General features: G+C 43.9%; 5 protein-coding genes across 5 annotated transcripts; 4 read left to right on the plus strand and 1 right to left on the minus strand.

Annotated features, from left to right (window-relative positions):
* Positions 1 to 19211: 19211 nt before the first annotated feature.
* Positions 19212 to 87852, plus strand: ITCH (itchy E3 ubiquitin protein ligase). Its single transcript, XM_056844458.1, has 24 exons — positions 19212 to 19236; positions 42154 to 42244; positions 47586 to 47727; positions 49807 to 49931; positions 52590 to 52727; positions 57421 to 57463; positions 62647 to 62816; positions 63897 to 64131; positions 64756 to 64851; positions 65246 to 65420; positions 66446 to 66506; positions 69450 to 69534; positions 72992 to 73120; positions 74587 to 74659; positions 76159 to 76230; positions 76597 to 76685; positions 78078 to 78237; positions 79564 to 79697; positions 81390 to 81530; positions 82971 to 83091; positions 83433 to 83537; positions 84828 to 84924; positions 86195 to 86267; positions 87533 to 87852. Exons 2-24 carry the CDS (start codon positions 42175 to 42177, stop codon positions 87630 to 87632), a joined length of 2634 nt encoding a protein of 877 aa, XP_056700436.1. The 5' UTR covers positions 19212 to 19236; positions 42154 to 42174; the 3' UTR covers positions 87633 to 87852.
* Positions 87853 to 96748: 8896 nt separating this feature from the next.
* On the plus strand, positions 96749 to 102654 carry DYNLRB1 (dynein light chain roadblock-type 1). The gene is made up of 4 exons (XM_056844866.1): positions 96749 to 96776; positions 97952 to 98086; positions 100300 to 100467; positions 102470 to 102654. The coding sequence occupies exons 1-4, from the start codon at positions 96749 to 96751 to the stop codon at positions 102511 to 102513; spliced, it is 375 nt and encodes a 124-aa protein (XP_056700844.1). The 3' UTR covers positions 102514 to 102654.
* Positions 102655 to 108662: 6008 nt separating this feature from the next.
* MAP1LC3A (microtubule associated protein 1 light chain 3 alpha) lies at positions 108663 to 148648 on the plus strand. Its single transcript, XM_056844867.1, has 5 exons — positions 108663 to 108768; positions 108930 to 109022; positions 128419 to 128474; positions 147077 to 147183; positions 148202 to 148648. The coding sequence occupies exons 1-5, from the start codon at positions 108663 to 108665 to the stop codon at positions 148362 to 148364; spliced, it is 525 nt and encodes a 174-aa protein (XP_056700845.1). The 3' UTR covers positions 148365 to 148648.
* Positions 148649 to 158428: 9780 nt separating this feature from the next.
* PIGU (phosphatidylinositol glycan anchor biosynthesis class U) lies at positions 158429 to 196335 on the minus strand. The gene is made up of 12 exons (XM_056844268.1): positions 196206 to 196335; positions 193021 to 193085; positions 191349 to 191408; positions 188420 to 188482; positions 187229 to 187338; positions 185092 to 185192; positions 183600 to 183697; positions 178915 to 179069; positions 176981 to 177124; positions 170475 to 170599; positions 166678 to 166820; positions 158429 to 158578 (listed from the first exon to the last, which is right to left on the minus strand). The coding sequence occupies exons 1-12, from the start codon at positions 196333 to 196335 to the stop codon at positions 158465 to 158467; spliced, it is 1308 nt and encodes a 435-aa protein (XP_056700246.1). The 3' UTR covers positions 158429 to 158464.
* Positions 196336 to 233255: 36920 nt separating this feature from the next.
* Positions 233256 to 234332, plus strand: LOC130473959 (trace amine-associated receptor 1-like). Its single transcript, XM_056845615.1, has one exon. The coding sequence runs from the start codon at positions 233256 to 233258 to the stop codon at positions 234330 to 234332; it is 1077 nt and encodes a 358-aa protein (XP_056701593.1).
* The last annotated feature ends 54026 nt before the right edge of the window (positions 234333 to 288358 follow it).

A 288358-nucleotide genomic window follows, 5' to 3' on the forward strand; every position in this document is an offset into this window, starting at 1 on the left:
TAAAGGAGTCACTGATAGGATGGAGAAACTTTTGAAAAAACATAACCTACAAACAGTGTTTAAACCCACCAAGAAAATACAACAAATGCTACGATCAGCAAAAGACAAAAGAGACCCCCTCACCTCTGCAGGAGTATATCGTATACCTTGCAGCTGTGGAGAAGTTTACATCGGGACCACAAAACGCAGCATACAAACAAGGATAAAAGAACATGAAAGATACTGCAGACTTGGCCAACCTGAGAAATCAGCAGTGGCTGAACATGGACTGACACAAACAGGACACAGGGTCTTATTCCAAGACACTGAAAGACTGGACAATTCTACCAACTATTTTGTCAGATTGCACAGAGAAGCCATTGAAATTCACAAACATCAGCACAACTTTAACAGAAAAGAGGAGAGTTTAAGAATGAATAAGGCTTGGCTTCCTGCCCTGAAAAACCTCCAGACAAAGACAACATTCAACAATAGCCATACAGATTAGTTTTGGATTACACACATTAACAGATCACTTCAGGATACAATGGTTCCATATTAACATACCATACCCTCATTAGCACATTATCTTGATACTTACAGGACAATACTTTTGCAGGACAATACTCAGCTCAAACCCAACCCCTTTCTGACTATATATTACTCTTTCTACACCCTTGACACTGAGAGACACTGTCCTTCAGTGTTACTACTCTGAAGATGCCTGCCACAGTTGCTGGCGAAACGTCAGGAAAGAAAATTCCAAGACCACGGTTACACAGCCCGGATAACCTACAAGAACCAATGAACTCTGACCGTGAAAGCCTTCGACAATATTTTGACAGCATTAAGTGACTTTGCACAATCTATTCCTTCCAACAGAACCAGTATCTGCTTTTTTGAATGGCAAATAACCTTTTTCCTTACTAAGAAAATCTACAGAAGGATAATAAAATAAATTGTTCAGAAACTGATTTGAAAAATTAAACGCCATTAAGAGAGCCTTTGATTTTCTTGTGGCTAGCAGATTACTTACGTACAAGCTTAAGAATGTTTGAGATGTCTGAGTATGGATCTCCTGTGTCAAAAGACTGGGGCCTAAGCCCTCTCTTATTTTTTAAAAATGTTTGGTGCTGCTTTTCCATATCTTAAGATGACCCCCCCCCCAAGAAAAAAAATTAGCAATATAACTGAGCAATCACATCTGAAATAGCAACATTCAGAACAACAGACATTGTACAAACAATACAGCAACTGCTCAGCAGACCTCAACAGCCAAATGCTCTCTGGAATAGATAAAAAGCCAAACCTCCTTTTCAGATGGAGAAGAGAGTGGAGCAGCTCTGCACCTCCTCTGATGCTGCTGTTTACTGCCCACACACATTGTCTATTAACAAAGGCATTTAGAGCAGAGCCTGACTAGCTAAATGACACATCTGCAGCTGCTGTGAGGGCTCATCCAGGGAGAGGCAGTCTTCCAATCAGATCAATTCAACTGTAATCTTGCATTACCGAGGCCTTGGAGTCTTTTATGCATGGCTGTTTCCCTCGCTGTCACCCCTCCAATGACTTTGGGTCTTTGTGTTAATTATGCAAGCCATTTCCGACCTTCAGAGATCGCCTTGCTCTCCCCTTGCATTTCCCCACATTTTGCACACATTTTGAAATTTGAGATAAAACAGGTCCCTGAAAACACAAGCACGATGCAGGATAATGCAGGGGGAAAGCGAGGCGACCCCTGATGGTCGGAAACAGCTTGCATAATCAACACAAAGACCCAAAATCATTGGAGGGGTGACAGCGAGGGAAACAGCCATGCATAAAAGACCCAATCAGATCAATTCATTTTTAATCATGTGTTACCAAGCCCTTGTGTCTCCCAGGAGTCTGCCCCAGTCCTGTTGTCAGACAGATTCTGTAAATTTAGTTCCATGCTTGGAACTTAACTCCCAGTTGTGTGTGTAGGGGTGTGTGTTAAGCCTCCCCCCATGCCTTTTCCCCACATGAAATGGCTCTAGGGGGCTGCTATTTGCCCCACTGAGGAAACTTATGTGCAGACCCTCAATATACATAAGTTTTCCCAGCAGAACTGAGCGTCTTGCTGGGGCTGTTTCAGGTCAGGAAAATGGCATGGGGGGGATGCTTCAGTCCCCTCTCCCCAAACCCCAAGGTCCCAATTCAAATTGGTCCCTGAACCTGAAAATTAAGTTCTAAGCATAGAACTCTCAGAGCATGCCTGTCAACAGGACTGGGACAAACATATGGGGGATACAAAGATTTGTGATGGGCAATTAATGTATGAGGCATGCCATGAGCCAAAAGTAAGATGAGTATGGAGGTCAATTGTCCCAGCAGAGGATTTGTCCTACAGAATTCTGAGGACATGAAGGTTGCCATGGAATAGCATGAGGTTACTCAGTGTTATAAAAACCAAGGTCTTATACAATACTGATCCCTTAAAACTTTGCCCCTGAAATTAGGGGGGGGGGATCAACTATTGCCACCCTGAAGGTCAATAGTGCCCAAGAAGAACTGGTTGTCTGACTGTTCTGGAGGCTTATATCAGTGCAAACCTTTGGAATCTCAAGAGGTTGCTGGGTGTTTCCTGCCTCCCACAGGTTTCCTTTCATATACACTTCCCAGAAGTCTATGGGAAGACAATAAACAACTTCCCAGCCTGCTCCTGGTTGTTAACAAAGGTTGAATGGTGCATTGGGTATGGTATGGTAACCACTGGTCTAAGCCAAGTATCTCCTAGGCTGGTTAGTGGTGATGGTTCCTTACTATTAGAAATAGACAGTGTGATCCACAGACATATATAAAATGCATACACTCTGGATAAAGGTTGCAGGTGGCCACGCTGGTCCAAATCATAATCCAATAACAAAAGCCCTGTGATAACTTTTATTACGACAAACCAAAATAACAACCAGCAGAAGGCCAAAGGTACAACCCAACACCATTCGGTCAGTTTAAATGTGCCTGACATTCTACACAGCATACAAAAAAACAGTTTTTAAGATCAGGGTCTACAACACGTTTGCTTTCCACCCTTCTTTTTCTTCCCTTTTTAAAGCGTCCAGCCTAATGGAGAGTTCTGAAGAACATGAAAGCTTGCAGTTCTGAATCATTTGGGCTGGTCCAATTGTAACCAATTGGTTACAGGTTTCAGATTTTACTTTCTAGACAGCAAGTTGGATTCAGTGTAGCATTCAGCAAATGCAAGGACTTCCACCTACAGAGTACAACAATTTTCTCAGACAACCTGACTTGGAACAGTTCTGATGAATTCCCACTTATTTCTTTCCTGATTCCCCAAACTGGGCATTTCGCACTGCCACAAGAGTGGGGAACCGAGAAAGTCATGGTTGACAGGCAGACATCCTTGCGTCCATGGAAACACTGTGCTAGATCCAACCTTTTCCCGCTTCTGAGGAATCTGAAAATTTCCTTGCCCACCTTCCAATTACGCTTTAAAGAGCTGATAGTATTACTGCACTTTTAACTGCCAGATAATTTTTTTTACCTGTCTTTTCAATTCACCATACTTGTTCTTCAGGAAGTGGTGATAACTTCTATCTTGCACAGAAGACTTTGTTGATATTGTATCTCAGGAAGTCTATTATTTTTACCCTGTTGACTCTTTCAACAATTGAGTAGGAGTAGCTAAAGTGGAATTTGAAATATGATTACTAATTAGCATCTGCCCACTCTTTTGGGCGACAACATATTCTCAGTGTCAGGAATGAGCTATGCATGTATGGTCTACGTACAGAGGAAGGAACAAAAGCAAGTCTCATTGCAAATACAGACTATTACTCTATTACTGAACAATTATACCATATTTTAATACAGAAAGCAATTGTAGCCATGACCTCATTTGCCCTTCTGCTACTTTATGAGTTAGATCATGAATGGTAAATGGAAATTATGAAACAAATCCCCTGCTTTAAGAATGGTAATCTGAGGGTTAAAATACTCTATACAGTGCCTGACCTGACTTGTAAGCAAACACCCCCCAGGATTGCCAACCTCCAGGTGGTGACTGGAGATCTCACGTTATTACAACTGATCTACAGGTGACAGAGATCAGTTCCCCTGGAGAAAATGGCCGCTTTGGCAACTGGACTCTATGGCAATGAAGTCCCTCCCCTCTTCAAACCCCACCCTCTCAGGCTCTACCCCCAAGATCTCCAGGTATTTCCCAACCTGGAGCTGGCAACCCTACACTGGAGGGAAGCCTGAAGCCCCTCCTCCCCCTTGGAGCACTCCTGAGCCAAAGGAAGCAACAGAACACTTTGAAGGTGAGTTCCTTCAATTGTCATGACTCCCCCTCACCAGTTCAGTGACTCTGACTTGGATTCCTCCTCAGGGGAGGAGCCTGAGGAGCCAGTGACTGTGGAGGGCCAGAGGGACCAGAAAGGTCTTGATGCTGCAGAGGCCTCCTCTGGCAATGAACCACCAGCACCAGAGGACATCTAGAACAATGCCCTGGTGGTGGTACTTCCTTGCAGGGTCCTGCCCAGAGCACAGTGCAGCCTTAGGAACTCCTGCCTGCAGTTAGGGTTGCCAACCTCCAGGTACTTGCTGGAGATCTCCTGCTATTACAACTGATCTCCAGCCGATAGAGATCAGTTCACCTGGAGAAAATGGCAGCTTTGGCCATTGGACTCTATGGCATTGAAGTCCCTCCCCTCCCCAAACCCCACCCTCCTCAGGCTCCGCCCCAAAAACCTACCACCAGTGGTGAAGAGGAACCTGGCAACCCTACCTGCAATGCAGCTGGACTCAATTACCTCTCAGCCTATTTAGACTGAGGCCTGGGAGGACTGCCTTGCTTGATCAACCGGTTCACAATGCCGCAGCCCTTGGGTGCTCTGCTCCATCTAGCCCCAGACCCTGCCAAGTGGTAATCTGCAGGGTAAATCCTGATTCTGTAAGAGACCAGCAGATTAAAAAGCCTGAGGCCAAAACACCAATTGTACAAATGGCTACAAGTTGGGTCAGGTGCCCATGATCAGACTCACATCATATGCATTGTGTATTTTGGCTTTGAGACTCAAGGCCAGTGCTTATTCTGCTGGCTCATGCTAAGTTCTTGGTTCTTTAGGAAGTGCTTCAGATATTAAACTTGCAAGATGGAGCTCTTGCTGTGCAAACCTAAAGACCGAACGATTGCACAAGGACACTTGGCATTTTCAAACACAGGTGGAAGCTCAAGTACAGTCACAGCTATAGAGATTATGCCTCCTCCAGATCAAGGTTGGGGTGTAATTATGTGGTTGCCCACTTCCACCCTTTCCATATCTTATAGGTAACTAAATGAATGCAGTCTTCATGATGATTGCTACAGCGCCATTCACATGGACCAATCTCATGCAGGTGCAACACTAAAGGCTAAACATGTCACATTGCACGCTAATTGCATTCCTGCTGAAGATGCTAGTCGTGATTTCCCGTTTCATTATTTAGGGGGGAAAACCCTCTGTCTTAGAGTTACCAACCTCAAGGTGAAGCCTGCAGTTTTCCTGGAATTACAACTGATCTCTAGACTATGTAGGGTTGCCAACCTCCAGGTAGTTGGTAGAAAAAACGGCAAGCTCAAAAATGTGGATACAAATATTATTGAACTAATAACAATGACAATACATTACTACAGTGTAATTTACCTACTTACCTTACAGCATTGGTGCATTTTTCTTGTCAGTCAACCTCCAGGTAATAGCTGGAGATCTTCTGCTATTACAGCTGATCTCCAGCCGATAGAGATCAGTTCACCCACAGAAAATGGCCATTTTGGCAATTGGACTCTGTGGCATTGAAGTCCCTCCCTTCTCCTAACCCCGCCCTCCTCAGGCTCCGCCTCAAATATCTCCAGGTATTTCCGGAGCTGGCAACCCTAAGACTACGGAGATCAGTTCAGGATAAATGGTAGCTTTGGAAGGTGGACTGTATGGCATCACATCCCCCCTGAGCTCTCTGCCCTCCCCAGACTCTGCCATCTTGAGGAACCCACCTCAAATCTCCAAGACTGTCCCAAGTGAGAGGTGGCAACTCTACCTGTGTAACTGATTAGTACTTTACAACACAGTGGACTCAGCCCAAAAAAATAAATAAAGGCAGCACATTTGAGATGCAAGATCTGATTTGTGGTATGGTAACTGATAGACTGTGGTACAGCGTAGGTACTCTGCACAGTGGTCCCCATGTGGCTGTGTTGATTTTAATTACTTTAGCACAACTTCTTAGGATAGGGGTCTGGGTCAGGGGTTGCACACCACAACTTTGCGGGAAGTTGCTTTCATAACAAGTTTTTTTCATGGAATGATGCCCAAGTACAGACCCGTAATTGGAGTCTGTCTTTCATGAGTGCCTTCTGCGCACAAGCTCCTTTGTTAATGATGTTTTGCATATAGTGCTGCAAATTATTGAGATGAGTCATAACATTTTTTAAAATCTGCACTCTATACTGGAGCCAAATAAATAGAGAATCCACATACGGAATGCAAAACCACTAATACAATAAATCTTCGAAGCTAGGAAGCATGGTGTAGTGGTTAAAAGTGGTGGACTCTAATCTGGAGAACCGGGTTTGATTCCCCACTCCTCCACATGAGTGGTGGACTTTAATCTGGTGAACCAGGTTGGTTTCCCCACTCCTCCACATGAAGCCCGAATTCTCTCTGCCCCATCTGCCTCACAAGGTGTCTGTTGTGGGGAGGGGAAAGGAAAGCGATTGTAAACCACTTTGAGACTCCTTTTGGTAGAGAAAACCTGGGTAAAAAAAACCCAACTCTTCCTCCTCCTCTTCCTTCAAAACAAACTTCCATTCCTTTTTTGCATCTATTTTTTTCTGGGCTTAAAAAAAATATGTTTCTCACCACGCCCTTGCTGCATCACCCTGCCCATCCTGAGCGTTCTTACTTCATACACGTGACACACCTTGCCAAAAAGATTCAATCATAAGACTAGAGACTAAAACTAGAGAACCTGAAGGCCATTTAGTCCAAATGCTCATACAAATGAAAGCATTTTTGAGCCTCAGGACACTTGATAGAATAAACTTCCCCGGACCTCTTTAAACATTATCTAAGCTGCATCAGGATCCCCCCCCAATGAATATTGCTGAGATGATTAAATGACCTACTCATGGTATGGTGGTTGCAATGAAGCTGTAGTCAGAGTGTCATGGTGTCGTTAGGGTGTTGGACTTGGATCTGGGAGACTCAAGTTCAGATCCCCACTCTTCCATGGAAGCTTGCTGGGTGACCTTGGGGCAGTCCTTAAGGCTCCAACCTATGTTTGCACATCTGTTTATATTTACTTTAATCAGTATCCCCTCATCCCTCCATTCCTCCAAGGAGCTCAAGGAGGGATATAGTGTTCTCCCCTTCTCCATTTTGTCTTCACAACAACCCTGTGAAGTAGGTTAGGCTCAGACAGAGTGACTGGTAGGGTTGCCGACTGGCCTGGAGAAAAATGTCCTGCCCCTCGAATAGTACAATTATCTAAATGAGGGGTCCCCAACCTTGATCTTGTGGGCACGTCTGAGATTTTGAGGATGGAGAGTGGGCACCTCCACAAAACTGGCTGCCATGACAAAACGCTGGGATGTTGCAAGCCTACAGTGTGGGCAGCTATTTCTTAATAAGTACTGCAGACTTAAAGGCCTCCTGGGTTCTTCTGAAGCACCCAATAAGGCAAAAGAAAGCCAGGACTGGCTCTTTGCTTTGGCAAAGGTATGTTTGCCAAAGAAGCAAATGGGTAGGGTTGCCAACCTCCAACTACTAGCTGGAGATCTCCTGCTATTACAATGGATCTCCAGCTGATAGAGATCAATTCACCTGGAGAAAATGGCCGCTTTGGCAACTGAACTCTATGGCATTGAAGTCCCTCCCCAAACCCCGCCCTCCTCAGGCTCCGCCCCAAAACCCTCCTGCCGGCAGCAAAGAGGGACCTGGCAATCCTACAAATGGGGCACCAGGAAACTGATTGGTGTGCACTATGGTGCCCATAGATGCCACAGCAAGGTTCACTGATGTAAAGCCTGATTTGAGTCCAGTCTCCTCAGGGTTATCCATGGAATCTACTATCACTGTCAGGATTCAGTCCTGGACTATAAAAACAAATAACAAAAAGTGAATTGATTTGAAACCCATATATAATCATCTAACATTACATTGTGGAAACATAGATCAAGCATATACTTCAAGCCTAGCACCATTTACACAGTACCCATGAACTAATCTAATTCTAATCATGCAAAAAAAAAAAAAAGTAATTTACACATGGCTGCATTCCTAGTCTACTGTGTAACTGCAGCCATTTCCTAGATACTTGAAATCTAGAAACTTCATACCTCTGTGACAGATTTGCCTACAGACGCAGAATAAGGAGCGCCAACACCTCAGTCGGGAGATAAAATGGGCCAATTTAAGTCAATTATTTATTTACATTGATCAAAGGGGATCTGCAACGCCCACTTGTCAAAACCCCATTCCATATCCATTTGCAGTCCGGCCAATTGGTGAGATGCAGAAGAGTCAGGCCTCCTCTTGTTTGCACATCCCTGAATTTATGGGTGAGACAACCCCAGCTGATGGTCAAAAAGAGGAGGAGGTAGGACTCATCCCCCTCCCCCAAATATGTCACAAAGAAAGCACCATCCTGGTACTTGGCTCATCCCTCTGCTCCTGTGGCAAATTGCGCTCCTTCTCCAGCTTCTCTGAGTTGCGGGTTCAGGAGGGAGCTGCCTTCTGCTGAAAATTTAGGATGCCACTCTAAGCAATGATCCTATAGGCCAGGGGAACCTAACCTTTTTGAGCTTGCGGGCACTTCTTGAATTCTGACACAGGGTGGTTGGCGCAACCACAAAATGGCTGCCGCAGGAGGCAGGGTCAACCACCAAAATGTCAGGGAGGGAGGTTATACATAACCCTAAATAGTAACTCTTCAACATTTCAGTTAGATGCTGTAACAGGATACTTTTTAAAGTAAATGTATTTGTGAGGGGAGAGGGCTACAAGAGCCACACATGGACTCTGTGTTGCCACCAGACCGGCTGAGTTTTAAAACAGCTGAGAGTGGGGGCTGCAATGGGTGGGGCAGCTTCCTCCTCCCCAGGCTGGACCCAGACAAAAAGGCAGGTCCAGCTGAGAGAGGAGAGGAGAGGAAGGAAAGGGAGCTGCCAAGTAGGGATGCCAGCCTCCAGGTGGGACCTGGGGGTCCCCCACAATTACAGCTCATCTACAGAGATCAGTTCCCTTGGACAAAATGGATCTTTTGGAGGGTGGACACTATGGCATTGTACTGCACTGAGGTCCCCATCCTGTCCAGCCTCCACTCCCAAATTTCCAGTTTTCCAACCTGGAGCTGGAAATCCTACTGTCATGCTACAGGCAGACAGCGAGGGCCAGAGGCTCATTGCATTGTCTGGGAAGCAGTCCAAAGTCATACACAGTTCAGATAGAGTCCAAGATACCAGTATAGACAGGGGCAGTCCAAGGCGGGAGTCAGGGTCAATCCAAGAAGTCAGGATATCAGGGATCCAAGTATAGCAGGGAGCCACGGCCAATACACAGGAAGATTGGTGATGAGTTGCTTGCACAACAGCCAAGTCTGCTTAATGACTTAAGTGGGGGGGGGGGGAACCAGCCTGTTATCCCATCTCAGCCTTCCCTGCCTTGTGAAGCTCATTAATCTTATTACTTGTCAGCAGGGAGTGCTCCTCGCTGGGCTTGCAGTCTAGCACTCCTTCTCTCATGTAGCTGTGCCCTGAGTCTCCTGCGCCTCTGTTCCAGCGGCTTTGAGGGGCTCTCTGGGGGCCCTACCTGTGGCTGGGCATCTGACACAAGTGAGCCTCCTGTGCTGGGTGGCTGTAGACATGGGGAGGACCCGTCTGCCTGAGGCTCCTCTGCCTGTGGCTGCTCAGCTTGCTGCTGCTCCTCTCTCATAGCCTTCTACTTCAAGGTCTTTGTCGTCTGAGGAAGCCCCAGCAGGCTGACCCATGACACCTTCCCCCATCCCCTGCTTGTGGCCAGGGGGAACATGGCAACCCTACTGCCAAGGGAGCTTGCTCAGGGGAGAAGTAGAGACAGCCGTCAAGAAAATGGTAAGCCCTGGGACTGAAGACCAGAGGTCTAGGCAGCAGAGAGCAGTGACAGGCAGAGCTGCTCACTGGGTGAGGGAGGGCCAGCAGAAAGGCTCCAAACCTAGGGAATCAGCTGCAGACCCAGATTAAAGGTACAACACTCTGTAGCTGTATGTGTAAACAAGAGTAAATAAAGGGCTCATAGCTGATGATGGTGAGGAAAAAGGGGAATACCATGTAATGGGTGCCCCTACCCCCTGAGGGGGGTGTTGAGCACAATCATGACATATTGTGATAAATATTTTCTTGCATACATAGCTTACCTCCAGTGAAGATCTTTGTGCTGGGGGGGGAGGCAGCTGCTGCTGAAGCAACTTGTAAAAAAATCTGCACAGCCAATCAAATTTCCAATGGCATTTGAGAAGCCCTGCTGTGCAAAAACCTCATCTGGCCCCACCCACTTTCTAAAAACACTTGGTGGGCACCAGGAAAGGGGTCTGCAGGTGCCACGGTGCCCACTTTGGGGACCCCTGCTACAGGAAGACTTGAAAGAAAATATGTGAACAAATGTGTATATATATGATTGGGCTGTTAGATGAATATATGCTTCAAAAATAACCCGATCAGACGGACTTCCGCTAGGGCAGCTGAGCAAAGCACTCGTCTCCCCGGGGGCTTCCGGAGGGGGAACCAAGAAACGTCTTAAATAGGGATGTCAACGCACCCCTCCCGATTCCTAAATAGTGGAATGGGTATCAGGAAATCTCCCTCAGCTGATGAAGAGCGGTTTGACTCCTGAACTCTCTGAGTTTTATGACCTTGGAGATTCAGTAGCAGTCCCGCCAGCTTGAGGGGTAATAAATCGCCGCAGACGTCTCTTTGGAATTTAGGCTTCGCTCTCCCCTATCTATTACCATCTAGCAACTATACAGAAGCAAGAATACCTACTCTCCTAAAATCTGAGTAAGTTTAAAAACTCCTTTGTTTTACCTGGATTTGGAAGTCCCAGGAGACTGCTAAATACATCAGTCGAATCCATATCTCCCCACTCAATGTTTAAATGACTTTTTAAAAACAAGAAAAGATCTGATAACCCGGCAGGGATCTTATCAATTTGATCAGTGGGAAGACATAACAACTAAGATTTTTGAAAGAAGCTTCAGTTGCTAATCAGGAACTACTACGTATAAAGGGGAGGGAGGAGTGGAAACCCCCCCCCCCCGAAGAGTAGTCTTTCTAACTAAACAAGCCTTCCTGCCACATCCTTCCCGGAAACAATCTATCATCGCGAGAGACTCAGAGAACTTGGAATCGGAAGTGTGGTATCAGTGTGTAACTGCCAAATATTTTCCAAGTTCCTGACCACAAAGAAGACAGAAGGTCTATGACTCTGATTTCTGCAGCACCTCCTTGTTATTTACTACACTGGAATTTGCCTGGATCTTATTAACTGAGTTTCAATAGAAATTTTCAGAACTAATAACCATGGAACATCTGATTACAAAGATGGAACAACTCTCTGCTTTGATGAGCACTTTATTTCAATTTATTAATCAAAAACTGGACATTATCTCAGATGAACTTAAAGACATAAAACCCCAAATTATCACAATGAGATCAGAGGAGATACTAGAGGGCCCTCTAGCTGACAAGAGAGATGAAGAACAGAAGAACCCTGCAAAAGAAACGAGGGATTACAATAAACAATCTGCAATAGCTCATTTGACAACAATGGATTTGAATGTGATTTTGACTTCTGTCCCCTTAATCTGCTTGATGAACTTTTCAACACCTGCTTGGAGGACTTAATGAGTAGAAAAACTGGGGCTGTCAGGATCTTTTTCCTTGAATTTGGGATGGAAGATATTGCAACATGGATTTACTATGGAAATTATCTATCTGCAGAAGAGACTTTACCACCAATCTCTAAGGATGCTCTTTGACGATTACTGCTACTGTGGGAAAGAAAGAAATGCTGGAAATTCTGGATAAAGGGACTAATTTAAAAGAGTCTAGTGTCTCTTCTGGTTAAGATCGAAAAGGAGCTGGTTAAAAGGATTGGTTATAATGGAAGTAGAACTATATATGATATCAGTTTACTAGAAAAACAATATGTATTAAATGAGTGTTAGGGAGAAATGGAGGAGTTACAAAATAATTAATTTTTAATGGAAATAATCAAATGCTTTTTATTATACTAATCCATTTATTATTAGTGAGATTTACTATTTCTTTTATTCTTATTTCCTTTTTCCTTTTTCCTTTCCTTTATATGATATTATTAACTATTAATCTTTTTTTCTTGAAAAATATAAATGTCAAAGAGATCAATAAATATTCACAATACTATTAGGATTAGAATTTTGTGCAAAAGAGATTATTAATTCATCACAAGATGAAGGGAGGTATAGGGGAAGTCAACAATTCTTTATAATATATAATTTTTTTAACAATGTTACCTATTTGTTTTTATTTTTTACTGTTTATGTCATTGTTAAACTATGTGATTATTAATTTTGGAAAAATAATAAAAAATCTATTTAAAAAAAATAACCCGATCAGACAATCTTGTTTAAAAACTATGTTTTTTTCCTACGTGTCCTCTGGAAAAGCAGGAGAAAAAAAGCTGTGGACTAGAACAGGAGTGCCACAAGGAAGGTTATTTAAAAAACCTGTCCTTCAATGAAATGACAGACATAGATTCATAGTCAGAGGTCAAGTTCAAAGTCTGGTCTAACAAGTTTGCATGCATCTTACTGAATGCTTGAACAACAACTGCAAGACCAGATCAGGCAAGGCATAACTGGCTGTTGCTTTGTGGTATGGCATTTGTTAGTCTTGCCTCTGCTGCCAGTTCCTCAAGGTTCCAGAACTGTTTTTTGGCTTATATTACAAATGTTTTTTTGAGCCTGGAAGGCACTGTTATCTTGCAGAATCAAACTTTACTGTAAGGGTTATACAATGTGAGCTTTATTTCTCCGAAGAGAATTGATCTTTTCCTTTGGATTAACACTGTGTCAGTTGTTTTGTTTGTCTGGAACATTTTTATGCCACCTCTCCAGGAACCTGCCTGATGCAGCTCAGAAACAAAAAATAATAAAAACATGAAATGATAATAATTAAAATCCAGCATTGAAAAAGCCCCAGCCCAGCATGAAAACATGTCACAGACAGCTTAAAACAACAGTTCCCAAGCTAAAATAGTGTTTAAAAATAAACCCCTTAATTAAAAGTCTGGGTGAACAGAAATGTTTTGGGCTGGTAGCTGAAAGAAAGCAGCAAAGGTGCCAGGGAAGCCACAAAGGGAAGGGCATTCCGCAAACGAGGTGCCATTACTGAAAAAGCCCTGTCTCTGGTTGGCACAGAAAGAAAGCAGTTGTTAAACTGGTGGGCTGGATAATGTGGGAGGTCTGGTGGTCTCCAGGAGGTGTACCCTGGCCCCAAGCTGAAGTAGATCAATTGCTGTGATAAGTGGCTAAGTTTCTAGATCTTGTATTTCACTAAAAATGCGTTATCTTGCTCAACCAGCCACTTATAGCAATGCCACAACTTTGAATTGTGTTAGAATACATTTTTATTGTTAATGCGTCAATAATAAACTAGAAAAAAGCAACAAAGGTGCTAGGGAAGCCTCAAAGGGAAGGGCATTCCACAAGCAAGGTGCCACTACTGAAAAGGCCGTGTCTCTGGTTGGCACAGAAAGCAAACAGTTCTTAAACTGGTGGGCTGGATAATGTGGGAGGAGGTGTACCCTGGCCCCAAGCCATTTAGGGCTTTAAAGGTAAGAACCAGGACTCTGGATTGTGCCTGGAAACAAATGGGTAGCCTGGGCAAATCTTTCAACAGTGGGGCTGTATGATCCCTGTATCCTGCCCCTGACAAACAGACTGACTGCTACATTTTGGACGAGCTGATGTTTCCAGACAGTTTTCAAAGGCAGCCCCGTGTAAAGTACATTACACTAATATAATCTGGATGTAATCAGAGCATGTACACTGTGGCCAGATCACACTTTTTAAGGAATGTCCATAGTTGGCGTATCAGCCAGAGCTGATAAAAGGCACTACCTGCCACAGAGAAGACCTGAGCCTCCAGCTGTAGGCCAGGATCCAGCACTACCCCCAAGCTATGAACCTGTTCCTTCAGGGGGAGTGCAATCCCCTCCAGGACTGGCTGACTCCTCAGTCCTCCAGCAGCTTTGCCGTTGGTCAGCTGCACCTCAGTCTTCTCTGGACTGATCTTCATTTTACTGGCTCTCGTCTATCCCATTACCATCTCCATGCACATGTTCAGGACTTCTACAGACCCACCTGATTGAGTTGTTAAGGAGAAGTAGAGCTGAATACAATTCACATATTGGTGGTATTTTACTCCAGATCCCCTGATGTTCTCTGCCAGTAGATGCTAAACAGCATGGGGGACAAGATGGAACCCTGCTAGACCCCTGTAGCATAAATGCCATGGGGCCAACAGCAGTCCCCCCAGCACCAACTTCTGGAATCAGCCTGTCAAGTAAGAGTGGAAGCACTGAAGCGCAGTACTCCTCCCTCCCAACTCAGCCAGCCCCTTCAGAAGGAGATCATGGTCAATGGTACTGAACACCACAAAGGGGTCCAGGAGAATCAACAGGGAATACACTCCCCTATCAGTCTCCTGGCAGAGACCATCCATTAGGGTCATTCCACAAAAAAACTATGCTGGATGGTATTGCACGGATGCAATGGTGGCAGTGAAGTGAGCTTGCTTTGCCATCACCACCCCAGAGCAGGCGCAATAATGTGGTCTCACCTGTGCTCGGTCAACTATCTGCCCAACTGCTTCATTGTGGTTAGCTCAGCCAATGCTTTCTGCTTCACCCAGCTGAACTACAGGTAGTACTATATCATACTACATTCAGGGTATGTCTTCGAACATGTGCAGTTTTTTTTCCCCTTGTCCTTCATTCAGCCTTGTATATCTAGTGTTGGTGATTTTTTAAAAACTCTAGATAGGGTTGCCACAGGGTTTTAATACTTGCAGTCCCCGTAGATAATCAGTATGTCCAGTGTCTCCCAACATGCAGGTAAATTTAAGGGAAAGCTTTACATTTGAGTTGTGCCAGGACAATGTGGCAATTGGGAATATGGAGTGCAATTACTGCTTTTGTTTTTCCCCTTTTGAGAAGGACATGAGGACCCAGTGATACCTGTTGAGCTGTTTGTTCCTAGAAATTAGTAATCAAAATACACTACAATCTCCACCATGGTTTCAAAATTCCATTTAGATATCATACTTAATCAATTGTCTGACCTAACTCTCTGCATAAATTTGTCTAAACATTTTTTTATAAGTAGAAAGAATGAGAAGGGTAGCCTTGGGAAAGTCTTGAGAAATAAAAGCATAACAAGAGCCCTGCTGGATCAGACCAGTATCCCATCTAGTCCAGCATCCTATTTCACGCTGTTGCTAACCAGTTGCCCTGGTGGGCCAACAAACAAGACAGGGAGGCTAAGGTCTTCTACTGATGTTGCCTCCTAGCATTGGTATTCAGAGGTTTGCTGTCTCTTACTATGGAGTTTCCCTTTAGTTTCCACAGCTAGTAGTCATTGATGGATCTCTCATTCATGAATTTTTCTAACCCCCTTTGAAAGCCATCTATGCTTGTTGCCATCACTATGTCCACTGGCAGTGAATTCTGTCGTTTAATTATTAAGCTGGTAAAGAACTATTTTCCTTTTTGTCAACCCTGAGTCTATTGCTTATCAACTACACTGGGTGCCCTCCCCAAAGCGAAGAGGAGTCTTGTGGCACCATGAACACTAACAGGTTTGCCGTGGAATCCTAAGCAGAGTTACACCCTTCTAAGCCCATTGACTTCAATGGGTAGGAGGGTATAACTCTGCTTAGGATGGCACTGCTATTGTGGCAGCAGCTTTTGTGGCCCAAGCCTGCTTCATCAAAATGCAGGGTGTGTACTCACCTGGAAAACAATGGGGTCAAAACCACAATGAACAGCAATTGTCTGTGACATTTCTATGCAAAGTTCAGTGGTGTTTAAGATAACAATGATGATTCACAACAGCAATAATAGCAGATAACAAAATCTTCCTGGATATGGTGTGATAGGAATCCATTCTGTTTACTGTGACCTTAATTAGATTGTTTCAGGTTTCCTAATGAATTCTAATCCAGCATATTCATGCTGGAATCCCCTTTTGAAATCCTTTTGTTGAAACATGGTGTTTTACAGGTCAGTAGTATGGTTCACTAATAGAATGAAAAAGACTCCCACTAATTTCTAAATCTTGCATTTTTGATATCAGATTTGGGTCTTTTATATACAGACTTGACAGGTTTGTCCTAGGTAAACAGCAGAAGTAGAGCTGCTAACCTTTCTGGTTTTGTTGGGAGTCAGCTGGAATCAGCATTGAACACTGGAAGCAATTTTAAGTAAATCCACTTTATCTTTAAATGTTTTGTCAAGGCATAAAATGTCTTTTAAAATCTCCCCTCATTTTTTTAATGTCTAGTCTGACAAAGAACTGTGGAGAACTCAGAAGCTTGCACATAGTTTTGTGTTGTTTTGGTTGGTCCTAAAAAGATATCATATATCTTTTGTTGTTGTTGAGTTTTCTTTGGTCCAATATAATTTCTTTTTAAATAATCATTCATTTAAAGTGTACTCTCAAGTACCAAGAAGAATAAACAAAAATAGCACTGCTATGATAGTCATGCATTTATTTTTTATAATACGCCAGGATGCTATATACTGGTGCTACTTCCTTGTTTAGAAGCTTATAACCTTCATTAAATGAACAACAGAGGGGAAAATCTATCAATTTATGCCATTTTAATCCCACTATTCCTCAAAAGAGATCAGAACAGTTCTTTTGTTTTATTCTCAAAACAACCAGGTGGGATAGGTGAGCCTGAGTAATGGGTTGAGGATTACCTAGTGGGATTCATGTCAGGCTAGGGTTACTAACCTGCAAGTAGAACCTAGAGATCTTCTAGAATTAAAAAAAACGATTTCCAATAGGGTTGCCAGCTCTGGGTTGAGAAATTCCTTGAGATTTGGGAGCCTGGGGAATGTGGGGTTTGGGGAAGGAAGGGACCTCAGTAGGGTATGATGACATAGAGTCCATCCACCAAAGCAGCCATTTCCTCCAGGGGAACTATCTTTGGAGATCAACTGGAATTCTGGGAGATCTCCAGGCCTCACCTGGAGGTTGGCAATCCTGTCTGCAAACTACAGCAATCAGTTCCCTTGCATGCAATGACAGCTTTGGAGGGTGGACTCTGTGGGGTATCACAGTCCTGCTGAGCTCTTTCCCCTCCCCAGGCACTGGCTCCAAACTTCCAGGAATTTCCCAAACTGGAGTGGCAACCCTATGTCAGAATAAGGATTTGAACCCAAATCTTTCTAGTTGTAGCCTGACATTCTCTAACCCCTGCAACAAACTATCATGTTACAGTCAGTTTAGAAAATAAATAGCAGAGATGGGATGGAGAAGATGGCAAAAGATGAAATCAGTTTAGATGGTTTGGGAAAGGCTTTGCTGAGCATCCTACAAAGGCCTTTAAAGGAACAGCAATCAATTAATAATGCTTCCTTCCATTAGTTATCACAACCTTTTTTGTTTTTAATTTTCACAGTCCTCTAACTGCTCCACGTAAAAGCATACATTCAACAGGAGAGCCATATATATATATATATATATATATATATATATATATATATATATATATATATATATATATATATTAAAAAAAAAAGGACCAGATTCTTACAATTATATGAAGGCCAGGTTTTCCACTGAGAATAAATTGACTTTTTGTTCTTCTGCATCTACTTTGAATACTGCTAATTTGTGATGTAAATTAAAGCTCCTATATTCTCTTAAATAAAGGTTTATTCTAAAAACCGTCACCTACTGATTTACTGCCAGTTGTGCCAGCTATTAAACGAGCCCTGGGGGGTGGGGAGATCCGAGGCAACCATATCCTCCAGACAATGCTGTGTTTATGCAGATGCACAGATAAAATGATCTTTGTACATCTAACGTATTTCCAGGAGGCGTAGCCTCATTTTGCAAGAAAAATAAAATAAAATAATAACGAGTCTTATGGACCCTTAAAGACTAACACGTTTTTGTTTTATTACACAAAAGCTTATGCTTTTAGAATAAAAAACCAGTTAGCCATTAATATGCCACAAGACTTCTGCTTATATTTTCTAAAACAGCAGCCTGTCCGCATTATTCGAACGACAAACTGTGTTGGTTCTTGTAGGTTACCTGGGCCGTGTAACCCTGGTCTTGGTATTTTCTTTCCTGACGTTTCGCCCGCAGCTGTGGCCGGCATCTTCAGAGGAGTAACACTGAAGGACAGTGTCTCTCAGTGTCAAGTGTGTAGGAAGAGTTATATATAGTCAGAAAGGGGGTGGGTTTGAGCTGAATCATTGTCCTGCAAAAAGTATCAAAGGTAATGTGCTAATCATTGTCCTGTAAGTATCAAGATAATGTGCTAATGAGGGTGTGGTATGTTAATATGGAACCATTGCATCCTGAAGTGATCTGTTAATGTGTGAAATCCAAGGCTAATCTGCATGGCTATTGTGGACTGTAATCTTTGTTAGTCTGGAGGTTTTCAGGGCAGGAAGCCAAGCCTTATTCATTCTTAAACTCCCTTCTTTTCTGTTAAAGTTGTGCTGATGTTTATGAATTTCAACAGCTTCTCTGTGCAATCTGACCAAATAGTTGGTAGAATTGTCCAGTCTTGCAGTGTCTTGGAATAAGACCCCGTGTCCTGACAAATTGGGTACTTGCACAATCCAGCCAAGCACTTTACCCAGCCGTTCTCTCTGTCGTCGCGGGACGAAAAACATCTCGCCCGACGGCAAACCCCAACACCCTCCGCGCTCCCTCCGGACAAGATAATAGCAACAACGTCAGACCCAATCAGAGAACGGGGACGTTCCGGAGCGAACAGGGAGGAGCCAATCAGAGGGCGGCCGAGTTTTTCCAGCGGCGTGCTGGGAGTCGTAGTCCCACCCGTCTTCTCCGCCCGCCGCCGCCCCCCCCGCCGTTCTTCAGCGCATGCGTCTTCTCTATCCGACTTTGTCGTTGCTCCAGGTTGGACGCGGACGGGCTGCCATCTTAGGCGAGGAGTCGTCGCCTTTCGGGTTGGTAAGAAGTCCGCTGAGCTGCCTTCTGTGGCCTGGCGAGGAGGAGGGGGGGCCTTGGGAAAGGACGGCTCTTTTCGTCCCCCTGTGAGGCGTTGCCTTGGAAACTTGGGCGGAGGGGCTGAGTGAGGCCTGGCCGCGGGGGGGGGGGTGGACGGAGAAGGGGAGATCGCAGCAGGTGCCGTAACCGTCGCGGGGGGGGGGAGGGGAGACACTAAGGAAGAGTATGTGATAGAAGGAAAACGGGGGAAGGTATCCTGGGCAGGGGAAGGGCCTCTTGCTGGCTTCCCGGAGCCTGCCAGCCTCCTTCCAACTTGCCTTGGGGCTCCTGGACTTCTCGCTGTCGGGTTGAGCCGGTGGGGTGTTTCCCCGCTCCCCCCCCCCCACTCCCTTCCTTTGCGCTTCCCCTTGCATCTCACCCCAGTTGGTTTGCTGGGTTGTTGCTCCTTCATCGCCTTGAGGTTCCTCTTCGGTGCTGTCCAGAGACAGAGATGCTGAAAGATCACGCAAGGTGGCTTCGGACGATAGGACTCCCTCCCAAGTGGCCCGCAGCCAGGATGTGAATGGATGGGTCCAACCTGGATGGCCCAGGCTAGCCTGATCTCGTCAGATCTCAGAAGCTCAGCAGGGTCAGCCCTGGTTAGTATTTGGATGGGAGACCCCCAAGGAAGTCCAGGGTTGCTGTGCAGGGGAAGGCACTGGCAAACCACCTCTGTTAGTCTCTTGCCTTGAAAGCCCCATAAAGGGGTCGCCATAAGTCGGCTGCGACTTGACGGCGCTTTACACACACACCAGCCAGGTATCCGAATCCTCATCAGTCGTTCTGTGGAGTTCGATGGTCCTTTAAGCGTAGGGTGGAAAGGGTGTGGTCTTGAGGTTTTTACGAATTCGACTTATTTAAAAAGCAGAAAAGGACAAGAGTCCAGTAGCACCTTAAAGACTAACAAAAATATTTTCTGGTAGGGTATGAGCTTTCTTGAGCCACAAAGTGAGCTGTGGCTCGCAAAAGCTCATACCCTACCAGAAAATATTTTTGTTAGTCTTTAAGGTGCTACTGGACTCTTGCCCTTTTCTACTACTGCAGACAGACTAACACGGCTACCCACTGTGAATTATTTAAATAGCGTTTAGGTTCGCTTCGCCTGGAGGCTGTAGTTTACCCGAGGTCTTAATAGATCCGACATTGTCAAAGTTTCAAGATATTATATCATCTAGCTGAGTATCATTCCTGGGTGGTATTGTTTTTATTTCTGTTGGTTTGGGTGATTTAGTACTTGACAGTTGTTTTTGTTTGTTATGGGGAAGCGACTCTTTTTTTTTTCCCGTTTGGAAAGGGGCCAGTTAGGTACAGTGACTAGATGTGGGAAGATCTAGCTGAAAGCGTCACTTGGCTATGGAACTATGTATTTGCAGATGTGAAGTGGACTCTGTCCAACTGTCACTCCTTAGCCCATGTCTTTGTATTTACAGACACTTCATTTTTATGGTCTTCCCTGCTGAATATCTCAGAGTACATGTGGCTGGTGTGAGAGTGTGAAGTTGCTGTTGCTGGGTGAATTTCTCTCTCCAGATTGTCATGAAGCTGAGATGCTGTTTTGAAGTTTAAAGAGGTATTTTGGAGCTATGCTTCCTTTTGAGCTTTTCTTTTTCTTTCTTCTTTTTTGAAAGTTCCAACTGAAGAGAATTGCTTTTTAGTTCTGGAGCAGACCTTGTTCCAAAACACTGAATTACGTAGCCTCCTTCTTTTGAGACTTAGGAAAGGGCAAAGGGAAAGCTTAAATACTTGTAAAATGATTTGAATGTATAACAGATCAAGCCTGGGGGTGGGGAGTTGGGGCAGGCCCAGGGACAGCTCATCTGTGCTGCCTCCTGAGTGGCTTGCTGCCTCGATGAAGCAAGCCAAAAAAGTAATTTTAAGAAAACCAAGTGAATCTCTTCTATTGAGTTTAATGGGCTACACCTCCCTTTTTGCAGGCACAAGTTCGTGCCGGCAAAAGGGGGGGGGCATTCCCAGGGCGAAAGGCCTCAGGGAGCTGACTTGAGTCGGGAATGTCCCCTTTGGCACCAGTGTCAGCAGGGAAACGCTGCCATGGCAGCTGTGCTGGCGCACATGCATGGTGCTGCTGCACTGCTCCCCAACACTAGCATAAGTGGCCCTGAGCCGGTGTTAGTGCCACTTTAGCTGGTGCAAGTGGTACTAATGCCAGCACAGGGGTCACAGTAATTCCCCTCCCCCCTCCCCAGGATTGCTCTGCCCGCCTTGAAAATTACAGCAATTGTAACTCAGAAAAACAGCCCTCTCTGAGGGAAAGATATCACTGGATATGTATTATGCTCTGGTATTATATATTTTATGACCCATGGCTGCAGTTAGTCATTGATTTCAGTAGTGCCTACTTTAGGTAACTGCTTACTCCTGAATTAAGGGTGCCTAAAGGCCTATTAAAACAGTGATCTTAGGTCAGCTAACTGTGTCGTATTGGGCTGTAAGGTTGTAGGCCCATGTACTCCTACTTGGAGGAATGCTCCCGACACAGGGGATTTAATTTCCAAGGATAAGTGTGTTCAAATAGACTGTTTGAAATAATTATCTTACAATTCTGTTCTTTTCCTATCCCTTTTTATTTGATTAGCATGTAATTGTGCTTCAAGAATTTTTTACAGAGCCAGGGTGGTAAATTTGTTATATGATCTGGAAGAGCCATGTTCAGATCTCCACTTTGCCATATAGTTAGATGGGTGTACTTGTGCCAGTCACACACTCTCTCAGGGTTGTTGTGAACATTGCTGCTTTGGTCTTGTAGGACCCCAGAAATGGCCAAAACTGTTGGAAAGACAGAGTGTTGCAAGGAGACATGTGAAATATCCTGAACTGATAAAATGTAGTTACATTCATAACTCTCTGGAAGATAATCTTCTCTGCTGGTGCATTCCAGAAGTAAGGCTATGAAGAAGTGAGAAGACAGCTTTGAAAGTTTTTGTTCGTTTGTTTGCCTTGGAGAAGAATATGTACCTGACAACATAGGTTAAAAAACAAAACTGAAGTGTTGGTGTCTGTTTGCACAAGCTGCAAGAAAGCAACCTGAAACAAGTTTTGTTCTGTTCTATAACACAATGATCCCCTGGACAAAAATATAACTTCCTAATGATGTTGATAAGTAGGAATCTGAATTGTATTTCAAGGTGGCTTGTTACTTAGTATTTCTGTCTGAAAATGTGTACAAATGGGAGGAGAGGCAGTGGAAAATAAAGACCAATATTTCTGAAACATTCTTGGAGATTAGGCAGCATGCACCTTACATGCAGAGAACATTATACAAATTAATTTGTTAAATAATAACATGCTATCCTAAACAGAAACACACCTATCTAAGTCCACTGATGTAAATTTTTCTTAGGATTGCAGTGAAAGCCCTTCTTTTTGTTACTTGTTTCTAGATATATAAAGATTTTTTAAATTAAATGTTGTCTCATTTGTATAGAGATAAGTGATTTCTCAAGAGACTATTTTTCCCCCTTTAAATATTTAGGTGGTAGGCTTATGCTTCAATTCTAAGCATTTTCCTATTTCTGTTAGATAACTACTTCTTCTAAAAGCAGTATTTCTTACAGACATGTGCTAGCAAATAGTAAACAACTACTAAAACTCTTAACCAGAATCATTCTCAATGCATGAAGGTTGTACCCAAGTAAAATTTAAAAATTAAAGCCCAAAGCAAGTCAAGAAAAACAGGCTCATAAAACAGAAAACCACTTTAAGGGGGACATAATAGACCTGAGTATACTGTGCTGTTGGTGATGACCATCTAGTAGTGTAGTTGTCAAATTTTGTCTTGTCCATATGCTCTGTCACATAGAAAATATTTTTAAAATAGTTCTTATTCTGTGTACCTGGCCTGTTTTCTGTTCACAAATAAATAAGCACAGGTCATACAGGATTCTCTAAATTTGCTAATGAATATAGGATTTTTTCAAGGTTCCAGTATGTGCTTGGTATAATTCTCTGGCTGGAATAGATATGACCTCTGAGGCCTCTTTATACTCCAATTTAGGGAACCAAGGCATGGCCTGCATCTTATGATTTCCGTCTAGCAAAAAATGCACAATAGGCCCTCCTCATTCTATGAAAGTTACTGGCACTTGAAAAGATCCTACAATAGGGCACAATTGTTAGCATGCCATGAGAAGAGTCTTGCCAAAGGTCCACCTAATCTAGCATCATCTTTCCAGCCTTGACCAAACAGATAATTCTAGGAAGCCCGCAAGGAGGAAGTGAAGGCAATAGCTTCCCCTGCCATTTGCTTCCAGTTACTTGTATTTTGAGGCACATAGCTAAATGGAACCTCCAAATTTCTAGGCAATCACGGCTAATAAATAGCTAGTTAGGCCTGTCATCTATGAATAAAGTCCCCATGTCCAGCGGCCATCACTCTATTTTGTGGTAATGAATTTGATAAATTATGGATTGTGTGGAAAATATTTTTTTTTTGCCTGTTCTGAATCATCAGTCCACCTGTTTTGAAAGAGTGGGGGATCTTTTTTTAAATCTCAGAAGTTATACAGTTCACAACTGGTAATTCCTCAAGATTTATTGCAAAGTGAAATAATTCTTATAGTGATGTCATAGCGCTTAGTGTTGTTTCTATTACAAGGACTACATAATCTCCCTCAAATATGTTGCGGTTTGCATTAAAGTCCTCTAAGCACAGAAATTCCAAGTTTAACTTAGTACAATAGTTCACTGTATGCATGGAGGGGGAATATTATAAAATTAGTTATCAAGAACATACCAAAGCAATTCCCAGCATCTCTGTTCAACAATTCTTGGATCAGAGGGGAGAAAGAGACCTCAGCCTGAAAGCTGACTAGTAGCAGATTGATGTGTGTGCGTGCCATCAAATCGCTTCTAACTCATGGCAACCCTGTGAACCAGTGTCTTCCAAAATGTCCTATTGTTTACAGCCTTGTTCAGGTCTTGCAAACTGAGGGCCATGGCGTCCTTTAAAAAGTCAATCCATCTCATGCTGGGTCTTCCTCTTTTCCTGCTGCCTTCAACTTTTCCTAGCATTATAGACTACTGCATACTATATTGCTGTACCCCACATGAGCTGCAACAGTTTATTATGGAAAAAGTAATTTAAGTGGCTATTAGTCGAACTTTAGGGATAGTTGGCTGGATAGCCCGAGAATGTACAGGTTTATAAAACACTGTGTGCAGAGCACAGTACACAATCAAGGCATCCAGGCATAACTCATTATGCAGTTTGTAAAAGTTGCATGTTGTCTGACAAGTCGAGACTATACGTACCTGTTTACTACTTTCATTACTGTAATAATCACTTATTTGCAAGAGCTCAGGTCACTAAAATGTTAGCTATGCACTGTTGCATAAGCATGGTGTTGAGCACGTTGTACAAAGCTTTGACATGAATTTGAGAGCTGTCTGTGTTGTCTGACTCAGAACCTCTATCAAGAATTCCTCCACGCTTGAAGAGTGTTTTTTATTAATCTCTTAGAATTATTAAGTAGAACTCTGTAAAATATATTTGTGAATGAGTGAGAATTGGAGGGGTTTTCTTCATTTGCAGTTGCCTCTTCATTTACTTTCAAAGAGCCTTCCTGAAATGTTCTTAAATGAAGTGTGCTGAAAAGCATCACACACCCCAATAGGAGTAATGCTCACAATCTTTGCCCATTCTGACTTTGAGGGCATGATTGTCCTCCCCCCCACACATTTGTTTTTCTGTAACTATATCTCTTCTACACACATGAAGGCTCAAGTTTAGTAGATATACTGATATTTCGGAGAAGATTATTTCCAGCTGTTTTAAAGGGGAGCGGGAGAATCCTCCCTTGGCTTTAAAGGCAGTTCTTCATCTTTTATTTTCAAAAGGTTTTTCCTCCAGTTTTTTCAAGTTGTATCATGTTTTAGTTCATAAATCATTTCCAAAGACTTCAGTCAGGTTTTAAAAGCTTGTGTGTGAAGCTTTTCAAAAGAACACAATTGTTTGAGAGTAGAGGCAGCAACTTTTAGGTTTTGGTAGATTTGGTATGTCTAATTTCACATTGCAGAACAGGAAAGCAATTGGTGTGATAAAGTGATTTAATTTTGCAACTTCTTGTTATGAGAAAACTTCCATAATATGCTAATGTATTAGTAGATATAATACTATACTGTAATATGCTGAGACTAACAGCCCATTCCTGAGCCTTTGAAAAGCCTTTAAAAAGCCTTTTGGAGGCTTTTTAATTTTTAAATGGGGCATTTTGCCCCATTGAGAACAGCGAGGCTGCCCCAGCAAAAAAGCAGGTACGGCAATGCTGTTCTCCCTGTCGGCATGCTTGGCTGAAAGGGGTCAGGAAGCTGCCTACTGGCAGCTCCACACACACTCCCCGGCACGCCCCAGGAATGCTCCCTGGCATGCTAGCGTGGGGCTTTGCGCCGGTGGGGTGCTGGTGGAGGGCCTAGCCAGTGTCCCTGGGTGGCACCTCCTCGCCAGGCCACTGGGGCAGTGCCAGGAGACCGGCGTGCTGGTTCCCCCGCTGGCATCTAAGCCCACCTGGACAGTGTAAATGGGATGGATACTGGTGGCCATCCTACTTACGCTGGCGCAGCCCCTTTTTGCCTCCAAAGGACTTTTGTCCTTTGAGATCAGGAATGGGCTGTTAGGAGACAGTGTAGATACATATTGACTACAATTCATTTTTTGGTTAAGTATGAACAATCGGTCTTGTTGAATAGCTGTTTGTTCTACACTCATCTGTTTATATTCTAAGGTGCTGGATGCTGAGAAAAGTTTGGAGTACAAGCAACTATTTTTTATTCAGAGTTTGTAGATATAACTTGACAACTGTTAATTTCTTGTGCATGTTATACAGTAGTAATTCAGGGTATGATGTAATACGTATGCAGTTCTAGAACTATGTTTTGGAGGTATGGACTTGACTGATGGGCACTTTCTAGATTACAGCTATTTTGAAATTAATTTTTTTGTTTAATGGTGAAAACAAGAGTCCTTTCTAGTCTGCAAAACGTAGGAAAGATTTTAGGATTTTACAGTTGTATAAATGTTTATTAGTTGAAGTCTGTGGAGAGATTTTAAATTCACTTTTTAAAACTAGCTCTAGTAAAATATGTATATCAGTTGGCTTCTATGTTCCATTCCATTCTGTGAAAGGAAAAGCCTTGTATCAGCATAAGAAACTCCGTTCACTAGTGAAACAGGATATAGCATCCAAAATGCTAGTGTCCTGTCCTGCAGCATCATGTCTGGTTTGCATGTACATAGGTATTGCACTTTTAAGCTTTTAAAGAACAAGCAAAGTGCCTAAACTAACACAATTGTTACCCCTTAATACCCTTTAATCCTTTGAAGTATTTACAAATGGGGGGTTAGAAGAATGAGTTGTTTTTACTCCTACAGTGAATGCTTATGCATAAAGTGGCCATTCTAAAAGGAATTAGTGGTCTGGATTAAAAAAATAAGAGTAAAAAAATTTCAGCTTTTATATGTGATAAAAACAGTGAGTATATGCTTAGAGAACTGAAGAACAGAAATTTTCTTAGGGGAAATTTTCTTCGAGAAGAGGCCTTATAGATATTTTTAAAATACAGAAAACATAATTTATTTAAAGTAGTTCTTTGCTGCCTTTGCACCTAAATAAGGCTCTGCGAGAATTGTTTGGCAAGTGTAGTAGGCAATAATAGGTGCCCCCACCCCCGTAAGTGCTAGCAAAGCTGTACTAGATACAGTTACGTTTGAGATGACAGTGATGATCAGCAACATGTTTCTTGTTAGCCATGAAAAGTGAGCTGCCCATTAGGTGGAGTAAGGTTTTACAATTTATATGTGGCTGAAATCTTACCTTGTGAGATAAACATTTGAGTTTCACTTGCGTTTGTCTATAAGATAATGCAGAATAAAGAAGGTTTTTATTGAGTCAATCTATATTGGATCAAGAGTCAGCAAATTCTTTGGACTTTCTCATAGGGAAGAGCATGTGTTCTAGGATGCTGCCATGACCCAATATATCAAGAATATTAAGCCAGCTTTCTGTGGCTGTATCTTAGTGGTTCTGCTTCTGATAACCACAGCAGGTTGCCTAGAGATCAGGATGTTTCAAGCAAATTAATGGAAATTAGAACAGCTCTGGAGAATTAGCTTCCAAGTTAAGGATTTTCATTCTTCAACTGCAGTATCATGAATTGCAAACTGATCTCCCAATTTAAATATTGTAATTGCATGCTTGTATTTGTATGTTTAAAATGGATCCTTGAGGGCAAGGAGCACTATGTATGAAAAACTTCGTGCTGAAAAGGCTTATATGGCGTATAATGTTCTAGAGTATATTTGTTGAGGCTCACCTAAAGTAGTTCTTTGAAAAGGTACAGTTGAAATAAGGTGTCTCTTTTGAAACGTGAGTTTGCCTTTACGTTTAGGTAAAACCTTGTGAAGCTTTGTTTAATATCTTCTAAAATTGTGGATGTTTTTTAGTTAGTGAAGTATTTAGCCCTGCTCCTGAAACTGCCTGGAGATGTCAGTTACGATAATAAGTTTTGTCACTAGGAACTTGTCCAGAGCAATCAAATCATTGCCAAGTTTATGTTCTCATGCTCATAATGGACCCACAGAATGTATAAAGGACTCAATTACATGTCATCCTATGTAGAGCACCTGTTTGTGCTTACATCAGATATGGAAAACATTTTCCTAAACTAATATGGGACAGGTGCTTGAATGCCCCTGTTACTCCTATTGCAATATCAGTGCTGCTTTAGATAAAATGACAGTTCTCTAGAGCTGTTATTATTGCTGTTTAGACACATGCTCGATCTAGAAGACCTTCAAGCCTATTTCATCCTTGGGATTATGTTACTCAGTAAACTTAGAAAGACCTTGAAGGCCAGGTATTTCCAAAAATGTCTTGTATTCTGGCTCTCCATTGTGTCCAATAGGCTATAGGACAGTATTCTTCAAATTTCTAATTACAGCACACATGTAAAACTAAAACTAGACATGTGGTTTACTTTTAAACTCCAAGAGCTTTTCTTTTAGAATATACAAGAAAAGTAATGTTGCTCTCAGTATTTCTGCATGCCCAGAGCAGTGACTCATGCAGTGCTGCAAATGCAACCTATACTGAGGGCAAACTCCAGTGTAAGCTCTTAGACGACTCATAAAACTGTTTCATAATGGTCACATGGAAAGTCAATGGGAAGGAAGGTGTCAAATGGCAGTTAGTCCCAGGAAGGCCAGTGGAGAGAGCCTCTCTTTTTTACCTATCTCTTAAAGGAGGCAAGGCCAGAACATTGAATCATGCAGAGATTCAGTGGTTCACCACCTTAGGGGTTGGATATTACAGAAACATTTAATTAATCAGTTGTGGCGCTTTAGCGTGTGTGTAAAGTGCTGTCAAGTTGCAGCTGACTTACGGCAACCTCAGCATGGGGCTTTTAAGGCGTGTGAGAAGCAGAGGTGGAATGTTATTGCTATCCTCTGTAGAATCTTCCTTGGTGGTCTCCCTTTCAAGTACCGGCCCTGCTTAGCTTTTTTGACATCTGTTGAGATCTGGCTATATCATGCCTCCTTTCTTCCGTGGTTGCAGAAATAGGACCCTGAAATATAGTTTGGGAGTTTATGTAAGGTATGCTCTTGGTTTCTGATGCTTGGATAAGAATTATCGCATTACAGGGTTGAGGGATATTTAAGAACCTCAAAGGACTCCATCTTCCCTTCTACTAGAATAGATCATAGAATCATAGAGTTGGAAGGGACCACCAGGGTCATCTAGTCCAACCCCCTGCACAATGCAGGAAATTCACAACTACCTCCCCCACACACCCCCAGTGACCCCTACTCCATGCCTAGAAAATGGCCAAGATGCCCTCCCTCTCATGAACTGCCTTAGAATCAGCATTGTTGACAGATGGCCATCTAGCCTTTGCTTAAAAACCTCCAGGGAAGGAGCACTTACCACCTCTTGAGGAAGCCTGTTCCACTGAGGAACCGCTCTAACTGTTAGAAAATTCTTCATAATGTCTAGACAGAAACTCTTTTGATTTATTTTCAACCCGTTGGTTTTGGTCCGACAGAAAACAGCTCGGCACCATCCTCCATATGACAGCCCTTCAAGTACTTGAACATGGTTATCATATCCCCTCTCAGTCTTCTCCTCTTCAGACTAAACATACCCAGCTCCTTCAACCTTTCCTCATAGGACTTGGTCTCCAGACCCCTCACCATCTTTGTTGCCCTCCTCTGGACACGTTCCAGCTTGTCTACATCCTTTTTAAATTGTGGTGCCCAAAACTGAACACAATACTCTTAGGTGAGGTCTAACCAGAGCAGAGTAAAGCGATACCATCACTTCACGTGATCTGAACACTATTCTTCTGTTGATGCAGCCCAAGATCGCATTTGCCTTTTTAGCTACCGCATCACACTGCTGACTCATGTTCAGTGTTTGGTCTACTAAGACCCCAAGATCCTATTTGCACACACTACTGCTAAGTCAAGTCTCCCCCATCCTATAATTATGCATTTGATTTTTCCTACCTAAATGCAGAACTTTACATTTATCTCTGTTGAAATGCATTTTATTAGTTTTAGCTCAATTCTTCAGCCTGTCAAGATCATCCTGCAACTTGGCTCTGTCTTCCACCGTATTTGCTACCCCTCCCAATTTAGTATCATCTGCAGATTTAATAAGCATCCCCTCTATTCCTTCATGCAAATCATTTAGAAAGATATTGAACAACACAGGGCCCAGGGTGCAATCTGTCCACCAATTACAGATCCACCTAACAGTAACAGGATCTAAATCACATTTTCCCAATTTGTCAACAAGAATATTATGGGGAACCTTATCAAAGGCTTGCTGAAATCTAGATAAACTATGTCGTATTAAGGAAATAGATTTATGGTAAGTTCAGTGAGTTGGAATTCTGAGCACTTTATCAAGGCTGAGGAAATGTTCATAGTCCCCTCCTCTACCAGCTGATCATAGTTCAATTTCCAGCAATATTTTAAAATTCATTTATAACTTTTATGCCTCAGGGCAATAGGATATTTTAGATCAGGGGTCCTCAAACTTTTTAAACGGGGCCAGTTCACTGTCCCTCAAACACTGCTGGGGGCCGGCTGGCCCCCCGCCCAAACGGGAAGGCAGCCAGGTGCCCAGGCAAAGAAAAGTTAACTTGCGGCAGGAGGACGTGCCGCCCCTCCCCCAGGGGCCTCTCCATGGCCGACACTCCCCCCTTCGCTGGGCTGAGAGACCCCCCCCTACCGCTGCCGCACGCCCTCCTTTCCCGCCTCCTGGAGCGGGAGGCGGGCTGGGCTGGCCTCCTGCTTGGCAAAGAGCGCCTGAGGGGAAGGGGGAAGGGCACGGGAGGAGGCCGGCGGGAGACTGGGGTCTCTCAGCTCTCCCCTCCCCTCCGCGTGGGGCCCCCGGCACCCACTCGCCTTGCTCGGCTTGCAGGCAGACGGGGATGTTCTTCTTCCACCCCGGCATGGCTCCTTCAGGGCTGCTGCGGCAGGAGGAGCAGCAGCGGCGAGGGTTCACATTGCAGTCTGAGGCGGCGCCTCCCGTCCCCCGAGCCGCGCACGCGCCTGGGGAAAGGAAGGCGGCGGCGGCTCTTCAGGGCAGCCGTGGTGGGGAAGGCGCTGCTGCCACCGACGCTTTATATGGCGAACGGCTGCCTTAGTTTGGGGAAGGGACGGGCGCGGCGGCGGCTCCGGAGGGAGGAGGGGGCTGGGTTCAGGACCCTGACGGGCCGGATCCGGCCCGCGGGCCTTAGTTTGCGGACCCCTGTTTTAGATTATTTAGATCCTGTGCCTTAATGTGGCTGGACATAGAGTTAGGACCACCTTTAAGAGTATTAGTGAATAATTTGTTTTGGTCATCCTTTGTATTGGACTGATTTAAGCAGAAATGATGGGGGGAGGCAGTGTATTAATTGACACTGTTGTCTTGCAGATAGCTAAAAATAAACCTTTAAAAATCTTTTTAATATAAATTTGTATTAATTTTTATAACATAAAACAAAACAAACAAATACAATAATAATATAAAAAATTAAAAAAGAAAATACAAAAGAGTATCTATATATACTTATTGGTACATTCGTGGTTACAAAATTATAAGATCCAAAAAGATACCCCTTCGACCCTCCACCCACCTTAAAAAAGTGACCCATCACCCGACTTCCAAAGAAGTGTCTTAACAGTTTTAAAAATATCTATTAACAGTAAAATATAAAAATATTAAAACTAGTTTCTATAACTCACTAATTAAAGTAGTAAAATCCATTTTTGCCAGTTTATCCCAATATGTGATGGCCTTTGCCCAAGTTTTTTTTAATTCTTCCATATCTTTTCCATGTAGGAATTCAGTTAGTTTGGCCATCCTCATATACATCCATAATTTCTCTCTCCAGTCATGAATTGAAGGTGTATTCACTTGCTTCCAAACTTTAGCTATTACAATTCTTGCAGCAGCAAAACTATATTGACAAATAACCCTGTCATTGTTACTCATATTTTTTTGTGGAATTCCCAATAAACAAAATGCAGGTTTTGTTTTTACTCTACCATTAATCAAATTATTAGTTTCCCTAATAACTTTTTTCCAAAAACTTTCAATTTTTTTACATATCCACCATACATTACATATCCACCATACATACATGCATACATGCCTCTTTCCTTTCCACATTTCCAACATAAATCCATATCTCCTTTTTTTCATTTTGGATATCATCACAGGTGTTATATGCCATCTATAAAACATTTTATATAAGTTTTCTCTAATTTCATTAGTTATTGTAAATTTAAATTCTCTCTTCCATAAATTTCCCCATATTTCCAGATCGATATTAAATCTTAACTCCTTCATCCATTTCATCACTACTGGTTTAATTCTTTCTTGTTCTAAATTAGTTTCAATTAATAATTTATATATTCTTCCTATCAGTCCCTTATTTCTCTTTATTAATATTTTTTCCAGTTTGGATTTATTTTTATTAAATCCAAGCTGATTATCTTTATTAAATATATCTTTTAGTTTATAATACAAAAACCAGTCCTTAATGTTAAGTTCTTCTCTACTTCTTAAAGCCCATTCTCCCTCCTTACATTCAATAATTTCCCTATATATATCCCTTTCTAAATTTAGATGTATCCCTCTCTTCATATAAGCTTCTACTGGATTGATACATCCCGGGGTCTTATTTTCCAAAATCCTTCTATATTTTTTCCAAATTTGAAATAATCCAACTCTAATAATGGTCATCCTTTGTATTGGACTGATTTAAGCAGAAATGATGGGGGGAGGCAGTGTATTAATTGACACTCTTGTCTTGTAGATAGCTAAAAAAAACTTTTAAAATCTCTACAAAGCGTATAAAGTTATCAATGTCTGGGTAATGCAGATTTGTGAACTCAGAATCCGTCTAGTAATAAGCAATGCAAATTTTTCAAATGTTGATCTTTTTCAATATTTATGTTTAAAAAGAGCTAAATGCAGTTCAAGCTACCAAAGAGTGGTGGGTTTTGGATTGCTGTCCAGTATGCCATCATCAAAACAGCTTCTTGGCCTTTGGTTATATAATAAAATGGCTTGTAACAGAAAAGACTGTGCCCTAGTTGAGTACCATTAAAATTTCAGGCATTGCATGAAGATTCACCTAGGGGCATTAGACTGCAGAATTGTCTTTTGGTGAAGAATTCAGTTGGCAGTTGGCTACAAATTGTATGTTTCTGACAGGATTGGGTCATAAATAAAGTGTACTGGAAGTAATTATCATGCTTTCTTTTATTCTGAGTTGTAAATAAGTTATAGTACAAACAATACTGGGGAACAATAAAAGCTTGTTCTCCCCAGGCTTGGGTGCAAAGTGAACTTCTAGAGCAAGATTACATAATCTTCATTGTGATCATGGGGGGAAATGTGGTTGTACCTATATGCGTGGACTTTCCAGTTATGTTGAATGTACTTAATAAAGGTTACCTACACTTTTGAAGGTGTCTGTTTAGAAAAACAGCACTGTTACAGCCCAGTTATAGTGGCTTGCATACATGTAGTGTATTATTTGTTACTGTTGTACCCCACTCTTCTTGCTAGTAGCTCAGATCAGTTTACATGTGTTCTAAGATGATACAGTACTCAGGGCTTTACTTGCTTGGCTTCCACAGTGGAATTATACATCCGTTCAGATCATGGCAGTAAGTTATAGCTAGCTACTCATAAGCTTTATTGATTTGTTTCACATTTTTCTGTTAACGTAGATGTGCACCATGCTTGCTCAATGAAACATGTGCAAATTGTTGGATAAGTTCTTGTCCTTAGTGTTCTATTATTAGAGTTAATTTCCTTTTCTCTTCCTTACAAAATGAGATAACTATTTCTGTTGCATTAAATTCCCTTGCATGACTAAAATCTTTCTATCCTCTGAGCGCATGGGATGTTTTCTAGATCGAAATTTGGGTTGGTTTTTCCTGCCAGTAACAGATTCAATCATGTTGATAGAGTGGAGTGGATCTTACCCGTTTCTACCAAGCTGCTGAGCAAAATTAATTAATTACAATCTTTATATCCTACTGTTCCTTTCAACTCAAGTTTAAAGCCTTCTTCCAACTTAAGTGGCTCTTCCATTGGAGGAAGTTTCCTTAGGCTGAAGGAAGTTTCCTTAGAGATTGGTTAGAGCCATCCACTGTTATAAACAGCACCCTGCTTTCCCTCTAGTTAGGGAGCAGAAAGCATCATAAACCTCCCTGAGGAACGTCCCTCCATGTCTCCCTACATCTTTCCATGTGTTCTCTTTAGGCTCTTGTGAGTGACAGTGTCTTAGCAATTTACAGCCCATTCCTGAGGATTGGGCTGAAAGTGTAGTGGAGACGGTGTGACCCCGCTGCCAGTGTAAGTGCCTTCTTGGCACTTATGCTGGAGGCGGGGGCAGTTTTGTCGGTGCCTGGGCACCGCGGAGCTGCACGGTGCTCCTCCAATGCCGTAGCCTCTCCAGGACCTAAATCCCAGAAGAGAAATGCAGAACCGGCATGGATGGGGGGTTTCCAGAAGCGGAGCTTCCTAAGCCCCTCCGGGCCTGGAACTCCCCCTCCATCAACAGCGTTGCTTCGCCAGGTTTTTCTTGGCACAGCAACGCTGTTTTCAATGGGGCTTCCCCCCTCCCCATTTTTTTATTTTTGTGTTTTAAAGACCTTTTTTTAGGCTTGCAGCAGCCAGAAAACCTCTTTGGAGGTGGCACCTCAACCTCACCGCCCCCGACCATCAGGAATGGGCTTTCACAGTGTTAGCAGATTCAGCAGTTCAGACGATGGCTACAGTGTATTAATTTTAACGGGTTGAAGTTCAGGCTCCTTCCTGCAAGCTTCTGTGATATCACAGAAACCCAGTCAATAATGATACGAGCTTGCAGACCAGTTGGTTACTGTCAGCTGCTGGACATCTTAATCTTTAACCTTTTTTGTGCTTTTAATTTTCCTGTACAACTATGCAGCGGCTGTACTGAATCCGCAAGTAGCAAAATTAGATATAATTTCTCCCCAGAGCATGTGGTTTTGTTCATCAAAGCCCTATGCACATTTCATTGTGTTCCAGACAAAGCTACCAAAGACTGATGATAAAACTGACTTGAATAGAATGAGATAGTGTCCAAACAGCAAAACAATATTTTTTTCATAAAGGTTTTAAGATTAAAGGGTTAAGGCTTGGCAATATTAAAACTGCAGTTTAAATTGACTTGAGCAATCAGCTCTTCAGGATTCTGTTTTATGTACTGTTGTGTGTATACCTTTTGCATCTTGGCACATCTAGGTTTTCAGCATAAGAGCTTACTCAGTTTGAATATTGATCCAAAAAAGCAGTGAGTGTGGGAGGGAGAACTATGAATGCAGCTAGACTTACTTTGATACTGGCACTGCAGCAGCTCCCAGTGCTGAAGAGGCTAACTGATGTTTGGTGTTTTAAAATAGGTTGCTGCTTTTGACAGTGAAAATAGTTTAAGTGCAATATCAAAACTCCACGTATTGTTTCTTTGTACTGAATTCCAGGATCCCATTGCTTATGTGTACACACAGGGTGTGTGGACATTCCTCCTTGCTGGATCAGATGCTACTCTGGACACCTTGATGACCTTCAGGAGTGGATTGGGGGGGCAGAGGAGCTCATAGCACATGTACAAAAACTTGTGCATGCCCTTTAGATACTGCCCTTGGTGTTAATACAACAAATGGATGTTCCTTAGTATGTCCTACTTGAAAACTCTGTGATACATTATGTATGATACTTTATGTATGAAGCAGAATGAAGCACTTTGTTCCTCAGCCTCTGATATTGAATATAAAATAAAACCTAGGGTACTGTGTTTTGAAAGGTGATCTCTCTTTTTGCCTCTAAAGTAGATTGCTCAGTGAATATTCTGGTTTGTGCATCTAGTAATTCAGATTGACCAGTTTTCTTTGGCTGTAGGAGCCAGACATTTTCCAGCCTTTGTACTTTCGTCTTTTAATGGTGTATTTTCTAATTATTGTTGCCTCAAAACCTAATCCTGGCCTCTTCAGTTTCCCGTACTTTTATTAGAGCTGTAACGGTCATAGTATATAAATAAATATGGGGTAACCCTGAACGTTATCACCACAAGAAAAGGCTTACCGCTAACCATAGCCTAACGTCTCCTCAATGTCTCATGATTCCTTTGTTGGTTTAAAAATCCTAATTTAATTGAATATTAGAACCAGTATAGAACCAGTATAGAAAGCACCTGGTTAAGGTATGAAATCATCCACCATCGCTGAATGCTGTTATATTCAGTTTGCATGTAAGCAAACAATGACAAGGACTTCATGAACCTTTATTTTTATGTCTTATAACAAAACATTCTGATGCAAAATGATAAATAAGCCTTGGATTGGATCCAGTCAGCTATTTTGCTCAATCCCTCTCCTTACTGCTCTATTCATGGCTTTTGCCCATGTCAATAGATACAGTACTCTTTGTAATGATCTCAGAATGAAGAGCCTGCAACACTATTTTGCTTATTTATTAGAGCTTTAAAAATTCTTCCTGGAAATACTGTTGCCAGTTTAAATATCCCTTGTCACTTCTATTGTTTTTCCCCCCTGAGCTTGGAAACTACCTTAACTTTAAATTTAATATTTCTGGGCTCAGGATCGTTTTAAAAATTAAACCTATCCATTGTATTTATAATACTTGTTCAAAAATATATAGATTCAATTATACTAGTTGCTCAGTAGTTCTGAATAATATACTTGAGTGTCACAACTCTCTTCTAACCAAATAACGTAATTTTACAGGACAAGTTTCTCCAATGTTTTTTGAGGTGTCTCCTCTTGTGGTGGTTTTACTCTGCAGTGGCTTTTAATGACTAACATGGTATAAACCAGTGGTTCCCAAAGTGGGCAGTACCATCCCCTGGGGGGGATTACCTAGGGGGGCACTAAGAGGCAAGGGGGCAGCAGGGGGGCGCTAGAGGTGGGCCCCTTCAACTGTGTTGCTGGATAGGGTAGGGGGCACTGGGTTGAGTTTGTGGAACCAAGGGGGCGGTGGCCCGAAAAGTTTGGGAACCACTGGTATAAACCATGGGGAACTAAGTCATAAGTAGCTGAATGTCTGAGGTCCTTGCTCTTGAGAAAGCAATTGTTGAAAAAATCAGTTAAAAATATGATATCGTTGGCCTTTTTCCGGCAACCTAATTGCCACAGTTATGTCATTTGGAAAAATCTAGAATCTAAAAAAGCTTGTATCTAATTGAGATGAGTGTCTGAAATTGCCATTAATTTGATACCAGACAGTCAGTTTGATTCTTGCAGATTCATGCCTCATTACTAAAAATTCATATAGAGACCACCATTCAGGTGACTTACATTTTTAAAAATAGAATGATTAGCTTCTCTTGAATCAATGTTGACCACTTGAAAGTAATTCCCACTTGACTAACCCTTCGTAGATTGGAAAATTTCTGGTGACAGGATTTCCATCAGTGGAGTGAACCTTCATCATATCCCTCCTCCCATTGCTGCCTCAAAGTACTGCTCCTGGGGGACAGGGCACTGTCTTTGCTTAGCAGTAGTTATTTAATGCAGCTGAATTAAGCCTCTAACATAGCTAAATAAAATCAGAATATTTTTCAGCCATCAAGAAAAATAATAACTTTTATATAGCACTTCAGAGTGTTTTAAATGCTTCACAGACCGTTACTATCCTGTACTCTTCACAGCAACCCTGTTGTTTGGGGGATGGAGGAGGGTTTACAGCTGGGGGGAAACATGGTTTTCCTGAAGCCATCTAACAAGTTCTTTGCAGAAACAATATTTGTATGAGGAGTTCCTAATTTGTTAGCAGAGAGATAAGCCATGAGTCAACAGCTGCCAAAGAATGTTAGTTTCTTGTAATCTCCATGTTGCCATGAAGCTTACTGGATGACTTGAGGCCATTCATGTTCTCTCATCAACAGGGTTGTTGTGAAGATAAAATGGAGGAGAGGAGAGCTGTGTATACCGGCCTGAGCTCCTTGGAGGAAGGAGCTCCCATGGACAAGGTTAGTTTCTGGCGTGGGGTGGAGGTAGAGTGGGCTGTTTTTCTGCTAGAATGGGAAGGTCTCTTTATTTATTATAGTATTTTCATTTATAGTCCACCTTTCTCACTTGGTCCTCTGCTACTGTGATGAGGGGCCATGGCTCAGTGGTAGAGCATCTGCTTGGCATACAGAAGGTCTCAGGTTTAATTCCTGGCATTTCCAGTTGAAAGGATCAAGTAGTAGATGATGTGAAAGACCTCAGCTGGTCTGAGTAGACAATACTGACTTTGATGGACCAAGGTCTGATTCAGTGTAAGGCAACTTCATGTGTTCAACATGTTCAATCCTTGCCCTTCTGTTCAAACCATTGGGATATATATAATGTCACTTCAGTAATGGTAAGAGCCCCGAGGCACAGAGCTGTAAGCTGCAGTACTGCAGTCCAAGCTCTTCTCACGACCTGAGTTCAATCCCAATGGAAGTTGGTTTCAGGTAGCCGGCTCAAGGTTGACTCAGCCTTCCATCCTTCCGAGGTCAGTAAAATGAGTACCCAGCTTGCTGGGGGTAAAGGGAAGATGACTGGGGAAGGCACTGGCAAACCACCCCGTAAACAAAGTCTGCCTTGGAAATGTCGAATGTGACGTCACCCCATGGGTCAGGAATGACCCAGTGCTTGCCCAGGGGACTACCTTCACCTTTTTTTTTACTTCAGTAATAAAGCTAGCATGGTGTAGTGCAGGGGTCTGCAAACTGCGGCTCCCGAGCCACATACGGCTCTTTGGCCCATTGAGTGCAGCTCTCCGAACTTGGTTCTGAGCCCCTGCTCTCGCGCCGGCAGCCAGGCTGCGGAGCCGGCGCGCCTGAGAGAGAGAGAGAGCAGGCGAGCGGGTGCGCTGTCTCTCTTCCCCCCGCCGTGGAGAATGGCCAGGTCCCCCTTTCCCTTGCCCTCAATGGTTGGGAGGCTAAAGCCTCCCCTCCCCTCTAGCCGCGCGATTGCTGGGCGGGCGGCTCGGCGGTTCCTGCCCCCCCCGCCTATCAGCTGTTGGGCAGGGCGGGCTTCCTTTGGTAGACCTGGCTTCTGGCTGAGTCCCATTGGGAGGCCATGTCTACCTACTGGCTTTCTTGGCGGTAGACCTGGACTCCGAGGAGGGGAAAAAGTCCCCCTTCAGAGGCCAGGTCTACCAATTGGCTTCTGTGGGCCTCCGGAGGCCAGGTGTACTGCCAAGAAAGCCAATGGGTAGACCTGGCTTCCCAATGGGACTCAGCCGGAGGCCAGGTCTACCAATAGGCTTTTATGGCGGTAGACCAGGCCTCCAGACGAGGACTCCAGACTGGGAGGGGGAAATGGCAGGGACTTACAGTTTATTTTTTATCAATAAATAAGATCACTATTAAGTATGATATCAAGTTTTATTCAGTGTACCTATAGTTTAATTAAGTTAAAACTTTAATTAAAGTTTATTAAGTTAATAAACAGTGTAACTACCTATATAGTTTAAGTTTAAGAAATTTGGCTCTCAAAAGAAATCTTAATCGTTGTACTGTTGATATTTGGCTCTTTTGACTAATGAGTTTGCCGACCCCTGGTGTAGTGATTAAGCTGTTGGACTAGGACCTGGTTCAAATCAACACTCATGCCATGGAAGCTTGTTGGTGACCTTGTGCCAGTCACACACACTCAGCCCTGACCCTGGCTAGTATTTGGATGGGAGACCGCCAAGGAATACTAGGGTCATGATGTGGAAGCAGGCGATGGCAAACCACCTCCAAATGTCTCTTGCCTTGAAAACCCTACATGGTCACCTTAAATCAGCTGTGACTTGACAGCAGAAAAAAAAACTTCAGTCAGATAGATAGTGATACTGGTTTCTTATGCAGACAATTCACAGACTTACCTGTTACTCAATCCCCTTCCTTCATGTACCACATATACTCGCGTATAAGCCGAGTTTTTCAGCCCAAAAAAAGGGCTGAAAAAGCCGGCCTCGGCTTATACGCGGGGCAGTACGGTAGAGGAGGGGAGGAGGGAGGGGGGAACTTACCACCGCCGCTGCCATTGCCGCCGGGCCTGTGCGGCTTCCCCCAGCCAGGAGTGCCCAAGGGGGGCCTCCTGCCGGGCGTGCGTGGATCCCCCCCGGCCAGGACTGGCCTGGGAGGGCCTCCTGCGGCCGCTGGAGGACTGCGCTGCCATCGCCGCCAGGTGCGCCCGGCTCCTCCCGGCTGGCACCGGCCTGGGAGGGCCTCCTGCAGCTGCGCGGCTCCCCCCGGCCAGGACCAGCCTGGGAGGGCCTCCTGCGGCCGCTGGAGGCCCGCGCCACCGGGCGTGCCCGGCTCCTCCCAGCCAGGAGCACCCTGGGGGGGCCTCCTGGGCCAGGGGGGGGCGCTGCCGCCGCCGCCTTCGCCGGGCCTGGAGTGGCCTAGCAGCGGCCTGCGGGGCCTCCTGGGCCGCGGTGGGGGGGGCCGCCGCTGCCTGCCTGCGCACCTGGATCTAAGGTAAGCCTGCTGGGGGGGGAGGGGTTATAAGCCAACCCTCGGCTTATACGCGGGTGCCTAATTTTTCCCATTTTTGGGGAGAAATTAGGCACCTTGGCTTATACGCTGGTCGGCTTATACACGGGTATATACGGTATTAGTATGTAGTATAGATTGGTTTTCTGATTCTTTACTGACAGATTTTTTATTGTTTTAATACCTAATAATGGTAGAAATTATAAGTATTATAATCTACAAATACGGGGGAAGAAACTTCAGTCTACTGGCTACAAAAAATTTAAAGGCATGGAACATCTGTTGAAACAATAGTTACTCTATGCGTATGAGCTCAGAGTCTTTTCTATGTAGATGCTGATGAAGAAATGTAGTGAATTTCAGACAACTGAGCTTCCTCTACTCCCCTTCCACATGATTTCTAATTTACATAATTCAGGCAATTTGCATTGCTGCTTCCAGTGGGGAAGAAATGTATGTGTATGAGATGGAACTGCATAATGTTGATATACCAGATTCTAAGAGGTTCTTGGTCATAATGGATATGTCCCAAAGTTAAAGATTTCTGGGAGGAATAAAACCGCTTCTGGCATCACCCAGGCAAATGCTTGAATTATTAATTCTTGTCTGCCTGAAAGTACTAGCTGCTTATTGATCCCACTGTGATAATTTTAAAACCTCAAAGTCGATTACAAGTCTGAAAACTTTGCTCAATTTTTCAAGTGGAAAAATTGAGAAATTTTGAGGAGCATTGCAAATCACTGCTCTGAATTTTTTCCCCCTGTTGGAATGAGTGAATTTTTTAAAAGGCAAGGTTTTACTCAAAATGTGTAGTGTTGAAGTTGTTATATAAAACAAAACAGTCTACAGTACTAGTAACGGTAATTCCTATGGTTACTGTAGATATATATAGCATATTTGAAGAATGTTGATTGCTTAAATGTGAATATTTTAACAACAATTAATATGCTATAATGTATTTAATGATGATACATTATTAAAGAATTCAGTGTTTTTGGTAGAACAATATTTGAGTCCGGTAGCATTTTATTCCAGTAGTGTTTTCAGTGTTGTTTATAACGATATCCAAATATGCTGGTAGTCCTTCTATTGTGCCTGAATGACAGAATTTACTACAGATTTTTTAAATCTTCAGTTTTTATTTTTTCTTATCTATCACATGGCAGAAATTAAGATACATAGGGTAAAGTAATATAGGAAGCAGCAGTTTGCAATTCTTCTATTGGGTATATTTGCAATTTTTCTTACAGAAAATTAAGACATTTATACTTTTACATTCCATAAATATGTCAATTTATATTATATGCTAAATGATGTGTTGTTAAATCAGTAAAATGAGTTTAGGCTTGGTAGGAAAGCAAGGGTTGCGCATATTTCAGTTTCTCCCAAGACGTCCATATTTTTGAAAAAGAAAGGGCTGTTCCCCCCTCCCAGTGTTTTCAAAATATTTACTATGGGAATAAAGCCACCTTTTCCTGCCACTTGTTGGCTGGTCCTTTGCTGGTGTGGACCCTCCTGGGATTGAAAGGAAGGGTGCCATATTTAGTTCCTCCGCCAGGATTCCTTGTGAAACCATTCAAGCCCAGCATAATGACAGGAATCTGGCTGTTCTACCTCTGAATTTTTGTGTTCAGGTATCTCTTACTGAGACAAGTTAGTCCTGATCCTTAGAAGGCCTGACATGTAAATAGTTGAGAATGATGTGTGACATCTGAGCTCTTTGAAGAAATGTCATGTATAGATAATTGATTAATATACTGGTTGGATGTCATGTTGGGTGATGTACTGCTGTATTAAGGCAAGAACTGTTCTTAATTTTACTCTCTGCGGCAAGAGTGACATTCATGTTTCTTCATTCAGGTTCATGAACCTCTCCGTGTTATGTCTGGTAATGGGTCAAGATCAGAGTCTGTCAGTGGACTAACTATGAAATCACAACTTCAGGTTACTGGTAAGTGTCCAGAATAAAATAATGTAAGGCTCACAGGACAACTTCTGTAATTGTAGTTAGCCTTCTGGGTGAATTGTAGTTAGCATTCACCAAGATTGCTGCTAAATCATAATTTGTAAACACATTAAATAAGTTTCAAATCAATGTTTTGAGAAAATTTCTAGTGAGTTGCTGCTTGGCTGACTTGGAAGTCATGACAAAATGTGGTTAGGACAACCCAGGAAATGGAGGGAGGAAATCCACGGATGAAGACCATGTGAGCCTTGGTCTGTGTTGGAAGAATGATACAGCTTTGGATGGGATTGGGTGATAGCTCCCAAGCAAAGTGAAAATGTATTATTGGGAAAAGTTTTGTATGTTCCATGCAAGAGCATGAATAAATACTTGAAAGGAGATGTTTGACAAAGATGTTTGCTGAAATTCACAAGATCATTTTTGTAATATCTGCCACAGAAGAAGAAATGAGCTGACAAAGATTCACATTATCTAGTTCAAGAGGTCTGCGCTCCTTGTGCAAATGACCAGATGAACATTTAATACTCCTTCTATCTGGGATGGTAGTCCTCTTCCACCGAGTGCGCAGCTTCGGAAGGGATGCACATGGAGCGGTGAGGGAGGTAGGAGACACCCGCCTAGCCAGCCAGATCAGCCAAATCAACCCTGGCGATCAATGGGGTGATAGATGTCGCAGCCAGATCGCCCTCACATCCAACATTTAATACAACATCTACATTGGTAATATCAGTGTTCTGTGCTCAGCTGCTTGTAAAAGAGCTTGCTGTTCTAGATGGAGTTATTGATTTGTAACCATACTTAGACGCTCTGCAGCCTTTATATTGTAAGCAGGTTTTTGTAGTCCTTTTCAAAAATTCATCCAAGCTGGGTTATAATCAGCACATACCAGCTAACAACTGGCAGTTGTAGTGTTGAAGAGAGATAACTTTAGGCATGCCCAAGCATGTGTATGCATGTACCCAGCTATATTTGTGGGAGAGAAGAATGGTTTTGCTACCGTATATACTCGGGTATAAGCCGACCCGAGTATAAGCCGACCCCCCAAATTTGAGGCCAGAAAAGGGAATTTCTTATTGACCCGCGTATAAGCCGAGGGTCAATAAGAAATTCCCTTTACCGGCAATGCTGCGCTCTAAAATGGCGGCCGCCATTTTAGAGCGCAGGGCCCCTGCCCCAGGTCGCCCTCCCGCCGGCCTCCGGGCCCTCCCAATCCACCCCAACCCACTCCGACCCCAGTGCCATCCAAGGGGGGGAGGGGGAAGAGCCCCTGAACCCCCTACTTACCTGAAGAGGCGGCGAATCGGCGGCGGCGGCGGCGCGGCCTTCCTGGGCTGGCAGGAGGCCCCTCCCGGCCGGAGGAAGGCGCCCAGGCACGTGGCCGCGGCGGCGCGGCCGCCGGGGGCCTCCTGCCTGCGCAGGCAGGCCCCTCCCGGCCAGAGAAAGGCGGCCAGGCGCGCGGGCGCGGCCGGCGGGGGCCTCCTGCCTGCGCAGGCAGGCCCCTCCCGGCCAGAGAAAGGCGGTCAGGCGCGCGGCCGCGGCGGCGCGACCGACGGGGGCCTCCTGCCTGCGCAGGCAGGCCCCTCCCGGCCAGAGAAAGGCGGCCAGGCGCGCGGCCGCGGCGGCGCGGCCGGCGGGGGCCTCCGCAAGGCCCCTCCCGGCCAGAGGAAGGCAGCTAGGCGCGCGGCCAGCAGCGGCGCGGCCGGCGGGGGCCTCCTGCCTGCGCAGGAAGGCCCCTCCCGGCCAGAGGAAGGCGGCTGGGCCCGGTGGTGGCGGTGAAGGAGGTAAGTTCCCCCCTCCCTCCTCCCTCCTCCCCCCTCCCCCCTCTACCGTATTGACCCGCGTATAAGCCGAGTTCGGCTTTTTCAGCCCTTTTTTTGGGCTGAAAAACTCGGCTTATACGCGAGTATATACGGTATTTTGTAATCTGATATGAAAAAAATTAAAAGGAAAATTTTATGAGTTCATAATTGAAGTTACAGGTTTTTGGACATGGGTGCTGATTGGAGAGAGAAATTTGAACTACGCTAGTATTTTCAGTTGAGGGCAGCAGGAAAAGAGGAAGACCCAATAAGAGAGGGATTGACTCAATAAGGGAAGCCACAGCCCTCAGTTTGCAAGACCTGAGCAAGGCTATCAAAGATAGGACATTTTGGAGGACTTTGATTCATAAGGTTGCCATGAGTCGGAAGCGACTTGACGGCACTTAACACACACACAGTATTTTCAGTAGTTTGTGATTTATTTACATTCATAACTGTTCAGAACTATTCATTTTTCTGGGCCTTCATAGCTTAATTTATACTCAGTATTTTATATATTTATAAAAATATACTTTTTATAAAAGGTAGTGTTTTTTTTGTAGATTAGCTGTCTTCCATGTAACATCAAAACGTATCAGAGAGGAACAGCAAACTGCAAAGTGATGTGACCTTTATATATTTCTTGAGTGTTCATTCAAGATCTTGTACGAACTGCTGTTCAGTGTTCATAATTCTGCATCAGTTAACAAACAATTCTGCTTTCTTTCTGAAAGCTTTAACAGTGGGTTTAAAAAAAGTAATCCACATCAGTTTCCCTTTGCCTGTCAGGTATGACTGAGAGCCGGGAAAAATAACCAGAGATTGATGCAGTTTGTTGCTTCTTTCTGTACCTCGGTGCCTCCCCCTCCCTGCAGCACTAACAAAGAGCACTTCATTTGACACTTGAGCAATTAGTGCTGTCAGCCAGGCCACAAAATAATGGCTCATTGTGGATAGTTATTACTGCTTTTGTTTTGCTGTGCAGATCATGTTAGGATTTAAAGCAAAGACTGGAATCTGGTATTGTTTCAGCAGGGAGGCTTAATATGGTAGGAAGAACTTATAACTTAATTTTTGAAGCTGTCTGCCTCTGATATAAGCTGAGAGGGCCAACAAGTATAAAGCTCTTCTTAGCTTAAGAAGAAGAAGAAGAAGAAGAAGAAGAGTTGGTTTTTATATGCCAACTTTCTCTACCACTTAAGGAAGAATCAAACCGGAATCAAACCTGCTTACAATCACCTTCCTTCCCCTCCTCACAATAGACACCCTGTGAGATAGTTGGGGCTGATGCTATGCACATATATCAGGAACATCTTCATCTGGGACCTCCCCCCCCCCCCCAAAGTCTAGTGGTACTTAAAGTACTTAATGGTTTTATTGTGTTATAAGCCTTCCTGAATTTCCTGTCTCCACTGCATCAGATGCATGAAGTGTATGTGTATTCATACATTTAATTAATTGGGGTCTAGTCTGAAAGCTTTCACCACAATAAATCTGCATTCAGACATCATAAACTTTAATTTGTTCATGATATGAAAACCTCAGAATCGCATGCTCGCTCTGTCTTCCATCCTTCCTCCTCGTGCAGTGCCAGAAATGAAGAATTCCCGGTTTAAAAAATCATCAATTTAAAGTTCGTTGTGGTATCTGAAGTTGGACATCTTAATAATGTGAATGCCTCTCCCCCCACCTGGGTAACCAATATTTTAAAGCAGGATTAAACTGTGGTTTGAAATTCCTGGGTACTCTGAATGAATCAAATCCCAATTTAAGGCACCCAAATTAAGACATTACATCCTATTGGAGTTAGAGCTAAGACTTTAAGTCAGGAAGTCTTCAGTTGCAGCTCTGCAGCAAAGTGGCGGGGGCCTGAGGATTTCTTGTTCATCTGTACATCATTAACGTGATATATGAACACCCTTAGTTTTTAAGTTTCTACCAGCCTTTCTGTGTGTTCTGGAATTAAGCAATGTGATTGACTGAGCAATTGGGTTGAATCCTAGGTTTTTCCCACATCTCCTGCTGCAGATTTCTGCTTCTCCTGGGGGGCAGAATTCAGTATATTTGGAAGAATCATGGGGTGTGACATGTTGGGGCCATAGTGTAAACAGGCAGCTATAGAAATAGTGGGTTCACTACCACCCTTTGCCTGAGCAGAAGACGTTTCTGGTGTTTGAATTGGGAGATTTATTGTCTCCAATGGGCCCACCACCACTCATGAGTACAGGTGGCAGGATATACTACCAACCAATTCTTGGCCTTTTCCACATGGATACAGTGGATTGATTGGAGGCATTAGAGGAGAGTTGCGCTTAGCCACTTGTCTTGTAGTAATTTACCCCCCTCCCCAGTTGAGTGGTAAAGTGGTAAAACTCTGTTAAAGTTTGAAAAAAATAAATTAAACGATATGGATTTTTTGTTTCATGAAATCAGGTTTATTTCCCTTGAACCTTAAACTATACTTTAGGAATCTAAATTAGGCATGAGTGGTAGAAATTCTTTTTTTCTAACACTTTCAAAACTGAAGTGAGAGACTCAACACTTCCTTTAGCACTAAGTTGTGCTTGTGTAGCTGTATTAGTACTACTGAGTAAAACAGATTGTTAACTTTATTGGTCTAGTTCTGTTGTAAATGCAAGTGCGGTTGCAGATGTCATGGTCAAGGATGGTAGGGTGTGGATGGTATGGTGTATTGGGATGCATGTGTGTGGAAAGGCTGTACAAAGCTTAGACAGGGCCTCTTCAGATTCAAGTTTAAAAGAATATAATTGTTCAGAGAAATGCAGATATACTGTGTCAATGCAAAGAGATAAATGAAGATCAAAGCTGGATTGGTTTGTTGGGTGGTAGCCATGATGCAAACGAACAGCCAACTTTGACTTTTTCCCTTGCTCAGATTTACTCTTCAGAGTACTGCAGCTACAATTTAGCTTCTTCAAAGTAACTTGAAAACTTCAGAAGCTGAAAGCTTGTCATTTTCTAGAGAATAATGGTATAGAAAAACAGTTGCATAACATTTATTTAGAACTTTTCTCCAGATTGAGCCTGCTGGTACATGATCTAAATGTAGGATCTATTATCAGAAAATTAAATATTTTGATATACTGATTATTTTCAAACAATGCATCTATTTTAGTTAAATCTGTTCTTTCCTACCAGCTTTTCTGCTGGGGCAAGAGGGAGGAAGGGGTAATCTCTCCCAGTTACTTCTCACTACAGCCTTGATTGCGCGGCTTTTTGTCCATGTGGGTCCCACGATCCCTGGCATAGTTTTTTTGGGTAAAAATGGGCCCCTTCTTCCTTTTATGCTGTTGGAAAAACTGGTAGACTCCAACCTAATGGATTGAATGAAAATAGAAATCTTGTGTACAATGTCATTTTTGCATCTGGAAACAAATGTTTCACCCTGTTACTTTTCTTTAAATGGATAAGATACATTTTGCCTTAAAAACTTATGCTGAGCTAGGTAATTGTGCTGACTGTTGGAGAAAATAAAATATTGATTCATTCTCTTTTTTCTTTAATAGTTATTTCTGCAAAGTTGAAAGACAACAAAAACAAATGGTTTGGACCTAGTCCTTATGTGGAAGTATCAGTAGATGGACAGTCAAAAAAGACAGAAAAATGCAACAATACAAATAGTCCAAAATGGAAACAACATATTACAGTGTAGGTTTGGAAATGTACTTCAATTTCTTCTTCTGTTATAAATGATATTTGCAGTGTATTTCAGATTGTGGTGTTGGAGGAAAGTGTTGCGGATTCCGTGGACTGCCAAAAAAACAAATCAGTGGGTTATAGATCAAATCAAGCCTGAACTGACCCTAGAAGCTAAAATGACTAAACTGAGGCTGTCGTATTTTGGTCACGTCATGAGACGACAAGAGTCACTGGAAAAGACCGTCATGATAGGAAAAGTTGAGGGCAGCAGGAAAAGAGGAAGACCCAACAAGAGATGGATTGACTCAATAAAGGAAGCCACAGCCTTCAATTTGCAAGATCTGAGCAAGGCTGTCAAAGATAGGACATTTTGGAGGACTTTCATTCATAGGGTCGCCATGAGTCGGAAGCGACTTGACGGCACTTAACACACACACACATTTCAGATTGAGATGAACTGATGCTTTAGAAATGTGAGGGCCCATGAAAAAAAATTAAGAAAACCACGGTTTTTCCTCAAGCTCCTCCCCCCATTTTTCAGACTGAAATGTTTGAAAATTTGGGGGAACACTGAAATATTTTCTCTTTTAGAATGGATAAAATGCTTATTAAGGCAAGGTTTTTCACATTCAAAAAATGTGAAAAAGTCTGTGGGCTTTCAATTGGAGAACATTGCAACTAAAAACAAAAAACCCACAACGCCCATTTATATTGTAAAATGCAGATTTCTTTTGTTTAAATGTAAATAATTTTGGCAAAAATTAATGCTATAATGTGTTCAACAATACCTTCTACCTTCAACTTTTATTTTTCCTACATCTCAGCCATTTGCAACTCTTAAGTACTACTGGGTATACTTGCAATTTTTCCTATAAAAAATGAAGATGTTTAGACTTTAAAATGTTATATACTGTCTTATAAACAATGCATTTCATGATGTTAAATCAGTAAAAGAAGCTTCAGTTTGATAGAAAAATAAGTATTGCAAATATTTCAATTTCCCCCAACATTTCCTTTTTTTCCATGGTTTCAAAATTTCCAGGAATTTTACCTCTACTAATGCCATAGTAGCAATACTAAAAATGTAATATGTTCATGAGAGAGATTACCTTGCTAAGGTATTTCAAAAAGATTCTCTGTGATATGAAAACTCTATTTCTTAAGTTGGTCAGACCAATTTAACTGCATTCTTCCAACCCTGGTAAATATTAATTAAACGAGGCAGAAGAGTCACTTAGTAAGGACATGAAGTGGCATTCTTGCTGCAGGCTACAACCACTTGCACTGTGTTGGGGGGGGGGCGCTGAGGGTGCCCTGTCCTTCATGAATGACTTTTGTTGAGGCATGGGGGGCTGCTGTTGGAAATGCATCCCAGAACCTCCTGCTGAACACATGGAAGCACTCTTACTTGTATCCTAGATATGAATCACTAGCCATGAGTAGTGAACAAGGAAGCTTACCCCACCCCCCAATTCACTACCTGTCCAAGTGGTAGTAAAAGAAAGTGCATGCCATTCTAAGCCTTCAGAGCCATGCATGTGAAATCTGGCTATGGACTCAAATATCTCTCAAATAGTTTTATGCATTAGTTCTGCACACAGTTACTGATGTGGTAGTGAAAGAAATTAGTTATATTTATTGTGTGTAGGATTAGAGTCTGCTTATCCTGAAGACTCATTCTTTATTACGAATGTGGTGCTTTCCATGGAATTGTCCTTCAGCTTCATTTCATGTCTGACACTGATATTTCCTTTGTAAAGATCTGCAGTTGGCAGCATTTGAGCAATAAAACAAACAGTAAACAACCTTGAGAAACTTAAAAAGCAGTTTTGGATTGTTTTTTCTGATCAGAAATGGATATCTTACGAAGCGATATTCCAATTTCATTTTTTTCCAAGTTGACACTCCTACAGCTTTCAGAGCTATACACCATCAATCACTTCTTTCAAATAGTTTCAAGTGAGGGGTTACTTGCAGTAGTTTTGGTATAGCATAAGTTCAAAGGAATAATTCAGTCTTGTTGCTTTGTAAATGGAAACTAGTAATTCAGAGAGACTTCAAAGTATACATTATGTTTTGTTTTTCTAGAATTGTTACTCCATTCAGCAAACTAAATTTTCGTGTATGGAGTCACCAAACGTTAAAGTCTGATGTCTTATTGGGAAGTGCCGCTCTAGATGTTCATGAGACGCTCAAAGCAAACAATATGAAGCGTAAGTGTGTAATAACACATTTCTGAAAAAATTGTGTATACATGCAATCGCTTTTAAAGAGCTGTTTAATTGAACAAATTGTATTGAGAATTTTATAATATAATTTTTTACAATATCCCTTTTGGCTGCTTATTGTCAGATCTTGCACTATGACTATATTCAAATGTCACAAACTCACACAAGCATGGGTTATCCTCTTCCTTTTCTCTTGCAAGAGCTGAGATTGAACATTTCCTGGTTTGAAAGAAGGTGCCCCAGAACAAGTTGTAAATTCATTCAAACCAGGACATTTTCAGTCTTGGCTTAGTGTAGAGGAGACTCTATGCTGGAGGTTGTAACCTCTGAATGTAGCCTCTGTCCAGTCATTGTACCACAAATAAACGTTGTGGAATACATTTTATTAGAACCAACTAAAGTAGCAAAAAATAGCGGGCAATATTTTATCATTTCCCTGGCCCTAGTAAACAATATTGCATACATTTGGAAATTATTTTGTGGAACAACATGGCTACCACAGTATTTTATGCTGGCAGTCCAAACTGCTTGGGGCTGTGATTTTGAATATTGGGTCCTAGTGCTGCTTCTTGAATAAATGAGCGTATATATAAACTACCATACGGTAAAAATGTTTCTGTTGCATAATATAATTCATATAAAATGAACAGAAATCCATGCTGAAGTTCATTTTTATGTTGCTTATCATATCCAGAGTGAGACAGGGGTCATCAGTTCTTCAAATGTCATGGAGGTGGTATCTGTTAACTGAGTCTTCAGCCATTTGTTGCAATCTTTGGGGTGCAGCATAAGTACTTTTCAAGATGCTGCCACTTCCTAATTTCCTTTCTAGTAGTTAATTTAATTTTTGTATCAGGATTGGAATAGGTTTTCATATTGTACAAAAATAACTTCAGTACTTCCATTATGGCCACCCCTACACATTGACGTCAAAAATAACTTTCAGATATTTTATTTAATTCTGCTGGGGGGGGGGGGCGTCCTTTGTACAACAGATATGTGGGTGAGTGTATAAATAGGCTAAGGATAGTCTTTGAGATCACTAGACCGTATCTGTAATGAAGTATTCACTCTCTATACAGATTTATAAGAGGCACATTTAACCATACATTGTCCTCTTTACTCCATGCAGTACTGTACAATGTTTCTCTATTTCTTATCCATTTTTCTAGTATTCCATATGTCTTTGGAGGTCTTTGAAACGTATGCACTTTGTAAAGATCAAGAAGAGAACCAGGCATTCAAGTCAATTTCTGGTTATTAATATCTATATGCCGCTTCTCTTCCTGATTTGGGAGGGGGCAATATAAAAACTACAGTATAAACTAACAAAAAACAAGCTACATCTTGAGCTGGTTGTAGATCCAGTGCTCTAGCTCATTTAAGGCCATAGGCTGTGATCAATTGGCCATGAGCACTTTGGCTCGTGCCTCTGGCTGCACCCAGCTTTATACAACAGGAAAAGCTCAGTTAATAGCAGGCAAAGATATTCCTCCCAATCTCTCCTTCTCTGTAAGATAGGGCTTTCTAGGCTTTTCCCTCAAATTGAGCTTTGAGTAAAATGCTGAATAATTGTACTTCCATGACCCATGCTGTTTGCATTGTGTCTGGTGGTGAATTGCTTTTTTGCAGTGTCATTCCAGCAGATTAAGTTTTTTTTTTCTTTTAAAAAGTTCAGGTTATTTGCAGGGTCTCCATTTGTACGGCAAGGGTGGGTTGGAATGTGGGGAAAAGGTTTCCAAAGTATGTGGTCAAAGCTGGCCATGCTTTTGGAGACACCCTAATCACTTGAGTAGGAGTCCTGTTATGTGGTTTAAGAGGGGAAAAGAACTGTATAAAAATTTTAATGAACCCATGCATTCTCAGTCTTGGGTGTTGAATGTCAACCCAAACAGGAAAACGTAACAGTAGTTCCAGAAGTCGTTTAAGCTTTGACTCCAGTGCTTCAGAAAGAGACTCTGCAGCAGCTACAGACTATGCCTACATTAAAACTTGTTGCATGGGTTCTACATTAAGAAGTTAAGACTTCTCAGTAGATGTTGAAGTTACCTATGGACAGGGTTATCTTCCACTGAGTGGTAGCAGAGAAATGTTACTAGTGTTGTTATGAAGATGAATGAGAAGAACTAAAAAGAGATTATTTGCACTACAGAAATGTGCTGTAGAAATGAGAAGGATGAAGTTAGCATGTCATTTAAGATTTTTTTCATTGCTTAAAGCTTGGCAATACGTTTAGTGTGTGACAGTTTGGTACTTAATCTCTAAGGAAAAATGCAGTGCTCAGTATTAATATTTTCTAAGTGCAGCTCATGAATGTGAATATGGGACACCTTGGCCTATTATGTAGGAAAAGCAGTCAAACGTTTTAATAAATCAATAGAACTGTGATCTTGGTTTGCAGAGTGTGATCTTCAGTGTAAAACTGAGAGCTAGAGCTCTGGAATACTGTTCTCAGTAAGGGAATCATGCCTGTTAAATAAGATGATTTGTATAGAGAAATCATTGAATTGCACTATTGCCTGTTATTGAGCTGTACTTTTATTTAAGATCTTTTCTGCAGAGTGGTTTTTCAACTAAACGTAGCTAATTGTAATCAGTCATTTTAAGCACCAAGAATGGTAAATCTTTCTGTATTCTCAATAGTTGAAGAAGTGGTCGTGAACTTGCTGCTTGTTGGTGACAAAGAACCAGTTGAAGTGATTGGAGACTTGTCTGTTTGTTTAGATGGCATGCAAGTAGATCCTGAGCTGCTAACTAATGGGGATGCTCCAAGTGTAAGAAGTGAGTAATACTTGTGTATCATTTGTGTGTACTGTGGCTACATTGTATAAATAGTTGTTAGCTTATTATGATCTCCCCCTCCCCGAAATGGAATATTATAAGGAAAGCAAAAGTTGAAAATTTACACCTTGAGTTATTTTCCTTAATCTTCATCAGCTTTGAGAAGAGTAAGAAACCATCTCTTCAGGTGAATTTCTTACTGGTACTTTCTCTCACGGTGGGGTGGAGCTCACAGCAGAAGTTGGGAAGGCCCGTTTTGACTTCTTTCTGATCACTACTCAGTAGCAACTTACTTTCGTCCCTTGATAGGAAACCTTTTGTAAATTAGAGGAGTATTTTCCCCCTTTCTTATATAGACTGTCAGTGTGCAACATTTGATAATGTGTGTGTGTGCAGATAGAAATAACAGGCCTAGTAACTTTGTAGGCATGTTCACAAGACTGCCTTTCGTCAGATAACAAGAGCTGAAAAGATCTCATGGATCATCAGATGAATCCCTTTCCAGAAGTAGGAATCCTACCTGAACTATCTTTGGCACAGGACAGTGAATCCTCATCTCCAGAAATGGGACAACAGGCTATGACTTCAAAAGGTCATGCTGTCAATCTCCCAACATCATGCTTTGAATCCATCTAAACCAATCAACCTAATGCTTATCTAACCTGCTGTGTAGTTTTCTGTGAGGTAAAATCCATTCTGCCTTCTTTGTTGTTGGAAAACTACTTTACAGAGCAATCCCAAGCAGGTCCACTTTGAAGCCTACTCAATGAGGCTTACTCCCAGTAAAGCGTCCAGAGGATTGCATTGTTAAAAGCCCAGCATAAAATCAAGTTGCAGTTTCAACTTTTTATTTCATTTTTATCTTACTAAATTTGCATGCTGCCTTTTTCCCCTTACAAGGCCCACTAAAGGCAGCTAACAAAACATACATTTTGTGCATGAGGAAAACTGAGCTGTTGTCTGCAGTACAACTTTTTGTGTATTTGATTTTGAGTGCCAGTTTCTGCAAGATAATTTGTACTTTTGTATTCAAGAGCTTTATCAAGCGTGTAGTGTGCCTGGGTATGTTTCTGTCCCTATTCCTCCTTAAGACATAAACATGAGGCCTGATTGCTGTGCACTTTAATGGGGAAAAGGATAATAATATAGTTCAAGTCTGGCAAGGTGCTTGTGCTTTTTATATTTGGTTATTTGTACCAGAACACAAAGTAGCTCCAACTCTCCTATTTCAATTCTCCAGACCTCTAATATTTTAGATTCCCCCCAATTTTTCCATTTTCATCTTACTGTGGAGTGATCAGAACTTATTTTTATTGGAATACTGTATTCTCTGAAATGCATAATGGAGTGTGCTGAATAGTATACCTCCCTGTATAAGCTAATATGGTGCTCACTTGCTTTGCAGGAGTACTGCATTGCTGATTCAAATTCAGCTTGTCAGTTATGACCCTAGGCTTTTCCCCCCACACTGCTATTTGTTAGACATTCCCATGGTATGTACTGTGCCTTTGGTTGATGTTAGCACAATGTACCTTTGTCCTATATCTCATCCATTTCTTTTTGCCCAATCTTTACAATTTGCCCATCACTTTGAATAATGAAGTCTATTTTTTATTGTCTCCTTGGTCTTTTTATAGACTAAGTATTGAACGTAGGACAGAACCTTTTGGAGTGCCAATCACTGAGGTTTTCCAAGCACCTGCTAAACTGTTTACAACCACTCTTGGTGTATCATTCCTTAGCTAGTTATTCACTCATCTTACAGCCACACTGTCTACCATACATTTTTAAAACTTGTACAGGATCATGACTAGTGAAAACATCAAAGTTTTTTGTAAAGATGCATATCACCTCCCCCTCTCATTTGTCAGCACTCTCTCTGTTCATGGAAGGAGACTCAATTTGACACAATCAGTTTTGACAACTCCCAATGTGGCCCTGCCATGAGGCAAAGTGAGGTGACTGCCTCATGCATCAGACCATGGGTTCCCTTACAGGCAGTGGAACAGAGACAGAAGCCTTGTTGAGATAAATGGGGAGCAGCTCAAAAGCTCTTGCTTTCTTCCTTGGCTCCTGTTCAATACAATTAGCATTTTGAAGGATAATTTCTTGGTAGTTTAACCCAGATTAGTTTGGGGATTGGGATGACATACGAAGTTTCTACCTCTAGGCACCAAAATGCTCTTTTTAAACAATTGTGGTTGAATATTACTGTATATATTTTGTTCTTGTAGGCCACCTAAAAATGCAGTTGAGAGAGTGGGATATAAATGTTTAAATTAAAACATAAATATCTTGGGTGGTCTTGGGAGATATCCTTGCATCAGAACTTTGCTCTTGCTCACTTCTTCTTATGCAGACATTTTATATTGTATAAGTACCTTGTCTGTTATTAAAGGGAGGCTGATTGCTATGGACTTTTCCTAGTTTTCCTGACTTAGCTGATTACCACCATCAGTAACTACACACAGTTGTTCAAGCACTCTGTGTATACATTGAAGATGTAGAGTTCATCCAAGGAATAAATTATCTGCCTCATTGTTTTTGTCAAATGTATTAGCTATACAGATATGGTATATTATTTGTATACTATATCTATACAGATATAGTATAATATATTGTGTGTGTAAGTGTAAGTGCCGTCAAGTCGCAATCGACTTATGGCGACCCTTTTTGGGGTTTTCATGGCAAGAGACTAACAGAGATGGTTTGCCAGTGCCTTCCTCTGCTCAGCAACCCTGGTATTCCTTGGTGGTCTCCCATCCAAATACTAACCAGGGCTGACCCTGCTTAGCTTCTGAGATCTGACGAGATCAGGCTAGCCTGAGCCATCCAGGTCAGGGCAGTATACTATATTAGCTATACAGATATAGCTCTTTAGGTTGGAACTTAAAGAACTGCAAATAGCTATACAGATATAGTATATTATTTGTATATTATATACAGATATAGAATACATTTATAGTATACTGTATTAGCTATACAGATATGGTTCTTTAGGTTGGAACTTAAAAGAACTGCAAATGGGGGGAACTCATAGTGAGGATTTTTGCCAGTTTCTCCTATCTTCTGCAGCTTCCTGTGCCCTTTGAAGAGCTGCTCTTGAGGGTTCTCTGGAATGGGACAGGATGAAGAATGGAGGGGGAGGAAAGCTGCAGTCAAAAGGGGAATTGACAGAAATTGCTGCTTTCCAAGCAATCCATGACTTGCACAAAAAAAATGGGAGGGTGTCTAAAAAAGGGTAGTCAGCATTAGTAGGGGAAATCAGGTGAAAGAGTGATCAGCCAAAGTTCTTTCTGTGAACTCACTCTATTCTCAGTTCTAAGGGTCCAAACCTTTGTGTGAATTTGTTGAGATAAAAAAGGCATTTCATCCCTCTGCTGTTTTCTTAATCATTTTGCCACTCTCTTGTATCTGTAGAACGGCCTTTGTTTTTCTTTTCTTTTTGTTGCTTGTGACTTATTGGGCCGTATGCCTTCCCAATTTTCATCTCTGTATCTCCTTGCTGACATTTTAGCCTTTGGCTTTAGTCCCTTCACCAAGGGTGCTTTTGGGGGGGGCGTAATCTGCCTCTTTGGATCACCAAATATTTCTTGACTGGATCCTTTTAGGCTTGTAGTGGTTATCTTTTTAACTTGTGCAACAGGTAGTTTCTGAGAAGCCAATCCTGACCCTTATTGTTTTCTTCTTCTTCATGTTAGACATTCTACAGCAGTTCCCAGACTTCAATAGAATCTTTTTTAACATCCTATAATTTTATTTCCCCCCCCCATAGAATCACCCATTCAAATATGAGCACTTCCACTTGGTCTAGGTTTTACTTTTGTGCTATTAATTATTTCCTGTCTTTGCATAGGACATTTCAGGCATCATCTATATATTAAGAAGTACTATAGAAATAGTATTACACTGCAGCTCCTAAGTAGGACTTTAACATAATTGTCATGGGCGTCACTTCTGTAGCTATTCTACCAGTCAAATACAAATACCTTTATTGGCATAATATGTTCAAAGGAATATACAAAAGCTGAAATTAAAATTTAAATGTTAAAAGCTAGTTTAAATGCAGCTTATTCTTTAGTGTTGAGATCCTCTTTCTGACTGAGTTCCCATTGGTAGATTGCTGTCATCAGGGATTTCGCCACGCTTTCTGTAATTTCTGGGTCCCAATCAGTTAATAGTTTCTGAAGTGTTTTCCTGTTGTTTGAGTAGAAATTTGGAATTAAAGGTTTTATTAAGTTGTCTCTTGAAGTGTCGTATACCAGTCGCTTTTAACAACACTGTATTGAAAAATACTGTTCACCTTTCATTGCTCCTAGGAGTAGTAATGCTTGGCTATTGTTTGGAGAGGTATTGGCACCAGTCTTGTAAAAGAATACCAGCCCTGATTTAGGGTCCCTAAAATACAAATTAATTATTGACAGTAAAGTCTGTTGAAGTCAGTGAAATTTCCTTCCAAGTAAATCTGTATAGGCTTTGAGACACTAGGCTTCAGACTTTTCAAAACTTACAAACAAGAAATGCTGTCATTCCTGGGATTTATTTAGCCAGGATACTTCCCAGAAAAAAATGCCTGCATGTGGTGGTGATATAAGAGCACTTATTATTAGAAGAGACAGGCTTTTTCAGCTTGTATATCTTTAGGAACTTACACAAATTTTAAATAATTTGCCCCTTTTGCTTTATATTAAAGGTCCCACACAGAATGATGGCTCCAAAGCAAAAAATGAAACAAGGTAAGCATTTGAGCTGTAGGTAGTTCTTTTTGATGTTGCAATTAGTGGATGTTATAGAGGTTTGTCAGTGGGAGATAATCTATTATAGTGGAAAATGCCTGGAAGTGTTCTTTGGGGTGAAAAAAATCATGTTATAGAAAATATCTTTAGTAGCCTGAATCATGAAAGAATTTCTAGCTCTTTAAAGCAGTTTAGGTTGTGAACCAAATTTTCCAAAGGAAAGTTGAGAATTTATTTAGAGCTTCACTAAAAATAAGCAATGTTAAATGAATAAATATAGGTGTATGCCTAACATAACTTACATCAAGGGGCCGGATCCAGCTTTTCAGCCTTATGTTTGACATCTCTGAGCTAAAGCCTCAGTTTTACTGCAGGGAACTGGAGCATGAATTTAAACTCAGCTCCTAAAACTTCTGCTTTAAAATCAATACTTGGGCAGCCTTCTTTCAGATCCTGACAAACTCATCATCCTGTTTACTGCACTATACTAGCCTTCTTCTGCTGTCTTCCATTTTTTTCCAGATGTGACTGTCTTAACCAATGCTAAACTTTGCATTTACCAGTCCTAGAATACCAGTTTCTCTAGTCTGTATTGCATCATTGCATTACAAATCGATTTCCTATCCCTGAAGTTCTTCTCCAGCCTGGAATGTAGACTGGCAGCCCATTCCTAAGCCTTCGGCAGCCGGGGATGGCGTGGCTGTGGTACTGCCACGGCGCCTCCAAAGCCATTCCCTGGCTGCCGAAAGGCTTCTAAAAAGCCTTTTTAAAGGGTTTTTTTTGGGGGGGGGGGCTTTTGCCCCATTGAAAACAGTGAGACTGCACCAGATGGTGTACCCAGGGTAAAAGGGGTCAGGAAGCTGCCTACTGGCAGCTCTGCCCCCTGGCACGCCCCGGGAACACCCCTTCTACTGAATCAGGCCCTTGGTCCATCAAAGTCAATATTGTCTACTCAGGCTAGCAGCGGCTCTCCAGGGCCTCAGGCAAGAGGTCTTTCCAGGGTCTCAGGCAAGAGGTCTTGAACCTGGGACCCTCTGCATGCCAAGCAGATGCTCTACCACTGAGCCACATCCCCTCCACTCAAGTTTCATCCCCCCCCCCAATTCTTCCTTCTTGTCCTGGTCTTCCCTTTTTCAAAATGAAGCGGCAGCAGTCCTTTTGGACTAACTCGGCAATCAGGGTTACCATACTTGTATTACCAGTGATGTATTAAGAGTTTGAAAACGTTATAAAAAATACTGTTCGCACTTTGTTTGGTCCCTGTAGCTGTGAAGACGTCTTCCAACCATTTATAAGCCGTGGTATCCAAAAACCCTTTTAAAGCGATGTTTTTTATAACATTTTCAAACTCTTAATACATCGCTGGGAATACAAAGTGTGGTAACCCCCAACGTCCATTACGGCCAAGGCAATTAAGGCTGTTACCGCACTAGGTATTCCCAGCGATGTATCAAGAGTCTGGAAATGTTACAAAAAACATCGCTTTAAAAGGGTTTGTGGATACTGCAGCTAAAAAATGGTTGGAAGACGTCTTCACAGCTAAAGGGGCCAAACAAAGTGCGAACAGTCTTTTTTATAGCAGTTCCAAACTCTTAACACATCGGTGGGAATACATAGAAAGGGCGAACAGTATTTTTTTATAACGTTTTCAAACTCTTAATACATCGCTGGGAATACAAAGTGCGGTAACCCCCAATGTCCGTTGCGGCCAAGGCAACTAAGGCTGTTACCGCACTAGGTATTCCCAGCGATGTATCAAGAGTCTGGAAATGTTACAAAAAACATCGCTTTAAAGGGGTTTGTGGATACTGCAGCTAAAAAAGGGTTGGAAGACGTCTTCACAGCTAAAGGGGCCAAACAAAGTGCGAACAGTCTTTTTTATAGCAGTTCCAAACTCTTAACGCATCGGTGGGAATACATAGAAAGGGCGAACAGTATGTTGTTGTTTTTTTTAATGACGTTTTCAAACTCTTAATACATCGCTGGGAATACCTAGTGCGGTAACAGCCTAAAAAACCCCATGCAGAGGTCTCAGGAGGGAAGCCCGTGAAATAGGAGCGTTTTAAAAATCCCCTTTTCAGCTGCGCCCGGCCGCCTGCCCCCCCTTCCCCTTCCCCTTCCCCGCCAGCGGGGGCGGCCGACCGATGCTGGACTCACCAGCAGAAGGGGAGTCGGGCGGGCGAGAGGCTCCTCCCCGCCTCTCTCCCGCGCGCCGCGGGCCCGCCTCCAGCCCCGACGGGCTGGGCAGTGGACGGGCCGCCGGCCGGGGAAGCGGCGCCGCGCAGCAGCGGCGGCGGCGGCAGGAGGCCGGACGAGGCCGGGGACGCCGGGAGCGACCCGGGCCTCTGGAGGGAGGCCTGAGATGCGGCCATCGCTGCTCTCTCTGCTCCAGGAGTGCAGGTGGGTCGGGTCTGAGAAGGGGGGGGGCGAGAGAGAGAGAGAGAGCCAGCCGGGAAAGGCCTACTCGCGAGTAACCTTGCCCGAGAGAAGGGATGGCAGGACCCTAACAGAGCGCGAGAAGGAAGAGCGAGGGCGATCGCGGCACAACCACAACCAGCCCAAGAGGATGGTGGCGCCTTAACGGGAGGGGGGAAGCACCTGGGGAGCGGGGACAACACCTGGAAAAAGAGGTGGGGCGAGGAAGACCCGCGGGGATTGGGGAAGGGCGAGGAGAAATGGCCCGAGCAAGGCACCAGCCCGGGAGGAGATGGGAGTGCCTTAGCCGAGGAGCCGGAGCAGCCGGAGAAAGAGCGCGGGAAGGGATGCCAGGCAGATGCTGGGCCAGTAGAGATGACAAAGGAGCCGGGTTCCAATCTCTCTGCCCGCCTCGAGGGAAGAAAAGGGGGCCCGGACCACGTCGACACAGGGGAATAACGGAGGGTTGGGTCGAGCGGGGCTCCTTCTTTAAAATTTTAGATTTTTCTGCAGACTGGCATGATGCCCCAAGTTTGTAGAAACATCACCCCTTACTGTTTCCAGTGGAAACCCCCCCCCCCAGACCTCTGTATAATTCTTCCCCACGTAAGTCATTTTTGAATTGTGACCGAGCTTTTGTGTAAGAGCCTGTTTGGTGACATCTGCAAGGTGGTGCAAGTAAATGTGGGAATATTCGCCCATGGGTGGAGACATCATAGAGGAGAAAGGATGACTAGGATGCCACCTAAAGATTGCAGATACATGTTTTGCATATTGTGATATCATTCGTCCAAAACGTGAAGTGATTTCGTAATCTAAATATCTAGTAGTAGACCAATTAATAAATATTTTAGCAGGAAACAAAGGCTCCGCTTTAATTGCACGTACATTGTATGCCTAGCATAGTGATTTACACATCTCATACATTTACTGAGATGTCACATTTACTTGATTGTGTGCAGGAGAACAAACACCTCTGGCTCTTTTGCATTCCACCTGCAAGCAGCCTGCTTCTCAGGATGGAGCACAGCAAGTCTTGAATTCCAGTACATTGCAAATAGCTAAGCATCAATTGCTGTGGGCTGGATCCTATGAGCTGCCAGGAGGAAGGCAACCACAGTAGCAGAGATCTCCCTGCTTTCCCCTCCCCCTCCCTCCAGTAGCCTTCTTAGTTCTCCAAACAGATGGTGCTCAGGGGAACGTTGTGGCCAAAATGCCAAAGAGGCATGGAGGGTTTCAGTGAGGAAGGGAAAAGGTTAAATCCTCTTTACTCTTGCACCAGTGCAAAGATTACAGGACCATGTTTCCACCATCACAGGAAAGAGATGGGTGATTCCTTGTCCTCTCAATGGCTGCTGGTGCCTCATGGCATTTGTTTGCGAGGCTTTCCCAACTCCCAGGATTGGCTTTTGAGTGGCTCTTGGGGAGGGGGGGTGTTTATAGAACGCAATCCTATAAAATTAAGTGCCCACCCCCCTCATTGATGCCAAGCTTGAAAGTAGATCACCCACAGACAAGGTGTATATGTTCGGGATTCCTCAGGTATACAGAAAAATATGACTTTGTGAATTAATCAGAGAAAAAAAGCTAAACTAAATGGTCTAATTTATTGTTAACTAGATGTCTTGAAGCTTGTTGGGGGAGTAGCATCTCCACAAGGCTTTGTAATTGGTTGCATTTAGAAGTCATCAACACTTACTCATGCTATTAAATATTCAGTATTTATTATGATGACACTGTCATAAAGGTTATTTTTATACAGTATGATAAATGAAGGCACCTAGCCAAATTGGGGTTAGTTTCTCTTCCCAAACCTGAGTCGCAACCTACAGTTTTCATTCTTGCAGTGTGAAGGTTTCTGAAATGCAGAAGTCTTTGGTTACACACCACATGTGGTGCTAGGAGGGAGGGAGTACGTAAGCATGGCAACAAGCTGGGTTTGTGCTGATCACATACAGGCTGTTTGTGATGTGTGAATACAGCCAGTATCTTAACATTTAGCTGGTGTCTTTATTTATTTAAAAACATTTATTAGCTACCTTTCTCCCTACTGGAACCAAGGGTGGCTTACATTATAAATAAAACGAGGATTAAAAACAGTATGAATAAAACAACAATTATAAAAATATATAAAAGGTCTATAAAAAAAACTCCAGTTAGGACTGCCAGTAAGTAAAAACTAGATCAGTCAAATGCAGTCCGAAATAAAACGGTCTTCAACTGCCTCCTGAAGATTGACATTAAGGGGCCAGGCACACCTTCCTGGAGAGATTGTTCCATAGTCTTGGGGCTGCCACTAAAAAGGCCTCTTACGTCTGCCCACTAGACGAGCTTCTTTGATTGGTGGGACAGTCAGGAGGGCCTTTGTCTGTGTTCTTAATTCCCAGGCAGGAATGTATGGGAAAAGATGGTACTTCAGCTGCCTTGGTCCCAAGCTATGTAGGGCTTTAAAGGACAAAAGCAACACCTTGAATTGGGCTCAGGAGCAGATTAGTAGCCTCTGTAATTGCTGTAGTATCAGGGTCATATGCTCTCAGTAGCTGGCCCTGACCAGCAGTCTAGGTGCAGCATTCTGCACTAGCTGAAGCTTTAAGGGTAGCCCCAAGCAGAGCACATTGCAGTAGTCCACACATGGATCAATGTGGCTAGATCAGACTGAGCCAGGAACAGGCAAAGCTGGCACTCCACCCGAAGCTCAGCAGATACACTCTGAGCCACCACAGCCTTTGGGGTGCCTATAACACTTCTTGCTTTTGTTTGTTCTCCAGGAATAACACACACAGTTCTGAAAACACTGAGGCTTCTGGGTCTAATGAAAGCAGGGTAGCTAATGGCAGTGATTGTCCATTAGTTGCAAATGGAGGTTTTAAGCCTTCTAGACCCCCCAGACCTTCTCGACCACCTCCACCCACTCCACGAAGGCCCTCTGCTCCACCTGGTATGTATACCAATGTGAAGTGTGATTTATTTTTCCAAAGCTATTACTTGTAAAGTTAAGAGATAAAAAATAAGGCCCAGGCCGATGGTGCAAAATAAAGTAAAAATACGTTTTCTTACTCAGTTAAAATTCCCTACACGTATCACAAATCTGTTAGTCTCTCAGTGATTTTCCAAAACAATAAAAATACAGAATCACACTGATCTTGTACACTGATCTTGTCCTCTTGGTGAAATGTGAAGGGAATTTTAACTGAGTAATATACTTTTACTTTATTTTGCACCATCAGCCTTATTTTTTATCTCCTAGTGACTGGTGCAGCCCTTTTCTTTGTCCTTGGTCCCTGTAAAGTTAAACAAAGTTTAGGACTATTATGTTACTGCCCATTTTATTGTTTTAAAGCTGTGACAAATGTAATGGAAGATATAAAACTTATGTTGAAAAGCCTGATCCATTTCCAAGGATTACTTTAAGAAATTAATTTCTTGAATATTTGTTTATCTGTACTGCTGTGGCATAATTCATAATAGGTATGCTTTAGCATTGGTGAAGCCTAATATTTCTGTAAAAGATTTCTGGTAAAAGGAAAGCCCTAGAAGTATCTCAGAGAATACTCGCTGTCTCATGCTTAAATCATGGAAGTTTTTCATCATAGAAAGTGAAGAAGTAGCTTTCTGTGTACCTCCACTGATTCTCTTCTCTTCAAAGATTTCCAGTCCTTCTGTGGCAATAGTAGGAGGCAGTTGCTGTAAAAGAAATTGTAATTTTTGTAATAATTGGGGGTGCAGGTTCCCTGGAATGGAAACTGTAGTACTGAACAGTGTGTTTATCTGAAAAGTTACGAATGTAAAGTAGCAGCATTAACTTTCTATTTAGCGCTTAATGTGAATTTTGAAAGTTTGTGTATATTTTACCCAGACAACATATTTCTGTCAGGGTTTACCTGCTTTGCTCACAAATCACGCTCTTTCATTATTATTTTGATCCAATTAGATATTGAAAAGCTTTTCTATTCAGGTTTTGTACTACTATGATTAGAAAAATAACCCAGCCACCCACCCCAATTGTGTTTTTTTGCAGCATGTACCAATGGCCCATCATCTGCGTCCACAGAACCAGAAGGGGCCAGTACAGGATTGGTGCCAACCTCAACTGCAAGTGCTGGACCAGAACAAAACTTTGAAGGGGCAACATCAGGAGCAGCTGTACCCACGTCAGCTGCTTTGACCACACCGCCAATATCCAGACAAGTTCAGCCAGTAACTCCTACATCTCAGCCACATCATGCAGTCACTCAAGGTCCTCTTCCGCCTGGGTAAGAGTTCAAGGATTTTAGCATGCTTCGTAGAATCACAATTAGAAGGGGCCATGCAGGCCATTTAGTCCAACCCTCTGCCCAATGCAGGATCAGCCTAGAGAGCATCCCTGACAAGTGTTTGTCCAACTACTGCTGGACCCCGGAGATTACCTTCAAATCATCGCTCAACCATAGAACTCACAGGGTCATTATGAACCAGGCGTTATCTTTCCACCCAACTTAATATAGGGTAAATTTTGAGAATAAAAGTCAGCTGGTCTCCCATTTATGCCACTGTGATCTGCTTGAAGGAAGGGTAATATGTAAACGGTGATCGATAAGTGACCATTCCAGTAAAATGTGTCACTAAGCAAGCATACATTCTACATTTGTGGAATTTGCATCATGGCCTCTCCAGTATTAATGTTAGAAATACATCCATGAGACGATGATCAGTCCTCTGACTTGTGCAATGTCTAGATATGTATCAGGCAGTGCCTTTCTGTTAAAGGTAGATAGTGATGTCTCAGTATTAGACGCAGTATAGCTGATAGGTCAAGGAACCAGTTGCAAGTCTGTGTGATAGCAAGGATGCAAGGCTGAATAGATTTGAACAATGCGACTTATGAACTCTATTTCTAGTTGGGAGCAAAGAGTGGACCAGCATGGCCGAGTGTATTATGTAGATCATGTTGAAAAAAGAACTACGTGGGACAGGCCAGAGCCTCTTCCTCCAGGGTGAGTCACTCAGTGAGCCGAGAAACTTCCCAATGGACTTGGACGGTAGTCCAGACTTTCTGTCTTTATGTGGCCTATGCCACTGTTTGGTGATTGGGGAGCATGACTTCTGAATTTGGCCTTTTTGTATGGCGAACTTTAACTATCTTAATTTTGATGTTTAATTAAATCAAATTTATGAAAATTCTGGAAAATGAGTAGCAGGAGGACCTAGAGATGGTGCTTAAAAGTGAACCGCTTTTTCCTCACCCTTCTAACAAGACTGCAGAGCTGTTGTTCTGACCCACTTTCTCTTTGGCATAGAACAAGCTCTCCTATTCCATTCCTGTTGTAGTATATTGGTAAGGTATTATGTGGTCAATGCGTGCATTTGAATATCTTGTCTGTTCATTAGCTGGGAACGCAGAGTTGACAACATGGGAAGGATTTATTACGTTGATCACTTTACCAGAACGACAACCTGGCAGCGGCCAACTTTGGAATCTGTGCGAAATTATGAACAATGGCAGCTTCAACGCAGCCAACTTCAAGGAGCTATGCAACAGTTTAATCAAAGATTCATATATGGGGTGAGAACACTGATGATTGGGTTGAAATTTATGTCTGTGTACAAAGTGTGGGGGGTGGGTAGGAGTGACTAAGAAATATGCTATTTCAATTCAATGATGCTGTCTTTGCCCTTGGCCTAAAAGTCTAAGCAGGAACCTGCTAAAATACTTGAACCAAAAAGAAGTGGAGTAAAATGTAAATACAGCAATTCTGATTCTTTGTCACACATGGAAAGTTTTAATTAAAATATCTTTATACAAAGTAAAAATGTTAATTAGTTCTTGTACCTTAAACTGTATCTGTCAAAGTATCTTCAAATCTTAAAGAACTTAAAAATATTTACATGTATGGCTTCTTATGTCTGTTGCAAATAAATATTACTGGTGGCATTGGATGAAAATAAGCAAATTTTAGATAAGCACTGAGGCTATTGGCAAGATATGTTTTGAAAATGGCTTCTCATAGTCCACGTTTAATATAGTTTGGGGTTCATTAAGTTCTGGCCTGGAAACCTTGTTCTCAAGATTCAAAATTGGCTCTGAAGCAAGTTAAGTAATTTATTAGTGCTCTTCTAGCAGCAGATTTCAGTGAATCTCCTAAGAAAATCTCCTAATCCCTAGATATTGTAATGCCTATGTGTAGGGCCTAACCCACAAGGGATATGTCTCATCATTTTGATCAGAGCCAACCTATTTTCACAGCTTAAAATAATAGAAAAAACTTACCACACTCTTAAATCTTGGAAACCCTGATCTGTCTTCTAATGCAGTTATTTTGGGCGGAAGAGTCCCTTGAATCAAGGGGAGAGGCTTTTTAAACTAGAAGTACCACCATTTATCAGAAAGGATCTACTGGATCCTTCCTTTTGTTCTAGCTTTACGATTCTGTTGTTCTTTGAGCAGTGCTCATGGTGAAACAAACAATATTCCTACAGTCTAAATGAGTAAGCTGAGGAAATGAGCTGCTCTTAAGATTTCTAATGTTGATTTGATGTCTTAGATTTTTCAGTCAGTGGCTGTTATAACCAATCATCTTGTGATTGTAGAATCAAGATTTCACACAGAACAAAGAATTTGATCCTCTTGGTCCCCTGCCACATGGATGGGGTAAGGGCTTTCTTTACAAGTTCTGGTTTGCAATATCACTTAATTAAAACAAAAAATCTCCCTCCCTCTCTCTCATCAACATACCACAGTAACTACTCTTGTGAGGTACACATGTGGTTCAAATCAGTATGGTCTCAACTTGATTCAGAAGAGAAACACAGGGTATGAATTTGTTAATACTCAAGTTAATACTCAATAAAACTGTTTGCCTAGCTACCTGTCCTGGCCACCAGGTAGGAGGAAAGTTCCAGTCACAGTCCAAGGTCCAGTAACACAGTCTGAAGGCAAAGTCAGAAGGTGATCCAAGGTCTCAGTCCAGAATCAGGTCAGGTATTCCAAAGGCAGAGTCCAAGGGTCAGGTAACAAGAATGAATACAAGGCACCTTAGGTGGGGTGGTCAACAAGACTGCAGAGAAGTTGATCCTACGCTGACTACAGCCTCTCTGCAGCTTTATATAGGGAGTGTCCCTATAGGTGTTGGGTCCCATTTTAGGCTCTTCCCCACAAGCTGAGCCAGGAACTCTTCTCATGAGGGGTATTGAGGTCCAGATCCTGTAATGACTTACCAATCTCTCCTCTATCATTTCCTTAGCAGAGGGGAAGCCTTGGACTGCCAGGTTCACACCCTGTATCTGGTCCATGCCTCAGCCCTAGCCTTTTGTTTCCTCAGCTCCAGGGGTAGCTTTGGGAGATCTTGGAGGGTCTGGTCGTGGGTGAGTCCATGCTGGGGTCCGCAGGCCTGAAGGCCCTGCTGACTCCAGGGGTGGTGCTGGTGCTGGGTCAGGGTTCCTTTGGAGAGGCCCTGAGACACCGGCCTCACAGAAAGAGTCTGCCATGACAGGGCATGGGGATGGGATGTCATCCTTCCATACTACACTGGAGCAGACCATGACACCATCATCAGACTTGTTCTTTACACAGGCACACCACATATGCAAGAAGGAGCTTGGCTTTTTTAGGCTTTCCACTCAGGCGTTGGATATCTGATAAAAGAAAGTAGAGTTTGCCCGAGTCTGTGTACAATCCAGTATAGTTTCTAGTTCAGGGCATTTTTGCATACACTTCTGACAAGCTGTGTCCATAGACAGAATGCTTCTATAGCTAAGGCTGTAGTAAGGCTATAGAAGTCTAGTTTCCTATCTCGACTGAAAAAAATGATAAGGCAGTTTCTCTTTCACACTGTAGACCTATGCAAGGCCCTCCTTGAATTACTTGGCTGGGATGCAGAATATTTTCTTCATTCTTCTGAAGAAGTCTGATACAGGAGATAATCGATGTCAAACAAATTTGTTCTTTTCTTGCGGATTTTGCAGATCAGGAAGTTATGGTATACTGGATATTCAGAGAAATGTGGCCAAACATAACTAAATGCAGTGGGTTGGATCCAAAGCTGCCCCTCCACAAGTGGAAGTTACACCCTATGCAAGAAGGGACTTGGTTTTTTCAGGCTTTCTACTCAGGCTGCAGCCCACATGTGTTTCTGAGGGTTCCATGACCCTCAGGAGTAGCTTTTTTGGTAGTGCATATGTTGCAAAAGATAGGAAGAAAGTACCCTTTCTGCCGGGAGAGCTCCAATCATAATTCTTTGGATCTAAACAGGACATGTTCTATTCCCACAGTCATCCTTGTGTGGAAGGACTGGTATACAACTCTGTTCTCCCTTCTTCTGAAATGCACTGTGGTATACTGGGCATTACTCAAAAATTGAGTCATCTTTGTGGCTCTTGTATCTTCTTCCTCTTTACTCTCTTGTGCACATACTGGTGACAGGCTGGATTGTGGCTGAATGAGGACACGAATTGCATGTGTCTCATTGTTAATAATGGCTGGGCATGCTGAGGAGTATGCACTCTGATGGGAGGAGGCAGTGCTCTAGTGAGCACTCTGCCAGTCCCTCCACATATGTAGATGTTTCCCAAGATCCATTTTAAAGTACATGCAGTTTATATATAAATCTCACTAAATTCTAAGATCATCTGAGCAGCATCTTTCAACTTGTAATAAATTTGTCATCAATTTAAATTTGTCATTAAGACAACTGTCTTACAAATATATTCGAGGAAGACTGCTTCAATTCATAATTAGATGTGTGTTTTTTAATGAATTATGACTTACAGAATCAACAAGAGGATGAGGAATTTTATCTGGTTAAATTTCAAATCTGGACTCTCTTGAGGTACTAGAAAATAACTGATGAAGGGAACCGACTTAAATTACAGTGTGCCTTTCCATTAACACATTTAGATCTGCTGATGTATAGTTAAGCCACAATTGACTTCTATATATGCGTGAACTTGAGCTAATGGCCTACCTTTTCTCCTTCTTAGCAAACCCTATGCTTTTTTTATGTACAAACTGGGCAGACTATGGTTTGAGCAAAGCATAGCTTACCTAGAAACTGGGGTGGGGCTGTTGCTTCATGATTGAGCATCTGCTTTGAACATGCGACTTTCTGCATGCAGTCTCCAGCTAAAAAAATTAGGTTGTAGGTGATGTGAAGGACCTCTGCTCGAGACCCTGGAGAGCAGCTTCCTATCATAGTATAGAGTTCCTTACTTCAATAGACCAGTGATCTGACTTGATGTAAGGCCATTTTGTGTGTATATGTATATAAACTAAAATTGTGAGTGGAGGCTTGATCACAGTCCGCTATTTGAGCTTCCAGGCAAGCTATGTTTTGCTCAAATCACAGCCTGCCTTGGTCACATGTAATGGCTTGCTGGGAAGGAATCACAGTGCACAATGATAGTAAGGAGTGTGCAACCCTGACATGTACACTCTTGATCTCCCAAACCATGGTCTGGAGTATTGGAAGCATTGTTTCTCTGAGTCCGAATATTGAGGAGATATCACATGTAGATTGTTCCTGATTGACTTATACTAAAGAGTCCAACTTGTGCGGCTTAATTGACTTTGTACTAACAGAACTTTATTTTCTGTCAGAAAAGAGAACAGACTGCAATGGCAGGGTGTATTTCGTAAACCATAATACTCGCATCACACAGTGGGAAGATCCTAGAAATCAAGGGTAAGATTTTTCTCTTATTGTTTTAAATCTCTTAATTTTTTACAAGCACAAAAGGAAAACCAAGTTAAAATTGACTACAAAAATAGGATTTGTGTGTTCAAACTATAAGTAGTAGTAGCAAACAAAAGATGACTACTTTTACAGTTGGAATGTTTGTGTGCGTTAAATGCCATCAAGTCACTTCCAACTTACTGTGACCCTATGAATTAATGACGAAAATGTCCTATCGTTAACAGCAATGCTCAGGTCTTGCGAACTTCTTGCTAAAACCAGGAATGTGTACAGAGATAATATAACCAACAAAGAAAAATCTGTGTGTTTGCACTTAGCATATCATGGGGGTAAAGTCATATAAAGTGTTGGTTGAGGGTCTGCTGTATTTGTGTTCTTCGTTATATTACAGATACTAGCTGGCACCTAAATAGGTTATCAAACTTGCTAGCTCAAGAGCTGTTCTTTTATGGGCTAACAAAATAACATTATAAGGGGTAGAGATTCCAAGGACACTTGTATTGTGCCCGTTACAGAGGAGCTTTTCAGCTCTCTCTTTATATTGCAGCTCCTACATGTGCAAATATATGCATGAACACACATCAAAAAGCTCTGGAACAGCACTCACTGAGGTGCAACGGCTTGATGTGAGAAGAGAAAAATCGGAAATGTGTGCGCAAGGAGCTTTATGCCAGTGTGCGGATCTCTTTGGATTCAAGCTAAAATATTTAAATAGCTTGTTTTCTCTATATCTAGTAGAAGTGGCTGGTCCCCATACCAGTCAGGAAAACCAGGCTAATTGCAAGTAAAGGTTTCTACATATTTTGGTCACTTCCCAGACAGACTGAAAAACAGGGCTCCGAAAATACATCAGAACAAATATAAACCCAAACAATAGCTTGATGGGGGCTAAATATACTTAAAGGCAAAGCATCTTGAGAACTATTTGGAGGAGACAGTGGGGTTGGAGGAAGAATGAGCTTGCTCAGGCTTCTTAGAGCTCATAGGGTTTAAGGTGGGAAGAATTTACAAGTTATTTCCCCTCCTGTCATTCCTTGCAGATTTCCAGTTTAACATCCTATTAAAAGACAGAAGTACATGAGATTTAAAACATGAGGTGTATGTGTATGCATAACACCTGACGGTACAAATGTTTAAAACACTAACTTAAAGGATATGTTCTACTTTTGAAATTATTCACGTTTGGCTCTTGCTTGGATTTTCAAACCAAGGGAGAAATGAAGACTGGCAAGGTTTAATTCTGAAACTATGCAGAATATTTGTGAAATAAAAATGAAATTCCTTAAAAATGAGGGGATTAGGCAAGAGGATCTTGAGTTCCATTCCATCCCAATGCTTCCGTGATCTCTTGTGGTTCCCAGCTCCCATATTACTTACCAGAGCTGAACTCAGTCAAGTGGAATTCTGCTGATCAGTTATTGGCGTTTTTCCCCAATTGTTTTTAAACGGGTGCAATTACACAATCCTGCAGTTGTGGCATCATGCTGAAAACACTCCAGTGTTTTAACTGAAATTCCTCAGTGCCTGCATTCAGGGCTGCCAAGAGCCCCCATGGGACCCCAGTCAAAAATCTTGGGCCCCTCAAGTGACCTGATCCAAACTATGTGTCTAATTTTATATTTGTACACACATGTGTGCCAATATAGGATACACTTGTTATCTCTGAAGTGGGTTCTGGTTAACAAAATTTTCATATCACAACAAATCTTTAGTAGGTAGATCAGTAATAAATCTGTTTCAGCTTACCCTTGTACCTGTACCTTTACCTAGCACAAAAGCAGGGGCAAATTGGTTGTGTAGTGGTGCTGGATGAGATGTACTGGGATCATTGAGATGGATTTTGCCTACATATTTTCTAAAAATGTTATGTCATTTGGCTTCTAACATGCTTAGTGTCTACACTAGCATTTACAAAGGGATATTAGATATCCCACAGTAATAAAAACTCATTTCCTGAACAGTGTTTAAAATATAATTAAATCTAATTGGGGGAGGGGTCTGACTTCCACATGTGTAACCACTAAGGCTGATTAACGTCCCATTGCTATCCATGTAAAGGGAGGGAGCATCCGTCTACTGCTTTGATAGATCATGGGGAAATATTAACTCTCCCCTTCTCATAATGTTAACAAGGGTTCACTTATTAAGTATGTTCTAAGTTTCCGACTAGGGATGAGAAGGAGCTGAGACCAAGCTTTTCAAAGGGGGGGAAATTAGAAGGGAGAAAATAAATAAAAGCTAATCATGAAAGGAAGAGAGCAAAAGTGTGAAAAAGAGGAACAGAAATTAAAAGAGGAAGAATTGTCTTCTTTTCTCCAACACACGGCGCTACTACCCAGTTTACAAGATGTGACTGAGCAGACAAAACTGTGGAGCTGGGGGAAAGGAAGAGGGGAAACAGGCTCCTGGAAACAACAACCTTGTTAGGAGGCTTCAGTCTGGCAGTGACTATAGCAGCCATGAGCTGTGCTGGCTGGTGTTGTCTTGCCCCAGTGCTGCGCTGGCTTGTTTGATTGGTTTAGCAGGATGTGCTCTGCCTTCCGTGCTCCCCAGTGGCTGCAGTGCAGAACTACGTTAGAAGTAGAATAGATTGAGATGCTTTGGCTAAATGCAGACTTCACGGGTCCTCCAGATGACTTGAGCCCCAGGAATTTTGGCCCCCTACTCAGCGACCCTGCCTGCATTGTAGACCTCGGCCATGAATTTTTTGTAACGCAATTTCAGGATCATGGGGACAGTAATCTATGAACTTCGCCAAAGCTCCCCATTTCCTGCCAAATAGGCACCAGAGATGGAGGTTGGAAATTGGTTTCTTGGGTGCAGAATTCTGTAGTTTCTCACAAGAAAATTTAGTAAACCAATTGTAACTTTTTATCCTTGAACTAGCGAACATGGAATTTTGCACCCGCCTAACTATCTTTTTCTCCCCCAAATCCACGACCCTAAGATCATGAGGAAATAATTCCAGTAACTTTGGTAAGGCTTTCTGGATTTTATTCTGTGATTTGGGAACCATTCACTTTTTCACTAACAGAACAAAAAATCCACCTGGTATCTGTGGACATCAAAGAAACAAAGATTGCAATACTAAATATTGAACACAAAGGCTGGTGGAAGATGATAAAAGTGGAACCTACCAAATAACCATGTTACGTTGGCTAGGCTGTCTGGTGTAATTTTCCTTCTCTTTTCTGATCACAAGTGGTTAATCGAGTATATTAACACTTTGGGGTAGGGAAGAAGGGAAAAATCATAAGCTGGTAAACAGTTTTCTAGTTTGTGCCGCTGGTTATATCTTCCTTGACTCTTGGTATAACTAATCTTTTAATCAGAATTGGCACTCTACTAAAACTGTGAATAAAAACAGCATCAAGTGGCTTGTTGTACTATTTGCCAATAATATGTATAATGTGGATTAATATCTTATGTATATCTGTTTCTGCAGTCAGTTGAATGAAAAACCTTTACCAGAGGGCTGGGAGATGAGATTCACTGTGGATGGAATTCCATATTTTGTTGATCACAATAGAAGAACAACAACATATATAGATCCTCGTACTGGAAAGTCTGCTCTGTAAGCTTTCTTTCAGTAAAACAAACTACTATTGTGGTCTGTTGTATTCATTCTGGGATTCTAGGATGATTGACAGTAGATATTTTGGTTTTGTTACTTTCTGTGGCGGTGTAGCATACCTGTCAAAGGGCATGATTTTAAAGTGGCAATTTACATTAGGCAAGTCATCTTTGAGACAGTTGTGTTGATTTGCTTTTAAACGTTGAAGAATAAACTAACCCAAGCGAACATTAACAAATGCTTGGGTAGCTATCAGCTCAACTATGTTATGAATGACATATTTATACATAATCTGTAGCACTGTCTAGTCTAAGAGGTGAGGAAAGTGAAATGTTCATTTTTTTGGAAATGCTGTTTTTCAAAATGAGTTTAACCTTGCTTCCTCAAGGTCTGTCTCCCTTCTGTGCATTGTGTTATATCCTCTGGACTGCATCTGTAAATCAAAATAGGATAATAAATTCAATCTGAATAACTGTAAGCATAATGTTGCTTGCAGAATTGATCGTCACTATTTTTTGCTATACTCCAGGCCGCTAAAAAATCCAGTTCTTGTTAGACAGAGGAAACTTGGGAACAAAGAGGGATGCAGTGGAAGTTGTAGCTCTAGTGGGAGATTTTGGACTCTTCTTGCCTGTGCACATTCAGGCCCTAACCATGGGCATGCAGCCTACCACTCCTCTGCTCAGCTAAATTTGGAGTTTTTCTCCAGCCTATGGTGCTTGCCTTCAACTTAAGTGGCTTTTACTCCATTTAAGTTAGAGGAAGGCTTCAAAGTTTTGCTGAGGACAGTGGTAGGATGCATGCCTGTGGGCTGGATCCCATGGAAGTTTTCCATGCATGCTAAAACTAAGCACTGAAATTATTCCTCATTGTCTACTTGTTCCAAGTGAAAGTGATTGTGCCCCCACTTTTTTGCATGCACAAGGGCAAAAACAAAGTCATGCAACCTATTTGTATGTTCCATTGATACAAATGCACATTATTTTGTTAAAAAAGTATATTAAATGCTAAAAGTTGCTGCACCAAGTACATCTTTGCCACTCTCTCACATTGCTGCGTCAAAACCACTGTCTAAAAGGCACCCTTTCCCCACATTGACTCTTTTCATTTGGTTCCCTACCTGAAGGAATAAGTAGAAGTAGAAACTATTAGCAGGGGAATAATTTATTAACTGCAAGGAAGAATGGGAAACGGTTGAAATTAAGGACTACTGTATAGGAAGAGTTATATTTTGTTGACATGTTTCTCGAAACAATATTTGCCCAGATGCAGATTAAATGAGGTATTTTACAACTTCAAAAATGTTTTTTACAAGATGTAAATATATCAATGTGTTATTCCTAAAATGATGGCTTCCGGTTTTATAACTGCTAGTTAAACTTAAGCAAGGCACTCAGGTATATGGTGAAGCACATGTATGGAGCATAGTTGTGTTCCATGGATGTAATTTTGCTTTTTATTTCCAGAGACAATGGACCTCAGATAGCCTATGTTCGTGATTTCAAAGCAAAAGTCCAGTATTTCCGGTTTTGGTGTCAGGTAATTTAATGTTGGAAATACATTTATGAAGATTCAGCTTCTTAATAGCATCCAAACAAACATTTTAACTGTAATCTTGGGATAAGAGTTATCAGAAATACATGTTATATAATATAGCACACATGATTGCTGATGCCGCAAAGACCCTCTGCTCCTGGCTTGGAGTGATTTTTGTAATAGCGGCAGCTCACAGCTAGATACAGCAGTGAAGGAAAGGGCATTAATATAGCCTCCTCCCCTCAGTTACAAATTATCAAAAGTATCAAATTTTAGATCCATTTGCTACCAAAGAAAATATTTTTTTACTTTAAAATGTATCTTATGTGCAAATCCTGAACAAGATTTTGGTGGGTGAAAGGCATTAATGGCATTAGCGAAATAGATAGTATACTGGGTGACTATCCAGACAAGTAAGGTCATCTTTATCCTTTCAACAGAAGTCTACAACTAAGAAAAACAAAGCTTACAGCTCTTTGTGTTGCAGCATAAAATTTGTTAGATTTTTGCTTGCATCACACATTTTTCATCCTCAATACTATGACTACCCCATCTGACTAGGAACAAATTGCAAACAAGCTTTAAAAAAAATCAATTGATTTTTCTGTTACAGACCAAAGGTAAAACTAATCTGTCAATTCAGAAGGTATTTCATGTTCAGCTGTAAAACTAACTCTGATGTAAGAACAGCCCTGTTGGTTCAGGCCAGTGGTCCATCCAGTGACCTGTTTTACACAGTAGCAAGCCAGTTGCCCTGGAGGGCCAAAAAAACAGGGCCTAGAGGTCTGGGGCTTCCCCTGATGCTCCTTTCTACTGCTTGCAGCTTTCTGTAAGGGTTCGAAATATTTATATATTGAGACATTATGGAACAGTGAAATCCACCTCTTGTTTTCACAGTGAATCCTTAACATGAGAGGAAGAGTTGCCTTTTTCATGTGTGTGTTAGGGGGAGGGGTAAATAGGAAACATATTGGCCTTGGGACCCCCACAGGAGGTACAAATGGTATACTTACAGCCAAAAGTGAATGATCTTTTGATGTTTAGGTTTACTGCAACACACACACAGAGTCGGATCACTGATCTAAAAGGACACTTTATATATGTAAAATGGTGCCATGGGGGGACGGGGCAGATTTTGGAACAGAAGAGCAGAATCCTGACTTACAGGTTCAGCAGGGAGGGTTTCAAATGTAGGCTGTAGCTGACAAACCCTGTTAAGTGTACTGGAACTTGCTTCTGCAAGTCTATCAGTGGAGACGAAGAGATGAACTTGTTGAATTCCATTCTGTGCTTTGTGTTTGAATAGGCAATACCATCTAAAGGGGGCTGTACATCCATAATTCCATCCACCAAAATTACCTAATTGGCACCATAATTAAAAACACACTATGCTTCATAAATCATAACTGTGGCTCCTATTGGTGATATGCTGTTTCCATAAATCCTACTATGTGTCCTTGAATGTAATACATGTGTGTTTAAACCTGTTTCTTGCATTTCAGCAATTGGCTATGCCCCAGCACATCAAAATCACAGTGAGCAGAAAGACATTGTTTGAAGACTCCTTTCAACAGGTAATGAGCTATGCTTGAGTACTTACTGTGAAACTGTGCAGGGAAGATATTTTCTGTTAACTTTGACCCTCCAAAATGTACCTGATTGTTAATTCCTTGCTTCTACTTCCAGTCCAATTCTATAAATGGCTCAGTCAAATTGTTCAAAGAGCTAATGGCAGAGAGCAACTTCATAGTCTCCTCCTCAATTATATTTAAATCACATTCCAGAACGAATGAATAAAACAACAAAATTACAACATCTGTTTTCATATTATTGGCTTATATGGTTGGGAGTGTTAGGAACTGTAGGGTGGTGCAGTAACTAAATTCCTTTCAGTCTGATCGTTGTGAAAATATTAATTACCTAACTTTCCCCCCACTAAGATAATGAGTCTCAGCCCTCAGGATTTACGAAGACGCTTGTGGGTCATTTTCCCTGGAGAAGAAGGATTAGATTATGGTGGTGTTGCAAGGTAAGGATGTCTTATTTCATTAAACACACACACCCAAAAATATTTGAGTCCAGTAGCATCTGGATCCTCCCTTTGTCAGATCCTCCCTTTGTCACCCTGAAAATCTTGTTGGTCTCTAAGGTGCTACTGGATTCGAATCTGGCTGTTCTTCTGTAGACCAGCATGGCTACCCTCTGAAACCACAAAATGTGGTTTTAGAAAACTATGTAGGTATTAGAAAACACTACTATGTAGGTTTTAGAAAACATGTCAGGTTGTATGTTTCACAGCATTACCCCCCCCCCTTTACATTCACCTTATCAGGAAAACTATTCTTTTAAATCAGAAAACATTTCTGTATAATTTTGCTCCTGATTGGCCGATACATAGAAAGGAAAAAGTTTCCTAGGTGTGCAACAGCCAAAATGAGGCTAGATTGTAAGGCACAAATATGTAATTCTTCAGTTGAGGTAGCAAAAATGAACTTCAATAACCTCTAATACAGATTCTCAGCTGTAGTACTTAATAGCATTCAAAACAAGGATAGTTTTTTGTGCCATCTCGGGTTTCTCAAATACAGAACTTTTAAAATGCCTTTGTCTGCTCTGGCCATCTCATTCGTAAAGTCTGTAAATCCAAATGCCATCAGTCAATATGCTTTTCACCTTTAAAGCTGAAACACTGGATGTTCGGCATCATACATGTAATATTTATAAACTAAAAGTCTAATGGAGTATCAAAAGTACAGCAGAATAGTTCATAGACAGTGTTGGCAGAGTGGCTCTTTCCTCACCTTTACCAAACAGCCTGCAGTTTGTCCTGCAACTCCTCCTCTCTGAGGATTGGGGGAGCCTCGCAAACCAAATGTTTGCCCGCAAACAAGGCATTGCTGTGTTCAAAGGGGAACTTCGTAAACTCACCTCTCCTTTCCCTATCTGCCGATGCAAGCCCCATATGGTACAAAGCAGTGTTTACCCGATCCTTCCTTGATGTTGCAGTGCCCCTTCCTATGGTACATTTTGCTTGTGAGGTACTCCTAAACCTCAGGAGGTTCAGGACAAACAGCTGGCTTTCTTGGAGAAGGCTGAGTAACATCTGCTGTGAAGTCTTGCACTGGATCCGACCCATATAATCTAAATTTAGGAATTTTTGTCAGTGATGGGGTAGCAACAACTATGAGATGAAAGAACTAGTCTTATCAAGGAAAGAAAGGTAATGAACATTAATGCATACCAGTGCTTCAACCAGTCATATACAAATAAGTAGTTACCTGTAAGTGAATCCAGGGTAATCCCACTCTGATCAGAGATTGTAGAAGTTCTGTAAAAACCAACTGTGTTGTGCTCTTTGAACAGTGTCTAAACTTGTTTGTTTTTTTGTGGTGTTGACCGTGAGTTCTTTGTGTGGTTCCAGGGAATGGTTCTTTCTGTTGTCGCATGAAGTGCTGAATCCAATGTATTGCCTGTTTGAATATGCAGGGAAGGATAACTACTGCCTACAGATAAATCCCGCTTCCTACATCAATCCAGACCACCTGAAATACTTCCGCTTTATTGGCAGATTTATTGCCATGGTGAGTTCAGAGCTGGTTGGGGTTTTGTGAGGAGGATGATACTAGGGACAAGTTGAGAGACATGGCTGAAGAGCTTGAGGAACCTGGGCTCCAATGGGGAAGCCTTGCTATTGGCCAGTTTAATGCAGAGTTAGGATCTGGGGTAGTATTGGACTGAAAGGGCAGGATTGTGCTTTCTATTGGTGGGTTTGAATTTTTGTAAGCAGCTAATGATATGTAAAACCAGGGGAAGCAGAAGTCCAAATATGGTCATAAGGAAGAGGAAGAGGATGCGTACCAGATTAGACAATGGGGAGAACAGGTTGATATGGGGAGGGGGTGTTAAGTGCCATCACGTCACTTCTGACTCATGGCAACCCTATGAATTAATGTCCTCCAAAATGTCCTATTGTTAACGGCCTTGCTCAGATCTTGCAAACTGAGAGCCGCAGTTTTCTTTACAGAGTCAATTCATCTCATGTTGGATCTTCCTCTTTTCCTGCTGCCCTCAACTTTTCCTAGCATTATTGCCTCTTGTCGTCTCATAATGTGACCAAAGTACAATAGCCTCAGTTTAGTCATTTTAGATTCTAGGGCAAGTTCAGGCTTGATTATGTTCCTCCCACCTTTAGATGTTAACAATTATGCACATTTTGGGAATGTATTCTTTTTACATCAGAAATTGCTGTGCACCACCTTCAGTTTTGGACAGATGGGGTATAATCATCATAAATCAAATACAATCCTTAGTGTTTTCAAATACATACATAGAAGCAGCGTTTCTTAAAATATACCTTTATTGCATGAAGCCAGCATGGAGGATATTGGGCATAAATCAGTTCAAATCGTAGCTCAGCCAAGGACTTCATGGGGTTAGAGCAGGGGTGTCAAACTCGTTTGTTACGAGGGCCAGATATGACATAAATGTCACTTGGTTGGGCCTTGCCAGCCCAAATCATGAGTGGGGGTGGTGGCTGCCATAGCTGGCTTGCGGGCCGGATAAGAGCTCTTAAGGGGCCGAATCCAGCCCCTGGGCCTTATGTCTGACACCCCTGGGTTACAGTCTTTGTCATCTCCTGTTTATAGTCTGTGCAACTGAAATTTCTAACCTGCCCCACATTTGCTGAGGGTAGAATTATATCGCCATACTTCGTTGCTTCTTTCTCATTTCCTCACCACCAGTAGCTGTAGATGCAGCTCAATTACCTTTTGGGAGATTTTTTAAATACTTTAAGATGGGCTTTGACCCATTGTTTGGTATTTTCTGAATGTGGGATTGAATGGATAAGGATTTCTGTTCAGTGAGATTGCTATATAAAATGTAATACCAGTTTCCATCTTTTGCAGGCATTGTTCCATGGGAAATTTATAGACACAGGTTTTTCTCTACCATTCTACAAACGTATCCTCAATAAGCCAGTGGGACTGAAAGATTTAGAATCCATAGATCCAGAGTTTTACAACTCGCTCATCTGGGTAAAGTGAGTTTCTGACTTCTTTGTCCTTGAAACTATCCAGAAATGTATCTGTGTATGTATGCTCAAGCAATACAAGCACTGTGACGTGAAACATGTATTAAAGCAGAACCAATATTTGACATTTATCAACACTTCCAATTGCACTGTTTGAATTTGAATTAGCCTTTTCCTAAGCAACTTTGTCTCAAAATTCAGGTGCTGCAAGCACCTTCATAATTTTGTGCTGCATCAGATACAGACCCCTAACATCAAATGCAGTTACGTGTCAGTGATCAAGTATTTTAAAAATATCATTACATAGCTTTGTTGATATTGAGCAAATACAGTTAAATCAACTGTTTCTTGGGCATACATTATGTATCATTTTTCCTTCTCTCACCTGCCGTGCATTGACCAACAGTTCCTTAAACTCTGAATTGGCTTTAATATCCAGAGTCTGGCACAGAAAAGAATTTTTAGGAGAATATTAATTTCAGCTGTATAGTGGATAAGTTACAAAATTTGGATCTAGGGAACTCCCATGGGAACAAGGCTCCCCATTTAGCCAAAGGGAGTCTATGGATCCAATGCCCTGTATTCTGTTTCTGCCAAGGTGTATAATTTCATTAGTGTGGACCCTTCATGATTTGAAGACTACCCAGTCCAAATAATTTTTATATGCTGTAAGTAAGTTTATTAAAATATTGTCTACAACTCTTGTATGATAACTGAAATAGAACTGTCCAGCATAAACATTGGCACTTAGGGAATAAGTGGACCCTGTTTGTAATCAGACTGCACCACAGAGAAGTCTGATACATTAAAATTTCAAGTACACCTAAAACCAGGTGAAAGAACTGCTTTGTTTAACTGTGGAGAAAGAAAGGAAGAGAAAGTATGAATGATTTATGCAGCATCTAAGTTTGGTGCATTGCACTATTCAGTTGCTAGTTTGAATTCTGGATCACATTTCTTTTTGATTAGAAACGAACTCTTATCTGCCTCATGTGCAAACTTCTTAGCTTTGCTTCTTGTTTGAAAGACAGATTCTGCAAGCTTACTCTGTGCAAAGTAGAGAATATTGCTGGGCAAGAGAGAGTATTGAGAGAGCATTAAGAAAATAAAATAGAAGACTGAAAGACTTTTCCCATATCTTTTAGACCCACCCCATGGTCAAGCTTGCTGCCATAATGGAACAGAAGTGTGAGCCATACCTCAGGTTGCTCACACCATGTGGAATGATACCCCCAAACAGCCAACAATTCCTATGATCACAGTTACTGAAAGAAATCATGTTGTGATTTACAGAATTGCCACTAGCAGTATCAGCACACCACTCAAGTTACCTTTCTCTACACAGCTGCTGGCCTGCACATTGCAGAGGATGACTCCCGAGTAGTCACATGGACTACTTCTCACCTCGGCAGTGTGATACATGTTGTGATGCAAATTTTGCACAAATTGACTTAAAAATATGAAATCTCACAGTAGAACCCTTCTTCCTCCTCCCTTGTTGTTGAAGAAACTAATTTAAAGAATTGTAACCTAATGTGGAACATTTAAACAGCACTGTTTAATTGGAAAAAAAATTGTCTTCTGTCCTGAACATAAAATTAATAGTGCTTATTTCCAAGGTCACATGGTTATGATTAGGGTGTACATCTTACAGAGAAGATATTTCTGTAGAGAACAACATGTAGCCTTTGTTTCTTGTAGGGAAAACAATATTGAGGAATGTGGCCTGGAAATGTATTTCTCAGTGGATAAAGAAATTCTAGGTGAAATTAAGAGCCACGATTTGAAGCCCAATGGCAGTAATCTCTTGGTTACTGAGGAGAACAAAGAAGAATATATTAGGTAAGTGCAAATTTAGTTTTCAGGTACAGTTTTTTGTTTAGTCTTTTTGTTATTACATTATTTAAGTATTTCTAGCCGGATTTTCTCCCTGAAGGGACTCCAAGCACCTCACAACAGCAAAAAAGAAAAACACAATGTAAATAAACTAGCAAACTGTGGCCTGGGCTGGTACAGGATTCAGTATCTGGCTTGCCCAAAGGCATCAGCTTGGAGCCATGGGCTATGAGCCAAAGGGCTCTTGCCTTAAAATGTAAGACCTTTTATTCAAGGTGTGGATCCTGGATATTTGGTTAAATGTTGGGGATGTCGCTCATGCTCAGTGAGCAGTTGATTTCTAAGATGCAGATTCTAAAATGGAACAATTCCAGGCAGGTTTGGGGTGAAGTTGTGTGGCTGATTATACATAACGTGGCCTGTTAATGTAGATCACTTTGCTTCAGCCCTTTGCTGAAAAAGTCCATAAATATAGCAGAGTTTAATTCACGTTTAGTGCAGAACAGATGCTGCAATAACTCACACTACTTTTCAGTCCTTTAAAAACTTGTATGTATATTTTAGCCTTCCTTGGTATTATTGAAGGTAGTTGCATCCTCTGGCTGCTGTCCCAACAGCACTTGTTTCCCAGTATAGGAGCACCCTGGAAAAACTTTTGTCTTGTTTGTATGCATGATTGCATGGAAGAATTGAGTGTAAAATTGGCACCAAAAGAATTCAGAAAGAGCGACTGCTGAAGCTTTATTCCCAATGCAACCTTCCTGAAAATGCATTAGGATGCTATTGTAGCATAGGAGGCTGAGTTTACTGACATAGGCCACCAGCTTCCAACAGACAAGTCTGCTTATGCTGTATAATACAATCAAGGCTTGCTGCCGTATCAGTGACGCTATTGCTGAGGGACTCTAGCTTGATGTTCCTCATTTCGCATGCACATCATTCCCAAAATGCCTTTCTCCTCAAAACAGAGAGGTTATCCATTATTTCCACCTAGCTTTGTGAAGCAGACAGCCAACTTTTACACTGGGAGAGCCACAAATGTTTGAAATTGTAGAAATGAAAGCCTCAGGAGACCATCCATTCCAGATGTCTTTCCCAAAGGAAGGACCATTCATTCTGTATGCCTGCACAGAACAGTGTGACATAATTACCCATTTTATATCTTAGAGTTTCCTGCTCAGAGCCCTTTTTCCCACTGGTGCTGTCATTAGTGGATCCATTCTGCTAACAGTGATGCTTTCCTCTAACACGATGAACCGTCCCTAATGCAAGATGTTCTGCTGACGACTAAAGATCCTCTTGCATCAGGAGAAGGTTCATTGTTCCAAAGGAAAGCACCACTGTGGGATGCAATCCTATTTTAATGGATTATCCATGACATAAAGTTGGCAGTGTAAGTCAATGGGACAGTTTTTGAATGAATAACCGTGGCTTTTGTTACTGTAGGCTCGTAGCAGAATGGAGACTTTCCCGAGGTGTCGAAGAACAGACCCAAGCTTTCTTTGAAGGCTTCAATGAGATTTTACCACAGACGTACTTGCAATACTTTGATGCCAAGGAACTAGAGGTAAGGTGGTCTTTAGAGTGTAAGATTTAACCAAGAAATTTGTAGCATATTTTAATCCACTGGAAAGATAAAAAATTAAAGGGGGCAGTTGCAATTGGGTTGGCCTGCCTCCTTAAACAGGCAAGCTCAAACAGGTCTTTCTTATGCTATCTATATGACTCATCCAAAGTAGGATACTATTGTTAATATGGTTTTGTACTTGGGTGATTAAATTAGCTTTATTTTAACAAGAGAAATACATCCTGAATGCATTATCTCTTCTAAAAAAAAAGTAATCCTGACAGGTTTTTCTTATACTTAACCACAACTGCTAACTGATGTCAACCTTTCTGTTTACAAAGGTGCTTTTGTGTGGCATGCAGGAGATTGACTTAACTGACTGGCAAAGGCATGCCATCTATCGGCATTACACCAGAACAAGCAAGCAAATTGTGTGGTTTTGGCAGGTTTGTATTGCTTTAACATCGAAGATTTGTATACAGGTTATGCTGGGAGTCCAAGCTTTGTTCACGACCTGAGTTCAGTCCCGACGGAAGTTGGTTTCAGCTAGCCGGCTCAAGGTTGACTCAGCCTTCCATCCTTCCGAGGTCGGTAAAATGAGTCCCCAGCTTGCTTGGGGTAAAGGGAAGATAACTGGGGAAGGCACTGGCAAACCACCCCGTGAACATAGTCTGCCTAGAAAACGTTGGGATGTGACGTCACCCCATGGGTCAGGAATGACCCGGTGCTTGCACAGGGGACCTTTACTTATGTTAGCACCAACACTTCACCACTGAGTCATCTCCAGGGAACTACTGGTTCCTGTTTGAAAAATTGCCAAATTATTATCCCTGTAAATTTGGATTACAGGTGACCATCAGACTGTACTATCTGCTGTTTGGTTAGTGTCACAGCAGCATGAGCTATTGTTGGTGGGTGTTAGCCCTAGGCAAGTTCATTCCTTTTCCATCTATACCCCCTCCTTGGTGACCTTGTGCATGTCACAGTCTTTCAGCCTCTGTTGCCAGTCTGTAAAATGTGAACAGTAGTGGCTTTCTCATCAGAATGATGTGAGAGGACAGTAAAAGTATTTTAAGCAATTTAATATTGCTTAAATTTATTTAATAAGTGTTTATGATCAAGCCAAACTGATCATTCAAACAAGGTTAAGGTGATCAGATTAAAAATCATCATAAATAATTGTTGACAGATAATCACCAAAGCAAAATATGCTTTGAATTTTTTTTGTAGTTCTGTTATGTGGTTGCTGCTTATAGTTACCTACTACTTACTGTAAGGTTCAAAGGAATCTGGAATTACTTTCTGTAGCCAGCCAGGATTGTGATGAAAAACATAGAGATACAGAAGTACCTGGTTACATAGTTAGACGTAGCTAGTCTTGGAAAAATGTTTTCTACTCATGCAGGATTTGTTTGTGCGTGTTCCCCCCCATTTATACCTCTTTAAGGCATGTTATAGTGAGATATATCAGACCACACTAGTGTTGTGTTCGTTCATATAATGCCTAAGCTCATAAAAGTAATCTTCTGTGCTGATCTTCAGCATTTTTCAAAATTAGTATGGGTAACCTACCTGGCTGCATCTCTTTTTTTAAAAGAAGCCTGCAGTAAATGCAGTTGTAAACAAATTATTCCTGATCGAGCTTCTTTCATAGCGCTTGCTTGCTTGTGCCCATTCAGGGGCACTAGGGATGGAATGTGTAAGTGTATAGCTTTTTAAAATGCATTCTCTTTCAGTTTGTGAAGGAAATAGATAATGAGAAGAGAATGAGACTGCTACAGTTTGTTGCTGGAACATGCCGATTACCAGTTGGAGGATTTGCTGATCTTATGGGTATGCAAAACTGTTTGTACGAAATGCTTGAGAGCCAATGTGCCTGCTGTGTTTGGGATCTGGGTTCAAAACCCTATAATATGTAAATGGTGGGATATTTTGGTAAATTGTCTGCCTGCTTCTGTCTGTCTGTTGAATAAGACTTAAGAGTTTCAAGGCTTTTGTGACAAGGAGGGACCTAAAGCATTTGGCAAGTTAAATGATCTCTGTCTTCATAATGGATGGCAGTTTCACAATTTTGAGGAACCACAGCCTATATGATTCTGTTGATCTGCTGATGGCTGAGCTTGCTTCAGAACCTTTCCTTTAGTACTTTGAAGGGTGTTTTACCATCCTTACTTTGTCAAATAGAGTGGGTCAAAGCTGAGGTGCCAGAAAACTGTCACAACTGGTTTGTATTTTATTTTTTTGCCCTGCTTAGCTGCTTCAGTTGGAAAAGCAGTCCAGTTTTGAGTATCCTGGACTGAATATAACAGAGCTCCAGAGGCTTTAGTCTATTTTCTTCAACTCTTATACAATTAACGCTACTGATAAAACTGTCGGGAGGATGCCTGCTTTTGGTCAGCACTGAGAATGTATACCCTCCACTGCCACCTGTTAAATTTTGATAGTGACCACGTGTTTCTTCCCCTCTTAAGCTCCAGAAAGGACCCCGTGTGAATTACCACCAGCACAGAGCAAAATTGCTTTGCATTGATGCAACACAGCAATGTCATATACTATGCTAATTTGGCACGTCTGTCCTCCCGTGCTGTCTGTTGCAATCCTGTTATAAAAGGCTGTTGCCCAATAATGAGGAGTTTATTGGAACCTTAAAGGCTAGGATAAAAACTGCAGTAGCCTTTAAGGTGCCTCTCCTGCTTGTTTTTGCTGCAACAGACCAATATGGCTAACTTTTTGGAATCGTGCCCATTGTTGAATACATAATGCCAATGTAACTGTCCTTATGTGGAGTGCCCTTAGGATGGATGATACATCAGTCATCCCTGTGTTGTCCCAGCTATGCAAGAGCTTTGTGTGATAACTATTTTGCCACATGTGTCTGTGATGGCAATGCCAGCTCCTTTCTGGAAAGGACTTGGTGGCTTAAATAGTACAGCCGGTGCCCTCTACTGCCATCAATGTAATACATCTGTACTTGCCTTTCTAACTGAAAGCTAAGTATTCATCAGCTGCTGTGTTTACAGAATGGATCATACTATGGGAAAACTGGATAGTTTCCATTTTGGTATAATATCTTAAATCTGAAATGTGGTGTTTTTAATTGTAGGGAGTAATGGACCGCAAAAGTTTTGTATTGAAAAAGTTGGTAAAGAAAACTGGTTACCTAGAAGCCATACTTGGTGAGTACACTTGCATTAGATGAGAAAACAGTGGTTTTGCTTGGTTTTTACTATTGCTGTTCTAACAAGGGATTGAGAGCACTTCATGCAAAACCTCTTTGCTGTGCTCTGAAGAATGTGGCAGATGTATATGAATGTGCCACAAGCTTGTCAACCCATCACTGACGTTCATCACAGAGCCATGACTTACTGCAGCTTCTTGCCAAGGACATACTTGGTGGCAAATTTGGGTTTGCCTCTGTTGTGATTTATGAAATCAGAACAAAGGTTCATGTTTAGAATCCGATCAATACTTGATGCTGAGAATATAACCTGGGTCCACATCCTTAACACAGACAACAAAGGATCCTATGTTTCCTTTAACTAACTATTTTAATTAATTTCCTTTCTATTTTTCTAAATAATATTTCCTCAAAGCAGCAAATATAAACTAAAATTATAATAAATGCAGCAAACAAGTGTAAGCCAGCAGCAAGATGTAAAAAAAAATTAAAAAAAACCCAGAACAAAACAAGGAAACAGGCAGTGCAGCAGTATGGGAAACAGCCAAACACTTGACAAAATAAGTTTTGGCATCAATGATGAAGGTGCTTAGCAAACCCTCTATAGAAAAATATTCCAGAAGTATAGTGTCACATGATAATGAAGCTTTAAATACCCTTTGTAAGACAACCCTTTTCCAGAACGCAGGACTTGAAGTTTGCCCCCTCTCAGAATTAAGTGTTGCTCATAGATGGAGTTATAAAGATATTGAGTTCCATCATACTTAACAGCACAGAAGATGGTATAACCCTTGTGCTGTAGTGCTGTGCCCCAGAAAGACCATTGTCTTGTTGCACAAAAGACGTTTCTGTTCAGCCATGGAGCTCACAGGTTGACCTTGACCCAGTCACTATCTCAAAGTTGTTATGAGGCTAAAATGGGTGAAGGAAGCAGCTGTGTGTATGCTATCTTGACCTCCTTGGAGAAATAGTAGGATAAAAATGTGATAAAACATAATCACATAAACATTAATGAACAATATATTCCTAAACAGAGGGAAAATGAAGCAGATTAATTCAGAAGGTAGGCATAAGTACAGTTATAGTATTTTCCTTCTAACCAGACTGCAGCTGTGAGACAAGTGGGCATTGTAAAGCCAGAGGAATGTCTCCCATTCTTTAATCTGTTAATAGTATTGTTAGGAATGTTCGTCACTGTGTGGTTGGATGTGTGTGTGTGTGTGTGTGTTAGGAATTCAAATGGAAATTTGTGCTTATTTTCAGTTTCAACCGCTTGGACTTGCCACCATACAAGAGTTACGAACAACTGAAGGAAAAGCTTTTGTTTGCCATTGAAGAGACAGAAGGATTTGGACAAGAGTAACCATTGGTGGGATTTGCACCCAAAGAACATGAATTCATATATGGTGTGCATTCTTCTCTGCCTCTGCTTGTTGCACATCTTACTGTAAAGAAGACTTGACCTTAATTTTATTTAATAATTGCTAGTGTGTAAGTAAATGGATGTTACCCTGCAATGTTATGCCCACTAATTAATGATTTCTGCTTAGTCAGTTGGGAAATCCAAAATGATACATCTGTTTTTTAAAAAACCTAACAGGAGGCTTATTGTATTTCTGGATCTTGGGTTGTGTTCATTAACTGGGATTATTATTATTTTTTAAAAAACCTACTTCCATTGTCTTTCCATTTTAGTAGCATCTCTTTGCTGCTGATGCACTGGAAAGTCCATTGGTAGCTGCAGTGCTGCAGCATCCTTATTTCTTATAGCACTTGCTTACAATCAGCTGGGGATACTGCAAGCAGATCCCCTGCTTGTGTGAACCATTTCTTACCCAAGCGTGGCATGACTGTTTCTTCTCTTCCCAAAGCTTCTCCCCATGTCATCTCAGCCAGCTGTGTAGGTAGGCATGTGGCGCAAATGTACACATCCAAGGCTCGGCACTGTTAAATTTTAGTACAAGGATCCCATTCATCAGGTTTCTCTGTATTTGAGTTTGTTCCCACCCAATCTGTGCATTTCAACTTCAGGTTGTTTACGGTACACCAGGGGGAACAAAACATGGGGCCTGTCTGATGAATTCATTTGTAGATTAATGGGCTAACACATAAAAATGGCCTTTGGACTAGACTTAGCTGTTCATGCTAGGCTGTTTTTCTTCTGGAAGAAGGGATACGGCTTACTAGCTACCAGTAAAAATAAACAGGATTCTTGTGGCACTGTAATGACCATTTTTTATTCCAGTGTCAGCTTCCATAGGATAGGTCTTGTTGCTGGAGAAAAAAGTTGTAAATAGCAGAATCGGACAAGAAACCCCAAGGGCACCTGGTATGATACAATTATGTGAAAGTCAGATGTAATCAAGGAAAGTATAAAAACTGTAAGAGCAGTAATTGATAATAATGCAGTCTCCCTAGTTTTTCTAAGCTCTTTAGCACTTGTCATGGTTCAGGAAGCCCAGGTCACTTTTAAATCATGGGAGATGGAGTCCAACTTCTTTTTTAAGGAGTTCTCATTTTACTCATTGCCTTTTTGACTGGGCTGTTCACAGCTTTTGGCTTCACGTCAGCCTTGTGGGGACCCAACACACATAACTGACAAAGTGGGCTCTTGTGCACTAAAAGTTATGCCTGAAATAAAAAACCTTCTTAGTCTTGAAGTGCTACAAGATTCCCATTCGTTGCTACAACTGAATGACTCAGCTGTCCGTCTGGAATTCGTTCCTACTGTGTCCTAAACATTGCTAACAAAGCTACCACTTGAACTTTTCTGACAAAACTGAGGTGCAGCAATTCACAGACCTTGTCCTTGCAAAGGCAGTTTCTGAAGACTTCCAAGTGTTACTTTAGAATATTTAGTAACTCACCAAAGAGTAGAAATGGTGCATCCTTAAAACTTGCTCTCTAGAGCAGCTTCCCTTTGGCACTTGAACATATTTTGTTTATCACAATCCCCTTGCTTCCATTGCTACTTATGACAGTATTTTAAAATACACTCCTGTTTTGGAACGAAAGCACTTTGTTCTTGTCCCCAGCTTACTGCCTTGTATCCTTTCCTCCAGGTTGTTGTATTTCAGAGGTGTGCATGCTGCTTTAAACCTCTACAGGAGAGATGGTGACATTTGAAACAACAATAGTGCATGCTTATATACCAGTACTGCTCTATTGTGTGAGGGGAGCAACAGTTCTTTGAAAGCTGGCCAAGATGGTAAAGAACTGACATAGGGAGCTCTTGTTTTGGTAGCAAATATCCATCCAGAACAGAGGGGGAGAGCAGGGTGCGATTCCAGGCTATTGAAAGCCATTTTTGTAACTGCCTGATCTCGAAAGCTTTTCTGTGAGGTCATGTACACTGTCCGCTTTCCTTCAGTCTGTACTTGCAAGAAAGAAAGATGGCAGGCAGGGTACATTTTAAAGAATACCTATAAAAGTTGTTCTCTCCCAATAATGACCCACTTCTTTCATCGGTAGAGGATGTTGCAGGGCACTTGTGTGAATTCTAGGGCTATGTCTGCTTATGGCACCTGCTGGAACACCTGATAGGTGTATTAGAAATATAGCTGATGGGGGAAGAAAAAGCCTTAGAAATACTTTGTGTATTGATTTTAATAAATCTTAGATATCTAACATTTATAAGACAGAAATGGAATTAAATTAAGTGAGGTAACGAGTAACTATGGCAAATAGTTTGTGTTCTGCATAATGTTTCTTGATTCGTATAGGGACCTAGAATAATGTTAATGTATAAATATCACTCAAAAGGCTTTCTGCCCTATATTTTTAAATAAAGGATAGCTCTAATTGAAACTGCCGAAGCCCTAGTTATATAGGGCATGGCTGATTAATATTTTTATGGTTCAAATGTTTAGTTCAGGAACAGGTAAATGCTTGTATATATTTTTGCTGTCTGGAGTCTAGCTTGTTCAATTTCTTTTAATTTAAACGGCAAACTTGTTTGTCTTGACTGCTGTATTCGTGGGAAATGGGGGCTGGATATCCCAAGCACAGGAAAGTATTTTCAGCACTCAGAACAGAGGATATTTAGCAAATGAAATCTTGACCATGAAGTGTTGTTTCAAATAGATATATTGTAAGCATTTTGCTAGCAATATCTCTAAAATCAGAATGAAAGTTTGCTTTTAAAGTCCCCTTTGCCTTGTAAATTCTGTTTATGCCATGTTATGTTGCAAAAATAAAAAGTAATTTGAGCAGTTGGTGCACTCTTCTCATTGTGGTAACCTGGGAGACTTGTGGAAATACAGTGCTGCTTGCTGGGTGGCTGGCTGGGTAAATTGGTCTGTGAACAACATTTCCCACAAGATTAGAACTTTTCTGCATAAACCAGATTCAGCAGTTTATAGACAGCAATAACTGCCACATGCTGTTGCATGCTTATAAAGAAGGTCACAATCTAATTTGACACACAACTATCTGAAACTGCCTTATAAAGACACTTCTGTATATTGATCTTAATTTTCTCTAAGCCTTATCTTTCTAAAAAGCTCAGGATAGGTTGTATGAAATCTGCATTTCCAGTTCAGTGCATAAGACTTCATGACCCATCACCACTTTATTTCAGACAAAACTGCTGATTCACGATCTTCGTATATACGTATTGCAAAAGGTTTGAAACAGGCTGCTGTCAGTGCATTGGTATCTCCAGCCCCTTTTGTGAGGTGGTTGCATTTTTTTTCCAGAATCATTGTTTATGTATAATTAGTACACAAACTGGGATCAGAGGCACTGGACTGTAAAATACTGTACTGGAATCCCATTGTTGAATTTTCCTTGAACTGTAACTGCAAATACTCAGGTACCTGTCAAAAGTCTCTCACCAAGTCAAACTTTTATAAAAGTTCTGAAAAGCTGGTATTGGTTGTCATTACTTGTAGTGTGTGAAAAGTTTCTCTTAAAAGCCTTGAAGAGCTCAGCTGTCTCCTTGATTATCATTCACCTCATCATCCCTTCAGTGGAAATGTGTGCCATACAGGGTTTTTGTACCAGTTCCTTTGGTTTAGGTGGGGTGACAGCAGTGATGCTCTGCTGTGAGCGGAGTGCGAAGATGTGCCATCCTATTTTCGAAGGATGTAATGGGGTTTGGAATTAAGAATACTTGCAATGTCTCTGCGTGTGTGACAGAGAAAAGGAGCTTCTCTGGGTCATTGTTTTCCTCTTGCTCCACACTGCCATTATGTGTCTTTATATGTTTGGACTTGGGCCAGAACCCTTTGAAGGGTTCTAAAAGGTAAGGTAAAGGTCCCCTGTGCAAGAACCAGGTCATTTCTGACCCATGGGGTGACGTCACATCCCAACGTTTTCTAGGCAGACTTTGTTTACGGGGTGGTTTGCCAGTGCCTTCCCAAGTCATCTTCCCTTTACCCCCAGCAAGCTGGGTACTCATTTTACCGACCTCAGAAGGATGGAAGGCTGAGTCAATCTTGAGCCGGCTACCTGAAACAGACTTCCGTCGGGATTGAACTCAGGTCTTGAGCAGAGCTTGGACTGCAGTACTGCAGCTTACCACTCTGCGCCACAGGTTCTACATGGCTGTAATCCTCTTGCATTGTGCTGGATCCCTAAAAAACTGGTCTTTCTCATTTGCTTGAATCCAGCAGAGGGTTCATGTCCCCCAAGCAGGAATACATTCTCTGGGTTGCTATGAGAGACCGTAGGTTCAGCTATTCTGTCCTCTTAAAAGTTAGGTTACAGGATAGGCACAGAGTCTTGCTTCAAACCTCAGCTTGACCATAGATTTTTTTTAGAGCCCTATGGCTATGATTTGGGACTGTTGGGGTGTGATGAGTTAAGGAGAAGCACCCTTGGGAAGAAGGCAAAGGGCTTGGAGCCCTCCAAGGCTGGGAAGGTCTCTATTGCCACCAGCAACAAATTGACTTAATAGGCTGTTTCTTGCCCTTTTTGCTATCAGTTCTGGGAGTTTGACAGGCTCAGGTACTGTGGACAAAAACACACACACTTGGATGGAATGTTAGCTGCTATACCGGTATACCTGTATGTTCAAATAAATCTTATTTCAGATTAAAAGTTTATTTAGACACAAAAAAAGGAGGCACGGGTGGAAATGGAATATGTTTAACTAGAGTCATGGGTTTGTATATAAGACAAAAATGAAATCATAAACACACCAGACTAGTTAAACACATTTTCTGATATCTGAAATACCTTGTGGTTGGTGGTTTGAACACTTGAGGTTCAATCTTCCACCAGCAGAGACAGAGCAGAACAAAGTCGACAGCTAGGTGGCCTGATACACAATTTAGAGCCCTGTTAACCAACCAGCTAAGTTCCAGTGGGCAAATGGGAGAGCTCTTCCTCACTAGGGTTGGGTAGTTTTCCAAAGACAATCTAGAGGTCCTGGGGACCACTTACAAGACATTCAAGCTCGCCAACCACGGCTATGATGTTTCCCTGAAACCCCTGGAGTTTGGGATATCTTTCTCCCTGGATGTGCCATCAGCTTACTCACTGAGTCTTCCTGCTAGCGGTGTTATGGGGAGAATTGCCTTTCATGAAACTTAGTGTTTTTTTTAGATACTCATTGATTCATCTTCTTTCCTTTAAAACAAGGGATTTCTCTTCAATGCACCCTTTTGTGACTTCAGCCCTTGCAGTTGTTTTGTGTTTTCACTAGAGTGGTGCTCTAATAGAAGGGTAAGAAGATTTGGGAAGACAATGCCTGGGCATCTACAGAATGAAATTGTGAAATATTGTTGCGTTTCAGAGAAAAATAGGGTAAAGAGTAATTAAGAGGATTCCTTTGAATAAACCTACTTTTTGCCAGCGGGCAGCATCAAGGGATTTGGTGATACAGGCAAACCATTTCATTTTCAATACAGAAGGGATTTTAAGGAGAGATGATGGGTCACATGGGAAAAGAAACTTAATTATAAGGTCGGGATTTTTAAAAAGTTTTGGACTTGAATTATTTGTTTTTGAGTTGGAAACTTCACTGATTCTTCTGTGGAATCACTGTCATTCATCATTCCATTAAGAGGAGTGTTCAAACAGCTAAGGGCTTAAAATAACCCCCTCCCTCGAGTTAAGGTAAAGGTCCCCAGGTCATTCCTGACCCACGGGGTGAGATCACATCCTGACGTTAGGGGTGGTTTGCCAGTGCCTTCCCCAGTCATCTTCCTTTCCCCCCAGCAAGCTGGGTACTCATTTTACAGACCTCGGAAGGATGGAAGGCTGAGTCAACCTTGAGCCGGCTACCTGAAACCGACTTCCATTGGGATCGAACTCATGTTGTGAGCAGAGCTTGGACTGCAGTACTGCAGCTTACCACTCTGGAGCAAAAAAGTATTATCATTCTCGGCCGGGGACCTGTGCTATCCTGTTCTAATCCAATGCAGCATGAATTCAGTGCATTAATTCTTGCTTTATTTTGTGTCTCCTCAAGAATAATGTCATGTTAGAGTCCAGAAAATATCTCAAACCTCTCGGTAGTTTTGTTTGTTTTCCAAAGAAAAGGCATGCTACCATTATCTGTGTGTCACTGGCCACCAAGACTAGGTTAATTCATGCCATCGTATTCCCTATTACTATGGATGGGTGTGAAAGCTGGACAGTGAAGAAAGCTGATAGGAAGAAAATAGATTCCTTTGAAATGTGGTGTTGGAGGAGAGTGTTAGATTCTGTGGAATGCCAAAAAAACAAACCAGTGGGTTCTAGATCAAATCAAGACAGTCATGCTAGGAAAAGTTGAGGACAGCAGGAAAAGAGGAAGACCCAACAGGAGATGGACGGACTCTATAAAGGAAGCCACAGCCTTCAATTTGCAAGATCTGAACAAGGCTGTCAACGATAGGACATTTTGGAGGACTTTCATTCATAGGGTCGCCATGAGTCGGAAGCGACTTGACGGCACTTCACTCACACTCACACACACACCATTATCTGAGCTTTCCAATCAATCGAGGAAAAGCGTGCACCTCCTCTTACAGCAGTTACACAAATCTGTCCCGCTTTTTGCGAGCGCGTTTCCCAGCCGCTCTCCCCCCTTTTTTGTGTGTGTGCCGAGGACTTCCGGTCTGATGGAGGCGCAGGAAACGATAGGGGTTCCCGAACCCTCAGAACCCGCCTTTCGCCTTTGACGATTGGCTGAGCTCTCCGTCCGCGCGGAAGACTGGGAGCGGCGCGCGTGCGCTCACGGTCACAGAGACGGGGTCCCGAAGGTGTCCAACTCTCGCCTTGCAAAATGGTGAGTAAAAGCGAGGGGGGGGAGAGGAGGGGCGTTCTCGAAGGGTCGTTTCTTCTCTTCTAAATTCTGATAGTAAAAAAGAGCAAGAGTCCAGGAGCACCTTAAAGACTAACAAAAATATTTTCTGGCAGGGTAGGAGCTATCGTGAGCTCATGAAGTGAGCTGTGGCTCACTAAAGCTCCTACCCTGCCAGGAAATATTCTTGTTAGTCTTGAAGGTGCTCCTGGACTCTTGCCCTTTTCTACTACTGCAGACAGACTCACACGGCGACCCACTGTGAATTAAATTCTGATAGAAAGAGGGGGAGACATTGCTTTTGGCTCTGGTTTGAGCCCCCTTAGGAGTCGAGGGAGGGGGTGGGAACCTCCCTGGGTGGAGATGGGTGACCGAACAAGGCACCGTGGGGGAAATAAGCAGCCCCTGGGCGGGCCCAGTTACCACCCTCTATGGTGCCGCAGCAGTATTTCTGTTTTGACTCATCGGCATTGTTCGGATCTTGTGCATTCCATATGTGGCAGTCATATTGTATTATTGGATGTATTCACGTATTGTCGTCCTTGTTATGACAGTGTCCCTACAACCTCATTGGGATTAGCGCCCTGTTGTATGTCGTAGCATTGCAAGGGACCTTGGAGGCCATCTAGTCAACAGCTTGCTCCATGCAGAAAGACACAACAGTCAGCGTCCCTGACAGATGGCCATTCAACCTCCGCTTACAGGTCTCCAGTGAAGGAGAATCCGCCATCTGCTGAAACAGTCTTTTCCAGTATTGAACAGCTCTTAAATTCTGTTGTGGCACTGGGATTTAGGCAGTTTAACAATGCTTTATATTCTGGTTATTGCTAACCTGAGAAAATTAGTATTAGTCTCAGTGTACTACACTATGGTAAATTAACACTTTATTAATGACCACTATGGCTTTTTATATATTCTCTGAGTAACAGTTACTTTCTCATTCCGGTTGACAAAGAATTATTTGTGTTTTTAACGTTTGTACATTTACCATACTGACTCTCAAACTAGCTGAATAAAATGTTGGGTATAATGACCTACGAACTCAACTTGATCTGCTATGTTACTAGCTATTCCACATTAGTCCCTTGTTATAATTTGTTGTAGTCTGCAGCACATTTTCATAACAAGAAAACATACACATTCCATTCTGACTGTAAATTTACATTTTTTTCTACAAACAGTTGCTATGTTTGACAACCCATATGATGCAAAACTAAAATGTCTAACCCCATGGAATGATTTAATTTACATCACAGTTATAGTTTGCAAATTGCTCCGATACTCTGATTTCAGTTATCCTGGCAATATACTAACAGGAAGCAAGTAATGATTGCACTCAATTTTCATGGGGGAGAGAGAGACTGTTCCTGTCTCCATGCGATCTGATTGTTTAGGGAGTGAATTGATAGCCACGTAGGCATTGGGAAAGCCAATCTTACCTATATATGTTGTCTCTAATTTTTTTTAAATTACACCATTTATTTGCTCCTGCTTGTCCACAGTAGAAGTTGTTCTGCAATTGTGGGCCTCCCTGCAATTAATGTAATTAATCTAAACTGTAAGAGTATTAGTGATAAACATGTCAGACCCTCCACTTGTGCTGCCCACCACTGAACCATGATGCTCTTTTAGCTGGACGGGTTGGCTGTCCAGTTTTTGCAAACTCAGCAAAACTAAACACTGGCCCTGTGCATCACAAATTACAATCTGGCAGAGCTGCTGACAGCCTCAATGGTCCCTTGAACAGAGATTCCACCTCCCTCCTCATGACCTTAATTCAAACTAAATATCACAACAGAACAAATCACTTGGATTCCTGATACCATGAATTGAATACTAATTGTTTATTAGGTAAGAAACAGTAAAGGGACAGGAGGTTGTACTTAATTTATGATTTGCACTGTGCAGATTGCAAAAGAAGGCAAAAAAGACACACACACAAAAGAGCAAGCGGAGTCAGAAAGACTCCCCAGCGAAGGGAACTAGCCAGAATACTGGAATGTACTGTAAATTATGTACAGGTTAGACACAAATTACCTGGGAATATGCCACATTGAATGAAGAGAGACAGTCTCTGTCAAGAAGTACTCAGCTGAAAAAAAATACTTTAAAATATTTCTGCTCACCCAAAACAAAACAAAAACCCAGCTCACAGCAACATAAAGATGCTTAATAGGGAATAAAATTGGAGAGATGTGAAAAGTTAGCCAAGTCCTCCCAGGTCACAAGTTAGCCAAGTCCCCCAGATGTCCCCCAAGATTGTTCCTGCAACAGGTATTTCCTTTCCTCTGCCACAGGAGGCTCTAAATTTTTAATTGCCAATACAATAACATTATATCATTATAATGTTATAACCTGTAGATCAGGTTCTCAGAATTCCCATTAATTGGAAAAAAGTCTCTGGTCCCTTTCCTAGCAGAGATAGAAGGGAAATGGCATATCTATGCAATGGAAAGGGCTAGAAACTGACTTTTAAAAACCTGGGAATTCAGAGAACCTGATACACATGGACCCCTGCAATTTTGTGCCCCCCCCTCCAGTGACCCTACGGTCTGGAACACATGGCTATTATGTGCATATTTATTTACACCGTTTATACCCCCTCCTGTCTTCCCAACTGGAATCCAAAGTGACTTACATCATTCTCCTCTCCTTCATTTTATCCTCACCTCTCCTTCATTTTATCCTCACAACTCTGTGAGATAAGTTAGGCTGAGACTGATTGGCCCAAGGTCACCCAGCAAGCTTCCATGACACAAGTGAGGACTTGAGCCTGGGTCTTCCAGATCCTAGTTCAACACACTAATCAGTATAGTACATCTTGGTATACAATAAGCAGGCATCTAGTGGTACCCTGAACACTAACAAAATTTCCTTGCTGCTTAAGTCTTTGTCAACTAAAGCTACTTCTTCAGATGCAATGTAGTGGCTCCTCATTAGGCATACCTTTCACATGGGAGGTAAGAAAACGAACATACTCCATGGTCAAGGGAAATGTAGGAAGTGTAGAGTAGAATGTAATTCTGCGAAGTGCAAATATAATCAAGAAAAGTGCAGAGGATATTCACTGGTTATGCTTAGCTAGGTAAAACCTCCAATGGATGAGGAATCACAGGGTTCTGTTAAGATGGTTAATGCTGGTATTACCTAAGAAATTTCATATCATATCATGTGCAGAGCAGCCAGAGAGAAAGAAAGAGATTTGTTCATAAAATGAGTCAGGATTTTACCTCCATCTTTTTGCCAAAAGTCTATGAGAGCTGTATGCTGTACCTTCTGTAAAGTTTGAATTTTGTAAGGAATGCTGCTTGGAAAGATAAAATAAACACATTACTGGCTGCCAAGGGCTTCATTTCAGGTGCTGGGAGCAAAAGTACGACCTTAAGGAGAAGCTTAAGCACAGGCATTTCTCTTTGAATACTCTTCTGTTTTGAAATGTCTTACTGCAGAACATTATCTGGAAACAAACTGCATCTTCCATGACAAACTAGCATATTTTTTCCTCCAGGCTGAGGTGGAAGAAACCCTGAAGAGAATTCAGAGTCAGAAGGGAGTCCAAGGAATCATTGTTGTTAATTCAGAAGGTACTGTGCCATTAAAACCATTTTCAGTTGTTCGTTTTGGTTACACAGAATCAACTACATATTTCTTTATAAATTGATCACATCCCCTTCCCCCAAGATTAACAGTCTTGTCTGGGAAGGAACAGTTAAGAGCAGGATACCAGCACAAAGGTAGTTGAAACCCCCCCTCCCCAATCTTTCAACTTTTAAAAAAGTAATGCAAAAACAATGGGATTATGAATCTCTGGTCTCTTGTATCACAGTTAATATGGGCATCACTTTTTAAAAGGTAAAAGCGAACAGTCTAGTCCTCATTACTGAAACAATATGTTTGAAAGCCAAAGCTTGGAGTGTGTGCTGTGTGTGTGATTGGAAAGATATGTTTATTGGACATGTGTGAATGTCTGCATGAATAAGGCCCACTTTCCAGTCTGGTCTATATTCACTTTGGAGAACCCTCAGAATAAGAGAGAGCTCTGTCTTCCACCACCTCTTACTCCTGGTCTAAAAGAAGCTGCAGATTTGCATCTGTTTTAATAGTTTTTATGGTTTTTTAAAAAGTATTTTACTCTGGTTTAGAATCACAGAATCATAGAGTTCAAAGGGACCACCAGGGTCATCTAGTCCAACCCCCTGCACAATGCAGGAAATTCACAACTATCCCCCCCACACCCCCAGTGACTCCTACTCCATGGTTTTAATGTTTTTAATGTTTTTAAAGATACAGTTTTATTACATACGTTTTTAATATGTTAGCTGCCTTGGTGACCCTTATGAGGGCATATAAAAAGGAGGGGTATAAATTTTGTAAAATAGATAGAAAATAAATATGCCTGCTTATAAGGGAATGACCTGCATATACTTAATAATTATTAAGAGATCATTTTTGACAAAGATGATTCTCCTATGCAAGGCTTGTGTGGAGGGAGGATCTAGATGTATTGTGGGGAACAAGCACTTAAAATAATATCAAGCATTCAAGATAATTCCAAATACTAGAAACACCCTTTTCCCAAATACCCACACATTTGGTTTATGTTACAGTTCATCAAGCCAATGTGAGTCAGTTTCTGCTCTTGAACTCCTGTATAAATTGGTTGATGTGGATGAATGTGAGAAGCTGAGCTAAAGGGTGTGTGTGTGTGTCTTGGAAATAACTTTGTAGCCAGTAGCCACACTGGAATGCATTGCGTCGGCTGTTCCATTTAAGTTTCCAGTGCTGTAGCTCTCTTAATCTGCTGCCGCAAAAATAAACAGGTGTCTTGTGGCACCTTAAATTTTCATTCTAATGTAAGTTTTGACTTTTCATGGACTAGCGCCTGCCTACACTGCAGTTTAGTTGAACTGATTACAGTTGCTGTACTTAATAATGAGGGTTACCGCACTTGTATTCCCAGCGATGTATTAAGAGTTTGAAAACGTTATAAAAAATACTGTTCGCACTTTGTTTGGCCCCTTTAGCTGTGAAGACGTCTTCCAACCATTTATAAGCCGTGGTATCCAAAAACCCTTTTAAAGCAATGTTTTTTATAACATTTTCAAATTAATACATCGCTGGGAATACAAAGTGCAGTAACCCCAAATGAAAAGGAATAGTCATGTTATTGTGCTGCAAACTAAACGTTTTACCACAATACGTTTGTTAATCTGTGAGGTACTGGTAGGCTATTAGTTGTTTAAAAATTTGCCTAGCAAATAAAGGACTTCTGCATGCATGACTGACAGCCTGATAGTTTGCATGTTCACTCACAAGTAAGCCCCATTGAGTTTACTGGGGCTTACTCACAAGTAAGTGTGTATATCAGAGTGTAGCCAGAATTTCTTTATATATTGGTGTTGAGGGAGATTGCCTATCACTAAGAATCTCAGGTAGCTTCTCAAATTCTTTGTAATAAGATTGCTGCAAATACTAAAGTTTATAAAACAAGGACAAAACTTTCTATTCATTTTGGATGCTGTGTCCTTGAAAGGGAGGCACGTTTTCTAACATGAGAAGCATGCTTCCTCTTAATGGGTACCATATTCACATGGGAAGAAAGCAGTTCTGATAGTTGTGTTCATACAACCAAGCTATTGAGTTAAAAACACTGATGTGTGAATTGACTCTTGGGTGGCAAGGGAATTTAATGTCCATTGTATTTATTGAGGACCTGTAGTTGGGGTTAGTCTAGAAGAATTTATGAGGAAGGAATGTCCTAGCCTAATTAATGCACAGCATCCTTGGCACTCTGCAGGTATTCCCATTAAAAGCACCATGGACAACTCCACCACTGTGCAGTATGCAGGTTTGATGCACAACTTAATCATGAAGGCCAGGGGCACCGTGCGAGACATTGACCCCCAGAATGACCTCACCTTCTTGCGGATTCGTTCCAAGAAAAACGAGATCATGGTTGCACCAGGTAAAACAGAAGACAGCTTCAGCTTTAAAATCATGAAGTGGAATTTGCTTGCCTCAGAATGCATGTCATATGTCTGTCAATTTTCTTTGTACTATGCTCATTCTTCAAGGAGGAAAGAGCCAGATATCTGCCAGGCCCAAGTGATCTTAGCTTCACAGATGCAGTTATATAGAGCACGTTTAGACGGTTTTCTGGGGGACTACTGTATTCTTAGAGTGCTAAAAATGACACTTCTGCTGAATTAATTATGGCCTTGAATCTATTCAAATGGCAGCAAGTTCCAGGGGCAGCACTGTCCATATTGTTTCCCTTTGAATAACAAGGTACTGGAAACTTGATAGCCAGCATGGTAAACTGGTTAGGCTATCAGACTAGGACCTGAGACAACTGGATCTAAGTCCCTGCTCTACCATAGAAACTCACTAGGTGATCTTGGGCCCATCACAATCTCTTGGCCTAACCTACCTCACAAGGTTGTTATTGGGAGGCTAAAGTGGAGAACAGTGCGATAAGCTACTTTGGGTGCTCACAAAAGCGGGATATAAATACAAGAGTAAAATTAATATTAAGTTTTGGCATTTTTGTAACGTATGGGTTTACTTACAAGTGTATTATTGGAGCACAGATAGAGGTGAAAGGGCACTCCTGTGAGGTAGCAAGTTCACTATCCCATGTCAGATCCTGAGAGAGAGAGATCCTATCCCCCAAGGTGTTTCAGCCAATTGACAGCTGTCTCTGTGTGTGCGTCGCAGAGTAATCTGATACAGTAACTGGCTGTTAGTGCCACAATATTAATTTAGAGATGAGGCCATCACCACAAAAGCGGTGACACAGAGACTTCCTTAACACCATTCTCATCCTAGCCACACCTACTTTTCAATCATTTACAGTCATCTAAATGGCAGACATTTTTCCATACTTTTTCAGAATTTTTTAAAATTAAAAAATAAATGACAGGCAACATGAAGAGGATTTGTTATTGAAAGCGAGCAAGTCTGTCAGACACACATCCCCTTCTGATGACAAGCCCCAGAAAACGAACAGTCCAGTCCTGTGCAAAGTTAAGCACAGGGGAAGAGCAGAGGTCCCTAACTTCGCCAGGCTTGTGGATAGTGGGATTTTGAGGGAGAGTGGTGGGTTTCACCACAATGGCTGCCGCAAGAAGCAATTACAAAATGTTGGAAGGTTCCAAGCTAAGCACACTCATAATGAAACAGCTGTTTCCAAATACACACTGCTCGCAGACCCAAAGGCGGTGCCTTCTGGAACATTCTGAAGTACCTCCTGCGTCAATAAAGAGAAGAAACCCCAGAACTGGCTCTTTCCATTGGGGAAGAAGCAAGTCGGCACCATGGTGCCCATTGATCCTGTGTTGGAGATCACTGTCAAAGAGCATTGAAATCAGTGGGGTTTGGGCACACCTCAGTTTACATAGGATTGGCCTGCATATTTTGCTGATAGACAGTCATCTATAACATAGACAGTGATAGACAGCTGAGAGCCAGCGTGGTGTAGTGGTTAAGAGCAGTGGTTTGGAGCAGTGGACTCTGATCTGGAGAAGTGGGTTTGATTCCCCACTCCTCCACATGAGTGGCGGAGGCTAATATGGTGAAATGAAGTTGTTTCGCCACTCCTACACATGAAGCCAGCTGGGTGACCTTGGGCTAGTCACACTCTCTCAGCCCCCATCTACCTCCCAGGGTGTCTGTTGTGGGGAAGGGAAGGTGATTGTTAGCCGGTTTGATTCTTCCTTAAGTGGTTGAGAACGTTGGCATGTAAGAACCAACTCTTCTTCTGTGATCTAGGGGCAATCAGTTTGTGGAGGAGGGGAAAGGAATTGGGTGGAAAGTAGCGGCAGGTGACTTTCTCAAGTGAGATGTCAAAGGTTTTACATGTGAATGAAAACAAATCTGCATTGCCGTTATAAACAATATACATTAAAAAAATCTTATGTGTGAATTAACAATAGAAGGCTTGAAAATGATTATTTATTTCCTTGCAGATAAGGACTATTTCCTGATTGTTGTTCAGAACCCAACTGAATGAAAGCTTCCTATGAAGATCTACAACTCCTTATACCCAAATGCATCTTTTTATTTAATATCCAAAACAGCCATTAGTATTTTACTGCTTGTGCCACCTTAATAATGAATAAGAGATCCTTTTTTATTGTGAGCATATTAATATGACTGAAGTGTCATTCCATGAAGAAGTCTAATGATGAAATCAGGGTGACTTAAATGTCAAAAAATAGATAGGTTTGTTAAGAATGTAATCTAATTAACATTGCTATTGTCTGTATATTTGTAATCCCTAAATAAGTTTTTCTTTTTGTCCCTTTTTTATTTTGTTGTTTATTTAAATATGGAGAGGCCTTTTCTTTTGAAATAAATGAAAAACCTAATTAAACATTACTTTGGTGTATGCCTTTGGCTTACTCAGTTTTGGTAAAAAAAAAAACGAAGGAGGTTAATTCTCCTTTGGATTGGTCATGCAAGCCCTGTTTTCCTTTCAGAAGTCTTTCAGTGGACAATCACTACCTTATGTTACTGTCTACTTACTATTTACTAAGGCAATGTTCTCTTAAGGTTTTTTGCATCATTATGTAGCTCATTTATGACCACCTGTTCACCACTATCCATAAGAACAGCTCTGCTGGATCAGACCAGTGGCCCAACTAGTCCAATATCCTGTTTCCCACAATAGCCATCCAAATGCCTCCAGGGAAACCACACAGAGGGACACAGAGGCCAAATTATCCCTATGTTGTTACTCTCCCCAAACATACACATACACACTACCTCTGCACAACTGGTATTTAGAAGTAAGACTGGAGGTCTGCGTGGTGTAGTGGTTAAAGAGCAGCGGACTCCAATCTGGAGGACCAGGTTCGATTCCCCACTCCTCCACATGAAGCCTGCTGGGGTGACCTTTGGCCAGACACAGTTCTCTCAGAACTCTCTCAGCCCACGCAGAGGCAGGTAATGGCAATCCACCACCAAACGTCTCTTGCCTTGGGCAGTGAATCAACGACTTTGGATCTTGAGAACGTGACTCTTATGGCACTTGGCCCATGGAATTTGATGGATGACCTCTGAGCTTCACTGTCTCTTTGACTCAAGTTACTGGTCTACACAATGGGTAACCTGTCTCCTTGGGATTATGAAACACTTTGTGGACCAATAATTAATACATGGATCATTTTGAGAAGTTGATTATACATTGATAAAATGCATGTTTTCTTACTTGTTTGGGTAATTTATCCATTATGGTTATTGCCTTTAAAGAGAAGAAAGTATGAGATGGCACTATCTTTTGATAGAAAATATTAAGTCACACCTGTGTGCCCATTTAACACACTACTTTGCTTTAAACTCCTAACTTATTTACAAGAGTGCACCACAGGAAGCTGGAATCTGTGACGGTTTCCTGCTGAGTGTATTTATGTGATACAATGAGTCACATACATACTCATCATGTTTGGGGGTACACCTAAGAGTTCTCAAAAGAGATGTGCTGGAGTTGAAGCCAGATGCTCATTAATTTAATGTATGTAGGGGTTAGACCTGGTGCTGACAACCAGGTTTATGATCTGACCTCTGGCACAAATTCATTTTTTAAATCAAAGTGGGTAGCCGTGTTAGTCTGTTTGTAGTAGTCAAAAAGGGCAAGAGTCCAGTAGCACCTTAAAGACTAACAAAAATATTTTCTGGTAGGGTATGAGCTTTCGTGAGCCATAGCTCACTTCTTCAGATACAGCTAGAATGTGAATCCCTTGGTCTTAAAGTAGAGGAACAGTATGTAAATGTGAATAGCAGGCTTCATTGGATTAGGTGTGATATCAAAAGAGTCTGTGATGTCCAGGGGAGAGATGGGTGTGGAGAAATCAGCATTGGTAATGGGCCATGAATGCAAGGTCTTTATTCAGCCCAGGTAAATGCATTGACTTTAGTTTGAATATCAACTGTAATTCAGCAGTTTCTCTTTCCAATCTCCCTTTAAAATTCCTTTGTAAGAGAACTGCTACTGTTAAATCTGCAACAGAATGTCCTGGAAGGTTGAAATGTTCACCCACTGGTTTTTGAATATTGTGGTTTCTGATGTCAGACTTATGTCCATTTAATCTTTGTCTAAGAGACTGACCTGTTTGTTCAATGTAGATTGTGGAAGGGCATTGCTGGCATGTGATGGCATAAATCACATTAGAAGATGAGCAGGAATATGAACCTGAAATAGTATGGCTGACATTGGTGGGTCCAGAGATGGTGTTCCTAGAATCTATATGAGGGCAAAGTTGGCACCTCGGTTTGTTGTAGGCCTTGGTGCCAGAGTCCATGTTCTTGTTAAGTAGTTTATCATCATGGGTGAGAAGTTGTTTTAGGTTAGCCGGCTGTCTGTAAGCAAGAAAGGGACATCCCCCCAGTGCTTCAGCGAGGGAAGTGTCACAATCCAGCATTGGTTGTAGGTCAATAATACGTTGGACTGGTTTTAGTTGGGAGCTATAAGTGACAACCAGAGGTGTTCTGTTGTCGTTCTCTCTGGGCTTATCTTGTAGTAAGTTGTGCCTGGGTATCATTCTGGCCTTCTCAATCATCTTTCGCACCATATCTGCAGGATATTGTAGTTGCAAAAATGTTTGCTGTAGGTCTCTCAAGTGTGTATCTCTGTCTGAAGGATTGGAGCAGATGCGACTATAGCGTAGGGCTTGGCTATAGACAATGGATTGTCTGATATGGTTGGGGTGGTGGCTGGACGCATGTAGATACGTTTGCCGATCTGTCGGTTTCCGGTACAATGTGGTGCTTGTGTGTCCCCCATGGATCCGTACTGTGGTGTCTAGGAAGTTGATTTCTTGTTCGGAATAATTCATAGTTAGATTGATGGTGGGGTGGAAGTCGTTGAAAGCCTGGTGAAATCTTTCAAGGGCTTCTTTGCCATGAGTCCAGACAAAGAAAATGTCATCAATGAACCTCAGGTAAAGGAGAGGTGCCAGTGGGTATGAGTTCAGAAAACGTTCTAGATCTGCCATGAAAATGTTGGCATATTGTGGAGCCATGCGAGTTCCCATGGCAGTGCCACTGATTTGAAGGTATAAGTCCTTACCAAACCGGAAGTAGTTGTGAGTGAGAACAAATCTGCAGAGTTGTGTAACCAGATCTGCAGTGTTGCTGTCAGGGATGGTATTTCTAATGGCTTGTAGCCCGTCGTCATGGGGGATGTTGGTGTATAGAGACTCCACATCCATGGTGACTAGAATGCTGTTTTCTGGGAGACAGTTGATGGACTGCAGTTTCCTTAGGAAGTCTGTGGTGACTCGGACATAGCTGGGGGTATTAATGACATATGGTCTCAGAAGGGAGTCCATATATCCTGATACTCCTACGGTGATGGTTCCAATGCTCGAAACAATGGGGCGTCCAGGGTTGCCAGGTTTGTGTATCTTAGGTAGGAGGTAGAAAGTGCCTGCTCGAGGTTCCTGAGGTGAATCCATATCAGTTCGTTCCTGTATATGTTTTAGTAATTTCTTCATGATTTTGTTGAGTTCTCGCTGGTATTCCTGAGTGGGGTCTGTGGATAGCAGCCTGTAGAAACTGGTGTTTGAGAGCTGTCATTCAGCTTCTTGTATATATTTAGTTTTGTCCATTATGACAATGGCTCCTCCCTTGTCAGCTTGTTTTATTATAATAGTTGGATTGTTTCTCAGGCTGCTTATGGCATTCTTCTCTGTACAGCTGAGATTGGATCTTGAGTGGTGTTTTCTGTTGATTATTTCAGTTTGGGCTCGACGGCGAAAACATTCAATATACATGTCCAGTGTAGTGTTGCAGCCTTCAGGTGGAGTCCACATGGAGTTCTTCTTTTTATGGTGTTGGGTGGGAGCCAATTGATCATCCTTATATGGTTCAACGGTGGGAATGTGAGGAGGTTGTTCAGGAGTAGATTGTTGAAGCTGTGAGGTCTGTTCCTGTGTATTCTGTTCTGTATTGTGGTAGAAATATTCCTTCAACCGTAAACGGCGAAAAAATGCTTCCAGGTCTCCACAGAGTTGTACTGTCTCTGTGGACTTGGTGGGGCAGAAGGCTAGCCCTCTTGAAAGGACAGATTCCTCTGCCAAGCTGAGGGTATGTTGGGAAAGGTTGACAATATTGTTGGTGGAGTTGTTGTGTCCAGAAGTGTCTTGTAAAAGGTTGGAGAGTTTCTTATCTTTCTGTTTTTGTAGAGAAGACAGTTGCAATTTGTAGGTGTCCCTTCTGTTATGAAAGGATTCTGAAACAGGTTGATTATATAGGGAAGAGTCAAGTTCAGCAAGCTTTTCCTTGATCTGTTTTTGTTTCCAGTATAGGATGCTGATCAAATGTTTTTTTAAAGGGATAGATAAGATGACAGATCTAGATAATAACAGATATTCAATACAGCTTTGATAAAATTTTGCTGGGTTTCTAAGTGAATCCCACGGGACATATCCTGGTCATGTTTCACGATAATCCCATATAATAAAATAGCAACAAAGGAGAACCCCCCCCCAAAAAAAAAAGTGGAATAGGAAATGGCAAAGAGCAGGACTGCAAGTTTGCTAATAATGTAAGGATTCTCTGTAAGAAACAAGCAGACGGTGGTAGTTCCATACTAAAAGTGTGATATGGAAGCAATCAATGTGAGGGCTGTTTAGCTTGGAAAGAAGGCGGCTAAGGGGAGACATGATAGAGGTCTATAAAATTATGCATGGTTTGGAGAGAGTGGACAGGGAAAAGCTTTTCTCCCTTTCTCATAATACTAGAACTGAAGCTGGAGTCATCTGCTGAAGCTGGAGGGTGAGAGATTCAAAACTGATAAAAGGAAGTATTTCTTCATGCAACGCATAGTTAAATTGTGGAACTCCCTGCCCCAGGATGTGATGATGGCTACCAACTTGGAAGGCTTTAAGAGGGGAGTGGACATGTTCATGGAGGAGAGGGGTATTCATGGCTACTAGTTAAAATGAATACTAGCCGTGATGCATACCTATTCTCTCCAGGATCAGAGGAACATGCAGAATATTTTAGGTGCTGTGGAACACAGGCAGGATGGTGCTGGTGCAGTTGTCTTGTTTGAGGGCTTCCTGGAGGCACCTGGTTGGCCACTGGGTAAACAGACTGCCAGACTTGATAGGCCTTAGTCTGATCCAGCATGGCCTTTCTTATGTTCTTATGAGGCTGAACCAGTTTCTGCAGGGTGTAGATACCTGATCTTGGCCATCGATTCCCACTCATTTTGGTAGGGAGGAGAGAACCCTTCTACGCAGACACTCTTCAGCACATTGTGTCTCGTTTCTTGACTGTAGATGAATAAGATTATGAAGTCCAAACCTGCATTATAACATCATGAAGAAGAAAAATCCCGGCAGCAACTGGCAATTCTGCCAAAGGAGTGGCTCGCAGCAGTAGGAGGTTGGCAAGCAAAGCTTAGCAGGGGTAATAGGAGGCATGCCCCCAGTGGGGAGAGCTAGAGCCCCCTGGCAGAGGATGGCTCTTGTGAAAAGAGGAAGTTGCATAAGAGGCTTGAGAGGCCTTGTGGTTTTGATCCTGCCATTTATAGGGCGAGGAAGTGATTCCTGGGGGAGAGCCAGGTACCCTGCTGCAGCCTCTTAATCAAAGAGCAGGCCCAGGTTACTCTGAATGACTTCGCAGTAATAAGAGTATTCTTTTAATTTTTTTTCTTGATTTAAAATGTCAACATATAACACACTTATCCAATGTTAAAAAAATGCTAATAATACTAAAAAGTCAAATAATATTGCTAAATTAACCACAAATTGACTTCCCCCTCTCCCTCTTCCATCTAAAAATAATAGAGTATTCTGTTCATGCTCAGAGACTTTTTTTTACTTCACTGCTCATTCTGCCCTGCCATGAAACAAAAATCCTGATTTGTATATTCCCCCCCACTTCCTCTTTTTTAAATGCTTGAAAAGGGGTTCCACTTAAAAGCTATCCCGCACACGACCTAGAGACCTCACTACCTCAGAGAGAGGAGTCGGGGCTCGAGTTGCCCGCGCTGACCAGGGCAGCAAAGGACAGGCCGCATTTCCCAAGGAACGCGCGCTCTGCACATGCTCGGCGTTGCTCCAGCCGGGCCTGCCGCTGCGCCCTTGGCGAAGAGGCCGCACTGCAGAAGGGGCGGGGCCGCGCGCGCCGCCCCCTCGGAGGAGGCTGCCGATGACGTCACAGCCGCTCGGGCAGCGCTCTAGCTCGGCGGGCCGGCCGGCCGACCGACGGACGACGAAGGCGGCGTCTCCGCAGCAGCGCTCGGCTCTCCCTCTCTGTCTCTCTCGTTGCTAGCAGGCACCTGCTGCCCAGGCCTTCCGGCGGTGTCCCCAGGCGGCTCTCGCCGGCTCCGCGCGCCCCCCCCCCCCAAGTCGGGGGTCTTCTTCTTTTGGCGGTTGCTTTTTGGCGGTTGCGGAGGCGTTTCGAACCCCCGCTGAGCCGCGCGGAGCTCCCTCTGCTCGAGCCCCCCCCCACGCACCCCCCCGGCCGAGATGCCTTCGGACCGGCCTTTCAAACAGCGGCGGAGCTTCTGTAAGTCGCCGGCGCTGGGAGGCCCGGGAGGGGACGGGCGGTTGCGCTTGGAGGCCTGGGGGGAAAGCGAGGGGGTGCGAAGTGGGGGGGGGCTTCGGGGAAGGGGTGTGTGTGTGAAGAAGCCTCGGAGCCGTCCAGGGCCGGATTTCGGTTTGATGAGGCCCTTTATATGGGCTCATTTATATGGGCCCTTTATATGGGCCTCATCACTTTATATGGGAGTGGGGCCCTTTATATGTCCAGCTGTCAACAACAAATTGTCGCTGTTTTTTGTGTGTGTGTGTGTTGAATATATGCGATATATGGTGTTTTATGGACCTAATAGGTATCTAAAGCCATTTGCACATAACAAAATATGTATTTTTAATATATATTTTTATTATTTTTCAATAATTGCGTTATATCTCATTTGATAATACATCCTATATACCAATCTTTGACTCGATAAAAAAATTAAAGAATTATTAGGTGTATGTCTTCAGTATTAAATATAATTAATTATAATTGACTTCCCCACCGACTTCCTCCCTCCCTATAAATATCTGGTGTCTCCTTTGTATTAATATTTTCTGATCCTTATAAGTCATTATTTTAATGTTATACTTTCCCCTTATTTAATACATTTCGATAAGCAATAATAATATTATTATTAATAAAGAGAAAAAGAAGATCATTTAAAAAATGAAAAGACATAACAAAACTCATTAACATAACAAAATATGTATTTTATCAAATTGTTGAACTGAAATACAATTACTTACATCATAGGAGCCTACACAACACAAAACACTGTTGCTGTATGTAGGTTTTGTTTTATTTGTTTTTTAGCTTATATTTTGGAAATGTACATCCAGGGTTTTTTCCCTTTAAATTTTTATTTAAGCTATAAAGCTATAGCTTGTTTAGCTTATACGTAAATCCGGCTCAGCCCAGCCGTCCCACCCACTTGTCAACCCCCCCCCCAGAAGAAAAGGGCCACAACTGTGATTCCCTGGTCTGGTGTAGGGTGGGGGAGATCCCCCAGAGCAGTCAGTACGCTGCCGTCGGGTTGTTTGCGTCCCTCCAAATCCTCTCTCTTTTCTACCGAGGCGCTTTTCTGTCTGTCCCCTGTCCCCCCCCCCCAAGTCTTGCAGGCCAGTTGTGCTACTAGAGGGGTGGGAGCAGTGGGGCAAGAAACCCAGAGGGAGGCGTATTCAGCCTTTCAGCTATGAGGCCCCCCCTCCGCCCCACTAGCTCACCGAATATTAATTCGGAGCAAGACCCTCGCTCTGCCAACCCAGGAGGGCACGGGGACGCTGAGGGTCGCCTGCTCCCCTGTTTGTGCCATCCTTGGTCGCCACCCTCCCCACATCCAGCGTCACACCCAGACAGCTGAGAGCATATATTTTGCAATGCTGTTTTAGCAGACGCGCGAAAGGGCGCATCCTGGAGCTGGTGGGTGTGTTTGGGGATGGGGTGGGTGGGTAACTAAGTACCCCCTTTGTCTTACGATGATGACAAGGTGCCCAAGAGAATTGGTGGGGGGTTACTTTGGTTCGCAGTGTCAACAATCGCCCCACCCCGTTGGATTGGAGGTCTTGTCGCTCCTCCTCCACCATCTCAGTGGGAGGGAGAAGAGCAGTCCTTCCAGTGCCAGAAGGCACCCCGTTATGCCCTGGCCCCCTCCAGTGGCATCTGGAAACTCTCCAATCCAAATTGCTCCAGCTTGCCCACCCCCCACCCCCCCACCCACCCCCACCACCAAGGGTCTGTTCTCTAGGCCCGAAGATGGGTTCGCTTTGGGGGCCTGGCACTCTGAGGAAGGGAGTCTCTTTGTTTTGCCTCGGCGCTCAGCTTCCCTGCTGGCGAGCCAGGAAGGGCAAGCTGGCAGGAAGGAAGCCAAAGGGAATTAGCAGCCGCAGCACTAGCGGTGATGTAATGCCTGCAAATTGGAGGGGGGGAATAAGGTGTTCATGTGGTCTAGCCGCTGCAATGTTGGTGCTTAGGGAGGCAGAGCTGGGAAACACCTCCTGTGCCCAGAGACTCCCCCACCCCTGCCCAGAAAATGTGAAACATTTTGTCCTGGAGGAGGCATTGGAGAAAGGAGCCGTGCTGGAACAGAGCCACTTCCCTCCCTTCTGGTGGAAATCTTTCCTACTTCTGATTGGATCTCAGCTAGCAAGCAGAGTCCCACCTCCTCTACTAAAAGCTTTGTTATGCTCTTAAGACTTCACATGGGTCATTTGTATATATAGTGTGTGTGGGGGGGGGATCTCTATGCAGCTGTGAGTGACTACTATGTTTATAAGCATTATTTCTCCACTTACAAAGAGAATCCAGACAAAAGTAATGCAAAAGTCCAAGAGAAGCTCTACAGCTTGTTTGCCCCACGGTTGAGCTTGGATGATGATCCTGGGATAGGTGCCATTTAAAAAAAATAGTTGGGCTTTGTCTTCCATGTGACGTCGCATCTCGTTGTCAGGGGGAGGTGACCTAGGGCTGCAATCCTATGCACCTTTAGCTGAAACTGACAGTGCAGTCCTAAGCAGAGTTGGATCTTTCTGAACCCGCTGACTTTAACAAACTTAGAAGAAGGTTACACTCATAACAAGCTTGGTCAGTTAAGCACGTTTCCTTGTTTTGCACAATTTATTCTGCTTCCCACTGCTAGCTGGGTCCAATTGGAATGTGTTGGCAAGGGCCAGGGAAGCTGAAACTGAATTAAGAGAGCTATATGCGTTAGGGAGTGGAACCCTGAGCAAAGAAGATGTTGTAAATAGCACTGAGTCCCACCCCCTGAGAAACTTCCTGCTTTTTCTCTCTGGTTTCTGTATCACCTGATATTGCCTACTTGTTTCCGAACATCCTTCTGCATTCATCAGGATCAGAAACATCACCTTCTTTAAAAAAATAAAGTTTCTCATTCAAATTCTCAGGTATGCTATATTCTGTGCAGATTCCACATTCATTTTAACTGTCCTCATCCAGAAGCGAAGAACGAATATGGCTCACTACACTATGGGAAGAAGTCATAACAGAGAAACAAGCAGGTCTCTCAAACTGGGCCGATCAAATGGAAACCAATTCCTCTCTGAAAGGCAGTGACAGACCACGTACACACACAGCAGCACCGTACAAACTGTTGGAGAAGTATTTCTATAAAGTATATACACTACTCAAGAATAGATTATTTAGGCACTGGAAGGGCTGCTCTTCCCCTTCCCACTGAGATGGTGGAGGAGGAGCGACAAGACCTCCATCCAACGGGGTAGGGCTATTGTTGACACTGCGAACCAAAGTAACCCCCCCCCCAATTCTCTTCGGCACCTTGTCATCATCGTAAGACAAAGGGGGTACTTAGTTACCCACCCACCCCATCCCCAAACACACCCACCAGCTCCAGAATGCGCCCTTTCGCGCATCTGCTAAAACGGCATTGAAAAATATATGCTCTCAGCTGTCTGGGTCTGACGCTGGATGTGGGGAGGGTGGCGACCAAGGATGGTAGTAGCACAATTGGCCTGCAAGACTGGTGGGGGGGGGGGGGACAGGGGACAGACAGAAAAGCGCCTCGGTAGAAAAGAGAGAGGATTTGGAGGGAGGGTAGAATCAGGGCTCCTTTTGGCACAAGAGTGTAGTGAGAGCACAGCCCACTGGGAAGTTCTCTGACTCCATTTCTAGTGAAATGAATCTGCAAGGAACGCTACTGCCCTCCTGCATCATCTGTGTCAGTACTTTCAGATGACCGCTAGTCACAGAAGATCAGTTGAGTGGTTCATCCCTTTCGGCTGTAAGCAGACAATTCTTGCCGTTTATGTATGAGACTGTGGAAGAATGGTTATCAGGCAGATATTCATTTCCTCAAAGAAAATGCCAGGCAATAACTTTCTTTATATCTGAAATGTTGTGCTTGTTTAGTTTGCATTTTACATATCTGGGTAAAAGCAGTTATTCAACCCACAAAGACCAACCATATCCAAGTACTATTGTTCTTCTGGTCCCTCTTTCAGCTCTTTTTTTTTAATAAAAAAAAATAAGGCCTACAAAAGGAACTTGGTAAGCTTCAGCTGGTGAATAGACACTTGCCCCCCCAAACAGCTTACATTTGTGTATTTATTTTATTTCAGTCTTTCTAACCTACCCCACCCTGCTCTCTTTTGGGAATCTGTTTGCTTTAAACTTCCTTCCAAGTACAGGGTTTCTATTGCATTCTGGCCAAGAGACTTGTATTCTAAAAGAACGTCTTTTGCTTTAAAGGATCCCATCTTAGTTGAAAACACTTTTGTTGTAGAAAAGAAACTAATTATTTCAGATGCCAACTTAGTTAGCCAGGTTTGACTTGCAGCCTTACCTGCTCTTTTCCTGTTTAGATTTATTCTTTTTTAAGGACCTGCACGGTGACGGTGTTTTGTATCAGTATAGCTACAATCTTCTTTCCACCTGCTTACCTTTCAGATGGTCTCTCTTGCACCCTTTCACAGATCTTTGATAGGTCTCATCTTGAGAAGGCATTGATAATGATGATAATGATTTAATTATGTAGTATTTGGGGAAGTGCAGAATGGTTTAAAACAAGCTTTCGAATCAACCCATATAGGTTAACTGACCCATAAAAATATTACTGCCTTACCTTTTTGTGTTAGTCATTATGCTAGGAAAAGTTTAAGGCAGCAGGAAAAGAGGAAGACCCAACATGAGATGGATTGACTCTATAAAGGAACCCTCAGTTTGCAAGGCCTGAGCAAGGATGTTAACGATAGGACATTTGGGAGGATATTGATTCATAGGGTTGTCCTGAGTCAGAAGCGACTTGATTACAACTTAACACACATAAGAGTTGCAGAAGTTTTCCTTCCTTAGGGCAATCCATATCTTCCACTGATATTTAGGGAAAAGGACTGACACTTTTTCAACTTCACATCAGTGCTGTGAGCAATCAACATTCATGAATGTGGAGTGTATGAGGCCCATAGCGAATGAATAATTGGACTAAGGGCATCCAGTGAATTTTAGCTGAATTTGGATTGGTATTCATACTTTTATGTAACCAAAGTTGGGCAGAGAATTCTGTATGGAATTGTACCACTAGTTGTGTTGTGTCCAAATTTTGTGTGGACTACTTCCTGTGTCAATGAAACCATACTAAATAGACATTTCTGAAAGGCTAGGGTGTCTTTCTATTGTACTTCTTGTAAAACATCCTGTTGGTATGGTATACTCGCATCCAATTCAGACACAACCAAGTGGCAATGCAGTAATAGAGAGGTGCTTAGAAAGTCTGAATTTTTCTTAGTGCTGCTGTTCGATAGGTAATTTTCTTGTAAACTAGTCCGTAGAATTGTTTCAGGAACTGGAGGTGCTTCTGTTTCCTATTATTGCAGCTTTGGCAGTGTGTCTGTCTTGTATTCTAAGTATTTTGCAAGCACATTTGAGAATGCAATCCCTGGTCTGAGCAAGTGTCATACAACTGATTGGCCTGGGCTAAAACTTTACCTTGACCCTGAGCAACTCACTGTCCCTTTCACTTGGTTCTGGGAAAGTCACCTTTTTTCAGGGCAGCTCCCTATGAATCAGAAACTGAACAAATGCAATGGTCCCCCATCACTGTGTTAGGAAAATGCTACACCAGTTAGTTTTTTTTTTAAAGAGTACGTTTATCGAAGACAACTAAAAATATAGAACAGTAATCAAGACGCATCCCTAAACTGTTAGTATCAAGAAAGTAGTAGTAGTATTAAGGCACCTCTTTTATATATAAATGTAAATTTGACGCTTGTGAGAGCGTAAGACCAGCAATTTAAGGGTTGAGTCTAACAGAGATTACCTGGAGGTAAAAATTAAGGGAATGCACTACCTGCCTTGAAACTGTTAGGAGACCGTGCTAGAACAAAAAGAGAAAGAGGTACTATTTATTTATTACATTTTAAGCCTGTCCTTCAAGAAACAGGGTGATGCACATGGATCTTTCCCCCATTTTATCCTTGCAACAATCCTGTGAGGTAGGTTAGGCTAAGAAAAAGCAACTGTCACCAAAGTCACCCTCATGATAGTCTGGGGGTTTGAACCCAGTCCTAGCCTCGCATTGTAGCCACTACACCACATTGGTTCTCAGCAGTCTTATCTTATGTTAGCACCTGTAAAAGAATATTAGTGACCTACCTTGTGAAATTACTGTTTGGATAAACAAGAGCTTCTTTACCTATGGGAAAAACAATATGTAGCTCTGCTTGTTCATCAAAATGATCCTGGGAGGTCCTTCTCCAAGTGTCTTCACCAGCAGGTTTGAGGAGGGGCGGGGCAACTGGGGAATAGGACCTTTGCCATGATAGTGCCCATCTATGGAACGGCCTCCCCTGAGAGATCTGCTTGGCACTTTTCCTGCTAGCATTCAGATGCTAAGACTTGGTTGGTTTTTGGGTGGCTACAAGGGTAGTATAACTTGTTTTGTTGTCATTCCTTGTTCTCAGTTTATCTTGATCCCCTGCCTTGTTCATTCTGTTTGCTGATATGGCTGCTTCAGCCACTGCTGAACATTGTTTTGCTGTTTTTTAATAACTTGGATTTTTTTTTCTTTGATTGTTTCTGGTAATTTTTGTCCATTTCCTTGAACTGAATCGGGATGGTGAGACATAAATGATTCAAAGAAATAATACAAATGGTGCCATGAAATAATTATGTGGTGGATTCCTTCCCTTCATAATACTGCAGATTGCAGTGCCGGCATGTTGAAAACAACTAGAGTAGCTTATTATTATCCAAAAGACCAAGACACTCCTCCTGCACCTAATCTAAGAAAGGAAAACAAACTTGAGACGGGCCTTTGCCTCTTAGTTATGAGATTGCATATCCGCTTTAGTGTATGCCACCTCTCTGAAGTTGATCATATCCTCCAGGAAAACCAGCAAGGCCTGAAGTTTGAGTTCGCCCTCACAAACGCCTCTCGTGGGCTTCTCTTGTTAGGGACAGCTGCTTCAGATGTGGAGAAACGGTGGAGGGCAGCTTGCCCAGCCCCTTTCCCCAGTCATCTTGTTTGAAAGGAAGCAGGATTAAAATAGCCTAAGAGGAGCAGGGAGCTGGGATGGCAGGGTCAGACGAGGCAGCTGCACCAATTACGCATTTCTTCCAGCTTATTTTCCACATGCCCTTTTTGCTCCCTCAGCTGACTGCTTTGCTAAATACTTTCTGGGAAGGAGAGGGGCGTCAGCTGGCCAGCGGGCCATCTATCTTGTGCGGGGACCGGCGTTGTTGTTGTTGCTTTGCTGGCCAAAGTAAGGAGCAGGAACCAAAACAAAATTTGGGGAAGTCAAGCGTGCTCCAGGCTTCTGCCTTTCAGGCAGCACAAAGTTTACAGCCGCGGAACGGGCCTGCAAAGCATGCAAGGGCAGTCAAAGGATTTCTGTTTGCTCGATGCTCCCAGCTGCCCTTCTGTCTCCTTACATGTCACATGTTAAGCCCCATTTTGCATGTGGTGCTGAGTTCCTAGAGAGTGTCTCAGGCAATGTTGCAAGACATCCTCGCCTCACAGGGCGGAAACGCATGGTCTCTTTAGCCTCCTTTATTCCCTGTTTCAGCCAGGATTCAGCCAGGATCGAACGCATGCATTTTGCCAAACGTGTGTTCGATCCTGGCTGAATCCTAGCTGAAACGGAATAAAGGAGGCTAAAGCGACCGTGCGGTTTCGCCCTGTGACTCCTGCTCCCACAGTCTTTTAAAACTTCTTACAGTTCAGATTTATTTTTCCACATTTGGGGTGGGGGGGTTCCTGTCCATTTATGGCAGGATTTTGGGTGTCGTCCATAAACCTTTTGTTTTGTCTGTTTTTATTTCTATGTTTAAAAAACAAAAACAAACAACCCATGGCTGTTTATTTGGTTCCAGCATAAGAGCAGCCAAAGGAGCAATTGCATCAGTCTTTGCCTCCCAGGACTGATTCACTATAGTTTGCATTGTTCCATGTTGCTGACATCCAGAATGGTGAGAAAGGTGCGCGGCTGAGTCAAACGTCAGGAAGGGAGATATGGCAGAGATTAGCAAGGGTGCAGTATCCAGTCACAGACACACACACAAAATTCCACAGGTGCTACAGAAAAATGATTTGGTTTCCGAAGTTGACCCAGCATATTAAAAACAAAGATTAAGCAAAACCCCTGCTGTTGTCAATCCCAGTAGGGAAAAACAACATAGGCATCCTATTGTGCCTGAAAACCAATGTTTTTGTAGTAGTTAGAGTGTCAAACTAAGAGCTAGGAGACGGGCAGGCCATTCCTGAGGGGGGATTGTGTGGCGGCCAGGAGTGGCACAGCCACTCCGCTGTCAAAGATGCTTCCTTGCCCCCGCGGAGAATAACAACCTATTTTTAAAAATTATAAAACAAAAAAGGGCAAAAAAGCCCTATTGCCTTTAGCAGGGCTATGCCACCAAAAAAGGTGGCGTAGCTGCACCGCCACACTGAGGGGCATTCCCAGACTGAAAAGGGTAAGGAAGCTGCCTAAAGGCAGGACAGCTGCTCCCCCCCCCCCACGTTGGTGTATGCTGCCTCTTCCGGGATTTAGTAACCAGAGTGGCAGTGCTGGCGGGGGAGGCCGGTACAATTCCACGCCACCCAGGTGCAGGCGAAAATGCCCTCTGTGCCGGCGTGAGTGCCCCTTATCACAGGATAAATAGGCACTTGCGCCGGCGCAGGGTCCTGCTGGCTCCTAAGGAGCTTCGCTTCCCCCTCTTCAGGATTGCAGTTAGATGTGAAACTGCACTCTGTCATGGAAGCTTGTTGGTTACCTTGGGCCAGTTACTCTCAGTTTATCCTATCTCACAGGGTTGTCTTGATGGTAAAATAGAGGAGGGGAGAGTGATATACCCTTCTTTGGATCGCCAATGGATCCATCCATCCATCCTGTTTGTCTTCCCTACCAGAGAGAGGATTTCTACTGGGTGGAAGGGTTGACTCTCCCTTTCCTGTATTGCAGGACAAATCCAATCATACACACCCCACACAGCTGCTTTAGATTTAATTTACACATTAGGAGATCCAATAATTTGTCCTCAGTCTGACATGCAGTTTGACACTTTTTTTTTAAAGGCATGGTTTCATAGTAATCCATATTATAATATAGATATGCTGATATTTAATACGTTGATAGTTAATATTTTGTATGTATGTAAGTCATATTTCGCCCTGACCTGGATGACCCAGGCTAGCCCTATCTCGTCAGATCTCAGAAGCTAAGCAGGGTCAGCCCTGGTTAGTATTTGGATGGGAGACCACCAAGGAATACCAGAGTCGCTATGCAGAGGAAGGCAGTGGCAAACCACCTCTGTTAGTCTTTTGCCTTGAAAACCCCATAAGGGGTTGCCATAAGTGAGCTACAACTTGAGAGCACTTTACACACACGCACACAAGTCATATTTCTGCTCACAAGTGGGGAGGGAAGAATGTCCACCAATTCCTTCTGCCACAGATACAGTGGTGTGGAGAGGAATGCAAACTGCATGCAGGTGGAAGGAAAACACTGTTTTTATGAGTACTGCTACACTTACCATGCTTAGAATCCATTGTAAGCTCCTTGAAGTTAGGGATCTGTCTCTTTGTTGTTGTTTTTTGCTGATGCTACTGTGTAAAGTAACATACTCTGTACTTGTAAATCAGGCCTGGAAAATACAATTCATGATTGTGATAAGAACATGAATACTAAGTCAGAATGTTGAAAAACCCGGCTTTCCACTCATCTTGTTTTGCCCAACCTGGATGCATGTGACTTTCTCAGGTGCCAGGACCAAAGGACACATGATCACAATTCATGCCCATGTTGCATAATAGCTTGCTGTCAGGTGGGAAGGGTTTAACAAAATAATTAATAAATAGCTTTCAAGTATATGGCTCTTTTCCTCACATTTCACCTTTACAACAGCCCTGTAGACTAGACCATTGGTATTATTCTCATATTGTAGACAGGAGACTAAAACTATGGCTTGCCTTAGGGCCTCCTCCTGCAAATTCTTTTAATCCATTCTTTCACAACATCCTCTTAGAAGTTTGAATGTTATTTTATTCTTCTTCTTCTGGCCTCCAATGTAAGGGTTGCGATCTGGCACAAAGTTACTTGTATATAATCCGGTTGTAATGAGAATTCTGCGCAAACAGCTGGGCCCAGAATTTTAGCCCAAATAAATATTTTTATAGGGTAGAGAACATACAAAGGAACTTGTGGAGGTCTGAAGCACTTGTGAAACTAAATCCTAGTTGAGCAAAAACATTTGGAAGTGGATTCATATTCTTCTTGTAAAATTATTTCCTCTACAAAAATAATCATTAGTAATATATATTAAATGTTCTGGTCGTGATGCTCTGGTCATGAGGACACAATGAAAGCCCTGCTGGATGAGGGGTCATCTAGACCAGCATCCTTTTTTCAAGTAGATTTGAGTCCACTAGCACCTTAGAGATTAAATACCTGACAAAGGAGCTTTAGCTCTCAAAACCTCATACCCCAAAAATCTTGTTGGTCTCTAAGGTTCTACTGGACTCGAATCTAGCTGTTGTACTGCAGACCAACATGGGTGCTCCCTGGGACTTTTTTCGGCTGTGTCTTGCCAGATGATTCTGGGCAGAAGCAGGCCTTGAAGGCAACTGCATCCTCGCTGTTTGCCCCATACCAACAGGTCTTCAGTGACATCCCTCTGAACATGGAGATTCCATTTAGCTATCATAACTAACAGTAGACTTCTGTCAGGTTGACAGACTCAATTTTATGTGTGCGATCCCTTTTTAAAGTCTTCTGAGCCATGATGATCATATCTTGTGGAAATAGATTATCTACATTAATTATAGATCACAATAAGAACTTTCTTTCGTTTGTCCTAAATCTACTGCCAATGAATTTAATGGGATGACCCCCCCACACACACACACACAGTAGTTCTAGTGTCATAGGGGTGGGAGATTTTCTTCATACACTTTCCCCAAACCATGAATAACTTTTAATAACAATTTGTTTATCCCCATAGTCATTCCCCCCCCTGCCCTAAACTAAAAAGCCCCCAATACTTTAGTTTTCCCTCATAGGGAAAGTGTTCCACCTTCTTGATCATTTTGGCTGCCATTTGAATATCTTTGCCATCTCCATGATACCCATTTTGAAATAGGGCAGCCGTTGTTGTCCTTTTGAGAGTGGTGGTGCTTTCCATCAGTTTTCCTCTCCCACAACTGACCCCTATTCTGTTTCTGAGGGTCCAAGGACCACCTCACCAGGAACAAAATGTTTGGGGACTCGGTGGGCTTCGGTAGGAGATGGAACTGGGAAAAGTCCTGCTCCACAATGCCTGCTGATGTTTGAATGCACAGCACTATTCCATAAAGGCATTATGGAGAGCCAGCTTAGTGTAGTAGTTAGAGTGTCAGATGGTCTAGGATCTAGGAGACCCAGGGTCAAATCCCCGCTCTGCCATGGAAGCTGCTGGTTGACCTTGGACCAGTCCCACTCTCTCGGCCTAACCTACATCATAAGGCTTTTGTGAGGTAAAATGGAGGTCGGGAGAACAATGTAACCCTCTTGGCATCCTCATTGAGGAGAAAGGTGGGGAATAACAAAGTAAAATAAATAAATAAACACTTAAGTTTATTTATTAAAACATATCCTGCCTTTCCTCTTGGCTTAAGGTGGCTGGCTGATACTGGCTGTTCTATTTTTCAGCCCCTTTCCTATCATGCCTAACACAGAATCTGCCTTTACTGTTCTGCTGCTGACATTTTCATTGAGCTATCCAGCTCAGCCCTAAGATAATGACCTCATCTGCAAATCCCATCGGTATATGTGGCGTTATGAATTTTTGCCCTAATATTTACATTGAATCTCGTTGATCATTTTATTACCCATTCACCCAGACTCTGCTTAGGCTTTCTCCATCCTGGATAATTTTGTTTCATTTTGATTGTCACTGCTGGGAGTAAGAGTTCCTTATGCTCCCAGACCTCCTAAGTGATGATAGTTCTTGACCTGCATTGGGTTCCTTATGTTATCCTATACATGAAGCTGCCTTATACTGAGTGAGACCAATGGTCTATCAAGGTCAGTGTTGTCTACACCAACTGGCATTGGCTCTCCAGGGTTTCAGGCAGAGGCTTTCCCCATCTGGTACATGTTTACTGGAGATACAGGGGATTGACGCTGGGGCTGATGCATGCTGGGCAGATTCTCTGCCACTGAGCCGTAGCCTCAACTGTTGGCTTCTCTCTTGACTCTCTTTTCTGTCCCTAATCAAGCATTCAGAAGTGAATGACTGAATGTGTAGGAGGAGAATTGGGATTGTGCCTACTGTACGTGCCCCTGATATCCATCCGTTCAGTTCAGTGTCTGATTTTCCCAGGGACCTGCACCTTAATGCATGTAGGTTCCCTAAAAGCATTTAATACACTGCCAAAGGAAAAGTGTGGATCATAAGTAGGAAGCAATCAGCATTGCTTGCCGATGGGCCCTTGTGCGTATGAGACGCTGAGCACACAGAGATCAAGTGCAGGGCCAGCAGGTGCAGTTATGAATTCTGTTTGTGTGTACCCAGCCAACTCCCTCTTTTATTGAACTCTTGGCTTTAGGGATTACACAGTCAAGTTTCCAAGATTAAGAGATTCCAAGGTGCCCCAGCCTTTTGCTTATCTTGGCTTATTTACAGGTCACTGTGTTCTCTGGAGCTGTTAACATCAGATATGGCAACCTCTTTCTATTATTTTCATCTTGGAGTAAAAGAAAGGTGAAGTCGAGAGCCCCTGATTTTGCCGGTGGTTCTGGACACGTCAGGTTCTGTTTCTCCCACTGACATAACTTGGAGGCCAGAATGCATTTAGGAGGCTGTTGTCCCATGACAAGAGAGAAAGGATCCAGGTCCATAGGAACACATGAAGCTGCCTTATACTGAATCAGACCCTCGGTCCATCAAAGTCAGTATTGTCTACTCAGACCAGCAGCGGCACTCCATGGTCTCAGGCAGAGGTCTTTCACATCACCTACTTGCTTAGTCCCCTTAACTGGAGATGCCGGGGATTGAACCTGGAACCTTCTGCATGCCAAGCAGATGCTCTACCACTGAGCCACGGCCCCTCCCCAATGTTGTTGGTGCTTTCCAGGTGATTAAAGTCAATTCCTTGCCAACCATATAATTACAATACATAGTAAGCTATAAATGGTTGGTTATGTTTGTGGTATTCTTTATTGCATGACTGTAAGATAGTGATGTAAACTTCTTAAAAGGTGTCTGGAGAAACAGATATATGTCCTTATGGTTTTTTTAAAAAAATGTGTTTTCAATCATAATGGGGAACAAGACTCTCCATTGACGTGAGAGCAGCTACCCTTACTAGGGTTATAACGAGGATGATGTAGTCTAAAACATTCAGCCAACCTGTTGCTGAGAAAATGTCAAGTGCTTGTTAAATGTTCCGTCCTAAATGCTGTGCAGTGTGTAATGTAATGGGAGAGGAAGAGCTGGGTTTTGGATGTGTTCAATTTTGTCTCCTTGAAGCTAGAGTCAGTTTGAAATGATGCATTGACTCGTACTTAAGAGATTCGCTAGTTTTGGGAAATGGACACCCAGTAATGAAACACGTCTGTCTCCCATTAGGCCAACTAAATGTTAGTAAAAGCCAAAGGGCTTCTTAACCAGTAAGCAGGTAATGATTCACAAGTTCCAGTTCTAGAAATTGTGGAGATGAGATAATAACTTTATTGGGGTCAACCAGTATTTGAAATTCGGGGTGTGAACGTTTGAGTCATATAAGACTTTGTCAGGCTGGGTTGCAGGGTGTAGGCAGAAAATTTATGTTGTTGGGCTCTTTCTTATATGTTATGTTTGCAAAATGTTTAATCCAAGTTGTGCCTCTCTGGATGGTGAGATTTTAGCTTTGCAAGTGCCCCTCACATTGTTGTCTACGTGTGTCCATGAAGAGCAAAACAGGGGCGCACTGGAATATATTGTGCAGGAGTGTGATGACCCAGTTGTGTTTTACTTCATCTTACTCTCTTTTGGCATATGTGACTTGGCTCACTCGCTTGAGCTGCCTAACTTCCTGCACTTGAGGATCAAAGTGTGCAGTAAACCTGTTTCCTTCTTGCTTTCGGCTGGCAGCACAGTGAGTCTAGATGTACCCATATAATCAGTAAGGGGTCTGATGTATCATGGTTCCTCTATACTTCCTTCCCAGCCTGTGGTCTTATTAGGTTGGCTAACAGATGTCTTCAGCAGTGAGCCATCCTCTTCCTATCTACGTTCGGCAACTGCTCTTTGCTCTTGTGCTACCTGGAATGAGACTGGTAGAGAATGACAAAGCGAGGCAGGCCTCTGCTGTAGTTTGTGTACCACAACGTGGACCTTCCTTACTACACTACGACCAGGCAAGAGGGTTCCGCCTGTTGTTGGCATGCCCGTCTCTTGAAATGTGCCAGCTAGAGGAGAATTTATCCTGCTGGTCTGTGCCTGTTTCAAAAGACCCAGAGGGAAGAATGCTTAATTTAGCTGCCAGAGGTGGCTGTTGTGAGCTGGGGGTGGTGGTGATAGTGGTGACAGCAGAGGCAACATGCACTGGGGCCATAATACTGAAAAAGGAGAGGTTAACTCTTGTGTGCTCTTGCTGCTCCCTGATAAAAAATGCCCTATTCCCGAGGACCTCTTTAAGCCCATTCCCGAGTACCGCTTAAAGCTCCAGTTAGGCAGAAGCAGAGTTGGTTTTTATATGCCGACTTTCTCTACCACTTAAGGAAGAATCAGACTGGCTCACAATCACCTTCCCTTCCTCTCTCCACAACAGAAACCCTGTGAGGTAGGTGGGGCCGAGAGAGTGTGACCAGCCCATGGTCACCCAGCTGGCTTCATGTATAGGAGTGGGGAAACAAATCCAGTTTACCAGATTAGCCAGTTTACCAGATTGTTCAGGAAAATGGCATAGATAGAAAGAATAACCCCGTCAGCAGCTGTATTTTGCAGTCGCAGAGTTGCATGTAGTTTTGATCCCAAGAACCAGACAGACAACACTTCTTGTGGAAATACCGATTCAGCCTTCATTTTATGTCTTTCTGTGATTAGGGAGAAGCTTTAAAACCTGCATAACCTGCTAATTTCTTTGAACTTTCTGCTTGCTTATATGTTGTAAACCCGTCCTCCATCTAAAAATCTTTAATGAGATTAGGGTGACTATCAGAAACGTGGGTCTCCAGAAGCCATCAGCACTGGCTGTCTTCTAAACAAGATGGATCACCCCTGTCCTGGCACCCTCCTTAATTGTGTTTTGCAACATCCAGATTATAGTGTTCTGAAAACAGACAGGGTTTAATTATTATGTTGACAGAATGATTTGGTTAATCTTCAAACAACTGCTTAGCTGCTTTTTAAAAAATGTGTCCTAATTTGTTCAAAAATATTGTACAAAGTTGTGGGGTTTTGTTTTGGTATTTTTGCCTCCTATTTATGGCAGCCTGTGGCAGAGATAGCCAGTTAACTTGATGCTAAAAGCTTTTGGGAATAAAGGCAACGTGTGTCAGAAATCTTCTTCGCTTGCTGCTTGCAAATGGGAGCAACCTCGTAAGATGTGTTCTGCTGAATCAGGAATCCCTTTATTCCAAAACCTTGCTGCCAACAGTAGCCAGCTAGACGTCATGCTCAAGAAAGAGGCTTCCAGCTACGCACACACCCTGCCCACTGGTTCTACTTTCGCTGCAGTATAAAAGTAAATTTACCAGCTGTGTGGACGTGATTTTTTTGCTATTTCATTATATTGGTGAGCATAAAATCCCCTTCCCCAATTTGTTTAGGGGTTCTAAGAGAGCAAAACCTAAGAGGTTCTAAGAGAGCAAAATCTAAGAGGTTTGCTCTTAGCAGAGTAACATGCTTCAGTCCGAGATGGTTGTCCTTTTATACCAAGTGCCAAGGAGGAAAAAGCAACAAGCCAACTGGTTGGAGAGGGGTAATCACATTTTATGCCCACATTGCCTCCTCCCACTCCCAACTTCCTCATATTCCTATTGAATGTTGCTACTCCTAATTCATGTGGGCTGAAACAACATTGTCTGTGAAAATTGGGGTCATCATGTTTCTTGCTGACATGTTCCAGTATGACATAAACTCTGGTTCTGCACCTGATAAATGTAGAGGCTCTCTTAGTACAGTATCTGCTTTAAAGGAGCTCAAAGGTGTTTCAGCCTCAACAAGAATGCTGTGAGGCAGCAAAAAATAAACAGGATTCTTGTGGCCCTTGAATGATAAATCCTTTTTTAAAAAAAAAGCTAGCACGAATTCTCGGGGTCTTGAGCCAAGTTAGTCTGGCCCTTTGCCTCTTGATCCAGTCAAAGCATAGAGGCAAATTGTTGGCTGAAGATTCCTTTCATCCATAGTGATCATGAAGATTGTATCTCCTTCTAATACCCTGGAAACGAAGAAGCATCCATTAGGAATTAGGTCAGGCCTTTTCTTCTCCATCCTGTCTTTTTCTCCTTTCTTTATTCAGCCTTTCCTTACTTCTTTTTGCTGTCCAGTACATCAGGCAGAAATGGCAATTGGTTCAGTAACTTTTATGATCCAAGATTTGATTTATCATCTGCTGTGTTATTAATAGGAAGTTATGCTAATTGTAGCTTATTTATTTATACCAATAATATAAAACACAGCATATGTGTTTCAAGATTGTTGTGAGTTATATGGGGCTCAGTTCTGTTTTTTTTTAAGTGCAGATTCTAAGTTTTAAAATAAATTTTGGGGCTACTTAGTTGTCTTTGCTTCTCTTCCCAGTTGAAAACTGCATAATTCACAAGGTAACTTTTGCTTCCAAGGATGTGGCAAAATCAGACGTTTTTGCATATTTTTGGGTTGCCTGGATCCCAAAGTGCTTTTTGAGTCTTAGAGTCTTTATTATTGATATCTTCACATCCATCCTTTGTCTATAAAATATTCATGCATATAATTTGGACGGAGGAATTTCTGGTATGTGTATGGTATGCCACGATCAGCTGACAAAATATGTGTTTTGCAGTGCATACATGGGTGATGCATAGATTATACATAATTGAGTGGTTACGATGGCACAATGGAGCCAAGGTGCATATTTGGATTGGCCAACTCCTCATAAATATGCTCCCAGACTAAACCCAGTAAAATTCTAGTGTCACTTTTACATCCGTTGATATTGTATGGGGAAAAGGCCAGTGAAGTCCATGTTGGAAACATGTTATGAGCTAGAGGAATGCAGCCAGTGTGCATAACTTTAGGCAAATGTTCACTAGTTATGCACTGTAAGTCCGTACTTCAAGCCTTATGAGGTCACCTGGAAGACTTGGGCAAGTTCTTCCATCAGTAATAATACCTGTCTTAAGTGGTCGTTGAACCCTTAAGCACTAATAAATACTAGGTATTATTATTTACTACTAGATCATGATCTTCAGTTTGATGGGGACTAACCTATACCATCATCACTGTCACGTTGTTGTTCTGCCAGGGGGGAAATATCTTCAAAATGGTGCCTAGAGTGCCTGGTTGACCTAGTGTCGTATAGTGGTTGGAGTGTCAGACTAGGATCTGGGAGACACAAATTTTAATCCCTGCTCTGGTCACATATTGATTAAGTCTCTCTAGAACCAACAGGAACACAAAAGGGTACTTAAAAGGCTGAGAGAACAGAATAAAATGTGGTGGTGATAGCAAAACTAGAGATTGAGATACAAACATCAGAAAGGCCATGCTGGATCGGACCAAGGTTCAGCAATCTGTTCACACAGTGGTCAACCAGGTGCCTCTAGGAAGCCCACAGACAAGACCACTGCAGCAGCATTGTCCTGCCTGTGTTCCAAAGCACCTAATATAATAGGCTTGTTCATCTGATCTTGGAGAGAATAGGTATGCATCATGACTAGTATCCATTTTTACTAGTAGCCATGAATACCCCTCTCCTCCATGAACATGCCCACTCCCCTCTTAAAGCCTTTCAAGTTGGCAGCCATCATCACATCCTGGGGCAGGGAGTTCCACAATTTAACTATGTGTTGTGTGAAGAAATACTTCCTTTTATCTGTTTTGAATCTCTCACCCTCCAGCTTCAGCAGATGACCCTGCGTTCTAGTATTATATGAGAGGGAGAAAAGCATCTCCCTGTCCACTCTCTCCATACCGTGCATAATTTTATAAACCTCTATCATGGCTCCCCTAAATGATGATGATGCACCTAAATAAGTACCTGCATGTATGAAGTGGTCCTGATTTTTCCTTATGTTCACAAACGGCTATTCTGCATAGACTAAGGGATGTTTTCAGATCAGAATCCTGTCTTCCATCTTGAATGCTTCTCTGGGAAGCTAGTATAGAAGAAGGTTTGAAATTGCAGCTTTGACAATGTAGATAATGTCCAGCTTAGCTACATATGGGCTGACCACCTCCGTACTTTATGTTATCTGCACAGCTAACATTTTGTGTCAGATGTCATAACAAGTCACCTAGAAACCAGAAGACTTGTGTTGGTAACTGGGGAGTGATAGGACTGAAAGTTGAGTGGGAAGATGGTCTTGGGAGGCAGAAAAAGGGAGGCCGGTTGAAGGCAAGTTGCTGTGTGCAGTTGCCTTCCTTTGGGAAGGGAAAGGAATTGTGTGGCCCTAAAAAATTCATGAAATAATGCTGAAAGTGTATCACTGCAGCAGATTATATTTGGCTAGAACAGAGGCACTTGATCATATTGTGCTGCAGTGCCAAGCACGTCAAGAGCATCTAGGTGTCATCTGACAGGCATATATATATTACAATTTATGACATATAATTGCATTCGTCCTGCTATCTGTTTAGTCTGATTTCATAATTCTGCTAGCAACATACGGTTTTTTTAAAAAATTAAACGATAAAATAAACATCAACATCCTACGCATTTTGGAGCTTATGCTCTGTAATTTTCAGATGGGACTATTTTAATAGTTCAGAAAGAACTATTTTAGATTCCTGGTTGCCGGCCAGGACTACCAAGGTGCAGTGGGGGGAGGGAATAGAGGGCCAACATTCCAGGGACCCTCACCTTTGAAACCCGTGGAGCCAGGGATCATTGCAAGTGATTAACTTCTAGATGTTTGAATTTGGTATTGGGGGGAGGGTTGTCAGGGAGAATATCCGCGCTGGCTCCTAGTGCCCCTAGTGTCAGTAGTAAACTGTTAGGTGCTGGGGCAACTGGTTGCTTGGAATTTTTCCAGCCCGAATGACCTGGAGTAAACCCAGAACTGGTATTGCTCATGATAGTAGAACACTGAGGTGACCATTGCAGATACTCATGTGACAAGTATCTGTCCTCTGACCTCTACTGGAGGGAGTGCTCTCTCCCCCCCCCCCGCCGCTAAACAAATGAAAAGAAGTCCAGATTGCAAGCTTGAGTGTCTTCTCAAAAATTAATCTTCCTTTCCCCTCCTTTTCACAGCGGATCGTTGTAAAGAGGTGCAGCAGATCCGAGAGCAGCATCCAAACAAAATTCCAGTGAGTACCAAACATCCTCTGTGGGCAGGGGCGTGTGAGCATGCGTGCCTCTTCTGTGAATTCTAGGACATAATTGCACAGGGTGGACTGTTTGTTGCGTCGTTGGCCTGGCATGCCAGCTTCCTGAACCTGCTCATCTTTCTCTCGTGTATAACTTGTTGACACACTTCACTTCTGACTGGGATTAAATACCACTTCAGTGGCTGTTGTGTAGTTACTGAGTAGTAACCTGTAGTACATGTCAGACAGGTTCTCCCAGAGAGTTTTCTTATGAAGTAAACAGTGTAAACCAGGGGTGTCAATCTTATTTGTTATGATGGCCGGACCTGCCACAAGCAAAACTCAGTTGTGCCATGTGTACCATGAATTATTCATACAAAAAAAGTTTTTATTAATTTAATTAAATCAGTGTTGATTAATATAAATAACAATTCGAATTCAGTGTTTGATGAAGCTATTGGTACAAATTAATATCAACAGTAACATTATTAGTATTTATTTAGCATGTTTTTATTAACAGAAGTGCCTCCCCAATAGCTGTGTTCTTTCCTCTTTTCATATTTAGATGTGGGTGTGTGTGTCTTTGTATCCTGAGACCACCTTACCAGTTTTAGTTAAGCACCAGGGGGTGGCGGAGAATCCAGAATTGAGCACACACACACAGGGCTAACTTTTCCTTCAGAACTTGCATGGGCAAGTGAAGCTTCCGAGGAGCAGCCGACTTCACATCCCCGTTCCCAAATCACAGTCATGGTTCTGCTGCCATCATGCCTGAGCCTGTAGAACTGGCCAGGCCTAGACTTCAGATGCAGTAGCTGCTCGTGTTCTCTACCCAAAGACAATTTGCCCTTCTCCCTTCTTTAAATGTCCCAAGGGCTCACAGAAACTTGGACCCAGCCTTGTTGGGGATCTGCCTGGGGCGGTTAACAGAGGCCAAAAAATTCACTAGCAGGGGAGAAGAGAACTGAGAGGAGAACTAAGGGCCAAATCACACATGATGTTGGGAGTAGGGCTGTCGATTCGGTTCATCCGAACCAAATAAACAGGCGAGTTTCCCCCGATTCGGCGGTTTTCAGTTCGGATGGTACCGAACTCAAAAAAGGCGGGAAAACGATGCGCCGAATTCGGTGAGTTCGGGGCGATCGCTGAATAAATTCGGCAAATTCAGGGTCTCCGAATCAGCAGCATAACTGTCAGTTAGTAAGCAACTAGCAGCATTCTCCCTCGGCCAATCGGTGGCCAAGCTGGGTCTTCTTCTGGCCAGTCACAGTTGAGTGTATGAGCCCAGCTGCTGCGCGGCCGGGGGAGAGAAAGAGAGCGTCTGTTTGTGTGTGAGAGAGATCCCCGGGGGGGGGGGTGCGTGTGCACATTGGCGGCATTCCATGGCTGCGGGGGGGGGCATTTTTTGGGGTAGAGGTCCCAAATTTTCAGGGTAGCTTGAGGGGACCCTTCTTGCAAGAACCCCCAAGTTTTGTAAAGATTGGGTCAGGGGTTCCCGAGATATGGGGCCCGGAAGGGGTCGCCCCCCAAATCGCCCACAGGAATAAAGCCACTTAAAGCACATTGGCGGCATTCCGCAGCTCCAGGGGGGCATTTTTGGGGGTAGAGGTCCCAAACATTCAGGGCAGCTTGAGGGGACCCTTCTTGCAAGAATCCTAAAGTTTTGTGAAGATTGGATCTGAGGGTCCCGAGATATGGGGTGTCCCCCCCCAACTGCCCATTGGGATGAATGGGATCAGGCGATCCTGAATGTGCATCTCTACAGAGCGGCAAATCCAAGGCAAAACCTCCCATGCATAAATGGCCAGAGAGTTGTGAGAGATCCTGAGCAGCTGCTGCTGCCCTGCTTCTGCTGGGACAGAAGACATCCACGGTTTGACCCATTTTGGGGCTTTTATCTATAACTTTTTTCCTGTGTGTGGGGGGAGGGGAAGCAGATTCTGTGTGTGTGTGTGTGTGAGGGGGGAAGCCAAAGTGGGGTAGGTTTGATTGCCTCTGTGTGGGACTGTGCTTTCTCCTGTTTTCATCGATTGCCAACTTTGTCTAGAGTTAACTGTGGGTCAGTGAGTCTCTCACGGCTGGCTGCTATTGTTTCCAATGGGCTGTGCAGCCGCTTCTGTTGTTTCTAATGGGCTAGCCTGGCATTCGTTTTAGTGCATCCCCTGTAATGTATTTTCAGTGGAGTCAATGCAACTCAACTGACATTCCCCTCTCCCATTATCTTCAATGGGCTGGGCAGCCTCTCCCATTGTTTCCAATGGGCTGACTTGTCATTCCTTTTAGTACATCCCCTAGCCTGGGATGCACTAAAACGAATGCCAGGCTAGCCCATTAGAAACAACAGAAGTGGCTGCACAGCCCATTGGAAACAATAGCAGCCAGCCGTGAGAGACTCACTGACCCACAGTTAACTCTAGACAAAGTTGGCAACCGATGAAAACAGGAGAAAGCACAGTCCCACACAGAGGCAATCAAACCTACCCCACTTTGGCTTCCCCCCTCTCTCTCTCTCACACACACACACACAGAATCTGCTTCCCCTCCCCCCACACACAGGAAAAAAGTTATAGATAAAAGCCCCCAAATGGGTCAAACCGTGGATGTCTTCTGTCCCAGCAGAAGCAGGGCAGCAGCAGCTGCTCAGGATCTCTCACGACTCTCTGGCCATTTATGCACAGGAGGTTTTGCCTTGGATTTGCCGCTCTGTAGAGATGCACATTCAGGATCGCCTGATCCCATTCATTCCAATGGGCAGTTGGGGGGGACACCCCATATCTCGGGACCCTCAGATCCAATCTTCACAAAACTTGAGGATTCTTGCAAGAAGGGTCCCCTCAAGCTACCCTGAAGGTTTGGGACCTCTACCCCAAAAATGCCCTCCCCCGGAGCTGCGGAAAGGCGCGAATGCGTTTTTAATGGCTTTATTCGGCCGAATTTTTCCCCGAACTCGGAACTTGGCGCCGAATTCCATGGATCCGAATCGGGGGAGTTTGGACTTTGGCATTTCCCGAATTAAAACGGGCCGAATTTTGCCGAATCCGAATTTTACCAATTTTTTTTCAACAGCCCTAGTTGGGAGAGATCATGTGATTCTGGAATTCTTGTTTGCATCTCTTGCAGTATGTGGTGGAATGATGTGAAAGGCCGTAATATTTGAGATGATTCACATGGTAAACAACCTATGATCACTGGAGAATCTCCATAGCAGCACCAGAGAGGAATACGCTCTGAGTATTACCCACAAAAATGTTTTTGATGGCCTCCACGTGCTGAGGCAAGGGCCTCAGACTTTGCCAGTTATAGCCGCATACTTCCCTATAGCCTGGGGGATTAAGAATTCATTTTTGCTCTTTCACAAAAGCGATATCCTCTTGATGCCAAGCTATGACACACGTCCGGACGTAAATGTTCTGAGTGGCAGTGTACTAGTTATGCCTGTTTGTTTTTGTTAAGAGGAAGCAGAGATGGTTTTTATATGCCGACTTTCTCTCCCACGTAAGGAAGATTCAAACCAGCTTAAAATCACCTTCCCTTCCCCCACCCACAACAGACATCCTGTGAGGTAGGTGGGGCTGAGAGAGTGTGACTAGCCCATGGTCACCACATGGCTTCATGTGGAGGAGTGGGGAATCAAACCCAGTTCTCCAGATCAGAGTCCACCACTCCAAACCATGGCTCTTGACCACTACACCACGCTAGCTCTCACTCGGTGCTCAGCTCCTCCTTGTAGTTCACAGGATACCAAGTTCTTTTCTCATGAGGTACCGTATATACTCGCGTATAAGCCGAGTTTTTCAGCCCAAAAAAAGGGCTGAAAAAAGCCAACTCGGCTTATACGCGGGTCAATACGGTAGGGTAGGGGAGGAGGGAAGAGGGAAACTTACCACTGCAGCCATCCTTCGCTGCCGGCCGGCTCGCCTTCCCGTGGCCTGGGAGCGACCAGCGGGGCCTGCCTGGGAGCAGGCAGGCCTCGCGGCCGCCCCCCACACCCCCCGCCGCCTCCGCTGCCCCCCCCCGCCGGCCCACTCGTCCCAATCGCGGCCAGCGGGGCCTGCCTGCTCCCAGGCAGGCCTCGCCGCCGCCCCCGCCGCCTCCCCGCTCGCCTTCCTGCGGCCTGGGAGCGGCTAGCGGGGCCTGCCTGGGAGCAGGCAGGCCTCGCCGCCCCCCGCCCCCCCCGCTTCGCTGGCATGCTCGCTTGGGCGCGGCCAGCGGGGCCTGCCTGCTCCCAGGCAGGCCTCGCCGCCGCCCCCCTCTGCCGCCGGCCCGCTCGCCTGGGAGCGGCCAGCGGGGCCTGCCTGCTCCCAGGCAGGCCTCGCCGCCACCCCCGCCGCCCCGCCGCCGCTGCCGCCGCTGCCGCCGGCCCGCTCGCCTGGGAGCGGCCTGGGAGCGGCCAGCGGGGCCTACCTGGGAGGCTGCCGGGCCCGTGCCGCTTTCCACCGCCCGGAGCGGCCTGGGGGGAGCCTCCAGCGGCTGCAGGAAAGCCGCCCCCACCGGGCCCGCGCCGCTTTTCGCCAGGAGCCGGTCAGGTAAGCCTGCGGGGGGGGGGAGGAGTTATAAGCCGACCCTCGGCTTATACGTGGGTGCCTAATTTTTCCCCATTTTTGGGGAGAAATTAGACACCTCGGCTTATACGCGGGTCGGCTTATACACGGGTATATACGGTACCTCTTTGAGTCTGCTTTGTGGCCAAAAGTTCACCTTCAGTTATAGAACATTGAGTCAGGTTGGATCCTCTCAGGGACAGTGAGGAGGAAGCCAGGTACCCACCGTCAGTCATGTCTAGTTTTGCCCCTGCTGCATTAGAGAGCATAGCATCTTTCCCCTTTGATCTGAGATTCCATGGCTGAGCCCCCCAAATTTCTCTCACTGGCTCTGGTGAGACTGTAAGCCGTTTAAAATACCTTGAAGACAGTCTTTTGTGCATGAATTGGCAGTGTCTGCTTGAGGCAGGATTCCGTGTACGTGAATGGGTGATGAGCTTAAGCAAGATTTGGCAATTCTAGCTCACTCCCATGTGACTTCTTAGCACATCATCTGTCCCTGTCTTGGTTATGCTGCTTAGCTAGTATTTACTTACTGAACTGAACAATATTTCCCTGAATGTCCAAGCAATTCTTGCAGAATGATGACCAAGAAGGAACAAAGCAGCTCTGAGCAGTTTAATCACAAATTGCTTCACTGATAACTTGTTCCAGAATAGTTCCTGTAGTCAGGACATAGGTATTCTTTTACATCTGTAAAAGTTCCCACTTAGATACAGCCTCTCTCAGGATCTCCTTGGCTTCTTAGCTTTGCAGCTTTTAGCCATTATCTCAGATTTTGAGTGGGGAGAGAATCTTTCACAGCTGTATGTCAATCAAAAGTCAGACAGACTTCTTCAAGAAAGACAAGTACATGAAATTTATTAAAACACCAGTTCTCTGACATTGGCTGGTCTCAGGCACGAGGAACAGCCATTTATTTCATCAACTAGTCTGAGATTTTCTTTAGTCACTAATGCTTTCCTGTGGGTAACAAACATTTTTACATCTGTAAGCAGGTAACACATTTTCTGGTCCTCAGTCAAGTCCAATAATTTACTAATGCAAGTTGGCAAAATCTGTGTCTTAAGTCTTTATACGATGGAAAAGATAATCTTTTGTTTTTATTTTGATGGCATATGCAGAAACACTTGTGAGTCATCTTTGTATATCCTTTCTAAATGTCAAAAACATAATTTGAAAATGAAGTAAAATGTAAAAGATCTACCAAATGGATTAATTAATTCCAGAAAGTACCTTTAAGAAGAAGAAGAAGAAGAGTTGGTTTTTATATGCCGACTTTCTCTACCACTTAAGGGAGAATCAAACAGGCTTACAATCACCTTCGCTTCCCTTCCCCCCCCCCACAACAGACACCCTGTGAGGCAGGTGGGGCTGAGAGAGCTGTGACTAGTCCAAGGTCACCCAGCTGGCTTCATGTGTAGGAGTGGGGAAACAAATCCAGTTCACCAGATCAGACCCCACCGCTCCAGACCACCGCTCTTATCCACTACTACACCATGCTGGCTTAAAAGCAGTGATCAATTTTATTATAATGGTTATCTTTGAATCGAGTAGCATAGCTAAAGACTTTATCTTTTATCACTGTTCGTGTCTGTTCCACATATGACAATCTGTTGCATTTTTATTCTGCCTATCCTCAGGACACCCTGCATGGTTCTCCCCATCTCCATTAACAGTCCTGTGAGATAGAGTAATGTAGTGGATAGAGTGGTGAACCAGGACCCTGGGTGACTCAGGTTCAAATCCCCATTTCTACCATAGAAACTCGCTGGGTGTACTTGGGCTCATCAGAAACTCTCAGGCTGACCTACCTCACATGGTTGATGTGAGAAAATGGAGGAGGGGAGAATGATGTTCTAAAAGCCAATTTGAATCCTGGGTGTGGGGAGAAAAGCAGAATATAAATATTGTCGAAGGCTTTCACGGTCAGAGTTCATTGGTTCTTGTAGGTTATCCGGGCTGTGTAACCGTGGTCTTGGAATTTTCTTTCCTGACGTTTCGCCAGCAACTGTGGCAGGCATCTTCAGAGTAGTAACACTGAAGGACAGTGTCTCTCAGTGTCAAGGGTGTAGGAAGAGTAATATATAGTCAGAAAGGGGGTTGGGTTTGAGCTGAGTATTGTCCTGCAAAAGTATTGTCCTGTAAGTATCAAGATAATGTGCTAATGAGGGTATGGTATGTTAATATGGAACCATTGTATCCTGAAGTGATCTGTTAATGGGGAACCAATGGCACTCACGATGGGATGAATTCATAAGGATTCCGTTCCACTCCGACCCATCGTGAGTGCCATTGGTTCCCCAACATATGAATTAGCTAAATATTTGACCACCCTCGTACAGGACCACATTGGAAAAACCACTTCTTACATCAAAGATTCAACTCACTTCATCAACAAAATCAGTCCGTTAAGACTCAATCCAAAGGATATATTAATCAGTTTTGATGTTGTATCCCTCTTTACCAAGGTTCCAGTTAAAGACACAATCTCATTGATTAACCAGATTTTTCCAGAAGATATAACAGCCTTATTTCACCATTGTTTGACAACAAGTTATTTCCTATGGGATCAAGAATTTTATGAACAGATTGATGGAGTAGCTATGGGAAGTCCACTCAGTCCAGTAATAGCAAACTTTTACATGGAATATTTTGAAAAGACAGCATTAGAATCAGCACCTTACAAACCTACAGTCTGGTTCAGGTTCGTAGATGATACATTTACCATTTGGAGCCATGGTGAAGAAAAATTAATGGACTTTCTAAACCATCTTAATAATATCCATCCAAACATTCAGTTTACCATGGAAAAGGAAATTGAGGGTAAACTCCCATTTCTTGATACCCTTGTCATCCGTAAATCAAACCTTCAGTTAGGTCACAAGGACTACCGGAAACCAACTCACACAGATCGCTACTTACACAAAAACTCCAACCACCACCCCCGACAGAAAAGAGGAATAATCAAAACATTAATGGACCGTGCAAGACGGATCTGTGAACCACAGTTTCTCAAGGAAGAAACTAACCATCTAAATCACGCACTGCTAGCAAACGGCTACTCCAAGAATGAAATCAGAAGGGCCATTGAACCAAACAAAAATCAGAAAACTCAAGAAAAACAGTCTCCCATAGGAAAGGTTTTCTTGCCATTTATTAAAGGAGTCACTGATAGGATGGAGAAACTTTTGAAAAAACATAACCTACAAACAGTGTTTAAACCCACCAAGAAAATACAACAAATGCTACGATCAGCAAAAGACAAAAGAGACCCCCTCACCTCTGCAGGAGTATATCGTATACCTTGCAGCTGTGGAGAAGTTTACATCGGGACCACAAAACGCAGCATACAAACAAGGATAAAAGAACATGAAAGATACTGCAGACTTGGCCAGCCTGAGAAATCAGCAGTGGCTGAACATGGACTGACACAAACAGGACACAGGGTCTTATTCCAAGACACTGAAAGACTGGACAATTCTACCAACTATTTTGTCAGATTGCACAGAGAAGCCATTGAAATTCATAAACATCAGCACAACTTTAACAGAAAAGAGGAGAGTTTAAGAATGAATAAGGCTTGGCTTCCTGCCCTGAAAAACCTCCAGACAAAGACAACATTCAACAATAGCCATACAGATTAGTTTTGGATTACACACATTAACAGATCACTTCAGGATACAATGGTTCCATATTAACATACCATACCCTCATTAGCACATTATCTTGATACTTACAGGACAATACTTTTGCAGGACAATACTCAGCTCAAACCCAACCCCCTTTCTGACTATATATTACTCTTCCTACACCCTTGACACTGAGAGACACTGTCCTTCAGTGTTACTACTCTGAAGATGCCTGCCACAGTTGCTGGCGAAACGTCAGGAAAGAAAATTCCAAGACCACGGTTACACAGCCCGGATAACCTACAAGAACCAAAGAATATAAATAAATGCAAAAAAAAACAAACAACCCACATAGTAGGTTAAGCTGAAAGAGAATGACCAGCCTAAGGTCACGACTACACTCTTACACTGTACAGCCCACTTTCTGCTCTACCCAATTTGAAACTGAAAAAAAATGCTACTTAAATACCTGCAAAGACTGAGCAGAATCATTTTCCTTTCCACAGCTGTCTCTTCCTTGTCTGTCTTCGCTTTATTCTGGACTTGTCCCTCACTAGTGTCTCTTGTCTGTAGTGTTCTCTGTCTATGCTGGATCTGCCTTAATCTTATGACCCCTCAGGGCTCACTTGTGTATAATCTGGGTTGTCAGCTTCTTGGATGAGATCTAGAGCACATTATTTATAACCTGAAAAGCAGGGGAAGGGCAGATATTGGTCATTTATACATGGGTACTGTCACTCACATTTCCCCCTGTCTGTCTCAGTTGTTCCTTGGAGTTATGCATGAGTTTTCCATCCATTAGAGATGACATCATTCCAAAACCCTCGTAAATCCTGGGACTTCCCGTTCCTCCGTTAACCCGATTCTTCCTTTCTCCTGAGCTCATCCCAGGTGAAATCCCCATGCATAAGGCAAAGCACGGGACACGCAAGCTTGGTTTCTCTCACAGCCAATTACAAAGCAGTGTGTAAAGAGGCAGGGATTCAAATGCTCCCTGCTTCCTCGGAGCTCTTTCTGAGCAGAAGAAAGGCCTTTTAAAAACCGAGGCTTGGATTTCCCCCCCTTTCAGATTGCTCCAGTTTTTGTTCTTTGTTGTTAAAATGATTTTTTTAGGCAGCAATTGGGTTTTTGGGGGGGGGGATTTTCTCTCACAGTAAGCTCTACAAAGAAAGCCAATTACAAAGCAGCATTTAAAGGGGCAGGGACTTGATTTGAGCTTGGAGACTGCTGGTGCATAGATTCCCAACAGGAAAGTGTGGGTCCAGCGAGCAACGAACCTCAGGTAAAACTCCCATGCATAAACGGCCATGAAGTCTCAATGGCACTGACTTATTACCTGGAGGACATTCTTAATTGCCACCAGCTCTTTTACAGCCTTGAGTTAGTCAGTTCTGGCAACTCCCTCACCAGCCCCATTCCTTTTAGTAAAGTTTGCCTTACTTCGTTTGTAAATCTACTAGGCTGGAGTTGCATCACCCCTGTGCTCTTTACACCTCCAGGAGGCTGCTGGAGTCCAGTAGCAACTAGCTGTAGTAGCAACCTCCCATTTGCTCTTCTCAGGTGCCTTTCAATCCCGGGCTGTCGAAACGGAGCCGTGACAGAAATCCCTGAGAAGTTGGGCCTGCCGTTGTCACCTCCAGACACTTGCCAGCTGCCGCCTAACAGCGAGGGGTCCAGAGGGGGTCCAGGGCGGCCCCCTCTCCTTCCAATACAAATGTTTGTGTCCTGTGGGGCGGGGTGGGTGGGTGGGTGGGTGGTAGATAACTAAAGAGACGTCTTCTGTTGTTTCTGTCAGACATCAGCAAGAGCTATCTGTGAGCCTGATTAACGGAATGAATTCACAGAGGGAGAGCTCCCGAAGCCAGCCAGCTTTATGTTGTTCTGTTGTTTGCCTTTCTTTTTTCTGTTAGTGGCCCAGATGGATTTCCTGTATCCAGATGGATTTCCTGTATCCGAAAGATTGGCTGTAATCCAGCACCAGTTTTGTTTCTGAAAGATACTAGGGCATTATCTGTGGCTGCAAGTTTCGGCCTGCTTTTCTGCCTTTGGAATATAACTGCCTTTAAAAAAAATGAAATTAAAATGGTCAGGGTTTCAAGGAAGGCTTATTCTCTCTTCATCTCACTGATTCAGTATCCAGTTCTGTCCCCTCCCCCCACAGTCTGTTCAGTGGCAAAGGATGGATGAATGTCTGGGGATAATTCCGGTTCCGAAATGCCCCCCACCCGGTGCGCATGCCTGAAGCTCAGTCCCTTTCCTTGCCCACTTTGCTACCGAAGGATGGTTGTGTAGTTGTTGAGGGAGTGCAAAGAGGGGGATTGGGATCTGAGAATGCATGCCTTCTGAGCCCAGTTTCCCTTCCTCAGCCATGGCTGAGCGCTCCATTCAGCCTAAAAAACCCTCACGGACTCAAGGCTTTCGTCTCCCTCTGGGGCCTGGAATAGATCCTTCCTCACAGGGTGTCTGCTGTGGGGAGGGGAAGGGAAGGTGATTGTAAGCCTGTTTGAGTCTTCTTTAAGTGGTAAAGACAATCAGCATATAAAAAACCAACTCTTCTTCTTTGATCCAGTGATTCCTGCTGGTATGCAGCCAAAGTGTGTTTGCCTTCCAGGTGGAAAGTGGCACCCACTTCACCATTTTCTCTGCTGCATTCCCACCACAGTTGTAATTCCCTCTCCTGTACCATTAGGGGCTTTTTAAAAAAACAGCAATAGCTAGATCAGAATTCATAGAATCATAGAGTTGGAAGGGACCACCAGGGTCATCTAGTCCAACTCTCTGCACAATGCAGGAAATTCACAACTACCTCCACCCACCCCATTGACCCCTACTCCATGCCCAGAAGATGGCCAAGATGCCCTCCCTCTCATCATCTGCTTAAGGTCACAGAATCAGCATTGCTGACAGATGGCCATCTAGCCTTTTCTTAAAAACCTCCAGGGAAGGAGAGCTTACCACCTCCCAAAGAAGCCTGTTCCACTGAGGAACCGCTCTAATTATGATGATGTATCTGTTAAATCCTTTGAATTCACAGCTTCATTTTTTGAAGAAGTCTGTAGTCCTTTTTGTTGCTGAGGTGCGCCTTTCCCGCTCTGAAGGAAGGGCATCTTGATCTTTGGGTGTTTCTCGCCCATTGCTAGGGGTAGGCAGGACTAAACTAACAACTTCCTGTCTCCTGGCGAGGAACACCTCCCCTTCCAGTTCTTCTCCTGCCTTCACTGGGGTGAGAGCGTTGCAGCCATAGCTGCTGCCTAGGTCTAGTGAAATTAGGTTAGAATAGATTCTTTTCCTTACCTTGCCGTATCCAATTGTTTTTCCTCCCTACCCTCCCTCTCGTTTGGGTATGTTTGTTTTTTAAGTTTAAGCTCCCGGCTCTGCCAACCATTAGCTGAGCCGCGGGAGAAACAGCTAAGCCGCGGGAAAGACTCAGCAAACAAAATGGCTGCCGGAAAAGCTACATCAGAGGACATCGAGCTCCTTTCTGATGCAGATCAAGAATTGGCCTTAAAATCGGCACCAGTTCTTGCCCAGCAGATGCCCAGCACAAAATGAGAGGGTGCCTGAGAAGCCACTACAGTAATTGGAGGCTTGTGGGGCTTCCTGTTATTTGCCATGGGGTGTGGTAGGGATGCTGGAAGGGAAGCCCTAGAATCATGTTTACACAAAAAAGGCTCTCAGAATTACTTCCTAGGTGGTTGGTAGAGGTGGAGCAGAGCTGGCTGTGGCCAGCCGGTCATTTCCAACTGAAAGGATATTACTTTCTCCAAGGCAGACAAAGAATGTAGGTAGCCACAATGGTCCACAGCAAAATCCCAAACCAAGAGCCATGTAATAAATTTTGTACATTGATTGGTCCTAAAAGAATCAGTCTGCACGTCTTTCAGGTTATGATTTTAAGGCCAAAACCTTATGATCTAATTCAAGATCACTTCCATAACCCTCTTTAAGCGCCAACCTCATAGTGAGCGTTTAGTTAAAAGGAGCTTGGTTTTCTTTTTTTCTTAAATCAAGGTCACTCAAGGGTGATGTGGTGATTACCAAGGACAATTGCACACTATTAGCATCCTTAATTATTATGAAACAAAAAATGTACCAGCCATTTAGTTCAAGGTGTTTATAATTAATTTTCCGTGACACTTGCCTTTCGTTGTTAACCTTGCCTTTTTATGTGGGGATATAAGATGTTCCCTGCTCGATCAAACCAGGAGCCCATCTATTCCAGTTTCCTAGATCTTGCAATGCATGATCAGATTCCTCAGAAGGCTTACTGCAGGGGCATGGAGGTCACCATCTCCTGTCTCTGCCCCACTCCAACATCTGGCATGCAGTGATAGACTGCCTCCCTCCAAAGAGATCCCATTCAACTGCTATGGCTAATAGTCACTTGTGGCCTGATCCTCCATAATTTTTTTTCTTATTCCCTTTTAAAGCCATCTGAGGATCCATGCATTATTTTATAAATCTTCATGCAATTAGTAGCTGTCTTTCCTAAACTTAAAAGCCCCTATAACTCTTTAGTCATAAGAACATAAGAAAGGCCATGCTGGATCAGACCAAGGTCCATCAAGTCCAGCAGTCTGTTCACACAGTGGCCAACCAGGTGCCTCCTGGAATCCCACAAACAAGATGACTGCAGCAGCACCATCCTGCCTGTGTTCCAAAGCAACTGATATAATAGTCTTTCCTCTTAGGAAAGGTGCTCCAGCCCCTTGATCATTTTGGTTGCCTTTTCTGCCTTTTCCCAGCTATACAGTATCCTTTTTGAGATGGGGCAAGCAGACCTGTACACAGTGGCTTATTTCCTGCCAACCCCCCAAGCAGAATTTGAAACCTTCAGCCTGCAGGAGTCTTCCTCCAATTTAAGTGGCACCTCTTAAAATGGAAGAGCCACTTAAGTTGGAGGAAGGCTCCTTTAGGCTGGTTCTCCAGATTAGAGTCCACCACTCCAAACCACCGCTCTTAACCACTACACCACACTGGCTCTTATTTTGCCTTACATTAGGGGCCCTGGACAAGGGATTCTATGCATTCTCTTCCAGCTACAATTCATGCTAACTATTCTCATGCCTGATTTTGTGTATTTCCTGTAACCTCTTTCAGCTCCCACCCAGTTTTTTTGAATCCCCTGTGTTTATATGCAAGAGTAGCTCTGCCAAATAGCTGGATGGAACCCAGATTACAGATGGAAATGCTGGAACTCAACCAAAAGGCAGAGAGTGCAGCTGGCTGGGAACTGGCACTTTGCTTGTTTGTTCAGAACATACTTCTGCTCCAGATCTCTTGAAAATCGAATGTCCATCAAGGTTTCTGTACTGGGAATTTTACATTTTCTGCAAGTTTCCTTCCAACTGATAAGCAGCGATCAGGACATGTCTTTGTATATCCAAATGCTGGGCAATAGATTTTCTGGCAGGCTGATCTACAAGATCAGCATGGTAGCCAGCATGGTTCAGTGGTTAGGGTAGGGGTCCTCCAAATGTATGTTCTTCCTTTTTATATGCCAATAAAGGCTTGTGTTGTGTTGTGAGTAGGGGTCCCCAACATGGTGCCTGTAGACACCATGGCTCCTGCTGACACCTTTTCTGGCACCCGCTAAGTGTTTTAGGAAGAGGGTCGGGCCAACTAGGGATTTTGCCCAGCAAGACTTCTGACTAACTATTGGAGATTTGATTGGCTGGGCAGGTTTTTAAAAATGTTGCGTTGGCAGCATCTGCCACCACAGCACAAGGATCTACACTGTGTTACTGAAGTTAAGCTGTGGCAATCATTTTGTGGCTGGCTGCACCTCCTGCAGCAGCCATACTGTGGCAGCCATTTTGTTGCTGCGCCCACCATGCTGTGTCAGAATTCTAAATGTGCCTGTAGGCTCAAAAAGCCTGAGTTAGAGTGTCAAACTAGATTCAAGTCCCCATTCTGCTATGGAAGTTTCCTGGGTGACCTTGGGCCAGTCAAACACTGTCATTCATTCATTCATTCATTCATTTATTCTTCTATCCTGCTCTCCTTGACAGAGCTGGGCTCTTAGCCTAAGCTCCCTCACAAGTTGTTGTGAAGATAAAATGGAGACGAGGAGAACAACGTAAGCTACTTTGTGTCCCCACTGGGGGAAAATGCAGTATATAAATGAAGTAAACAAATGAGGACGGGTAGGCTTTCTTATGTCCTTTATCTTGGGGAGTGACAAGCTGGCTAAATCCAGCCCTTTTCTCTCTATATTGCTCAAAGGGCATTGAGTCAGGTAGATGTAGGCCGTTTATGCTTGGTAATTAGCAGCGCGTTCCAGGCTGAAGTGCCCCACATTTTTTTTTATTTCTTCACGCTGAGCCATCATTCCAGCCATCACTGCAAAGCCGCCAGCGCATACCTGCTTCGCATTTCTGAAGAGCCCCTTTAACGCGGCCTTTTGTATTTGCTCCACCCCCGCATCGAAGCATTTACTGAAGGAACCATGGAAAATCACAGCCACGGCTTAGCTATGCAAACGACCATTTCTAGTGGCTATGCAAACGAAGGAACGCAGGCGAGTGGGGGGGGTGGAATTTGTTTGACTTTCTCCTCTTGCATTGGGACCAAGAATAGTCATTTTAAAGGGCAGATTTAAAAAAGCAGCTTTGAGCGAGCATCAAAATTGACCCTGCATAAATGGCCATAGTGTTTAAAATGTTTGACTAGGCAACAAAAAGAGCTAAAGGCTTCTTTAAAAAATATGAAAACAATAGATAGTTGTAACTCTACAGCAATCTAACAATTGCCAGTTTAAAACTAAAAAGCTCTCCGGTGATACAGGGAAAATAGTGGCTGAGGGAGGCTGAGGCAGAAGGAAAATGGTGGCAGCGTGGGTGGGACCTTCAAAAATGTGCACCTTACTATCCACAAAGCAGACAAATGTGCTTTGTCTGACGATTATATCAAACCAGGCTTAGGAAAGATCGCAGCAAAGCAGGGAAAACCTGGAAGGGGACGATGTTGTGTGGGTGTACAGAAAACAAACAACTAGTATAGTCCTTTCTGCACCTCCTTGATTTCCAGAAAGGGGATGCTTTTTGTCTTCTTTGGTAAGTTTTCCACCCATGTTCATTTCTAGATGTTCCAACCTAAGGGGGTTGGTTCCTCCACTTAGGTTGGAACCTGGCTTTTTGTGTTGGCTACCACTCACCGAGCTCTGTTTGTGGCTACAGCTGTCTGGTATGTGGTTTGGTGATGCAGTAGATCTACTGGTAGTGTGGATCTACTAGCCTGTTCTCTTTTATATCTTTTAGCCTGTTCTCTGCCTCTTTCCCAGTTAATAAGAGGCATACCTTTTACACACACAAAGTGACTGAATAATTCATAGCACTGTATCTCCCATAGTGGCTAGCAGGTGTTCACTTTCTGGACCACAATTGATTTCATCTAGAGATGATCCGACAATAATTCAATTCAAAACAAGAGCACCTGGAAGTAATCCAACTGCTGTTTCTGCAGTTAACATGTTCCATGGCCACAGCATGTTGTGAAGGCCATTATCATAGAAGGTTTAAAATTATCAGGTTTACAGAGGGAGGTCTATCAATGGTTGTTAGCCATTATAAAGAATGGAACCCCCAAAGGCAGTACTGTATTTCAGATCACTGGAACCATCAACCATCAACAGATAGCTACTTCATCATGACCTGGTAGTAAGCTTCTAGTGACTGACTAGCTCTGTTGGAAACAGAGTACTGGGTTAGGCAGAATAGTGAACACATGAAGCTGCCTTCCACCAAATCAGACCCTTGGTCCATCAAAGTCAGTATTTGTCTACTCAGACTGGCAGCAGCTCTCCAGGGTCTCAGGCAGAGGACTTTCACATCATCTACTTGCCTAGTCCCCTTAACTGGAGGTACTGGGGATTGAACCTGGGACCATCTGTATGCCAAGCAGATGGTCTACCACTGAGCTATAGCCTCTCCTCAGTAATCCAATCAACAAAGGAAATTGTCATGTTCTACTTGTGAGTATGTAACGAGGTGACAGAAGCATATTTTGTATTATTTCAACAAAAGTACAGTAGTTTGTCTTCGAGCATGAGATGTGTGTTCATAGGATTATTTTGGTTGGATGGGAAAGGAGCCAGTTGTTGATGGATAAAATACGGGTTGCTTCTACATGGAGTTCTTGCTACACACACACACAAATCACAGTGGGTTTAACTTTGGCTTCTGCACAGAATCATTGTGCTTCTGCCAGTCTTCCGGTTTTTCCCAGGATCTGCAGCAGTTTTTCCCAAACCTGCTTTGGTATGTTCTTTCCTGGAAGACTGTGCCTAAAATGGGTTTGGAGGAGCATGAAAGTAGGTGTCCCATATCCGGTGTCATTTCCTCGCATGCCTGTTATTCCCCCCCCCCTCCAATCACCAGCAGGTGTTTTGTCATTTTAAAAAAAATTAAACACTTTATCTGTGTACCCACTACAAATAATTCCTTTTGAAAATAGCCAAAAAGCCTGCCAGAGGTACAGGGAGAGGTGTGTGGAGAATTGCAGGTTGGAGGAGAAAGCATGGAGTAAATCTCCATGCAAAAGCACCATTGCCGCTGTGAATTCCTGTGATACCATCTGGGGGCCAAGGACCTTCACCTGGGGCCCGTGGGGTCTTGGAAACACCAGCCCAGTCATTGCTTCCTTGCACAGACAGTTTTATTTCTAGTTGACTGCTCCAGTTACCTGTGGTTATCTTCACAATACTGCAGCCTGCCTCTTTGCCTAGGAACCTCCCTGAGACAATTCTTCTCCCTCTCCAGCTTCTTCTTCCCCCTTATCCTTAGGGTTCCAACCTCCAGGTACTAGCTGGAGATCTCCTGCTATTACAACTGATCTCCAGACGATAGAGATCAGTTCCCCTGGAGAAAATGGCCACTTTAGCAATTGGACTCTATGGCATTGAAGTCCCTCTCCTCCCCAAACCCCACCCTCCTCAGGCTCCACTCCAAAAACCTCCTGCCAGTGGCAAAGAGAGACCTGGCAACCCTACTTATCCTGGCTGGGTTGGCTTTCCTTTCTGCTCTGGTGACTTCTCCCTCTAGCCAGTCCCCTCCCACTTGAACGGGAAGAGGCTTTGTTCTTCTAGTTAGTGGTGACCCTTTGAAGAAAGAAAAATCTGTGGCACACTGGGACTTAACTTTGCATCATGTTAATTTTGATTACACAGTTTATGGAAGATGGAATATTTTCATGCGTATATGCAGAATCTTTTGGTACATGTGGCTTTAATTCTGTAAGCTATGAGAGGCACGAAAAATATCAGGAACTAATGATTTATGGAGAAGGAAATATGGAGGTTCAGCAGGCTTGATGTGACCACTGACTGCTTATTCAGGAAGCGCCAGGGGTGGGGTGGGGGTGAGATATGTTGTAGCCTTAATTTTCATCTGGCAATCACAGAGTTCTCCATTTCCTGTATGTCGGTCAGCATGGTGAAAATATTGCATTGTCTTTGTATTGTCTGTTTCTGATGGCTTAGAAGATTCTTCCACTTTTTGTAAGGCAGTAACCTCCATTTTGGGAACAGCATTTTGGGAACATAGTCAGAATAAATTATGACTGTGTTCCCAAAATGCATAGTCATAATGTATTCTGACAGATATTTAGGGGCTTTTTATGCACATCCTGCCTGACAGCCAAAGGCTTTTAATGCAGCTTCTGCAATAAAACCAGCAATTAAAAGCAATTCAGTAAATCAGTAAAAATTACAGCAGCAACAGGAAAAAACGTAGCAGTCTCTTTAAAAAAGATGCAAGATGTGCATGCTGCCAGTCTAAAATAAAAACATATACCACAGTTTGATTCATTTCTAACGTTTCTAACTATATTATTAATGTGAGGGGGTCAGTTGGGAATGGGGAGGTAAAGAACAGCATACCGTTCTGTGCCTTCTATGAATCTGCCACCAGGATTTGTCATCTGCTAGTTCTTGTGTTTGTCTTCTTGTCTTTGTCTTCTGGTTGCACTAGGTTGGGTCTGGCGGTTCGCAGGAGTTAGTAGAGCTGACCTTTCTCTTCCTTCCCCTTCCCCCAAGCTGCCTGCCATTTGTCTTGAGACTCCTCCCCGAGGATCTGGGAACCTCACAAGCAACGTACACCACAGGATGGGGTGAATCGGGCAACAAAGCAAATTGAGCGCAGTCACCTCCTTTTCCCTCTTCTGCTCACGGGTTTTGTCAGTGCAGGGGGGAGGTGACTTTGCCTGATTCCTTTTCATTGCTGCAGCGCTCTGTCTTGTAGCACATTTTGCTTGCAGTGTTCTGTTCATGCTCAGAGAAGAGTTTGGGGACAAACTGCAGGCTGTGTGAGGAAGACAGGGAATGATCCATTCTGACAATTTCCTTCTGTGAACTTCTTCCACTGGATCCAACCCATTAGTAAGGGCTGCCTTACTAGGACAGAAAAACTCACCCGATTTTCTCTCACACCAGGTCATTATTGAAAGATACAAGGGAGAGAAGCAGCTGCCTGTGCTGGATAAGACCAAATTTCTAGTCCCTGACCACGTCAACATGAGCGAATTGGTAAAAATAATTCGGTAAGTGGAAATGCCTCTAAGCAAACCCTTAGTGATCTACCCCAGCAGTACAACCTAAGCACAATAGGCTTTGTTTCTGTGCAGTAAGTTTCCTAATAGTGCCAGAACTTTATTTTGGGAACAGCTTTTCATCCCTTAGGGAATGAAAAGAATAATGTATAAAATATACATGGAAGAAGCCATCACACGCAGAGGAGCCCTTAGCTATAAAGCTTGTTGGGTGACTTTCTATCAGTTTCTATCACCCTATAGAGCCCCCCCCCCCCATTTTACTGCCTTCTGGAAGGACCTGCTGCTAGTGTGCACATGTAGACAGTAAGTTGTGCCTCCTGCTGCTCTTCAAACAACACTGAGAAGAGCAGCAGTATGTTGACGCCAGATCATCCAGAAGTTGGAGAGGATTCCTCCATGGCGTTGACTCTTGGTTTGATGCCCATTACGGTACACACCAACTTGGCTTCAGCAAGTGTTGCCCCTGGGTGCCCCTCTTCCTGTCATGTGACTCAGATGTCAAATGACGTCCTGTTATGGCCTTCCAGCTTTGTGGGTCCCAAATCAGGAGTGGTTGAAGTCCACTATCCTGGACTACTTAACTGGAAAGACAGGTCTATAACCCTGTGTCTATGCCATTGTAAAGACCATCAGCACTCCAGATTCTGCCTTAAGAATGCCACAGAGCCCAACTATTTTTGGGAGGGGCTGTGGTTCAGTGGTAGAGCATCTGCTTGGCATGCAGAAGGTCCCAGGTTCAATCCCCGGCATCTCCAGTTAAAGGGACTAGGCAAGTAGGTGATGTGGAAGACCCCTTCCTGAGACCCTGGAGAGCCATTGCCAGTCTGAGTAGACAGTACTGACTTTGATGGACCAAGGGTCTGATTCAGTAGAAGGCAGCTTCATGTGTTCATGTGCCACTGGTTGGCCACCCATGTCTTAATCGCCGCTGGGTTGGGTTGTACATGCGTGCCAGGCCTGTGTGTTTAGCTCAGCTATGACGATGTCCTTTGTACCCTTCTGCCAGGCGCCGGCTGCAGCTGAATCCTACCCAGGCTTTCTTCCTGTTGGTGAACCAGCACAGCATGGTGAGCGTTTCCACCCCCATCTCCGAGATCTACGAGCAAGAGAAGGATGAAGATGGCTTCCTCTACATGGTCTATGCCTCGCAGGAGACCTTTGGCTACTGAGCCATGAAGCCACCCGAGGACTGACTCCAAACTGTTGCATAAATAATACCCCCAACTCCCCCCCCCCAACTTTGGCAAACAGTGCCGAGAGAGGCTGGTCGCCCAGGAGCAACTCAGAAGTGACCTGTGCTCCTCTACCCTTTGCTGTGCAACAGACCAAGATAGTTCGGTGTGTATGTGAACGTGTGACCCACGAGTCTCTACTTTTCCCTCGCCATTGCTCCATCCCTTGTGTGTGGCATTCATTTCTCCCTTTCACTTTCCCTACTGCGTGCTCGCTTTCTCTCTTTTCATAATGTCCTTTTTCTTAGTCCAATGCCAAATCAGCATGGCTTGTGGCAGGCAGAGGGGGGGAAATGAAACATTTCCTTGCCTGCCTAGGGAAGGGCTTGTCTGCTGAACCTTTGTTAAAAAAGCAGGAACAGTCAATAAGTATCATTGTTCTTGAGTTTTAATTGATTTTTAATGACATGCATATCAATTCTTGGTGCTACAAAGTAGAATTAGGCGTCTCTACAGGACTGTGTACAATGTATATCTCTTAGATTTATTTTATTATTTTTAATCAGGATGGGGGAGGGGATATAATTTGCTTGTATTGTATAACAGCAACAAAACAACCCGAGCTTCTTTGCACTTTAAAATGTAGTAGAGGTGAGAGTGGAATTAGCGTGTTTTTCACAGGTCTACTGAACCCTGTGCTTGCTCCTATGTCGATATTTGTCCTTTTGTCTTTGATTAGGTTTGGTATTCTGTTTTTGTTTTTTAATGCCAGCCTCTTTTTCTTTCTTACAATCTTGCATGGAGAGGTTTCTATCTTTCTCTTAACCTTTTCTTTTATTTTGGTACCCTTGTGGCAAACAGGCCATTCACTCAAGGAATGTACTGGTTTATATTGCTCCCCCCCCCCTTTTTAACAAAAAATTACGATACCAAAAATGTGTGTATGACAGGAAAACAAAATACACCCAACTGAGTCTCTGCGAATACCTATATAAATAAAGATACATTAAAATTGGGTGTTGTAAGAGCGCTGGATTTCTCTTCCCCCCAGTCCCAGTCTCTTGATCATGTGTGTCTGTTTGACCTCTCTGGTAGATGGGATCGCTCTGGAAGATTTTGCTACTGCTATAAATAGGAAGAACAGTGAAACTATTCAACTCACTGGCTCACAGTGTTAATTTCTGCACTGACAATGTTGGTCCGACAGACAAATACAGAAAAAGGTTGATGCTTTTTCAGTATGACCCTCAAGGCAAAACTTACACCTATTGCTGGAGTTCTGTGACTAAAATTCCCAAAGTGAAATTAGGACTTAAAAAGCAGCCATGGTGGGGTTACTGGAGGGAGGATATGGGTTAGGCTGAAAGTGCTAAAGCTAAATATTCCCTTTCACACACCATTTTTCCCTTATTGTACCTGTCTCAGTCTCCTGTTGAGTTTCAAAGCAACTGAAGGGCATTTTGATTATGGAAATCATAAAAGGGGAAGAATTAACCTTCTCACCTAGTACCTACCAGCTAAAACCAGCCTAGGGGTAAGGGCAGTTTTGATCAGGAGAGTTAACATTTCTGTCACTGGCATCACGTTGTTGAAGGGATCACACACAAGGTTGTTTTTTTAAGTGCCTAAAACCAAGCCAAAAATAAGCAGCCTAAGAATGAACAGCATATAACAAACCATTCATTACAAGGTCCATCGTTGGGGGCTACCACTGAAAAGTCCCAGTTTCCAGTTGTGTCAGACTTATAAGGGCAGATCCTTCTATAAAAAGGGTCTTATTTGAAGATATCTATTGATGGGCAATCCGCCTGAATAGCCCAGACTAGCCTGAGGTGTTGATGTAGCTTGAAAGCTAAGCAGGGTTGGCTGCGGTTAGTACTTGGATGGGAGACGACCCAGGAAAACCAGTGTTGCTCTGCAGAGAAAACCAATAGCAAACTAGTTCTCATCTCTTGCCTTGAAAACCCCTTGAGGGGTTACCATAAGTCAGTTGTGACTTGATGGCTTCTTATTATTATTGATGGGCAGGGTTGTATGGGAAAAGGCAGTCCTTCGGAAACCTGGTGCTGCTAGAATGCTTCCATGCACTGCTGGTTCTTCTCCTGTGCACTCAAATGTCAGCATTGCATCAGAAACTGTATTGCTACAGAAAGAGAGATGTGATGATCAGCATGCAGTGCTCTGAATACCTGGAATTGAACAGCATCAAGGATGTGTGTGAGGGGGGCAGGGTAGATGTTTGTCCAACATGTTTGCACAGCCCTGAACTGTGGATTGGGCTGATGAAACCATGAGTTTTGTTTCTGAGCAATTCAGAGGTAGCACCTGGGGTTGTAACAGGCCACTTGGGCCTGTTCACACAAGAAGAAATCTCAAGCTGGTAAAAGTGTTGGCTGGTTGTGTGTGCACAGGTCTATCAATGGCTGTTAGCCATTACGAGTGGGAACCTGCAAGGACTTGCCGAGGGCATCTCATTTCCCCTTCCACCACTATTTCCTCTTTTCCTTTCCTGAAAGCTCCCACAGCCTCTCCCCTTTTCCTGCTTCCTTTCCTTCTTCTACGGTTGCCAACCTCTAGGTGGAGCCTAGAGATCTAGAATCTTTCCCTTTCCTGAAATCTCCCACAGCCTCTCCCCTTTTCCTGCTTCCTTCTCTTCTTCTACAGTTGCCAACCTCTAGGTGAAGCCTAGAGATCTAGAATCACAACCCTTCGGGTTGCCAGCTCCTGGTTGGAAAAATCCTGGAGATTTGGGGGTGGAGCCTTGGAAGGATGAGGTTTGGGGAGGGAAGCAACCTTACAGGGTGTATTGCCATAGAGTCCACCCTCCAAAGTAGCCATTTTCTCCAGAGGAACTGATCTCTGCCATCTGGAGCATGGTAGTAATTCTGGGTGATCTTCATCCTCCACCTAGAGGTTGGCAACTCAAGTTGCTAGGGTTGCCAGGTCCCACCTTGCAACTGGCGGGAGATTTAGGAAGGTGGGGTTGGGGGCGGCACCAGTGTCATCTACACGATGACGTCACTTACGGTGTAACCGGAAGTGCCAATGTGAGGCTTTCCCTGCCGCCTCCTAATTCTATCTTAAGTTTCCAATCAGCCGGTTTCGCTCCCCCCCCCACCTACTGCCACTCAGCTGTTTGGCGGGGGTGCAGGCTTTCTTTTTTGCTTTGCTGTATCTCCATGGCTTCCCTGGCGCCTCAGCGTGTGAGCTTTATTTGCCGCGCTCTGCCCGGTGTCCCAGGTTTCTCAGGCAGCTTTTCTCTCCGGCCTCTTTTCCCCACGGTTTCTCGCTTTAAGGGGGACCACATTAGGTAAAGAAATATTAACACTAGCATGTATAAATGAAAGGTCATTCCTGACTTCTTTTTCCCCTCCATATTGAATGCATGTGTGCAGATGGGGGGGGGGGGGTTGCGACAGTCATACTTTGCCTTGGGTGCCAGAAACCAGCGTTGCAAGTTAGACCCATGATCTGTATTCATAATGCAAAATTGCATAAATTTTGTAAGCTGGCACAATGTATTGTGCTTCATCTAATTACAGGGATGGGCCCCAAATACTGCAGGTGAACTGGGCTTTGAACGTCCTACTGGCGTGCCGGCTTTCACCTAGCTTGCCTACCCACTTAAAAAAAATCAGCAATCGTAAGGACTACAAACTGGCTTGTAAAAGCAAAGCTTGGAAGGCCTGTCTCAACAAAAACACAAATGCTGGATTCTACATCAGCACCATATCCCATAGCTTTTTCTTCCTTTCAGCAGATTTGCAGAAGTCAACCATAGGCCTGGCGGAATATCTCTGTCATGCAGGCCCTGCAGAATTGTGTTAGATCCCACAGGTCCACCAGACTAAGGACAGCTGGATAGTTTTAGGGCCAGGGATTACCAAAAGATTTGTTCCAACCAAGCGAAATGCTCTCTGTAGGGTATATCGTGAGAGGCGGTCCCGCAAATACAATGCTCCCAGACCATTTAGGGCTTTAAAGGTTAATACCAAAACCTTGAACTTGATTCACTACTCCACCTGAAGCCAGTGCAGCTGGCGGAGCACTAGCTGTTTACGAGCTCTGAATGGGGGCCCTGTTAGGACCTGCGCCACCGCATACTGGAACAGCTCATATTTGAAGAAACCCTTTTCTGTTCAAGTCGTTGCAACAAGTTGCTACTCCCCTGCTCCATCTCTAAAGCATTGCCCAAGCAGAATAAAGCAGACCTATTAATTTAGGCAAGAAATGATATAAGTTACATGACTCCAGTCTCAGACGTGTATCCAAACGCATTTGGGATAGTGTGGTAGGTTGGTTGTGGAGACACAGCTAAATCCTGCCCTGCCTTAGGGTGGTAATTTTCAAGCTAAGAATTGTGGAAAGCTATGCAGGGGTGGGAGGGAGCATTCCTCTAGGAGATCAGTAACGACAGCCGCACTTGCCTGAAAGCTAGCACATCTCACCCTGCGGGGAAATGGTGGGTGCATTCTCAGCTTTCTTATCTATTCATGCTGGGCGATAGTGAGGCCCAATAGCTTGCAACCCCATGGAATGACCCTGAAACAAGCTATAAAATTCTTTTCTGTACTCAGGACTTCCATAGCGGCCACTGCTTATGCTCCAGCAGTCTTTTACCAGGGACAGTCCCTACTGTCTGGTCCCTGTCAGTATTTTATGGTTACTTTTGCATTTTGGGAGCTGTCTTGTTCAAATTTTGTTAGCATGGGGTGCTTGAGTTAGTAATTATTATTAAAAACACTTCTATGCCACCTTTCCATCCAGTTCAGGGTCTCCAAGCTAGCAAACATTAAAACATTTCCAACATTAAAAAGCATTTAAAATACAAATATATATGAACCATTTAATACAATTAAATTGCTGTGTTGCTGTTCTTCAGGGCTCAGCCTGCCCCAGGATGTGGTGATGGCTGCCAACTTGGAAGGCTTTAAGAGTGGAGTGGACATGTTCATGGAGGAGAGGGGTATTCATGGCTACTAGTAAAAAGGGATACTAGTCATGAGGCATACCTTTTCTCTCCAGGATCAGATGAGCATGCCTATTATATTAGGTGCGTTGGAACACAGGCAGGATAATGCTGCTGCAGTTGTCTTGTTTGTGGGCTTCCTAGAGGCACCTGGTTGGCCACTGTATAAACAGACTGCTGGACTTGATGGACCTTGGTCTGATCCAGCATGGCCTTTCTTATGTTCTAACAGTCAGGAGATCATCTTGTCTTAAAAAGGCACCAAACACAAATACTCCAAGGTAGCAGTCCGGTGTTGAACACAGTATAGCTACTGAGATCTGTTTTGACTAGTTGATATTATAGGGCAATTATGTTTTTCGAATTTATCTGCAATAAAGCACATGCTCCCTTTAGTTATTAAATTAGTGTAGGGTAAATTAATACTACATGTGGAGTATTGCCTTCAACAAGGTAGAGGTCAAGGGTACCAATAATGCTCTTTAGTATGAGAATAGGGGCCCTGTTTGCTTCTCTCAATTTTCATATGTGAAAAAGTTGGAGGGCTTCATGGAAACATCTGTCTGGCCTTGTTTACAAACAACTGTTGGACTAGATAGACCATTAATCTAATCCAACACAGCTCTTCTTATGTTCTCATAACATTGAGGGTGTCCCCAGTCAACGTGGACAGGGTGGTGCAGTTTTGTGTAGTGGTTAGCGTATTGGATTAGGATTTAGGAGCCCCTCGTTCAAATCCTCAATGTGTCATAAAGTGCACTGGGTTACCTAGGACCACTCACGTTCTCTAAATTTAACTACCTCACAAGATTGTTATGAGGGAAAATTGGTAGGGGGACCAACATATGTCACCCTGAGCTCCTTGAAGGAAGGCCTGGATAAAAAATATGATAAATACATAAAACATATGGGGAGGATGTCAAACCTGCGACAGGGGAGATCTAGGTTCAAATCCCTCCTCAGCTATCCCCACAGGGCCAGTCACTACTTCCCTCCCTACCCTACACTACCTCAAAGGAGTGAGGAAACAATGTATAATTTTATCCTTCCCTTTTTCTAAGAATTAAAAAGATAAAAACCTTGACCTTGAAGAAACACATAAAAATTAACTGGAAGGAAATGCTGAGCACAGAGCAGGGCTTTTCAGATGTGTTTCTAGCACAACCTAAAAGTGTTCATATATCCCACATCAAAATGGCCACCAGAGAGAACAACTTAGCTTTGGGGAAAAGACAATTCTCTGTTATCACACAAACAGATGCCCTTCAGACACATAGGAAAGAAAATGGCTGATGTATGGCAACTGCTCAGTGCCAGGACACTGCAGCTCCAGGATTTCTGCATGCCAGCCCAGATTAGGATTTAAGAGGATAAAAATGAAGGGAAAAATAATAGGATGAAAATGGGGGGGGGGAAGAGAATAATAGAATCAGGACACAGCTGCGCTAGGCAGGGAAAATATTATGTTATATTAATTACATTTAGCTAAAAGGTTTTATGGCACTTTGGTAAGAATGGAGCAGCACACTCTCAACTAGCCAATATACACACACCCCCAACGCAGGCGTCTGATTTTCTCAGATCTGGTAAATGTACAAAATGTATACAGGGCACTTAGCATAACAATCCTCCTGCCTTCTGTCACAAGTACATCTCCTGTAATTAATGGTTGAGACTCATTAATCTAGCCCTGCATGTAGAGTGCAACCCCTCCCCCAAACAACCCCCCCCAACATTTTCTGATTCACAGAGAGAATAACCAGTGACTATTCTGTTTTGTGGCCCTGACCTGGATAGCCCAGGCTAACCCAGTCTCATCAGATCTCAGAAGCTAAGCAGGGTCAGCCCAGGTTAGTATTTGGATGGGAGACCACCAAGCAAGCCCAGGGTCGCTACACCGAGGCAGGCAATGACAAATCACCTCTGAATGTCTCTTGCCTTGAAAACCCTATAGGGTTGAATAAGTTGGCTGTGACTTGACGACAATTTCCACCACCATTTCAGTTGTGAAACAGGGACCTGTTCAGAAGAAAATGAACTTCCTACAAGTCTAGAAGATGGTGAAACCATGTTGCTAGTTAACAAAATGCTGAATTCAGCTTAAGATTTCCACTTTGTCAGACTTTGTTATTAGGCAGTGCCAAAACCAGGCTTATACAGCATGGCCACACTCACGCAGATAGGAACATCTTCCTTCAAATGAAGGACACTTGCTATGCTTTATCAGACTGGTGTTTAATTGCCACTCCTCCCAATAAGATATACCTGTCATATCCAGTGTACTCCTTCACAACTGGGTAGACCTAGATATGTAGAAAGTTAGGCTACCACCAAAAACAGCAGCTCCGCCCCTCCTCTGTCTCTCCCACTAACATCTAGGAATATGTAGTGTGTGATCCGGTTGTGGGCAGACAACAAGTTTCCTCACCTCTGCCCCAATTCACAGGCTGGTGCTTGTAGAAGTGTGGGTCGGGACAGGGAACCCCCAAGGTGGACAGCACATTATGTGTTATGTATTCCTGGATGCCATAGGGAAGAGTGAGGCACCCAGGCCACCTTTTTCATCAGGCGTTTCATCAGGTGGAACGCATGAATGCACAACCCACTCCAGTGACAAGGCATGGGTGGCCAACCAGTGGCACATGAACTCATGAAGCTGCTTCTACTGAATCTGACTGACCCGTGATCCATCAGAGTCGGTATTGTCTACTCAGACCAGCAGCGGCTCTCCAGGGTCTCAGGTAGAGGTCTTTCATATCACCTAGTCCCTTTAACTGGAGATGCCGGGGATTGAACCTGGGACCTTCTGCATGCCAAGCAGATGCTCTCCCACTGAGCCACAGCTCCTCCCTGATCTGTATCTGCTCTGGAGGCACCTTTTTTACAGTTCATGCTTTCTTCTGAGTTGCAGAAATGTTATCTGTGTGGGATTGGTAGACAGCAGATTTGCCTGAAGGGGGATGAATGGCCTTCGGGTGCCTCCAACCTGCAAGAGTTTTCACAAAACAATAACCTAATGGTTCACTTTAAAAAGTTTGACATAATGGGGATGCCAACAGGGCTTTAGAAAATAAGTAAATTCTGGAACTTGGTGCCCAAATGAAGCCATCGTAGAGTGGGGTACAAATATTTTAAATACATAATAAATACATGCTAGCACCTGCAGGTTTATTTTCGAGAAGAAAACCATCAAGATAATTACCTCAGGTGATAGTTTTTGCAGAGTTATCAGGCCCTAGCCCCAAAGTAAATGCCACAGATTGAAAGAGGACACAGAAAATGACAAAAAATGCATAATTTACTACTTACCCTGCAGGGTACCATCCTAACCCCTCCCCCAATAAATTGAGAAGAGGCCTGACCCTGGTAACCCTTCATTATCAGTATGGAGAGCAGCTTCCTCCCTACAATTCCTTGTGACAGGGCTATGAGCTACCGGAAGCTCTGCTTATGTAAAAGCTGCCACCTCCGCCCCAATCTGGACACTGGATTGAGAAAGCACCGATTGTCATGCAATAAGGCGAGAATATTTTATTTTTTTATTTTTTAAAAAACATCCCGCATGGACAATTTGTTAATAAGAAATCCGCTGGAAGAGGAAGGAGATTGTGCCCTGCAGAATGGCTTTGCAAAAATGGCAATGGGGGCAAGGACACGTTTTGTTATAAGTGCAGTGGGCCTACGTCCAATCTCTTCGGCTGACAGATAAAAGGGTTGATGGTGTTTCATAGTGCTGAACCTCGTAAAACCCTTCGGGGCTTTGGGAGTTTGGCTGGATCCTGTTTGGCTTCCCTGAAAGGAAAACACACAGGTTGGTGAAACAGAAGTTAAGAGAAAGAAGCCAACTGGAGCTGCGCTGGGTCAGATGAGTTTAAAAATAGCAGCAATTAAAAAACAAACAAAAATATCTGCGTCTTGGTTACCGCAGGGAGGAGATATGACTGAGTGCGCTGCACAGAAAGCAGGTGGGATGGGACAGCCATTTTTGCAGAACCACTTTTCTCATACAATCACGTTTAAATGAATGCTTAATCCTGCTGAGGGAGTAACACTTTGCGTAGATATTTGCAACAGTCTATAGCTGCAAACCCCTTCCAAGCAGCCCATGGAAAACTGGTGCTCCCCTTTGGAAGGAGGCCAGAACTTCAGTACATTCTAGGCCCTCTCCTTAAATCCAAGAGAACACAGAATATGCTTCCAAAGGCTGGTGGTGGTTGGGGGTGGGGAAGGCTAGAGGAATTTCCCTATGAAACTTGAGAGCTAAAATTATTACAGAGTCCACTTGTTGCCTCTCTGGCCCACGTACATCATATGGGACTCTCGTGTGTTACTCAAATTTCTCTTCTCCAAGACCCTGCTCAAATGACTTTGTAAAGGGTGTTATTTCCCTTAAAGAAAACTGAGTAAGCTCCATCCATCTGGAAGCTCCACCCAACTCTCTTCTGTTGACTGCATCTAAGGCTTGTGAGTTTACTCCTCCATGTCACCAAGGATGGTCCAGTCAGCAGCTCCATCCTGAATTATTACCCTGAATCAACCACTTATCATGAACTGTAGAACATTTGAGGCCTCCAGTTTTCCAGTGTGAGAGGAGTGTTCCAGTCTATGAAGCCCAATGCCCTTTCTTCAAGTGCCCAAGGAACCCTGTAACGTCAGGCAGATGAGCCTCCAGTCCAAGTAAAGAAAGAAGAGGGGCAAGAGGAACCAAACAAATGATTATTGAGGCTATTCCTTTCCAGAAAGAATGTTGGTAATTCCAACAGCATTCCCCAAAATTGTACTAATAGTCATCTATGGCCTCGTCCGTCCCTGTATATAAGATACGGGCTTTGTTGCAGTCCAAATGCTTTTCATCACCTCCTGGATGAATCACTCGGAGCTGAGTTCAACAAAAATATGGTTAGAAATAGAAGTTTCAAAAGAGGCTGTGATCCACAAAAGGAGACTCCTCATCCTGTTGTGTTCTTTGCACCGTCTCTTTGTACAGTGTATAAATTGGGTTATTCCCCCACACACACTGCAGCCCTTTCTCCATTTGCAAAAAGATACTTTCCCAGCAGTCAGAACTGCCCGCCCACCCCAAGCTTGTCTGTTCAGTCTGTTCTCCAAGTCTTGTTGGATAGCAGGATTATTTGAGAACCAGCATAGCCTCTGTGCCATCTTTCCTCGTTAAGTAGAGTCCATGAGTGAGGTAGTACTCCCTCTGCAGGAAGGCATAGAAATAGTCCGAGATGAGTAAAATCTGCAGAAGAAACCAAGTGTGAGTCACACCAGACCTTTCAAAACAAAATGGACACATTTACATGAACTTTGAGAGACTGCTCACATGGTAACTTTGGCAATGTTTGGCATCTTCAAAATATTTCCAGAGATCAAAGTCTATGATTATAATCACAAACACTCCCACAAACCCATAAGGGGCTTGCGTTCTTTTAAACCATGACTCTTACCATAAACATAGCATGACAAAGCCATTCCCCTAATCCCAGAGGAATGGCTATTGCGGTACAGAAAATGACACCCTACAATGCCCAGCTCACTCAGGAGCGTCCACAACACAGAATATAATAAATTTATATTTAAGTGCCTTAGACGCTTGTGGTCACATTAGGCTGTTTCATCAGGCTAGCATAATCTAGAACAACCTGGTGATAAACAGACCATGTTGTACATCCCCAGTTTAAATTTTACCCCCACACACACACACAAGAACTCACTTGGACATCTTCAGTCACCTATTTACAATATGGGGGGGGGGACTAATACATAGTGGGGGCTGTGGTTATTGGTGAAGCACTTGCTTTGCACGCAGAAGATTGCAAATTCAATACCTGGCATCTCCACTCAAACAGATCTGAGGTGGCAGGTGGGAAAGATCTTTGTCTAAGATCCTGGACAGCCACCGACAGTCAGAGCAGACAATACGCAGACAAACAGACCCGTGGTCTAATACAGTGTAAGACAGCTTCATATATGTCCTGACCCACACTACTTAGCTTTTGCAGGGATTATTGAAATAATATATGCAAACTGATTTGAATGAAATGCTTCATAAATGCAAACAGTATTATCAAGTGCATGACATGGATGAAGAAGGTTGTGGGCTTATGCACTACCCTTCTCCTTGCTGTATTTGCATTGAATTGTTTACACGGGGAAGCATTCCAATACATGATTCGCCCAGCCTCCCATATGCACTCCAGAAAAAAGGGGCATGACATGATTTTGTTAATCATACAGCTCAGCTCTGAAAGCATGAAGAAATAATAGGCATATATTTAAAACACCACCCTCATGTACCATTCTGTCTAGCTAGGGAGTGCCTCTGACCACCACCGCATGGAGTTTGGCTTCTTTCTCTGAAAGCAGAGCTAAGAACACTGGTATATCGCCACATGACTTCTGAAAAACATCACCATCCAGGAGCAAAATCAGTGGCACACTCACACGCCTGCTTTTAAACAGTGTGCAAGCAATACAAAATATTCTTTCTGCACAACCTCTTGCAGGGAGAAGCAAGGGATGAGGGATGAGGCAAAAATCAAGGTGGGCCCTCAATGACCGAAGCCAAGAGAAAAAAACTTCAGGTGCCACCCTATGCAAACAGAGCCTGAGCTGATGCTTCTTCTAGACGATTCTTCATCTGCAGAGCTCCTAGTTTTGAACCCACACTCCACAATCTGGTTCATCCATCGACAGTCGAGCTAAGCTCCAGTGAAGGCGAAAGACTTCAAAAGAACACAGGAGCCGGTCCTTTGTGAATGCCTCCTTTTTCTTTTACTTGGAGCACTCAGCAAAATGTGTTGCTCTGGTGCGGAAAAAGGAAGGGGCAAATGGAAAACAGCATAATGCCTCACTTGGTGAAGCCACAGGTCTTCCATACAGAACACAGACGCATGCCGCCAGGACCTTCTAATACCCCATATTCAAGGACTATTTTTCACTGTTCCTTTAGTCCTTTCCCCCCATCATCAGCATATACAGTCCACACCCAGCAACAGAAGTCTGAACACAAGTAGCATCGGGGAGGGGAAACGACAGGCCTCACGTGTCCACGTGTATTTACATGCAGAATATAGGCACCTTCTTTTTCTCCAGTGGAGCAGCAAATGATTTAATGTTTTCCAGCATGCTGCCTTTGAGCTCTGGGGTTTTAGCTTTGCACTTGACCCGTTTTTCCCCCTCTTACAATATTCAAAAGCCACACCACCCCTGTGCAAAAGGCTGAAAGTAGCTATATGAGGGCACAAAACTAATGATGTACACAAAAGCAGACTGATGGATGTAGGCATTAACAGTTTTGAAGCTAAGATTAATCGGGGGGGGGGGGAACACACACTAGAAGCTGAGAAAATAACCATAAACACAAGCATGGGGGTGGGGGGAATCTGACTTTTGCTGTTGTTGCAAATAAAAATCAAATAAAGGTTAGATCCATCCCCAAATTTCAAACACCACCACAAACTCAAAAGGACAGCCATGGCAGCGATAAAAAGGCATGACTTCATTCACTTCTGGAAGAGAAAATAGGCTTCCCAGTAATACTTTCTTTACGCCAGATTTCATAATAACCCAGGGTTGCCAACCTCCAGGTACTAGCTGGAGATCTCCTGCTATTATAACTGATCTCCAGCCGATAGAGATCAGTTCCCCTGGAGAAAATGGCTGCTTTGGCAATTGGACTCTACAGCATCGAAGTCCCTCCCCTCCCCAAACCCCGCCCTCCTCAGGCTCCACCCCAAAAACATCCCACCGGTGGCGAAGAGGGACCTGGCAACCCTATAATAACCACAACTTCTGTTTCATTTATACACACATTTCCAACTGTCTATAATTACTCTAGATCTGCACCGATATGACCCAGGCAGCGTTTAATTTCAGGGGACTAATGTTTCTCAATCCATCCTTCGTTTGTCTTCCTCTCATTTTGTATTACATTCCCTCTGATGTTTACATTTTTCCTGCTGTCTTTTTGGTTCATTTTTTACTGCTGTAGTTTATTCACCACCACCCCTTCCTTACAGCAGAGAGGGCTGGGTTTGGAATGTGGACCTTCCAGGTTTCTAGGGTTGCCAACCTCCAGGTAGTAGCTGGAGATCTCCTGCTATTTCCACTGATCTCCAAGCCAATAAAGATCAGTTCCCCTGGAGAAAATGGCTGCTTTGGCCATTGGACTCTACGGCATTGAAGTCCCTCCCCTCCCCAAACCACTTCAGGCTCCGCCCCAAAAACCTCCCGCCGGTGGCGAAGAGGGACCTGGCAACCCTACAGGTTTTTGAGCAGACCTCACCAGCGGCCATTCTGGAGACCAGAGACTGCCTGGCCCTCCCCCATCAGCCTGGCAGGCCGCAGCTGCCACTGCCGGACTCCTCTCTCCTGGAGCAGACCCCATTAATGGACACTCCACCTTGTCCTTCCTAAAGTGATCACACCTGACCTCCAAGCTTCCACTGTCCCTTATTCCCTATTCTGCAGTGTCTATTAAATTGTCAGCCGGTAGGAGCCTGTCCGTGTTGACTCTTTGTACAGCGCTTAAAAGTATTTTAACAGGTAAACGAACAGGCTCCATTCTGGCCACTTTCCGTTTTGTGTAAGGTGAAATCCTGAACCTACTCCCCTGGGGGCAGTCTACCAACCAAGTTCTGGATGAAAATTCCTCCTTTGGGCCTTACCGAAGAGATACTGCCCTGCCAACATACTCCTAGCTCTTCTACCCCTAAAGTAGGGATTGATTATCTTTGGAGAGTTTGCTTGGGAGGCGATACACTGAGCATGGGTCTCAGAGCCCCCTTCCCACCCAACCCTTCTTCAAATCATTGACATATACACAAGCATCTGAATACGTAGGTCCCTAAGCAGGCAGAAATACACTGCTGTAGCTCACTTGAATTAATGGAAACACAGAGAAAGAAAAATTAATGCAAATGAAAAAGAAACCAAGGAATTAAAAATAATTCTAACTTGTACTCTGGTTCTGCATTGATGGGAGTTTGCTGAGCCAGTGCTTTAGATACTGAAAGTTTCTAGACAAAGAGTCAGTATTCAAATACTCACAGCTGGACTGGAACTATGATGGACAATACCTTCTCTAGATGGGTGACTTCTGACACACTTTCATAAGAAAAGCCTCCCCCCCACACACACGCCCAGGGTGTTTATTGAAGACAGAATTTGCTTTGGGATTCTCAGTGAGGCCCGGGACTTACCGTCACTTGCAAATTCGGGCACAACCAACGACTACATTAACTCTGAAGCTAGCCCTTCCTGATGCCATGTTAATTATTAAAGGGAATGGGGGCAGGAAAGGAGCTGGGCACATCCATTTGGAAAGCATCACATTGTGACTGAAGGGATGATGACATGAGACAGTCTGCTTCTGTTTCCTGGAAAGTGACTCACCATCATGGGAATCTCTGGGTCAGTTTGTAATCCAAGGCAGCTGGATCTCAAAATGTGGCAGCTACCGCAGATGGCAACTACAAATTACCCCAGCATAAAAAAGGGTTGTATGAATGCTTACTTTGGGGGCATAACTGCCATATCAGCGAGGTGTAGAGAGAGCCACCGTGGTGTAGAGAGAGCCAGTGTGGTGTAGTGGTTAAGAGTGGTGGTTTGGAGCAGTGGAGTCCGGAGAACCGGGTTTGATTCCCAGCTCCTCCACATGAGTGGCGGAGGCTAATCTGGTGAACTAGATTTGTTTCCCCGCTCCTACACATGAAGCCAGCTGGGTGACCTTGGGCTAGTCACACACACTCAGCCCCACCTACCTTACAGGGTGTCTGTTGTGGGGAGGGGAAGGCGATTGTAAGCCGGTTTGAGTCTCCCTTAAGTGGTAGAGAAAGTCAGCATATAAAAACCAACTCTTCTTCTTCTTCAGCAAGTTCTTGATCAAAGATAGAAAGACGGCCTCCTCAAAACTGGGCTGCTTTGTGCCAACTGTGATGTGGCTCTCAAAGGGCTTCAGCACTAAAGCACACCAGTGACAAGCCCATCAGCTCTGACCTCTCTTCGTGGGCTTGGATGAACTCACTCATCGGCAGTCTTTACCACCCTGCCTTGTGGGGCTATCCTGGTATCGGTAAGACTAACAACACTTCATTCGGTAAGACTAACAACACTTCATTCACACCCTATTTTCTATCCAGAATGCATATCGCATGAACACATGAAGCTGCCTTCTACTGAATCAGACCCTTGGTCCAACAGTCAGTATTGTCTACTCAGACCGGCAGCGGCTCTCCAGGGTCTCAGGCAGAGGTCTTTCACATCATCTACTTGCCTAGTCCCTTTAAATGGAGATGCTGGGGATTGAACCTGGGACCTTCTGCATGCCAAGCAGGTGCTCTACCACTGAGTCATGGCCCTTCCATTCACAAGAAGGGGCAAACGAGCAAAAGCCTCCACAACCTACCACACTGGGCAACAGGAAAGCTTAACTAAAGAAAGAATACACGCTCGTTATGTGGTCACATGTACCAGTCCATCAGAGAGCAGCTTCCTCATTTCAAGTTTCTTTGTCTGTTTTCACAAACAGTGTGATTTAGAACTAATATATGCACAGGGAGTCAAACTGCTGCTCAGTGAGGACTCAGCACCCCCCTGATGACGTTCAGGGTGTTATTTCAGGACACTCTGGCCAAGACAGATGGACCAGCCCTGCTAGTTTTGAAAGAGGGAAGAACAAGCAAAGGTCAAGAGAGCCAGAGCAGTGGAATGGTTAAGAGCGGTGATTTGGAGCAGTGGACTCTGATCTGGAGAACTGGGTTTGATTCCCCACGCCTCCGCATGAGCGGCGGACACTAATCTGGTGAACCGAGTTGGTTTCCCCACTCCTCCACGTGAAGCCAGCTGGGTGACCTTGGGCTAATCACACTCTCTCAGCCCCACCTACCTCACAGGGTGTCTGTTGGGAGGGGAAGGGAAGGTGATTGTAAGCCGGTGTGATTCTTCCTTAAGTGGTAGAGAAAATCGGCATATAAAAATCAACCCTTCTTCCTCCTTCTTCAACTATGTGGTTTGTCAGAATTATCTATAACTCTGTGCACTTTCTTTACTATGAATGTCTACAGGAAAGACTGTTTTACTAGATAATCCATTCTTTTCAAGGTGTAATTTGGATATGTATCTGGTGACCTAGAGCGGCTGTCCACTACTAGCTGCAGACCACCGTGTTTACACAGAGCCGGATTTTTATAACTGTCTTCTCCAGCTTTATGCTGAACTCTCAAAGCAATTTTTTATTCTGTAGACAATTTCTTTTCATGTCAGATTATTTCTAAGCTATCCCAATATGCTCAGTAAGTGGTTGACTCCAGCCTCAAAGCATGATGGCCTAGGTAATACAAGACCCAAATATGCTAATCACATTGCATACTGTCAAAATAAAAGCCACTGTGTAATCTTTTCACATTAAAAGGAGCATTGGGTTATTTTAAGGAGGAAATAAAAACAAACCGTTTTTCAGGAACGTATCTTGAAAACAAATTGGAGGTTGGCAATAGGAAGAGAATTAATTGCCGTTGCTTGAGAGAGGACAAAAATAGAAGGATGAAATTTGGAGGGGGAGCTGCTTCAGGGAATTAAAAGCATAATTAAAGTTGACAGATAGGAGCTAACCAGGCTTAGGGGACCTAGTTTAAAAGCCCAAAATTTCCACTGAAGTTTAAGTGGGCGATTGTTCTTCTTAAATTCAACACTTCAAGGCAAACGAAGAGCATCCTAATCCTACACTGCATTCAGCTAGCTCAGATACAGCAGGGATGCTCAGCATACGTCAAGACCGTGATCACATCTGTAATCCCCCCTTATTTCCACAACTGTAATTGGTTCCCAATAAAAAAGAGAACACTTAATTCAAAGGAAATCCTGACCTTAGGATACAACATAATCCGGCACAACATGCTTTGTCTGCTAAACAGACAGCAGGCCACAACTGAAATGCTGCTGCTAAGAAAGGGCCACTTATGGCTATTAGCTACAATAACTAAATGATACACAGCAGTGGTGTACCTCTGAATGCCAGTTACTGGGGGGCAACAAGAGGAGGAAAGCTTTGGTCTCTGTGGCTATTTGTGGGCCCTCTGGGTCATCTGGGTGACCAGCATGTTATAGTGGTTAGAGTGCTGGCCTAGAATGAGGGAGACTCAGGTTTGAATCCCCACTCTGCCAGGGAAGCTTGCTGGGTGACCTTGAGCCAGTTGTATGCAACCTCACCCACCTCACAGAGCTGTTGTGAGGATAAAATGGAAGTGAGGAGAACAATGTAAGCTGCTTTGTGTCCCCACTGGGAGGAAAGGCAGAGGATAAATGAAGTAAATAAACACTGTGAATAACAGAATGCTGAACCAGATGGACTACTGGTCTGATCCAGCGGGGCCCTTCGTATGTTTTTTTGTACTGTCACCTCTCATTCCAGATTACCTGTAATACAGCCATAGAAAACAATGTCAAGCTGTATCCTAGGTATGAGCTGGATAATAGCAGAAGAGTCTAGATCAGGGGTGTCAAACATAAGGCCCACGGGCCAGATCCGGCCCCTTGAGAGCTCTTATTTGGCCCACGATGCAGCCAAGGCAACCACCCCCTCCCCACTCTCGATCTGGGCTGGCGAGGCATGACCCAGCCCGACCAAGTGAGATTTATGTCATATTCAGCCCTTGTAACAATTGAGTCTGACACCCCTGCTCTAGATAGCCGGTGACGCTGACAAGAAAACTCTACTGGTCGAGCGTACGAAACACCACCAAGTTAGAGAAAGCAGCTTCTCTCCTAATTTGCCAAGTTGGAATAACAAGTCCCTATCATTTACTCTTCCATTGCTGTGCTCAGTTCTCCAAGAAAAAACTCTTTGCCGTGTGGGCCAAACTAGAGCTGAAAATGAGAAACAATCCAATACAAAATGTACAACATGCACAAACTTATGCCCACATTCTGCAGTTAATGTGGACAATTGCTAGCAGGGATATAAGCACTAGAAATCAGAACTCTGCCACACTCTTAAGAATTTCATAGGTCGCTATCCATATCATCATCCATATCATCCATATCCTTATCCATATCCAGTCATTATCCATATCCATTATCCATACATCCAAAGACTTCCTTTGAAGATGTAATCTGCCTTAAGTCTCAGCAAAAAAGGTGGACTATAAAGTAATTTTTTTAAATGACTAAATATAAATGAAAGCTAAGATTCCAATGATGTTGTTTTCTGTATTAGATACCCAATTCAAAGCCTTTTCTGTGCTCGTGTATTATGGGACACATACAAAGCCCTGTGGTGAGGATGCCCTGAACTCAAGAAGGTTTCTCAAGCCTTATCCGCCACGTTGTTTTACTAACCTGCCCTACGTTGAACGTCAGTGTGATAGCGTAGTAAAAATTGGAGTTGGCGCTTCCCGCATAGATCCAGAGATGCCATAAAACCGGAAAGAGCAGGGAGCAGACAATGAGTACGCAGGAGAGGATGAAGATGTTCCGGAGGACTGCAACAAAAAGCAGAGGCGTCGTTAAGATGGGCTCACTGATATGCTAACGAGTCCTTGGCTTTGTACCATACTAGCTATACTGTGGTGGCAGATACTAATTTAGAGGGTGGTTCTAAAGATAGCAGCTATAGAAATCCCTCTGGTGAGAACCAATAATTAATGGCAATTCCTGGGTGCAACAAGAGCGTTGACAGGCTTATTCTGTGCCCATTACACAGCCTCCGCTTCCACTTCTTGGATTTAAGCAGGTGCAAAAGACAAAAGTGCAAACCATATCGCTTGTGGGTAAGGGTGGGGAGTTAGAGAGGACCTGAATGGAAAGCTATTTTTGGTCTGCATTTTTCAAGTTCTAAACTGCAGCAAAATGTAATCACTTTTTCTGTAGTTTATGCAGGGCATTTTCTTTTTCCTGGTCATGCCAAGACAACAGTATATAGAGAATATCTATATACTATATAGAGAATCACAGAGTTTAAAGGGACCACCAGGGTCATCTAGTCTAACCTCCTGCACAATGCAGGAAATTCACAACTACCTCCCCCCACACACCCACAGTGACCCCTACTCCATGCCCAGAAGATGGCCAAGATGCCCTCCCTCTCATCATCTGCCCAAGGCCATAGAATCAGTATTGCTGACAGATGGCCCTCTAGCCTCTGCTTAAAAACCTCCAGGGAAGGAGAGCTTACCACCACTATCTGGTCCTGGTGAAGCACTTTGTTCAAATGTGCATGTAAAAATTCATTCAGATAAAGTACTCTGTTGTGAAATGTTCTATTCCAGAACTGGAACAGTTACATTCTCAAAACTTCATTCATTCATCGATGTTTCCATAGGGAACCTTAACCATCTAATACTCTGACAATCTCATTCCCCTGAGGCTACGTAATCATCAAAGTGCTGAAGCCCTTCGTTTCTCAAGACTCACTAAGGCTTCCCTCCCCCAAGGAATATATTACAGAACCTTTTCCTACATCAATCAGGTTGCTGCAGTTAATTATGGAAGCAATTTTTAAATCTCCCTTTGCTTTCAGTGTATTATAGCATTCAGGGTGCAGTTAATATTTTTCACTGCTTATCTGTTCGTGCAGCCTCTTTTCAACGGAGCAGGCCACCTACCCATAAAGACAACATGTTATATTGTAGAATATTTTGCTATGAAACACCGCTATTACAAAATATCACAATTATGGAACAAAAGAAAACACAGCATCATGTTGCTCTTTTATGTAAGCTTATATATTTCACATACCTGACCCTATGGCCTTTGAATATCCAGGACGCAATTCAGAATGAACTTAAGTTGGGTACCCTCTTTCTGTTAGGGCCAAGCTGCACAATACTTTTAGCCGTGAGTTGGCTCGAGGGAACTCTGACCCAACATACTTTCCTTGCAGCCCCACGGGGAACCCAAGTATTGTAAGACCTGATTTGGATCAGAACCGCAGCACCGGGGAAGGAGGGGCCTTCCACCCTTCATTGCTTTCCCAAGCCAAAACAGCTGGGGGGGGGCACTTTTTGCCCTGCTGCGGGCACCTGCAGTAGCCAGAGAACCCTGAGTAAATTTGTGTGTGGGCTTGGCCCTTAGGAATGAGCTAATCCAATCCAAAAGAGCCAGTGTGGTGTAGTGGTTAAGAGCGGTGGTCAGGAGTGGCAGATGCTAATCTGGAGAACCGGGTTTGATTTCCCACTCCTCCACATGAAGTCAGCTGGGTGACCTTGGGCTAGTCACAGCTCTCTTAGAGCTCTCTCAGCCCCACCTACCTCACAGGGTATCTGATGTGGGGAGGGGAAGGGAAGGTGATTGTAAGCCGGTTTGATTCTTCCTTAAGTGGGAGAGAAAGTCGGCATATAAAAAACTACTCTCCTCCTCCTTCTTCAAAATGCAGTCAGGAGCAGCTGGCTGGCTCCTATTACCAAAGCTACCCCCAAGGCAAGTCACTCCAGGATGCAAAGCAAGAAGCTTCCCTCGGTTTAATGCTTTTGGATTGCTTGCTTCTGCAAATGTCATCACAGCAGGCGGTTAAAGTCACCCAGAAGTATGGTTTATTCTCAGTCTGCACACGCAGAAAGAGACAGAACAAGTGCAAACGGAAACAGTTAATCCAAATAAACTGGAAAGACATTAACAGCTTTGAGCTGCAGCAAAACATGCTCCAGTTGAACCTCAAGGGGGGAATGCTTTTTAAGGCTGAAATCCTAAAGATACTTTCCTGGGAGTAAGCACCACTAAATATCACAAAGGCTTACTTCTGAGTAGTCGTGCATAGGGCTGCTCCCTGAAAATTCCAGGGGCAAGTTCTAGCCTAAGATGCCTGGTACCTGCTACCATCCTGGTCTGGCTCCTACATTCAAAGATTCACTGAAAGAAAGAGCCTGAGAAGCTGATGATTCTTCTTTTTCAACTTCTGATGTAAACTGGGACTCACTGGTTTTCTCCATGATAAGGTTGCTGAGCTCCAAAAGAGGCACTGGAGCCACCAAGAAACAGAGCATATGAACCAGCTCTTAGGAAACAGCTCCCCTATGTCATGCTGGTGTAGTGTCAGCTAGGCTCTCTGTCAACCCCGGATAAAAACAAGATGGTTTCCCCATGGACAAAAGGGAGTTTTTTGTGCACTCCGCTCCCCCCCCCCCGTTTGCACCCGGTCTCCTGCCCGAGATCTGCAACTCTATGGAGACCCGCCCGAGTAATCACTGATCTGATACCTGGTCCCGCAATACAAAGCCGGGAGCTCGGGAAGATCAGCCAGTTAATGCACATGTTTATTTCCTGTATGCGTTGTCTTAAGTCTTTACCGGTAGTTAACTTCTGTATTGTTTCTTTGTTTCTAAAACCTAATCAACCCCATTGTATTTACCCTATATATGTACCGATATTTCCCCATGCCTGTATTCTAGCCTTAAGTTTCTATGACTTGCTGAACTCGCTGACTTTCTGAATAAAACTTTTAACTCGCTGCATCGTCTGGAGTGAAGTCCCTTATACCAGGAACGCAACGTGTTGCTGAAGCCTGACATGTAGTTCTACGACATTAGGCCCTAGATCCCAATTCAGAAGAACCTGCACCATTATATTTGGGGATGCTAACATGCTAGGCCCCTAAACCACACTTTCTCCTCTGAAGTTTTTTCTTTTTTCTATAATACAAAATCAGCCTCACACACACGCATATATACTCTTTGGACAGATGAACATGACTGTTCAGTCAGGCATCCTATCAGGAGTAAGCAATCCTTGGTCTCCCATCAGAGGATGGGATGAGCAAGCGGTTGCCAAATCCACTTTGTTTTGACACACCGAGAACTTTAAAGGAATACACCGCGGGGAGCAGACTGGCCCCTCTCTGCGCTTTGGTAACTCCCGAACAGTAACAGACAAGTGAGCATCACCATATGGCTGGAACCCAAACGTTTCAACAGGCGTGGCGTATTGGTTAGTCGGGGCAGCCTGCTGCGAACCCAGCTGCAGCACGCCCACATTGGGAATATAAGCAAACACAGCTCTGGATGTCCAGAAAGGCCTTTTGCAGTTAAAACCAGAATGCTGACTGGGCCCTGCTCGGCAAGAAAGGGACTGTGACGTTCTGAACGGAGAGTCACTGTGCCGGGAGCAACTGGAAGGAGAGAACCGTCTCGCGAAGAACTTACATCGGTATAGGTGGCTCCAGAGTGGAAGAAAGGCCATGTAGAGGGAGATGTCTCCCACAGTTGGGTAGGACTTGAAGATGGAAATGATAGCAAGTTGAACAAACATGAAAAAAACAGGGTGCTCCCTACAAAATAAACAAAAAGACAACAGTTAAGGTTAACTGGATGGTACGAACGCTATGGGAATGCCCGAGGCAGCCTGCCCAGGCATATGAGAAAGATGAGGAACACAGCCCTCTTATTCAATGAAGCATAAACAGGCCATCAACTTTATCCAACTGCCCCTATAACAGCTAAACTGGAGCCTATACCACTTAACACTATGGTGGAGAATCATATGTTTGAATACTTCCCAATGCCAAAATGCATGGCACGTGGCAAGCTACCATGTCAAAGTGCACAATGTGCTAGTTTGCTATGGGCAGAGAAGTTTTTTCCCCCCTTTTAACTACATGAAGCATGTAAAAACAAGATTCTTCTCCCTCCTCCTACCAGCATTCAAAAGTAATACAGACCCAAGAGGGCTATGCCCTCTGTGACAGAGGAACACGCAGGTCATCTCTTAGTCTCTGCCTCGTTGCCATCACACCTTTCTCTGCTGCTTGCACTGCAAGCCCCAGCTGCCACAGAAGGGGCTGTGGCTCAGTGGTAGAGCATCTGCTTGGCATGCAGAAGGTCCCAGGTTCAATCCTCAGCATCTCCAGTTAAAGGGACTAGGCAGGTCGGTGATATGAAAGATCCCTGCCGGAGACCCTGGAGAGCCGCTGCCAGTCTGAGTAGACAATACTGACTTTGATGGACCAAGGGTCTGATTCAGTATAAGGCAGCTTCGTGTGTTTGTGTGATTACTGCATATGCACATGTGCAGTACCACAAGTCAACATGGCAGCTAAGGCTGACGTCCACATCATCACCACAAGCAATGGACACCCATATCACTGGGGTGGCCTTTGAAGGAGTAGACAGGCCTATCTCACAGTTTAAGAATAACACAGACGCAGCAACATACTGTAGAATGGGATAAACCCTTGGATTGTTTTCCTCACATAAATCAAGCTCTGACTTGCTTGAACAGGCTCCTCCCATGTACTTGTGAAATTGTTTTTAGTTCTGGAGCACTTACCAGAAAGATATTTTAGTCTATCATAGCAAAAGCAACAAACACTTCCTGTGTTTTTATGGAATACGCTTTTGCAGGTTAGAGCCTACTTGGTTAGTTACAACAAGAAGCAGTGCTCCCCCCCCCCCCCCCGCTTTTATTGTCATTAAGCATTTGGCGCAATAGTTATCATCTTATGATCCAAAATAAAGGAAATCCAAGCCACCCTAGATCTGTAAAAATCTACCACATCACTTCACGACTTCTACTTTTCAAGGACAGTTCTGGCAGAGATCCCACATTTCCTCGGTTATAATCAATTCTGGTTCAACATTACCTCAGTCATAAAAGTGGAGGATTTACAACTGCTTGGGAGCTCACAGTGGCAGTTTTCACTGTCGCTATACTGCTAAACGAAACAGACTGAAGTCTTTACACCAGCACTGAAGCTATTGCACTGTACCACGATGTCTTAAGTTGGGCAGAATGGCCCTGCATCATCTGGTGGTTTTTCAAATGTTTTTCAGGGGCATCTATTACATTTGTAGCCCTCCTCCCCACCCAAGCATACACACACACACAGACACTTCTGCTAAGGAGCTCATATTTATTTTATTTATTTGGTCTGATTTATACCCTGCCCTTTCCTGGCAATGCCAGGCTCAGGGAATAATAGTAGAAGAAGAAGAAGGAGGAGGAGGAGGAGGAGGAGGAGGATGAGAAGAAGAAGAAGAAGAAGAAGAAGAAGAGGAGAAGAAGAAGAAGAAGATGAGAAGGAGGAGAAGAGGAAAAAGAAGAGGAAGAGTTGGTTTTTATATGCCGACTTTCTCTACCATTTAAGGGAGACTCAAACCGCCTTACAATCTCCTTCCCTCCCCCTCCCCACAACAAGCACCCTGTGAGGTAGGTGAGGCTGAGAGAGAGTGACTTGCCAAAGGTCACCCAGCGGGCTTCATGTCTAGGAGAGCGGAAACAAATCCAGTTCACCAGATTAGCCTCTGGAGGAGTGGGGAATCAAACCCGGTTCTCCAGATCAGAGTCCACCACTCCAAACCACCACTCTTAACCACTACACCACAGGTCACCTCTCAATTTATCCTCAGAGAACTGCTTCATGGTAGGCCAGGCTGAGAGACGGCAACTTGACCCAAGGCCACCCACTGTGCTTCACAGCCATGGCTTCCCTGCTGCAAATCCAACCCTTTGTCCACTACCCACCACGCTGGCTGCCCACATTCCAAAACAAGGTTGACTTCTTATCCTGACACAGCACAGATGATGTGCTGAAACTGGACAGCAGCTGCATTCCCCTTCAGCACAGCTTCACGTGAAGTTGGGTCTACGAGCACGTGTTCCGGTCTTAATGAAAAGGGGAAAAGGGCAGGCTGCAAAAGCAGGCAGGCTGTGAAATATCTCATCAAGTCAGGTTGGCAGATGTAAACATGGCCTGAGAAGAGACCTAGAACGATGCTTTCACGCTGAGGGATACTTAGGTGTTATCACACTACAGTCACAGGGCAGGGTCACATGAGTCCCTCTCGCACTATTCTTAGCTTTCCAAACACACAGGATAGGCAGAGTATGTGGCATGACTCCCGCCGAGCAGGGAGCCAAAATGGACACCTGCCATCCTCTAAGATTGCAACAGTTAAAGCGAGAGAAAAGGGATGGAAGCTTCTAGGGTACTGCGGAATAAAGAAAACCTCCTAGCACTCATTACTTGAGACTGAAAGGAGATCCCTCTTTGGGAAGAAAGGAATTAAGGTGATATTGTTCACAGAGTCCTGTCCAACTTCTTCCATGGAGACTGATATGAAAAGCTAAAGCACCACTGACTGAGGCTGTCTAGCCTCATCTTGAAAATTGTCAAAGAAGACAGACATTTCTGCGAGCAAATTGCTTTTTCAATAAGGAAAGCTTTCCTCCTTTAATTTTGGACCTAGAGCCGCTTCTCTGTTATTTTAGCTCTCATTGCTTGGCCCTGAGATGGGTATCCTTCTTGACATATTTAAGTGGAAAGCAGCTTCATAACAGCTGCCTACTGGATGTGCTGCTTAACTAAATCTCACTATAACCCTTCCTCTTTGGAGACTGGAAACAGAAAAGAAAAAGGAAGGGTGACAGAGGAGAGAGAGAAAATATGATACAAAAAGAACTGCCCTGGATCAGCATGAGAAAGAGAACTATAAATAGGACCTAGGAGCTCTTGCAAAGTGCATCTTCGTTCAGCTACGTGAAATAACTGCTTCCTTGAAATTCCTTTTTTTTAGATGTTCAAGGATAGAATCAGACTTCCAAGTATTAACAGAAGACAAACAACTACTGGCAACATCAGGAGCTTAGAAACCAGCCCATTTTCACCAAAGGAGACACAGTGTTGTAAACAATAGCATGGATGATATCTTTATTACATGGAATTCGTGGTTTTATAGAGAACTATATGAACTGCAAATGAGAAAAACCACCTAGGTAGTGTGGCTGGAGCAGCCTGGAATTACGGACTTGTGCAGATGAAGGTTCAAGCTAAGGAATACCTCGAATTTCTCAGCGAATTTGTTCGGCAAACCAACTTACTTTGTTTGACACTCACACTCAGACTGAGCCAACGCGGGGTATGTTTGGATTGCATCGAGCAACTTGACCAGCTGCCAAACAAATTAGCAGCTGCCTGTTGGTCAGAAGCCGATGTACAGCTGATCGGGGCATGAGCTGTGAGTTGGGTTATTATCCTGCCTTCTCAGCAAAATAGTTACAGAGCGAAGCTGCAAAAGGGAGCTCTTGCCTCCCCTCCAAGCTGGGCAGGGGCAGAAGGCATGCTTTTGATTTCTGCACTGCAAAAGGGATGGCAGAAAGAGCTCTTTTCTCTCCACCACAAGCTGGACAGGGATTACTCTAGCAGGGTGGGCAGAAGGGAAATCAACTGGGTTTCAATCATTCTTCCCCCCCAAATTTCTGCATCTCAGCTAGTCACGGAGTCAGCAAAGATTCCAGGATGGAAGATCAGAAGAACTCAACTTCCAGCTAATCAGTGTGGTCAGCTTCTGACCCCCCCCCCCCACCAAAAAAAAGTTAATGGGTAGACAGCAAAGTTTCCCCAACAAGAAACCAGAAGCCAACTCCCAGCTGATTCCTCATCAGGTGGAAGTCAGCTTCTGATGGCTGCAAATAACCTGTTCCTGCAAATAACATACAAAGAGGTTGAGAATAGGTTGAGTTTGATTAACTGGCTACCTGATCACTAGTGGCAAATGGAAAGCGAGACAATCAGGCAAGAGATAGAGAATCCTTACTCGAAGCTGTCATGCTTTGTGCAAATGTTCAATTACGAAACAGTGGTAACTAATTATTTTGCACTATTATCATCATGTTCGCCCAAACCTGAAATGTGAGCGATGTAAAAATGTAACCGGGGGAGGGGAGAAGGAGAAGAGAGTCTTACTGTAGCAGGGCTAGTACTGATGTGGGAAGAGGCTAACAAAGTCCCCTGGCCCATTTAAACACACAGAAAACTCACAAGGGACACGCGGAATCTTTGGTAAACGGCTAGAACCTTTGATGGAGCATACGCTTTCCTCTTGGGTTCGATCCACAGCATATCAGCAAGCAGGGCTGGGAAATTCCTCTGCCCGAGATCTCGGACAGCCACTGCCACCCCAGACATCTGGACCACCAGTCTTGGTACCCTGAATCTCCTCCTGTCTTTCTGCAGCCACTTCGATGCTCTACTCCTAACTCACAACTTCCAGCACAAAGTGCTGAAACAACAGAGAAATAATGGGGCTGCAGAGGGAGACAGTCTTCAAACTCAGTAGGCCAAAAGGCAGGATTTGTCATCTTCCTAGAAGCTAATCTTGTGCCACTTCAACAGCATGACCTGAGGCCAGCATGACTGGCAGCGGCCCATTCTGCCTGTTTGCGTGAGGATTGGACTGTTCAAATTTGAAGGACTGCTTTTACACTACACTTCTCACAAAAACATTCTAATTGTTTCCTGGATTTTTTAAAAATTAAAAAAAAAACTCTGAGAGGAAATTTCAGAATAATATAGGATACAGGGTCTCTCCCATAACAACCTTTCACAAATTCTTATTGTGGAGAATTTATTGATGAGGTCACCATGTCTTTTGAATTCATGCTTTGTTTGTTTGTTGCTGAAGTGAACTTAGCAGCGCCTCCATTCAGTATGACAAACTGGCTATCTGTGCTGACCTGCACTGTTATGTTCATTGCCTTTTCTAATTTGTTCTCGTAAAGTGCATTTTCAGGACTATCTAACTGAAATAAAATGCAAGAAAAACAGCCTTTTAAGTCTTTACATCAAGGCAGACAAAAAAAAATCATCCATCCCGCCCAAATCACCTCAGAAACTAACCTCAGGGATTCAGAAAGTGATAGAGGCCTAGTATGAGAGCTGAGATGCACTGCAGGCTAAACTAAAGGTGCACGAAACTAGGTAAAGGTGTGATAAGTTCTAGTGGAAGGAAATTACCAGTGCAATCCTAAACACATTCTGAATCAGTTGACTACAATAGAAGGATTTGGGATTGCGCTGTAAGTTTTTCTTATATTCCAGGCACCATATCTAAATCAGGCCTTTAGACTTGTTAACTAAGAGAAACAGAGTAAAGTCAATCAAGGTGTAGTTCACCTAAAACAATGAGAACAATCCAGCTCTCCAGAAAAGAATATTCTTGGAGTTGGTTACATGCCAGCAACGCATCATAGGAACACAGGAGGTTGCTTTATATCATGTTGGCTAGCTCAGTATTGTCTACTGTTCTCTGACTGGCAGCAACTCTTCAGCTTCAGGCAGACAAAGATCCTCTGTTTATTTATAAAGAGAATTCCATAAACTCAGAGCCACCACTGATCAGGCCCTGTCAAATGTCAGAACCTGCTGAAACTGAAAACAGTAAGCCATGGAGCAGGGCCTCTGCAAATGATCTCACATGTGAAAGCAGGCTCCGGTTAGAGGAGGCAATCCTTCAGGCATCTTCATCCCAAAAAGTTGAACTGGGCCCAGAAACAAACTGAGAACCAATGCAAATGTAGTAAAATGGCAGTAATGTGTTCAAACTGGCCAGCCGCTGTTAACTGTGTGGGATAGGTTCCCAATACTTGCCATCTGAGAAATGTTTTAACTGGAGGTGCCAGGGACCTTCTGCATGCAAAGTATGAGCTCTACAATTAAGCTGCGGTGATCAATTCCCTGCACAGAAAAAGCTATAGGGATGGATGACAACATGCATAATAAACTGCAAACAAGCTCCTAATTATTATTTGTTGATGTATAATTTTATTTCATTCTTTCTCTGAGAAGCTCATGAACACTCCCTGCCTGCAGGAGTTGAGGAAGCAGCAAGTAAGGCTTCCCCAAACAAAACAAAGGCAAAAGGAATCTACTTACTTTAGTTTCACTGCCAAGGGAATGGTGTAGAAGAAGACGTTGATCTGAAAGACGCACACAAAGAAGAGGCTGAAATGCTCAAACATCTCAGCAAAGAAATACCAGAAGAGTCCGACATTGGGGGTCAGGTCTGGAACAGAAAGGCTGGAAACGGATACAACAATATTGAAATTATTGATCGAGCTATATATACACCAAACTGTTCTTTAATGGCAACCTCATAAATAATGGGGCTGGAATACACACATACATAAACACCCTCTCACACATCATTAGATAAATTCTGAAACCTGCTTGCTGGCTATTAATTAGGAAGACGTACAAGTGAATTAAAGCTGCTCTTTCTTATAACTATCCCTATGCCATTATGACATTTATAGCTCAAATTCAAGTGTATAACCATTCCTGCAGAAATACAGTGACACCTACTGGTCATAAGAGGAATAGATTCTTATGTTACAGGAACAAGAGTAATTGCTGCTAATGGAAGGCAGAAGTGGCCGCCTGGAAAACGGTCAAGAAATGACGTGATGCCTCATTTGTTTGGTACCACTTTTGCACTATCATAACTATGGGCCTTCCCCTAGTTTCTCATGAACCCCCAAATATTTTAAAATGACAGGTGAGTTTGTGTTTGTTATTCAGTCGCAAAATTTAAAAGTTGCTCAGAAAGGGATTCAGCAGGAACACAGCCCTTCAGCCAATCCGGGTACCGGAATAGGAAGGAGGGGACCAAACTGAACTCAGATCTAATTTCGAGAACGATGGGGAAGGCAGAAGGACTGTCAATCAGATGACTACACCCAGCACACTTCTAGCTCTTCCCTTTCACTTGCTATAGGAAGGCTGCCTTCCCTAGACATCCAGGCATTCGTTAATGTCTTGTCCAAAGGGACAAAGGATTTGTCAGTGAGGTGCGTCTAGAGTGATTTTGTGACAACAGTTTTGACACTTATACCAATTAATAATACTGTTTTGCAGAGTTCTAACAGAACTAACCTCTTGAGTGCATTTCCTTTCATGTCACCATTTTGTCATGTTTAATCACTATGCCATCTAAGGTTGTTTCAAGACGCTGGCCTCTCCAGGGACCATGGTTACTCATAAGCCAGGTGTCCACTATGCCAGGTGCCAGTTTCAAGTAACAGTTATTTGAAACTTCCAGTGTCAGCAGAAAACTCTTTACTTAACTGTTTTGACACTTCTGCTGCTGAGGAAGGCAATGTAAGGAAGCTTTCTCAGAGTTCATACGCACCTAATGGATCGCTAAGCACAATCCCTGCCTAAAGCGTGGGCCCCCTTGACAGCAGCCAGTCTAATATTTTTCTGAAAAGCTACTGCAATGATGCTTACAATCTTCTACAGGCAGTTTATTCTATTACTGAGTTACTCATGGAGTCACTGAACACAGCTTCTCTCAACCCACAAAATCTCCATTACACAAAGCTCATTCATCAGACACTGGCCATTTATGCATGGGAGGTTTTGCTGCTCTCTAGATGCACATTTCCTCCATCCAAATCCTCAAAACTCAACAATAAGCCCCCAAACAGAGTTCTGAGAATTCAGATGGGGAAAATGTGCACCTAAAGAGTGGCAAATCCAAGGCAAAACCTCCCTTGCATAAATAGCCACTGTTAACCAATATCACTGTATGTTTTGCACACTGAGAACTAGAACACTCATTTATATGAACGCTTCAACATCCTCTACGTCATTCAGATACATTAAGTTGTACTACATTCACCCATGGAATCACAGCAGTGAATCCCTCCTAATTAACAAGGAACAGCACACAGGCAAGAGATCTGTCACCCACATAGGGCTAGAGTCAGTGTTTTTTGTTGTTGCAATGATTACCAAAGAGCCTTAGGGAAAGGGTCGGCGGTTTTATTTGTGGACACACCCAGTGCACAAAAACGAGTTCTACTCACATGAAACCATAAACGGATGGGATAAAATCCCAAGAGTTCAGAAGGAAGAAGGAGAGGCAAACAATCACCACCAGGCTTCCCAAATACAGCCCTGCATACTGCACAGTGTAAAACCAGAAGTCTTTGTTTTTCATTTTCACTGGTATGAACTGGCGCTAGGAGGAGAAAAAATTAATTACTTAAAGGTTCACTGCCAATCAAAAATCAGGAGACTCTTTATTTTCTGGTCTAACCTCCTTACTTACTTCCCATATTGCTGAGAGGACAAAGAATACTGAGCTAATAGTAACAGAAATAATAGCTTTCAGGTACATGGTGAAAAGACTGAGCTACATGTCAGGAAATACCCAGTTCAGATCTTGACTCTTGCAAGTTACTTATCAGAGATAAAGAATAAATAAGAAAAGGTAATGTATGTATAACAATCTGCAGCGGGATGCACATACACCAAGTTATTTCTGAAAACCAAGTACATAAAATATACTCCTCGATGCAAGTTTATGCAAGTCCTGCTTTTAAATTAAAATTCTCTAACTATTAACAATGCACATGCATACAATAGTCGTGGACTTCACTGGGTGACCTTGGCCCAGTCCCTATCTTGGGCAGCCCATTCCTGAAGGGGGATGGTGGATGCTCGGCCACCGTGGAGAAAATAAAAAGCAATTTCAATTGAAAAACGGGAAATGCCCCCACAGAAAACAGTGAAGCTACATCATCCAAAAAGATGGCGTAGCAACGCTGCAACTTGAGGGGGCGGAAGGGGTTAGGATGCTGCCTAGAGGCAGCCCCGCCCCCCAAGAATGCTTCGAGAATGCCTCCTAGGACGCCGGCGCAGCAACTTGTGTCACTGGAACGCTGCCAGGAGGCAGCGCAGACAGCAGAGCCCTGAGCAGTGGCATGGCATCCCAGGGCTAGTGTGAATGCCCCCAATGCTGGCATAAGTGCCCCTTATCCCAGGATAAATGGGCACTTACGCTGGAACTGGGTCATGGCGGCTCCTACGCTGATTCTGCCTCCCCTTCAGGATTGCGCTCTTACAGCGCATTCCTGACCTTTGAAGGCGAAAGCCCTTAGGAGGCCAGGAAGTGGCCACGCTGGCATTAGGGCCCCCCACACCGGCGTCCCGGCTACTTACGCCGGTATTCCTGAGCTGCTGGTGGCTGGGGACGGTAAGCTGTTCCATGGCTGCAGCAGCTCAAAAATGGGGCTTTTCACCCCATTGAGAAAAGCAAGGCTCCGCCTGCTAAAAATCAGGCACAGCCTCACTCTTCTTGCCGCCGGCGTACCCGGGGCGAAAGGGGACAGGAGGCTGCCTCACGGCAGCTCTTCCCCCTGGCCCATCCTGGGAATGCCTCCCAGAACACCAGCGCAGGCCTTTATGCTGGTGGGATGCCGGAGGAAGGTCCCACCGGTGTTCTGGGGCGATGCTGCCACAGCAGCGTCTGGTGACTGGCATCCAGGCCTCCCCACTGGCATTTGGGCCACTAATGCTGGCGTAAGTAGCCTGGACGCTGGGGGGGGGAGGGCTAACGCTGGCGAGGCCACTTCCTGGCCTCTTGAGGGCATTTGTCCTCAAAGGTCAGGAATGCGCTGTTAGTCTATTTCACAGGGCTATTATGAGGATAAAATGGGGGTGGAGCTGGTATTTACATGTTTATTCCATCACTCTTATAGCCCGCCCTTCCCAGCAAAAGATGGGCTCAGGTATACTCCCCTGAGCTCCACAGAGGGAGAGGGAGATAAAAATAAGCATCACAACGGTTTTAAGACAACTTTCTAAATCAACAACTTGAACAAAAATCTGGCAGGATTAATTTGACAAGGCAAGGGGGCACTTTTTAAAAGAAATCTATAAGAATTCACCAAATAAATTATGAGGCTCCTGTGCAATTAAAATATACAGAACATTCACCAGCAGCTTTTGAGCTTTGAAAATGCCTTTTATTAGCCCAACATTGTTTCAATTATCATATAGCTGCAGAAGCTGTTCTATATCTGCACAGATGTTGGGCTTAAAAATAAAAGCCTAAGCACAGAGTTGTGAGGGGGGAGAGCAACAGCTCACCAAATGCAGCAGCAGCTTAATTTAGATTTAACAAGCAGTTTTAACTATTGCCGGCATCCTTACTACAAGTATCTGTAGACGAAAATGACATTCCAAAATTATTTTGGAAGACAAATTACAAACACAGTTTGAGCCTGACCTACTACACTCATCCACCCTGTTTGCAGACTGTAAAGGATATCTACCCCTTGGCAATTTATGGAAGTTCTGCAAATGGGAGAAGTGGCTAGGCTGCCTGATGCGGCTCAACATCTTTTTTTCTGACACAATGCCAGAGTGAGGGAGGAAAGCAAAGTTCTCACTCTGATTTGGCTTCAGGATGACATCTGAAGCCAAATCAGAATGAGGGCAAAGCTTCCTGCCCTCATTCTGTTGTCATCTGAAAGAAAAAAAAGAAGAAAGCTGCAGGGAACGTAGTTACTGCTGCCGCCAGGGCTACAGACAAGAAGTGAAGAAAGAGTAAAACTTGGGGCAGGGCTGTAGATAACTGATAGTGCACCTGCTTTGTCTGCAGAAGGCCTCAGGTTCAATCTCCGGCATCCCCAGTTACAGGAGATGTGAAAGAGCTGTAACTGAGAGCCTGGAGAGCCACTTCCAGCCACAGCAGGCAGTACTGACCATGACGGAACCAATGGTCTGACTCAGTATAAGACAGCTTCATACGGTGAAGAGAAGGGTTTTTGTGAAATCTTTTACCAGACACCAAGCCCTCCTTCTGACCCAAAAAAGTTCTCCAGAAAGCCTTCAACACTCCTATAGCCCTGGTTATTCACAAACTACACCCTATTGATTTCAATAAAGAAATCTATCTGAAAAAAATACTATTCTGTTAGTAAATGTGATAACAGGCATTATAGCAAACCAGCAGTGTCGAATATTCAACTCAAAACGCTTGGAGAGAGGCTGTGGCTCAGCAGGGCAGCACATGTATCGCAATGCAGGCGGGCCCCAAATGTCATCTCTGGCATCTCCAGTTAAAGGATCAGCACAGCCAGGAAATGCTAACTTCACATTTCAGCACAGACTGACTTATGAGTAAATATTGTCTGTGATGCTCTGTAGCTCTTTCAGGATTGGCTAATCACTTTCCCCCAAAATTCTTTTTGTAAGTGAATAGTATAAGCCAGTATGTTTCCATTGGAGTGGAAACAATGCATTAATGTCAGAAAAAGAGCCATCTTGATTGAAATTCTGTGAAATCAAAGTTTATCTTGTGGGGGCTGCACAGCATAAGAGTTGCCACAAGAGGCAACGGAGCACTGAACACGCTGCCCATATATTTGTGTGTGTGTGTACTGTCAAGTCACAGCTGATTTACAGTGACCCTGTAAGGTTTTCAAGGCAAGAGACGTGCAGAGGTGGTTTGCCATTGCCTGCCTCCGCGTGAGCAGAGAGAACTGTGACTGGCCCAAGGTCACCCAGCAGGCTTCATGTGGAGGAGTAGGGAATCGAACCCAGTTCTCCAGATTAGAGTCAGCTGCTCTTATCTACTACACCACGCTGGCTCTCATATATTTATAGGAGTTAAAAATCACATTTTATCCTCACAACAACCTTGTTTATTTGCATTTATAGTCCGCCCTCATTCCCAGCAAGCTGGGCTCAGAGCGGGTCACAACATTCTAATCATAAAACATAAGATTTAACATACTTTGAAATCTCATTCTCCATACAACACAATAAACCAATTAAAAACAAGATGGCATTGATTACTCACGGATAGTAGCCGCTAGAGAACTGGGCCAGGTAGTGAAACACCCCACCCCACCCCGAGCCAGGTTGGGGGGAAGGATGGGGAGGCCAGTGAACGATGGTACCTGAAAAACGCTATTGTACTATCTTCCTTAGTAACCCAGTTTGATTCATAAATCTAACCAGTAGTATGTTTGTGTTTGTATTTATCCCACTAGAATCTTGAAAAGAACTTTGGACACTACACTCTATTCAGCGTAGTATAGTGTGTCCTGGCAGTCAGTATAAAACCCTACACAGCTGGGGTGATAGGATGCAATGGGATGCTCCAGCCTCCTGCAGACTAACAGGGGCTGCTCTTTTTAAAATATCAGGCCCGAGATCCCAGGAAAGTGCCTTGTGACCTCTGAGGATCTAATTTGTTCGGTCTTTACAGGGCTTTGTGTATACATGAATAATTAAATATTCCATCAGCATCCGACTCTCTGAAGGACTCTGATCAACATTTAGAAAGAAAGAGAAACCAGATGCTTTCAGTGACCGCATTTGTCTTTTGCCCACAGAAGGACGAGCCAGATGGAATCATTGCGAACTGCAGTGTTCCGGTGCGTGTGTGTGTGTTAGATGACTCAGGGAAAAGGGCTGTCATCAAAACGCACCTCTCGAGCCGGACAGGTACAGGAACAAGTCTGGCACTCACAGTGTGTTCAGTGGTTTTGTTTTTGCCGCAAGAGACTGGGTTGTGCTTCCGCCAAGTAATTTGCAGGTTGCTTTCCAATTCTAGCCACCTGCCCACCCACAGGGCTTGCAAAACGTTAACAACCGTGCCACCATGGTATCTATCAAACTCCTGTTTGTTAGCCTTTCCATCTACTGATAGGAAAGCCACATGAAAAGGGAGTGCTCGCTCCTCTAGAATATTTACCTGCAGTAAATACAGAAGGGCCGGTGCAAACAGAGTGAGAGGGTAGAGGGACTGGTATGTTGCTAACGCCAGAAATACAGCACTAAGGAAGGCACTGCCTGCAAAACAGGAGGAGAAAAAGGGAATGCAACAATTAGTAATCAAAAACCACTTTTAAAATAGGAGCTTTCAGTTAACAGCAAGGTTAAATCTCAGGGAATTTTTTTTTGAGCACTGAATAGTTAGGACTGACACACATCAATCAAGAGCACATTCAAGTTAGAGGTTTTCTGTGCACACCTGCACCCCATGATTTACACAGGCTTCCAATCTATTTCCCCACCACGACCACCCCTCCAGTCCCAATACAGGCCACATAACTGGTTGCAGCATCACAAGTATTGATAAGGTTGTAGCCGCGCCATAATAGCTAAAAAAGGGGCGACCCCAGTTTTCTGAGGTATTTGCTTCACTGCCCTACTGGTTCATTCTGGCTTCAAACTAAGAGCAAATGGGACTTGCTGAAGGACTGTGTGTTGACGTGTAAACGTATTATAAAAGAACGCAAGAATAGGTGAGCACATGAAAAGCAAAAAACAACAACAACTCTTTCAGGTAGATATCAAAGAATAAAAAATAATTAAGAAGAAAAACATCTACTCCAGCACCAGAGAAATTTAGATTTCTGAAAAGCTCTGCTAATCTCTGGGCATGTAAAATATAACAGGTCATTAGTACTCAAACATGGAACTACTTCTAAACAGATCATTAAATCTATGTGCAAACACAGAGGTTTGGATCATGAAGTGGCTTTCTGCCAGCATAACAGCAGTTCCTTCAACCGAATGATAATTCCATTTGGAGGGGAGGGGAGGGGAATATTTGTTGATTCCCCCCTCTTGCTACAGATTCCTGCTTTGTGCCCCCACCCACCCACCCACTGTTCCGGGGAGGGGGCAGTGTCAAGTGACCTCCAGAAATGCAAACTCAAGGGGAACAGAAGGCTGGAGCGGGAAAGCAGGGAAGTTGCCCTCCTCAAGAGCAAATATAATTTACGTTGCTTAGGATCCAAGGCGTTGTGTATGTGTCTCAATGCAGATCAGATATCTGGATTCCGAGTGGGAATACTCAAAAACGGTTTTCAAGATGGCAGAAAGTCTTTAGGTTCGCCTAGTATTTTGAGACCAGGAACTCAGAATTGCTTCGACTGTGGTGATCCAAAGCAGCCAGCTGACTTTGAGGTACCGTTGACCACTGTTTTGGTTTGCTTGTTCTCGGTGGAGCACAAGACTGTCTTTTGGCTGAACTCCAATGCAACTGTAATGGGCACTTACAACACTGGGGGAATAGGGAAGACTTACTACGTCTAGAAAAACGGCTACAACAAATCACAGTTTTGGTATCACACTTGCCTCTGGCCTGAAATCAACGGCACAAGCATGTCTCGTGGTGCATCCTTTAAGTGTATTAAAAAGCAAACAGAGAGGTATGTATGTTTTCCCAACAGCGTTACCTTTTATTGTTGCCAAAATGAAGAACGCAATTACAGTGTTGTTGATGGCACAGGTGGACTTTGCAATGCAAGACATCACAGTGTACGGATTTAAGAGATAGCTGAAACAGAAGAGACAGTCAAGGTCAAAGTCCCCAAAGACATCCATGATCCATATGTTCTCTCTTCCATCACATCTCTGTTCATGACCACCAAGACTCAGGCCTATCTTCTTCCTCCGTAGCTGAGACTAAGCCTGTGTATAAGCAACTGTGTTTGTTCACATCCCTAACACTTACCCTCTTCTCTTTTTCCCTCCCACACACAAAACTTAGATTACAAGTTTCCTGGGACAGGGAACTGTCTTTTTGTTACTTTATAAAGCATATCACCATCCTCTGCTTCGCTGGATATATCACTGGTATGATTCTGCCGTCTTGCATTTTTACTTCTGGGAAGCACACGGCTTCTTCGTCTCAGCACTGAAGACCCTGAGCTGAAATTATGGGATGTATCCCACCATCATTTCAGCTGGTGAAAAAAAGGAGGAGTCCCCTTTAACTACCCCAAAAGACTATGCTGGGGATGACCAGACCTGCACAGACTAAAGTCCTGTGGGACAGCAGCTGCTGTAAGGAAGAAGAAGAAGAGTTGGTTTTTATATGCCGACTTTCTCTACCACTTAAGGGAGTCTCAAACCGGCTTACAATCACCTTCCCTTCCCCTCCCCACAACCGACACCCTGTGAGGTAGGTGGGGCTGAGATAACTCTAAGAGAGCTGTGACTAGCCCAAGGTCACCCAGCTGGGTTCGTGTGTAGGAGCGGGAAAACAAATCCAGTTCATCAGATTAGCCTCCGCCGCTCATGTGGAGGAGTGGGGAATCAAACCTGGTTCTCCAGATCAGAGTCCACTGCTCCAAACTACCACTCTTAACCACTACACCACGCTGGCTCTCTCTATGGAGAACTGGGCGAGGTTGAGAGCAAAAGCTGGCTATATTTTTGGTGCTCTATCAAGTGACGTACTGCCCTCGCAAATAAGCCTCTCCCTCTTGCATCACAGCAAAAGAGGAAAGGGAAATATCAGAGGAGAGAGGGTACATTTAAAACCCAACATCATCCTGAAGGTGACAGCGGTTTTGTGGAGAGTGGGATTGGGGTAGACAGAGATGGGGCTGGTTTCAGGAAATGATGGTGAAGTCTCTCAGGGCTAGAGGCCCACAAGTTTACTAAAGTGCAATTGCTGTTACTAGCCCTTACACTTTCACAAATAGGTGAAATACAGAATAAATTACTGCATGGAAACATACTGAAAAAAGAATGAATAGGTTTGAATAAAAGAATTATATGTACGAAGTGGAGAGATGTAACCATTTTTAGTAGACCAGACTATTTAAAAAGTGCCCATTTACTTGCAAGTCTGAACATATTTGAATTGGATGCGCTAAGAATATGTATTTTTAAGGTATGTTTCAGACGGTCTTTTCCAAGCTGAAGGGTATTCTAAATATTTTAAGACAGCAGCTCTTTAATCAAAAGTTTAATAATGCAACGGTCTCCATTCAGCAGGATCTAAAGAATACAGAAACATTGATGGACATTTTCTCAGCAGATAAGAGGTTGGATTCATTATTACTATTTAAATACCTTAAATTTGGCAAACAAATTCGAGGGTTAAACAGCTCAACACAACTGGATCCATTTCTTTTTAATGAACATCAAGTTCCATACATCAATATTCCTTCAATTTCTGATTCCCATTCATATCAATCCAGTTCTGTTTTTAAAGAATTCGGAGGATAACCAAAACTGAGCTTTCCTTAGAAATCCAAACTAAAAAAGAGACAGGATTTTCCTGATTTTTGTTTTTTGGGATAATCTTTTTTTTATTGAAACTGGGTATGCTTTTAAAAATTTGGAGTTGTTTTCATACGGTTTCACTGTGAGAGCATGAGAGGTTTACCAGTCTATAAAAAGCCACTAACAAAACAAGTCTCCTTGCCCTTTTTATTCTGTCTCATATCTTAAACTACTTGCAGGCAGGGTCATGTTTGGTTATAAACACAAAGTGTCTAAAACAGAATAAGGAGCAAGAAAAATAGCAGAACTAAACATTCTGTGTATCAGAAGAACAGCATCCACGAAGACAATACTTACAACAGTGCTACTTTGAGAGGGATATAGTGCATTTCCATGGGAGTCCGAATAAGCTCTGCCACATCTGGTGCATATTTATCCAGTTCTATTAGAAGCTTCTGTTTTTTGAACTGGACATGAGAGAAAAACACTGGAAGTCAGAAAGCAGTCTGTACTCGCATGTTTCAGCTATCCTGCCCATCATTATAGTGCTGGGAAAAATGCTAATCTGTATGGCATTTTATATTGTATATTTTTGGCCACTGTGAGTCATTTTACTAGCAGGTGGAGTAACAACTTCCTCCACATCCTGCTGCCATTTACTGGCTCTCATCACAACAGATAAAAAAGTGATAACATAGAATGGTTCACCAGAAGACAAAGCAAAGCAATCTAAGAGTCATAAGCAGTGAATCCACTTCCAAACTTGGCCGACAGATGAAAAGATTGAACTAAAATATTTATCTTAAAACCATAGTACATCCCTCTTCAACTGACTTAGACTCTGCTTTGCGTGTGGAATTTACTGCCAGAGGATGTAATGAATGTCACAGACAAAGACAGCTTTAAATGGGGATTAGACAGATTCATGGAGGGTAGCCATGGTGACTAAATGGAACCTTCATGTTCAGAGGCAGTCAACCTCTGAATCCCAGTGCTGGGAGGCAACGTCAGGCGAAGGCCTCAGCCTCTATGCCCTGTTGTTGGACCTCCAGAGGAACTTTTTGGCCACTGTGTGAGATAGAATGCTGGGGCAGGGCTATGGCTCAATGGAAGAGCCTCTGCTTGGCATGCAGAAGGTCCCAGGTTCAATTCCCTTCATCTCCAGTTAAAAGAACCAGGCAGCCGGTGATGTAAAAGACCTCAGCCTGAGGCCCTGGAGAGCCGCTGCCAGTCTAAGTAGATGATACTGACCATGATAGACCGATGGTCTGATTCAGTATAAGGCGGCTTCATGTGTGTTCATGCATGTGAGTAGATGGACCACTGGTCTGATCCAGCAGGGCTCTTCTTATGATGGCACCATAAAACAGTAAAACGCAAAGGGGAAGCACACATGCATGACACATGAGCAACTGACACCACACCACAGGAAGGAGCCCATAGAATCCAAAGCTTAAAGATGCTAGCGAAAGCCAGGGAAGGCGCAGACAGGGCACAGCATATGCACACAAACAAAAATGGAAACAAGAATGACACTTGTTTACTTACTAGAATTTTGTTGTAGTCCTGAACAGCCAAATAGAGGGCTACAGCAGTCAACATATCTGTTATCTAAAGAAAGGAGCACCAACAAGTTAACAAAAGAAAAAAAGTAGACAATGTTTTCAAAAAACACACAATGAACATATCCTATCTCCAATGTAAAGGATACATTTTAAATTAAAATCAGCTCCTCTGCCAATGAGAAGGAATTCAGAGTGCAAGCATGGGCAGCCAAAAATATCTTCAGAAAATATTTTTTTAGCTTTGCTGTATATTTATTTATTTGATTTGATTTCTACCTTGCACCTTTCCCAGCAAAGCCAGGCCAGAGAGGCTTCCAACAGTCATATGTATAATATAACACTACATATTTTTAACACATAATTATAAAATTTTAAATTATAATTTACAGATGAAGATTGCGCCCTATGCCACGTAACCACCTTATACAGGTGGACTATCTTTTATAGGTGAGGACTGGTTGAGCTCACAGGCCCAAAAAATATAGAGAGAGAAAAATTAAGGAGGGGAAGAAAAATTAAAGAGGGGAAGAAAAACTAAGGAGGGGAACAGAAAAGGGGAGGGAAAGAAGGAACGGGAACAAAAGAAGGAAAAAGGGGAAGGACCAAAGTAAAAGGAAGATAAGAGGAAAACGGGAAAGGAAGGGAGGTCAGTATGGGACAGGTAAGGGGTCAACCGCCGGGGGTGGCGAAGGTGGAAAAATGGTGTCCTTGCAGCATTAGTGACCTTGGCCTCAAACAACAAGGAGGCATCCAGAGTCACACCCAAACTCTTGATGGAGGCAGCTGGAATCAATTGCACTCCGTCAAGAGCTGGGAGCTATATCTCCCCATCTGTCTCCCCACCAGCTCAGCCACAGGACCTCCATTTTCGATGGGTTCAATTTCAGGAGACTCTGTTTCAACCACCCCGTTACGGCCTCCAAACACCTGGCCAGATTTTCTGGTACGGCATCTGTCCATCAACAGATATAGGTGGATGCCATCTGCACATGGATGGCAACCCAGCCAGAACCTCCTGACTAGCTGGGCAAGGGGCGCATATAGAGGTTAAACAACATTAGGGAGAGAATCGCCCCTTGCAGGACTCCGCACACCAAAGGGTGTTGTGTTGAAACTCCCCTAGGGCCACCCTCTGTCCCTGACCCTGGAGAAATGAGACCAGCCATTTACAGGGTTGCCAGGTGCCCGCTGGTGGCGGGCAAACCCCCAGCAATTGCCCCCTCTGCCTGCTGACCACCTGAGGGTTGGCGGGCAAACGTGCACGCACACGTGCATACCGTGCACAGCACTTCCGGTTTAGAATTGGAAGTTCCGCCTCGCGAGGGGCCTTTACCTCTTCGTTTGAGTGGTAAAGGGCCGCTTTACCACTCAAACTAAGAGGTAAAGGCCCTTTGAGAGGCGGCACTTCCGGTTCTAAATGGGAAGTGCCGTGCGTGTGTCAGTGAGCTTAAACGCGAAAGCCTCCAGCCGGAGAAGAAGAGGGACCTGGCAACCCTAGCCATTGAAGGACTGTCCTACGCACTCCAATGTCTAAATCATGACGTGAGAATTATCAACACTTCATAAAATGCGCACGAGAAGACCTAGAAAGCTGGGTGTTTTGAGAACAGGCATTCCGGAAAATCTTGAAGACGTATTTCTCCCAAAAGGCCCTTTGAAAAAGCTTGATTGTTGTCTAATTGGACCAGTATTTCCGGATTTTATTAATGTTTTATCTCTACCGTATTTTAATTTTATTGTCAGCTACTTGGGACATTTCTTGAATGGAAAAGCTGTGTAATAGCTTCCTAAATAGATATGATAGGTAACAAGATTTTAGAAACGCTGTGGGAAATTGATCTCATTAATCAAGTCACTCCCTACTTCACGGAGCTGGAAAAACTCTGATCCAGAGCTGATTCATGTCATTAACATGAGAAGCACAGCTGACACTTTGATACTTGGGGGGGGGGGTCATAGGTAGGCCTTCTTAATATACAATATACTCATTTCTGCCAGATGTATCAATTGTTAAATCTTTCAAACATCATGGTAAAATACTACTTCAACTAATAGCACTGAACTCTAGTCCTTAAAACACGTGGAACAACAAGCAGCACTGTCCAAGCTTTTGCTCATGGTCACACACCGTAGCAAACCTATATGAGCTACCACGGGCTCACCCACTGTGCAGCTGTCTTGTTGTATGAATCTTTTTAAAAAGTGTGGTATTTGCATCTGCTTTGCAAAAACCCTCCTCTGTTTTTTCCCTGGCAAGCACCCCATGATAGCTGAAAGCAATTCTGTTAAAACCGATGCTGTCGACAGATTTAATGTACACCATGAGATGATTTATGCAAAAAGAACATCACATAAATAAAGATTAAGGGTGGGAGCTGTTGTTGTTATAAAACTATAGCACGGTGGTCAAAACAAAATCCCTTGCTAATTACACTGCAGCAGCATTGTTTACCAGTCCACAGGTGTCTTTCTATGCTCAGTCCAACATTCATTTTCCCCCAGCAAATATTTCTATGTACAATCACAGTGTGAGCCAAAGTAGTAAATCCTACTGAGTGCAGTGGTACTTACTTGCTAGTAAATATGCTTAGCACTGTAGCCTCGCACGGATTTCTTAAGAATGTGTTTCCTGATGACACAGAGAGCAATTTTTCAAGCCAAATGCACATACAAATGCATTAGGAAAATGGCTCACATAAACCATTTGCCTCCTGAGGATCACACAAACAGCAGCCATTTTGTATGATAGCAACAATCACAAGAACCCCGCACAGCACTTATTGGGAATGTAGATCATTCCTGCCATGACATTGTTCAGGAAACTTTACTACTCCACACTTCAACAAAAATCAAGGAATGAATTCTGGGAAAGATGCACTTTTGCTTTAGATGTAAATGAAAGCCACACTTACCATAAATACCAGTTCAGCATAATCAATCAGGAAATGAAAGAGGTATATTACTAGTGGTGTCTAAGAAAAACAAATAAAGATGAAAGAACATTTAACGTTGGCAATATGCTTTCAAATCAAAGCAATTCACCATTAGATTTATTTTAAAAATCCTATTTTCTGGAAATGACAAAAATGATACTTCTGGCTTTGAGCAATAACGTTACATTGCTCTCATAAAGTGTGGAGCAACATGTAAATTCAGTTCTATTCATTCAGGTATCACTAACAATATTTGGCCAAGACAGAAATGTTAGCAGGGCAAAGGTCTCTGTTCACAAAGAACACAAAATGGCTAGCTCACTACAGGAAGTAAAAATAAACAGGAGTCTTGTGGCACCTTGTGCATCTGTGTCATCAAGTCACAGCTGACTTATGGTGACCCCACAGGGTTTTCAAGGCAAGAGATGGTCTGCCATTGCCTGCCTCCGCATAATCAATCAGTGAGTTCTAAGAGTTAGAACTGAGTTCTAAGAGAACTGTAACTGGCCCAAGGTCACCCATCAGGCTTAATGTGGAAGAGTGGGGAATCAAACCCAGTTCTCCAGATTAGAGTCCGCCGCTCTCAACCACTTCTCCACACCTTAGAATCATAGAGTTGGAAGGGACCACCAGGGTCATCAAGTCCAACCCCCTGCACAATGCAGGAAATTCACAACTACCTCCCACCCACACCTAGTGACCAGAAGATGGCCAAGGTGCCCTCCCTCTCATCATGTGCCTAAGGTCACAGAATCAGCATTGCTGACAGATGGCCATCTAACCTCTTCTTAAACACCTTTGATTCGAGTACAGTGGTTCCCAACCTGCGGGCCAGGGACTTCTAGCATACCACAGAGTTACTGCAAGTGGTCCGCCTGTGCCTTTTCCCCAGGTTTGCATCCATGGCGGCCATCCCCCCCGCCCCAACACTGTGTTGGGCAGGCTGCCAGCTGGGCTTCATCCACCAGCTGGCTTGTCACAGTGCAGCAATACCCCCTCAACTGAGTCTACCTGCTCTGAGGACCCATGTAAGAAGGTGGCATTGGGCCATCCTCAGCCAGAGACCCCCAAGTGTGCACTGGGCCAGTCAGGGCTCCTTACCTACTCATGAGGAGAACCTTTCCTCAGAGTTTTGAATGGCCATATTAGCTTCCCATTTCCCATCCCTGGTGATAGCTGGAAATGTCCATGCCTTAAAGGGAGGTGGGGGCTGCAGCCCTTTAAGGACCAGCTGTTTGGCCAGCAGCTTCTTTGTGGGCCTGTCAGCTGGATTCCCTGGCCCTTCCCACATCTCTGGCAGCCTAGGAAGGCTCAAATCTTCATTGGGCAGCTGTCAGGATCCAGGAGCTTCACCAGGATGCAGAGAAGGAGCCCTTCTGGCCCAAGGTCACCCAGCCAACTTCCATGGCACAAGTGGGGATTTGAACCTGGGTCTCCTAGATACTAGTCCAGCACTCTTAGCCACTGTACCCCACTGGCTCAGAACTGGAGAGGGGAGAAAGAGGGGTCTGTGGGGATTAGCCACATATGGCTCCATGTCCTTGCATGCAAAAAGATTGTCCCCACAGTGATTATAATTGTTATGATAAAAAGGCATTTCTTGGGAATAGCAACACATGCATTTTAGCAAACCAAAACTCGGTACACTTACTTCATGAAAGACATCTCCAGAATACGGAGACACACCCAAGTCAAGCAAGGCTAGCCCCTCTACCACTGAAAAAAACAAACACAAAATATGCAAAATTAAGAAAAGTCACAGTAATGTGCAGGGTTTGATTTGCATAGGTCCCAACTATTTCTTAAGAACCCACTTCAATTGTGGCTTACTGATAGCTAACCTGGCTGCCTGATGGGCCTAGTTACATAGTTTTGTACAGCATCAACAGCCCCATGATTGTTTATGAAGCTATCAGCACAATCTGATGACAGATACAGCCTGGGGTGGATACAGACCAGAGGTAGGCAAAAGCTAAGCTTCAAAAGATATATTTTCAGTGTCAATTCTTCCAGTCACTTGATTTAAACTAAATATTATACGTAAGGGATAATTCCTTAGTAATTAAATGTATTATATGTTTTCCTGAATATCTTATACAGTTTATATACTATGCTTGATTGCGGGGTGAGAGAGTAATGGAAGTAAGGTAACAAATAATTCAAATTATCTTAATTGTACTTCTGTCCACCCCACTCCCACATTTGTCAACTGGTTACTGCCTATGTCTAAATTCCTGTGTCTCTTTCTTATAGCACTTTTACTATAAAGCCCATTTTCTGCAGATGCATATTTCTCTATCAAGGTCAATGTTGTCTATCCCAACTGATAGTGGCTGTCTAGTGTCTCTGGTCTTTCATATCAGCTACAGCCTTATCCCTTTAACTGGAGATGCCAAAGACTGGATCTCAGACCTGCTGCAGGCAAAGTAGATACTATAGAACTCACAGCCCCTCTCAACACAGCAAGTGGACAGTAACTATCCAGCAAGAAATCAGTGCAGTCAGATTCTTCTTCTTCGGACAAGGGGTAACCGTGTCGATCTGCATTAGAACAGCTAGATTTGAATACAGTAGCACCTTAGAGACCAACTCAGGAGGGCGCTTAAGAGAGTGGCAACATTTTGCAAGAAAGAACGCCTGATGATCAACTACGATAAAACAAAAGTCATGGCCTTTGGTAGACGTCCTAAATATAGGAGGTGGAGCATTAATGGCCACAGGCTGGAACAGGTCACCTAATATAAATATCTCGGAACGACAATCCAGGCATCTGGATCCAAGTTGGCCGATAATACTCATGTAGCCAATTTGGGGGAAAGGTCAGCCCGTTTGATAATCAATTTCCTCCGGACCAAAGGGGCACATTACATTCCAGCAGCACTCAAACTTTATCAGGCGAAAACTCTAGCACAAACGCTATATGGAACACAACTCGACTCTTCACCCTCTTGTCTTACTCCCATTGAACGTGTGCAATCGAAGTTCCTTAGAGCTGCCCTGCAATTGCCAAGATGTGTTCCAAATGCTCTGATATGTTTAGAAACTGGCATGATGAAGATGGAGACAAGGATTGTCCTGTCCTCGATCTCTCTCTGGCTGAAAATTAACTTCAACCCTAATGGTCTTCTCCCACTGATCCTACGTGACTCCTTTAGATCCAAATGGGTGATAGCCATAGATGTCAAATTAAACAACTTGGGTTTTACACCCCCAGCTTTACTTCAGTTAGGGTGGGAACAAGCTAAGTTAATTATATCCCAAAGGATCAAAGACATTGAGAGACAAACAGATCTAGCAAGGGCGCCTATATTCACTGCACCCCTCCATACTAAATACATCCTAGCACCAGCAGCCTATCTCCACTATTTAGAGATAAATAATTATAGAAGGGCCTTTACCTGGCCAGATGTGCAGCCTTACCCTCTGCTTTGCTTGAGGGGAAATATAAGAAGACACCCTGGGAAGAGAGATTCTGCCCCTGCAAATCAGGGGATTTAGAAACTGTTGAGCATGCTCTCCTGAACTGCAATTTCTATACATTACCCCGTTCGAAGTTTATTGAGCCCCTCTTATCGAGACTGAGACCTGACAGGGCAGGTGAAAGGTTTGAGATGCTCCTACAAGGAGGTAATCCTTCAACCACTCATCAGGTTGTGAAATTTTGTTTAGCAGCAATGAAAATTCGTCGCCTTAGAACAGTGCAATTGACAGATGTGTCCCAGCTGTAATTCATTTTTTAAATGTTTTAAAAATGTTTTAAGACTCGGACTGTAATTCTTTGATTGTAAGAATCTATTAGTCCATGCTTTCCGTTTTATCACATTTTGACTGGCTAAGGGCTGCAAATAAATTATCTATCTACCTTAGAGACCAACATTGGATTGGGATACAAGGACTCATGGGGCTCTGTTCCTACTTGTATCTGACGAAGGGAGTTTTGACTCTTGAAAGCTCATACCCCGAAAATCTTGTTGGTCTCTATGGTGCTGCTGGGCTCGAATCTAGCTGTTTCTTGGACAAGGCTCCTCTGCCTTCCACACCTGAGTAATTGGCAGAGTCCCAACAAATAAAGCTTCCACGCTGTTAGTGTATTTCCATGGGAGGAAAAAAAAGTTCTATTTGTGCAGACTGATGTGGTAAAATGGTTCGTAGAGGAGAAGGAGACCCAAGACCTAATTTGCAAGAAAACAGTTATTTATGCGGAGCAGCTGCTACCCAGAGCACTCTACTGAGTAAAAATCTCTGAGCCCCGATTGTACTGAGGAAGGGATATTTATCCAAATTCAAGATATGACAACCCATCAACATTAAGGGTATATCTGACTATAATACAGACAGAGAGGCGGCAGTACAGAAGCAGCTTCACCCAATTCTTGTTATGGTTTACTGTAACCCTCCGTGACTCTTGCCCCAATTCCTTAGCACACAGACATACACAGAGATACCCTGCCCAGCAACAAGCTATTCCCTGGCTGTCCTGATAAATTTCAGTGCATTTTACAGAAAGGAAAAGAGATGATTACAAACTGCCAAATCAGTGGATCTTCCATAGTCAGGGGAAGTCTACCCTGCTGTCTCAAGGCCATGCTGTTAAAGGTTCAGGACCACTGTCAGGGAAAGGGCTTTACTAAAAAAAATAAAAAAAATAAGATACAGATAAAAATGCTGCGCTCCTCCTATCGAAAGATCCCACCGAGACCCAAATGTGCAGAGCTGAGGAGAGACCCCAGCAGGGCCAACGGCTGCTTCAGAGGCCAGGGGAAGGGCCTGCTCCACTCCCACGCCCCGGAGCCAGACCTGCCTTTCTGCCATCAGCCCGTAGCTCCCACTCCTCACCTCGCTTCCAGGCATTCAAAGGGGACGACACCTCCACCCTCTCGGAGATGAGGCCGGCCAGGCTGGAGCGGTACAGCGCGGCCCGGACGGTCACGGCCACCAACAGCACCAGCACCAAGGGAGCCGCCATCTTTACGGCAGGACACCGGCCTGGTGCCAGCAGTAGTTCGCGGACCAGGCTGTAGAGCGGGGCGCCTACCGCACGGGCCGGGGAGGGCGACTACAACTCCCAGGATGCCTTGCGTCGCGGCCGCCTGGACTTCCTCAGGAGGACGGCGCAGCGAGTGGGACAAAATAATGAAAAGCGATCTGGCGAAGGGTTAGCCTTTCTCTCGACTTGTGTCTGAAAGGCTGGACCATTCAGGAGGTGATCAGTTTTCTGTGACGCGCGGGAGAGGCATAGCATGGCACCAGAGGCTCCAGAGAACCAAGGCCATTTATGCACGGGAGGTTTTGCCTTGGGCTTGCCGCTCTTTCTACATGCACATTTCTCCCATCCGAATTCTCCAAACTCAACAATAAGTTCCCCGTGCAGAGGTTTGAGCATTCGGATGGGAGAAAAGTGCATCCAGAGAGCGGCAAATCCAAGGCAAAACTTCCCATTCATAACAGGCACAAGTCGCTTCTCTATTTCATACCTACACGTAGCAGACAATTTGTTTGGTGGTGATGTTTTTTTTGGGGGGGGGGTTTACCCAATCCAGACTTTGCTTATTTTAATGTCGCGTTCCCTGGGAATTTTCAGTTTCTTTCCAGAGCTCTGACAAGAGCTCTACATAAATAAACAGGAGCCCAATGGCACTGTCAAGGCTACCAAAACTCACGGAAGCATATGCTGAAATAGGGTCGCAGCAGTTAACATCTGTGAAGTTTTAGGATGCTTTTGTTGCTTTGTTAATTGTATATGTTTTTATTGTGTTGTTCTCTAGTTTTGTAATCCTGCTTTATTGTGTGTATTATGCGGCACCTTTGGTGTGTTCTCTATTTTGTAATCCAATTTTGGCATTGTATGTTGTATGTATTGTGTGTATAGTGCTGTCGAGTTGCAGCCAACTTCTGGCGACCTCAGCAAAAAGCTTTTGAGGCAGGTGAGAAGCAGAGGTGGTTTGCCATTGCCTTCCTCTGCAAAGTCTTCCCTGGAGGCCTCCTTTCCAAGCACTTGCCCTGCTTGGCTTCTGAGATTTGATGGGATCCGGCTATACCATGCCACCTTCCCTCCGTTGTATGTATTACATTGTTATTAATTGCATTGTTTTAAATGTTGTAATCCACCTTGAGTCCCAGCAAGAAAAGCAGGCTATGAATGAAGTGAATAAATAAGTAAATAAATAAATTGTAGCAACAGGTTACCCCTATGGAATTATATTTACATATGTAAGTATGTGTAACCACCAGCACACCATTCTGCTTTATTTTGCAGTGAACCTCTTTGTTTCAGGACGAAGTCAAATGTCTTTAAAGTCATGGACATACTAACAACTAAGAATCTGTTGGCATATTCTGTGTACATTCTATACAGTTTGACGTAGATCAAATCATTTTTATTTTGGCTACAATGGCCAGGGATATTCCAAGTAGGGAAAAGGCATTTCCTTGGGATGCATTCCCGTGCCCAACAAGCATCACAAGGAGGGGCAAACTAGACATACCTTCCTACCTTTATACAAAACACACTGGTCTTGAAGTACGTTAAAAACTAATAGATTTATTGTGACATAAGCTTTCATGCATTTGTGTCCAATTCATTGGATGCATGAAGTAAATCCTCAGTTGTCACATATACATGGTTGTACAGAAACAACATGGAAACAGCTCAGTCAAAAGGCCTAGAAAAACAACTATAGGGTGTGTCGTTTTTAGGTATCTAATGAAGTGGGCTGAACCCCACCATATGTCATAATATATCTGCTAGTTTACCAAGTGCCACAAGGTATACACACACCAGTTATTCATAATAATGATATTTAGCTAATGTCTAAAAATTAATATATATTTAATGCTAGTTTAGCAGCATATCTCAAACACCTCCTCATTGACCAAATGCTGCACAACCTAACTCGGACCGAAATATTAAAACAAATCTTTTCTACAAGGTTCTATCTGCCCATCTAAAGAAGCCATTTGTGTGCAATTTAGTGGTCTAGAATAAAAAGCTAGTTAGTACCTCACTATCAGTCAGTAGGTAAGATAGTGCAAACCAGGGATTCTCAGACTGTGTGAGCTTATCTGTAACGTGAATAAACGTGTAAGCTTCTTCAAGTGGGCAGACCATTTTAACCGGGGGCCCTCTCATGCAGGATGTCGGGTCCACGTTCAGCTTGGCTTTAAGTTGGTTAGTGGTCAGACCATGGCTCAGGGTGACTCTCCAGCCCTGAAACTAAACCTTCTAATCAGAAAAATATGCCAAAAGAGTAATCTATGAGAAGTGCAGTGGCTAAAGCTTCCTAGGGTGAGATTTGCTCAGATTCTTCTCTTATGACTACAAAAACCCAAGTTTTGCAACAAAGTAGTTTATAAGCAAAATTCTACTTCAAGCAGCGCTGAATCATCTGCAGCACTGCCAAAGAGCTGTGATTCCTAGTCCTGTGTATCGCTCAAGTGTCATTTTAAAATAAATATTTACATGAGACACCAACCAAACTTTCCGAAGCTTCTGAATTGCTTTGGAAAAGCTTCTAGGCTTTTTTTTTTTTTTTTTTTTTAAGGATTCTGTTCATGCTACTGAAATCCTGTATTGGATATATAGTAATAAAGTTTTATTGTATAGCCATAGGCCGTCACAGTATTCAATACAAAACAATAAAATGATAAAACACAGATAACTTTCACCTTTAAAAAATAAAATATAAAACATTGAAACATCAATATCAGTAAAACGGACTGTATTGGATATATTGCACCTCAGTTGTACCTGTGCTAGAAATGTTAGCAAGTCTGGGCAAGACTGCAGCAATAAAATTACTAGGAGATTATCTAAATTGTTGTTAGTATATCTAATGATTCATCAAAGATCCCTATGTAAAACTGTATAGACCACTGGTTCCCAACCGGGGGTCCATGGACCCCCAGGGATCCGCGAGAACTAAATTAGGGTCCTCGAAACAAAGTTATAAACCCATAGTGAATAAATATTTTCAATTAAAAGTTCTCTATTATAAAAATATATATTCAAATATTATTCTAGGTTTAATGTTTAACTAACAGTGATGATTAAAGTTTATTTTCAAATTCTCAGAATTTTTATTTTGAACCTTGGGGTCCCTGCACTGAACAAAAAAGTCCTAGTGGTCCCTGGTCAAAAAAAGGTTGGGAACCACTGTTATAGACTAACATGCTGAGAAGAACTTGTCTGATTAAAAAATAGTCAATCAGCTCTCTCCAGTATTGCACATGAAAGCTTTATGCATTTGAACAAATACAATTTTAACTCAATTACAGTTGCCACAAAATGTATCACTTAACATTTATGTTCTGAAAATCTTTTTTTTCCCCTCTGACACACTGAGATAGCGAGAAAAGGTGGGACATATATTTGATGTGAGAATCCAGGGCTTAGGAATTATGGGAAAGATCTCACTCATGGAAGACTCATTAGCCCAAACTGTCCTTTGAATCTGTAGAACTGGACACCAAACTTGTAGGTTATCCGGGCTGTGTAACCGTGGTCTTGGAATTTTCTTTCCTGACGTTTCGCCAGCAACTGTGGCAGGCATCTTCAGAGTAGTAACACTGAAGGACAGTGTCTCTCAGTGTCAAGGGTGTAGAAAGAGTTTTTTTTTCTCTTTCTACACCCTTGACACTGAGAGACACTGTCCTTCAGTGTTACTACTCTGAAGATGCCTGCCACAGTTGCTGGCGAAACGTCAGGAAAGAAAATTCCAAGACCACGGTTACACAGCCCGGATAACCTACAAGAACCAATGAACTCTGACCGCGAAAGCCTTCGACAATATTTTGGACACCAAACATTTTTAAAAGAAAGAATGGGTCGCCATGTGTTTGATAATGAAACCTGATTCTTTGCCAGACATATAAAGTCAACACTATGGAGATGTATGGGGAGATCTGATGAAATGCAACAACAACAAAAGCAGCGGTATCTGAATTGGTAAACCTGTTTTAAATATTTTCTGTTCCTTGGCTCAGTCGTCAACCCAAAGGGAAACTGCAACCTAGAAATCAGAAGGAGATTGAGACTGGCAAGGGCAGCCATGAAGGAGATAGAAAAGATCCTTAAGTGTAGGGATGTGTCGCAAGATCTAGATAATTCATACTGTAGTATTCCCAATTACTATGTATGGGTGTGAAAGTTGGACGGTGAAGAAAGTTGTCAGGAGGAAAGTTGATTCATTTAAACTATGGTGTTGGAGGAGCGTTTTACAGATACCATGGTCTACCAAAAAGACAAACAAGTGGGTTCTAGATCAAATTAAGCCTGAACACTTCCAAGAAGCTAAAATGACCAAACTGAGCTATCTTACTTTGGTCACATTATGAGAAGACAGAAGTCACTGGAAAAGACAATAATGCTGGGAAAAGTTGACAGCAGTAGGAAAAGAGGAAGACCCAACATGAGATGAACTGCCTCAATCAAAGAGGCCACGGCCTCAGTTTGCAAGATCTTAGTAAGGCTGTTAACAATAGGGTGTTTTGGAAATCATTAATCATAGGGTTGCCATAAGTCGGAAGCAATTTGACAGCAATTTACACACACAATGATAAGTTTATCTTTTACCTAGTATAACACATGGCACTTATAGGCACTTGTGGAACAGTGTCTCTATGATACAATGTGTTTGCATAGAGAATAGGGTCCAATTAACAATACAGAGCATGAATATGCAGTGTTTATTATCAGAGTGTCAAAATCAAAATTCAGTATGAAAAAATGATATGAATGTCACATTTAAAACGCAATCAGGTGTACAATGAGACCACGATTAGTCAAGCAGGAATAATTTCAAACATTTAAAATTGCCCCTGACACGTTTTGATTAGATAATACAGTCCTCTTCACCTGCTTCATATTGCATTAGGGACGTGTGTGTAAATTTCTGCCAAGTTGCTTCCAACTTATGGCAACCCTATGATTAATGATTTCCAAAACACCCTATTGTTATCAAGCCACATTGTCAGAGGTCAAGGTTTTCTAAATCACTTCCAGGGGCAATATATTTGACTAAACTTTGGCTGCTTCCAGACGAAGGCAAAAAAATAAGCAGTTACAGCAAGCACTGTGGGAACAGGCAGGGATGATGACACCCCCGTTCTTGTGCCACTCTGCTGTTACTGCCTCCTCTCCTTCCTCCTCTCCCTTGTTGCACCTGTGTAAAACTGCAGTTGCACTAGTAATCACTCTAGGACCCCACACAACCTGGAACTCCCCCCCCCCTTTGGTTTTAATTCAGAGGCTGGTCCGGTGCACGCAGGCTGTATTCTTACAGGTTTCAAGGACACCCAAGAAGAGACAAATTGTTTTGTGATAAAGGTGGTGTTTATTTAAGATTAATAAGTTATGAGCGAGGCGATGATAATATACAGTATAGAAATAATAATCAAAACAAAGAAAGCTTCCAACATCCTTTCAGCTTGCTGGAGACCCCGAACAGCAGTGGTTGGACTCCTTTGGGACTGCATCGGTCCAGGACACACCTGCAAAGATTTGCCCCCACCAAAGAAGTCTGAAGGGACGGGAAAGTTGCGCAGAATTTTATGGGCTGAGCAAGTGGTATATCGCTAAAAGCAAAGCAAGCTAAAAGCCAAGCACCTGTCTGTGGAAAACCATTCATGCGGGCGGGGTCTGTACGGGAAAGCTCTGTGTTTATATCCCACAGAGCTCCTTATCTTAGGCACATACCTGCCCGCATGGTGCCAAGTGCAGCAGCTCCCTCTAACTAGCTAACAACTTACAGACACCAGGCCAAGGCCTATGTGTAGTGAATAAGGTCAACCAAAGGACAAGCATGGCTGCCTGTGAACACGTCACTAAGCCTCCTCGAGACAACAGTGTTCTTCGGATCCTGTCCCACTTCACCTTCCACTCACTTTCCCTACCAAACCCCACTGTAGTTAGGGTTTCCAGCTCCCGGTTGCAAAATACCAGGAGGTTTGGGGGGTGGCGTCTGAGGAGGGCGGGGTCTGGGGAGGGGAGGGGCTTCAATGTGGTATAATGCCATACAGTCCACCTTCCAAAGTGGCCATTTTCTCCAGGTGAACTGATTTCTGCCACCTGGATATCAGTTGTAAAAGCAGGAGATCGCCTGCTATTACAACTGATCTCCAGCCGATAGAGATCAGTTCACCAAATGGCCACTTTGGCAATTGGACTCCATGGCATTGAAGTCCCTCCCGCTCCCCAAACCCCGCCCTTTTCAGGCCCCACCCCTAAATCCTCCCACCAGTGGCGAAGAGGGATCTGGCAACCCTAGTTGGCAAACCTGACTGTAGCACCACAGTTTAGCTCAGCAGGGAGGGAAAGGGTCTTTAAAGGGCTAAAGGGGGAGGAGGATGGTTCAGAGAGCTGCTGTGCACCATTGTGAAAGCAAAACTTAGCTCCCCCTCCCATAGCAGTGACGGAGGCAGTGTCCAGCAGTGCTGCAGCCTCTCCACAGTTCCTCTTTGAGCCAGTGAAAAACAGCTTTCGTCTTTCTCCGGTTTAAAGGGGAAAGTGCCAGGAACAGCATGAATTGCGTTCAGAATGAGCATGAAGTCATGTGGCTGTCTCCCTTTAATGGGGGCTTCCTGCTTTTCTGGGGAAGCAGCCTTTATGCACCCTGAGAACCTGGCAAGCCAGAGTAGTACAAGCTGAGTCTCTATACCCTTTTATGCAGGGACGTTTCCCCGCGGTCACCCCTGCCGACTGTTTCAGGGCTTCCTTTTGATTATGCATGCCTTTCCCGCCTGTCAGAGGTCCCCTCGCTCTCCCCACACATTTTGCCCGTGTTTTCCAGATGCTGTTTTAGCCAGAATCTGGAAAATGCGAGCAAAACACGCAGGGAGAATGAGGCAACCTCTGACAGGTGGGAAAGGCTTGCATAATCAAAAGGAAGCCCCAAAGCAGTCGGGGTGGGTGACCCCGGGGAAACGTCCCTGCATAAAAGGCCTAAGTCTCCTCAATTCTTACATGTGCAATGCCTTCGGATCTGGATCACAGTACACATGGAGAGGGTCGGGAGCATCAGCCTTCTCCCTATACTTGAGCCTGAAACAGTCCTGTGAGTGAGGCACTACAGACATTTCCTAAGCATGGTCACGGTCATTTATTGATGTTATTTATAGTCCTCCTTTCTCACTAGGACTCAAGGCAGATTACATAGACTAAGTCAATACAATTGACAGATGGAGACAGTCATTAAACAATGCAATAGGATTTGGGCTGTAGAATCAACCAGAAGTCTAAAAACAGAACTGAAGCAAAGCATAGGTATTAACATGACACATTAAACGACGCACAATGACATAGTAGGATCCTCGTTTCAGCAAGCTATACAAGGTAGTAGAGAGCATAGTCCCTAATAATTTTTCCAAGTAACTTTGTGAATCATTTAGTACAGTGCAACTTTGTTGCCTGGGTAGAAAGGCCCTCTTAATATTGAGGAAAACAGACTGCCTTGGGAGTATTAGCAGGGAAGGCTTTGCTGAGAGGGCACTGTAGCTCCATGTCAATCACAGCAGCCATCCCTTGAAACTGGGATGTAGAGAGAGAGAACTTCTGTATATGCATTAGGGTTGCCAGGTCCCCCTTTGACACCAGCGGGAAGTTTTTTGGGCGGAGCCTGGGGAGGGTGGGGTTTGGGAAGGGGAGGCACTTCAATGCCATATAGTCAAATTGCCAAAGTGGCCATTTTCTTCAGGGGAATTGATCTCTATCGGCTGGAGATCAGTTGTAATAGCCAGAGATCTCCAGCTAGTACCTGGAGGTTGGCAACCCTAATATGCACACTTGTGTGTATGTGCATGTAGCAGTACTAACAGATCCGGCAAGGGGTGAAGCTTTTCTTGTACAGAGAATGATGCACTGCACCACAAAATACACTCTTTCAAAGGTCTTAATGGAACAAGAAGAGGAAGGACAACTGATCACCATCAGTGAAGAAATTGGGTGCAGGAAGACAGTTGCAAAAACAAAGCTGTAAAAAAATGGCAAGCCTCTTAAGTACCTATCTTATGGTTTACTGTGCTTTCTATCAACAAAGAACAGGGACAGCTGTGCTCTGGCAACACCACAGCTTTCAGTACTATGCGGGTGATGCAGGCTAATCATGGAGGGGGGGAGAGAGAAAAAATATGTTTCAGGCCATGATCTTAAGACTTCTTCATCAGCAGCCATCCCACTTTGCTGAATTTAGCATGCACATGGTATGGCTGGTAGGCAAGTCACTCTAAGCCACTCTCCTTCTTGTCCCTTCCTACATTATGAAGTACCGTGGTTGCATTTGGATCCCTCACCCTCTGTCTGTAAGTCGCAAGTGACTTGCAGGTTCTCCTCAACCCCCATGCAATCAGTGCCTGATCTGGATTGTGACGTGGGGAAGAGGCTTCAGCTTTCCCCCTTGCACCATTTTCCTAACCTGCAGTGGTCCTTGGGGTATGCCGTTTGGTCCATTGGGTAAACCCAGGTGTACACTCATGGATTTCCCCAACAGCCCAAATACCTCATATTTTAAGGATGGGTTCCGCAGCCAGTACTAAAGCATACATCCTACTTCCTTCAAAAAAGGCAATGCAGAATAGCTTGTCCTTCTATTATATGTATAGGCCACTCACACTGCGGTTAGAGAACCAGGGCTTGCACCATTACAGGACTTGTAAGGACTATCTGTTGCTGAAGGCCTGTCATTTTGACCAAAGTTGGCAAGAGCAAAGTATTGCTCCACATAAGATGGCTCAGAGAATCCAACTTGTATGTTTGTTTGACCTAAGCAGGAAGACGGTTGACAGCCTTCCATGTTCCCAGGGCTCCCAGGGTGAGAATGACCAGACAAAAGAGGACAGCTAGTTTCCCCTTGCGTCATTAAAAAGGTGACTAAATCAGCACTCCTGGCAAACATCAGACACCTTAGTGCCACCCCCCTTAGGCAACTCAGGGGCATCATACAGATATTCTCCTGGATTCCTGATTTTCCATTAAGGGAATCCATTAGATATGCAGGGAGATCACAGGCATCCCTACTGCACCCATCCTGGAGAGTCTCATAGATCGTGACATCCATGATGGGCAATCAAATAATCAATCAGAAACACTCTCGGGCATCCTAACCTCACATCAAAACATTGTTGGTTGTACTTCAAAATCTCTGTTGTTTTACACATCAAGCCTTTCCTATCTTATCTTTGATTGGACCCGGATGAGCAATCAAAATTCTTTGCTCCTGGTAATTTTTATGCTGCTAGATCATTTTGCTTTGCCTTGGGGCTGGTTTTGGGGGTATATCAACAGGGGTCCTTTTTGGCTTAGTGTGTGTCTGTGTATGTCTCAGATCCACACCCCCACCTTGTGGGGTGGGTTTGCTTCTTTTCTGTCTCTCAATGCTGTTTTCCTGGAACGTCTGTTCTTCTGGACTGGTAAATATCACTCACCCCTAAAACTCTATCCAACTTCCACTCTTTTTCTCTTTAGCTCATGTATGAAATTGTGTGTGTATTAATCTATGTGCTTGAAATTATCCCTTTTACAATAAAAACACCTTTTGGTTTAACAACGCTCTCTTTATTGACAGTTTTCCTTAGGATCAATCCTGGTATATACAGGTCTGGAGATCCCCTGTTACCCCCTCTCACTGCCTTCATCTCCAGAACTAATTTCCCCAACTAAAGTGGAGACTGCATCATCTAGGGTGATTTGGGTAACAGACTGAAGGGAATTACTGTCAGAGTACCAAGTTGATTGTAATAAATTGACAGTAACAGCTGTGTGATAGCTGTCAGATCTGGGAGATCTGGGAGGTCAAGATGATGCAAGCAGAAGCAATAGCCTTGCTGGTACCAAAGTGAACTGCAGGAATCTGGATCTGGGCAGTTTGCTGATGCAATGCCTTGGGCAGGTCCACAGGTGGCCTAATTCAGATCAGGTGCAGTGGGTGTATATAAGGCTATGTAACTGTGATTCTGTAACACCCAAATACAATTATTAGAAGCCTGGAAGTAGTAGTGGAGAAGTTTACGTGATGGTATGTTTTATCTGTGCACTGTAAATAAAAGACACTGTTTCTTATAAAGCAAGACTTCTGGTGGTATGTCCTGGAGGAACTCCTAATCCACTTGCTTCCACGTCAATTACTTGAACCCAGAAGTGAACGGGCAACCAGTACAATTGTTTTAGCACAGGCATAATGTGTTCATAGTGCCCAAAACCAATCAGTAGTTGAGCAGCTGTTTTTGTACCTCTGGAAGCATCCAAGTTGTCTTCAAGTGCTATCAACTTTGTATTAAGCTTTTTGAATGTCGGTTCTTTGGAAGAAATGGGAAAAATAATTGTCGGTAATCAAGAGGGAATTCCTTCCAAACCCACATAAACGTTCAAGCATCTGTTAATATAACTATGCAGCCCTAACTACCTCACACATAACACTTCAGAACTGCAAACGGTAAAGCCAACAGCACAAAGCCAATTTATGTGAAATGGGATCTTTTTCTGTTATGAAGGAAAAGCTGTTTATTAATTCTGTGATTGTATTTTTAGAAACAATCCAAGGTTGCTTTTTTGAAATAGAGCTGGAGGGCCAACTCATTATAGCTTTTATAGAGGATTCTAAAAGTATGTCAAAATTGCAGCTTTATTCACACTAACAATGAAGGGCAACAAAGTCAGATGATTCATGGATTCTGAAATTATAGTAATTGTATATGAAGCAAACTGAAAGAGTAACTTTAACTCTCACAAGTGAAATTTTCATCCAAGAAAATGGTAGCCTGAGAATGCAAAGTGCATTATCCAAGGTGATCTATAACCGCAGTGAAAACCTTGCAGCATTGTTTAGAACTGGGGTGTCAAACATACGGCCCGCAGGCCGGATCCAGCCCCTTGAAAGCCAGATGAGGCAGCCACCCCGCTCCTGATCTGGGCTGGTGAGCCCACTGCGGTATGCCAGCCGAGGCAGCCACCCCCTGCTCCTGATTTGGGCTGGCAACCCTCCTGCTCCCGATCTGGGCTTGCGAGCCTGCTGCATGCTCACAGCTGAGGCAGCCACCCCCCAGTCCTGCAATGTCAACTATCAAAGACTGTTAAATAAGAGTATTATTGTTTTAAGCAGGTTTGTATTTTAAGTAAAAAAATAAAGTAAAAATAATATCATTAATTGACTTTGCCTGTGTCTTCTATAAAGTTTGTATCTTCGGCATCTGGCATTAATTTTTATGGTACATATGGCCCGGCCTGACCAAGTGACATTTATGTCATATCCGGCTCTTGTAACAAATGAGTTTGACGCCTCTGGTTTAGAAGAAGAAGAAGAGTTGGTATTTATACCCCGCTTTTCTCTACCGTAAGGAGTCTCAAGCCCTAACCTGGATGGCCCAGGCTAGCCTGATCTCGTCAGAAGCTAAGCAGGGTCAGCCCTGGTTAGTATTTGGATGGGAGACCACCAAGGAAGTCCAGGGTTGCTGTGCAGAGGAAGGCACTGGCAAACCACCTCTGTTAGTCTCTTGCCATGAAAACCCCAAAAGGGGTTGCCAAAAGTCGGCTGTGACTTGTCGGCACTAGGAGCCCCGTGGCGCAGAGTGGTAAGCTGCAGTACTGTAGTCCAAAGCTTTGCTCACGACCTGAGAGTTCAATCCCGACGGAAGTCGGTTTCAGGTAGCCAGTTCAAGGTCAACTCAGCCTTCCATCCTTCCGAGGTCGGTCAAATGAGGACCCAGCTTGCTGGGGGTAAAGGGAAGATGACTGGGGAAGGCACTGGCAAACCACCCCATAAACAAAGTCTGCCTAGATAATGTCGGGATGTGACATCATCCCATGGGTCAGGAATGACCCAGTGCTTGCACAGGGGACCTTTACCTTAAGGAGTCTCAAAGAGGCTTACAGTTGCCTTCCCTTCTCCCTCCACAACATGTACCTTGTGAGGTAAGTGTTGGTGAGAAAGTTCGGAGAGAACTGTGACTAGCCCAAGATCACCCAGCAGGCTTCACGTGGAGGAGCGAGGAATCAAACCAGGCTCTCCAGATTAGAGTCCGCCGCTCTTTACCACTACACCACACTGGCTCCAGTTGAATTACTGGGCCAGATCCAGTGATGCAAGAATGGAATGCAAAAAGTACTTAGTACATTTTGGTTTGTGCAAGAAGGAATGCATCAACTATAGCAACACAAAGTGCTTTAATATAATGTTTGTTCTCAAAATTATGCTTGTTCCAAGTTCCAAGAAATGGCTTTGATGGATCAGAATCCTTTTTTCTTCCTCTTCTCTCTCGTTGCTCTTGAACTGCTTCTCTGCCATTGACCCATGGGTTTGATTTATGTGACCTTTTAAAGAGCTCGCAAGTGCTTGTAATCATCTTGATGAAATGTTAAACATAACTATCATTTTGCTCTTGTGTTAAAACAGGGTTACAGTTAGGCTTTCCAATTATGAATGTTCTACAGGTAGAGAACTCAAACATCTGGACATGGACTTTGCTTCTATTTCAACATTGCACAAACCAGATAATGAAAAAACAATACACCAGGTTGCCATAGTTCCTTCCTGCTTTTCATAAGGAAGGGAACTACTTTGCTGTCCCCCTGATTGGCTATGTCATATGCGCCACCTTGCATTTCTCTGAAGCTATTATCATGCCAACCAGATCAATAGCATTCTGATAAGGTTGTGCATTTGTTGCCATGTAATGCATGGATTTGGCCGCATTGATCTGACTTTTTTACATTCATTTATCTGTAGGCAAATTTATCAGCCCAGGTCCCTGAACATCAATGTCATCTTGATTTAGCCATTAACAAATAGTCAGGTGTCCATATTCACAAGCTGTTAACATTTAGAATATAGAAAAACACCTCCATATGTGGCTCACATTGGCTGGAGATATTAATTCAAAAGGCAGCAAGGCGTGGCAAAAAGCCACAGCCTGAATCTATACCCTGCCCTTCTACTGGCAGGTCAAAGGGTTACTATGGTTGCAGCCGGCCCTTGAAAGGGGCAGAGTTACCCAAGGACCTTGTAGCCCTAAGGCCCATTAGATCTTTTTTACTCACTAGCCACCACTATGTTGTTCTGTCAGATTATAATCTATATATTTATAATGTTTGATCACTGCATTTCGAGCTATTTGTCATTCTTGAAACAATAAAGTCAGACATCTTAACACACTAAATCAGAAAATGCACAAAGCAAAAACCACTTTGTTAGCAATTTGATACTAAAATGCCTCCACCTGATCTCCCAAATTAGCCAACGAAACATGCCATTAAAAAAAAAAGCATAAGAATTTTATTCCCCTCCCTTCCTTCAAAGAACTCAGAATGGTATAAGTATTGGTCTCTCTCCAATCCATTTGGTCATTATACTTTCAAAAATGACCGATAAATTTGTTGTTGGACTAGAAGTTTGCTCTGCCACAGCTAAAGAAAGGAATGGGTTTGTGCCAGTTTTGGCCAAGCCTTATTTCCCAAAAAGGCATAAAGATGCATTATGCACCGTAAACTGAAGTTATATTAGAATGAAAGGGTGTACGTGTGTGTGTGTTTGCCCAACAACAGGCAGCATTTAACAGTGAGTCAGAAAGAATCACTAATGGTAATGGTTGGGAAAAACCAGTTTTACATCATAAGACACATAGGGGCTTATTTTTGAGTTTTGAGAATTGGGATGGGGAAAATGTGCATCTAAAGAGAGGCAAGTCCAAGGCAAAACCTCCCATGCATAAATGGCCACCGTTATCTTTCCCCACTTCCCAGCAGTAAGAAGTTCCAGAGGCAAAGCTGCCCAGTTTGGTTTCCTTTGGATGAGAGGATGCTGGAGTGTTATGATATCTTATAATAGTTACCTTATTTAGTTACCTTATTTACAAACCTATAAGTAAAGCACAGATGGAAATACCTAAAGACAGCAGGTTTGCTTCCTCCATCAGTGTGTGTGTGTGTGTGCGCGCGCGCGTGCATGTGAGTGAGAGAGACAGAGACATTGTACCGCCCCAACCAGGATTTCTGTGTCAGTCAACTGTAGAGTTGCCAGGTACCCTCCAGCCACTGGTTGCCCACTCCAGGTTGGGAAACTCCTAGATATTTGTGGATGGAGCCTGGGGAGGACAAGGACCGAGACCTCAGTGGGGTACAATGTCATAGAGTCCACCCTCCAAAGCATCCATTTTCTCCAGGGAAACTGATCTCTGTAGTCTGAAAATGAACTGTAATTCCAGAGGATCCCAAGGTCCCACCTGGAGGGTGGTATCCTTACTACAGCCTTCCAGTTTCTTTCTTGTTTCTTCCAAACTCAAACTACTGTTCATTTTCCACTGGAAAGTCATTTTCTCCAAACTCTGATGGGTAAATAATGTCACTTTAAGCCACGCCTACAGAGTAGAACCATTTGCAAATACTTAATGTCAATGCATGTGTATGGACAGCACACAGCTGTTTCCCAGAATGCAGAGGTTGAGGGGCATTACCCTTTTGTCAGACAATTCTGTTTTTTTTTCCCCTCTAACATATCATTAAGCAAAAGAACAAACACTGTCAGTTTTTAAAACTGGTGGCCGAGAAGCTTGGCATGTAAAACAATGTAGTCTCTAACAGCCTAGAGGCTGTGAAATTGGAGGCAAGGGATGCTCAGGCAATGATTCTTGGCTTGAGAAAAAGGACATTACAGGTGCATTCTTATTTTCATCTGCAAAATGTTGGAGATAGGGCAAAACTATATACAAATGGGTTAGACCCTACAAAACTCTTCTGGCAAAAAGGTTCCTTGCATCAGAAGAAAACTCTTTCCATAGGACTGAACCTTGAACATATAAGATTTAAGATCTTTTAGGCTCATGTTTAGAGGAAGCTGCCACTTCTGGGGTTTTTTGATTGCTCCTATTTATACCTCTCAGCTAACTGGGGTTCCTAAATTCTGAAGCAGTCCTTCATGTCGGTGATGTCTCAAGTTTAGCTCTGAGACTCCTCATTTATACAGGCATCCTTTAGGGATAATTCCAGATGGAATTATCTATGTTTTATGTTAGACCACAGAAGTAAAACAAAGCAGGAATCCAGAGGCATTTTAAAGACTAACACAAAAATTTCCAGCCTAAACTTTTGTGAGTCAGAACTCACTTCATCTCTGACTCATGAACTGGACTCATGCTGGAATAAATTTTTATTAGCTTTTAAATGGACACTGGACTGTTTTATTTTACAGGCATCCTTTGATTCTCACGCAGGTTTTGAGTCTAGTTTGTACCACACATTCTACTTTTCCTCTGGTCTGAGGAACAGAAATCTACACACCAGGATGGTGCTGGATAAGGAGAAGCCCCTAAGCACCTCTCAAGGGTTGCCTGTTGAATGGGTATGATCAGCCTTATTTTTATGCTACCAGAAAACGGAGTCAATATACTAATATTTCTGTAAATTTTTGTATGTGTTGAATTTTGGCAGCTTTTGAGTATGATTTCTGTAGGTTTCAGGTTATACCAGTAAATTTAAAAATTTCCCTCTTCCCACTGAGCTCAATTTTAGTTTCTCCTGGCTGTCAGGCTGGACCACGTTTTAAAAAACATACTGCTCCTAACCTTTTCTCAATAGTCTTTTGCATATACTGCAAACCTCTACAAGATAAACAGTCTGAATGATAAACGCTAGCCACAGAATGTATTTTTATCATGTTGTATAAATGGGGGATCAGAGACACCATGGATGTGGCACAACTCCTGAGGTCATATCTGCATCCCACCTAAATATAGCTTTTTATTTCTTCATTCTGTTAATCTGCTAAAACCAGAAGAACAAAACAGAATGAGATTGACCTCATCCAGGCAAACACAACGCGCAAAATTGTATACATAGTTGGTTTCCAAGCCCAGGTTTATTATTTTTTCTTGAGAGAGTACAGTTTGTGCATGGCAACTGTACCACGTTATTTTCACAGGGGAAGTAACGGTGTACTTAGTATACTAGTAAGTGCAGTGCCCCTCTTTTAACCATATCTGTTTAACACCAGCCCTTCCCAACTCTGGCCATGCCCGGTCCTTAAAAAAACAAAAACAAAAATGAAGTACTTTATTACATAATAAAGCACCCCTGAATATATATGAAGTGTCTTTCCCTTACTACTAAGCAACTGAACCAGTGTGATGCAGTGGTTAGAGTTTTAGCTTAGGATCTGGGAGCTTCAAACCCCCATTCTGCCATGAAGCTTGCTGGGTGACCTAGGGCCAGTTACTCTCTCTCTCTCTCAGCCTAACTTACCTCAGAGTAGGGTTGCCAGCTCCGGGTTGGGAAATACCTGGAGATTTTGGGGGTGGAGCCTGAGGACTGCGGGGTTTGGGGAGGGAAGGGAATTCAATGCCATAGAGTCCAATTGCCAAAGTGGCCGTTTTCTCCAGGGGAACTGATCTCTGTCACCTGGAGATCAGTTGTAATAGCGGGAGATCTCCAGACACCACCTGGAGGTTGGCAACCCTACATCAGAGGGTTATTGTGAAGATCCAAATGGAGGAGAAGAGTGCAATATACACTACCCGAAGCTCCTTAGAGGGAAGGTGGGATAAAAATGTATTAAATACACACACAATGTAGTGTGTCACACACTCTTTGAATTAAGGAGCAAGGCAACCTCCCTGGCATACAGTGCACCAGATCAGGGATCACCAAGGTTTTTTTAAGAAAGTGGGCGGGGATTGGTGAAGCATCTGCCCAGCAGGGCTTCTGATTGGTCCCTGGAGATCTGATTGCTTTCGCAGCAGCTGCCACCACAACATAAGGATCTTCAATGCATGAATGAAGGTAAGCTGTGTATAAACAAAGAAATATTTTTGAACAATAAGTCTGCCTACAATGCTGAAGACTTACGATTAAAGTTATGCATAACCTCACTCCCTGACTTTTTCTGGTTAGCCCCACCTCCTGGGGCAACCGTTTTGTGGTTGCACCTACCAACCTGTGTCAGATTTCCAAAGGTGCTCTCACACTTGAAAAGTTTGGAACTTCTATCTCGAAAATGTTGGATGGTGGTTTGGCAACACACACAAAAGCAATTTTGCTAGTTATCAGTTTGCCAACTTCAGCCCACATTGGCTTTGGCTGCAGTAACTGCACAGGATTGCACTGCTAGATGTCCAAGGCAAATGTGGTTAGGTGTCTGGGGGTAACAAAGCAGCTTGTTTCTTTCAAATAACTTGGGGGTGGGGATGGGGTTCAGTGATTCAGCAGCTAGTTTATAGGCAGAAGGTTCTAGTCTCCACATCTCCACTTAAAAGGATCAGGCGCTAGTAGGTCATGTGAAATACATCTTCCTGAGACCCCGGAGAATCACTGCCAGTCAGAGTAGACAAGACCAACTTCGATAGGCTAATGGTCTGATGGAAGATAAAGCAACTTCACGTGTTCATTTTCAGCTTGATAAAACTGACAGCTTTCTGCTGAAACATTAAAAAAGTAAAGGTCCCCTGTGCAAGCACCGGGTCATTCCTGACCCATGGGGTGACGTCACATCTCGATGTTTACTAGGCAGACTTTGTTTGCGCCGCAGCTTGGTGATTCAAGCTATCACAATCACCAGCAGTATTATGGCAAAGGCAGCTGTGACCGGCAGACTACCATGGAAAACATGTTTCCATAGCCAAAGAGCTCCAGCTTTGTGCATTTCAACGCATGGTGCTCTGGATAAATGTTTGTGTGCGAATATGGATGGAAAGAGTGCCTCTGTCCTTTTATGCAGAGGAACATAACACCTAGTAGCAAAGTTCCTTGGACATTTATTAAAGAAATGAAGAACACAAAAGGTTGCTCACTTTAAAAAGCTGTACCTAATAGACCCACATTTGAACCCAGGTTTCCCTGATCCTAGTTGAACACTCTAACCACTACACAACAGTGGGTTGACATGACAGAGAGGATGCCAAAGACCCATTTGTTACTGACCATGGAAAAGCTGAGGGCAGCAGGAAAAGAGGAAGACCCAACAAGGGATGGATTGACTCAATAAAGGAAGCCCCAGCCCTCAATTTGCAAGATCTGAGCAAGGTTGTCAAAGATAGGACGTTTTGGAGGACATTGATTCATAGGGTCGCCATGAGTCGGAAGTGTCTCGTCAGCACTTAACACACACACGCATGGAAAAGCCAAAGTTTAGATGTGACATTTCCCCCCTGAGTTGGGTCTGGGTTCCCCTGACCCACCAACTCTTATTTACATCAGTCAGACAGCAGCTGCTGAGAATTAATTTCCAAAATGCTGTAGGGGGCTGATATGGGCTGAGACCCTGTGTGTGTGGGGGGGGGGAGGGGGGGCTTTAGCTTCCCCATGCCATTTTTCTAACCCCAAATGGCACTGGAGGTGTTATTTGCCTCCTGGAGCCCATCAGTACATGTGTCTGTACCAGCTGAACAACCACGTACACCCATGCAACGTGAGCACTACCACACAAATCATCCCGTCGGAGAGCATCAGTCTTTTCGCTCAGCTCTACCTTCAGTTGGCAAGCTGGCCTCCCTGCTTGCTCAATGAGTAGGTCAGGATAAAAATCAGGAAATGGTTTGATACCACGTTTTTTAGAATACACTGTTTATGTGTCTCTGGCGAGAGCTTAAACCCACAGTCGTCACTGCAAGAGTGTTTCCGTGACAATCGAGTAGGTGTTCCTGCAACAGCAGAAAAGCTTTCATTTAACAACAATTACAATGTGAAGGGCTTCTTCCCTTCTTATTTCCTCCTATTGTGCAAACCTCTCATGCCATTTTTTTAAAAAGAAAAACACCAAGTTAATTAGCCACAGTGAATAGCAGTTTTGAATATTTTCAGAACAGCAAACACAATCTGAATTATTCACAGTTGACCCTTCTATTTAAAAATAAATAAATAAAATAAAGCTAGGCGCAAACATCATCTATAAAAGGGCATTTGCTTGCTACTAATCAGAGGAGTGTGAGTAAATCAACAAAACTTTGCGTCAGTGGAGTTGTGCTCGTTGTAGATTGTAGCTACTGGCCAACAGTGCAATCCTATACAGAGTTACTCCAGACTAATCCCAATGGTTTTAGTAGGATTAATTGGGAGTAACTCTGCACAGGATCACACTGTAAATCTCCCAACATTGATAAATATAAGCATGGGGAAACAGCTTCTACGAAAACCCTTGTGGGGGAGGGATAGAAGTGCCATAGCTCAGTAGTATAGCATGCATTATGCATGTAAAATAGGGATGCTAGCCCTGTGTTTATAGGGGGTGGTGGAGCACATCTAGTGGATGCTCTAGAATTTAAAACAATAGAGTTTTTGTAAATTCTAGATTGTCTATGATGTCACTTCCAGTCTGGCACTACCCCCAATTTCTCCTGGGGTTGCTGGCTGCAATATGGCAACACTAAATTCTAAGCTCCGATATATCCAGATAAAGGGTCTTATGGGTAGGAAAGACCTACTGGATTACCACAGAAAACCAGAGTATCTACTGGGATAGTTGGACCAGCAGTCTTATGCTAGGGGGTTGATCTTCTGCTTTTACAATTGATCTCCAGACAACCAAGGACAATTCCCCTGGAGAAAATGGCTGCTTTGGAGAGTGGACTCTATGGCATTATACCCTGCTGAGGTCCCTCCCCTCCCCAATCCTCCCTCTTCAGATTCTACCCCCAAAAATCTCCAGGTATTTCCCAACCCAGAGCTGGCAGCCCTAGTTAAAAGAGATGTCAAGCTGGGTGCATAAGAAATAGTACCAGTTTCCATGGAACCCTTCAAGTCCCAAGCAGCAGATACTGGACATCCAATGACAACCTTCTGGACCGGTTTTGATAGAAAAGCCACCTACGCACCATTCTTCCGATTGCTATTCTCCTGTTTTTTCAAGACTATGGCATAGTAAACTGTATCAAAGGCAGCCAACAGAATGAGTAAGTCTGAAAGGGAAGCTTTCTCTTCAGTAGTCTTCATACTGAGATCATCCTCCAGGGTGATGAACCCTCCCTGTCTCTGTCCCATAACTGGGCCTGAAGCCAGACTGAAAAGAGTCAAGAGCAGATGAGTCATCCAGAAAACTCCAAAGTTGCTCTGCCACCACCCACTCAATTGTTTTTGTTAGAAAAAGCAGATTGGAAACTTGACCAAAGGCCTTGTCCAAAAAAAGTGTTCTTCAAAACAGTTTTTTTTTTTTTTTTACAAAGTCTTGGGAAGTTGCTCTCTGGCAGGGAAACATTGATAATCTCCCCCACTTTATCGTAACGAGATTTTAACTGCCAGGAAGAATAATGGTCCATGGTGGCTTTCTCAGGATCCTGTCAACATTCTCCAGGGACGCTTAGCTAAGACTAGCCATAGCGAAATGATCAGATGGTGTTTTAGACACTTCTACTATATGATATATTTTTTCTTATTTTTATTTACTTCCTTTATACCCTGCCTTTCTCCCTCAATGGAGATCCGAAACTGCTTCCAACAACCATATGAAGTAGGTGAGGCTGAGTGTGTGCATGACTGGCCCAAGGTTACCCAACAAACTTCCATGGCAGAGTGGAGATTTGAAACAGGGTCTCCCAACTCCTAGTCTAACACTTCTAACTACAACACCATGCTGGCTATCACCAGTTTGACCCCTAAGGTCTGGCCAGATTTAGGAAATCTGTATGAACATCACAGCTAGTGGTCAAATTGTAGCCCTTTAATGGCCCAGACTAGGCTGATCTCATCAGAGCTTAGAAGCTAAGCAGGGTCAGCACCTGGACGGGAGACCACCAAAGAAGGCTGGGGCTGCTATGTAGAGGGAGGCAATGGCAAACCACTTCTCATCTCTTGCCTTGAAAATCCCATGAGGTGGAACTTTATGAGGTCAGCATGAGTCGGTTGTGCCCAGCCAGAAAGCTATACCTTTAATAATCAAATCACTATCAATCTGGGACACAGACCTTGGAGTCGTTAAACATTGGATTTCCCTAAATAATTGTTCTGGACACTAAGATAGCAGAGGAGTAACACTTTGACACTGCCACCTCATAGGGCTTCCAATGGATTATAATGGTGCTCTCTGTCAGATTCAGTATGAGTTTTCTGCAACTGCTCCTACTATTCCTTGGCTTAAGAACACTATCGATTGACCACTTCACGAACCACTGAAGTGTGGCATGCAATGGCTTGAATCCACCACTAAGTTCTGTGAACAGAAGAGATTTCCATCCAGTTTGTAACTTCCTAGCTACTTCCTCCCCCACTGTGTGCACCATGAAATGCTGCTTTTGGGAGACAGGGGACCCCAAGAACAGAAAGAGGGTAGGGTTGCCAGCTCTGGGTTGGGAAATACTTGGAGATTTTGGGGGTGGAGCCTGAGGAGGGGAAGGTTTGGAGAGGGAAGGGACTTTAATGCCATAGAGTCCAATTGCCAACGCAGCCATTTTCTCCAGGTGAACTGATGTCTATCAGCTGGAGATCAGTTGTAATAGAGGGGATCTCCAGTCACCACCTGGAGGTTGGCAACCCCGCAAGAAGGGGAAGTCAGAGGTCTACAACGGGATGGGGAAATTGGCAACAATTGCCCACAAATCCTTTACTGGATCCAACCCTATTATTAATAAGACCTTAGAAGTCTATACAGACTAGTAAGATCAGAAAGGTCTTGTGAGTGGCAGCATAGGCAACAGACAAATATGAGCCCATTAAACTCTCTTTTTCTGTAAGGTAACAGAATAGATTACTCTTTTCTTTTTCTTTTTTGCTCACAGTGGAATGCACCTTTCTGTATTTCATTAGAGAGATGTCTCATTGTTCAAAAAGTCCTGCACAAACTTCCAACCGGCTATTTCGTTCCATTTGCCTGTTACAGAATATATGGTGTGTGGCATGTATAGAGCATAACATTAGCTTGCTTTTTGTTATGAGAAGCGCGAAGGAACCCCTTCCTGCGTAATGAATCACTGGCAAAATTCAGCTAGAAGGAGAGGCCAAAGTAATTGATCTGTATCATGAAACGGAGAATAGCAAGGTCTTCAAAAAAAAGAGAGGAGGATGGGGCCTTTGCATAGGGTTGTACCTTTTCTAAGGCAACAAGACCCTAATTCTCCCATGACTTAACTAAAAGGCAAGTACAGAAGCTTATATTTAACTTCAGTAACCACGCACTCCGTCATACTGGGTCGTTTTAATTTGAGAATCTGAATAGAGCCTTCTGAAGACCTGGAAAATTTGTATAGGAGGCTGTCCATCAAAATTTTAAAAATGCATGCTGTATATGTTTAAGAGCTCTGAGGTACAGGGCCATCTCATTGTGTATTCTCAAAAACCAAAAGCACTTCAAACTGGTAGCTAGCTTGAATTTTTTAGCCTGAATGACATAACACTTTTATACTGAAGGTTAATGGCAGAAGCGGGAAGGTTCCATTGGCTTCTCTTCCTTTCTATACCTTCATTTTGCTTTTAACAATGACTACCAGTACTAGCTGAACAGTGTGCCACATCTTCTTCCATGAGATCACTACATGTTCTCGGTGAGCTGAAAGACCCATATAGGTGCTTACCTCTTAGGCTCTTGGCTGGAGCTGTAAAAAAGGCCTATACTCTAGCTGAGGAAGACTGTACAATCCTAGGGGGGAGGGCAGTAAATAGGAGCTGATAAGAGGAGCAGAACTGGGCATAGTTTTATATACAAAGACACTGATATGTGGGTTGGTCACAAAGGGCTTTTAAGGTGAGAACAAGCACCTTGAATTATACCTGGAAATGAACAGGCAACCAATGCATTTGTTTTAGCATTAATGAAATATGCTCATATCGCTTACCACAGTCAACAAATGGGTACTTTTGCACTAACTGAAATTTTTTACATACATGAACAACTTTTAATGGCAGGTAAATCAGTCTGGATTTACCAGGCTATGCTTACCCTGAACAATTACTGTTGGGTGGCATCTAGCAAAAGCTACAGCAATAGCAAGGTTGCCAGGGGTGTAGTAGAATTGTTTTTAAACCAATCTATGCTGCAAATGTTTGGATTTGGCATTTGTGTTGTACTAGAAAGGCATGAACAGGAGTGAATCATGACATTATTATAGGGAAAGCGATCAGTCAAATTACTTTAATTTCACACTTGGGTTCCACTCTACCTAGTTCCAAACTGGGGGGTGGGGGGGTAGTGAAACAATATTGAGCAAAGATGACTCATTTTGATACACTGAGGTTACATAAGAACATAAGAAAGGCCCTGCTGGTTCAGACCAAGGCCCATCAAGTCCAGCAGTCTGTTCACACAGTGGCCAACCAGGTGCCTCAAACAAGGCTAAGTACAGTAAACCAGTTGTCATTCATTCAGAAAGAAATTGAAGAATACCTGCCATTCATTCTGAACTTTAAAAAATGCGATGGATCTTCCTGCCGACTGTCTCTCAGTGGCATTAGAGTATATCCTTTATTTGTATATTGAGCCCTGGTAAACATACTTCTATATCAGTTTCTGTACTAACTCACTGCTGCGGAGATTTCACACACACCACTCTTCAGAACAGTTTGTTCCCATTTCCCCTTCCTTTTCTACCAGACCACACTGAAGAAGGGATCCCATTGGGTCCATAATGAGGCAACTGACGAGAAGCCACGAGTCCATACTGCCGGGCCTCTCATTTTGCCTAATGGATTCTGAGCAGAGAATCTCTATGGTGGTACTTTACTAACACGGGATGTTTCAGGAATGAAGTATTTCCTGTTTTGAGTAGAATAGTAAATTACCAGTGGGAACCTGTGAGAAACAGGGGAATTTCCCCCTTTCATTCCTTCCTCACCTCATCCCCCTCCACTTACTCCTCCCCTGCCACTGCTCTTCTGCCTAAGTGAAAAGTGGATACCAAACTGACCAAACTAAATTATTTTTTAATTTGAAGAGTAAGTAGGAGCGAGTGGGAGTAGCTTCGGGGATGTTGTTTTGCTTTTTACAGAAAAGCAAAAGGATGTGTGTCCCCCTACATTGAAAGTCCTGCAGAAGTCCCCCCCCCCCAGCAATGGCACTCTCCCACCTGCCCCCCCCCCCCCGCATCAACCTTCTTGGCTGCCCACCCAGCTGCTTTCTCTCCTATGGCGATGGCAGTATTGAATCCCACATGAGACTCCTGCAGGTTTGCCACCTCAGCGCAGGTGCAGACAAAGATCCTCTTTGGGAATGATTTAAACCCTCTAATGTTTTCTTTCAGCGTGTCCCCAATCTTCAGATTTAAGTATCGACAGATAGGACTACACCTGACTATTAGAATATTTGAAAGCATTTGTCCAAATCAGGGCTTCCAAGAGCTACTTCAGTCACACAGACAAAGATTCCATCTGGGTTCCCCCATCACAACTCTGTGATGCAGCCCTAACACTATATGAAAACAAGCCACATGGCGTGCCCAGCTCCATGGGCCCCAAGGATGACCAGGACCCCTGGAATTTTGCCCCCCTAGATCCCGCTTCTCAGTGACCCTAGTTCAAAGACACCCTTTACTCTCCATTTAAACTCTTATTTAAACCAGCTCTGCTTAAGTCATATTCTTGTGCCTTATTTGCCATAAAATTCACCTTGTATACTGGGTCAATGGAGAATTTGGAATACAAACTAACCCACATGATTCCCTATGTCCAGGGGGAAAACAACACCCTGAAGTCATGTAGATACATGTCCTTCAGATAGAAGCTGAATTATTTTAAGCAATTCCATGTAAACGTCACAAATATCTTACTTCCAAAATAACTGGAATTAAATTCTTGTTGGTTTTCAAGTAAATGCATTTGCTATGCATCAGTAAAGCTTATTTGATGGCATCATGGAGTGCAAGCCAAGGACTAGGGGAGATTTGAAATATAGCTCATTAATTAATATGGCATTTCTCGTAAAAAAACATTTTATTGAAAAATATATGCATTTGCATGAACGTTATCATACTAGAGACAATTAGCTTAATCAAAAAGAAGGGATAACTTTTTATATATAAACCATTCGAAAGTCATATTAGGATGTGACCTTGCTTCGTATTAGGAGAATGTCACACTGAGTCATTGGTGGCTCCTGAATACTGCATACAGGTAGTTGAAGCTGCAAAACCAGGGCAGAAGCCTAGGAACAGGAGTGATACAGGGTCTGGGAGTGATCAGGGATCAGCAACCAAGAGGTCTGCCCTGCAGATAAAAGACAAATGTGAGACCCAGAGTAAGCCAAGTTCTACAGCTAGAGAAGGCATTCTGGGCTTGGAAGCATACTCAAGGGGGCGAGGTAACACCCCCCCCCCATTTTTCCATTGGAAAGATTGACAATTTTGGGGAGTACTGGGGGGGGAACCCTCCAATGACCTCTTTTGTCTTTTACAGCGCATTCCTGAGATGCGCCGACCAAAAGCCCTTAGGAGGCTGGCAACGGCGCACGCCGGCGCAAGAGCCCACACTGCCAGCGCCCAGAAGGCGCACACTGGCGTTGGTGGCCCAAGCGGTGGTGTGCAGGCCCGGCCGCCGGTCCCCGGCTGCTGCAGCGTTGGGCCCGGATGCCACCAGAGCCTCCCACCAGCATCCGGATGCTGGCACAGGCCGCGGCAGCCCGAGAGGCGTCCCGGCGGCCTGGGAGGCGTTCCCGGGACATTCCAGTGCTGGGTGGGGGACAGGGCCGTCGTTAGGCAGCCTCCTGAGCCGTTTCAGCTCAGGAACGCCCCCCTTTTATTTTTAGTGAGATACACTAATATAGGAGATACCTATACAGGTTGCAAGGAGTTTTGGCGCTGGGTGGAGGTTTCGGCTGGGCCAAAACCTCCTTAGGAGGCAATGCTGCTGGGTTGCCTCCTAAGCCCGGCGCCTGCATTTCTTTCAGGAATGCTCTGTTAGAATGAGTGAAATGCTTTTAAAGACAAGGTGGGCATGCTGTAGACATATACAGCTCTTAAATACAAGCATTTCTTCACGTAGAAGGATATCTGATCTTCATGCAGGCAGCATGAAGGCTTTCACTGCTTCTGTGGCCCTTTTGACCTGTTTCTTTTCTTGTGGTTGACCTTTTCCCCTCTCCCTCAAACCACCATGACATATATACCCACAGACTGGGCATTGAATAGCTTACTGACCTACCTTGCTGGAGGGAATAAAAGTTCAGAAGGACGTGAGGCACAAACTGCACCAAAGCCTTGGAGGAAAACTCTGAGAAAGTTTCACTGAGCTCTCTCTACCCAGTAGCTACAGAAGGAAGAAGACAGCATCTAGCTCAAAATACATCTACCTGTGCAGATATTATTATTAGGGTTGCCAGCTCTGGGTTAGGAAATACCTGGAGATTTTTGGGGCAGAGCCTGAGGAAGGCGGGTTTGGAGAGGGGAGGGACTTCATTGCTGTAGAGTCCAACAACTGAGAGCTGGCAAATGTGGCAGTCCTTGAAATAAGCATGAACTATCAACACCAGATTTCCTTCAAGGCACAAATTAAATTGAGCGGGCAAGATTACATGGAACAGCGGTGGGAATGCAGTGTGACCAAACCATCTCAGGCTGTTCATTTCATCAGGCAATTAGTGCCAGTTCATCAAGGGCTAAAGTGGCAAAAAAAATAGGACAGAATACAATTATGCAAAAGATCGTAGCTTAATTTTGTGGCCCTCCAATCAGTTGCCTGGAACTGCATGCTGTTCTTGTTCTATTGGACAATTCACAGAGTAGCTCAAGTTATTTATTTACAAAGGATCTGGAGGTAATTCATACATGCTTGGTAGTTGAACAAAATCAATAGATATTTCATATTTTGAGAGTCATAATGTGGGCAAAGATGTCTTTTACTGAAGGAGCTTTTGAGAGACTGCTTATGAAGGATATGCTTGAAGTCCTTTCACGAAGGACTGTTTATGAGAGACTATTTATGAAGATTTGGAGACAATTAACAAATTCTTGATAGAATTTAACAAAGCCTGTAGCTAAGTGAACTTCTGCTGGGAGATGACTGGCAGACAAGGGCTTACCTTTCACTGAGGAAGCATCTGCAAAGGAGAGATGGGATAAACAGTGGAAATGTTTGGCGTTAGAATGCAGGCCCTGTACCAATTCAAAGAATTTCTGGCTTGTTTAATCTATGTGTCTGCTAGTCTAGTGAAGAAATAATTTAACCATGCAGGGCACTGAATAGTTGCCATGGTAAAAGAGATCTGAACTGTTCCAGCTTGGTATGTTATTCCCCTAACCGGCTGTAAGGTCTATGCTTAGGGCCCTATCCAGAGGCAAAATGAATTTGCTCCCCCAAATTCTCCCCAGTGAATTATTATTATTAGCCACCAACAGAAGGCACACTCTGTACTTAAAACAAGAAGCTTGATATGGTTCCTACCCACAAGCTTATAATTGGTCAAAATTCATGACAGATGAAGCTGCCTTATATTGACTCAGGCTGTTGGTCTATTTAGGTCAACATTGTCTACTCTAACAGTAACTACTCTAACTCGCCAGGGTCGCAGGTTGAGATCTTTGACATCCCGCTCTACTATTGTGCCACAGTCCCTCCCCACATGACATATGAGGGAAGTAAAGCTGGGACTAAACATTTGACACAAATAAGGTGTCCCCCCACATGGTTCTCTTTGACAATCAAAGGGCAAAAACGCACGGTCGCTTTAGCCTCCTTTATTCCCTGTTTCAGCCAGGATTCAGCCAGGATCGAACGCATGCGTTTCGCCTAACATGCGTTCAATCCTGGCTGAATCCTGGATGAAACAGGGAATAAAGGAGGCTAAAGCAACCATGCGTTTTCGCCCAACGTTGCAGAGAACAGTACAAGGTTGGAGGGTCTGTTTAACCTTTCCCTGTGCTGGCAGCAGCTGTCCAGCAGCTCAGGGATCTCTATGTGTTTATCCTGCTTTTCTCCCTGATCAGGGATGTGATGTAGCTTTTTCACATTGTTCCCCCCTCCTCCACGGAATCTTCACAACAACCTTGTGAGGGCAGATTAGACAGAGATTGTGACAGACCTAAGGCCACCCGGCAGGCTTCCATGACTGAACAGAGGATTCGAACCCAGTCAGCCTGCGTCCTAGTTCTGTATTCTAAACACTATGCAATACCAGCCCTCAGAGGTCTTTTGTCACATCACTACCTGATCCTTTTAATTGGCAATTGATTCTCAGACCTTCTGCATGCAAAGCAGATGCTCTCCCACTGAGTTAACAACTCCTCTCCCAAATAAATGGTTTTTAAAATACATTCATAAAGTGGACAGTTTTTTCATAATTCAGCTCTTGGGGAGCTCCTGATAGACTTTTGCATTCCATAGCACTAAGATTCTGGTGTAAAATTCTGCAATTCTGTATTGGATTGGATCATGTGAATCTGCTCCCCTAGCAACAGAGCCTTACACCAGAGAAATACACCTCTTCCACTGGACCCACGCTCCTTGAACCGGTGGAAGATTCACTGTGTCACACAAAGGCTCTGCCATTTGCAGAACTGATTCAAAGGATCCAACCTCAGTGCTAACAACTTTTTCCTCTGCACCCACATTGAGATATACTTGCCAACATGACATGCATCTGATGTAAACTACAAAAGCAGCTTGTGCCGCAATAAATCTGTTAGTCTTGGAAGTGTCTCAAGACTCCTTTTTGTTTTTGCTGCAAAAGACTGACACAGCTACCCCTCTGGTACCTGCATCAAGAAAGCATAACGACTTGGATCCTATGATGGCATTCTGTACATGCTGAACAGCCTCCATTGCAGAGCATGTGTCCTCAGCCACTAGCACTTCAATTAGCACAGTGGCTCATTAAAAAATATTGATTGCTCCCAATCAGAAGTGCTAGTGACAGAAGAACCACATGAACACATGAAGCTGCCTTACATTGAATCAGACCCTTGGTCCATCAAAGTCAGTATTGTCCACTCAAACTGGCAGCAGCTCTCCAGGGTCTCAGGCTGAGGTCTTTCACATCACCTACTTGCTTAGTCCCTTTAACTGGAGATGATGGGGATTGAACCTGGGACCTTCTGCATTGCAAGCAGATGCTCTACCACTGAGCCAGAGCCCCTCCCCTTAAAAAGCGGCTCTCCAGGGTCTCAGGTAGAGGTCTTTCACATCACCTACTTGCCCAGTCCCTTTAACTGGGGATGCTAGGGACTGAACCTGGGACTTTCTGCATGCCAAGCTGATGCTCTACCACTGAACCACAGCCCCTCTCCAATATTAACCATTGTCTGCATAGGAGGCTGTCTGGGGCCTGGTAATGCAGTCATAGAATCCATCCCTATCTGTGTTGAGTTTATGCACATCTAACAATAGCTGAAAGAGAAGGGAAGGTGCCCCAAAATCAGCCGGATAAGCAAAGAGAGACAGAGAACACGGTGGACTCCAGCAGGTGCCAAAGGAGACATTATCCACACCTTTGAACAGCCTAATACATTTCAAAAAGGAGGGGCAGCTGCGAATATCAGTAGAAGAGCATCTCATAAATGACATGAATATTATTTATAGGATATAAACCTACTGCACACAAAAGAGATGAAATCAGAAACTGACACTATGCAATGCATAACTATTTTCGTACTAGCTTCAAGAAGACAGATGGAGGCTTTTTCAAAGGGGCTATGAACAGCAGATTTATAGAATGATAAATAATTGTCAAACAAGTGAATTTCTTGCTTGCTGTCACCCACATATACACACACAATCACTAAAAAATATTAATAATGAGCTCCATGCATTACGAGATGTTCTGCTATTTCTAGCCTATATTAGAAAATGCAAAGTGTCCCTTCCCACAATGGAAAAGACCCCTGAAGCCTCACCCATGCAGGCTGGAATGACAGCTCAATGGCAGAGCACATGCTTTGCATGCAGAAGGTACATAGGTAGAAGGTGTTGAGAAAGACCAAGAGGTGGACCAAGAGTCTGACTCAGTGCAGCAGCTTCATATGCTCATGGAGAATGCCACATGAGCTTGCTTGTGTGTGTGTGTATGTAAAGTGCTGTCAAGTTGCTGCCAACTTATTGCAGCCTATGGTGGTGTTTTCAAGGCAAGTGATTAAGCAGAGGTGGGCTCTAATCTATGAAAGTTGGGTTTCTGACAGGTGCATGGGCCGCACGGTGACTTGCCTGCTTAGTGCGAAAGTTGCTGACATAACCTGTCATTTAGATAGTTTGGTAGACAGTGCTGGGGAGGAGCCAGTGGTCATGGTACATGTTGGCACCAGCAGTGTGGGGAAGTGTAGTCCTGAGGTCCTACTAGAATCCAAATTTAGGTTGCTAGGCAGGAGACTAAAAGCCAGGACCTCCAAGATAGCTTTCTCTGAAATGCTACCTGCTCCACATGCAGGACCAGCTAGATAGGCACAGTTGGGGAGTCTCAATGAGTGGATGAGATGGTGGTGTAGGGAGGAGGGCTTTAGATTTGTTAGGAACTGGACAGCATTTGTTAGGAAGCTGGACCTGTACAAAAGAGATGAGCTCCACTTGAACCAGGATGGAATCAGACTGCTGGCACATAACATAAAAAAGGTGGCAGAGCAGCTTTTAAACTGAACCTGGGGGGGGGGGGGAAGCCGACAGGAGCTGAGAAGCATCTGGTTTGGGCAGACTCATTTCAAATGGACAAAGGGAAAATTGCTTCTGATTGCCCACATGGGGATGGAGTAGATATGAAAAGGGATGATAAAGCGGGATAGCCACTTAAGGATGCCCAAGGGCACAAGCCAAGGAAGTTGAAAGAGACAGTGTGGAGGTGTTTCTATGCTAATGTTAGAAGCCTCCAAATGAAAATGGGGGAGTTAGAGTGCTTGGTTTTAAGGGAAAACATAGATATAGTGAGCATTACAGAAACCTGGTGGAAGGGAGAGAACCAGTGGGATATGGTCATTCCAGGATACAAATGCTATAGAAATGAAAGGGAAGAGTGTATTGTGGGGTGCTGCTGCTATATACATCAAGGAGGGCATGTGTGTGTTAAGTGCCATCAAGTCACTTCTGAATCATGGTGACCCTATGAATCAATGTCCTCCAAAATGTCCTATCTTTAACAGCCTTGCTTGGTTCTTGCAAATTGAGGGCTGTAGCTTCCTTTATAGGGTCAATCATCTCCTATTGGGTCTTCCTCTATTCCTGCTGCCTTCAACTTTTCCTATCATGGTTGTCTTTTCCAGTGACTCTTGTCTTCTCATAATGTGACCAAAGAAGGGCATAGTGTCTAATAAACTAGAAACCAAAAGAAGGGCAGACTCATCCACAGAATCCTTGTGGGTGACAATACTGGGCCCCAATGGTAATTTAGTGCTGGGGACATTCTATCAGCCCCCTGACCAAAAGGCTCAAGGTGATCTAGAGATAGAGAATGAAATCATGGAAGCATGCAAAGGTGATAAAGTAGTAATAATGGGAGACTTTAACTACCCTCATATTGACTGGATAAATGCATGCTCCAGTCAAGCCAAACAGATACGAATTTCTAGACATCTTCAATGACTGTGCCATTGAACAGTTGGTCATGGACCCAACAGAGGGGAGGCGATCCTTGATTTAATACTCAGTGGTGCTGCCAGCGACTTAGTGTGGGATGTGGATTTGGTTGAGCCAACTGGCAACAGTGACTACAATGGCATAAAATTTAATTTATATGTATGTGGGAATGGGAAATCTCACACAATTACATTTTACTTTAAAAGAGGGAACTTCTCTAAAATGAGGAAACTGGTTTAAAAAAAGTAGAAAGGAACAGTTAGGAGGGTTAAATCTCTGGAAAAGGGTTACTGAAGTCCTCAATACTAGAGCCTCAGCTATATTGTATACCACAGATCAGGAAAGTTAGTATAAAGTTCTAGAGGTCACTGCCATGGCTAACAGGTAAGGTGAAGGAAATTATTAGAGGGAAAAAAGGCTTCCTTCAGAAACTGGAAGGCTTGTCCAAGTGAGGCAAACAAAAGCAAACAAGCAAACACAAACTTGCACAAAGGAAATGCAAGCAAACAATTAGAGACACAACAAGAGGTTTCGAGGGACATATCACTAAACACATCAAGACCAACAATAAGAAATTCTTCAAGTACATTAGGAGTAAGAAACCAGCTAGGGAAGCAGTGGGACCATTCAATGACAATGGGAGTAAAGGTGTACTAAAGGAGGATAAAGCTGTGAAACTTAAAGGAATTCTTCTCATCTGTCTTCACTGTTGAAGATATAGGGGAGATACCTTTTCTTGGACAGATGTTTTGTAGAGGGAGGAATGAGGAGCTGGGGCAAAAAATCCCAACCACATATACACTGATGGGCTCTGTGCTGGCAGTGACAGACCAAGAAAGGGATCTTGGGGTGGTAGTGGATAGCTCAATGAAGATGTCAACCCAGTGTGCGGCTGCTGTGAAAAGCAAATTTCATGCTGGCCATAATTAGACAAGGAATAGAGAATAAAACTGCTGCTGTCATACTGCCCTTGTCCAAATCTATGGTGAGGCCACACTTGGAATACTGTGTACAGTTCTGGTCACCACACCTAAAAAAGGATATTGCAGAGCTTGAGACAGTTCAGAAAAGAGCAATCAAAATGATCAAAGGGCTATGAGGAATGGTTAAAACAGGGCTATTTAGCTTGGAAAGAAGGTAGTTAAGGGGAGACATGATAGAGAGGCCTATAAAATTATGCATGGTATGGAGAGAGTGGACAGGGAGAACCTTTTCTCCCTTTCTCATAATACCAGAATGAAAGGTCATCTGCTGAAGCTGGAGGGTGAGAGATTCAAAACTGATAAAAGGAATTATTTCTTTACACGATGCATAGTTAAATTGTGGAACTCCCTGCCCCAGGATGTGGTGATGGCTGTCAACTTGGAAGGCTTTAAGAGGGGAGTGGACATGTTCAAGGAAAAGAGGGCTGTCCATGGTGGCTAGTCAAAATGGATACTAGTCATGATGCATGCCTATTCTCTCCAGTATCAGAGGAGCATGCCTATTATATGCTGCTGCAGTCATCTTGCTTGTGGGCTTCTTAGAGGCACCTGGTTGGCCACTGTGTAAACAGACTGCTGGACTTGATGGGCCTTGGTCTGATGCAGCAAGGCTTTTCTTATGTTCTTAAAGCTTCTGCAGGGGAAAAAACAACAGTGTTTAGTCTTCAGGGTGCCAGAGGACTCCTGTTTACAATCACTGAAGATTTCCCTACAGTATGTGACATGCTGGACCATCTCAAGGAGAATTACATCATTCTAAACCCATTGCCTTCAATGGATTTAGAAGGGTGGGTTGCACTCTTAATCTGTTTAGGATTGCACTCTTAATCATTTGGCTCCTTTCCTACATCTTACCGAAACCACACGCTCAACTCTGTGCTCTTTAGCTTCCTGCAATCTCTTCTACAGCTGTGTTTCTTTTGGGTTGGTCTACTGCATCTTGCCTGGCAGGTTGCTTCAGGCCAGGCACTGAGAGGGACGTACCTGTGTTGTTTGCCATCAGTCACCAGAAAGAGAGGTTCATTGTGGCTGGAGTATTGTGCTGGATGTGGGGAGCTCTGGTACCGATTCTCAGTCTGTGGCCTTGAGTCAGCCACCCACTCTCAGCATGGCCTACCTCACAGGGTTATTAGGGGGCTAAATACATCACCGCAAAACTTCCTGCTCATGTCTGATTTCTGGGCCAAGAACCTACCGTGACTGTACTGCTCTGGGGCTGCTGGAGCTGGGGTAAATACACAAGAAGCTATTCACAATGCCCAGGACCTCTCCACTCTGGCACAACTGAGGGAAAGAGATTTGCTAATCATTTATCCCTCCTCGATTCCTCATGGGCAATCCCCGACTTGTGTGTTCCCCTTGAAGGACATGTGCCTGCAGGAGAGGGGAGAAAAATAAATATGTGCCAATTTTGCATAGTGTTTAGAGTACCAGACTAGAATCTGGGAGATCTGAGTCAAAAGTTGCTCTCCATCATGAAGCTCTTTGGGTGACCTGGGACCGGTCGCTGTCTCTCAGGGCCAATTCACATGTTACAAAGTCCCCACAGGCAAGTTCAGTCAGACATGTGTTGGGAGTTCTGTGCTCCAGAATTACATTCCCAGGCCCAGTTTGGATTGGGCATGTGGTATGCTGGTAGAGAGCATGCTGGTAGAGAGTATGTGAGCAGTTTGGATTGGGCATGTGGTATGCTGGTATTCCACCCCACCCCCGGTGCCATTTTCCTGTTCAAAATGATCTTGGAGAGCCAGTATTTGCCCAGTTGGCAAAAGTCATATGTACAGATGGCTACAGTTGTAAGTTTCCACAGTGGGGCAAATGGCAGCTCATGTCATTTTAGATCATGAAAACAGTGTGTGTGTGTGGGGGGGGGCAGGCTTAAGGCCATCTACTTACACTGTGGCGATCCCAGTTCAAATTGGGGCCTGCCTGCTTGAGAACTGAATAGGGCTGCCAACCTCCAGGTAAGGCACGGAGATCTTATGGGATTGCATCTCCAGACTACGGAGATCAGTTCCCCTGGAGGAAATGGCTGCTTTGGAGGGTGGACTCTATGGCCTTGTGCCCCACTGAGGTCCCTCCCCTGCCCAGGCTCCATCGCCAAATCTCCCCAAACTCAGAGCTGCCAAACCTAAAACTGAGTTCGGAGCCATGGAAATCTCAGCCCACACCTGTCCAGTGTCCACCCTCCGTGTGTGTGGGAGAACAAGCAGGTCTTGATAAACATGTGACTCAGCCTAACCTACCCCACAGGGCTGTTCTGGGGATTGAAGGAAGGGCGGGGGGGAAACGTGCTGGGTGCCGCTTTTGACGAATCCCGACGTTGTGCTCACAAACCCATCTCAATTGTGCCTGGTGCGGCGATCAGGAGCAGAAGAGGTTCGGACCGGTTTCCTGGGCTCCTTCCCATGAGCGGAGGACTCCGGTCTGGTGAACCGGCTTGGTTGCCCCACTCCTCCCCTTAAAGCAGCTGGGTGACCCTGGGCCAGTCACAGCTCTCTTCAAGCTCTCTCAGCCCCACCTACCTCGCAGGGTGCCTGTTGTGGGGAGGGGAGGGGAAGGCGCTGGACTGTCAGCCTGTTTCATTCTTCTTCTCCTCCTCCTCCTCCTCAAAGGCTCCTCGCCTGGAAAATCTTTTATCGCGCAAACCCGGATCCGGAGCTCCGCGAGTTTAGCGCCTGACAACGACGTTGGGAAACTGCCTGGGCGCCCCCCAGTCCTGGAAGGCGTCGCCGGGAGAGAGAAAAGCGGGCGCTTCGACGGCTGGGCTGGGCTGGGCTGGGCTGGGCTGGGCGTCCCGGAGGGTGCCTCCCCTTCAGCCGAGCGCCCAGAGGCGTCCCTTGCGTCCCCCGGGCGGTTTCCAGCCCGTCGGACGTGTCTGGCGACCCGGCCGGCCGTCGGAGCTGCGGGCTGGCCAAGGAGAGCTGGGCGCGGCCCCAGGACGGAGCCGCCTTCGCAGGGTCGCCCCGAGCGGGCTGGGCAAGGAGAGCGATGCTGGGGGAGCCCCAGGATGCCAGCCGTGCGGAGCGGGGCGCGGCGCTGCAGAGCTTGAGAGACGGGAGGGGGCGCACGAGGTGATGGGTCTCCCGGGCTGGGTTTTTGCACCTGTGTGTGTGGGTGTGTGTGGGTGTTCCTTTGAAACGAAGGAGCCAGCATTTTCACAACGTGACTCGACGCCGCGGCTTCCTCGGGAGGGGGTGAGCTCTTCTTCCCTGGAGGTTTTTAAGAAGAGGTTAGATGGCCATCTGTCAGCAATGCTGATTCTGTGACCCTAGGCAGCTCATGAGAGGGAGGGCATCTTGGGCATCTTCTGGGCATGGAGTAGGGGTCACTGGGGGTGGGAGGTAGTTGTGAATGTCCTGCATTGTGCAGGGGGTTGGACTAGATGACCCTGGGTGGTCCCTTCCAGCTCTGTGCTTCTATGAATGCCGTCGGCCAAATCTGGAGGGTGCAGAAAGACCTCTCAGCTAGGAGGACGGCCAGTGGGTGAGGCCGCGGAGAGGCCGTGCACACGGTCGGTTTCACACACACCCCTGCCCGCCGTTGGCCGCTCCGGAGGCAACTTGCGTTGACCGCCCGACCGCTGCGCCCCGAGTTCCAGACGTGGCCACTCGCTCCAGCGACACCATCTCTGAGCAAACGACGGCGATCCCACTCCCATACCAGACCAAGTGACTCCCACCCTGCGTGGGGGAAACCCTCACTTCGCCTGGATCACGGATTGGTGAGCATCATTCCTCCACAGGAGTAGATTCCTGCTTGCATGTGTTTGAGAAAGACGGTGAGACACACACCCCCTTTATAAAGGATGGGGGGGATGTCTCACTGTCTTTATCAAACACATGCAAGCAGGAATTTTATAATCTCACCAGCTTTGAGATTCTGGTCCATAGTGACCATTGTGAACAATCAGCAATGCTGATTCTATAACCTTAAGCAGATCATGAGAGGGAGGGCATCTTGGGCATCTTCTGGGCATGAAGTAGGGGTCAGTGGGGGTGGGAGAGGTAGTTGTGAATTTCCTGCATTGTGCAGGGGGTTGGACTAGATGACCCTGGTGGTCCCTTCCAACTCTAAGATCCTATGATTGATGTAAAAATATCACAGTATTGGTGACTGTATGTTGTAGAATGCAGTGAATATAAGTGGTACCCTGGCGTCATTCCAGTTCCCCCTCCCTCTGAGTGTGAGGGCGTGACAGAGAGAGATCTGAGTCCAGTAGGGCCACAGGGGCAGGAGCTTCTTTGCTGTGGTTTTTGCTTCCCATTCTTGCCGGCTACTCCTCCGTGCAAGCCTAGCCTTGACTTAGCTTTGTGAACCATTTGCAGATTGATTCGCGGACTCCCGTTCGGATAATTTGCCCAACTGTTTCCTTGCCTTCTTGAATCACCAGGTCTGGAGACTCTGCTGGCATCTGTACAAGCAAGCTGCCCATTGAGTGCCTTCCGTGGAACTCCAGAGTGGGGAAGCCCAGCTTTTGACCTCCGCCACCCACTGTGTTTGCCTTCAGAAGCAAAGACCATCTGGTCAATGTTGGGCAACGGTAGCAGCAGCAGCCCCAATTGTACACTCTGCAGCCAGGACTTTGCCGGCGGTGTCGGCAAGGTGACCCTCATGGTCCTCCTGATCTTCACCATCAGCCTGGGCAATGCGGTGAGCCTCCTGGTTTTCCTTCGCGTCAAGCAGTTCCGAAGCCCTCAAGGCTACCTGAAAGCCTCTTTAGCCCTGGCTGACTTCACTGTAGGGGTCATTGTAGTGCCTTACTCCGTATACAAAGAGGTGAACAGGCTGGTTTATGGGATGGAGCAAGAGATCGGCGAGCCTGGCCAGCTGACTTGCTACATCGTCGGGCCCCTCTTTGCAGGCTCCACCCTTGTCTCCATCACCACCATCTTCCTCCTCTCCGTTGAGAGGAGCATCGCTGTGCTGAAACCCTTGCACAAGAGAGCTGTGATCACCAAGCGCAGGACTGTTTGGCTGATCCTTGCCACCTGGGCCTTGAGCTTCTGCTTGGCAGTGATCCCTCTGTTCGCCTCCCCGGATATTACCTTCCAGTACAATTCCTGCAGCAGTTTGTGCAATTATGAGTTCCCGAAAAACAAGCCACCTCAGCCCCATTGGAATATCATGCTGCTCTATCCAGTCTTTGATTTCTCCCTCTTGGGTAGCACTTTAATCATCAACTGTGTCACCTTTGCTGCCCTCCACCAGTACTGCAAGACCCGGAAGCAGCTAGGGGGACAGTCACCGGGGGGCAGCCAGCTCTCCTTCTCAGACATCAATGCAGCCAAGAACATCGGGGTCTTAACTTTTGCTTTTGCAGCTTCCTTCAGCCCCATTGCTGTATTTGTGGTGGGTTCTGTGGTGGGCTACACGTGGTGCCGTTTCTCCTTCTACGCTTTCTGGATCCTCACGTCCAACAGCTGCTGGAACGTGGCCATCTATAGCGCCTGGGACCCCAGGTTTCGCCAGGGGGTTAGGGAGCTGTTCAGCAAGAGAGTGCTGAAATCCGCCTCCCAGGGTACCAGTCACTCAGTGGAGGTGGACAGTACTTCTGCAGCCTGTGTGGTGGTCCTCAAGGAGATGTTCCATCCGGACGGTACTTGATGGCACAGCCTTTTGCTGCCACTTGTCAGGAGAGGCTACTGAGCTGTAACATTAGGATGTTCTGGCTGTTTAGCCAGACAATGCTTATTAAACTTGTATCTTGCTCTTACAAGGGATTTTCAGTGGACTTCCATCCAATGGATGAATGAGGTCTACACTACTTAGCTTCATCTGTGCCAGAGCATCAGATGCTGCTAGAACACTTGCTGCTCTCTGGTCCTGGCTCTGGTTATTGAACCTCTGCAAAGAGGTTTGCTTCAGAAATGTGGACTTCTAAAGTGTTCAAATAGCCCAGCTTAACTCGAACTTGTCAGGGCTCGGAAACTAAGGGGGATTCACCACGGTTGGTATTTGGATGGGAGGCCACCAAGGAAGACTGGGGTTGCTATACAGAGGAAGGCAACAGCAAACCACTTCTGCTCTTCTCTTGGCTGGAACACCCATAGATGGGGTTGCCATGAGTCAGTTGTGATTTGACAGCACTGTCTTAAAGTGCCACACTTGTTCTTGCATAAACCGAATTACAGTTTGTTGAACTTCATAGTCCAAACACAGCCTAAATGTACCTGTGATGCATTTCAGTGCTGATTGTGAAGTTCTGGTGCTGCTGAGTGTGAAGCATATCACACAGACAAATACTGAACCTTGAAGGCTTTTAAATACATGTATTAAACTTGTATGTTGCTCTTGCATGAAACTTGGTCTCCCATCCCAAGGACGAATGAGGTCCAGACTACTTACTCCATCTGTGCCATAACATCAGGTACTCCTGGACCACTTGCTCTGCTCTGATCCTGGTCAACAAAGACCTGGTTGCTGCCTATGGCAGAATGAGGTGGTAATGAAGGGGCAGAGGGCTGAGATGGTAGAATGAGGTGGTAGTGACTGTGCCACTTAAGATGGCAAGGAAAATATTATATTTCTGAGTCTTCATACGCGAATAATGCCCTATAAATGGAAAACTAGCATAGCATGCAAAGGAGCGGGCTAGAACCTTTCTCCTTGATATACTCAGTTTTTAACATGCAGAGACTTTTTATTTGGAGGAGGACATAACTCCTTTCCTCACTCTGAAGTGGTACAGCTAATGAGGATCCTACTCATAATTTGGCGCATGGACGTCAAACTTTAGTAATAGTGAACTGGACTCAAATTATTGCATGAGAGACAGCATTGTGGAGTGGTTAGAGTGTCAGGCTACAATCTGGGAGACCCAGGTTCAAATCCCCACTCTGCGATGGAAGCCTTCTGGGTGACCTTGGGCCGGTCATGCACACACTCAGCCTAACCTACCTCACAGTGTTGTTATGAGGATAGAGAAGAATGCTGTAAGCAACTTTGGGTCTCCACTGGGGTGAAAGGCATGGTGTAAATGAAGTAAATAAATAAGTGGACTGAAGTTTGTGCATAGAGACTTTCCTTCCTCCATTCTCCCACTTTTAGCCTACTGAGCTCTTCCTCACCTGTTCTACTTTTAGGGGTCAAGATTCTCACACTGTATCTATGGCAAAGGGAGTCTGCAGTGGGAGGGAGAATGGGAAAAATTCCTTTTTCCTCTGCCAACGAAGTGGTGTTCTGGTACTGTAAATGCTGTTACAGCAATGGAAGAGTACTCTTTGTATCTAATTATTTTCAATACAAAGCAGGAAAAACAAGTCTGTAACAAAATGTCCAAGACTCAGGTTTCTATTAACATACAGAAGGGAAGGGAAGGGAAAGAGGACATACTTTTAAAAGAAAAATCCCCCAATTCTAAATGCAACAAGAATGAAGAGCAGTTATTTGTTGTAAAAACATGCAAGGAAACCATGTATATCTATTACATTATTATCAAGTACATAAGATTATATACATCTGGACAATATAACAATGTATAATTACTTAAAATATCCCTCGAGTATTATTATGATATTTTAATACCATCACTATGGTTAAGGTTGCAACTTGCTCAGGCCATAAATATGCTTTTAATAATGGTAAGAACAGGATCCAGATGTCCTTGCTAATCTCACTGAAGTCATAGACATGGTTTAATATCAAACGAAGAGGATGTTATGCGGTAAAAGAACACTGCCTGAATACCTTACTCTTAAAATACTGCAAGAGGACGAGCCATGGCTTAGTGGTAGAGCACATGCTGTCCACGCAGAAGGCCCCAGTCCCCAGCACCGCCGGTTAAAAGGAACGAATAGGAAGTGATGCAACTTCCTGTGACTCTGGAGGGCCACTGGGAGACTGAGTAGATAATTCTGACCTTGAGAGGCCAGAGGTCTGACTCAGTAGAAGGCAGCTTCATATGTGCAAAAATGGGGGAAGTCTGAACTTTATTAATACTAGCTCTAGAACACTCTTGCATTTAGGATTTGTTAAACTAGAATAAATGTTGTACAGCCCTGAATAAATGTTGAAATTGTCATATAGATACAGGTAGGGACAGAGCCCTGGCCTGGATGGCCCAGGCTAGCCTGATCTCATCAGATCTCAGAAGCTAAACAGGGTCAGCCCTGGTTAGTATTTGGATGGGAGACCACTAAGGAAGTCCAGGGTTGCTGTGCAGAGGAAGGCACTGGCAAACCACCTCTGTGAGTCTCTTGCCATGAAAACCGCAAAAAGGGGTCGCCATAAGTCGGTTGCAACTTGACAGCACTTTATACACACACACACACACACACAGGGACAGAGAAGGAAAAATGCTCTTTTGCCATGTCTTTATTGCCCCGTGGCACAGAGTGTTAAGCTGCAGTACTGTAGTCAAAAGCTCTGCTCACAACCTGACTTCGATCCTGACAGAAGTTGGTTTCAGGTAGCCGGCTCAAGGTTGACTCAGCCTTCCATCCTTCCGAGGTCGGTCAAATGAGTACCCAGCCTGCTGGGGGTAAAGGGAAGATGACTGGGGAAGGCACTGGCAAACCACCCCGTAAGCATAGTCTGCCTTGTAAATGTCAGCATGCAACATTACCCCATGGGTCAGGAAATGACCCGGTGCTTGCACAGGGGACTACCTTTACTTTTTTTTTTTTTATTGCTGTGAGCGTGTGCTCAAAATATTTGTTTTTAAGGTGGTTCAGGGAGGAGACCCTGTTAAGTGATGCATGTGTATGTTGGCTAAGCCATCTTGAGCAGGTCTCTGGAGAGGCAGCGTGTCAGATTTCTAAATAAAGACGATAGGATTGAGACAGGAAGCTGTCAGATGTGAAATATCAAGATATGTATTAAATTCTAGACCGAGCAACAGTTTTGTTGACAGACCTTTCATTTGGTGTGTATTTGCAAAGGTTCACACTCCAAGGGATTACTCGCTCATGCCTTCTTTTTTTCCTCCCTATTTGGTTGGGTTAAAATAACTGGTGTATTTATTGTGTGGGGTTATCTTGATAACGACCACCATTCTGAATGTATTCAATGCAGACAAGTTTCTCTTGATTAAATAACACCGCAAAAATAATTATTATTGCTTCGATAATCATCTTTAACACGTTGCTCAATGAAAACATGCATATGGTTCATTCACAACAACATTGTCAGCAATGAAATCCTTATGCAAGAGATAAGGTTTTTTTTTTTTTAAAGCAGCTTTATATTGGCTGGGTTGGAATTTGGAAATCAAAGCTGAGTTAGAAAGACTCTCTTACATACTAAACTTCTTGACTTCTCTAGGTCTGGAACGAACGTTGATTCGTGCTGGTTATTGAATTACCCACTAGTTGCCCTGGAGGCCCAAATAAACAGGCAATAAGGGCCGAAACCCCTTGGTGAGGCCTCAGAGGTTGCTGCCTCTGTATCTGGAGGCTGTCTTTGCACTGAAGCGAGGCCCTGATTTTGTTCCTCTGCCCACAAAATCCTTGCCTTCTGTTTCCAAGGACTGATATACTTTTGCCTGTGAAGAACTGAGAACAGCTAATGAATATGATTGCTGTGTGTTTGACTAATGGCAGGAACTACATGGAAGGCCTTGAGAAGCCATTCTCTTTTGATATATGCTCAGTAATGGTTGCACCGCGATGCAGGAAAGTTATTCTTCTCTGCAGAGAATGCCACTTGTGAAGCAAATGCACACGTTTCTTCACAGACCCAGTCAGTCAAATTCCACTAGAATAGCATGAAATGTGTCCATCCACAGTAAACATGAGGTTATTTCAGAAATGTGTCTGTATTCATATTTTGGGACTGTTGAGCTGTCTCATTGATAAGGGGGTAGATGGAAGCTGCTGCTGAAAACCAGCTGCCTGGGCCTCAGATGGGGCAGGCGCAAGTGGCAGAAGAAACCTGCTCTTTCCCCCCCCTTCTTGGAGGATAGGGTTGCCAAGTGCCCGGTGGTGGTGGGTAAAATCCCACCGATCCACCGGGCTGCCCACCGGCCAGCTGATGGCGGGTGGGCACTGCGTGCACACGAGTACCTTTCGGGTAAACCTGAAAGTGACGTGGACGCTCTGGCAATCTCAGATAAAACTCTATGGAAACCATAGAGTTTTGGCCGAGATCGCCAGAGCATCCACGTCGCTTCCAGGTAAACCAGGAAGTGATGTAGGTACGTCGCACAGGGTGTGTGTGCGCACATCTCACGCCGCAGCCACGGCCCCGGGAAGCTCCCGCTGGTGGAACTACGGGGCCTGGCAAACCAACCCATGGAGGATCAGAGCCCCTCCCAGTGTGGGGCCCGTGGCAGCTGCCCCTATTGCCCATTGGCTAAGGCTGCCCCTACCTCCATTGTACCATCATAACATCAACCCTGTGAGTAGGGTTGCCAAACTCCAGGTGGTGACCGGAGATCTCCCGCTATTACAGCCTGTCTCCAGGCAACAGATATCAGTTCGCCTGCAGAAAATGGCTGCTCTGGAAGATGGACTCTATGGCATTATACCCCATTGGTCCCTCCCCAACCCCTCCTTTCCTCAGGCTCCACCCCCAAAACCCAGGTATTGCCCAACCCAGAGATAGCAACCCTACCTGCAAGGCTGAGAGAGACTGACTGGCTCAAGGCTACTCAGCATGCTTCCACGGCAGAGTGGGGATTCAAACCCGGGTCTCCAGATCCTAATCCAGTGCTCTAGCCACTATACCACACTGTCTCCTGTTAAGGGGGGGAAAGCTTAGACTATTTTAGCAAACGTTTACATTTCTCTATTCATAAGAACATTCAAAGGAGAAATGCTGATCTCCTTTCAAGACATTGTTACATCCACTTCCTAAGCAAGATTCTTTTTTTTTTTAAAACAGCAGAATGCCAATGAATCACATTTTGGCAAAGGGAGAGGAGGAAACATTCTGAAAATAGTGTGATCAGAGAGTTTGTAAAGGGCCAGCAATGCTGCCCGTGACAACACCACACATATAGTCATCATCTCCCAAGGACACATCTGAACAAAGCTATCTGTTCACTGTATTCCCTAGGGAACTTTTATTATTTCTCTCTCTCTAAGAGAGGGGCAAAGCACAAGAAGCTGCCTTATATTGAGTCAGACCATCGTTTCCTATTAATGGCAGCAGCTCTCCAAGATCTCTGATCGAGATCTTACACACCATCTACTCCCTGATCCTTTGAAACTGAGATGCAGGGGATTGTACCCGGGACGTTCTGCATGCAAAGCAGATACTTGCCCACTGCACCACAACACCTCCACTCCTGAGAAGTACATGAATGTTTTTCATTTGATAATGCATTGCTTCATGTTTTATCACAGTAGCTCACAGATTAAGTGAAGATTGCTCCAACGAATAGGATTAGAGGAGCAGGACTTTCCTGCTTCCCCCTCCCACTGCAGTCCACTGAGCCCCCCCTGAAAATTTATTCCTGGGGATCAGTAGATCCTCAAGAAAAACACTGGGAGCAAGGTGGTGTTCTGCAGTGGGAGAAGGGAACTTGCGGAAACCGCTGCCCCCATTCCAAAGACGGAAATGCTGTTACACCTTTGGAACTGCATGACTAGATACATGCCATTGTGTATCCTTTTAAAAGGATTGTGAACTTTAAAAAAAAATCTTCTGGGGATGCTTTGGTCTGCCTGACTGATCCATCTATGCAAGATATCACTTGATGCTGCAGTCATCCAGTGTTGCATAGGCACGAACAAACTCCTCCTTGGGTCTGAGTAAATATTTCTGAGGATAACTCACTTTTGCAGATAACCAATTGCTATCTTCTAATTTCCAACTTTAAAGGAAGTAAAATGAAGACATTTAGCTAGCTTTTTCAATCCAACATTTAGTGGTTGCACCAATTCTTACATCCACTTGACAAGGTTCCTCGGTCATTATTGTTCCCATAGAATAGCTGGTAGAGTGAAGTTGAAAGACACTGTGATTCAGTCATCCAAGCGAGACCATGGCTGAACTAGGATTTAATTTCAAGTAATTCTTGTAACTGGAGGAGGAATTAACTCCTTTAAGAGCCTCAAAAAAAAAAGAAAAAGAATGTGCCGCCAAGTCACAACTGGCTCATGGTGACCCCATCCATTAAGTGTTCCAGGCAAGAGATAAGCAGAGTAGCTGGTGAAGGAGACAGCCCTGATAAAAGGTGCTACGTGTCATGGAGGAGACCTGAGCCTCCAACCGGAGGCCAGGATCCAGTAGCATCCACAAGCTACAAACCTGATCCTTTAGGGGAAGTGTAACCCCATCCAGGACAGGCTGGCTCTGCAGTCCCTGAGCAGCTTCTCCATTGACCAACAGCACCTCAGTCTTCCGGTAATTTGCTTTCATCCATCCAATTACCTTCTCCAGGCACCTATTCAGGACTTTCACAGGCCAACCTGGCTTAGCTGTTTAGGAGAAATCTCTCTGAGTATATAATGGAATATTTTGCTGCTCTACTGCACTCAGATCTTCCCTTCATAATTTCTCTTGTATAGGGCCAGCCTTGGGAAAATGGTGGCTAATACAACTGATCTCCAGCCAACAGAGATCAGTTCCCCTGGAGAAAATGGCCGCTTTGGCAATTGGACTCTATGGCATTGAAGTCCCTCCTCTCCCCAAACTCCGCCCTCCTCAGGCTCCGCCCCAAAAACCTCCCATCAGTGGCAAAGAGGGACCTGGCAACCTTATTCATACTACTGCCGCAACAGGGCTGCTCAATGTCGAACATTTCTGAATGTCTGCAGAAACCACATAGCATCTGGATAAAACTTTCTTAAATAGGGTTATTTTTAAAAAAAGGAATCAAGGATATCTTTGGCTACCAACTCACATCATCACTCATAATTCTTCATAATCCTTCATAATTCCAGTCCTACAGTTACTAGCTCCAGCTCTCTTTTTGATTTAATTTATTTTGTTCAGCTACTGTCAAAGGGAGTAACCAGGGAGATTTCAGTGCTCCCTTGTTGCCTTCAACGTATTTCCAGTGTCATGTCTGATTTTATGTCTGCTCACATCTTCTTGCACAGGGACTGTCTTGTTTGGACAATGTAAACAGCAGAGGGAAATTGCTGGCTGTTAGGATGGACGGCATTTGAGGATCTGCAGGGGCATGAAGCACCAGATTAATGCTGCTACTAGATCTAGCAATAGCATTACAAAACCAGCTGGTTGCACTGGAGGGTGGCAGGTCAGATTTTTATCCCGTTCTCCTGCAAACTCACCGGTTGCTTTCCAACCTCCCTTGATCCTTCTTTTCTTGCCTTTGAAAGAATCGTGCCGACAGAGCATCTTCTCAACATTAACAGGATCCAATATGGTGTTTGCAGCTATTATTAGGAATGGAAAAATAAAGACCCAGAAAAATGCCACATGTTGAAAACCAAGTCGGGTCAATGGCTTAGTGACAACTTCCTGATCCTCGTTTTCTTATTTCCTTCTCACCCTTCTTGTCCCATCAGATGCTTGTCAAAAGAAACCAGCAAGCCCTAGAGGGAAAGTGGATCAGAACAATCCTAGCTGTGCAAACACTGGGCAAAAAGAAGAAGTTTATATTAAGAACTCTGGAGACACAAAGCCAGAATTTGTTAAAAAATCAATACAAAAGCAATGGTAATTGCACACTATACTAGTAAATTCAGAATTGGCATATTGTTGGCTTCAAGGAACAGAATTTTTTTTTTAAAGAAATGAACTATGACGGGCCTTTTTTCCGAATGAGGGGACACACATAGCCTCCTATGATTTTTTTTTTGGGGGGGATCTAGATTTGTTTTAAACTGTAAACCTTCCCCTCAGTTACCAGGTGTTCTAAAGGTAGCAAGTGTGTAGGCTTTGGGTTTGAGGTAAATTTTGTCATGCACAAGGAGATTACTGGATAACTGAGGCAGGATTAATATATAACTCTTAAAGGTAGAGAAAAGCGGGGTATAAAAACCAGTTCTTCTTTTTAAAAAAAACCCAATAAATTTGCTAGAAACAGGCATTTCAAAGAAATGCCTCCACATGTTCCTCATTCTAAGCCAGTTCAGTTTTTCACCTGCTGTACTTCTAGAGAGCCCCTAACCTGGATGCCCCAGGCAGGCCTGGTCTTATCAGCGCTTGGAAGCTAAGCAGAGTTGGGCTCGGTTAGTACCTAGATGAGAGACCACCAAGGAAGTCAAGGGTTGCTATGCCAGAGGCAGGCAACAGCAAACCCCCTTTGTTGGTCTTTTGCCTTGAAAATGCTACAGGGTTGCCATAAATTGACCAGACAGCACTTTCTACCACCATTTATACAAGGGGGTTGCACCATTTCACCTATAGTTCTCTCTTCTTTCCACTGGAATGGCATCCAATGGATGTTCATGCTACAACTGGGACAAAGCAAAGCCCCACTGAGAGGACAGATAATGTTAAGTGTACTGAGGATGTTGCGGATGAGCTGTAAAACCAGAAACAAGTCAGCCTAACCAGGGAAGCCTTAAATCAGGTTTGTCTAATGGCACCATCTAGTGTTCATTGATAGTATTACATTATTATTACATTATTATTACATGATAGTATTACATTCTGGCTCATGGCGACCCTATGAATTAATGTCCTCCAAAATGTCCTATCGTTAACAGCCTTGCAAACTGAGGACCCTTTATTGTTATTATTCCTGTATTGTCACTCCATCTCATGTGGGGTTTTCTTTTCCTGCTGCCTTCAGCTTTTCCTAACATGATTGTCTTTTCCAGTGAGTCTTGTCTTCTTGTAAAGTGACCAAAGTATGATAGTCTGAGTTTAGGCATCCTGGCTTCTAGGGAGAGTTCAGGCTGGATGAGACTGATTAATTCAATGAATGAAGCCACAGCCCTCCGTTTGCAAGACCTAATGATAGGCTGCTAATGATAGGACATTCTGAAGACCATTAATTCATAGGGTCTTTATAGGTTGGGGGTGACTTGATGGCACTTAACACACACAGGCAGTGCATGCATAACACACCCAATCTGAAATCTTTCCATTGGCTGCCCGTTGGTTACCGGGTTCCATTCAAGCTATTGGCAATCACATAGAATGACCTTCATGGCCTTGGATCCTCATATCTGCAGGATTGTTTCTCCTCCTATGCCCTGCCATGACAATTTTGCTTATCTTAACAGGGCCTTCCACTAGGGCTGCCAACCTCCAAATACTAGTAATGAAAATTGACTGTGTACACAATATATAATGCAATACAATAACAAAGAGACTGGCAAAATGCAGCATATGAAATAAATACAATAAACACAAATTCAAGTCAACAACCACTGGTCTGAGGGTGCAAAAATAAAGGTGCAGTACATTCAATAGCACATCCAAGAGTCCAAATAGGTACTCAGTATAAGTTTCTTTCTTCCATATAGATGATGTTCCTTTATTCATGACAGGAGAGTATGCCAGTCACCAAAGAAGACGATGCCTTTTCTTGAGAAATCCTCTTTCAAATATACAATATTCTTCCTCAGTTCCTCGTAAGGAAACTCTCCTAACGTATAATAAACAGCAATGTAATAGTGAAATAAAATGGAAAACCTTATATACAAAATAAACAACTCACCAGCAATCCTATCCATGAAGCTTCCAATAATAGCCATACTGGAGATTCTGCACCAGCTGGAGTATCTGAATTGATTTTGAGGAGAGATCAATGAACAATGTGCAAACTATGCAAAACTGAACTATTCAAGAGGACTTTTCTGAGCAGGTATAGGACTGCACTGTGCACAATGTAACTTACAAAAATTATTAGGGACTGTGGGCTATACAACTGTATGTAGCTTGTTGAAGGTAGGATCCTACTATGGAATTTTGCATCATTTAATATATCATGTTAATACTTATGCTTCAGTTCTGTTTTTAGACTTCTGGTTGGTTCTACAACCCTAATTCTATTGTATCGTTCACTGAATGTCCCATCTGTTGTTTACATTGACTCACTCTGTGTGATCCACCTTGAGTCCAAGTGAGAAAGGTGCACTATAAATAAATAGATAAATAAATACTCTTATTTTGTCTAGTCTCCTGTATGTTTCAGTCTGTTTTTAATGTCTTTCATACTGCCTAATTTTTGCCTTTTGCCTTTTTGCTGTTTTTATATTTTATGTGGTTAGTTTAGTTGGTGTTTTTACAAGGGTAGTGTTTACCATATTAATATTTAATATACTGAAAGCAGCCTTGGGAGTGGGAATACTGTATCAAAAACCAGAAAATGAATTTTTTCATCAATGAATTAGCTAACTGTGAAGACCATAAAGCAATGTCTAGCATTCTGCTTCAACTGTGTGCCGCAGAATCCCACGCAAATACCCAGGGGCTCCATATACACAGTAAGGCTTTGCTGGACCAACATATGCAGAAAAGGTTCCCAAAGAAACTAGAGATGCTGCAGATTTCATGGCAAACCTGTTCCGTAGCTGAACACACCTTGTTCAATAGATGCAATCTCCTATGACCAGAATGTCCAATCTGTTCAGCTGTCCATTCTCCACCTTGGATGGTTGTCAGACAACTTTGGTGGAGTTTCATTTCCATGCATTGTGAGATCTTTTACACCTGTAGGGTAGGTGAGACTGATTCTACCTGAGGTTATAGATGGTCAGGTAAGTTCATTAAATGACATGGGGGTGGAACTACAACTCCTGAGCAAAAGGACAGGGAACACCATGGACTTTAACTCAAATAACAGACTTTTTTTTAAAAAAAGTTGACTGATAGACCAAGTCCTATGAGGAAAGGTTGAAAGAGCTGGGTAGGTTTAGCCTGAAGAGAATTCTGAGAGGGGATATGATAACCATCTTCAAGTACTTGAAGGGCTGTCATATGGAGGATGGTGCCAAGTTGTTTTCTGTTGCCCCAGAAGGTCAGACCAGAACCAATGGGTTGAAATTAAATCAAAAGAGTTTCCGCCTAGACATTAGGAAGAATTTTCTAACAGTTAGAGCGGTTCCTCAGTAGAACAGGCTTCCTCGGGAGGTGGTAAGTGCTCCTTCCTTGGAGGTTTTTAAGCAGAGGCTAGATGGCCATCTGTCAGCAATGCTGATTCTATGACCTTAGGCAGTTAATGAGAGGGAGGGCATCTTGGCTATCTTCTGGGCATGGAGTAGGGGTCACTGGGGGTGTGTGGGGGAGGTAGTTGTGAATTTCCTGCATTGTGGACTAGATGACCCTGGTGGTCCCTTCCAACTCTATGATTCTATGAATTGTTGGTTGACAGATTGATGTGCTTGCTTATTCACACTATTGGGTGCAGCAGAAAAAAAGTCTGTTGTAAAGGAGGAAGGAGGATGTCCATCAGGCTCTGTGAGAATGTGCTCTATACGGTATTGTTTGAATGCTTGAAGGAGTAATCCAATGAACAGGCTCAAACTGTTCTCAAACAGTGAACTGATCAACAGAATATTGGCTCCATGTCCATGAAAGGCAAACAGGTGGTGAGTCAAACTGGCAGGTATTAAGCATCCCTGGGGGGCGGGAAACACACTGCACTATAATTAAAACTGATTGTTTCAATCTGGCATATTTACATAAGGCAGATTGTATATAAAGTGTTGTGGAATCTTCTGGGTGGCATGGCGCTTCTTTGCATTACACAGTGGTATTTGTGAAATCAAAATAGCCAAAGGGCAAAAGGGTGTTGGTAACCAGAGCCCTGTGCCTACACACTGTAAAGGTATGCATATAGTTTTTCATTTCCTCCTCCAATCAGTATGGCACCTCCTGGATCCACAAGCCAGATCATGCTGCTAATAAAGTAATTCAGTGGCCTTGATCATTGTTAAGAAAGGAAAGCCCTTGAAGCTGGTGATTTCCATAATTAAATGTCAACTCATACATTTTGTTTCCTGAAGTTAAAGGTCTTGGATGACAGTTGTTTGCTGAATAACAAAATGATGAGGATGAGGTGCTGATTTACTTAACCTTAACTCTGAACTTTGTGTGTTGACAGCTTGCAGCGCATGGGAAGACATATCTGATCCACTCTGACAGCTAACATCTATATCACGTTTGTTGGCTAGATCCCTTGCGATGAATCAGAGAAACATGTGCATTGCTTTATGCACTTAAGAAGAAATCCGTCACAATGCGTTTGGTAACCTCCATGTTCAGAGACAGCAAATTTCTGAATACCAGTGCTAGGAGCAACATCAGGGAGAAGCCCTGGCCTCTATGTCTGGTTTTCTGGCCCTCCAGAGCAGCTGGTTGGCCACTGTGTGAAGCAAGATGCTGGACTAGATGGACCACCAGTCTGATCCAGCAGGTCACCTCTTATATTCTTATGTTTCCAGAGGATGCAGGCATCGAGTTCTTGACAGGGGGAAGAGATGAGGAATTTTCTAAGTAGAAGAATGTTTTTTGGGGGGGGGCTTATTGGTGGTGCTTCCAGTTGCCATCCCATACATTGTACTAAGAACGTTTGCCTTCATTACATCAGAGCTATTAAATTCAATCCCCCAGAGTAGGGCTGTTGATTCGGTTCGGCCCGAACTGAAAATCAGCCGAATTTCCCCTGATTCGGTAGTTTTTAGTTCGGGAGGAACCGAACTCAAAACTGGCGGGCAACCGGGGGGGCCGAATTCAGCGAGTTCGGGAGTTCGCGAATAAATTCAGCAAATTCGGGGCCGTCAGTAAGCAGCATAACCGTCAGTAAGCAGCATTCTCCTCCCCCGGCCAATCGGTGGCCAAGCTGGGTCTTCTTCTGGCTAATCAGTCAGGATTGAGTACTGGAGGAATCAGCTGATGTGCGGCCCGGCCAGGGGGAGAGAGAGAGAGAGAGAGAGAGCGAAATCCTCGTGTGTGTGTGGGGAGGTGCTTGTGCACATTCGCTCCTTTCTGTGGCTGCAGGGGGCGTATTTTTTGGGGTACGGACACAAAACTTTCAGTGGAGCTTCAGATGAAGCTTCTTAAGATACCCCCCAAGTTTTGTAAACATTGGGTCAGGGGGTCCCGAGATATGGGCTCTCCCTTTTTTTTCCATGGCTGCAGGGGGCGCATTTTTGGGGGTACAGACCCCAAACTTTCAGTGGAGCTTCAGATGAAGCTTCTTAAGATACCCCCCAAGTTTTGTAAACATTGGGTCAGGGGGTCTCGAGATATGGGCTCTCCCCCTTTTCCCTCCCCCCTTTTTCCATTTATGTGGCTGCAGGGGGCGCTTTTTTGGGGATATAGCCCCCAAACTTTCAGCATAGCTTCAGACACTTATTCTTAAGATACTACCCAAGTTTTGTAAAGATGGGTTCAGTGGGGGCCGAAATATCGCCTCCCCCCTTTTCTCTTTCCATGGCTGCAGGGGGCGCATTTTTGGGGGTGCAGATCCCAAACTTTGAGCGGAGTTTCAGACCAGTGTTCTTAAGATACCCCCCAGGTTTTGTGAACATTGGGTCAGGGGGTCCCGAGATATGGGCTTTCCCCTTTCCCCTTTTCCCTATTGGGATGAATGGATCAGCCGATCCTGTGTGCATCTCCACTCCAGAGCAAAACGTCCCGTGCCTAATTGGAATCATCTTGGATTACAAGTCCTCCCCAGCCCCTTCTGATGGAACAGAAGACAGCCACAGTAAGACCCCTTTGGGGGCTTTAATCTATAATTTTTCTCCTGTGTATGTGTGTGTGTGGGGGGGGGGAAGGAGTGTCTGTGTGTGTGTGGGGAGGGAGCAGTTTCTGTGGGTGGGGGGGAAGCCAAAGGGGGCTTTCGTCAGTTCTGCCTGGGGTGTGTGTTCCCCATCGAGTCTCTCGCTCCCTGGTTTGAGGGGGGAGGTTTCAGTTGTGTGTTGCAAAGGTGTTGTTTTACAAGGTTGTGTTGTTTTGCAGTTGTTTTGCAGTTGCTTTGCAAACATCTCAGCTGTTGTCGGGGCTGGGAGCTTTGTGCGTGGGCGGCAAGCTCTGCTGAGAGATGCACATTAAGGGTGGGGGGACCCCTTTCAGGGCCCATATCTCAGCCCCCCCTGACCCAATCTTTACAAAACTTGGGGAGTCTTTCAATAAACGTCCTTTGAAGCTCTGCTGAAAGTTTGGGACCTCTAAACCCAAAAATGCCCCCCCAGAGCCGCGGAAAGGCGCGATTGTGTTTTTAATGGCTTTATTCGGCCGAATTTTTTTCCGAACTTTGAATTCCCGCCGAATTGAATGGATCCGAAGTGGGGGAGTTCGGACTTCGGCATATCCCGAATCTAAACGGGCTGAATTCGGCCGAATCCGAACTATACCGAATTTTTTTTAATTCAACAGCCCTACCCCAGAGCCAGATCCTATTGCTTTTATTCATGCTTAGTAGTACCTTACTATGTGAACTAGTGAATTGTTGTTGTTTTGCTATCAAGTTACAACCAACCTATAGCGACCCCCACAGGGTTTTCAAGGCCAGAGATGTTCAGAGGTGGTTTGCAATTGTCTGCCTCTGTGTAGTGACCCTGGACTTCCTTGGTGGTCTCCCATCTAAATGCTAACCAGGGCCAAAACCCAGCTGATGAGATTGGGCTAGCTTGGGTTATCCAGGTCAGGGCGAACTAGTCACTAGATTCCAGTATATGGCAAATGCTATTAGATTTCAGTATATGGCAAATTTGTCCATGTGGACATGCAGCATGATCTGAGAGTTACATAGGGGATTGCAGATACATTGCTTCTGGGCACCAGCTGAAGATCAAGTCTTTCGCTGAAATTTTGGCCATTGGCTGGATGGGTCCCCTCCCTTTTAGGCATGTAAAACATCAGCAATGAAATGATGTTTACCATTTATGTATTGCTGTAAAAGTTTAAATATTTTCCAGTGCCTGGAAAATTGGCAGAAGGATACCTGTGAATCCCAGAATTGTCTGTGCCTGCACAACGTGTGCATTCCAGTCCTGGCCTTACTTAGGGTTGCCAGCTCTGGGTTGGGAGATTTTTGGGGTGGAGCCTGGGGAGGGTGGGGTTTGGAGAGGGGAGGGACCTCGGCAGGGTATAATGTGATGCAGTTCACTCTCCAAAGACACGATTTCTCCAGGGGAACTGTTCTTGGTTGTCCGGATATAATTATAATAGTGGGAGATCTTCAGGTGCCACTTGGAGGTTGGCAAACTTAGCCTTACTGTTAATTGTCTGTGCGCAAGATTGACACCAGAGTATATTAACATGTTGATTTTTCTTCAGAAAAATTAGTAGCAGAGCTGATGATGAATAAATATCTATGCAGGCTGGGTGGATTGTGAGCTTGTCAATGCATGACTGATACAGTTTTAGAAGCTTTAAATGGCTGCTCTCCAGAGAGCTTTACAAGTAGGATTGCCAGGTCCCTCTTCGCCACCAGCGGGAGGTTTTGGAGGAAGAGCCTGAGGAGGGCAGGGTTTGGGGAGGGGAATTCAATGCCATAGAGTCCAATTGCCAAAGCGTCAATTTTCTCCAGGTGGACTGATGGCTATCTGCTGGAGATCAGTTGTAATAGCAGGAGATTGCCAGCTAGTACCTGGAGGTTGGCAACCCTATTCACAAGTGATAAATTTAAAATAGAATTCCCCACACCCAACCACTACACTTAATTGCTTAATTACCTTGCTTAATTACCTTGCTTAATTAAACAAAATGTCCATCTTTTTTTTTTTTTTTTTGCCACCCAGCACTATTCCAAAGAGATCTGAAAATGAAGAAAGATGAACCAAGACCATTAGGGCTCTAGACCGGCCTTACAATAAGTAATATTTTCAACAATTGCTGGACCATTATCTGAATTATGCTGAGGAAAGTAGAATACAGATTTCAGAGACCAGGGGATCACCTCACAAATGATCCAACACAGAGACAATGCAGGAACAATGCAGGAGCCAGTGTGGTACAGTGGCTAGAATGTGACTAGGATCTGTGAGACCTGTGTTCAAATCTTCTTGTGGGCATGAAGCTTACTGGGGAATTCTGGGCCAGTCATCTCTTTCAGTCTGAACAACCTCACAGGATTGCTGTAGGGATAAAATGAGGAAGGGAGAGCTATGTAAGTGGCCCCAAGCTCCTTGGAGGAAGGGGGAGAGAAAAATGCTCTAGGTAGATATACACCATCACTGTTAAGTGTGACACAAGTATTCATTCTGTCATGAATGACAGAATTCATTCTGTCATGAATGACAGAATTTTAAAAATTCACTCACTCCTCCCTGTATATATATGATGATGCTTTCCTACTCCCACATACGTATTACCTCTGTATGAACAATGTCATGTCTTAAGTGCTATTTGGAGTGACCAACGACAAGAAGAATGTAGTTAGAACACCTGGGGTTGGGTCCAGCGCACCATTTTTGTGGATGCAAGGACTTATGTCCATGACATATGAATTTCATAGCCTCCCTATCCTATGGCAGTCCAAAATGTCCCTGCAAGTCCTTTTCCATCTCTAGATGAGCCAGCATGGTGTAGTGGTTAGAGTTTTGGACTAGGATCTGGGAGACCCAGATTCAAAGCCCCACTTGGCCATAGAAAGTCATTGGGTGATTTGGGCCAGTTGCATACCCCCATCCTAACCATCCTCATAGGGCTGTTGTTTGAGGATAAAATGGAGGAGGGGAAAACAATGTTGTAAGCCTCGTTGGGTCCTCATTTGGGGGGAAAAGGTGGGTATAAATATCTAAAATAAATTAAGCGCACTTTCCTTATATTGTCTTTATATATGGACATATTCCTCTGAGTGGATAATCATATCCATTCCTCTCTTCAGCTTAACAAATCAACAGCTGCATCAACATTCTCTTAAGCTGAGAAGAATGGAAGGACAAATTAATGGAATATGCCATGATGGCAAAAATGACTGACATGATAAACACAAATAACAATACGGTCTTTGAGCAACACTATGAGACATGGAAACCATTTTATAAATATGTTGAGGCTCTTGGTCAACAACGAGAGAGTGAAAGATGAAATTTCAGTAGGTGGTATTATAATGTAACTCTATCTATAGGCAATTATTAGGTTTGCTAACACGTTAATTAGACACAGTCTACGCTATCGATATAATTTGCCTGTTATGCGATAGAATTCTTTATTTTCAGTTGTTTATCATATGTTTTCGTTTCCCCCCTTCCCCGTTTTCCTTTTGTACCCCTGTTGTATTCTATATAATAAATTTTTTTATTAAAAACAAAACAAAACATTCTCTTAAGCTGGAAATTGCCTCTGAATATGTATGTGCAGTTCATTTTCCTCTGGACTACTGATAGAACCGCACTTCCAGGATGAGGTTAGCAAGAATCCCAAGATGAACGCCAAGACACTTTGAGGGCTTCAGGAGCACAATGACAACAAAAGTGAGTTGCAACATGTTTATTGAACAAAAACTTCTAGTGCACTGATGAGTTGCCCATAATTTTCTCCAGTGGCTCAAACAGTAGCTGCTAAGAACCATTCCAGGTCAGGTTTCACTACAGAGTTTGTGGGAAATGCTAGAGTGTGCAGTGATGTGGCGACAGCCCTTCTAGTTATGCAGCTGGAACTGATTTTTGTGGCATTGTTGGACACCATCCACATAAGTATTGGCCACTAGGCTACACTGCTCACCCCAGTCCCAAATAATATATGAACAAATTAAATAACACCAGCCCTATACGGATCCTTGTGGGACCCCATTGCTCACTCCTCACCATTGAAAGAACCATCCATTTATTCCTACTGTCTGCTTCCTGTCATGGCCAACTTTTAAGCCATAAGTGGACCTGTCCTGTTATCCCATGAGCTTACTTAGGAGTCTTTGGTGAGGAACCTTGTCAAAAGCTTTTCGGAAGTCCAAGAATATAATGTCTACCAGATCACCCTTATCCATATACTGGTTAATTTACTCAGAGAACTCCAAAAGGAAGGTGAGACAGGACTTCCCTTTGCAGAAGCCATGTTGATTTCCCCAAAATATAGGGTTGCCAGGTCCCTATTCACCACTGGCAGGTGGTTTTGGGGGCAGAGCCTGAGGAGGGCAGGGTTTGGGGAGGGGAGGGACTTCAATGCCATAGAGCCCAATTGCCAAAGCGGCCATTTTCTCCAGTTAAACTGATAGCTATCGGTTGGACATCAGTTGTAATAGCAGGAGATCTCCTGCTACTACCTGGAGGTTGGCAACGCTATCTAAGTATGCTTTGTTTTTCTGTGTCTCTGATCATGCGATTTTAATAGCAGCTTCTACTAATTTAACTGGGACAGAAGGGCTATCTGGCCTGTAATTTCCTGGACCCTGTATCCCTTTTTAAAAACTCCCAGTTCATGTCTTCTTACAGGACTGGGGGCTGATCCAGGAAAAATATACAGCTAAGTCCCATAGGTAAAGGCCAGAGAGTTACTGGTCTTGAGAGAAGAAGGAAATCCTGTTTTAGCGGGAATCCCAAGAGCAACGGTTTATGAACAGCAATGATACATTGCTAAACCTGCCTTGCAGGTTTAGAAGACAAAGAAAAACAGAATTTATAGTAATACTCTTTCCTTAAGGGGGCTTTGAGTCATACTGTTTGGCACCTGGTCATCCAGAAGGGCTGTCCATGACCTTTTGACCTGAACTTCCTTGCTAAAATTGATCATTGTACCAAGCAAACGTACATAGGGTTAGTTATTTTGCTAATTTTGAGGCAAAAGTGATTGTCCAAATCCAGGCCTGTAGACATTTAAACAACTGCAGATTTTACATGGAGTTCAAGATCCTGAGAAAATTACAGCAGCCATGCTGGGTCAGACCAATGGGCCAGTTAGTCCCATTACTTATGTCCCCATTACTATATATGGATGTGAAAGTTAGACAATGAAGAAAGCTGACAGGAAGAAAGTAGATTCCTTTGAAATATACTGTTGGAAAAGGGTTTTACGGATACTGTGGACCACCAAAAAGACTAACCAGTGGGTTCTAGATCAAACCCAGCCTGAACTCTCCCTAGAAAGTAAAATGACTAAATTGAGGCTATTGTACTCTGGTCACATTATGAGAAGACAAGAGTCACTGGATAAGAGAGTAATGCTAGGAAAAGTTGAAGGCAGCCAGAAAAGAGGAAGCCACAACAGGAGATGGATTGGCCATCCGTCTACAAGACCTGAGCAAGGCTGTTAATGATAGGACATTTTGGAGGACATTAATTCATAGGGTAACCATAAGTTGGAAGTGATTTGACAGCATTTAACACAGAGACGTACACAGACACACAGACACACTGAACCATTTCCTCAGTCAAAAATGTGCCCCTGGCTATTTCTAGCACTGGTAGAGATTAAAAACAGAACCCACCAGATAGCTGTGTCGTGCCTAATTTCCCCTTACAAGAACTAGAACTTACTTGGACTTGAAAGTTGAGTGAAACATTTTTTTCATTGGGGAATACAGTGCACCATGTCCCCAACTCAAATTACCCATGGCTGCTTTTTTGGTGGCAAAATTAAATGTCAGGGTATCCAGCTGTGATCTCCGACATCACATATTGTTTGGCTCGTAGAAAGACACTATCATTTCCCCAATAACCACCTTAAAGCACTGCTGTGTGCTCACTGCAATGAGAGGAGTGAAAGGAAAACATTTAACAAAACTGGGAAAAAACTAAGTGGCATTCTGCAGTGCAATCCTAAACAGAATTACACCCTTTTAAGCCTATTGACTTTAATGGATTTAGAAAGGTGTTACTCGATTTAGGACTGCACTGTTAAAGTGCCCTTCATCCTTCTGTCGATAAAGTGCTTGATGCAATATTTAGCAGTAATAAGAGAAGTAGAATGGCCTTTCTGTTTTAAATAGTTCTTAAAGTGCTTTTCATTATCAATGAAGAGTTTCAAAGTTCAAATTAGCAGCAGTCGTTAAAGGGAGTCTTTCCTCCCCCTTTTCCACAGCGAAGCACGGCAATAATGTCATCTTCAAAGACCTTTTTGACCTCCCTTTTAATGAGATGCCTAAAAATCTTGCTCAGCAGTGAAGATGGAGGGGAATGGAAGATGGATGGCCATTTCAGTTATGAAGAGGAACACATGGAGGCAGCACAGTTATTCAGTGCTTTGGAGTGTTAATCAGAATCCAGGAGCAACAAGAAAACTGAATCGTTCCTTTGCTTCTCCTGTAAAAGAGCTTAAAATCTTTTTTTATGGATGGGTATTAAACTGCTATAACTGTTCTATATAAAAAGCTTGTAGCAAATAATTTAGCAGCTGCTAGAGACGTAATGTAACTTTTCCTACTACGTACCCAGAAACAAGGCAGTTCCTGGTATTTCTTTACATTTTTCTAGATTTAACAACTCATTCAAAGCTTCAGACCTTTAGAATTACATATGGAGTTGCCAGACCCTTCCTGGCCACCAGCAGGGGTTGGGGGGGTAGGGTTGCCAGATCCAGGTTGGGAAACTCCTAGAGATTTGGGGATGGAGCCTGGGGAGGACAGGGACCTCCGTAGGGTTGCCAGGTTCCTCTTTACCACTGGCGGGAGGTTTTTGGGGCAGAGCCTGAGGAGGGTGGGGTTTGGGGGAGGGGAGGGACTTCAATGCCATATAGTCCAATTGCCAAGTTGGCCATTTTCTCCAGGGGAACTGATCTCTATCGGCTGGAGATCAGTTGCAATAGCAGGAGATCTCCAGCTAGTATCTGGAGGTTGGCAACCCTAGACCTCCGTGGCGTACAATGCCATAGAGTCCACCCTCCAAACCATCCATTTTCTCCAGGGGGACTGATCTCCGTAGTCTGGAGATGAACTGTAATTTCAGGGGATCCCCAGGTCCCACCTGGAGGCTGGCATCCCTAATTGCATATTCTGGTTCTTCTGTGTCTCTCCTGGAGCCTCTCCATTCCTCCAATGCAGTCCTACTGCACAAAGTCTATGTCTGGGGTGCAGTGTTAAGGCCAGCTTCAATCATGAGGTGTCATCATTTCCCCACTATCCCTGATACAGCTGTGATCCAAGCGGCAGCCACAATTATATATCTTATAGTAATCAGGGCTGTTGATGACATTTCTGGAAGTTTCCTTATTTTGACACATACTTGTGTGCGTTCAAGCTGCCACTAATCTCTTTACAATTGTTTCCGTCCATTAAACTGCCTTGTGGTATTCCATTTAATGGATTAATGTGCAGATTAAAATAATTCTTCTGTTTTCAGCAAAGGCAGTGTTTCACCGATGTTTAATGAAGATAACACCATCCCTCCACTGACTGATATGAAGTCATAATTGTTCCGGTATTTTATACTTTTATTGCAGCTGACAGGGAAACCAATATTTTTCCATATTTTTACTCCTGAAGCAAGAAGTGAAAACAAAAACCCACTTGATCCAAGTGCCTGCTTTTCTGTTTTTATTGACATCCATTGGAAATGCTAAGGCAGGAGAAAGGGGCTGTTTCTGGACACAGGCATTGCATTAATTGTCCGGACTGCTGGCAGAGACAAGGGCCAGAGGCAGGTAGGATAATCAGGAAAACAGGCTGAGGTCAGGCACTGTGCTGTTCAAGTCCAACGTCTAAGCAGAGGGGTAATCCAAATTCAAGGTCAGGTTTAGTTCCTAGGGTCAGGGTAGCAGAGGTCCAGGAGTCCAGCGAATAACAGAGACACGTGGTGGCTCCAAACGAATGTGTTGCTTCCACATCACGCTGAGCTAGTTGCCTGCCTAAATAGACCTTATCTTAATGCAGACCAGCTGTCACTCATTGGGTGTTCAGGCAGTCCCAGTTTCATCATCGCTTTGTGCTCTGTGCAAAGCCTGTAGCCTTGTACTTTTCCAATGGCTTTCTATTGTAGCCCAGATCTTTTGGCGTCTCTGCTCAAGTGGTTTCGGCGACCCTCCAGGCAAGGCCACTTGTGGCTGAACCCCAGACCCAGCCGCGGTTCTCCTGAGCTGCCAGGCTGCAGACGCAGTGAGACTTCTTGGCCTTCACTCCTTTCACTGTCTTCTGTCTGCTGGGGCTGCTCCTCTGTTCTCACCCTGCCGTCTGTCTCCCTCTAGTTCCTGTTCATCTGAGGAAGTGTCGTCAGGCTGACCCACGACATTAATAGTGAATTTGTGGCATGCACCGTCGATCAAAGCCAGTGCCTCCCATTAGATTTTGCTACTCCCTCCTCCTGCCCCGCTGCTACTAGGAGCAGGGTTGGCTCCTTCTAGAGATCAATAGATTTCCAAACTTAAACAAGAAACTAAAGGGTGTATGTCACTCACCTTACCCATTGTTGATGAAATCCTGCATTGCTCAAGGCATGTTGGCTTGGCAATGCAATCAGTAGGTCTCTGACAGCTGCAATCAAATCTATTCCTTGTGTCACTTGGCAGTTTCTTTAGAGGAGGAATAAAAGAAAACAAAAGATATCATAGCCAGAAATCAATATCTCTTTCCCTCCCTCTTTCTCACACACATTTTATAAACTGTGGGTATGACCGAATTAGAAGCAGGATCAATTCACTACTTGCATGAGTGCAACCTTGCAGGCACCAGCAGGTTGCTTTGTTTGTGGGATATCTTTTTTCACCAGGGAAAGGATCTGAAACTAGTGCTTCGCTCCTTGTTCTCTTTCTCACATTTCTCCCAGTATTCCTTTCATGGCTGCTGGAACTGAGACAAGAGGCGAGCGAACGATAGCCGGTTATTTCAAGCAAGTGGTAGACCAGATGAGGTGGTGTAGCGAAATAAGAAAGATCAACCCTATAAATTATTAGGCAGTATATTATATTTCAATTTAGGGATTCTAGAACTTTATATAATGATGTCTTTAAAGAATGACATAGTTATTGCCTAGCTGATATAGAAGGCTGTTAATATACGGTAGCTTTTGGAAGTCTCGATACACTGTATGTATGGTTGTGTTTTGAATTTTCTTTTTTGTTATTAATTTAAAAAAAAAAAGAGTTAGGCGAGGGTTGGAGAATTAAACCAGCTGGATCCAAGCAGTTTTTTATTCACTCACATAATTCCCTTTCTTACGACAGCTCTTGTCCCACGACTTTTGTCCATGCTGTTCCTTTAATCCCCAGCATAGCGTTTTTGATGCTTTTTAAGTAGCAGAAAACCTGGTTGGATCCAACTCATCATTTGCAAATTAAAACCCTTACCTGGTGCTCCCAGCATTCCTCCACAGCACATACAGCCACATGACTTGAGTCATGAGATCTCTTCTAGAAGGAATCTTATAAATTGCAAGGAGAATTGGCAGTTGCTTACCAAAGGCCTTCACAGATCATAGAATCATAGAGTTGGAAGGAGCCATACAGGCCATCTAGTCCAACCCCCTGCTCAATGCAGGATCAGTCTAGAGCATGCATGACAAGTGTTTGTCCAGCCTCTGCTTAAAGACTGCCAGTGAGGGGGAGCTCACCACCTCCCTAGGTAGCTGATTCCACTGTCGAACAACTCTTACTGTAAAAACCTTTTCCTAATATCCAGCCGGTACCTTTCCACCCTCAATTTAAACCCATTATGATTAGTTTGTAGTGTGTAGTTTTTACTCATCTGTTGTACAAGATCCAAATGTCTCCTCTTACAAGAACCTTTCTTTTTTAGTAGGGTTGCCAACCTCCAGGTACTAGCTGGAGATCTCCTGCTATTACAACTGATCTCCAGATGATAGAGATCAGTTCGCCTGGAGAAAATGGCCGCTTGTAAACATATGGCAATGCAACTCTATGGCATTGAAGTCCCTCGCCTCCCCAAACCCCACCCTCCTCAGGCTCTGCCCCAAAAACCTCCCGCCGGTGGCAAAGAGGGACCTGGCAACCCTACTTTTTAGGCATATCACATGTTTCCAGCACTCTGGCCACAACATGCTGTTGCTGGGAAAACTGGATCCTTCCATATCATATCTGTTTTCTTTCTTTATGTTGATGTACATAGTACATTTTTATCCCAACGTTCCTCCAAGGAGCTCACTACATCATTCTCCCTTCCTCTATTTCATCCTCACAACATGAGCAGTTATGGGTTCTGCCTCTAATACTTATTTATTTAGATATTTATATTCTGCCAGAGAATCTGGAGAACCGGGTTTGATTCCCCACTCCTCCACAGGAGTGGCAGACTCTAATCTGGTGAACCGGGTTGGTTTCCCTACTCCTACACATGAAGCCTTCTGTGTGACCATGGGCTAGTCACAGTTCTCTTAGAGCTCTTTCAGCCTCACCTACCTCATAAGATGTCTGTTGTGAGGAGAGGAAGGGAAGGAAATTGTAAGCCAGTTTGATTCTCCTTAAAAGGTAGAGAAAATCGGCATATAAAAACCAACTCTTCTTCTCCTTCTTTGTTTCTCCAGTGGGAACCCAAGGCAGTTTACAACATTGCTGTCCCATCTCCGTTAGAATGAGAAGGTTTGAAGAAAGCTGTCAGGAAGAAAGTAGATTCCTTTCAAATGTGGTGTTGGAGGAGAGTTTTGCAGATACCCTGGACCACCAAAAAGACAAATGAGTGGGTTCAAGAACAAATCAAGCCTGAACTCTCCCTAGAAGCTAAAATGACTAAACTGAGGCTATCATACTTTGGTCACATTATGAGAAAACAATAATGCTTGCAAAAGTTAAAGGCAGAAGGAAAAGAGGAAGACCCAACATGAGATAGATAGACTCTATAAAGGAAGCCGTGGCCCTCAGTTTGCAAGACCTGAGCAAGGCTGTTAACGATAGGACATTTGGGAGGATATTGATTCATAGGGTCGGCATGAGTCGGAAGCGACTTGATGACAACTTAACACAAGGTCATCCGCGGTGAGCTTTCCATGGTAGAATGGTGATCGAACTTGGGTTTCCCAGATCCTGGTCCAGAAGTCTAACCATTATACCATGCTGGTATAATATCACTAGTCACAAGAAATGTGCCATCATCTACACGTATATCTGTACTGCTTCATGAACTTTTACAAATTTAATTAAAATTATGTCTTTGGTAGCAGTGTGCCACCTCCCCCAAGCTTCTGTAGCACTGGAGAGCTCACCCAGGGCTTATCCCTTTGAAAACCAACAAGGTTTTCCACCCCAACTGCATATTTAAGACAAGTTCAGTTAACATTCCTTTGAATGGTGTGATCTTCTACTGTGCAAAGCCATCCAACCAGTGTTGCTCATCTAGCCTAGAGTTACCAACCTCCAGGTAGGGCCTGGAGTTTTCTCAGCATTACAATGGATCTCCAGATTACAGAGATCAGTTTTCCTGGAGAAAATGGCAGCTTTGGATAGTGGTCTGTACGGTATCCCATCCCTGCTGAGCTCCCTCCCCTCCCCAAAGTCTACCATCTCTGGGCACTGCCCACAAATCTCCAAGAATTTCTCAAGCTGGAGGCAACCCTATTTTCTAGCCCCATTTTAAAAAGAAAAGTTACAGCACCCTCCATTATATGGGGGCTAGTTATCTTGTTATTATTGTTGGACTGGAATGAGCATAAGTGTTACCCTAAAGATCACAACTCCTTTCATTTTAAAATCACCTAAGAGAACAGAATGCTTCTGGGAGCCTCCAGATAAAGTGGACTCTGAGCCAAAAATTCCTCAAAGAAAAACCCACCCAGTGCTAAACAAGTTCCAATTCAAAACAAAGCTCAAACATCTCCAATAACAAACACGCAAATAAGCCCTAGGTTTCAGTTTCCAGCACAGTCACAGAGTATGGGCTAACCACCACCCAGAGTTTCTGCAATTAACTACATTAAATACTATATATCCAGGCTGCTCATTGTGGTGAAGGTTTCTTCATAAGTACTTACGAAACCGCCGGATGACATATTGAGGCTGTGCAAAACACCTTCTCTTATGCAATTGGCCAGAAACTAGTTATTGCCTGTTGCCTGCTTGTCTACCTTGAGGGCCATAGAAATACGGCGACTGAAGCATCTTGTAAACATTTAGCATCTTGTAAACATATGCAGAGACTTTTTATTGGTCGTACAATGATGCATGAGTCCCCCCCCCCCATAGGTGGGGACTGCCTGGTTGCACACTAAATATTTAGTCTGGAATTGCTACCGTTTGTTTGCACAATCCAAATGACCTTGCATTCCAATCTTCCTGTGTATTTTCTGTGTTGTTTGTCAATATTTTTTCAGACTTGACTTGTGATGACTTTTTAAAAAATTCAGATACAAGTGCTGCACCAGGATGGCGCTTGTGAGAGCTCCAGGTGCTACCGAGGTGTCCCACAACTCCTGTTTCTGTAATCCTTCTCCTTCCTGCCTAACTAGTTCCTTCCTATTCTCTGCAGTTGGCACAAGAATAGAGGGTTAATTATCAATTCTCATGGGCAAGGCCAATAAGAACTGTTTTTCTTCCCTTTGCAACAAGCCATGTCACTCCCATCCCCACCCTAAATCATTTTGTAATTGCATTATTATGATAGCCTTTTTTTCATGAACAATGATTTTGACTTGCTACAAAGTAGAAAAACAGTTCTGAAGCTTCACCTTCACAAGAGCTAATAATTAATCATTTATTCATGAGTGCCGTAGAGAAAAGTCATCCAGGAGAGAACAGGAAGTAATGAATTCAGTTTGAAAACAAACGAATGAAAGGGAAAATGTGGGGGAAAGTGGACCCTTGCCGAAGGGGATTTACTTTGGAGTAGATACATATTAGGATCTTACCCTTGGGGGCAGGAATTGCCAGATTTTAAAGGGGGCTTAGTGCTTTGCTAAGTGCTTTAATACTGATAGGGGAATCCAAAGGTTGCTTCCATAGGCAACGATTCTCAACAGAGCACTCATGCACAGTGGCAACACAGCATCCACGCAATGGTGTTCTTTGCAGTTTCCTTGATTCAGTTCTCCCCAGCCATGATCCCCACCCAAGGGCTTTTGAAAAATTAGCTGTATTGTGTCAATTAATTTTTTAAAAAGCATTCTTGTAGTTTGGTGGCCAGGGAATGCATACCTATTATCTCCAGTATCTAGGGTTGCCAGGTCCCTCTTCACCACCCGCGGGAGATTTTTGGGGAGGAGCCTGAGGAGGGTGGGGTTTGGGGAGGGGAGGGACTTCAATGTCATAGAGTCCAATTGCCAAAGCAGCCATTTTCTCCAGGTGAAATGGTCTCTATCGGCTGGAGATCAGTTGTAATAGCGGGAGATCTCCAACTACTACCTGGCGGTCGGCAACCCTTCCAGTATCAGAGGAGCATGCCTATTATATTAAGTGCTCTGGAACACAGGCAGGATAATGCTGCTGTAGTTGTCTTGTTTGTGGGCTTCCTGGTTGGCCACTGTGTGAACAGACTGCTGAACTTGATGGGTCTTGGTCTGATCCAGCATGGCTTTTCTTATGTTCTTATGAATGGCAGCCACAGGGGGCTGAAAGAAGGAAAATGACGCAGATGTGGGTGGGACCAACAAAACTGTGCACTTTCTCAACTATATGGAGTATGCTTTGAATATGATGTTTTCCAAAACATCACAGCAAAGTAAGGGGGCACGACGACTCAGAAACAGGACAAATAGACAACGACATCGTGTGAATGCTCCCTTGAAAAGCGCTGCCGTAAGGTAACCAAGGGGGAACAAAACATTTGTGTGCAAACCGCCGAATTGTCTTAGTACTGGAGTTATGTGTTCACCACGAGGAGTGCTCATTAGGATTCCTCCAGTGGCATTTTGAGCCAATTGCAGCTCCCAGAAATTTTCAAAGGCAGCCCTTGGTACAATCATCTAATCAGGATGTTGCTATGTAGGGTTAAAACTTTAGGTTGGGAAATTCCAGGAGATTTACTGGCAGAACCTGGGAAAGGTGGGCTTTGGGGAGCAAAGGGGCTTCTATTAGGGTTGCCAGGTCCCTCTTGGCAACCGGAGGGAGGTTTTTGGGGCGGAGCCTGAGGAGGGTGAGGTTTGGGGAGGGGAGGGACTTCAATGCCATAGAATCCAATTGCCAAAGCGGCCATTTTCTCCAGGTGAAGTGATCTCTGTCGGCTGGTGATCAGTCGTAATAGCAGGAGACTACCAGCTATTACCTGGAGGTTGGCATCCCTAGCTTCTATGGGGTGTAATGCCATAGAGTCCATCCTCCAAAGCAGCCATTTTCTCCAGGGAAACTGATTGTTGTTTTCTTGAAATTAGTTGTAATCCTGGGAGACCTCTGGCCACCACCTGGAGGTTGGCAAGCCTGTATACTATGGCATGCATTACTCACTGCATTTATAGTCTACTTTTCTCACAAAGACTAATGTATAACTGCAGCCAGTCTACCCTCTCAAGGAACAGTCTATGCCCCCCCAAATGCATTTTTAAAAAGTACCCCTTGACAATCCCACAAGTGGAATAAACTTCAGGGAGTGGAGATGGATTAAGCAACAGCTGAGAGGAACAGCGGTGGGAGGGGGGTGGATAAACTTGTCCCTTGTGTTCTTGCAACCAGGACATTCTTTTTCTGGTTGGTTGTTAACTCTAAACTTACTATCAATTAAATATGCATAATATTGCAGCCTTTGCAAATGAATGTCAATTCGATTTAAACAACATTTCTATCCCTGCCAGTGGGCACATGGTATAGATTGAAGTTAGGCAAAATTAAAATTGGGAGTAGGCTTCCTAAGGTTAAAAGCTCAGCCACTGTAAGTTCTGTTTCTCCCTTTCCAGTATTAGCAGTGCCGTCCTAAACAGAGTTATCCTCTTCTAATTCCATTGACTTCAATGGATTTAGAAGGGTGTAATTCTGCTTTGGATGGCACTGTAAATTGCATATACCAACCCTCCCTGTATAGCAACTTTAATAAAGTTCTGTGTTTGGAATCCCTAGGAATTGCTCCAAGATGTCCTGGAACACCAAGCATGTGGATTCCCAATATAACAAAACATAATGCAGACTTCATGAACAATATTAAGCTTAACAGTGCCACAGGTAATTATTATAATCAGTAAATTACTGGTTGTGCTAATGAGTTCATAAAAATAATAACGAATAAATTATCATAATCAAGGGGCATACTTATCTCAGGATAATAATGAAAACAGCAATTGGTAAATGGTATAATGACACCAGCAGTATGTGGTCATCTTAGAGCATGAAACATTGTCTATCAAAGGGTGTCTGTTGTGGGGAGGGGAAGCGAAGGTGATTGTAAGCTGGTTTGATGCTTCCTTAAGTGGTAGAGAAAGTTGGCATATAAAAACCAAAAAACCAACTCTTCTTCTTCTTGACAGTGTGAAGGTTATTTTATTTGGGATCAATAGGAGTAGGTGGGATAGGTGAAGAGACATTAGCTAGCCCTGGAGTTCTCTATCTGATATGGAAAGCAATGCATTGTAGTGTTGCCTGAAGATTTAAAGTATGGATTCATACATTATCATGGAGCTATGCCGCTGTTACCCAGTGTGGTGTGGTGGTTAGGGTATCAGACTAGGGTACTGGATCAAACCCCTCTCTGCCATAAAGATCACTGGGTATCTGTGGGTCAGCCCAGCCTCTCTCCCGCAGCCTAACCTACCTCACAAGGTTTATTTATCTATTTTAAGCCCACCCTTCCTCCAACTAGCTCATACATGGGTCCCTTCCTTAGTCCATTTTATCCTCCTCCATTTTATCCTCACAACAACCCTGTGAGGTTGGTTAGGCGGCCCAAGACCACCCAGTGAGTTGCATGGCAAGTGGGGATTTGAACCTGGGTCTTCCAGGTCCCAGTCTGACTCTCCTAGCAGTTAGCTAGGAAACACTGACTCTCTAGTGGGTATTGTGAGGATAAAAGAGGAAGGAAGATCTATGCACACGTTCCTGAACTCCTTGGAGGAAGGGTGGGATAAAAACGTGATAGATGGATATTGCTGAAATAACGTGAGATACCCCAAACCTTGTGCCAGGAACCCATTTTGCAGTCCCTCCTCCCCACATTAGCATCAGTCTCCCGGACTTTCGGGAATGCTGCTGTGAGAAGGAGTGGTGGTGTAGGCTCCTCCCATGAGGCCTGGATAGGGTTGCCAACCTCCAGGTAATAGCAGAAGATCTCCTGCTATTACAACTGATCTCCCCTCCCCAAACCCTGCCCTCCTCAGGGTCCGCCGCAAAAATATCCTGCCAATAGCAAAGAGGGACCTGGCAACCCTAGGCCTGGAGTTTACATCAGTAGCATGGGAAAGCACTGCACTGCCACGGCAAAGTGAAAACTTACTCTAAGACTCTATGGAGCCTTTTTAAATCATTGGCGGTAAAAAATAACCTGCCCCAGGCATAGGATTGCCAGCCTCCAGGTGGTGGCTGGAGATCTCCTACTACAACTGATCTCCAGGCGACAGAGATCAGTTCTCCTGAAGAAAATGGCCACTTTGTCAATTGGACTCTATGGCATTAAAGTCCCTCTCCTCTCCAAACCCCGCCATCCTCAGGCTCCACCCCCAAAATCTCCAGGTATTCCCAACCTGGAGCTGGCAACCCTACCCAGGCATCATTCCCCATCACTGAGCAGATGTTGTTTTCGCCTTCATTTCTCAAGCAATTAAAACATCTCCCCCCCAATAGTTTCTCCTGACTCCTCCCCTGAATCGCTGGTGCCTTTTATTCATTTGCCAACTACCTATCCTACCCCTGCCGCACCTGGACAACAATTCCCTCACACACAATGCAGTTCCTTGAGCCTCTCTAGTGACAATGGAACCTATTCAGCAGACCACACCAGCTGCTGGAGGCTTGTCACGTTCCTCATGTGTCCCTCTTAAAATCACCAAGTGCTCTAGAGTTGACTAGGAGGGCTGAGGTGTGCCTCTCTGACACAACTGTGTAAGCAGAGAGTTGTGTCATGTTTGCTGATGACGTTTTGATAAGAGTAAATGAAATCGCATGAAACCCATATAAGAACTCATGGAGACGTTTGGGGCCTCAGAAGCGCTCATTGAAGGGCCAGGCACAGTTGCCAGGCAACCTGAATTCATTTCAGTAGAGTTTATGGGCGAAAACGCATGGTCACTTTATCCTCCTTTAATCCCTGTTTTAGCCAGGATCGAACGCACATTAGGCGAAACGCATGCGTTCGATCCTGGCTGAATCCTGGCTGAAACAGGGATTAAAGGAGGATAAAGCGACCAGGCGTTTTCACCCTATGATTGCTCCCCAAGCTTTTGCCATTGCTACTACAGTGTTAACTGAGCCTTCCAAAAAGGATGGCTCACATGTCTCTTAGTGGAGTAGACAAAGAGTTGGCTCAAAGCTGGGGGTGGGGAATGTTTGGCAAGTTTCAACCAATGATTCATCAATAAACACTTTTTTAAAAGGTAGAAAATGTAATTTTGTTAATGCTCGCATGTTCCCAACAAAAATACAGAGGAGACATTCCCTGCCATTCTGAACATTTCTAAAATTGCTCCTACCTAAGAAATCAAGCCAGGTTAGGAAAATCCCAGTTTTCATCTAATAGTTCTAATTTTCTTTTACTTGTTAAGTCATATCGTACTACTGAATATAACTGGGGCGGGGGGCAGTGCCATAAATGCATCCTGGTGATATAAAAGCCTCTTGCGCCAATGGAATGTGCCTGGGACTGACAGAAATGTGCCAGTCATGACTGCATGTGGTGATAGGATACAACCATTGTGACCACACTGTTAAAGCCTGAGAAAGGGACAAGTTAAAGAACAGATTGGAAAGGGGGCGTGGTTCAGTGGTAGAGCATCTGCTTGGCATGCAGAAGGTCCCAGGTTCAATCTCTGACATCTCCAGTTAAAGGGACTAGGCAAACAGGTGATGTGAATAGACCTCTACCCGAGACCCTGGAAAGCCACTGCCAGTCTGAGTAGACAATACTGACTTTGATGGACCAAGGGTCTGATTCAGTATAAGGCAGCTTCATGTGTTCAAGGGTTTATCATTACTGCAGTGCTGCAGGTAAGATACAGAGCTCCAGCATGTCTAAAAAGGATAACTCAAGCCTGCTTTATCTTCAGCTAAACCTTAGCCTCCAAGTTACTACATCCTGGCAAGTACGGCAGAGTTGGATGGTTCTGCACCACTGGCCAAGGATATCATGCTGTGACTGCTGTAATAGTGCAAAATCACTGTAGCTCTTTCAAGATGGGGCCAACCAACAGTGATTCTTAAGCAGCAGGTCAAAATCCATCAAGAGATAGTACAAACAAATATTAGTGGAATGTTCCCTTAGGGAGATGCTTGAGTCCCGGACAGCTCTAGAGGTCTTTTGAATCAGGCTGATGTCTAAGCCCAGATGTGTAAGCAGGCACCTTCGAGAGCCAGCTCCACCATTTTTGTACTCACCTGCTTCACAGTTCAGCAATGCTAAGGCCAACCACACACCAGGGCCAACCTTGGTGAGCCTTGGGCACAGGAACCAACTTCCTGCAACCTTGGTGACAGTGTAGAGAACTCTGGGGCGTTTTCTTACTTGACACACTCTGTTCCACCACACATGCACATCCAGCTGTGCTTCTCTTGCAGGTCTCCTAAGCTAAGTTGCCCGAGGCCTACCCAAATAACCCAGATCATTAGAGGTAGCCTAGCCCTGGCACCAACAATATAAGAGTCCTAAGCAAAAGCAATTTCTGTACGGTTGAGTGCCCTAAATGAACAATCTGGGAAACACTGAATTAAGGACTACTTTAAAAAGTCCTTTCCTCTGTGTTTGAGCCAGGTGTGTTATTATTATTATATAATATATCATAATCATAATTGTCATTATTATGTATAGAGGTCATTAATCTACATGGCATTTACAGCATAAGCAAAGACTGGAATCATCAACAAGACAAGTCCCTGCCCCAAGGAGGTCATAATTTTAAATAGGGTTATGCATGTTTTTAGGTTTTGATTTTTCCTAGCCAACGGAAGTGAGACTGCGTGCAGTCGTAGTCACACCTGGTTAGATAGCTACCATCCCCAGGTTAATGAAGCCTTGGAACAACCAGATCTTCCTATTGTTAGGAGAATCTTGCTCTGCAAAATGCTGATTGGCTGGTTCTTGTGACAATCACAGAGCCTTTCATCTGCTGTGCAGAATGGTATCTCCCCCTCACCCAGAACAGTTTTTAAAATTAAAAATGAGCAGATTTGGTTGCCAGTGTGGTGTAGTGGTTAAAGTGTCAGACTAGAATCTGGGAAACCCAGGTTCGAATCCCCAATCTGCCATGGAAGCTTGCTTGGTGACCTTGAGCCAATCACACATTCACAGCCTCTGCCCTGGCAAGTATTTGGATGGGAAACCTTCAAGGAACATCAGGGACATGACGCAGAGGCAGGCAATGGCAAACCACCTCTGAAACTTGCCTTGAAAACTTTATGGGGTTGCCATAAGTCAGCTGTGACTTGATGGCAAAAAAAGCCAAATAAATGTTTAAATTGATAATGATGATGGGTGCCCAAACCTACTTTTAAAAAGAAGAAAACTCTGCTTGTAGTGGGGGTAGGAAGGATGAAGATCCATACAGAAGTTGGAGCTAGGTATGAGGAGGCACTGTGGCTCAGTGGTAGAGCATATGCTCTGTGTGCAGAAGATCCTAAGTTTGATCCCTGGCCCTCCAGTTAAAAGGATCTGGTAGTAAGTGACATGAAAGGCCTTTATCTGAAACCCTGGAAAGTCACTGCTAGTCAGAGCTGACAATACTGACCTTGCTAAACCAGTGGTCTGACTCAGAATAAGGCAGCTTCCTATGTGGTGCTAGAGAAGCAAAGCTCACCTGGCAGCAGAAAAAACACACTCAAGGAGATAGGTACACCAGTATGCAGGAGGAGGGTGCAATTTGATAGCACCAATACAAGTTAATCAGATTCACTGTAATTCTTCTGGCATCTTTCCCCTAAGTAACTGAAGCAGAACTCCAAGATCTGCTTGATCCCTGACTCACATATGTATAACAGAAAGTACAACACCCTGATGGCCACATATTTAATAATATATTGCTTATTCTAGGTTATTCTGGGTAAGGTGACTGAGCAGATTGTGGCAGAGCAACTGCATGCATTTCATGAAGAAACACATGCTCTCGCCCCTTTTTAATTTGCCTTTAGACCTGGATTCAGGATGGAAATAGCACTTGGTTGATGACCTCCAACTACAAATGGATGTGGGCGATCCATTGATACTGATACTGTTAGATCTAACAGCAGGGTTTTATATGGTTGACAACAATATTTTGGTGGATCAACTAAAAACAATGTTTGGGATAAAAGGGCATCTTTCTGTTGGTTATGAAGAAAGCAAAGAGTTTCCATATCTAGTTGGTCTTGATATATAGGGACCCACAAGAGTCCATTTTCTCCTCAGTGCTGTTTAACCTTTATGTTAAGCCATTGGCTGAAATTGTTAATATCTCTGGAATACGTTGTCACCAACCTTCACCTTCAGAGCCAGTAAACCTCTGAATGCCAGTGGCCAGGAGGCAACATCGGGGAAGGCCTTGGCCTCTATGCCCCATTGCTGGCCCTCCAGAGGAACTTGTTGGCCACTGTGTGGGACAGGATGCTGGACTCAATGGACCACTGGTCTGATCCAGCAGGGCTCTTCTTATGTTATGTTCAATAAAGCAAAAGATACCCATTATCTAAGCCTCTGGGAACAGCTGTGAAGGTCCTGGGTCAGTGTCTTGAGGCTGTGGTCAAGAGGCTAAGGGCAAAATAAATGAAAGCTTAATCCAGACAAGACAGAGGTGATTGTGGTTGGGAAGGCAGAGTGCTTTGCTGGTGTTGATCTAACAGACTTACATGAGGTTAAGATCAGTTTAGGAGACAAAGTTAATAGATTGGGGGTGCTCTTGGACCTAGCCTTGTAGATGGATAAACCCGCTGGGGGCTGGTAGCAGGAAATATTTTTTTTTTTTAATGGGGCCATGCTGGTGGCATGACATTTCTTCTGGTGAATACCTGAGACATCGTGTTGCTGGCATGACAATGAGGTGACACTGTAGGATTTGAGCAAAACTCTTTGGTTTTCCATTAGAGTTTTGCCCAAATTCTAGAGTATTGCCTTCTAACTATCTAGCAGCCATTTTGATTTTACACACCAGCAGACCCACAACACCAATTTTCTTTCTTTTGGATCTGGCACTGTGATAGATTCTAAGGTTGAAGTGTTAGCAGCTGCTATGCAGATCCCAAGAGCTATGAGAGCGGTAGACAACTGGACATGGCAGACAGCTTGTAGGCTTAGCAGTGGAGATGCTACATTTCCATTGTGAAGGGAAGAGGCTGGCATTGATTTTCGCAAGTGATGTATCAAGCCTGGGTATTGGTGTACGAACAGAGGAATCGAATGGGAACTGGCAGAGATGCAGCTATTTTGTCCTTTAATTAGGGTTCTCAACTCCTGGAGATCTGGAGGTGCAGGTTGGGAGATGGTAGGGTTTGGGGGAGGGGAGGACCTCAGCAGGGTATAATGCCATAGAGTCCATCCTCCATTTTCTTCTATGTTGTCTGAAGATGATCTCCAGGCCCCACCTGAAGGTTGGCAACCTTTCCTGTAATCCAAACACACCCAGAGTCATTAAAAACTGCAGCCCTGGAAATAGACAGGGAGGAGACATGGTATGATTTTGACTACCTGGATTGCATCTAGAGCAAAGGGTACTCCGGTTTCAAAGTTTCCCTCCCTTACTTCTGACTAGGTGAGTGCTTTCATCTCTGCAACAAACCATATCACACAGCCATAAAGCCATATCACACAGCCATAAAGCCATAAAGCATTTCTGAAAACGAGGCAGAAGTTCTTTATTGAACAATCTGAACTGGAAAAAAAAAACATATATGCGAGAAACCACACCTCAGTTTATTTATCTTGCCTACATTTCGAAGAGCTGCATTTAATGATCTCAGATCTTGTATTGGGATAAAAATAGGAACATGCTCCGCTTGCACCTGAGATCTATCTTATCTAGTGATGTGCCTCCCCACCCCACCCCCCAAAAAACCCAGGGAAACTTCACTCACTTCCCGTATAATTTCAGCCGATTTCACTTGAGAATGAGGGCCCTTAAAAGTTCATCTTAAAATGCAGACATGGATGGAAAAACTCCTACAAAATTCAAGTAACCCCACTGATATTTCTTTAGCTTCCTATAGATGTTTGGCCTGAGCAGGCTTTCCCAGTTAGTCTCCACTTTTGTCTCCACTTTTGCTGGAGATGAAACGGGATAACTTTATGTATAGAAAACATGGAACATCCTGCTGTTTCCTCCTTTCTCCTGGGACATCCAGATTCAATATATATGTAAGTGGCAAGTTGTGTCCCCCTCCCCGCCTCCACCAAAGGCCAAACACAGGCATGTTTAATTTCAAAAGAGGAATCTTTCCCCAAAACAATGGGATTGGTTAAAAAATATATATCAGGAATCATAGAAGTTATTTCAAATCATGATAAAATAACAGAAGGTCAGGTAGAATGTGTTCTTCTGAATACAAAAGGTACAGACAATTCAATTGTTTGAATGACACACAATTTTCTCACCACTCCCCTCTCTTTTTGCAGCCCAAAGTGCTTCCAGCCCAGTATTGGGGAGCATTTTGAGCTGCAGTGGGAGGAAGAGATGCAAAAAAGTCAACACTGCAGGCAGAAATCCTTCATTCCGCAGAAACACTTTGGTGGATACAGGGCGCTGGAAAGGCATACCTACCAGTGCAATCCTCTTTGGCAGCAAGACATGCTTGTAACTACACTGAATTGGAAAACTCACTATGGCTTACATATTTGTTGGGTCACTCTCTTGAGAGCCAATGTGGTGTACTGGTTAAATGTGGTGGTTTGGAGTGGTGGATTCTAATCTGGATAACCGGGTTTGATTCCCCACTCTTCTGCGGCAGATGCTAATCTGGTGAACTGGGTTGGTTTCCCCACTCCTACACTTGAAGCCCGCTGGGTAACCTTGGGCTAGTTACAGCTCTCTTAGAGCTCTCTCAGCCCCACCTATCTCACAGGGTATCTGTTGTGGGGAAGGGAAGGTGACTGTAAGCCAGTTTGATTCTCCCTTAAGTGGTAGAGGAAGTCAGCATATAAAAAACCAACTCTTCTCTGTCTCTCTTCTTCTCTTCTCACTCTCTCATCTTTGAGATTATTTTCTGTTTAGGAAGTATGTACACCATGACTCTAGATCTCCTTACTGCTTCTCTAAGCTACACAGCCAAATGTCATATTTACTGAGATGAAAATTTAGTATTGCTGACTGTTGGTATTTTTTTAAGGGTTAGTTATAATATTAGTATTACAAAAATGGGGCTTACTGGGCAAGGGTGTCTTCCTGGAGTGCCCAAATGCCATGAGTTGCCCTCTCTGTACCACTGCTGGTCTTGCTAGGGATGTAACATGCCTGCCTCTTTCTATTGCATGTAGTGCTGCCCGTTGTGCCTCCCTGGGGATGGCAAGTGCCAGCCTCTGCCCACTCTGTAACTCCACCTGCCTTTGCAAGGTGCCAAATGACTTCATGTGCCCATTCTGTGAGGCCAGCAGCCTTTGAGGGGTGCTGCCAAATGTCTGCCTCTGCCTGTTCTGCCATGTGTAGAACAGAGGCTAGACTGTTGGGGCAGACTTGAGTTGGTCTATTTGCTATGACACTTCTTCAGTGTCCTTGAGCCAGTCATTTTCTCTCAGCCTAACCTACCTTACAGGTTTGTCATGAGGATAAATTAGAGGAGAGGATCAGCCAGCATGGTGTAGTGGTTAAGAGCTGTGGCTTGGAGCAGTGGACTCTAATCTGATGAACCGGGTTGGTTTCCCCACTCCTACACATGAAGCCAGCTGGGTGACCTTGGGCTAGTCACACTCTCTCAGCTCCAACTACCTCACAGGGTGTCTGTTGTGGGGAGGGGAAGGGAAGGTGTTTGTAAGCCGGTTTGATTCTTCCTGAAGTGGTAGAGAAAGTCAGCATATAAAAACCAACTCCTCCTCCTCCTCCTCCTTCTTCATCTTCTTCTTCGGCTTGAGCCCCTTTGAGGAAGGGTGGGATGGTGATGATGATGATGGAATCTGCTTGGGGATACAAAATGTCTACAGTGCAGGAGGAGGAGATACCTTGAAAATTTCATCTGCATTGATTGAAGACCAAGAAAGTACAGCCGAATTGTGAAGTGCATTACATGGAAAGCAAAGGGAATGAAAGGAAATGTAGTAATAAAAATAAAATGATTGTAGTTAGGAGTTATAAGAGCCCTGTGGCGCAGAGTGGTAAGCTGCAGTATTGCAGTCTCAAGCTCTGCTCACGACCTGAGTGCGATCCCAACGGAAGTTGGTTTCAGGTAGCCGGCTCAAGGTTGACTCAGCCTTCCATCCTTCTGAGGTCGGTAAAATGAGTACCCAGCTTGCTGGGGGTAAAGGGAAGATGACTGGGGAAGGCACTGGCAAACCACCCCATAAACAAAGTCTGCCTAGAAAATGTTGGGATGTGACGTCACCCCATGGGTCAGGAATGACCTGGTACTTGCACAGGGAAACTGTATCTTTTTAGTTAGGAGTTAAAATAAAACAAATAAAATGTTTGAAATGAAAGTGGTTATTGTTGTTGTTTTTGCAGACTTTTATTGATCAGCTTTGTGACACTCAAAAGTTGGGCAAGGGAAGCATTTCCCAGGTGCTTTCATGGGAAAGCTTCACCTTGAATCGCTGCCTGTCAGACATAGGGGCATTTTGCACGGTAGATTTTGCTTCTGTTTTGCCACGGACTAAAAAAAAACACGATTTAAATGTTTTTTTCATGGCCGCGATTTATCCCCGTCAATTATCTGTAGTTTTGGTTTTTCATGGGAACAAAGCATGCTGTATTTGACAACGGTTTGGTCTGTCCCTTTTGCAGGAGGCCTCCCCTTCCAACAGGCTCATTGTTTATGCCTGCACCCAGCTCCGCCCCAACTCCGCCCAGCAGATTACCTCGTGCGGTTCACGAGCCCCAGCGCAAAAAACAAGCACCAGTCCCTCTGGTCTCCTCCATTTTTCTTCCACCCTCGCTCTGTTCTGCTTTTGGAACAGTCAGATTCCAAATTTGGGGGGGGGGGGCAAGGCAGCACTTTCCTCAAAGCTTCCCTCTATTTTCTATAGGTGTGGAACCCATTGCCCTTTAATGATAGACAGGATTGGGGGGGCAGGGAATCCATGTGCCCAGAGTAGTGTTTAGCTGAAAGTGGGAATGGGGGGGAGAGGAAAGAAGGTCCCTGGATTGCGCGTTGGCCATGATCCAGCCACATTGCATCGTGAGAGACAGGAGGGCTCCTAGCTTGCGCACCAGCCCCGATCCAGCCAGTGTGCATGGCGGGGGGGGGGGGAGAGGAAAGAAGGCCCCTGGATTGCACGCCGGCCATGATCCAGCCACATTGCATCGTGAGAGACAGGAGGGCTCCTAGCTTGTGCACCAGCCCCAATCCAGCCAGTGTGCATGGCGGGGGGGGGGGAGAGGAAAGAAGGCCCCTGGATTGTGCGCCAGCCATGATCCGGCCACATTGCATCGTGAGAGACAGGAGGGCTCCTAGCTTGCGCACCAGCCCTGATCCAGCCAGTGTGTATGGCGGGGGGGGGGGGAGAGGAAAGAAGGCCCCTGGATTGCGCGCCGGCCATGATCCGGCCACATTGCATTGTGAGAGACAGGTGGGCTCCTAGCTTGCACGCCAGTCCCGATCCAGCCAGTGTGCATGGCGGGGGGGGGGGGGAGAGGAAAGAAGGCCCCTGGATTGCGCGCCGGCCATGATCCGGCCACAGTGCATCGAGAGAGAGGAGGGAGATAAGAGCAGGCTGGCCGCCACTCTTCAGAAGAGTGATGGGAGGGAGTTTTGCCTTGGGTTTTCCGCTCTCAGGATGCACATTTTTCCCATCCGAATTCTCAAAAATCCCCCCTCCCCGCTGGGGTAGAGGGGCCAACAGCCCCTTCCCTTGAACATCCCCCCCACGGGTCCAGCTGCCCTAGACTGAGCTGCCACCACCACCACCCCCAGCGCGCGAGGAGCACATGGCGTGGCCCCGCCGGTCTCCCCCTGGAGCCGTCCGTTCGACGACCCCCTGGGCTTGGAGGTGTGGGCCCAGCTCCAAGGCCCATCCCGGGCGAGGGGTGGGGAAGGCATGCGGGGATGGAGGGAGAGAAGTGCCAGGATTCTAGGCAGGCAGGCAGCAAAAGGGGCGGTATTCTTGTCCGAGCGCGAAACTCCCCCAGCCAATCACCGTTCTTGGGGGAGGAGAAAAGAGACGTCCTGGGGAGCGAAGCAAACATTTTTTCATAGACATCCGAGCAACAAAACACGCGTCCACGGGAAAGATCGTCTCAAAAGTGGTTTGGATTGCCTCTCTTTTAATGCGGCTTATTTTGCTCAGTGGGGGAAAATACGGATCTCCAGTGAATAACCAAAATTTGACTCCGACGTAAATCAGCGTCGAAACAGCAGCAAATCTCCGTGAAGAATACCCCTTTGTTTAAAGTCACCAGAGCCCTGCCAGAAGAAGCTGGCAACCAGCGAGCAATGTATTTCCACAAGCTGACTAGGAACTACATACAGAAACCGTGAAGGCAGCAACGAAGGGACGGGAACCAAATCGTGCCAGGCAGTAACCTGAAAACCTCTTTAATGCCTTCTTTAAATATTTAACATGTATCGAGATACTTACAGCTTGTTCAACAGAGAATGGCACATCTTGTGACCCAAGGAGTTAAGAGTATTGGGAATGGCTGAGTTTCACTCGTTTTTTGTTTTGTATTGGATCCAATTTTTTGGCCTGGAAAGAGGGAAGTATCCTATCCTTTACCAGTTAAGGTCATGGTCGGAGCATGAGATGAGATGGCTCATTTGCATTCATAGCTTATCGTTTACAATGTCCCAGGGGCCTTTTGATGATAAAAATATACACTAGCCTTCTGCTGAACTGCTGAGCTGGTCTTTTTTAATAACTGCATGCACATGAAGAATGTAAGATAGCTGCTGTCTGCTCGCAAGTGACATTTAACTATACAAGTGAGGAAAGAAAGGAGAGCTCTGAAGTGTTGTAGCGCAGAGTCCAATTCTATTGTCTATATTTAGTGCATTTTACAGATTGTCAAGTTGTCTGAGACTTCTATGGTTACCCTGGCATAAGTAACCTTGTCGTGCTTCCGTACCAACAAGCATTTTATGGTGGTTAATTAAGTTTAAGGAGTGACGGTTCTTTTTAAAGTGTGCAAACAAGTAAGGACTTATTTTTAATGCTTAACAAAAAGTCAGGCATAGTGTATTTTTTTCTGAAACTCCTGTAAGCTCCATATGAGCACACACAAACGCAAACAGAGCAATCCTGAACAGGCATGCTTAGAATCCTATTCAAGTCTGTGCAGTGGGGCTTACCCCAGAGAACCGTTCATAGGAAGCCACTCTTAATACTGTGTTATCTGTCCATCTGTGGACTTTGTAGAGATAGACTTTCCCACTTCCCCTCCTGCTACAGTGCACTGTGTCCCCTGAAATTTTGTTCCTGATAGACACAGGAAGTCCCTCTGATGGAGAACAACCTCCTGCCCCTGTGGGCTCTCCTCCTCCTCTTCTGTTCCTTCCCTGAAAGCCCCCATAGCCTCTACCCTTTTCCTTCTACCTTCTTGCCTTCCCGCCCACAAACCAACCTACCGTTAACTACCCCCCATATTCAGTTTTTCCTCCTTTCCTCCCCTGGCAGCCTCTTCCTGGGAAAACTGCATGGTTCTGGCTTCTGACCTGGGGTAGGTCCAGTTGCCCAGTCCTGGCTGCCAGTCTGGGCTGGGCCTAGTTGCGTGGTAGGGAACAAACAAAGGCTTGCAGGAAGCACCTCATTTCCCCCACACTATTTCTTCTTTCCCTCCTCCTGGAAGCCCCCATATCTTCACCTTCCCCTGCTTCCTTTTCTCCTTCCCACCCACCCTCCAACCAACCTTTTATCTGCCCCCAGGCTAAAGCCGAACGGAAAGAAACCCCAAAAATACCTTACAGATGGACTTCAGAGGTGGCCTTATAGGTAATTTGGGGGGTGGGGACTTAATAAAACAAATGGCGGCAAATTAAGGGAGTCAAAAAGTGAATTCCTGAATAATGCCAATTTTTTTTCAGTATTAATCAGGGCCGCTTTGACCATTTAAAAAAAACAGAGGAATCCCCTCCCTCCCTCTTTCTCTCTCTCCCTTTCACCTCACTTACCTGCTGACTAGGTCTGTGTTCAAAAAAATTTTTTTTTGAAGTGTAAGGATGTGTCACTGGCCACCAAGACTAGATTAATTCATGCCATTGTATTCCCTATTACTATGTATGGGTGTGAAAGCTGCACAGTGAAGAAAGCTGATAGGAAGAAAATAGATTCCTTTGAAATGTGGTGTTGGAGGAGAGCATTATGGATTCCTTGGACTGCCAAAAAAACAAATCAATGGGTTATAGATCAAATCAAGCCTGAACTTACCCTAGAAGCTAAAATGACTACACTGCGGCTATAATATTTTGGTCACACCATGAGATGACAAGAGTCACTGGAAAAGACAGTCATGCTAGGAAAAGTTGAGGGCAGCAGGAAAAGAGGAAGAGCCAACAAGAGATGGATTGACTCAATAAAGGAAGCCACAGCCTTCAATTTGCAAGATCTGAGCAAGGCTGTCAAAGATAGGACATTTTGGAGGACTTTCATTCATAGGTCATTTTCTCACGGAGGTTTGGCACAGTTTTGCCTTTGTTTTGGCCCGCTTCAAATTTTTGATTTTTCATTAACGCTTCGAGCTTTAGCAGAAAAACCGCGTCAACTCTACGTCTTCTCAAACCTGTGTTGGTCTGTTCTTTGTGGTTGCTACGCATTTTTTTCGCTCCATGAAAAACGTTCCTGGGTTCGGACCAATTGTCCCCGCCCATGTCGGCTAATTTCTCCTCCCCTGTGAACTGCGATTGGCTGGGAGAGTTTCAAGCCCAGGGGACAGCCTTCCTCCAAGATCTCCCTCCTGCAAATCCAAGCCAAAACTCCCGTCACCCTTCTGAAGAGGGGCAGCCAGTCTGATCTGGGTCTCCCTCCTGCCGGTGTGATCCTGAGTGTGTGTGTTGGGGGGGCATCCTGAGAGCGGCAAATCCAAGCCAAAACTCCCGTCACCCTTCTGAAGAGGGGCAGCCAGTCTGCTCTGGGTCTCCCTTCTTTAACTGGATGGAAGTTCCTGGCAATGGATGGCCGGAGCTCTACCGGGGGGGGGGGGGGCACAATGATGACCGTCTGTCAATGTCTGGAAAAGGGGGGGGTGGCCAAGTACGGGGGGGGGGGACGGGAAGCATGGTAAATAGAAAAGTTATATAAGGAAACCGGAGGGACTGGTGCTTTTTTTGGCTGGGGCTGTGTCCACAGAGGTGAACTGCACTGGGTAATCCGCTGGGCGGAGTTGGGGCGGAGTTGGGGGCGGGCATAAACTATGAGCTTTTCAGAAAGGGACAGACCAAACCGTTGTAGAATACTGCTTGCTTTGTTCCCATGAAAAACCAAAACTACTTCTGGATTGACGGGGATATAAAAAAATGAATTTAAATCGCGCCCATGAAAAATAAATTTAAATCGCTTTTTTTTTTTTTGCTCTGTGGCAAGAGAGCATCAAAATCTTCCGTGAAAAGTGGGCCATAGGGTCGCCATGAGTCAGAAGCGACTTGACGGCACTTAACACACACACACAGGTCTGTGTTGCCGCCATCTCTGAAGTCCACATGGAATTCGAAGGCTGCAGTGTGAGCTGATTGCTGGGCCCGGTCGGCCCAAGCCCAGTGTTCAGCTCTGTGCCACCAGACCTTTTTGGGCTTGGGTTTAATAAACCCAAAACTTTTTGAATATCCAACAAAAGCCAATATTGTGATTTGACATTTTCAGATTTTTGAACATTCCCAGGTCTATTAAACCTGAAAAATACCAATTAAAAAATGGTACACAGCCCTACTGCCCCCCTCATCATAGGGTTGCCAACTCTGGGCAGGGAAATTCCTAGAGATTTGGGGGTGGAGCCTGGGGAAGATGGGGTTTAGGGAGGGGAGGGAGCTAAATGGAGTACAATACCATAGAGTCCGCCCTCCAAAGCGGCCATTTTATCCAGGGGAACTGATCTCTGTAGTCTGGAGATCAGTTGTAATTCCAGGAGATCTCCAGGCCCCACCTGGAGGTTGGACACCCTACCTCATCATCAGCTGTATTTATTACTTGTTTACTTCATGTATATTCTGCCTTTCTCCACAATGGGGACGCAAAACAATTTACATAAATCTTCTCTCCTCCATTTTATCCTCACAACAACTTCCCTATGAGGTAAATTAGTCTGAGAATGTGTAACTGGGCCCAAGGTCATCTAGTGAGCTTCCACAGTAGAGTGATGATTAGAACCTGGGGGTCTCACATCCTAGCCTGAAATTCTAACCACTACACCGGCTTCTCTGAGGTGGCTGCTATGCAACAGCCAGGTATGGATAAATCATGGAAGTCCAGTGGTAGCAAGTGCCTGGTGGTTATTTTCAGGCCTGGACCTGGTAAGTCCTCCCCAAAAGGCCAAAACAGCCCTGGAAAGAGCCCTACTCCTTCTCCCGTGCCTGTTACTAATAGAATTAAGGCACTACTTCTATTATTATCTCTTGATTTAAGTATCCACAGATGGGGCTATGTTGAGAATTAGATATATTGTTGATTGTGTGTGTCTGTGTGTGTGTGTGAAAAATGCCGTCAAGTTGCTTCCAACTCATGGCGACCCTATGAATAGTCCTCCAAAGCATCCTATCTATAACAGCCTCACTCATGTCTTGCTTGCAAACTAAGGGCTGTGGCTTCCTTTATCAAGTCCATCCATCTCTTGTTGGGTCTTTCTCTTTTCCTGCTGCCTTCAACTTTTCCTAGCATGATGGTCTTTTCCAGTGACACTTGTCTTCTCATAATGTGACCAAATAATGTTGACGATTAAATTGCTTTAAATATGATATACAGACTGGGAAAACAGCACAATGGCCACACTCCAGATATATAACCAACAGACTCCTATTGAAGGCCAGTTGCCACCTTATACATTACGACTTGAATGCCTGCGTTAACACAAACATCACATTTCCACGAGCCACTTAGTATGGAAATACCATCATAGAGTTCCTGATGGGAACGTTTTCATTTCTGGTACTGCATGATGGACTCAGCTTCTTGAATTCAAGATGAAATGGGAAAACACAAGTGGCAAATATTTTCATTTTCCCCCCACTGTGTTCTGTTCTTTGTAACCATTGTTTCCTGAAAGAGTAGACAAGTATTGAATCCTTTGATGTGAAATCCTAAATAGGCAACTTTATTTCCCTAGTCAGACAGTAAATCCAAAATTAAGGGGCACACCTATAATGTGGGAACCAATAATGTCAGCTTCATGCGCATTTAAAGCTTTTAATCCTGTTTTTCCAAATGTGGTTCTCTCGTTTTCTTGCTACATACCAGAAGAAGAATCATGTAAGAGAGTCACATAAGAAGAAGAGAGAATCACATATACCATCTGGACTGCTTTGGGAAATGCAGGGAGCACATTTATTCTACTCAACAAGTGATTATAGAAACTCTGGTTGATGAAGACTCTTCAAAATATTACTTTGGCATGAAACATCCAGGACACAGCAATAAACAAGCTTTCCCTTTGAAACCCCATTCAGGTTCCCTATTGATTCTAAAATCTGTGGCACTCTTGCACAGTAACTCCAAAATGTCAATTCAAAATTATAGTGGCATATACTGTGCAGAAGGGAAATGGATCCTGTCACTTGTCATCATCATCAAATTCTATATGCTGATGATTTTGTTCCTGTGCCTGTCCAACTTCTATTTCAGGGAGCAGAACGTTCCCTATCAAATGGAGCAGGCTTCCTCCTGTTTCTCTGCTAGAGAGGCACACTGCTTGATATCTTCCTGTTTCCTCATTGAAAGCATGCTCCATAAACCTCTCTTACACACATCATCTGCTACCAGTGTGAAGGAAGCTCTTCCACAGTGGCTCATTCTGCATTTGGCCTTTCGGTTATTATAGACAAGAGGGGATTATCGGAGTTGTCATTTTGGGATAGCCCTGATCTGGATTGCCCAGACTAGCCCGATCTCATCAGATCTTGGAAACTAGGCAGAGGCAGCCACAGTTAGTACTTGGGTGGGAGACCTCTAAGCAAGTCCAGGGTCGCTAAACAGAGGCAGGCAATGGCAAGCCGTCTCTGAAGTCTCTTGCTCTGAAAACCCTACGGAGTTGCCATAAATTGGCTGCGACTTGACAGCATTTTCCACCTTCCTCACATTGGGAAAATTCTGCTGATAGGGCATTTTTATTTTTAAAGGGAGGGAATGGAAGGACTGATTAATCTCTCTCACTTTGGCAGCTGCCAAACTGTAGCTTAATCTCCACTCCTTGGCGTTCTCAGATAGCTTTTGAAATTACCTCCAAATTACATCTGTTCATTAGGATGTTGGCATATGGATATCAAAGCCACATACACTCCTGATACACCCCTGGTAACACTCCTGATGTAAGTCTTCTGATCGAAATGGAGTTGCAGCATAGTAGGAATGACCAGCAAAAGACCAAGATCCCAATCCATAGTTCTTGACTATGCATTACAGGCTGACAATCCTCCTGTCATGTCAAAGCACAAAGAGGCAGGAAGGCAGCTAGTTTCTAGATCCCACCACCACTATAGTGATGCTGTTTCATGAAAGGTGGTTATTTGTACTATGGAATGGCATCAACCTCCCCATGTCATGGGCAACATTTCTCACATGATTACTCTCTGAGCAGTCACAGGTGCAGGGTGTAGTCCCAACCTGGATTCTTTCCACTGGATCATGTGAGGGAGTCAATCATTTTGTAATCCATAGGATAAAGGTAACGGTAATGGTCCCCTGTGCAAGCGCATGGGTCATTCCTGACCCATGGGGTGACATCACATCTCGATGTTTACTAGGCAGACTTTGTTTACAGGGTGGTTTGCCAGTGCCTTCCCCAGTCATCTTCCTTTTACCCCCAGCAAGCTGGGTACTCATTTTACTGACCTCGGAAGGATGGAAGGCTGAGTCAACCTTGAGCCGGCTACCTGAAACCAACTTCTGTCGGGATCGAACTCAGGTCGTGAGCAGAGCTTGGACTGCAGTACTGCAGCTTACCACTCTGAGTCTGCACCAAGGGGCTCATAAATCCATAGGATATGGGGTACTAAATTATGCCAAGTCTGCTTTGGAATCTGACAAAGCAAGGCACTGTGAGTGCAGAATTTCTGCTAGAAGAACCACTAACTCTCTGAAATCACCTTCACCTTGACTTTTTCCTCTCTTTTTTTCAATAGTTTAAATGAGTTAGAATACAAGTCATGATGCATACCTATTCTCTCCAGGATCAGAGGAGCATGCCTATTATATTAGGTGCTGTGATACACAGGCAGGATGGTGCTGCTGCAGTCATCTTGTTTGTGGGCTTCCTAGAGGAACCTGGTTGGCTGTTGTGTGAACAGACTGCTGAACTTGATGGGCCTTGGTCTGATCCAGCATGGCCTTTCTTATGTTCTTATGTTCAGATATGTTTACAGCCTTTTCTTTAGATATAACTGCAGTTGTTCAGCTGTGTTTCAGACAAAATTTCTATCATGTTAAATATACATATACATAGCTGGAATGGATATTACCTTGTCTGCAAAACTGGCCTGTCAAATCAAAAAGCTGACATAAAAAAGTGTCGGGAAAAAAGGCTGAGGAATGCTTGGCTGGTCCCACAGCCTGCCCTAATTTAGTCAGCCTAAGTGCCATGTTTACAGGTGAACTATTTATAGGCCATCCTGTAGAAAACTTATCTGTGACCTTCCCAAGCATAAACCAGCTGGAGTGAATAACTGCCTGGCATGAACTTTCAAACAGGTAGGAATCGAAATAGCTCCTCTGTTGTGGGATTTTAAGACACAGGCCTGTGTTCATGCACAAGTACTACATTATTATCACTGTCGGAGGAAAATAGAAACTTTTCAGCACTAGAAAACAATGTTTGTAGGTCACTGGTCTTCACTCTCCTACCCCCCTCCCCAGCTTTCTCTTTCTTTAACAAATTAATTGATTGGTTTTGTTAGATTTTTAGGCCACCCTTCATGACCAGATCAGGCTCAGAGCGGCTTACAACAATTGCAAAAGCAATCCATAAAATTAACAATTTCTATACACTTAATAAAATTCCCAAGTTCCCATCAAGCCATCTTGACAGCCTACATGGTGTAGCGGGTAAGAGCAGTGGACTCTAATCTGGAGAACTGGGTTTGATTCCCCACTCCTCCACATGTGCGGCAGACTCTAATCTGGCAAACCAGGTTGGTTTCCCCACTCCTCCACATGAAGCCAGCTGGGTGACCTTGGGCTAGTCACAGTTCTCTTAAAGCTCTCTCAGCCTCACCTGCCTCACAAGGTGTCTGTTGTGGGGAGAGGAAGGGAAGAAAGTTGTAAACTGGTCTGATTCTCCTTAAAAGGTAGAGAAAGTCGGCATATAAAAACCAACTCTTTTTCTTCTATTTGACTCTCATACCCATCCACTCTTCAGGGGAGAAAACAAGATAGGTTTCTGTGGCAGTTTTGCCCTGAGAATTCTCTCCCATCTGTGATTCCCACATTTTTCTGTGGCAGGGCTCCCAAGACTTTATCTGCCATTCAGCCTAAAGAAATGCAGCTTTTTCCAGCATGAAGCTTCAATTTTACCATGACTGCATCTCCAAGAACAAACAGAGTACATAGTCAGGATCAGTTAGCCCACAGTATATGTTTGCTTTGTGTGTGTGTGTGTGCTGGGGAGAGGGGTGTCCTGCATACAGCAGGTCAGAAACAATTTTTTAAAAAGCACATCACACCAGCTGTGGAATTTTTATGGGAGCCTGGGAATGTTAGTGGCATAACTGCAAGCCCTCCAAGGCTAATTTTAGTCCCGGCATGTTAAACTTTTTATGTTCTTCAGATCAAACCAAAGGAGTATTGATAAAGGCTTGCAAAATCTCCCAGTCTATGAAACATACAAATGCATTTTATTTTATAGTGAACATCCAAAACATTTCACTCATGGATCACTGAATTTTCAGACATTCACATACTTTGCCTGGGATTATCAGCATTCATGTATGAATGTTGTGATATTCACCAAATTTCACTCATTCGCAGTAACGCATAAGATGTATGTGTGAGACATAACACTCAGGAAAACATTCATGCCAAGGATCTTGGAGGATTAGGAGAGGACTTTAGTGTCCCCTAACCATCTTCTGCATAGTTCCAGGCAACTCGGACCAAGACATTTATAGCTACCCAGATTCCCAATATTGCCGTTGTAGTTTCCAACCCCCACCTTTGCATGCCGGGATTACACACACATGTGTGTCTAGCCAGCAGTTGACCCAAGGACATCAACAAGGGAAAACAGATGACAGCTCCTTCCTGTTTAGAGAGGTTGACAGCATCAAGAACAGGGCAGCAGTCAAGAGTGGCTTTACACAAAGCAAAGGAGATGTGCATGACCAGGATTCATAGAACAAAAGACAAAGAGACAGGGAGGAAATATCTTTTATTAGAACTAGTAGTCAAAGTTACAGGGCAGTATAATAAAATCCCAAAGGAACATTTGCACATGTATCTGTGGATCTTTATCACTGGAGGACATTTTTCATTATGTGCTATCATGACCGTTGTATAGTGAGCCTAGAGCCAAATTCTTAGATGGAATTTTGAAGGGAATAAATGTTTGTTCTGAAATTGAAAAATTGGGGTTTTTTTACTCTCTGACTCTGATTCGCATGTCACCTTCAGAATGTCTCAATTCGCTATAGCGGCCAGGAAGATGAGAGCTCTTGAAGCTATTAAGAAAAACTTTGTATAGGAAAGCAAATGAGTGCGATCTTTGTTTTAATAGAGATTTTGTATGAAATAGTTTTTATCCAGGCAATGTATATTGCTGCAATTTTATCCCTTTTTTGGCTTTTTGTACATATGTAAGGATATTTTGTAACGGCCTATGGCTAAACAAATAAATGAATTCTCTCTCTCCCTCAAAGGAGCCCCGTGGCGCAGAGTGGTAAGCTGCAGTAATGCTCACGACCTGAGTTCGATCCCAATGGAAGTTGGTTTCAGGTAGCCGGCTCAAGGTTGACTCAGCCTTCCATCCTTCCGAGGTCGGTAAAATGAGTCCCCAGCTTGCTGGGGGGAAAGGGAAGATGACTGGGGAAGGCACTGGCAAACCACCCTGTAAACAAAGTCTGCCTAGAAAATGTCGGGATGTGACATCACCCCATGGGTCAGGAATGACCCGGTGCTTGCACAGGGGACCTAACTTTTACCATTTTATAGTAGTCAAAGTTACAAAAGCAAACTTTCAGACACCACAGAATGGTTCTTATGGCATATTTGCTCATAGCAATCTTTAACAGTTTAATAGGGACAAGTGTAAAGTGTTGCAATTGGGTAGTAAAAACCAGTTATATAAATATCAGATGGGTGAAACCTGGCTGGGTAGTAACACCTGTGAAAAGGATCTGAAGATTCTAGTGGGCCAAAAGCTTAATATGAGCCATCGGTGTGATGCAGTGGTTAAAAAAAGGCTGCCAGTCTTTCTTGACCTGCAGCACTTTGCACATGTGTGTTTTCACACAGCTCCATGGGTGTGTGTGTGTGTGTCATAGCTTTTGTCCGCAACTTCCCCATGTCATTAAAAACATAGCTTTCCCCAATATATTTTAATGCCTTGTTCAACAAGTACTTTCAAAAAGCAAGTACCCTGACTGGAGATAAATTCTGCTGCATGATCACTGCCTCACGGAGGAATTCTCTTCTGTTCAATTCTTGAGTCAGGTGGTGAACAGCAAAGGCAGGACTTGCCCATTCAAAACTTGGCTTGTGGGTTATCCCACCTGTTCAAAACGGTTGTGTTCATTTGCCAAAAACGGAATAAATTTGTTGAGAAGTTCTCAGTTAGCCTAATTATCGGATCCTCAATGTATGTGTGCTATTTTGAGCACGTACAAAGGCATACTTTCTGAGATAAGTTGTATGAAGTACTTTGAATACTAAAAGCACTATACACATTCTACATATATTGGACTGGATCCAAAGACTTTGTTCTGCAAATAGTGGAGCCTGCCTCTGTAGCAAGGAACCTTGCTCCAGCCATGCGTTGAAAGCTCCTTTAAATGGGAAGAGGCCTCCACCATTAGCTGAGCAAAACCTTTCGTTCCAACCCATTAATTTATCTTAAGAATCTTAACATAAATAAACAAAAGCTGCTATTCAGTTGTTAGAAAGGCCACATTTTATGAATCTGGGGAAATGAAACACAACTATATTATTCTCTGTTATTTGAATAAAGTAGTATCCTTGTAGGGGTAAATGTCATCTAATCCCACTCTGGGCAGGTCCTCCAACTTCAAAAATGTTAACCCATTATATTAAGGATATGAAGCTGCCATCTTAAAGAGAGAATATCTTCTGTGAAAGTCTTTAAAATGGTTTAAACAGCATTTCTTCTTCCCAGAGTAATTAACACAGCAAAGGTGCACAACCTGATTAAAGTGTAGGTAAAGGTTTATTCAGGAACTTACTTAGTAAAGAGGAGAGACAGAGATAGGGTCCTAACTACATGACTAGGTAAGAGAACAAGAAAGATTGAGAGTGGAATGTCCAAGAAGAAGGGAGGATATTGCCCTAACAGAGCATTCCTCAAATGCACTGGCGTCCCGACCCAAAGGCCTCCGCCGGCGCAGGGGCCCACACCGCCGGTGCCCAGAAGGTGCATGCCGGTGTGAGTGGCCCCAGCGCCGGCGTGCAGGCCCGTATGCCAGTCCCCGGCCACTGCCGCAGCCTCCTGGCACAGGCCACAGCGGCGAGCCGGGAGGCATTCCGGTGCCCCGGGAGACGTTCCCAGCGCATTCCGGTGCCAGCTGGGGCCGGGACCAACGTTAGTCGGCCTCCCAAGCCGTTTTAGCTCAGGAACGCCCCCTTTTTGGGGGGCAAGATACACTTTTTGCTGGCGTATCTCTTGCACAGGTTTTTTGCGCTGGGCGGTGCCGAAACCTCCTTAGAAGGCAACGCCGCTAGTTTGCCTCCTAAACCCAGCGCAGGCATTCCTTTCAGGAATGCGCTGTAAGAGTACCAATCTGGAGACAGGCAAGGAATGACACTTGACAGGAGAGAAGGTGCTGACCTCACTATCTTATCTAATTGTCTTCTTGCTGCCCCCTGCAGGGCCTTCTCTTCTCTGTACACCAGACATTGCCTACTCAGACAGATGGACCAGATGTCCTTTGAGGTCCCTTTCGATTCCATGATAATCTCTGAGATTATAATGACCTATTTGATAATTGCTTTTTTCTAATATTTTAAAACATAATTTAACATGTGTCCATGTGATATTGGGATGGATGTTGTCTTACAAAATATCCTCAATGACTACTTCTACTTAAATATTCTAATATATATATATATATATATATATAATGCAAATGTTTCTTGGCACATTGCACTCTGCAGGATAGACGTTGTGAAGACAGCACTGTGCAAAGAGACTTCTCGCATCAGCGTGCACTGCATATATAAAATCAGGGGCAGGCTGACTCTAAGATCAGCCATATCTTCCAGATAGATGTGAAATCTACAGAAATCTGTCCACCAGATTACTCTTGATCCCTTGCTTCTGCATTGACTTTATATTTTTACACCTTAACAAATTGGCCATACCATATCTTTAAAAAAAAAAAAAAACTACCTCAAGATGCTTTATTTACCCCCCTTCCTGTATTATACTAGCATCCTCTTCTCTGTAACACTGTTATAACAGCTGGGTCAGTCACTGACACAGATCTTAGCCACGGAAGGTCATTTTATTATAGTCTTCTCATTCACAGTAACCAGATCACAGCTCCTTTCCCATCCTCCAGAAAATAGTTGTGCATGTCAGCATCTGCTCTTTTTGAAAATATGCTATTAATAGAGAGGACTCTGCTGCAGATGGGAACAGAATGATTGAGAGACATACCGTACCAGGATAGGCAGAGATCCAAAGCCCCTGAAATGCATGGGGCTCCTGTTGCCAGTTATGGCAAAGGAATTCTCTACTCACACACAGGGCACTGCTCATTGTCACACCAGAAGACCCCTCTCATGTTTATAGACATATATCCCTGGATTATATACACTGCCTGTACTCTCCCCCCCCCCAATAAACCAAGCCAAATACACTTATAGTTCACAAGGTCTTACAGATGATTGTGAGTGTAGGGAACAATAGGTCATGAGGCATTCGTGTGAGCATAATATTTCTGGAGACGCAAGGGGATTCTTGAATAAATATACCAGCATGCCGTGGTAGAAAGGTTGGCAACAACCTACTCTTCCCATGCTTCCAGCCTGCAGAGCTGGTCCACCTATGAGGAGAAGATTTGCTTTGGGTACAAGGGGAGAAGGTCATGAACAACATGCCTCCTGCTGATCAGGAATGACACAGCAAGCCACAAACGCATTCTTTTGGGCCAGCTTGGGTTGCTGTAGGGTTAACAGAAGGCGGGTGCAGTGCTCATAATGTTACTTCACTTTTATACAGTGTTTTATAGTGCAATTCTAAACAGAGTTAACCTTTCTAAGCCCTCCCAGTTTAGGACTGCACTATCAGAGCGTTCAAGGACTTCCTTTGTATTATCTCGCCTTCTTTACAACACTGTAAGATGTCAGTATTATGATCTCCATAAGGGAGGCTGGGCCTGGGAGATCACGGGTGCTCTTACACAAGCTACTGGATTCATGGCAGATGCAGCAGACAATCCCGAGTCAGCCAAAACGAGCCATTTTGGCATCCCCCATTTGAGTTCAGAGTGATGGCAGAGGCCCATAAATGAAAGCTTGCTAAGGCATG

Source organism: Euleptes europaea, chromosome 2 (assembly GCF_029931775.1).
Source record: "Euleptes europaea isolate rEulEur1 chromosome 2, rEulEur1.hap1, whole genome shotgun sequence".
Lineage (NCBI taxonomy): Eukaryota > Metazoa > Chordata > Lepidosauria > Squamata > Sphaerodactylidae > Euleptes > Euleptes europaea.

What these genes read in the sequence shown, in the direction of transcription:
- LOC130473959 (XM_056845615.1), top strand. Translation starts at nt 233,256, where the DNA reads ATGTTGGGCAACGGTAGCAGCAGCAGCCCCAATTGTACACTCTGCAGC.
- DYNLRB1 (XM_056844866.1), top strand. Translation starts at nt 96,749, where the DNA reads ATGTCCCCCAAGATTGTTCCTGCAACAG. An exon ending in CATTGTTGTTAATTCAGAAG is followed by an intron (nt 98,087 to 100,299) that starts GTACTGTGCCAT and finishes GGCACTCTGCAG; the next exon opens with GTATTCCCATTAAAAGCACC. An exon ending in CGAGATCATGGTTGCACCAG is followed by an intron (nt 100,468 to 102,469) that starts GTAAAACAGAAG and finishes ATTTCCTTGCAG; the next exon opens with ATAAGGACTATTTCCTGATT.
- PIGU (XM_056844268.1), bottom strand. Translation starts at nt 196,335, where the DNA reads ATGGCGGCTCCCTTGGTGCTGGTGCTGTTGGTGGCCGTGACCGTCCGG. An exon ending in ATGCTGAACTGGTATTTATG is followed by an intron (nt 188,483 to 191,348) that starts GTAAGTGTGGCT and finishes TCCTTTCTTTAG; the next exon opens with ATAACAGATATGTTGACTGC. An exon ending in CCCTTGGCAGTGAAACTAAA is followed by an intron (nt 170,600 to 176,980) that starts GTAAGTAGATTC and finishes TTTATTTTGTAG; the next exon opens with GGAGCACCCTGTTTTTTTCA.
- ITCH (XM_056844458.1), top strand. Translation starts at nt 42,175, where the DNA reads ATGTCTGGTAATGGGTCAAGATCAGAGTCTGTCAGTGGACTAACTATG. An exon ending in AAATTGTGTGGTTTTGGCAG is followed by an intron (nt 83,538 to 84,827) that starts GTTTGTATTGCT and finishes ATTCTCTTTCAG; the next exon opens with TTTGTGAAGGAAATAGATAA. An exon ending in TTACCTAGAAGCCATACTTG is followed by an intron (nt 86,268 to 87,532) that starts GTGAGTACACTT and finishes GCTTATTTTCAG; the next exon opens with TTTCAACCGCTTGGACTTGC.
- MAP1LC3A (XM_056844867.1), top strand. Translation starts at nt 108,663, where the DNA reads ATGACGTCACAGCCGCTCGGGCAGCGCTCTAGCTCGGCGGGCCGGCCG. An exon ending in GCGCTCGGCTCTCCCTCTCT is followed by an intron (nt 108,769 to 108,929) that starts GTCTCTCTCGTT and finishes ACCCCCGCTGAG; the next exon opens with CCGCGCGGAGCTCCCTCTGC. An exon ending in AGCATCCAAACAAAATTCCA is followed by an intron (nt 128,475 to 147,076) that starts GTGAGTACCAAA and finishes CTCTCACACCAG; the next exon opens with GTCATTATTGAAAGATACAA.